The sequence below is a fragment of the Hypanus sabinus genome, chromosome 8 (genome assembly GCF_030144855.1).
Source record: "Hypanus sabinus isolate sHypSab1 chromosome 8, sHypSab1.hap1, whole genome shotgun sequence".
In the NCBI taxonomy this organism is placed as follows: Eukaryota; Metazoa; Chordata; class Chondrichthyes; order Myliobatiformes; family Dasyatidae; genus Hypanus; species Hypanus sabinus.
In genome coordinates this window covers 151,860,691-152,149,048 of record NC_082713.1, presented here as the reverse complement: position 1 = coordinate 152,149,048, position 288,358 = coordinate 151,860,691, and the positions used below count along the sequence as shown (strand labels likewise).

The window sequence follows — 288,358 nt, the reverse complement described above, 5'->3', positions numbered from 1 at the left end:
AAACTTGAGAGCAGTATTCTTGTTTAGAAATGGATGTTGGACTTCAATTGGCAGCTGATAGAACTCCCCTTTGGGGTGTAAATTCTGCAGAACTGATGGCAGAAAATTTTAAGTAAAATACTTCCAGTCTGAAGATCTGAAAGACTGGGTATCAAAGTTAAGAAATGAAAACTTGACAAAAGACAAAGTCATGTCTTCATCTATGGGTTAACAATCTAGCCTCTTCATTCTCCGATATATATCCTTCTCAAACAGTGGTAATGCAGGGATATCACTGGAATAGTAATAACCCCGAAATATACCTGTTGCTGTGTATTTAATACTTCAGTAATATTTCAGAAAACTTGTTTCTGTATTGGTTGATTAAGCATCCATGTTCACTTAAATAATTCATCATGAGTTATATGTGTAAATATGTGAATTGCATACATCATCGCGCTACCACATGATACGTGTGCACTTCACTTAAAGTAAACACGAAGTTAGACTCACATTTCAGACTCCCATGTCTTCCTTAACATTTTGAAGTTACAATGCATAACACCTGCAGCAACATACACTACCTTGAAAATTTTTCTAAGTACAAAGTGACTAGGTTCAGCCAAGGTAGAAGTAATCTATAGCAACTCACTTCTCTTAGCATGTATTGCCACATATTATGGTTGATGTTGAAAATGATGAAGAAGGTGAATTCATCACATCCATAAATTTTTCAGAGAACTGTCCAAAGGCAATGCTATTATTTGAAGAAAACAAGCTTACCTCAAACCTCTACTGCTACAGATAAATCAGTAGCATCTAAAATAAGCACAAGTCAATTAAAAGGAAGTAAATCAAAGTCATGTGATCATTTTGTTCAGCGAAGTATTGAAGATTTTGCTTCACTATATTTGGGGACCTTGAGGTACGTGGCCAAGTTGTTAAGGCTTTGGGCTGGCAATCTGAAGGTCATTAGTTCAAGCCTCAGCCGAGGCAGCGTGTGCATCCTTTAGCAAGGCACTTAACCACACATTGCTCCTGCACGTCTAAAGCCCAGTGGCGGCAGTTGTTGCAACATCGACAAGACAGAAATGTTCTCTAATGGGACTAAATGGATTAAGTATGAGGGGCGATTGATAAGTTTGTGGCCTAGGGTAGAAGAGGTCAATTTTAGAAAAGTTAGCACACTTATTTTTCAACATAGTCCCCTCCTACATTTACACACTTAGTCCAGCGGTTGTGGAGCATACAGATTTTGGCCCTCCAGAAAGTGTCCACAGCAGGGATGATTGATGTTCGTGGCCTAAGGTAGAAGGAGATGAGTTATACAGCTCTCATTACATGTACATGCAGTTCAACTCTTTGAGTGATTATGCAGAAAGTTTGAAGTTAATAACTCATCAGTTACAAGAGGTGATTGATAAGTTTGTGGCCTAAGGTAGAATGAGATGTTATTAATTTCAAATTAATTTATTTTCACCCCTCATATATTGGCGGGTTGGATAAAACTGCAGAGGTAACTTGATCAGCATTTTGTCAACATTGTCTAGTTGCTGTTTTCATTTATAATTCACAACAGTATGATTTCCAAAGTGGAAGAATTTGAGGTTATTAGGCTTAACATTAATAAGGCTCAGAACAAACCTTTTGTTATCCTTTCAGCTGTTCTAAATCTGAGTCTTTGAAAACGTGTGCGGCATCTAATAGCACTATTATATATAGGATCTTATGCAGGATCATTAAGGGGCAGAAAGATTTGAAAAGTTGATATTAATATTCCATTGAGGCCAGTTAAATGTTGAGAGTGGAACTGATTAAAAAGAGGCTACTGCAAGATCTACTTGCTTGGTGACCCCACGTACAACATGAAGTTGAAGAGAATCAGTAAAAGAGAACTAGAACTATTACAATGTTGTAATTCATCATTTAAGTACACTTGCCTTAGGCTGGATTTTACTGGTGAAATATCAATCAAAATAAGCTACCGAAAGTTTTGTGAATACCACATCTGTTCTAATTACCATTGACAGTCAGTTAAAAATGGCAAAACTTTTGGTTATAAGTCATTCATCTTTGAGTGATCAGGCTAATCTACGTTGCTACTTGGGACATAAATGACACATTAAATTAATTTTAACATGACTGCCCATAAACCCAAGGGATCTCTAAATGATGACGTAATGTCTTTTCTAAGCAACTTTCAAAAGGTAAAGTTAATGGTCCTTTTGGAAACTTGTGTCTCTTAGATTCTTTTTATTGAATTGTTCCTGGGGATGTGTTTCAAAGTTAAAGATTGGAGTTGTAGTACTGCTATGTAATCTATTAAATCTATCCTATCCTGTGCTACACATGCAAGTGTTTTATATCAGCATCCCATACACTTAAGGCAGCCAACATGACACAAGACATAAAGAAATGTAACCCAAATGGATATGTGATTATAATAATTCTGTAAATTTAGTTTTCTTAAGATATGACAGGTTTTATATATTTCAAGAAGGAGAACTGAAGTAGGCATTCTTTAACAATTATTTTTCTATCCAACAAAGAAAAGCTCTAGAATATCTGTTCCATGATATGCTGTCATAATTAATTACTTACTGAAATTGCAAGGGGCCTTTATGGACCATTCAGTTCTTGCATAGGTTTTAAATTATATTCAGCAGTAACATGCTAATATATCAGACAGATTCAGATTCTCTCTGAGGTTTAATGGAAAACAGTAATCATGTACACCTGAATTAATCCATGGCTTCAGTGTAATAAAGTTAATGGTATGTTTCCTCCAAAAGGAAAATTTTCTCAAGCAGCAATTGACTTCCATTTCACATGAACTACAAGTTTTCTGGTAACAACAAGTGGGGGTTGAACTGACATTTGGTACAGCTCACCAGCTTTAAACAAATGAAAGACAGGCTGATGCCATATTTTCTGATGGGAATATCTCTCCATAATTTGATTAAGATCTTGGCACATGATTAGCTTGTCTGCAAACTCGGCCTGTAGCATATTTGGTTGAAGAATGCAAAGTCTGGTAAAGCAGCTTCACTTACCATTGAAAAGGACTTTGTAATGTAACGGCTTCCCACTATTGAGGGAAATAACATGGAAAATAATTCAGTCGAACCATTATGTTCTTTGAGGAAAGACTGGACATCTTTCTAATGGAGTTATATCAAAGAAGGCCAACTGTATTTGAAGGCTCGGTTGGTGTTTCAAAGAGAACTTGGATAGGAATCAAAATAAGGAATATTTCAACCCTTATCCAGAGGCAGCAGCTTAACATAGATAAATTAACACAATCAGACTGAGAATTTATATATGAGTTTTGTGGTGTCTGTTGCTGAACTAAGGATGCAGAGTTATCAGGGTAACTCTTATTTGATTACCTGAGAATGTGATTGCTACAGTAGATAAGGGGAAATTAAAGGATATGGTGCACTTGGATTTTTGGAGAGCTCCTGATAAGGTATTAGAGCAAATTGATCATTAAGATTCACTTACACAGGTTGAGATGTGACATGAACTGAGAGATGGTCATCAGGCAGTCAGCTAAGATTACCCCAGGTAGACAAAATGTGACTAAAGGAATATCACAGAGCCTCTCACAATTAGGTCAGAGGGACAAAATATAATATTTGCAAGCTTATGATACAAAACAGATATTGTGAATATAGAGAAAGCTATAAAGAGACCTCCAGAAGATACCAACAAGTGGCTTGTTGCCAAATGGACAAGCTGCGGAAAACCAAGAAACCGTCCACGTTGGTACACAAAAAATAAATGTGTGATCATTATCAATGGTGAGTGGTTGGGTAATGGTGATTTTCAAAGGTATCTAGCTGTGCACAAGTTGCTGAAACCAACAAGCAAGCAAGAAAAGATAAATGTGGCCTTTATTATAAGCAGATTTACACATAATAATAAAAATGCCTTGCTGAAGTTACACTGGGCTTCAGCAAAATCTCACTAAGTACGTTTTGTACTGTGCACAACAAAGGAAATGTTTGCTATGAAAAGAATATACCAAAGGTTCACTAGACTGATTCCAGGAATGACGGGACTGTCAAATGAGGAGAAATTGAGGAAATTTGCCCTGAAAGGGCATCTCATTGACCTTTACAAAATTTTTATGGGGCTTAACACTCTGAAAGCAGGGAGGATGTTTCTCCTGCCTGGGGATCTATACCCAGGGGTTCCATACTCATAGTTAATTTATGAATAATACTCATATATATTAATTTATGGTGATTGGGATGGAAATGCAGAGTTCTTCATGCAAAGGATTGTGCATATTTGGAATTCCCTACTCCAGACAGTTGTGAGACTTAATCATTGAGTTAATTTAAAACATTAGATCAATGGATTTCTGTACATTATGGAATCAACAGGTATGGGGATAATACATGAAAATGGCACTGAATAGAAAATCAGACATAATCTTAATGAATGGCTGAGCAGACTCAAAGGACCAAATGACCTACTGTTGCTCCTATTTCTCTAGTTCTCAACACAGTCTAACTTGGCAATGATGCTGAACACCTTGGGAAATTAAAATTAATTACTCTTCTTCAGCTTCCCTGGTTCTGTGCCCACAGTCTGCCAGAAGCTGAAATGAAAGCAGAAGAGGCCAAGGCAATCAGTGGGCAGACCTGTTCAGCTGGGCACAAGCCAAATGAATTTGACATCCTGTTTCTCTGAAAGTAAGCCTTATTTTGAGCAATCTTCCTAAATGTGATCCTATTAAAAACTGGCAAAGCCGTAGCACAAAATAAGCTATGTTGATAGGAAACTGAGTGGAGATTCCTGGCGTAGAACCAGGTTCTGCCACTCCTAAGCAATAAGAATGTTTGCTTGCAACATTCACCAATGACCCTTTGGTAATTATATGTTTGCTAATTATATGTTTTCTAAGTAAACCATCAGTTTCTAAAGTAATAGATTGTGGGGTCCACAGACTCAGAATCAGAATCCGGTTTAAAGTTGCTGACATACAGTATGGCATGAGATTTGTCGTTTTGTGGCAGCAGTGCATTGCAATACATAATAAAAAAAAAGCTATAACTTACAATAAGCAACACACACAAGATACTGGAGGAACTCAGCAGGCCAGGCAGCATCTGTGGAAAAGAGTACAGCCGATATTTCACGCTGAGACACTTCACCAGGACTGGAGAAAAGAAGATGAAGAGTCAGAGTAAGAAGGTGAAAGGAGAGGAGGAAGAGACACAAAGTGAAAGGTGAAACCCGGAAGGGTGGAGGGGTGAAGTTAAGAGCTGGGAAATTGATTGGAGAAGGAAATACTAGGCTCGAGAAGGAGGAATCTGATAGGAAAGGAAAGAGGGCCATGGAAGAAAGAAAAGGGGGAGGAGCACCAGAGGGAGAGAAGGAAAGAAGATTAGAGGGAATGGGAGTGGGGAATGGTGAAGGGGGGCAGGTGGCTTTACCAGAAGTTCGAGAAATCGATGTTCATGCCATCAGGTTGGAGGCTACCCAGATGGAATATGAGGTGTTGCTTTTCCAACCTGTGTGGCCTCATCATGACAGTAGAGGAGGCCATGGACTGACATGTCGAAATGGGAATGGTAAATGGAATTAAAATGAGTTGCCACTGGGATATGCCGCTTTTTCTGATGGGCGGAGTGTAGGTACTGAGCGAAGGTCTCCCAGTCTACGTCAGGTCTCACTGATATGCAAGAGGCCACACTGGGAGCACCAGATACAGTAGGTGACCCCAACAGACTGACAGGTCTGTGGCCCTGAATGGTTGTGAGGGAGGAAGTGTAGCGGCAGGTGTAGTACTTGTTCCGTTTACAAGGATAAGAGCCAGGAGAGAGGGCAGGGGGAGGGACAAATGGACAAGGGAGTCGCATAGGGAGTGATCCCTGTGGAAAGCAGAAAGTGGCAGGGAAAGATATGCTTGGTGGTGGGATCCCGTTGGAGATGGTGGAAGTTATGGAGAATTACCTGCTGGACATGGAGGTTGGTGGGGTGGTAGGTCAGGACAAGTGGAACCTTATCCCTGGTGGGGAGGTGGGAGGATGGGGGAGAGGGCAGATGTGTGCAAATTGGAAGAGATGCAGGTGAGGGCAGCATTGATGGTGGAGAAAGGGAAGCCCCTTTCTTTGAAGAATTTGGACATCTCAGTTGTTCTGGAATTACAAGAAGAAATACATTTTTAAAAATTAAATAAGTAGCGCAAAAAAAGAGAGCAATAAATGTTGAGGTGGTGTACATGGGTTCATTTTCATTGAAAAATCTAGTGGTGGGGGGAAGAAGCTGTTCCCTAAATCCTTGAGTGTATGCCACCTTCTTGACGGTAGCAATGAGAAGAGGGCATGTCCTGTGTGATGGGGGTCCTTAATGATGGATGCCGCATTTTTGAGGCTTTGCTTTTTGAAGATGTTCTTGATGCTGAGGAGGCTAGTGCCCATGATGGAGCTGGCTGAGTTTACAACTTTCTGCAGCTTTTTCTGATCCTTTGCAATGGCCCATCCGTATCAGATGGTGATGCAACTAGCTAAAATGCGCTCCCTGGTACCTGTGCAGAAATTTGCAGGAATCTTGGATGTCAAACCAAGTCTCCTCAAACTCCTAATGAAATATAGCTACTGACATGCCTTCTTTGTACTTGTTTTCAATATGCTGGGTTCAGGATAGATCTTCAGAGATGTTGACACCCAGGAATTTTAAACTGTTCACCCATTCCTCTGCTAACCCCTTGATAAGGCCTGGTGTGTATTCTCTCAATTTCCCCTTCCTGAAGTCCACAATCAGCTCCCTGGTCTTACTGATGTTGACGGCAAGGTTGTTGTTGTGACATCACTCAACCAGCTGATCTGTTTCACTCCTACATGCTTCCTCGTCACTATCTGAACTTCTGCCAACAATAGTTGGGTCATTGGCAAATTTATAGATGGTGTTTCAGCTGCGCATAGCCACAGAGTCATGGGTGTAGAGAGAGTAGAGCATTGGGCATCCTTGAAGTGTGGTGGTGGTGATTGTCAGTGAGGAGAAGATGTTTGCGATCCCACTGACCGTAACCTCCTGGTGAGGATGTCAAGGATCCAGTTGCAGAGGGAGGTTTTGGAGCTTATTGATTACTATTGAGGGTATGATGGTGTTATACACCATGACATAATCAACAAATAGCACCCTAATAGGTCTTACTATTGTCTGGGTGGTCCTAGGCCAAGTGGAGAGCCAGTGAGATTGCATCCACTGTAGTCCTATTGTGGCGATTGACAAATTAAGCAGGTCCAAGTCCTTGCTTAGGTAGTAGTTCATTCTGATCATGATGAATCTCTCAAGTCACTTCATCACAATAGACGTGCATACAATTGGTCAAAAGTCACTGAGGCAGCTCACCCTGCTCTTCTTGTGCACCAGTATGATTGTCACCCTTTTGAAGCAGGGGGGGGGGGGACCTCTAACTGCAGAGTGAGAGACTGAACTTGTCCTGGAACACTCCTGCCAATTGGTTGACACAGGTTCTCACTGCTTTACCAGGTACACCATCAAGGCAAAATGCCTTGCAAGGGTCCACCCTCTCAAAAGGTGTTCTGACGTTGGCCTCTGAGACAGAGATCACAGGGTCACCAGGTTTTGCAGGGATTCAAGCAGGTGTGGTTTTATTCTCCTTTTCAAAGCCTGCATAAAAGCCATTGAGTTCATCTCAGAGTGAAGCATCAGAGCCATTAATGGTGTAGGAAGTAGTGCCCTTCAAACCCTGCCAGATCTGACATACATCCAATTCTATCTTTAAGTTCAATCAGACTTGTTTCTTCGCTCTTAAAACAGCCTCCCATAGATCATACCTGGACTTCTTGTATAGTTCTGGATTATTGGTCTTGAATGCCACAGATCTAGCACTCAGCAGACTACGAATCTCCTGGTTCATCTACAGCTTCTGTTTTAGGTATGCCCGGTATGTTCTCGAAGGCACACCCTCATCTGCACACGGATTGATAAAGTTGGTGACATCTGTAGTGTATTCATATAGCCTCGAAAATGAACCCCTGAGTATTGTCCAGTCCTCCAACTCAGAGCAGTACTGCAAGCACTCCTCTGCCTCCCATAACCATACCTTCTTGGTCCTTACAGCTGGTGCTAAAGTCTTTAGTCTCTGCCTGTACACCAGGAACAGGAGTACGGCCTGGAGATTGGACTTTCCAAAGTGCAGCTTTGGGATGGCACGGTAAGTACTTCTGATAGTGATATAACAGTGGTCAACTGTTTTGGGCCTCTGGTTCCATAGATGATACGTTGGAGGTAGTCGTTCAAGACTTCTTCAACTTGGCCTATTTGAGATAGCCCGCAATGATTGGAGGGGTATCAGGGTGCTTTGTTTTCTGACTTCCACGCTGATCATGGTGCTCAGCAACTCCAGTGCCTGCCTGATGTTGGCCGGGGTGGAGCGCCCACCGCTACCAGGACGATGGTGGGAAACTCCCTCAGCAGATGAAATGGATGACACTTGGCCACTAGGTGTTCCAGGATGGTACAGCAGGATTGAGACGGAACCACCACGTCTGTGCATCACAAAACATTATTCATGAAACATGCTCCAGTTCCTTTACCTTTAAAGAGTCAGCTGTCTTGTCTTTATGGTGGGATTGTGATGCATTCAGGCTGCAAGTGGGCTTCAGAACTCCATACCAGATACCCCCGTCCAATAGGAGCATTTGAGCACATTTCAGGATGACAGGAATCCAGTGATCTCAGGTAAGTGCAGGCGGTATCTGCACTTACATCATGATGCACCATCAATAACTCACTCTGAGACGTAAAGGCGAGATATCGGCTTTTATTGACTGGAAGAAGGAACAAGCAGTGAGTGACCACCATACTACATCCTGGAGACAGAGAGGCCAAGCTCAGGCCTTGATCGCCTTTATACCGGGGTCTGTGGGAGGAGCCACAGGAGCAGTCAGCAGGGGGCGTGTCCAGATAGGCACAGGTAGTTCACCACACATCAATAAGAACTGCCTGGAGGCGCTTTAGCAGTGCCATCCCACTGTTCACTGATGATTAAGTTCATTTTTATGAAGCTCACTGCAATTCTGTTGGTAGTTGTACATGCCCCTCCCTCTGCTGATGACGATGAGACACTGTGTGTGCTGTACAACGCCATCAGTGACTTTCAAACAAAACACCCGATGGCATCTTTATTGTCACTGATGATTTTAACCATGCAAACCCGAAAACAGTCCTGCCTAAATTCCACCAGCATGTTAGTTTTGCTTCCAGAGTTGAAAATACAGGAGATCTGGTTTATCCTAACATACCAGGTGCACATAAAGCAATTCCCCGACCCCACATTGGGCTCTCAGATCACTTACCTATTATGCTAATTCCAGGATTCAAACCAGTTCTGAAGGTGGAGAGAACTAATGTCAGATGTATCAGTAATACAGTGGAGTAAAGGGAATTACGGAGGCACGAGAGAGGGGTTCGCAGGAATGGATTGGAAAAGAACACTGCAAAGCAGCAAAGACTGGAATTTCTGGAAGTAATTTGGAAGGCACAGAAAATACACATCCCAAAGAGGAAGAAGTATTCTAAAGTACGGTAACACAAACGTGGCTAAAAAGCCAACATAAAAACCAAAGAGTGGGCATATAATAGAGCAAAAAAATTAGTGTGAAGTTAGAGGATTGGGAATTTTTTAAGTACCATATGAAGGCAACCAAAAACATCATTAAGAAGGTAAAGAGAAATAGATAGAGTGGATGTTAGATACTGGAAAGCAAAGCTGGAGAGATAGTAAAGGGGCAACAATGAAATGGCTGACAAACTGAAAAAGTATTCTGTATCAGTCTTCACTGTGGAAGATACTAGCAGTATGGTGGAAGTTCCAGGTGTCAGAGGTCACGAAGTCTGTTAAGTTACTATTACTAGAGAGAAGTTTTTTTTGGAAACTGAAAGGTTTGAAGGTAGAAGATGTGAAGATGGTGTGCACCCCAGGGTTCTGACGAAACTGCGGAGGCATTAGTAATGATCTTTCAAGAATCACTAGATTCTGGATTGGTTCCAGAATACTGGGAAATTGCATATGTCACTCCACTCTTCAAGAAGGGAGAGAGGTGGAAGAAAATAAACTATAGGCCAGTGAGTCTGATCTCAGTAGTAGGGAAGCTGTTGGAGTCAATTATCAAGGATGAGGTCTCGGGGTACCTGGAGGCACATGATAAAATAGACCATAGTCAGCATGGTTTCCTCAAGGGAAAATCTTGCCTGAAAAGTCTACTGGATTTCTTTGAAGAAATAACAAGGAGGATAGACAAAGGAGAATCAGTTGATATTGTGTATTTGGATTTTCAGAAGGCCTTTGACAAGTTGCCACACATAAGACTGTTTAACAAACTATGAGGCAATGGTAGTACAGGAAAGATTCTAGCATGGATAAAACAGTGACTGATTGGCAGGAGGCAAAGAGTGCAAATGAAGGGAGCCTTTTCTGGATGGCTGCTGGTGACTAGTGGTCAAGAGTCTGTGTTGTCAATGATTTGGATGTTGGAATTGATGGCTTTGTTGTGATGTTGCAGATGATACAAAGATAGGTGGAGAGTTGGTAGCTTTGAGGAAGTGAAGAGGCTTCAAAAGGACAGACTGATTAGGATAATGGGCAAAGAAATGGCAGATGGAATACAGTATCAGCAAGTGTATGGTCATGCATTTTGGTACAAGAAATGAAAAGGTTGACTATTTTATGAATGGAGAGGAAATACAAAGATCTGAGGTGCCAAGGGGTTGGATGGCCTTGTGAAAGGATTCTCTAAAGATTAATACGCAGGTTGAGTCTGTGGTGAGGAAGGTGTTAGCATTCATTTCAGAAGGACTAGATTATAAAAGCAAGGATGTAATGCTGAGACTTTATAAAGCACTGGAGAGGCCTCACTTAGAGTTTTGTGAGCAGCTTTGAGCTGAAACTGGAGAGGGTTCAAAGGAGGTTCATGAAAATGATTCCAGGATAAAACAGCTTGTTATATGAAGAGCGTTTGATGCTTCTGGGCCTGTATTCACTGGAATTTAGAAGAATGAGGGGTGACCTAATTGAAACCTGTCGAATGGTGAAAGGCCTTGATAGAGTGGATGTGGAGAGGATGTTTTCTATGGTGGGAGTGTCTAAGACCAGAGGGGACAGCTTCAAAATAACAGGGAGTCTTTTTAGAATGGAGATGAGTAGGAATTCCTTTAGCCAGAGAGTGGTGAATCTGTGAAATTGGTTATCACAGGCAGCTGTGGAGGCCAAGTATTTATGTATATTTATGGCACAGGTTGATAGATTCTTGATTGGTCAGGCTATGAGGGGATATAGGAAGAAGACAGGAGATTGGGGCTGAGAGGAAAAATGGATCGGCCATGATGAAATAGCGGAACAGATTTGATAGGCCTAATAGCTTAATTCTGCTCCTATATCTTATGATCTTATGGACTTAAAACCCGGCCTGAGGGGGCAACCTCAGCATTGCAGGACTGCTTTGAAAACATGAAATGGAGAATGTTCAGGGAGGCTGTTACCTATGGCAACCACATTAGCATCAAGGATTCTGTGACCAGCTACATAGAGAAGTGTACTGAGGATGTTACCTTCATGAAACTCGGCTGGGTGAGAGCAAATCAAAAGCCATGGCTTTCTGTAGAGATCCCCGCATGGCTGAGGGGTTGTGATGCTGCTGTTAGATCGGGGGACATGACAGCTCTCAGGAATGCAAGAACTGTGCCTTCCTGCTCCATCAGAAAGGCAGAATGGGAGCATTCTCAGAGAATATACAGCCAGAGAGACGAGGCGCATGTGGCAGGGAATTCAGAGGATTACGTACTGCAAGTCTGTCCTGTCAGTGACCAGGATACCTCACTGCCTGGCAGGCTGAATGTCTTTTATGCCTGGTTTGATGCACAGAACCATGTGCTGCTCCCTGGGGGAGCGGACACTCAATCTGGCTGATCCTGAGTCAAGGAAAACCCTGGCCTGTCTCAACCCTTGCAAAGCTGTGGGGCCTGATAATATACCGTGTTGAGTTCTGAAAGACTACACAGCCCAGCTAACTGAGGTACTAACAGATATATTCAACATCTCTCTGGAACAGTCCATTGTCCCCTTTGTTTTTAAGGTGACAACCATCATTGCAGTGCCAAAGAAGGTGACAGAAACCTACCTAAATGATTATCATCCAGTGGCATTAACATCAACTATTATGAAATGCCTTGAGCGGCTGGTCATGGAGCACAATGAAGCCTTTCTCCCAGCTACACTGGACCCTTTCCAGTTTGCATATTGCTCGAATCGATCAATTGACGATGCAATAGTCTCTGCCTCCAATCTGTCCTGTTCCACCTGGAAAATGGAGTCTTATATGCAGGCTGCAGTTTATAGGCCAGTTTGGCATTTAACACCATCATACTAGAAAAAAACGGTGTGAAAATTGTCCTCTTTGGGTGTCCACACCTCACTGTGTAAGTGAATCCTAGTCTTCTTAACAGAAAGGCCACAGTCGGTCCATCTAGCCCCTTTACGCTGAGCACAGGATTGTGAGCTCAGCCTGCTGCAGTTCACACTGAAGAAACATGACTGCGTCAGCTCAAACCATGTCAACAAGTTTATAGATGACGCATCAGTGGCTGGTCTCATCAACAACGATGATGACATGGAGAACAGAGAGGAAGTGGGGCAGCTGGTGGACTAGTGTAGGAAGAGCCACCCAAGTCTGGAGAAGACCAAGGAAATCATTATGGACTTCAGGAAGGTGCAGGTGAACCACCCCCTCTTCAAATACATGGTTCTCCTATAGAGAGAGTTGAGTGCACCAAGTTCCCGGGAGTTTACATCACGGATGACCTCACCTGGTCCCTTATTATCACCTCCCTGAACAAGAAGGCACAGCAGCACCTCCACTTCCTAAGGAGATACAGGCAAGCGAGGCTCCCACCCCAATCTTAACTGACTTTAATATGAGCATCATTGAGAGTGTCCTGACAAGTTGCATATCTGTCTGGTCTGGGAGCAGCCAAGCATCTGACCAGAAGTCCCAACAAATGACTGCGAGAATGGCTGAGAGGATCATAGAGGTCTTCCTACCACACATTGAGGACATTTATCAGGAGCACTGCGTACGCAGAGCCCTTATCAAGGATCCCACCATCCACCCAGCATCCTCTTTGACTTTCTACCATCAGGCAGGAGACTCTGATGTATAAAGCCAAGAATGGTCAGGATGGGAAACAGTTTCTTCCCTCAGATCAATAGGCTTCTGAACTCCCTGCCACATCATATTTGAAGTGTTACTGGTTAATCTGTTCTGTACTCTATAATATTTAATTTATGTACTTTACTTTGTTTATTTATGTGTAAGTCATCTGTAGATTTTATCCTTCATTTCCAAAGTTCTTGTGTGTTATGTGTGCTATAGCCCTTTACACTCTGGTTCATAGAAACGTTGTCTCATTGGATGATATACATGTATATAGTTAAATGACAATAAACTTGACTTGACTTGCAACGTTATGCCCAAAATGGCAAGGGTTAGCCATGTTTCCATGATGCAAAGTACACAGTAGTGTCCCTTTTCTCTGCAATCTCACTCTCAGTTTTTCAATTTTACACGCACCAGCGGGATAGTTGGGATCTAAGGTGTCTGTGTTTCAATCATACCTGCAGACCAGCCACTTTCCACACTTCTGCTTTCTTAAAGGGGAACTGCACCTGCAACCCAAGAATGCTGATTTTGAGCATCGATAGGGTTTCAAACTTCTTAAAATGATGTTACTTACTGCAGTTCCCATGGTTATAACAATGGATTTCAGCTGTAATAGTCCTAACTGGGAATATTTATTGATTCCCATTAGAGCAGTAGGCAAAGCATCACCACTTATCGTTACCATCTGAAGGGGCCATCTTAAGCCAAGTTTCCACTGTTATATTGGAGCACCTTATTTGTTGATCCTTTAAAATTCATTCCATAGTTCCACAGACTATTTAAAACTTGCCTGTTAAAGCAAAGTGAGATTGCAGTGGCACAGCAGGAGAGGAAGTCTTTCAGAAATTAATATACACACTTGCTTCACCAGTTGATAACAGGAAAGGACTTCCTCGTGGAACCTCTGCCGAATGGCTCCTTCCTATGTTTTGGAACTTTATTTGGTAATATGAAGTATCAGCTTCACCCTCAATATGGAGTGGGGCGGGAAGCAATGTGGAGCTCCACCCTGTCGGCTCACTGAAGCTTGCAAAGCCTTAGGTTGGAACTTGGGTGAGTGTAGCAGCAGCAGGTGCCTGTGATTCTACAGGAGAGTGGAGACCAGGAGGAGAAATGCAGCTTTTTGTATTACCTACAGCACGGAAATCTAAACATCGGGAGGCCAAAAGGCACATGGGGTAGTAACACTTGAAATTAACTGCTGAAAGAGCCTCTGGACATTGTACCTACGCCTTGCTTGTGACTGTCAATGTCTCCACGATGTTCAGCCTTTTCATCTCTGGATCCTTCTGTCACATTTTACAGGCAACAAGCATTGGCCAGGCGCTTTATGGCTTGAGTTATGGAATTAAGTGCATATATGTTATCACATACCCTTGGGATTCATTTTCTGGCAGGCATTTGCGACAAAAATAGAAATTCAATAGGATTTTATGAAAAACTCTACATAAACAGACGAACAACTGATGTGCAAAAGTCAAGCACTGAGGGAAAAAAAACAGAACAAGAGATGGATATTGGTGCAGAGTATCAACCCAAAAACATCAGCATCTTCTTTCCAGCTACACATGCTGCAAGACTGCGAGAAGAACTTGGGAAGTCAGGCAGTATCTACGAAGGAGAATAAACTGTTGACATTTCATTCCACAATCCTTCATCAGGACAAGGATGTTGCCCGAGTTCCTCCAACTCACTTATGAAACCACCCCTGGGTCCTAGGTAGCAATCATAATCTCAGCGCTCAGTTGAAATCTGACAAAACCCGGAAAGGCATCCCAATTAATACAAGTTTCACAAGATAGAAATAGACAAAACTCTTTGATCTTTTGTTCTCAAACTATTAACTCAGCCTGGTTTCTTCCAGTCGAACAGCACGTGTTCATTAACACTGTATTCAGCATACCCTCATAAATCAATTAGATATTTTAATGTTCACTCTTCATCCATTAACCCACCAATGTTTTGGACACAACATTTTTCGGACTTGCAAAAGAATGTTAATATTACATGGAAGCAATAAGCCCAAATCCAAAAAAGTATCCTTCAAGCCAAATTGACAAACATTCACATTTTAATGGTGCCTGAGACTAAGAAAAAATACAGTTGTTACAAGCAAACATTCTACAGATATTAATAGCGTTTACAGACACCCTGTAATGATTACCCACCATCAGACATACAGACTAAGCATACTAAGAGTTCAGAAAGAGTTAAATTGTTATTTTGAACTGTTTAGACATTTATCCAATGTTTTAAAAATTTTTAATTACACATTGAAAATTGAATAATTTAGAATCCAGTCAAACCTGATTCTTGGTAAGTTAGATGAGACAATTCGAAGAAAACTTAATTAGTAAAGATACTGCCTGACCTGCTGAATCTTTATAGCTTTTTCCGCATTTTCTTCAGGAATATCAATATTTTGAAATCTGTCACAATTTTGGAAAATAAGTCAAACATTTTAGAGGTTGCTGACAGTCAATCCACTATGCCTGTTCTAAAATGTCTTTCCCTCATTTTTAAAAATAATTTTAACAGGAAACTTAAGCTTTTTATATATACTGTGTATATATTATTTTACACCTTTATGATAAGGAACAAGAATTCTTATTGAAAAATAATAACACGCACAAAATGCTGGAGGAACTCAGCAAGCCTACCAGCATCTATGGAAAAGAGTACAGTCAACGTTTCAGGCTGAGGCCCTTCATTGGGACTGCCTGGCCTGCTGAGTTTCTCCAGAATTTTGTGTGTGATACTTGGATTTCCATCATCTGAAAATGTTCTCTTGTTTGGGAAAAATAAGAATAATAATAATGTGTGGAGGAATAAGGAAGGTTTATTTCAGAAGTAGGTCCAATGTTTACAAGTTTTTTTACAGGGGACTGGATTTTTGGGAAATGCAATTTCATTAGTGGAAATTAACTCTCATAAATCCAGAAAAATCATTTAATATATGTAAATCTATTCAGCTTCAAAGAATATTTAGCACATATATCACCTTGACTACAGAGTTTGTGATGACATTTGGCACTTCAGTTGACAAATATAAGCTCCAACTAACGTGAAGCCACTTTTTTGTGTATGTCTGTTTATGCACATGACTGTGATAAGCCTGTTGTAGAAGACAGAAAATGTGCTGGATCCTCAGTCCACCAGGCAGCACCTGCCCAGAAAGAAACCTGAAAAAGCAGGGTTTTGTTAGGGGATTAGCAGCGGGATGTCTCAATATTTGACCTAGGCACATGAGTCAGAACCCCACTACTCCAGGGGAGGACTTTGAATACATATAATTAAATAATTTTGGATTGAAAATGCATTATTTTTAATTGCCATTAATCTACTGAATTGTCATTAAATTTTGTCTGGTTTACGAATGGCCTTCGGGATAAAATTGATCATTTTCACTCTATCTACTCTCTATTATGTAACTCTAGACCCAGAAATGTGGTGGAATCGTAATTGTTCAGTGTTTTTTCTACTAAGTTCCATTGTTAGTTGGGTAAGTGCTATTACGTACCCCGTAACTGGGTCACTTACCAGCAAAGATAGAGAGGTCCGTTGAAGTCTGATGGTACTATTTTTAACAGTATTTATTGATAAAAATACACAAAAATAACATCGATGCAAACATACAGATAATATACATCATCAATACTAAATCTAAAAGCGCAGGTATAATGATAATCAATAAGAAATAGCTCTATCGTTGTCTAGGGGATAATGTATTGTCCGATGGAAATATAAAAGTCACTCAAGTTCATTCAAGCTGCAGCTTTTTCGTTGGAGAGAAAGACGGATGTTTAACTTGCCCATTCCTTTTATGATGTCAATCCTTCGAGAGTCGTTGGGGGCTGATTTCCCCTTTTTTGTTAGCTAAAACCGTGCTTCCGTGGTAAAGGCCCACCGATTCCGAGGCAAATGGAAAAGGATGCTCGTGGGCTTTTCCACCGGCTTTCGCTATTGCGCTGTTACAGGAGTTCTAGCATTTCTTCTGGTGCGTCTGAGGGGCTGTTCCCCAGACCCTCTTTTATCCTGACTCACAGGGTTTCAGATGTCAATCAGGTTGGGATGATGCAATCTCTCCACCAACCTCCCCCTCGGTTCATTGCCTGGTGCTTCGATGAATCGTACAGCACTCAATACACAACTCCGTCTCCAAGAGATAATGGCCATTAACCGTGGCTTTGTCTCTCGGAGGCCCAGGACACATTCCAAACATTGAGGAATCTGCGTGTCTCTCTCTCATTTCCTGGGTCTCCTGACCCGAATCAATAGCGATCCTGCGATTCTCAAAAAGGAGGAGGCCACAGGCGTAACAGTGCAATAAATGCTGATCTTGCCAGTGACGTCCATGTTGTGAACCGGACCTGACATATTGAGGTATGAATTTATATCAGACTACAGCAGATGGGGATTGTAGATAATCAATTAAATCTGGATTAGAAAAATTATCTGTGATGAAGACTGGTAAGTTTCTAGAGTGTTGCAAAATGTTATCTGTTTTCTAATGTAAAGGGGGTTTCTTTTTTTCTTTGTTACTGTTGGGAAAGGGTTTCCTTTTGTTAACTAGCAGGAATGCTAATTTACTGATAACGAGAATGGTATTCCTTTGTAAACCAAATGGGGATTAATGTTCTTTCTTCTGAGTCTGTAAGCTTTTGTTGACGGGCTTTTGGGCAGATCGGCGCGAGGGGGTCGAGGGAGAGGACGCAATGCTCTAAGCTGGGCGAGGATCGGACCCCAAAGGGGGGTCCGAGGCCGGGAGATTCTCCGAGGAGCGGTGGGGGGGAATGAAGCTAGATGTGCTTGGTTGACCACTCGGAGGGTCCTGAGCTGTTTGGAGAGTCGAGGAGTTCGGAGGGTCCTGAGCTGCGAGTCGAGGAGTTCGGAGGGGATCGAATGGTGGCCAGAAGACTTCAGTAATTGAGCTCCAATGGTTGTGCACGAAGTGGTTTAGACTTTGATAAGTTTGGCGCCTTTTCTTTAATTTTCTCTTCATATATACTGTATCGTTATTAATCACTTAGTTATAGTAACCTTTATAAATTGTACTCATTTAATCGCATATGGTGTACTGTCTGGTTTTGGGCGAGGCGGGGACATCACACAGCATCCACACCAGCTGATTACCCAGTTTGGCGGGGCCGAAGGCTGCTCCCCCTAGACAAGAACGAGCTGAGCGAGCCTGAGGCGACCCAGGGAGTTACACTAATATTTAGAGAAAAAGTCTTCCCTTCAGACTCACAACAGAACCTGAAATAGCACGGACTGTGACTCCACTCAGGGCCAATTAGAAAAGTATAATAAATTCTGTTTTTGCCAGCATTAGTAACACCCTGTGAATGAATAAAGTATATTTACTATATAACTCACCATATCATTAAAGTTATAGCACAAGGACAACAAAACATTCAAGTTCATCTGAGGTGCAACAGTCTAAATGGACTCAAGTTTCCACAACACGTACTGCACTGTCGAGTAGAAACTGGGTTGTGTTTCCCTATTTCAAACACATAAACTGCTTTGCTACTTAAAATAACACATTAACATTCCGCTTCAAATCACACCTCAATTCTGCCTTGTAGTATTTGCATTCTGATTGCACTAACTTTTCTAAACAGCAAACAACCTAATCCCATTCTGGAATAAATTTGTCTTCCAATAGCCCACAAAATGTTGTCACAGTGAATAGCACAATTTCATTGCAGCCTTGATTTGAAAGAAATGTGTATTCTCAGTTGCTACAACCCTTATTTAGTTCCAATAAATCTTGCTTGATGAGACTTTGGATAGTTCTAGTTATGTATTTTGGTCCACTTTGATGTGTGGCTGTTGACTGGAATGGAGCCATGATCAGGAATCCATCTGAAGAATGAAAGAGGTATTATGTTGAGTAGAGGGGAGTCTACACAGCCATGTGTAAAATTAAGTTATTTATGGAATGAGTAGCAAAAAGGTCATTCAGTGACAATACGTCTGATATTTCCATATGGGCGAACCCTTTGGAGTGCTGATTGTTTTAAAAACGTTCTTTCGATCTTTTTCTTCAATATGGTTTGGATCTTTTTCTTTCCTTTATTGGACCGTCAAGTTGGCTCAGTTTCATTTCCCTTCAGGCACAATCCGTTTTTGTCCTGCACATGTCCAATCTCAGCACTTTTCTTTGGCACTATTCCCATTTAATTTTCTGGCACAGGCTATTTTTAACCATGCTTAAATCAGTCTGATTGTAATTTATAGCAGATTATTGACGTTAAGGCCCATGTTAAAGCTGATTCATTAACGACCAATTGAATGATCTACATGCAGTCACTTAAGTTTGTTCTGCTTTTTCATGGGATCAATTTAAACATTGACTTGCAAGATTACTATTAACAAACATTGGGCATAATGTTTTTGTCTACCTACAGGAATACAAATACATTTTCACGAGTGTGAGTCAGTTTTTACCATGGGTTAATTACTGCCATCTAATATTCATTATTTTCCATGTGAATCCAATATGTCCTCTGATTGCATCTGTATCAAGTCATAACACTTACTTTTCTTTTTGCAAAGCCCAGATAGCAGTGACATTAGTTAATGGTTAGTTTTAATGGAAAGCACACTACATGGAGCTACCTTTTAGAAACAAAGTAGGTCACAAAAATAAAGGAAAAAGACTGACTAAAAGTTAAATCTCTTTCAATGTGACACATTGCATCCACACAATAAAATTATTACCTCTGTCAAAAAGTCACTTAATATCTAGGATAGACTGTAACTGAAGGTTTGCTGCTGTAGCAGAACACCAACCCCGTTTATCATATTGGTATTTCTATCGGTTCAAGCATACGCCCATGACTGTGGTCATCTTGGAGGATACAGAAAAGCCTATTACTGACTCCACTGATGACTGTCTGCTGGCTTCAGGCTTGCTTTGGCAAAACAAAAGCAGAATGAGGAAGTAGAATCGCACTGGAATAATTATTCATACACTGGATTAATGATAAACAAGTAACCTTCACCACTAGATCTACTGCAAATTACAGCTAAACTTCATCTGTGCACCCTAGTGTACTAATTGTAGCATGGAATTTCAAGCATATTCATTGGGTGTATTAGGGAGATTAAGGTAGCTGTACTGGTTACAGCTATTGGAATGCAACCTGAAGTTCCCACAAACATAATTGGAAGTTATTGCATACCTTTGGTAAAGTTTGGTAAAGTTAATAACCATATAACAATTACAGCACGGAAACAGGCGATCTCGGCCCTTCTAGTGCATGCCGAACACTTACTCTCACCTAGTCCCACTGACCCGCACTCAGCCCATAACCCTCCATTCCTTTCCTGTCCATATACCTATCCAGTTTTACTTTAAATGACAATACCAAACCTGCCTCTACCACTTCTACTGGAAGGTCGTTCCACACAGCTACCACTCTCTGAGTAAGGAAATTCCCCCACGTGTTACCCTTTAACTTTTGCCCCTAACTCTCAACTTATGTCCTCTTGTTTGAATCTCCCCTACTCTCAATGCGAAAAGGCTAGCATGTCAACTCTATCTATCCCCCTCATAATTTTAAATACCTCTATCAAGTCCCCCCTCAACCTGCTATGCTCCAAAGAATAAAGACCTAACTTGTTCAATCTTTCCCTGTAACTTAGGTGCTGAAACCCAGGTAACATTCTAGTAAATCTTCTCTGTACTCTCTGTATTTTGTTGACATCTTTCCTATAATTCAGTGACCAGAAATGTACACAATACTCCAAATTCAGCCTTACCAATGCCTTGTACAGTTTTAACATTACATCCCAACTCCTATACTCAATGCTCTGATTTATAAAGGCCAACATACCAAAAGCTTTCTTCACCACCCTATCCACATGAGATTCCACCTTCAGGGAAATATGCACCATTATTCCTAGATCACTCTGATCTACTGCATTCTTCAATGCCCTACCATTTACCATGTATGTCCTATTTGGATTATTCCTACCAAAATGTAGCACCTCACACTTATCAGCATTAAACTCCATCTGCCATCTTTCAGCCCACTCTTCTAACTGGCCTAAGTCTCTCTGCAAGTTTTTATTACTTCATTATCCACAACGCCACCTATCTTAGTATCATCTACATAATTACTAATCCAATTTACCACCCCATCATCCAGATCATTAATGTATATGACAAACAACATTGGACCCAGTACAGATCCCTGAGGCACTCCACTAGTCACCGGCCTCCAACCTGATAAACAGTTATCCACCACTACTCTCTGGCATCTCTCATCCAGCCACTGTTGAATCCATTTTACTACTTCAATATTAATACCTAATGATTGAACCTTCCTAACTAACCTTCCATGCGGAACCTTGTCAAAGGCCTTATTGAAGTCTATATAGACAACATCCACTGCCTTACCCTCGTCAACTTTCCTCGTAACCTCTTCAAAAAATTCAATAAGATTTGTCAAACATGACCTTCCACACACAAATCCATGTTGACTATAAACAAGAAATCGCAGTGCACTCACAATTTCTAAATAGTATGCCAACGCTGGAAGAAAACTTACTGTTCTCACATTCAAGGTCAAGGTTAGTAACATCACGCCTTGTAGAATCAGAAACTCAGTACTGATCCTGACCTCTGGCAATGCTTGTGTTAAGTTTCAATGATTTCTCTGTAACCATGTGAGTTTTCTCTAGGTCCTCCAGTTTCCCCTCACATCTCAAAGACTTGCTGGCTGTAAAATTAACTGGCCATTGTAAATTCCACCAGTGTAAGTGAGTGATGGGGGAATCAGAGGGAATTAATGAGCTCACGAGTGAAAATCGGCTATTGGGAAATACATGGGGAAATGGGAGTGACGAGACTGCTCTGAGAGCTGTCATCACCTCAGTGGACTGAATGGCTTCATTTTGTGTCATATGTGAGAAGCTGCATTACCAGGCCTGCATTTTATCCCCTACATTACATCTACTCCACTCCAAATCTCAATCAGTACTCTATGGGTACTGAGCCTCTACACCACTCAGGAGCAATGTCACCTTCTCTACCAGAGTAAGAGTCTCAGCAGCAGAGCCCAGTGGCCACCTAAGTGTAGAATCTTACTTCCAAGACATTTTGCTCCTGGGCCAGGTAGATATTGGCCAGACATTTTGGAAAGACTCTTGGAGAATAAGTCCCCAAACCCAGAGCTCATTCCCCTCTCCAGCCTCTGCCTCCAAGTCTCATTGGGCACCTTTTCTTCTTCAAGTTTATGCTGAAAGCCTATTGAACACCCCTTAAATTCAAAATCTCACCTGATGAAATATTATATACACAGCAAAGAACTCTCGAAGAGCTTCAGCTTCTATTCAACAGCCAATATTTAATAATGAGGTGTTTCTTGTCACTTAGTGTGTATTGCCCATGTGGAGATCACATTTGGCAATAGAGGAATCGACGTAGCCCAATTTAGCAGGCAAGTCCCAAATCAGCACCTGAACCACTTATTCAATTTTCATTTCTATAATGTCTTCAATACAGAAAATAAACCCACAGGAGGGTTACTGAACAAGATAACATTTACAGATAACTTTCAGATCCTTAAGGATAAGGATAAGACTGGACCTTGGATAAGGGGGGGCAGTGGAATGCAAACTTGCAGAAAAGCTATTTACAACTGCAAGAGGCAAGAGCAGTAGCCAGCAGAGTGCAAGTGGCTTTATTGGGTAAGTCCATGTGGGAGTTGTTTAAAGTCAAGCTAGTCAGAATATGGGACCAATGTGTTCCGGTGAGGAAGAAAGACAAAGTTCTGGAACCTGGGTGGCAGGAGAAGTTGCAAATTTAGTCAAGAAGAGAGAAAAGGAAGCATATTTAAGGAAGTTGACATTTTACGCAGCCACAGATGAAATCCTGGAGGACTGAAGAACAGTGATTTTGTTTGTCTATTGAAGAGCAGTAGAGACAAACAAGGAAATTATAGGCAGGTAAATCTTACAAAGCACAGTATCATAGCTGCCAAGCAACTGAGCCCAAAATAATGAAGAGGGTATTGATATTTCACACCCCGAATTTTAAGATATGGTTTTTTTTCCATTCCAGTAAATTCAAATATGTTCCTGTGCACTGTATGTAAAACCAATATTTAAGAACTTCAAGAAACGAAACACAAGCAAATGGGACAAGCCTGGATGAGTAGGCACAGATGAGTTGGGCTTTACAGTCTGCTTCTGTGTCATATGACTCTGAACCTTACATGCAATTGTTAGCAATATTTACAATGTAAATATTCCAAAGCTTATTAGTTAATTCCTACAGAAATTATATAAATGTTTCATAATATGCCATCATTTAAATAATTCAGTTAAATTAACAGAGAAGGATGTGCATTTACTTAAGCACCAGGATGGCCCAAGGAGCTTTGAAACCATTTGAGTACTTCTGGATGAGGTCCCTCTAACACAGAGTACTGTCAAATTCCATCAGTCTCGACTTAAGAGTTATGCTACCTCAAGGCAAGAGGTAAAGTGTTCAAACACTAAAAAATCCAAAGCTCCATTCATTAAAGAGCAGCCTCCTAAGTCAGGAGGTTTTCTTTGTTTCTTTTTCTTTAAGGCCTCTGGCAAACATGAAAAAAATTGAATTGATTGTCATCTGCAGAGCTACAATGAGAAACACACTTGCAGCAGCATCACAGGCGCAGGTATCATACAAGCAGCACGCTCAACGGAAGTATACATGTCTAAGTCACTTTACACGAGAAGGGAAGCCTAGACAGCCCCTTGAACGTACTCCAAGCAAGATAAGCTAGTATCATTTAACTTCAGTTATTAGGGCTCATAGCTCTGAAATACAGTGGATTCTGGTTAACTGGGACACAACAGTACCGGTACATTTTGGTCCAAGTGGCTGCCCCAATTAGCCATGGAAATAGTTAAAAAGGTACAGAAAAGACAAATGACAAATTATGCGTTTAAATGAAATACAGAACAAATTAGAACACCACCACTGCTACGACAGAACAATAAAACTGGGCATTAATTCCTATTAGTTATCGACAGAGGAACTACTTTGATCATTTTCTACTAAAATGGACTTTCTTTGTTCTAATTGCCCCCTTGCTTCCCATTGCTGGTGAATGGTCTCAGCCCAAAATGTCAACTGTTTATTCCCCTTGACAGATGTTGCCTGACCTGCTGAGTTCTTCCAGCAGTTTGTCTAATTTACTCCAAGACTTCCAGATTCCAGCAGAATCTCATGTTTATGATTTGTTCTAATTATGTTTCTTCTTGTAAAGACTGTATAATTAATGTTTAATTTTTAGTTTTATTGTGCATGCTGCTTATATGATACTATGTGCTGGTGATGCTGCTGTAAGTAAGATTTTCATTGCAACTGTGCAAATAACAATAAACTCTTTTTTTTTGTTTGCCAGAGGGCCTTAAAGCATAAGGCAAAGAAAATCTCTTGACTTAGCAGGCTACTCTTTAATGTATGAAGTTTTGGATTTTTTAGCAGTGGTGAAAGAAAGCTGTCACATCCTGCAGGCAGAGACAGCTATTAACCCATATTTCGATTGTCCTACCTCAGGTTCAGTGCCATCTGAATAATTTCAACTACAAGTCTTTTCAAGTAATGGTAGCTACCTTGGTCCATATTTCCAGTTTTCAGGATACCACTCTTTTAAGTATATTACCAATTAATCCTGCTCAAGAGGTGCAGACATTATCTCCTCTTACAAACAGTGCCACTCTCTGAGTACCATTGGCCCCCACATGAGTGTGGACATCAACACTACCAGCAGCTTCCTCAAACCCCGGCACATGCAGTTTGCCGCAAACAAATGGAAATTCTTCTGGCCATTGACTTGTATCCCGGGAGTTTGTGTGACTCCTTCATCCTCAAGTAACCAACGGTGAACCCTTGGCCCAGTTTTTGATAATTTGATCCCTCGGCCAGCAATCAATGTTCAGGAACACAACTGCCTCACACTTAGCAGAGCTGTGTCAAGAAAGGACAGCTTTCGGGATGAAAGCCTGCTGATCCCATTCAGCAGCACTTGCACAACTTCAGGGGCTTCAGATTCAGATCCAGGCCTATCTATCCCATGTACATTGAAACACAGGGAAATGCATGGCTTGCTGTAATAACCAATACACGCAAGCATATGCTAGGCACAGCCCACAAGTGGCGCCACACAATCCAGTGCCAACATAGCATTCCCTCCATGCTTGACGGAACACAGAGCACAACAAAACAGAGCACACCAAGTGAGAAAGTAACAACAGCAAAACAAGCCCCATTCCTCCCTCCACTTCTGGATTTTTGATCAATCTTTGGGCTTTGAACTGGATTTCTTGTTATGTTCTGTAACCTCAAAATTAATTTAATTAAAAGCAAAATAGGAGAGTCCAAAATGAGAGTCTAATTTGTTGTTACTTTAAGCGAGGTGCAAATGTTTCCTGTGGAAGCATCATGACACACGCACTTCATGTATTTTTACATAAAACCATAATGAATTATATAAACAACAAAAAGAGTTAATCAAACAATATACCTAGAATATTACTCAAATATTAAGTACAGTATACCTCAGATTGACCTCCATGCTTTGACATTTGGTATCGATCCAGGACTTGCCGATGATGGAGAAAGAGGAATCTGGATGAGGACCCAACCCAAACTTTAGGCCTTGAATTCCAGACTTACTAATGACGGGACCGGAACACTAGGCCTGGAACTCCAGTCTTGCCAATTCATGCACCTAGAGGGTCACCATCACTCCGCCTGTCACGCGCCTGTAAATACAATCCCAAAACCCACCAATGAATTGCTGCCTGATGGGGGTCACCACCCCTCGCTGGGCGGCCAGGTTGACATCCAGCCAAGTCCACGTTGCTGACCTACACGCGAGCTTCAACTCCGGCCTGTCCTCTAATTTACCCCACATCCCTGTCCCTGTCCCTAAACTCTAACTTGACCACTAACTCCCCTCTCTGTCCCCAAATCGATCCTATGAACCTAATCAAGTCATGAAATTCTGGGTCATTATTCAAGTCATTGAGTCCATAAGGCCATAAAACCATAAGATCATAAGATATAGGAACAGAATTAGGCCCTTAGGCCCATCAAATCTGCTCCATCATTTCATCAAGGCTGATCCAGTTTTTCCTCTTAGTCCCAATCTCCTGCCTTACCCCCACCGCCCTCCCATATCTCCTGAACATTCAAGAAGTTATCAATCTTCAAATATATGGAAAGACTTGGCCTCCACAGTCAATGAATTTTATGAATTCCACAGATTCACTACTCTCTGGCTAAATAAATTCCTGCGCATCTCCATTCCAAAAGGACGCCCCTCTATTCTGAGGCCTTGTCCTCTGGTCTAAAACACTCCACCATTAGGAACATCCTCTTCACATCTACTCTATCAAGGCTTTTTGATAGGTTTCAATTAGGTCACCCCTCATTCTCCTGAATTCCAATCATAACCATAGAAAGTTACAGCACAGAAAGGCCTTCAGCACATCGAGTCAGCACCAACCATTAGCGACACATTTCCACTGATCTCACATTAGCTTCCTTTTTTTAATCAGCTTCTTCACTTTCCCATCAACCACTCCACAATTCTACCACTCACTTACCCACAAAGGGTAATATTCAGTGGCCACCCTATCAAATCACATGCTTCTGAAATATGGTAAGGAACTGGAGAAAGTTACAGAGGAAAGTTTTGCATTTAGGGGATGAACATGCAAACTCCACACGGAGAGCAACTGAGGATTGAACCTGCGTCTCAGATGCCATGAGATAGTGGCTCTACTAGCTGCACCATTGTGTAAAATCCTACATTTTAGGGAAGGAAACCTGATGACCTCATGTGGTGTGGCTTAAATTTGACGGCATTCCCAAAGCTGTGTGTTATCTCAGAATCAGAATCAGGTTTATTATCACCGGCATGTGGCGTGAAATTTGTTAACTTGGCAGCAGCAGTTCAATGCAGTACACGGTAATATAGAAGGAAAAGAAGTGTAAGTAAGTGTATAAATGTATAATAGATAGATTAAAATAGTGCAAAAACAGATGTAATGTATATGTTTTGAAAAGTGAGCTAGTGTTCATGGGTTCAATGTCCATTTAGCAATCTGATGACAGAGAGGAAGAAGCTGTTCCTGAATCGCTGAGTGTGTATCTTCAGGATTCTGTACCTCCTTCCTGACTGTACCAATGAGAAGAGAGCATGCCCTAGGTGACGGCGGTCCTTAATAATGAATGCCACCTTTCTGAGACACTGCTTCTCAAAGATGTCTTGGTTACTACAGAGGCCACTGCCCAAGCAGAAGCTGACTAATTTTACAACTTTCTGTAGCTACTTTTGGTCTCTTTTATTTTGATTACCTTCTTAAATGGCCTGGTAGTCCAATCAGTTGTTGGAATCAAGCCATTTGCATCTAAATTAGTACATTAAATCCTGAATTTAAATTAGAGCCTCATCACTTCTTTTAAAGAACAGATTAAAAAGTTACAGTTTCAGGTTACAAATATTGAAGTTAAATATAATCTAGTTGGGGTTCTCTAAAGTTGCTGTGTTACTAATACATTAGCAAAACCTTTGCAACTGAAGTTGTGCAGTGGAAAGTACCGACCATACTAATGAAAGAAAAGCAATTTGTTGACAACCCGTTAAAACAATTACAAACTAGTTTGCTTCGATTCAGTTTGGCAGCAAGAAAAATAAATAAATAATCCAGGGAAGGTCTTCTCGAGGATGTAAGCAGTAGGTTTGTGAAGGAACAGAGTTTCCAGCTTGAAAGCAAATGCAAGTCAAACCACCTGATGATAATATGAAATGTTAATGCCAACATGGGGCAACTTTTTCTAAATTAAATTGCTTGATTTTGATAAGATCTTTCAAAAAAAAAACACTATTCGGGCTCGATCCAAATGGTGACATTTTAGTCAATCAGGATCAGAATCAGGTTTATTATCACCAGCATGTGATGTGAAATTTGTTAATTTCGCAGCAGCAGTTCAATGCAGTACATAATTTAGCAGGCAGAAAAAATATAAATAAGAATAATTATCAATAAACAAGTAAATCAATTACATATATTGAATAGATTTTTTTAATGTGCAAAAACAGCAATACTGTATAGTAACAAAAAAGTGAGGTAGTGTCCAAGGGTTCAATGTCCATTTAGGAATCGGATGGCAGAGGGGAAGAAGCTGTTCCTGAATTGCTGAGTGTGTGTCTTCAGGCTTCTGTACCTCCTTCCTGATGGTAACAGTGAGAAAACGGCGTGCCCTGGATGCTGGAGGTCCTTAATAATGGATGCTGCCTTTCTGAGACACCCCTTCCTAAAGATGTCCTGGGTATTTTGTAGGCTAGTGCCCAAGATGGAGCTGACTAGATTTAAAACTTTCTGCAGCTTTTTTTGGTCCTGTGCAGTAGCCCCTCCATACCAGACAGGGATGCAGCCTGTCAGAATGCTCTCCACAGTACATCTATAGAAGTTTTTGAGTGTATTTGTTGACATGCAAAATCTCTTCAAACTCTCTTCAAGTATAGCCACTGTCTCGCCTTCTTTATAACTGCATTGATATGTTGGGACCAGGTTAGATCCTCAGAGATCTTGACACCCAGGAACTTGAAGCTGCTCACTCTCTCTACTTGTGATCCCTCTATGAGGATTGGTATGTGTTCCTTCGTCTTACCCTTCCTGAAGTTCACAGTCAGCTCTTTCATCTTACTGACATTGAGTGCCAGATTGTTGCTGGGAGCAAATAGGAGCAAATGCCAATTTAGTCTACGTACACAATGCTGTAAGAACTCAGCAGGCCAGGCAGTATCCATGAGAAAAGAGTAGCCAACGCTGGCTACTCTTTTCTCATGGATGCTGCCTGGCCTGCTGAGTTCTTCCAGTGTTGTATACGTATTCTTTGATCCACAGCATCTGCAGTTGTATTTTTGTGCCAATTTAGTCTGCTTTTCAAAAAAATGTTAATAAATGTTGAAGCTCTACTTATGTAATATATACAGGTATAAATTCAGATTCAGAGCACATTGTATTCTCCGTGTTCTATGACGTTTGTATGTTGCTTCCAGCAGATTACTGTAAAAAAAACTGCTACCATATTGAAAACTTGACTTCGAAAGGTTTTTCCAGACCTCTCTGAGGAGAAGAAAACCTACAATTATAAATTCACAGTAACTGACAGCACGGCAGCATAGTGGTTCGAGTTACACTATTACAGTGCCGTGACCTGGGTTCAGTTCTGTAGCTGTCTGTAAGCAGCTTGTATGTTCTTCCCGTAACCACGTGCATTTCCTCCGGATGCTCCAGTTCCTTCCCAGATTCCAAAGACGACGTGGTTAGTAGGTCACGTGGGTGCAATTGGACAGTGTGGTTTTGGAAGGACCTGTTACCATGTTGTATTACAAAAAAATTCAGGTTCCAGCTACTGAAAGGAAAACAAGTCTATCATTATAGAAAACAGCTTACTTGGTATTGTATATCTTTGCACTCAAGATACATAGGGTGGAGAATTCAAATGTTTCTTTGACTGTTCCCAGACTGAAGTAAATTTGAGGGCCTTATGCCACCCCATTCCCAAAGTTTGAAAACCAAGCCAAATTTGAAAAGCTTCCTATATTTTAGAGTTAAGTTATCAGTAAACAGTTAAAGCAGAAAGTGATAGTGTAAGGGTTTGCGGGGATAAAACAAAGAACGTTTTTATAATACTTTGGCACCTTGTGGGCTACCCCAAGCACAATATTGGCTATGCTGGTTGTTAATGCCCTCGCCGCACTTCACTGTATGTTTTGAAATACGTGTGATGAGCAAATCTGAATCAGAACGCCAACTGGCAAAAATGCATTTTGTGACTGATTGATATGTGGGCGGCAGGGTTGCGATATATCTCTGCCAAAGGAGGCATAAGGTTCTCCTTTCCTCTGCCAGCCTGCAGGCCCCCCATGGACAAGGTGCAGCACCTGTTTAGCCCCCCACAGTCAAGGTCACATGAAGCCATGGGAGCAGGTGGTGGACGGTCGTTTGAGCAGCCGATGCACACCACAAGTCCTGGTTATGCAACCACTGACGCCAGGCAGACACTCTCTGTGATAATGGCTGGGTTCACCCATCTTGTAAAGACACTGTCCAGAAGGAGGCAATGGCAGACCACTTCTGTCAAAAATCTGCCTAGAATAATCATGGAAATAGACCTTGATCACCCACCTCATTCGACATGGCACATAATGATGATGATTATATTAACTATATTTTCTGTACCATGAATAAACTCTTCTCAGGCTTCCTGCCTGGTATTGTTATCGATTTTAACGAATATTTTGATGACAAACTCTGCCATCTTCATCAGGGATGCTGCCTAGTCCAGTGATATATCCTAGACGTGCCTAGGCATCATCCCTGACATAGATGGTGGAGTTTGTCATCGAAACGTCGGTTAAAATCGATACCTGTACCCGGCTGGAAGGCCAAAAAGAGTTTATTCGTCACATACGCTGGGAAAGCACTAGATCCTTTTTCTGTGCCGGTTCACCACATGAATGATTTAAACATTTATCACATCCTAACTTTCCTTGAAGCATTTTCATCAATAAAAACGTGCAGGAAAATTATCAGCTGTAACAGTCAGGCTCCAGAAGAAGTCCAATTATAATCTGGGAGCAATGCCACACAACCTATTTATTGCTCAGAGAATTTTTTATTTATACTGTTCCAAATCTGCAGCTTTTCCCATTGGTTAACTCATTGGACTGCAGTCATCATAGAATATAACACAACCGGTACATCCTGTAGCCTTTGGATTAATTAAAGCAATATGGAGATTTTATATAGTTTCAAATAATTTACAGTCTGAATACTTGAATGTTAATATATCCTGTGACTACTTGGCACCAATGTTTTCAGTGGTGAACACATATGTTTTTTTTTCAGAGGAGAATTTTTCTCCAAAGCCTCCAATATCTCAGCAATTATTTTGTAGGCTTTTATGAGATAGACAGTGTCAGTCAATAAAGTTACCCTTTTCAAAATAAGGAGACACCTAAAATGTGATATAAATTTATTGATTTATAAGGAAAAAGAATGGAATATATTCCAAAGCACTTCGCAGTGAATTACAGTGGGTTCAAAATTCCTGCAAATTCTTATCCAGATTACTTATGCTGATATTTTCAGCCTGGTTAAGCTTTAAATTCCATACTTCTCCCCAGACAACCTTAATGAAATTGGGTGAATTCTATCCCATAAAAACGTACATGAAATCTAAGCACGTGTAATCTAAATTGAAACATAAAGAATAAGAGGTCCAGTAATTTTAATAAGACACAAATTAAGATGTTTTAAATTGTGAAGCTATAGAAGAAGTCACCCCAGACAGCTGGGTTAAATTGGATCTAGGGCATACAGATTGAAAAAGGCAAATAAAGAAGAGAACGTTAACTCAGATTCACAAGCCTATTTCTTTTTACCAGCTCAGGTCACTTGCTTTACTCGTTGGGTCAGACGTGCTTCCAGACTAAATCAGGATCATTCAGGTGTGCTGACAGTGGTCGTGCCAAATCAGAAAGACAGGCCAATGGTCAGAGTACAGACTGCACTGGCCAGTGCAAACTACTTAGTGAAGAGGATGAAAGCCAGATAAAGCTGGTTTTATAGGGAATAATGTGGAGGTAAGCCTAATTCTGCTGCTGACCTTTGAATCCTTGTCCTGGAGGAACATTCAGGTATAAAATGCAGCTATTTATTGCTAATGGGCGGTGAACTGTTCCAAGCTTTATTTCACAGCTGCTGTTTGAAGTCAAATTACTATCAAACAGACCCTCAGTGGTACGTCTAATTCCTGGTGACTGACGTGCTCTGTCTCCAGCAGCATGTTTCCAGCTTGTATAAAACCAAGGTTACAAGGAAGCAAGAAAGAAACATTACAGAGCTCTTGGCAGAAACTTAACAGGGAGAAGAAAGGACTTGCATTAATGTAGTATCATTGGCATTCTCAAAACCTCTCCAAGTTACGCTATTCAGCCCATCGAATCTGTGCTTGCTGGCAGTGCCGTCCCATCAGTCCCATGACCCCATTTATTCCCCTGCAAACTGTTCCCTCACACACTAACATCCACCTCCACTTCTCCTACCAACCACCACACTCACAGTAATTTACAGTGACCTAAAATCCATAAAACAGTATTACAGAGAAGCACAATTAGGCCAGTCGGCCCATCACATCTGCTCCATCATTTCACCATGGCTGATCTTTTATCCCTCTCAAACCCATTCTCCTGCCTTCTCCCCATAACCTTGGCATCTTTACTAATCAAGAGCCTATCAACCTCTATTTTAAATATACCCAATGACTGGGCTTCCCCAGACATCTGTGGCAATGATTTCCATAGATTCACCACCATTCTGGCTAAAGAATTTCTCCTCATCATACTTCTAAAGGGATTTCCAAATATTCTGAGGCTGTGTCCTCTGGTCCTAGACTCCCCCAATATTGGAAGTGCCCACTCTATCTAGATCTTTCAATACACAATGGGTATCAATGAGATCCCCACTCATTTTTCTAAACTACAGCAAGTACAGGACAAAAACCATCAAGTTCTCCTAAAACATTAACCCTATCATTCCTGAGATCTTTCTCATGAACCTCCTCTGGACCCTCTCCAATGCCAGCACATCCTTTCTTAGATATTGGACCCAAAACTGCTCACAATACTGCAAGTGCAATCTGACCAATGCCTTATAAAGTCTCAGCATTCCATCCTTGCTTTTGTGTTCGAATCCTCTCAAACCAAAGCCTGATGGTTCATCGGAAAACCTAGGATGCCTTTGGGATGTGAGAAGAAAGTCATGTGTCTCAGGGTTATAGGGAGCATAAACATTCCCTTATGAGGAATGCACCTGCGTCACAAGAGTATTGCAGCAACACTCTCTCCCTGAATACTGTCCAACTTGCTGGGTATTTCCAATTTTTAAAATTGAGAGTTCATATTTTCAGCAATCAGCTAAACTTTGCTTTACACATTTCCCCCGCCTGTACCAAAGCTTCACATTTACGGAGACCTTCGTCTCTTGTTCAGTGTGGAAGCCATTACCGGTTAACCTGGAGATTTGTTTTTAAAGTCAGGTTAAACTCCGGGTGATGTAATTCCCCACAAAACCACAACTGTCTCCAGGTGTTTCCATGGCCCCATTCATGATCGTTATCAAATTTATCAGACATTCTTTAACATAGGAGGCATCAGCCATACTGTGTTGCAGTTTCATGACATTAGTTGACGGTTTAAAAGGAATTATCATAAGCTACCTGACTAATAAATAGAAAATCTAATGCTCTGGGCATTAATAGAATGTTGATCATAATAGTTTGCTCTGTGCAAATTGGCTACTGCATATTTTGAACAGAATAATTTCTACGGTACAAAAATAGGTGAAGCATGGTGTGCAAATGAGAGACAGGCTGGTATGGAAACACCAATGCCCTTGAAAGGAAAATCCTACAAAAAGTAACGGATACTGCCCAGTCCATCACTGGCAGTCCTCACCACCACCAAGGGCATCCGCATGAAGCACTGTCGCCTGAAAGCAGCATCTGTCATCAGGGACCCCCACCTTCCCATCACCTAGGTCATGCTCTCTTCTCATTACTGCCATTAGGAAAAAGGAATAGGAGCCTCAGGACTCACACCACCAACTTCAGGAACAGTTATTACCCCTCAACCATCAGGCTCTTGAACCAGAGAGGGTAACTTCACTCAACTTTACTTGCCACATCATTGAAATGTTCACGCAACCTACGGACTCACTTTCAAGGACTCTTCATCTCATGTTCTCAATATTTATTGCTTATTTATTTATTATCTTTATTATTTCTTCCTTTTTGTATTTGCACAATTTGTTGTCTTTTGCGAGGTAGTGTTCATGGAAAGAAATCACAATAGCCGACTTTTACAAATTAGTCATGAATGAGGACAAGTTACCACGCAAGCTACAACATATTCAGACCTTGGCACAAATACACGTATGTGTCTTCTCAAACATAATTTGATTGGAGTAAAGGAATATAAGGCCTTTCTCAACAGATTATTTTGATTTTTACTTTTATAGTATACATAATCAAGAAAATAATTGAACAGGGATCTTTTCTTTCTTTGATACAACCCATACTGAATCTTGAAGTGAAGACAAAACTGCCCACAGTCACTGCCTGAAAATTATGGTGAAATAATATAACACAAATTAAAATCATCATACTTATTTACTTCTGTGGTTAAGCACCTGTACTTGAATTTCAGGAAATATGTATCTCTTAAAGCAAAAACATTGATTTAATCCACTAAACTTGGATTTCCACACACATCATTTTACAATCTCTATCCTGGTATCCATAGCTCAATAAGCTTATGTGGATTTAGAATTCTTTTTGAATGCTTCAATTAATTCTCACTCCAAAATAGCACTTCTGCTTAAAAACATTAGATGCTTTAAAAAACCGAAATAGCTCACTTTTATTCTTAATTAATATACTCAAAATTTGATATAGAAGTGAAAATGAAATGTATATTTCTTGGTTTATCTGTAGAGTCAAAAACATTATATAAACTCGATAAGTTGGAGACCATCTATGGAGAATGAAACAGAATTTCAGGATTACAACCTTTTTTCTGTTGTAGTAGAACTTCACTGTCTTGAAACATTACCAGTTATATCTCTATAAAATTACTTAATTTGCCAAGCATTTCCAATATTTGTAGTTTTTTTTTAATTTTCAGCATCTGTAGTCTTTTGATTTTGCATTATGAATTAAAAAGACCAAATTTAAAAACTGAGGGGACATTGATTTAGAAATAGTCATTGGTGGGAGACTAGGAAGGAGATATGAATAAATATAAAGTTTCCCAAAACTGAGCAGCTCCAGCTGAGAAAGCATTGGAAGATGAATCCTTCGATAATTTTACAATGACTTTGGGCAAGCACTTGAAAATTAAGAAAAAAACATAGGCAACATTTAGGAACTTGATGCTAAGCATGATTGCTTTTCAAACAAGGTGACAAAAAAGGGAATGAAAAGTCTACTTTTATGATACAAGTTTCACCTGGAAGGACTGTTTGGGGCCCTGAGTGGTGGAGAGTGGAGGTGTAGGGGCAGGTATAGCACTTGTTCCACTTGCAAGGGCAAGTGCCAGGAGGGAGATCGGAGGTGAAGGATGAATGGAGCAGGGAGTCGTGTAGGGAGCGATCCATGCGGAAAGCTGAAAGTTGACGGGGTGAGGAGGCAAGGATCTGTTAGGCATAGCGATCCTGTTGGTGATGGAGGAAGATATGGAGAATTATGAGCTGAACATGGAGGTTGGTGGGGTGGTAGGTGAGGACAAGAGGAACCCTTCCTCTGGTGGGGTGGCAGGAAGAGATGCAGTTGAGGGCAGTGAAATTCTAAATATTGCAAGATAATTCACCATTAGTTTAATTGTGCATGTGCCTTACTTTCCATGCAGTATGTTAGACTAATTAAGTTCCCTTCACCTCATCAGTGGAATTGAATCCCTCTGCAATATAGCAGTTGATTTATACTGTGGAACTGCATCTCTATATTGTACTCTGGGAGACTATAAATCTGTAATTTCTAACTTTCATTCTATTAATAGTAACAGTAAGATAATTGACTTGTGAGGACAAATATTTAATAAAAGTGTATTCACAAAAACTGCTAAAATCATTATTAAGCAGGTATTATAGGAAAATAAAATTGATAATCAAAGCTTGAAAAAGGATGATGGATCAGTGTTATTTATATATTTCATCTCAGTATTTCAAATCGATGTTTGTCTTCATACGGTTCAATTACACTTCAATAAATTTTCTTGATGTTGCTCTTGAAAACAGAATCTTTACACATCAGCTCATTTTTCACACCACACATTGAAAACAATACAGCAATAATGTATGCAAAGAGTTTATTTAATTACCTGATTAAATTGTAATTCTGCTAGAACATAATTTTTTTTTAAGTGCATGTGAATTTATTTTCTGGTGAGTTATGTGGGTGAATGTAGTGGTTGGATGTTGAGGACTGACATTATCTGTTGTTGTTTGAGTCATTAATTATTTCCACGTTATAAAGAAATATGACCTGCTCTAATCTGAAGCTGCAACCCTTGGTCCAAACAATTCTATTTATTCTCAAGTTGACAAAAATATATGCAGCAGAAAGAGGCTTTGGTGCATTACAACAAAGCATTTGTCTATGCAGCTGCTCCCATTACCCACCCAGTCAACTGCAAAATAAAAAGGTCAAGACATATTCACAATAAATTCACACAAAAACTCACTGTTGGTTAGCTTGCAATGGCAGACAGAAAGGATTGAAATTAAGACAAAGTGAGGTTAAGTGTCTTTAGTCAGAGAGACTAAAACTGATTTTTGTTGATGTTTGCTTTTGACTGCATCATAAATTTGAGCTTAGTCAGGTTGGGCTTGTCAAGAAATTTTTAAAAACCTTTTTGTTAAAAAAAAGATTAGAGTACTGTGTTCAATTCTGGTCACCTCATTATAGGAAGGATGTGGAAGCTATGGAGAGGGTGCAGTGGAGATTTACCAGGATGTTGCCTGGTTTGGAGAATGAGTCATATGAAGCAAGGTCAGCAGAGCTGGGACTTTTCTCTTTGGAGCGTAGAAGAATGAGAGGGGACTTGATGGAGGTCTGCAAGTTTATGAGAGGCATAGAAAGGGTGGATAGTCAGTACCTGTTTCCCAGGGCACCAATAGCAAACACCAGAGGGCATATGGACAAAATTAAGGGAGGGAAGTTTAGGGGAGACATCAAGGGGAAGTTTTTTACACAGAGGGTTGTGAGTGCCTGGAATGACCTGTCAGGGATTGTGGTGGAGGCTAAACCATTAGGGGTATTTGAGGTACTGGCAGACCTCAGTACGTGCGCTTGCAACACTGTGTGCCATCGTCTACCTGCTGAACCGTGTCTACGCCCACCTGGACACACCGGCAAGCACTGTGAGGGTCATGTTTTTTAACTTCTCCAGTGCGTTCAACACCATCCACCCTGCTCTGCTGGGTGAGAAGCTGACAGTGATGCAGGTGGATGCTTCCCTGGTGTCATGGATTATTGATTACCTGACTGGCAGACCACAGTACGTGCGCTTGCAACACTGTGTCAGACAGAGTGGTCAGCAGCACTGGGGCTCCACAGGGGACTGTCCTGTCTCCCTTTCTCGTCACCATCTACACCACGGACTTCAACTACAACACAGAGTCTTGCCATCTTCAGAAGTTTTCTGATGACTCTGCCATAGTTGGATGCATCAGCAAGGGAGATGAGGCTGAGTACAGTGGGAAACTTTGTCACATGGTGCGAGCAGAATCATCTGCAGCTTAATGTGAAAAAGACTAAGGAGCTGGTGGTGGACCTGAGGAGGGCTAAGGCACCAGTGACCCCTGTTTCCATCCAAGGGGCCAGTGTGGATATGGTGGAGGATTACAAATACCTGGGGATACGAATCAACAATAAACTGGACTGGTCAAAGAACACTGCAGCTGTCTACAAGACGGGTCAGAGCCGTCTCTATTTCCTGAGGAGACTGAGGTCCTTTAACATCTGCTGGACGATGCTGAGGATGTTCTATGAGTCTGTGGTGGCCAATGCTATCATGTTTGCTGTTGTGTGCTGGGGCAGCAGGCTGAGGGTAGCAGACACCAACAGAATCAACAAACTCATTCGTAAGGCCAGTGACGTTGTGGGGGTAGAACTGAACTCTCTGACGGTGGTGTCGGAAAAGAGGATGCTGTCCAAGTTGCATGCCATCTTGGACAATGACTCCCATCCACTCCATATGTACTGGTTAGGCACAGGAGTACATTCAGCCAGAGACTCATTCCACTGAGATGTAACACTGAGCATCATAGGAAGTCATTCCTGCCTGTGGCCATCAAACTTTACAACTCCTCCCTTGGAGTGTCAGACACCCTGAGCCAATAGGCTGGTCCTGGACTTATTTCCACTTGGCATGATTAACTTATTATTATTTAATTATTTATAGTTTTATATTGCTATATTTCTTCTTTATTCTTGGTGTGTCTGTAATGAAACCCAATTTCCCTCGGGATCAATAAAGTATGTCTGTCTGCCTGTCTGTATTTAAGAGCCTCTTGGACAGGCACATGGATGAAAGAAAAATGGAGGGTTATGGGGTAGTGTGGGTTTAGTACTTTTTTTTAAGGATTATATGGGTTGGCACAACATGGAGGGCTGAAGGGCCTGTACTGTACTGTAGTGTTCTATGGTTCTATGGTAAAATAAACATGTAAAAGTGGGTTTTGATTGCTGAATATTCAGACTATCTTCTTTTGATAAATCTTAATAAAACAACTGCCAGCATGTTCATGCGTTGAGAACAGCCAGAAAGGTTGATGATGCGGTTTAAATAAAAATCTTGGTTCAACCCTTATATAGAAACATTTATATAGAAGGGAAATGCAGTCGCATTGATTTGGTTCAGTGTTACTCCTTTAAACACCCAATATAAAGATCCCCTTAATGACATCAGCCCAATTAAAACAAATCTAAGGAAGTTGCACCCTTCGAGAGGTGCAAACAACGTCCAGAGCATTAGAAGAAAATAAAGATTAAAGATTAGCTTTATTTGTCAAATGTACATCAAAATATCGAAACATGCAATGAAAGCTACCATTTGCAGCAACAACCAACACAGTCTGAGGACGTACTGGGGGCAGCCCGCAAGTGTTACCATCTTTCTGACGCCAACCTAGCATGCCCACAACTTACTAATGCTAGCCTGGACATCTGGAATGTGGGAGGAATCCAGAGCAGCCGGAGGAAACCCAGAGAGAACATAGAAAATCCTAACAGAAAGAGGTGGGAATTGAACCCCAATCAATGGAGCTATAAATCGCTACAGTAGCCACTATGCTACCATGTTTGCCCACATTGACATCAACAACAATTAAATAAGAGATTGAAACAAACAAGGTGATAATATTTATCCTTTACTCAGTACTCTGTTCTCCCTAAGATTGTGAAGGACCTCAGGTGAATGATTCAGTTGTAGTTCACAGATTTCAAAGAACCTTTAAAATCAAAGAATGTATATATTGAGATTTGTCTGCTTACAAAGCAAGAAACCCGAAAAAACCCAATTAAAGAAAAAAAATAAAAGACCAACGCCCAATGCACAAGAGAATAAAAAACACAAATATTGCAAATGATTGAAGCGATCAACAACATTCCGAAGCAAATTGAGTCCTCAGATCCAAAGCCCAGAGCAGACCAAAACAGGCCCAAAGCTTAGCTATCAGTTCATCATATTAGCAGACAAGATGCACGGCAGCCGGGGCAGTTTTCACAGCCTCAGTGCTATGGAGAGAGGAGTGACCGTCACAGAGAGTGGATGAAACCAGCTCTCCCCTCGGATTCCAACAACCTGCCTTTTCTGTCTATCTGGGCCAGCATTTAAACTGGCCAAACAACGGTAAAGCAAAAGGCTCTGGCGCCCTGGAGAGAGGGGTGAACATCGCGGAGAGCAAGAAAAATTGGCTCTCGAGTCCAGTCTGAGCCGGCGTTTCAATTGTCTGAACACCAATTGTACCTCACACAAACCAAGAGCCGAGACGGAGAGGTGGAACAAAGTCAAGATGGCGCTAAGTGGTGACTCCTTTGGAGACAGTTCTATTTCCATCTTTAATTATTTTTCCCTTTCGGGGTTCTTTTGAAGACCCCGACCTGGAGTTACACGCTGAGTTCGGTCCTTTGTGGGAATGGGACCATTTCTCAGGGTTTCAGGACTTGCCGTTTCTTGGCACGCCAAGTGTTCGGCCTGAGAGTCCAGCTCGGATTAGGAAGCCTAAGATCCTGTGGCTCTGGAGACTGGCAGATCGAGGGTCAGTGTCACAGCAGGAGACCCGTGTGTCGTCGGGGGAGTCTGAAAATCTTCTGCTGTGTGCCCAAAGACCCGGGATCTTTGAGATCTTTGGCGACAGAGCTCGGAAAAAGCGACAAAATGTACGTTTAACATCGTAAACCAGTGAGATGTTTGTTATGCCTCCCCGCTCGCTGGGAAATAATGGAGACACCTCCTTCTCCCTTATTAGGGAGAGAGGGAACCCGTGGTATGTTGAATGCAGGGTGAAATCTTTGGGATAACTGCAAGTCTGTGTCTTTGCTATTGCTTTGCTCACACTTGAGTGCTCAGTGGCGGGTCCTGATGCCTTTTTTTGCTAGTGGGGGGAGGGGGAGATCATTGCTTGCTGCTGCTTACGCACGGGAGGGAGGGGAGCTGGGGTGGGGACATTGGGGTTCTTACATTTAACTCATTCATTCTTTGGGGCACTCCATTTTCATGGATGTTTGCAAAGAAAAAGCATTTCAGGATGTATACTGTGTACATTTCTCTGACGTTAAATTGGACCTTTGAACCTTTGAATTTTTGAACTAGGACTCAGCTACTGCGAAGGGCTTGGGGCCTAGGTCATGCTGCCCAGCAAGTCACCCCGGGCCCAGATTTCGCCAGCCAGCCCAAAGCCGATCTCAAGCTCTTCAAATCACCTCGATCCCCCCCAGAGTGATCCAATCTTGCACCCGGGCCAGTTGTATGGGCATCAGAACTCCACTGCCCCATCTTCTCCTCTCCAAATGACCACAGCATCTACTTCGATTCTGCAACAGGTCATCTCAGCTCATTCCTTGAACTTGACTCAGCATTACTCGCCACCCCTCCCCCTCACTGTTTAGAGTGATAACTTAGCACAATTTACCTCACAAAAAGTGTTTTTGGTGATTTTTTAGTCAAATTTCTTGCCCTTTGAACTATCAGCATGCAGTCACATGCATTTGGTAGCGCTATCTTAACTGGAAGATAAACAGCATTGTTGTGTATTAAGCCCGTTTTACACAACTAACTAGGAATTTCTGAAGAACACTGTTGTATTTTAACATTGTTTAGAAGTTTGAGTTGCTCGATTTCCCATTTGGGAGAATTACTACTTGCCCATGACATGCAGAGCATATTAGGTTCAGATTTGCATTATTACCTCCCATCAAAATGTTTTTAAGAGAAAAACATGTTTAGAAAGCACATTTAAAAAGATTAACTCATGAATGAAAAGGCACATTCAAAGGGATGTTTATCAAAGTAGAAGCTAGAGGTCTAACAGCATCGAGAGTTTAGTTTGAAGAAATATTTGGTGGTTATCATAATGCAACAAATTCACTAAATAGAAACATATGAGAAGATGCTTGTGGTTACAAATTCAAATTATTTGAGAAATACAGATGGCAAAAAGAAGACAAAATTCACATGAGAAAATCAGAAAATTAATCTAGGTAATTACCAATAGATTTTTACATTTAAACAGTTTGTGGGACTCCATTTTTAAAATTATAGGTCATAAATCACTTTATTGGTAGTACAGGTTGACCATCGAATTTCCAGAAACTGATGGATCAGCACCTCTTTTAATTCAGATAAAATTATAAGGTGTAGTTTATGGGGCGGTCACCAGATGGCACTGTGTGTAGCGCACACAGCGCCACCTGTGGCAAGACTCATTTTGACAGAAGCACGCTCTTTTTATTATTTACATTGCACTTGTTGGTGGTAGTCCCAATATTCTGTGCTTATTTTTGCTTATTTTTCATAAATTTAGCCCCAGCTAAGGCTTCTAAGTGCCCTGATGTTTGATAATGCGCCTCAAGAAAAGCTTGACAATGATTTTACAAGATTTCATGTACCAACAGAGAAAGTAATTGTTTATGATTTGCTTTCAAAGATATAGCAAGTAGTCTTAATGAAGAAAATCTACGTGAATGAAACATTGTCAATGACGAAACACCTAACGGATTTGGAAACTATAGACCGTGTCCTGAATGCTAACAAAAACACTGCAAGTGATGAAGATGGCAGCAATGATGATGAAATGGATGAAACTGAAAGATTCACTATTGACAAGTTAATTGAGTTACTGAGTGATTTAGTCAAAGAGTTAGAGAAATGTAGCTTCATGATGGAACAAGAGCTAATGAATTTTTATTTGATGCAAGAAAAAATTACACAGGGAGAGATCAAAACTGCATGAAACAACTTCACCTGGATGAAATGTTTAAAAAGATAACCGAGAAGCAACATTCTTGTAAGCACAGTAATTAATAAATTTACATTTAATTTTTGTTTAATTAATAATCCTTTTTAAGCTTCTACAGTCCACTTTTGCCGTTGCTATTCCATGACCTTTTTTAATCTCGCATAAAGGCTAATTCGGCAAGGCTCAGGGGCCAAGGGTGATGGAAAATCAGTGGTCAAACTTTATATGAATACAAATAATAGATAAAATAGATGAATAGAAATGGGAAAAGTATTTTTCTCAGTTATTGTGCTAACAAGATGTAAAGAATTAATGATACCTTGCATGTGCATGCCAGAAAGGAGCTTCAGCTGCTGGAATCAGAATCAGAATCAGGTTTATTATCACTGCATGTGACGTGAAATTTGTTAACTTCGCAGCAGCAGTTCAATGCAGTACATAATCTAGCAGAGAGAGAAAAAAATAAAATAAAATTATTAATTATAAATAAAATAATAAATAATAATAATAAACAAGTAAATCAATTACAGTATATGTATATTGAATAGATTTTTTTTAAACATGCAAAAACAGAAATACTGCATATTACAAAAAAAAAGTGAGGTTGTGTCCAAATATTCAATGTCCAATTAGGAATCGGATGGCAGAGGGGAGGAAGCTGTTCCTGAATTGCTGAGTATGTGCCTTCAGGTTTCTGTACCTCCTAGCTGATGGTAACAGTGAGAAAATGGCATGCCCTGGATGCTGGAGGTCCTTAATAATGGATGCTGCCTTTCTGAGACACCGCTCCCTAAAGATGTCCTGGGAACTTGTAGGCTAGTGCCCAAGATGGAGCTGACTAGATTTACAACCTTCTGCAGCTTCTTTTGGTCCTGTGCCTTGGCCCCTCCATACCAGACAGTGACACAGCCTGTCAGAATGCTCTCTATAGTACAACTATATGAGTTTTTGAGTGTATTTGTTGACATGCCAAATCTCTTCAAACTCCTAATAAATTATAGCAGCTGTCTTGCCTTCTTTATAACTATATTGATATGTTGGAACCAGGTTAGATCCTCAGAGATCTTGACACCCAGGAACTTGAAACTGCTCACTCTCTCCACTTCTAATCCCTCTATGAGGATTGGTATGTGTTCCTTCATCTTACCCTTCCTGAAGTCCACAATCAGCTCTTTCATCTTACTGACATTGAATGCCAGGTTGTTGCTGCAGCACCACTCCACTAGTTGGTAAAACTCACTCCTGTATGCCCATCTGTCACCACCTGAGATTCTACCAACAATGGTTGTATTGTCAGCAAATTTATAGATAGTATTTGAGCTATGCCTAGCCACACAGTCATGGGTATAGAGAGAGTAGAGCAGTGGGATAAGCACACACCCCTGATGTGCACCAGTGTTGATCGTCAGCGAGGAGGATATGTTATCACCAATCTGCAGAGATTGTGGTCTTCCGGTTAGGAAGTCGAGGATCCAATAACAGAGGCCCAGGTTCTGCAACTTATCAGTCAGGATTGTGGAAATTATGATATTAAATCCTGAGCTATAGTCAATGAACAGAATCCTGTCGTAGGTGTCTGCGTTTTCCAGGTGGAGAACCATTGAGATTGAGATTACATCTGCCATTGACCTATTGTGGCGATACTCAAATTGCAATGGGTCCAAGTCCTTGCTAAGACAAGAGTTCAGTCTAGTCATGACCAACCTCTCAAAACATTTCATCACTGTAGATGTGAGTGCTACCGGGTGATAGTCATTAAGGCAGCTCACGTTATTCTTCTTAGGCACTGGTATAATTGTTGCCTTTTTGAGCAAGTGGGAACTTACGCCCACAGCAGTGAGAGGTTGAAAATGTCCTTGAATACTCCTGCTAGTTGGTTGGCACAAGTTTTCAGAGCCTTACCAGGTACTCCATCGGGACCTTTCACCTTGCCAGGGTTCACTCTCGTTAAAGGCAACCTAACATCAGCCTCCAAGACAGAGATCACAGGGTCACCGGGTGCAGCAGGGATCTTCACAGCTCCCTTTCAAAGTGGGCATAGAAGGCATTGAGTTCATCTGGTAGTGAAGCATCGCTGCCATTCTTGCTATTGGGTTTCGCTTTGTGGGAAGTAACGTCTGGCAGACCCTGCCAGAGTTGCCGTACATCCAATGCCGCTTCCCAACTGGTTTGAAATTGTCTCTTCATCCTTGAAATAGCCCTCTGAAAATCATACCTGGTTTTCCGGTACAGGCCCGGGTCGCCAGACTTGAATGCCACAGATCTAGCCTTCAGCAGACGATGTATCTCCTGGTTCGTCCATGGGTTTTGATTTGGAATGTACAGTAAGCCTTTGTAGGGATACACTCATCCACACAGGTTTTAATGAAGTCGGTAACAACTGCAGCATACTTACCCAGGTTCGAAGATGAATCCCTGAATACAGTCCAGTCCACTGATTCAAAGCAGTCCTGTAGGTGTTCCCGTGCTTTCCTTGTCCACACCTTCTTGGTCCTCACTACTGGTGCTGCAATTTTCAGTCTCTGCATATACTCAGGGAGTAGAAGTACAGCCAGCTGATCAGACTTCCCAATGTGAGGGGGTGGAATAGCACGGTAGGTATTCTTGATGGTTGTGTAGCAATGGTCCAGTGTGTTGTTTCCTCTGGTATTGCAAATGATCTGTTGATGGTAATTGCTTAGTGATTTTTTCAGACTGGTCTGGTTAAAATCTCCCAAAACATTGGTGAAGGCATTAGGGTGTGCTGTTTCGTGCATGTTGATCCCATTGCTCAAATCATCTGAAGCCTGCTTGACATTGGCCTAAGGTGGAATGTAAACCGCTACCAGAATTACACTAGAGAACTCCCGTGGTAGCTATAAAGGACAGCACCTAGCTGCTAGAAATTCCAGGTCTGGTGAGCAGAATTGGGACAGCACGGATATATTTGTGCACCAAGAAGAGTTGATCATGAGGCATACTCCTCCACCTCTGCTTTTGAGACTCTATAGATCTGTCCTGATGGAATTCATGCATTGGGAAATTATTAGACCACATAACAACCACAGCATAATTTACACAGAGGTCCAGATGCATTTTGAAGAGAAATTACAGTGTCAACTAAAGTTATTTTCATGATACACGGAATGTGACAGCAGCTTCTGAAATTTGCATATTTGCTGCGATGCATAGAAATCTAAAATTTACAGACAGAGTTACTCTGATCCTCCATATATCATGACATTACAGTGCCTCCCTAATGGAGACACCACTGTAGTTAATGCCATGGCAAAATGTTACACACTTACTGATGGTCTACTCAATAAATACGGCAGAAAGGTTGGACTACTATTTTGATGGTAGGCTAACTCATAATAAACGCTGAATTGTCACTCTAAGAGTGAAAATTTAATTCTATGGTTGTGAAACTCGAAGATTCAAAGTACATTTATTATCAAAGTATGTATGCAGTATACAACCCTGAGATTCATCTTCTCACAGACAGCCACGAAACAAATAAACACCATAGAAAACCTCAAACACCCAATGCACAAAAAGGACGAACAGAAAAAAATGAGTGCAAAACAGTGAATATAAAACATCAAGCCATTGAAACAGTCTAGAAGTGTTCAAAAAGTTTAGCTTAGTACAATTTTGGGCTGTGTTGTTCATTGACTGCAGACCACAGAGTTAGCCCACCTCAACCAAAATCAGACGGCACTCGTGAAACTCATGCTTTTGAATGGTTTTTCTTTGTATCTTCTAGATGTCTCTGTCTCTCTCTCTCTCTCTCTCTCTCTCTCTCTCTCCCTCTGTATGTCTATCCCTTGGTTAATTACGCCATCATTTCCAATTCTTTATTTCTCTTCATCATTAGAACTTCATATCATTTCTGTTTTATCCCTCTTCATTTAAAACCTGCCTTTCAGAGGAGATTCTCACTTCCTATTACTGTTCACAAGCTGTAAATCTGATACAGGCAAGTGTCCAGGTAGTGACTGGTAGGAGGGAGCAAAAAGCTGCAGATGCTCAATATCTGAAATAAAAATAGATACGATAGCAGCATCAAAACAGGCGGTACTTGTGAAGAGAAAAACAAGCAATGTTAATGTTTCAGGTTGATGACATTTCATATACACTAAATGATAATTCTCTTCCTTTGGTGTTGGCCACAAAATGTAGAATAACTCCTCTATCATAGATGAATGTAGCTAATGGCCTAAGTGGCATAATGTTCAAGTCACTGATCTTAAAATCCAGAGATATGGGCTACTGATACAGATACAAATTAAAATATCTAGATAGATTTTAAGGGAATAACATCTGGAAGGCTATAGAGAAAGGTGGATGGATTTGGTGAGTTCTTCTGGCACAGAGCAAAGACAAGGAAGGCTGAATTTCCCCTTCTGTGCTTTAACCAATCCAAGAATCAATGGTAAAACTGGAATAATCCGTGATGGTGACCATGAAGCTACTAGATGGTTATAAAAGCATCTCTGGATCGTTATGTGTTTTATCGCTTCTTGGTCAGAGTTCCAATTCTCCTCACATGCCTCTGGCAAGATGCAAGTTAGTTCAAGAAAACTTTGGAATGGAAAAGCCAAATGGAGACACATAATTAGATAAAAGCTGTCTTCAAGCCAAAATAGACTGAAGCTTTCTAGGGCAAAGGATTAAAATAAGGTAGTTTGATTAGCATTTCAAAGTGGAGATACTGTGGGAGGAGAAAAAAACTCCAGTTCTTAGAGTCCGAATGGGTGAAGGCAAGGCATGACATTTTCTGAGCAAACAAATTTGGGGAGTGGACAGGAACTTTCAGAGAGCAGTCAAGATAAAGAAGTTTTAAAAAGAGAGGAACAGGGTGATGGATTTAAGCAAAAGGATGGAAATGTAAGTCAGTGAACACAATAACAGATGAGCAACTCGATGCCGATTAAGACATTATGCTTAATTAATTTTAATGGATGGAAAATCATAACAGAACACTGTTGTAGAGAATGGACCAAACCCAAACACCTGACACTGGCACGGAGATAGAGTTAGGATGCAGACGAGGGTGTCAGAGTGGCTGGAGCTGAACAGCAAACAGGAGGGTGAACAGGAGAGCAGCAGGCAGGCAGAACTTATCTTGACATGGAGCATGTGGTAGGCAATACTTTGCTTGACACAGAGAAACAGAGTTACACAGATAAACCTTGGTACTGAAATAAAACTCAGAATACACAATCCTAAACAGCCAGGAACGTTAATTACCAAACTGACTAAAACAACGATCTGGCAACGAGTGGATGCAAAGCTGACATTTTTATGCTGCAGGTCTTGATGAGAACCAGGTGTGCTGCTATCAAAGGGATTAGGAGAAAATGGGGAAATTCACTGTCAAGACCATGATACAATCAAAGGGAATTAGGAGAAAATGGGGAATTAACGGTCGGGACTGTGACAAACACTTGTTTCTCAATAGATAAAGGGTACCTGTCAGTAGTAACAATTAAAAGTGCCTGTGAAATCAAGAACACTGGGGCTATTAATCCTCAAAATCAGATTCTGAACAAAGCTGTATAATTCTATAATGCCAGTCACCACACAAGCAAGGATAATATGATTACCAAGCAAGCATCATGGAGCAGAATGATATTACTTTGACATTATCTGCTTTAACATATGATGCCCGAGGCTTCCATAATGCAGCATCATAGATACAGATTTGTTTTACTGTTCATTTCTGAAATCTGCACACAAAGAACTGAACAGTTCTTTATTCAGATTGTTAGCAGAATATGGTTGGTAATTGCATTACAAGTGCCTGTCTCCTCTGTACTTTGTGATTCAATTTCATTTCAACAAAAACGAAAATTATTATTTAAGATATTTTAATGAGTTGTACAAGGCCTTGAATTTTGTTTCATCTTCTCTCTGTGACTTGCATGCTAATGTACACAGGACCCCAGGAATGTGCAGTGGCATCCAATTGAATGTGTCGTGCATCTGGACAGCTCTTCTACAATATTCAATAGAATAATTGAGTCACATGTAGAATATGGCTTTCAATGCCTCCTTTCATATTCCTTGTAGGAAACCCATCTGACTTGGATCCAAGATAATGAAGAATGACAGGACTGCAGATACTGGAATGTCAAGTAAAAAATAGGATGCTTGAAGAACTCAGCAGGTCAAGCAGCGTCTGTGGATGCAAAATGGTGTAGGTTGACATTTGATCTAGACACTGCATCCCCTCTGAGATAAGTATGTATCCATCATGCCAGGAAAACCACAACACATGTGATTCTATGAAGAAAGAACCCCTTGCCTCAGAGAATCATATGGCAAGGAAACAGGCCATTTGGGTTAGCTCGTCTATGCCAAGCAGTGGGCACCTTCCCTATTAACACCAAGGCCCAGTACTTGGTCCATGGATCTCTGTGCCTAAGTGATTCATGTGTTCATCTAAGCTTCAGCCAGTATATTCCACACACTTACCACACTCTGGATGAAGATGAAGCCCTTCATATCCTTTCTAAATCTCTTTCCCCTTACCCTGAACTTGTGTGTGTCCTCTAGTTTCATCTACAGTACTGTGCAAAAGTCTTAGGCACATATATATAGCTAGGGTGCCCTAAGACTTTTCCACACCATTGTATTTGTCAACATGGGATGGAGAGCCAGTGGCCGTTGGCGGGGGCATCTTAATACGCTCGACAGAGGATGGTGCTCAGAGAAGCTGTGCCGGAGGGGATGGTCGGAGGCTCGGAGGTTCGACAGACTTGGAGTCCGCTGCGGTCGGGGCGCTTTCACTGTGTACTACATCTGCAAGGCTGAGTCCGGTGGCGCCATGGAAGTCCATAGTGGGGGTATTCCCTTCTGCAGCCTGCGTGGGATCACAAGTCTATCGGGACCCTGAGGACTTGGGTAAACTGTGTGGTGGTTTCTTTCAAACTTATAGTCTTTTAACATCTTTGGACTATTTTTACTGTGCCCATGGTCTTTTTTTTTATCAATTATCCTACTGTTCGCACTGTTGTAACTATACATTGTAACTATGTGGTTTTGTGCAGGTCTTGTAGCTTTAGTTTTTGGTCTTGTTTTGTCTGGTTTATTTGAAGCTCCTTTCCGGGGAATGCGCTAAGACGGTAGAGCGATATTAATACTCAGCAGCCTCTCCGGACTCTGGATTGAGGATTGCCAAACGATATGTGGATTCTCTGGTGTAGTCTGTTTTGCCATGTGCTTTTGTGAAATCATTCCGGAGGAAAGTTGTCTCATTTTTTAACTGCATTGCATTTGTGGTTTCTAAATGACAATAAACTGAAACTGAACTGAGAGAAAGTTTGTAAATCCAGCGGAGCAAAGGATGTTGGGAATGGTAAGGGTGGAGTGCCGTGGGACAGGTGGAAGAGAAGGAGTGCCGGGAGTGGGTGGGGGGGCAGTCACCATGCAAAGTATTTTGATTCCAAACAGTTGGTTCATTGATCGTTACAGGATGATGCTCCGGTGCTTCCCACTCCCTGCCCTCTCTCTTCACCTTACTCTTGCAGAGTGAATCCAAGTGACATAGGTGACCACAACAAGGCTTCACTCCCAGATTACTTCCGGGGCACCCTCAAGGAGGAGACTAATGTGAGCAGCTCTGAGGTTAATCATCAAATATTCCCATTTTAGACTGCTGCAGCTGAAAAACACAGCTACATCTACAGACCATACAGTAATTACCATCATTTTAACGTGATTAAAATATCGATTGCTGCTGAAAATTGACGAAACACGAATGGTCTCTGGTCGCTGACCCGGTCCCCTTTAAGACAGCAGAAGAGAGGATCCCGTGCTGGTTTAAAAGTTTATTTAAGGAAGCACGGGTTTCGGCTCCTAATATCGACTATCCTGCTGGCAAACATACAGTCTCTTGTAAATAAAATTGGAGATCTCAGAGCAAGATCGCTGCACCAGAGGGACGTTAAAAGCCGTTGCATTTTTTTTTTAATTTCACGGAGAATTGGATGTCCCCAGCAATCCCGGATGCAGCAATACAGCTTGATAGCTTCACAATTCACTGCCAAGATAGGACTGTTGAGTCTTTCAAAGGAAGACGAGTTAGAGTATGTTTCATGATCAACCCCTTGTGGCGTACAAATGTGGCAGTGCGAACCCAGTCCTGCTCACCTGACCTGGAACATCTCATGATCAAGGGTCATCGCTATTATCTGCCACAGGAGTTTCCAGCCATCATCTTGGTAGTGATGTAATTCCCACCTCAGGCCATGGTAAAACAGGCTCCAGACAAACTGAGCAATGTAACAAACAGGAATGAACCAGTGCACCCTGATGCCTTCCCCATCATTCTGGGGGATTTTAACCCAGACTAGCTTGAAAAGGTCACTAAATAATTATTACCAACATATCACTTTTGGAACCAGAGGAGCCTTCACAGGAGCACTTACAGGATTCATTTGAGTCAGCAAACTGGACTGTATTCAGGGATTCATCTTTGAGAAAAAAAGAAAAGCTTACAAAAGGTTCGGAGAGTTTGGTAATGTTACAGATCTGTATGTTTATAAGTAACAGGAAGGAGCTTAAGAAGGAAATTAGGTGAGCCAGAAGGGGCCATGAGAAGGCACAACTTTGTGGGCTGAAGGGCCTGTATTATGCTGTAGGTTTTCTATGTTTCTATGAGTCTCAATGAGTATCCCACAGCTGTCACCGACTTGAATTGCCGTAGAAAAGCAGCATCCATCATCTTCTGATGATGTCCTGATGAAAAGTTTCGGCCCGAAACGTCGACACTACCTCCTCCCATAGATGCTGTCTGGCCTGCTGAGTTCTGCCAGCATTTTGTGTTTTTAGCCATCATCTTCTCTTGCTTCTGCCCTCAGGTAGAAGGTACAAGAGCCTCAGGACTCGTACCAGCAAGTTCAAGAACAATTATTACCCCTCAACCATTAGACTCTTTAACAAAAGGAGATAACTACAATCATTCTATCTCTGGTGTTCCCACAACCGATGGTCTCACTTTCAGGACTCTTTATCTTGTTATTGCATGCTTTTTCATTTTATGTTATTTCATACTCATCATTTATTGCTATTTATTTATATTTGCATTTGCACAGTTTGTTGTTCATTGATCCTATTTACCAAATAGATTTACTAAGCATGCCCGCAAGAAAAAGAAGCTCAAGGTTGTAAGTGGTGACATGTATGTACTCTGATAATAAGCTTGACTTTGAACTTTGACTTTATTAAAACCTGTGTGGATGAGTGTGTGCCTACGAGAATGTTCTGTACATACCTGAATCAAAAGTTGTGGATGAACCAGGAAGTTTGTAATCTGCTGAGAGCTAGATCAGTGGCATTCAAGTCTGGTGACCCAGGACTGCAGAAGAAAACCAAGAGCTGATTTACAGAGGAGAATCCCAAGAGAAAAGGAACAATTCCACATGAGGTTGGAGGCAGAATCACATGCTCGTCAACTCTGGCAGGGTTTTACTTCTCACAAAGTGAAACCTAACATCGTGAGTAGCAGTGTTGCTTTACTCCCTGATGAGCTCAAAGCCTTTTACGCATACTTTGAAAGGGAGAATAAAACTGCAACTATGAAGATCTATGAAGGTTTGATGGCCCCTGTGATCTCTGTCTCCTAGACCGACATCAGATTGTCTTTCGAGAGGGTGAACTCTCACAAGGCAACAAGCCCTGATGGAGTACCGGGTAGGGCTCCAAAAACCTATGCCAACTAACCGGTGGGGTTGTTCAAAGACATTGCCAATCACTTATTGCTACAGTCAGAAGTTCCCACCTGCTTCAAAAGGGCAACAATTCATACCGGTGCCCAAGAGGAGCAGGGTGAGCTGCTTTAATGACTATCGTCCAGTAGCACTCACATTTATGATAGTGAAGTGCTTTGAGAGGTTGGTTATGGCTAGAATTAACTCCCTGCTCAGCTACAGACAGACAGACATACTTTATTGATCCTGAGGGAAATTGGGTTTCATTACAGCCGCACCAAGAATAGTGAAGAAATATAGCAATATAAAACCATAAATAATTAAATAAAAATAAATTAATCATGCCAAGTGGAAATAAGTCCAGGACCAGCCTATTGGCTCAGGGTGTCTGACACTCCAAGGGAGGAGTTGTAAACTTTGATGGCCACAGGTAGGAATGACTTCCTATGACGCTCAGTGTTACATCTCGGTGGAATGAGTCTCTGGCTGAATGTACTCCTGTGCCTAACCAGTACATTATGAAGTGGACGGGAGACATTGTCCAAGATGGCATGCAACTTGGACAGCATCCTCTTTTCAGACACCACTGTCAGAGAGTCCAGTTCCACCCCAACAACATCACTGGCCTTACGAATGAGTTTTTGTTGATTCTGTTGGTGTCTGCTACCCTCAGCCTGCTGCCCCTGCACACAACTGCAAACATGATAGCATTGGCCACCACAGACTCGTAGAACATCCTCAGCATCATCCGGCAAATGTTAAAGGACCTCAGTCTCCTCAGGAAATAGAGACGGTTCTGACCCTTCTTGTAGACAGCCGTAGTGTTCTTTGACCAGTCCAGTTTATTGTCAATTCGTATCCCCAGGTATCTATAATCCTCCACCATGTCCACACTGACCCCTTGGATGGAAGCAGAGCTAGGACCTGGACCCAGTGCAATGTCCCTATCTCCACAATAGGTCACAGTGGATGAAATCTCACTGGTTCTTCATGCAGCCTCGGATCTGAATAATACAAATACCTATGTCAGGATGCTATTTATTGACTACTGCTCAGTGTTTAGCACAATCATTCCTACAGTTCTGACAAAGAAAGCTTTAAAACCTGGGACTCTATACACCCACTGCAACTGGATCCTTGACTTCCTAACCAGAAGACCACAATCTGTGTGGATCGGAAATAACATCTCCACTTCACCATAATCTACACTGGTGCACTTCAAGGATGAGAGCTTAGCCCACTGCTCTACTCTCTCTACACCCATGACTGTGTGGCTAGGCACAGCTCAAATCCCATTGCTGATGACATAGCTATTGTTGGCAGAATTTTAGATGGCGGTGAGAGGGCATACAGGAGTGAGGTATATCAGCTAGTTGAGTGGGTATTGCAGCAACAATCCTGCACTCAACATCAGCAAGACCAAAGTGCTGATTGTGGGCTTCAGAAAGGGTAAGAAGAGGGAACACAAACCAATCCTCATGGAGGGATCAGAAGTGGAGAGACTGAACAGTTTGAAGCTCCTGGGTGTCGACATCTCTGAGGATCTATCCTGGGCCCAACGTATCGATGGAGTTACAAAGAAGGTCCTACAGTGGCTATATTTCATTAGGAGTTTAAGGAAATTTCACCAAAGGCACTGGCAAATTTCTACAGATGTATAATGGACAGCATTCTAACTGGCTGCATGACAATCTGGTATGGGGGTGGGGGGGGGGGGCTACTGAACAGGATCTAAATTAGCTGCAGAGAGTTGTAAATTTACTCAGCTACATCATGGGCACTAGTCTCCATAGCATCAAGGACATCCTCGAGGAGCGATGCCTCAAAAAGGTGCATCCATCATTAAGGATCCTACCATCCAGGGCATGCCCTCTTCTCATTGCTACCATCAGGAGGGAGGTACAGAAACCTGAAGGCACACACTCAATGATTCAGGAACAGCTTCTTCCCTTCTGCTATCTGATTGGACCCATGAATACTGCCTCACTACTTTTTTGCAGGATTTACTTAATTTAACTGTTATTTATATTTATATTTACTGTAATTAAGTTTTTAATTATTATGTACTGCAATATACTGCCGCTGCAAAAACACCAAATTTCATGACAAATGTTGGTGATATTAAACCTGATTCTGAATCTGGTTTTGACCAATCCAGATCACAGAACTTCACTCTAGTGAAGCCAGAACTAATCTTATTCTCAGTTGAGCTGTTCAAAATATTTGCAGTGCATTTGAGTGAAACATATAAAAAGGAGGGAAATATCAATTAGATTAAGAGAGAATAAAAGAGACAGAATTTTTAAAAATTCTATTTTTGAAATTTGCAATACTCCCATGGCAATTAAAAACGTAAAATGTCAATCTCAGCAAGGTTGAATGGTAATGTTAAATATTTATCATGAAAAGAAATGCTTATATTGAAACGAACGAGACCTTTTGTGGCTATTTCTGTTCATATCAATTAAATCCAGCAAATTCATCCAGTCAATGTATTTTAATGGTGACCCTAGATGCCAGATGCAATTTTCCTGAAGCTGACAGTGGAATAGTTCAACTGAAATAACAGCTTATGGATTTTCACTTTCAACCTCAGATATGCCATTGCTTTAAATTGCTCTTACATACATTTCTGCATAAATAACACTGAATAGCATTAACCTTACAATTGATTTGACAGCATATTGCAACCATTATAAAATTACAGTTCCAATTAACATATCCTGTATATACAAGTGAGGAAATTGTTATCAATCTGAAAATCAGAATGAATTACAATGAGAAATTATAAACTATCATCAACATATTGTCTGGCCTGCAAAAGCAGGCACCTCCCAGATTCCACCCAGCTAACAGGAGGCACCTGCCTCTCATTTCCAAATCATTAACTGCACCCTATTTAAACCCAGCTTTCATCTAAAGTCATTATTCACTCATTGAACCAGCTGGCCTCAACTAATTGTTTCCAGCTTTCAGTTACCTTGTTGTCTATTGTGTTTAGTATCTGTTCACTCTTGTTTTGTGGCTCCTCATAGCTTGTTATTTTGCACTTTATTAAGAAAGGGCTGTTTATTCTAAACCCGCTCTGCTTTCAGATCAAGACTCCTCTACGTTTCCTGACAGAATGTGTGAATCTAAGATTGCATTTGCTTGCCTAAAGGAAGTTGTCTGTTGACATAAGCCCCCATGATCCAGCAGCAGCAGGAAACCATCAGCCATCTGTTTGGCGTTTGTTAATCAACCCTCTGTCTCGAAACAGCAACTCCACAGCAATCAACTTCCTTCCTTGGAGCCCCAGTTTCCAGTGCCAGAATGCTTCAACAGATCCCCAACCTGAAGCCACAGCTTCCCATCCCTGTGTATCTTGCACTTCGAGCTCCAGCCATCTCTGTATGCTATGGACAGAGCCAAGTTTGCCTTCATAATCTCCCTCTTGACTGGGTGCGGTCTGACCTGGGCTGCCTCTCACCAGGACAATAAAACCCCTACTTGCAAAAGATGTGAGGATTTTACACTGAAATGCGCTGGGTTTTCAACCATCTGGGAAGCGGAAAGGAGGCAGCAGATCAGATACTTTGCATCAGTGCTCATACTTGGTGCCAGATTACACGTTGTAATTCAGGATCCCCATAGTGGAGTGTGACTGGAATGTGGAAGAACTGTTGGCCCATTACCATCACGGACTTTCGGAGCACTTGAAAGATGAGCTGTCCACCTGGGAGATGCACACCAACCTCAAAAGCCTCATCATTTTGGCTCTTCAAATTGACATGTTTATGGAACAACCCTCCAGATCATCGGCCAGACCTCACTTCCTGTTCAGCTCCCTTGAGACCCCAAAAGCACCAGCATATAAAGAAACAAGTAGTGTGCCTACTGCAGAGCAGCTGACTAAAAATGTATCAAAAAGCCACAGTGTCTGGCACCTCCAGGTAGAGATGAGGCAATATAGCAAGTTCTCCCCCAGCCACTCATTTCAGCACCATAACCCAGCTCATTCTCTCTGTCCTTTCCCAACACTCCAATGGTTATACAAGTACAGGAGGCTCTCGTGGATTCTGGCGCAGCAGGCAACCTTCCGAATTGGACTGGACTACGTGAGTGAAGCTTGAACTCCCTCCTGAGCACATCTCTTACCCCTTCTGTGTCATGGCCATCTTGGGGTCTGGGATAGTCAGAGAGAGCACAAGGCCTGTGCACATCAGCATGGGAGAGAATCACCAGTTCATCCAATTCCTCCTGTTCAACTCAGCGAAGACTCATCTCATTTTGGGTTACCCGTCTCTTCACTCATGACTCTTATTTCGCCTGGTCATCTGGTTCACTGCTGAACTGGGGACCTACCTGCCAGACCATCTTCCTGCAGCCTCGGGTGACTTCATCCAATAAATCCATGGAGACTGAGGGAACACTTGACCTCACCAGACTCCCGAAGGAATACCACATCCTTACCGTCACCTTCAGTAGCACCCTGCCACCTCACAAGTCACACGACTGCCAGATTTACCTCTTTCCAGGAACCAGCCCTCCCCAAGGTCATCTGTTCCATCTCTCCCCTCCTGAGACCGAAGCCAGAATAACTACATCACCAAAGCCCTACACCATGGCTTAATTCATCCACCCAAGTATTCAGCCGGTGCAGGATATTTTCTTTGTCAATAAGAAAGATGGGAGTCTCTGTCCCTACCTCAACTACCATGGCCTCCATAAAATCCACATTACAAACTGCTACCCTCTTCCCCTTGATGGATAGTCCATTCGAAACACTCTGTAGGGCCCTGGTCTTCACCAAACTGGATTTATAGATCTCGTGTAACCTGATCTGCATCTGCCAGGGATGAGTTAAAGATGACAGTCATAAAACCCATTGGCCTCTATGAATAGTTGGTGATGACTTTAGGACTTTCCAGTAGTCCAGCCATTTTCCAGAACTTCATTCACAAGATCCTTGGAGATGTGTGTTCGTCAACCTCAACAACACTCTTATGTTCTCCAAGTGCCTCCAAGACCACATCTGTAACATCCATTCAGTTCCTCAGTGTCTCCTCAAAGTACTGCAAATTGTAGATATTCCAGTTCCACATTGGAGTCATTTCCTTGCTGGATCACATCTATTTATCCAAAGGCAGAACAATAGACCCAGAAATTGTGCACCATCAAGTTCCCTCAAACAGTTACAATGCTTCTTTTGGGCTTCCCCAACTTCTACAGAAATTTCATCAGTAATTACAACCAAATCACCACTCCTCTCGCCTCTCACCTCCCTCAGCAAGTCACCTACCTCACAGATAAGCTGGCCTGCTGTCATAGACCACGTTTTCAAGGCACTCAAGATGCCTCACACCACTTCCAATCTCCGCCATCCGAACCCCTCCAGACCTTACGTCAGAGGTGGGTACAAGCACAAGCAAATGATGTACCTGCTTTTTTTAAAAGGATGGCTCGTGTGTTTGTAAAGATCCAAGCATTCTGTCAATTTTGTTTTGTCTACTGGGTTTTTTTCATTGAAGGCTAACACCTTTAAAGTTCTTTTTAATCAAACATATTGAATACAAAGTAGTGACAAATAACAACATTTGTTACAAGTTTTAAGTGGAATTGTGAGCATACATTTATCACACAATAAATTCATGAACTTAAAAATGTTAAAGTTGAGTTAATTGTCACATACAAACAGGACGGCAGGCTAGGGGAACCTTGGATATTAAGAACGATGAGGAATTTGGCCAAGAAGAGAAAAAAAAAGAGAAAGTAAATATAAGGTTTAGGAAGCCAAAACTAAACAGACCCGAGAAAGAACTCGAGAAAGGAATTAGGTGAGCCAGGAGAGGCCATGCAAAGTCCTAGGCAAGTCGGATTAAATCAAATTTCAAGCCATTCTATAAACGTATACAGTACATCAAGCCATTCTAGAAACATATACAGTACGTCAAGAGCCAGAGGATAACTAGAGAGCTGGTAGGATGACTCAAGGATAAAGGAGGAAACATGCACTTGGAGACAGAGGATGTGGGTAAGGTCCTCCAAAGGTGAATGTGGCTCTTAGGCCACGCCCTTGGCGTGCCAAATACCGGCCATTTGTGAAACCCCTAGAGCGGTCCTATTCCCGCAATGAACCGTAGTCAGCGTGTAACTCCAGGTCAGGGTCTTTAAAAGAACCCTGAAAGGAAAAAATAGAGATTTTAAGAATGGAAATAGAGCTGTTTCCAAAGATGCAAGCAAAGGAGTCACCATTAGGCACCACTGAGTCACCTAAGCGTCTCTATACTGTGTATTCAACTTGTTTGATTAAATGAACTGTAAAGGAGTTAACCTTCAATGTAGACACACAGTAGATAAAATAAAATTGGGGCATCCATTACAGGGAAATCTTTACTCACAACATTTCAGACTTTCTATATCTTTTCGGATTGCTGCTGTGGCTGTCGCCTCATTTAGGTGGTGGATGGTCATATGAGCAGCTGGTGCATATTGGTTATGCAACCACTGATGGCAGGCAGACAATCTCTCAAGAATATCAGTAATGGCTGGGGTCACCTGTCTTGTAAAGACAGTACTGAGAAGAAAACAATGGCAAACCACTTCTGCAGAATAATTTGCCAAGAACTATCATGATCATGGATGCCCACGTCGTACAACAAGGCACGTAATGAATGAACGAACTTCGTTATTATTAAGGAGATCAGGCTCTGGCTCAGAACTTAAGCAAAATATCCATCTTTCCCACAGTTCATTGAACTAGCTACATAGAGTCCATTCCACTTCGGAGTCCCTGAAGCATCAAGTCTCACAGACAACAGACATTCCTTAAAGCATCTGCAATTTGGAGATAGCTACATGGTTGCTGTGTGTTGATCTCCAACTGTCACTGTTCGGTCTGCGGGAAGTTCAACGTTCCACCACTCTACTCAATTCCCAGCTCTCCTTAGATATTGAATAAAAACTTTTTTTTGGTTAGAAGCAAATCACTCATGTGTTTTTGCTTCCAGGACCTCCTCCTCGCCTTCTTTCTTCATCTCCTTTCCCATTATACCTGATCCCAATCACGAGATTCCCTCTGTTGTGTTGATTTTACTAACCTTTGGTCCCAATCTGTGTGATTACATTGAATACCCAAACACTAACATGTGGAAATCTGAAAAAAGAACAGAAAGAGCTGGAAACATTCATCAGACCTAGCAACATCTGTGGAGAGAGGAACTGAGCTAGCATTTTCAGTCAATGACAATCAAAAGTGAAGAAATGTGAAAATAAGTGTTTTTTTAATTTGTAGAAAGAGGGAAGAATGAAGTAAAGAAAGTGAATGTCTGTGATGGGATGGAGACCAATGTTGTTCAGGTGACAAAAATGCTACTGGACCCATCTGATTAAGGCCGTTAGAGAATCATTAAAAAATGAAAGGCACCTTGCAGCCCACAGGATGCAATATAGAATTCAATAACTTCAGATAGCCAGACTTTCCTGTTTGTGTCAGTCTTAGCAGTTCTAAAGTAAGTCATCCATTTTAACTCATTTTCCTCTCCCTCAGATGTTGACAGATACTTCAAGTATTGTTTGTTTTTTTTCTGATTTCCATCAAATGTTCCATTCTCCTATTCATGGTTCCAGTATGCTCTTTTGTTTTTCCATGTTCATTCTAGTTTCCCCTCAATAGTCTTTTAAATGGACAGGTCTGAAAGCAGTACCTACTCTGGACAAACTTGGCATCCATTTTATTTACAGACATTCTCTGTGTTCCTTCCACCATTCCCCATTTTACCAATTGAAAACACACTTGTTTTCTCAAATACTCAAAAGCCCTCAAGAAAATGAATCTTCGGGTTGTATAAGGTGACATATATGTATGTATTTTATTAATAAATTTACTTTGAGCCTTTGAATACTGTATATAAAAATTGAAAAGGCTGGAAACATTCAGCAAGTAAGACAGCATCTTTACAAGGAGAATATTTTAGGTTTAAGACTATAAGAAAGAAAACATGGTAGTTTTAAGCTGTAGAGGTGTTGTGGGAGGGATGGATAAAACAAAAGGAATTCCTGTAATAGGCTATGGACTGACTATAGGGATGGGTTGCAGGGGAACAGCTAGCCAATGGATTAATGAGGGCAATTAAGGAGAGATTATTATACAAAGAAGTGTAAGAAGTATGTGAAATTCACAAATGAAGATCATGTTTTGTAAGTCAAGTTGTGCTAATTATGATATCACAAATTGATGACTCACCATAAAAACCGACAGTTTTGATATAACCAAAGAAGTTATTTTAAGTTACGGAATTTGGAACTGGCTTGGCTTATTATTGATAATGGTTTATTAATATCTTTGTGTGTGCTGAGATATAGTGAAAAGCTTGTCTTGTGTATTGTTCATACAGATCAAATTATTACATAGTGCATTGCGGTAGAACAAGATAAACCAATAACAATGCAGAATAAAGTCTACAGAGGAAGTGCAGTGCAGGTGAACAATAAAGTGCAAGATCATAATGAGGTACATTTTGAGGCCAAGAGTCCATTTTATTGTATTAGAGGAGTGAACAAGAGCCTGGTAACAGTGGGATTGAAGCTATCCTTGAGCCTGGAGGTATGTGTGGTCAGATGTTGTATCTTCTGCCCCAATGGAAGAGGGGATAAGAAAGATAGTCTGGGGTGAGTGGAGTCTTTGATTATGCTGGCTGCTTTACAATCCGGCAAGAAGCAACGACAGAGACCACAGAGGGGAGGCTGTTTCCTCTGACGTGCTGAGTTGTGCTCACAACTCTCAGCAGTTTCTTGCATCGTGTGCAGAACAGTTGTCATGCCAAGCCATTGTGCATTCAGATCAATGTTTTCTACGGTACATTGATGAAAATTGGTGAGAGTTGACAAAGATTTGCCAAATATCTTTAGTGTCCTGAGGAATTAGAGGCATTGATGAGCTTTTTTTTGTCCTTATGATCAATATGGTTGCACTCCAACAGGCTATTGGTGGAGTTCACTCCCAAGAAATCTGTAAATCTCCGCACTCTCAACCTCAACACCACTGACATAGGCAGGAACACGTGTACTACTGCCTCCCTGCTCCTTTTTTTCACTTCTTTAAAGTCCATTCAACAGGAGATTGTTCAAATTAAGACATTATTGTAATAGAATTATAGTACAAATTGTTTCCAAGACTGACATTCGCCACCAATCAAATTATACTACCCACACAGACTTGATCTTAATGAGAATGTGGAAGATGCTTCTGTACAAAATGGTTCAAAATTTCTCATAAATTAATCATGATTCCAGGCAATTTCTGGAGACATTGAGGTTTCAAACACATGGAGTGAATTTGGAATCCCACACAGGCCATACTGAGTAAGTATAGCAGATTTCTTCCCGTTGAAGGACATCAGATTATTTGTAAAAAAAAAACTTCCAAATTGTTTTTATGACAATCTGGAAGTCTTTACAGTCCTCATTACTAGCTAGAGTTGATGTATTTGTCCAAATTCCAAATTATTAATGGGATATTAAATTCCACAGTTGTCATGACAAGACTTGGCCTTGGTTTCTGGATTCGTAATCCAGGCCTCTGGTGGCAAGTTCCCAATTTAGAATGTTTGTGCTGCCAGTTAAATTCTATTAAGTTTGTCAGTCATTTTCTGTAATTTTCTTTAGTTTCACTACCATGAGTATCAATATGTCAGAGGAAGGGGTATCACTGCATTATCTAAATATTCCAAATATTATAACACATGTCATTTGTAATCTTAATTAATAGAATGTTGGTGTGATGACAGGAGATTGCCCTGAAACCAAAGAAAGTAATGTCTCTAATTCTACTATGCTAATTTATAAAATGAAGAAACACCTCAAACATGTGGATTTTATTTGCAGTTATCCTCCATGCATTGTCTTGAAAGCATTCATTAATCAAACACACTCTTTGCTTACCACCAGATGGTAAATATCTGACAACATAAGCCTGAGATCAGTTTTACTCCAGCCAAAAATGTATTGACTTTTTTTCTGTAATGGATGGCTACCAGATGAGGGTACTGGAATTCAGAACTTGGAGCAATCATTCATCACATGGAAAACTCTACGGATGGAAAAGAGCTAAGTAATTGGATCGAGCTGTCGTTTGTCAATGTGCCATTGCAGATTTGAGAAATTCACAAATAGGTTAAACTGAGAGGATATCCCATTCCAGTGGAAAATAATTACTTGGCCTTTGATATATTGATGCAATGGTGCATGAGCACTGACTGAGTTAGACACACTGAAAAACTGGGTGTCTTTTGAATTCCTCTGGCCTCTTCATAAGGTATGGCTTTAGTTTTTGAGAACGCATCTCAAATTACATTTCAACTATCCAATAAACAGAAAATTGAAGTATCACTACTCGTATATTTGACTAAAAATATTATCAGACCAAAACTGGGGTAATGCAATTCCCTGAGCCTGGTGACTCTCAATGTGCAACAATGGGAACTCTTTCTTTCATGTGAATAAACTTGGAATGTGTCAGCTCAAGTCAGCATGAGTCTAGAGTTTAGATTGGACCATTAACGTCTATGTGAATTCTTCATCTATTCTGTATTTTGAACACATATGGGCTCTCTCCAATTCATTGCACAATTTGTGGAAAATCGTGAAGCAGTTTCACCAGCAGAACTCAAGATGCTTACAAAACCTGCACCTAATATTGTTCACTGAAGGAGACAGTGTTGAGCTAGGGTACAGCTGAGGTCTCAATGGAAAATTTGGTGCTTTAAAAGTGCATTATGTTATTGCTGAAAATAGAATGTTTATGCAGGCACGTAACAAAAATTCAGTCCCATTTGCTTGAAAATGATGTATTAGCCAACTACTTTATGCTCACACTCGTATTTTTCCACATAATAAAACATTTTGAATATAAAAAGATTAATAAAAAAGTAAATAACATCTCCTGACAAGCTCCTCTCCAGTTCAAATAAATATTCTTCTTGAGGGTGAAGTTTTATATTGAATAGCATTCCTCAAGTATTTCAAGTGTGATGATAATTGAATTAACATGTTAACTCTTTGATTACAGAAGATAACTTGATCCTTTAGTAAATTTACTTATTGATTTCTACTAACTTTTGATTGTGGGAGCTTTCTCAATACTTCAGGTGGACATTTAATGTCGATTATTCCTTAAGGATGGTGCACTATTATTTACCACACTGAGCTCCAGGCTCTATCTGGCCTGACACTGAATATGTACAAAAGGGGTCGAGGAAGGAAATTGCCAATGATGAACTTCAGTTGCTGGTAAAATTTAACTACGTACACCTCTTACTGTTAAGTGAAAAGACCTCAAGGTCCCAGTCCATGTTTTTTTTTTTATTTATTGAGAGATACAGCATGGTAACAAAACCAATTACACCCACGTGACCAATTAACCCTCTAACCCATACATCTGCGGTAAACCTACACAATTGTGGAGAGAACATACAAACTCTTTACAGACAATTGAACCTGGTTGGTGATGCTGTAACAGTGTTGCATTGCCACTACAGTGCCAACACTCTACTGGACTAACTTTATAGGGAGAAATTGGATAACCTGTTATAGCTTTTGTAGTGCTTTAATTCACAAAGATTTACATTGAATTTAACAAAGAGCATCTGATCCTATGCTTTTATTACCAAGGTCTAACCAACAAAAATTGTTGGCAAGAAGAGCTTCCTTTACCTTAAGAGCCCCTTATATGATGGGCTGGATGCACTCTGGTTTGTACATACCAAATTTATTAAAAATTAAAAGTGAAGTAACTGGAACAGAAAATTACGCATGGAACAAAGTCAGCACGGACTGAACAGGATTCCAAGGGATGAAATTTCATCCAATTGCACGTGACTACAACATGTCACTGTAACAAGCTTGGCAGACAGAAATTGGCTCAGTCTGAAATAGTTTTCATTATTTAATCGTGCTGTTATAAAATTAAGGCAAGAATTAATATAGTCTGTTTTGACTCACATCACAACCTGACGCCCTATAACCTACATTCAAAGTACGCATTTTTACCATTCGGCCAAAGACTTGTTATGAAAGCTGGAGAGTGCACTGTATATGCCGTTGAGCTCTGGATCTGAAATTCTCATCAACAAACCCTGCTCTAATAAACAAGATGTAACAGTTATCGCTGCTCTCCCAGAATAGCTTCTTGCGTTTTGCTGAAACTACTGAATGATTTTGAAATTAATTAGATGGAACAGCATGTCAAAATTTAGCCATTTAATCCTGGGATCTAATAACAATATATTAGAGCCAGTGAAATGAGTTTACACAGTCTTAATTTTTCTGTTGCTTAAATGACAAAAGAGGCTACAGAATTGCTTTTTGCAATACATTAACAATGCCAGCAATATCAGTTAGCTCATAAAAACATTTAAAATGGAAATAAACTCTTTAGGTATTACGGCTTTGCAAAACTGGATCTCAGGGTCCATTTGTTCTGAATAACCACGAAAATCCTCACTGTCAGGCTATCGAAGATTACGATTAGCTTCATTTGTCACATATACATCAAAACGTCTAGTGAAACGTGTTAGTTGCATCTTCGTTTGCAATGCACTGGGGGCAGCTCACAAGTGAGCGTAATATGCTCACAACCTGATCTGTATGTCTTTTTGGAAAGTGCGAGGAAACCAGAGAACGTGGAGGAAATCCACTCAGTCACGGGGGAGAAAGTACAAATTCCTTACATATAGTGATGGGAATTGAACCTCAATCATCGAACTGCAGGTGCTATAAAGCATTACACTAACCACCGTACTGCTCTCAATCGATTGCGACGAATCATCTACAGGAGGAAGTCAGTGAGCTGAGCTGCGTCTCTGCACAGCAGCTGAAGTCCTGGTACTGGGCTTTGACCCAAAAAAAGGGAAATTCTTCACCCCCACTGATGCTGCACAACCTGCAGCACATTGCTTGTTGCTCCAGATTCCAGCATCGGCAATTTCTTGTGTCTAATAACTTGATTATCTTATTCAGAAAAGTAGTTAGTCCAAGAAATTGGAGGAGTAAGATCACAGTCAGAAAATAAGTTACAGGCTCTGCAGCTGAAGTTGGGACATGATTTGGGGCTAGAGATTCTGAAACTGGCTGACCCAGGACAGTTCATGTCCATTGCCAGTAATTCTATGATTAAGCACTCCATTCCCATCAACGTGTTTCATCTTCAACATTATTTTTTTTTAAAAATCATTCAAAGTTCAATTTATTATCAAACTACATATATGTCACCATATACAACCCAGAGATTTATTTTCTTGTGAGCATACTCAATAAATCCATAATAAAATAATAACCACAATAGAATCAATGAAAGTCCGCACCGACTTGGGCATTCAACCAGTGTGCAGAAGACAACAAACTGTGCAATTCAGAAAGAAGGAAATAATAATAAATAAATAAGCAGTAATTATTGAGAACATTATATGAAGAGTCCTTGAAAGAGAGTCTATAGGTTGAGGGAATAATTCAGTGAAGAGGCAAATGAAGCTGAGTGAAGTTATCTTCTTTGACTCAAGAGCCTGATGGTTGAGTGGTAATAATTGTTCCCGAACCTGGTGGTATGAGTCCTGAGAATTCTGTGTGGAGAGAAGTAGGCAAGAAGGGAACAGTTAATGTGGAAAAAGTTAGGGTTATTTACCTTGAAGGAAAAATAAAAAAGAACCTTGTGAAGTAGTAAGAAATTAGTAAGTATTAGTTTAGATAAGTATTTTGGTGCACAGTAAGTAAACATGAAGGTATGTTAAATAAACTGGAAAACAAAGGTTTATTAGGCATCATTGAAGCTGGTTGGAGCAGAAAAAGGGACAAAATCTTGCTGCAAAGATTAATGACAGGACTCCTCCTGGAGAAATGTGTCTGATTCCAATGTCCACACCAAGGAAGCTTACACATGCCCCTGAGTTAATTGACCAGCTTGGATTCACTCAGTTGATTCCAGTTTGTGGAGGTTGTTCTGTGGACACGGATTGGAATACCCACAAACAGGAGAAAATCTGAAGATTCTAGGAATCCAAGCAACACATACAAAATCCTGGAGGAACTAAGCAGGCCAAGCAGCATCTCTGGAAAGGAGTACAGTCGACATTTCCGGCCAAGACCTCTTGTCAGGAAGGACAGTCCTTCATCAGAATGACATTTTAAAAGAATGTGAACAGTTGTCAATGAAAAATAAAAGATTCTCAGACAAATATGCCTCATTTGCTTGTTGGAAAGTCAGATAATGTGATTAGTTGGGTGATATAGCTGTTTTGAATTCCTAATTTCAAGGCTCTTGGAATTTGTGACCATTGAAGCAGTTGTAGCAACCATTGTCCTACTGAGATTCTCACTATGGAGATGCAAATTTCTCATTTATGATCCTGTTTGCTCATCATTTGCTTATCAAATTACATCAACTGAATTTCAGAAAGGTGCTACATTTGATATCTGTTGAATATATAATTATTCCTGGTACTGGAATGTCAGGAAATGAAACCGAATCAATTGTGCTCCTTTTCAGTTCAGACAAAATGATATATATACAAATAGATAACCTATGAACATCCTGGGGTTTACCATTGACAGGAAACTGAACTAGTCTAGCCATATAAACACTGTGGCTACCAGAGCTGGTCAAAGGCTAGGAAGCCTGCAGTGGGTAACTCACCTTGTGACTCCCCAAAACCTGTCCACCATCTACAAGGCTCAGGTCAGGAATGTAATGGAATATTCGCCACTCACCTGGAGGAGTGAACTCCATCAACACTTGAGAAGTTTTTGTCACCATCCAGTACAAGGCAGCACACTTGATTAGTACCCCTTCCACAAGCTTCCAATCCACCCACCACTGACGAACAGTTTCAGCAGTGTGTACTGTCTACAAGTACTCAACAACACACCGAAGTTCCTAAGGCAGCACCTTCTAGACCCATGACCACTGCCATCTAGAAGGATGAGAACAGCAGATACCTGGGAACACCACCACTTGGAAAGATCACTCACCATCCTGACATGGAAACATTCTTTCATTGTCGTTGGGTCAAAATCATGGAACCTCCTCCCTAACAGCACTCCGTTACATCTTCTTGACTGTAATGGTTCAAGAAGGCAGCTCATCACTGCCTGCTCAAGGGCATCTAGAGATGGGCAATAAATACTGGCACAGTTGGCGATGTCCACATCCCGTAAGTGAATGAAAAAATAAGTAATTGAAGAGTTACAACGTGTGGATGATGTCGACTTTTTTATGCCTTTCTGATGATGGTCCAGTTGTGAATGCCCTTATAAAACAAAGTACATAACATTTCCCAACACAGGCTGAAGTTAATGAGGTAATTGTCCAATGACTGCAGACTGATAATAGATAGGTGTTATTATGCATTCAATTTTTCGATTTTGTGCTCTGCATTTCATCACCACATCAAATTCAACTTGATAAAGTCCTTGAAGAATAATAGAATTCATATATGTATGTAGGTCTTCAAGGCTCCTGAGCACATAGTGTATTGTCATTGATGAAATTTTAACTTTGAACAAAATTAACAGCATTTGAAGAGATCTCAACAAGTCCATGAGATTTTAGAAGTTCCTCATGGAATGTCTGGGAGGAGCAATGGATGTCCACGTTGTGTCAAAGAGCTAAAAAAGTACTTCTTTAGTGTGTGCTTTGATGTGATATGCATTATTATATAGACTAATCATGGTGTTTCTTGAGTTTCTCAAAGAAGATATTTAATGATACTTTAAATTAGTCAATATAAAATAATATTTTGACAAGAATGCACAAATGTGTTTTTACAGAATGGACTAGATATTGTTTCATGCTTCTTTGGCATTAAAATAGCATTACGGGTACCCCATTGTCATAGAGTATGTAAATAGGCCATTTGACCCAGCATGTCCACACCCATCCATATTAATCCCATTTTCCAACATTTGGCCCATATCCTTCAATACCGAGGAGTTAAGTGTTTATATAGACCACTCACAGATGCTATCAGTGACTTAGCTTCCACCACTCTCTCACCTGGCTCTCCTAGGTACTCACCAGTCTCAGATGAAAAAGATACCTCTGAGATCTCCTCTAAATCTCTTATTGCTTACACCAAATCAGTGTTTTCTAGTTTAGTTCACTTCTGATAAACAGAAAGGATTCAGCCAGTCTACCCTGTCTATACCTCATAATGTGTTTATGGAGTTATATGAACAGTGAAAAATTCATTGCCCATTCTGGACCGTCTATTTACCTGCACAGATACTGCCTGGTCCGCTGAGCTCCTCTAGCTTTCTGTGTTACGCAGATTCCAGTGGTCTCTTGTGTCTGTAAGAAAACTTCAAGTGTTGGTTCCATTGTGTAACTTCAAGCATAAACAGGCATTGTCATTTCCATACAGTATCCTCCATTGATGTGTTGTGAGTTCTTGCAATTCTCAGTGTGTAACATGTCAGGTTGCTTTCATAAAGGGACACACCACAATGCAAGTTTCATTCTTCTGGTTGCTGATTTAAAATGAGCACACTACAATGATGGGAGGATGTCGGAGAGTTCTCCCAGGAATAAGAGGGACATAGAACAGCAGATCCATCCAGGAGGGATGTTCTCTTTGAAAATGAAAACCTTCCACAGCCACAGCCAACCAATCCTGCCAGGATGCAGCCAAAAGTTTTCCGCAGGAACTGCCTGAACTTTAGAGTGATGGGTTTATACAAGATAGAAACAAGCTTTCAGCCCACTTATATTAATCCATGTGCGCACATTGGATCTGATTCCTGATCTGCCTTGCATACTCAAGTGTCTTGTAAATGTAATGATTCCACTACCTCCTCTGGAAACAAGTTCCAGCTGTCATCTACTCAATGTGTAAAAACTGGTGTCCAATCAAATTCCTTTAAAGCTTCTTCTTCTCACCTTAAAATGACATTGTCTTCTTTCTGACACCTCTCCGAAAGGAAAAGGATCCTGACTATCTGTCTTGTAATATTTAAACATCTCACAGTAATCCATTGCTGGATCTGCCTGCCCCGTGAGGATGGATGGAAAAATAAATGAATTATCTTCTGTTTAAGAATGAAATTTGAGGAACTATTTCGATGTAGCACTGGGCAGTAAACTACGAGATGTAGCAGAGATCAGCCAAAGCAACAACAATCCCAGTGATTATAAACTGAGTGACCATGACTTGATCCCCATTGGCAACTTAATCCAGAAGCACATGTATGGCTACATTTGGGGCTGTAGGAGGCCTCAGTTTTAGTGAGGAAAAAATGTAGTTGTAGTTTTAGTCATTCAGAGAACATTGTGCTCTGAATAAATAAGAGCTACCAGTATATATAAAAATTATATGCTGTGGAACTAAAATCCCACTGGTGAATGCAGAAACAAACTTCATTGTATCACTAAAGCCCCCAAAGTTTCCATTACTCACATCCTGTGCTCCTGTACTTAAGAAGAGCTAAATGTATTGTTAGCACACTCAATCTGAAAATGAATAATTCCACTGTCAAGTTCGAGCTAGTCACTGGAGCTCAGAGTAATGCTTTACCATGATCAGCATCACACTGAACTTAAAATCCAGTGGGAAGGTGTTATATTTTAACCACAACACTGAGCCAAAAGAAAGTGTAACCTGATTTGTCACAATAGGTAGATAGCAAACACTGGAATTTCAGCAGATGGAATGCTGACAGAACTGATTGTAAAAATTGATGCACTCATTAACGATAAACGCCCAAACATGTCCACAGGGAAACGCCCAGAGGTAATAAGGCTTGGAGTACATAATGGAAAATTAGAATGTGTAACTGAAAACAGGCATCTCAGTAAAGGAAGGTATCAGTGACAACTTGCGTTACAATTTTTGTTGACCTGAACAGAATGTGGGAATTTGGTACTTTAACAAAAGCCAAGAAACCAAGCCAGGAAGCCAGCAGCACAGTGGTAATAGCCAGTTTTAACATTCAACAAGATTATTGGTTCAAAATAGTTCTAAAAATAAAAGACTGCAGAAAAAGAATGTCTTCCAGTGTAATAAGAAGTAGGTTTGTCATAATCAAATGCACGATGTATCTGTTGACAAGTCAAACTGGATAGAAAATGGGTTAAAATTCTGCCTGAACATATAGCTCTACTAGTAGATGAGTGGAGACCCAGATTTTCCTCATCTAGAGCTGAGGATTTGGATGTACACTTCATAGATAATGGTGAATAGAGGTTAGACTAGTCATGATACTCTTCACTGGCTACTGTTCAACAGACCATCAACCCCTTGAAGCTCATCACTAAGCTTCCAGACCTGGACCTCAAAACCTCCCTGTGCAACTGGATCCACTATTTCCTCACTGGCAGACCCCAAGTTGTATGGATTGGCAACAACATCTCCTCCACACTCAACATCAGCACACTTGCACCACAGGGCTGTTTGCTTGCCCCCCCCCCCCAACTTTACTCACTTTATACCTACGAATGTGTGGCTTGAGTTCAGCTCCAATGCATATTTAAATTTGCTGATGACACCACTTTTATTGGCTGAAAATGGCATACGGGAAGGAGATTGAAAATCTGGTTGTGTGATGCCGCAACAACAACCTTCGTTCAATGTCAGACAGGCCATTGACTACAGGATGAAGTGGGAGCTCCACGAGCCAGTCCTCATTAGAGGAATGAAGGTGGAAAGGGTTAATAGCTTTAAATTCCTTGGTATTAACATGTCAGAGGACCTGTCCTGGGACCAACATGAAAGTGCCATCACAAAGATGGCACGACAGCACAGCTACTTTCTTAGAGGTTTTGTGTAGAATCAGTAAGTTACTGAAAACTTTGGCAAACTTTTATAGATGCACAGTCAAGTGCATCCTGTTTGCATCGTGGCACAGTATGGAATCACGGATGCCCAGGAATGGAAGAGACGACATAAAGTGGAGGATACAGCCCAGACCATCACAAGCAAAGCCCTCCCCACCACTGAGTACACTTGAAAAAGAGTAAACAGTCAACATCTCAGGCCTGTTCACTCCAACATCTTGTGTGTGTGTTGCTTGGATTTCCAGCATCGGCAGACTTTCTCTTGTTTGTGACTGAGTACAATTACATGGAGCACTGCCACAAGAAAGCAGCATCCATCATCAAATATCCCCACCATCCAGGGCATGCTCTCTTTTAATTACTACCATTGGGCTGGGGGTAAAGAAGCCTTAGGTCCTATAACACCAGGTTCAGGAACTGTTATTACCCTATAAGCAGCAGGCGCCTGAACCGGTCTGGATAACGTCACTCATCACAATTCTGAACTGATTCTATGACACATAGACTCAATTTCAAGGACTCGTTACAACTCATGTTCTCAGTATTACTTTTAGTTGCACAATTTGTCTTCTTTTGCACATTGTATATAGATTTTCGTAGATTTTGTTGTACTTCTCTATTACTGGAAATGCCTGTAAGAAAATGAATCTTAAGGTAGTATATGGTATTATATACGTACTTTGATAATAAATTTATTTTGAACTTTGACACAGTTACTTGTACAAGAAGAAGCTGAATCTCCATACCTTTCCCAAGCTGAACTTTCCCAACATTGAACTGAGCATATGCACATAACTAATTTCAAGGCCTTTTACTGAAAGTATGTTCAGTCATCTGTATTAAGACTTAGATGTACTGTTTTGAAAAGGTTGGACACAGGTTATATTTATACTTTCTCAAATGGTAGAAGCCGAGGTATGTAGTGAGGACTGGCAAGCAAATAGGCTTCAGTAATCATATTTACAAAGTATGAGATTATGTACAAATACACACACACACACACACACACACACACACACACACACACACACACACACACACACACACACACACACACACACACACACACACACACACACACACACACACACACACACACACACACACACACACACACACACACCCTTTTCCAGCAGTTGATAATTGAAATCTTACATGCCCCACTATCACTTGGTGCCACTTTGACAGAGCTGCCTGCTGAAATAGTTTCTGATGTGGCTAGAAGTGAGAGACCAGATCCCTAATGCCACCAACACTGCCCTTCTTCCAGCACCTTCCCAAGCATCTGCAGCAAATACAACACCTGGCCCTTTATTTCTTCTCTTCCTGATATCCAGGAACCCAAGTCCTGCCAAGTGAAGAAGCGATTTACTTGCACACCTTCCAGTCTAGTGCGCTGCAGCTGTTGTTCGTGGTGTGGTCTGCCCTACACTGGCGAAATAAATTATAGACCGGGTGACTGCTTCGTGGAGAACATACATTCAGTCCATGGCAGTGACCCAGAACTCCCTGCTGCCTGCCACTTTAATTCACAATCCCACTCCCACGCTGACCTATTTCTGTATAGCCTCCTACAATATTATGATGAACAGCACCTTATTTCCATCTGGGTACTTTGCAGCGGTTGGGAATCAGTGTCAAATTCTCCAGCTTCAGATTATTCACTTTCTTTGTCTGTACTAGAACTGGTCATTCCAGACAAAAGTCATCCATCAATTATATTGGTCCTATTTAACTCTTCCTTTCTCTATTGGCATAGGTGAACCTATATCCCTAAATGTTGTAGTTTTTATGTTCTTTTGTTTGAGCTCTTAATCTCTAACGACCCTCATTTTACGGCTTCTCTCTCTCTCTCTCTCTCTCTCTCTCTCTCTCTCTCTCTCTCTCTCGCTCTCTCTCTCTCTCTCTCTCTCTCTCTCTCTCTCTCTCTCTCTCTCTCTCTCTCTCTCTCTCTCTCTCTCTCCCCCCCCCCCTCCCTTCCCCCTATATATATATATATATATATATATCTCCCACCCTGCACCTATTTACCAGGTGACCTCAACAACATACAACATATCTCATGGCAACCTTGGTCTCACCCTATTATGGATTTCTCTTCTCCCATCCATTCTTCCACCATCCTCTCTGCAAATTAATAATAACATTTTTTGCCTCTTCCCCAGTACTAACAAAGATAATTTGACTGATATTCCAGTACAGTTTTACCGGCATTTCTTTTATTTTATTTCAGATTTGCAGAGCCTGCAGCTTTCCATTGCCATAAATGTGCAAGTTTTGTTCACGGGGTTTATAGCTGCCAGTAAAATCTATTTAATTGCTATGAGCATGTTAAAGAAAGTTAAGTCAGAATTGTTCAAGTGTAGGAACTCACTTAACAAAATCCTATTTAACACTCTGATGCATATTCCCTTTCCAGGACCCAAGAGACTTATTGCCAACCTCAGCTTTCTTGCACAGCAGCATAACTTTTCCAAAGGGTCAGAGTTCTTTGTGACAAAGTTAAACTTTTAACCAATATTCCTTGCTCAGCTTCTTGCTGTAAACAAGTAAACAGTGAATTCTTATAAGCCCATGTTTAATCAATGTAAAACCATGGGGCTATGTTAATTGGCCTGCATCAAAGTAGACATGTCTGGCTAAGTTATTTACACTATTGTGATTGAGTTTAAGGAAGCTTGATCTACCAATAGTTTGGATATTTATACACACAGAAAGTCAGCCTTCACAATACTAATCCTGGGCATCTAGCTCTCTGTCAACACCATCTGTGTGAATTACTCTGTTGTAACAAAAATATTTGAAAAACATCACATGAAGATAACGTCACCTGGTAGCAAAGGAATATAAATGTTAGAAAGCATTGGGGATTGTTAGGAATGACAAGGAGAATGACAGTAAGACAGGATGACAGAAAAAAGAACCAGAATTCATTCCTCAACTTTCCATTTCTGCGATGGACGACTCATTCATCTGCAATGCTTTGATATATTCTTTCAGTTTGTAAGAATTGCACCTGTCCTTCGAAATCCTGTGTTGTTTGTAAATCTTTTGTAATTCAGAAATCTTTAATAAATCAGAAATTCTCTGTGAATGTTAGATGTGTGTTAAGAACTGATGATGATGATGGCATCCGTTAGTCTTGCCAGACCATGGATCTGCGCCTGGAAAGTCTTGCTTCAGTCTATATTGGTAGAGCAGCATCTGTTGTGGCTGTAGAAGCCCACTCGGGTGTGACAGTCTCGGCTGCAGCAACTGCACATAAAGGCGATGTCCTCCAGTGTTGTCTTGGTGCTGTTCTTTCAACCAATGCGCTTTTCTTCAGCAGCAAGCCTCAGCTTCTCTTCTCCTCTTTTTAGACCTCTGCATAGTTCCAGCCTCCAGCAAGAGCGATCGCTTGTAATGTCCTCCTACCTCTCAACATTCATGTTCAGTGACTTCATGTCTCTCTTGCAGACATCTTTGAAGTGAAGATCCAATTTTAATCATGTTGCAATAAAAATAAAATAAAATGTATTTGAACTACTTTGTTAGCTGGAAGTATCTTTTCCTTGGTAGGAAGGGAGAGCCTACCACTCATATAGTGGGTACTTGCAGCAAGACTTCACCAAAGAGGCTAGACAGGAACATAAGCTAGTCTTTGAAGTGTAGGTTGATACAGTATAACCTCCTTATTCTGAAGATACCTGTAGAAATCTATATCAGATAGGACTTAAAATCTCCTTTTGAGATTAGAGTTTTGTGGACAGTGAAACCAATACCATCACAACACCCGGTTCAGTATTCCTTGGGTAGTTATTTATCATTCGGCCACTTCTGCAGTTTGACTTGTATATTCCCTCAGTGGCCATTTTATTAGGTACTTTAATAAAGTGGCCATTGAGTCTTTGTTCATGGTCACTTCTGTGTATGTTCTGTGACTTAGAAGGGAAAGCGGGAGAAGAGGTATACTATGGAGATGGGAAGATTTGTTGGTTAGGGGAATGGACAGGAGGTTTCATGGGCAAGAACAAGACTCTGGATAGTATGTTGCCTCCAGGGTGCCAGGGTCCGGAATATCTTAGATCAAGTCTCCAGCATTCTTAAATGGGAGGGTGAACAGCCAGAAGTCATGGTCCACATAGGTATCAATAACATGGCTAGGACGAGTGACGAGGCTCTGCATAGGGAATTCAGGGAGTTCGGAGCTACTTAAAGGGCAGGACCTCCACGGATGTGATCTCAAGATTTCTACCTGTGCCACACGCTGGTGGGTCAGAACTAGGAAGATTATACAGTTTAATACGTGGCTAAGGAGTTGGTGTAGGACAGGACATAAGATTTTTGGATCATTGGGATCTTTTCCAGGGAAGGAGGGACGTGTACAGAAGTGATGATTTGCACCAGAAATGGGGGTCTGATATCCTGGTGAGAAGGTTTGTTAATGCTGCATAGTGGGGTTTAAACCAGGGTTGCAGGAGGATGGGAACCAGAATGCCAGAACAGTTAGTACAGAGGTAGTGGAGCCAGATATTGGTAAGACCTCAGATGAAGTTAGGAGTCAAAAGGTGCAATTAGTGTCCTGAGCTGCGTATATTTCACTGCTGGAAATTTTGTAAGAAACGCAGATGACAGCGCTAAGGATGAGGTAGCTGGATTACAAACAGAAGCAATGCGTAGTGAGGAGCTGCTGTTGATAGAACAAAATTGCAGTCAACAGGATGAGTTGCAACGTAAAAGGCCAACAAAGTCAAAAAGGGTAAATACAGTACTGAAGTTGTTATATAATAATATAGATGAATTTGCAGCACAGTTGCAGATTGGCAGGTATGATGTTGATGGCATCAATGAATCATGTTTGAAAGAAGATTATAGGCAGAAGCTTAATATCCAAGCTGAACATTCATTGTATTGAAGAGACAGGCAGGAAGGCAGAAGAGGCGGCATTGCTCTGTTGGTAAAAATGAAATCAAATAATTAGAAAGAGGTGACATAGGGTTGGAAGATGTTGAATCATTGTGGATAGAGCTAAGGAACCACAAAATGACCTTGATGGGAGTTGCATGCAGACACCCAAACAGTCGTAAGGATGTGATCTACAAACTACAACAGAAGCTAGAAAATGCATGCCAAAAGGACAATGTTACCAAGTAGTCGTGGGGGACGCAAGTAACAGGGAAAATCAGGTTGGTGCTGGATTACAGGAGGGGGAACTTCTAGAATGCCTACGCGATGGCTTTTTAGAGCAGCTCATGGTTGAGCCCACTAGAGGATCAGCTATTCTGGATTGGGAGTTGTGCAATGAACCAGAATTGATTAGAGAGCTTGAAGTAATAGAACCCATAGGGGAGAGTGATCATAATATGATTGAATTCACCCTGAAATTTGAGAAGGAGAAGCTAAAGACAGATGTATCAGTATTACAGTGGAGTAAAGGGAATTACAGAGGCATGAGAGGAGTTGGCCAGAATTGATTAGAAAAGAACACTGGCAGGGATGATGGCAAAGCTGGAATTTCTGCAAGCAATTCAGAAGGCACAAGACATATACATCCCAAAGAGGAAGAAGTATTCTAAAGGAAAGATGACACAACTGTGGCGAACAGAAGTCAGAGCCAGCATAAAAACAAAAGAGAGGGTATATTATAGAACAAAAATTTGTGAAAAGTTAAAGGATTGGGAAGCTTTTAAAAATCAACAGAAGATAACTAAAAAGTCATTAAGAAGGTAAGGAATATGAATGAAAGCTAGCCAATAATATTAAGGAGGATACAAAAAGTTCCTTCAGATACATAAAGTATAAAAGAGAGCTGAGAGTGGATATCGGACTCCTGGAAAATGACACTGGAGAGGTAGCGATGGGTGCAACGAAATGTCAGACAAACTGAATGAGTAATTTGCACCAGTCTTCTCTGTGAAGACACTAGCAGTATGCTGGAAGTTCCAGATATCAGGGGTCATGAAGTGTGTAAAGTAACTAGATGGAAGGTTCTTGGGGAATCTAGAAGGTCTGAATGTAGATAAGTCACCTGGACCAGATGGTATACAGCCCAGGGTTCTGAAAGAGATGACTGAATAGATCATGGAAACATTAGTAATGATCTTTCAAGAATCACGAGATTCTGCAATGGTTCTGGAAGACTGGAAAATTGCAAACGTCATTCCACTCTTCAGGAAGGAAAAGAGGCAGATGAAAGGAAACTATAGGCCACTTAGTTTGACCTCAGTAGTTCGGAAGATGCTGGAGTCGATTAGTAAGGATGAAGTCTCAGGGTACTTGGAGGCACAGGATAAAATAGGCTGTAGTCAGCATGGTTTCCTCAGGAGAAAATCTTGCCTGATAAATCTGTTGGAATCCCTTGAAGAAATATCAAGCAGGTTAGACAAAGGAGAATCAGCTGATGTTGTGTACTTCGATTTTCAGAAGGCCTTTGACAAGGTGCCACACGAGGTTGCTTAACAAACTACAAGCCCATGGTATTACAGGAAAGATTCAAGCATGGATAAAGCAGTGGCTGATTAGCAGGAAGCAAAGAGTGGGAATAAAGGGAGCCTTTTCTGGTTGGCTTCTGGTGATTAATGGTGTTCCACACAGGTCTGTGCTGGGATCAATTCTTTTTATGTTATATGTCAATGATTTAGATGATGGAATTGATGGCTTTGTTGCAAAGTTTGCAGATGCAATGAATAGGTGGAGGGGCGGGTAGTTTTGAGGATGTAGAGAGGCTACAGAAGAACTTAGACAGGATAGGAGAATGAGCAAAGAAATGGCAGATGGAATACAGTGTAGGAAGAGTATGGTCATGCATTTTGGAAGAAGAAATGAAAGTGTTGAATATTTTCTAATTGGAGAGAAAATACAGAAAACTGGGGTGCAAAGGGATTTGGGAATCCTTGTGCAGGATTCCCTAAAGGTTAATTTGCAGGTTGAGTCTGTGGTGAGGAAAGCAAATGTGATATTAGCATTCATTTCAAGCGGACTAGAATATAAAAACAAGGATGTAATGTTGCGACTTTTTTAAGTGCTGGTGAAGCCCCTTACCTTAGAAAGGATGTGCTGAAACTGGAGAAGATTTAAAGAAGGTTCATGAAAATGATTCCAGGATTGAATGACATCATATGAAGAGCATTTGATGGCTCTGCGGCTGTATTCTCTGGAATTCAAAAGAATGGGAGGGGTGACCTCACTGAAATCTATCAAATGGTGAAAGGCCTTGATAGAGTGGATGTGGAGAGGATGCTTCCTATGGTGGGAGAGTCTACGACCAGAGGACACAGCCTCAAAATAGAGGGGTATCCTTTTAGACGGAGAGGAGGAGAATTTCTTTAGCCAGAGAGTAGTGAATCTGTGGAATTCTTTGTCACAGGCAGCTGTGGAGGTGAAGTCTTTATGTATATTTAAGGCAGAGGTTGATTGGTCAAGGCATGAAGGGATATGGGGGGAAGGCAGGAGATTGGGGCTGAGAGGAAAATACGATCAGCCATGATGAAATGACAGAGCACACTCGATGGGCCAAATAGCCTAATTCTGCTCCTATACCTTATGCTGTGTCTTCAAGATTCAATGTGTTGTGCATTCAGAGATGCTCTTCTGCACATCACTCTTGTAAGGCATGGTTACTTGTGCTATTGTCACCTTCCTGTCAGCTTGAATCATTCTGGCCATTCTTCTCTGACTTCCCTCATTTACAAGACAATTTTCCACACAAAACAGCCATTCACTGGAAGTCTTTTAGTTCTTCACACCATTGTCAGTGAACTGCAGAGACTGTTGTGCGTGATAATCCCAGCAAATCAGCAGTTTCTGAGACTTTCAACCCACCTCAACTGGCACCAACAATCATACCACAGTCAAAGTCACTGACATCACATTTCTTTCCCATTCGGATGTTTGGTCTGAGCACTTTCTGAACATCTTGACCATGTCTGGATGCTTTCATGCATTGAGTTGTTGTCGCAAGATTGGCTGATTAAATTAAATTAACGAGGTGTACCTAATAAAGTGACTGCTGAGGGACTTGCATATACAAATGTTTGTAAAATAAAGTCATTAACCTTAAATACTTAAGGAACTCAAATAAGTAGTTAAAAACACAAGATGCTGGCAGAACTCAGCAGACCAGACAGCATCTATGGGAGGAGGTAGTGACGACGTTTCCGGCCGAAACCCTTTATCACTACCTCCTCCCATAGATGCTGTCTGGCCTGCTGAGTTCTGCCAGCATTTTGTGTTTTTATATATTTCCAGCATCTGCAGATTTACTCGAGTTGCCCTCAAATAAGTAGTTATTATTTTTTTTGCATTTCCAAAGATCAAAGTATACACGAGAAAAATAGTGAGTTATATGATTGCCTTACAGGTATCACTATTATTCCCTGAGGGTTAACTTGCAGGTTGAGTCAGTGGCGAGGAAGGCAAATGCAAGGTTAATATTCATTGCAAGAGGACTAGAATATTAAAGCAAGGATGTAATGCTAAGACTTTACAAGGCAATGGCAAGGCCGCACTTGGAGTATTGTGAGCAGTTTTGGACCACTTGTCCAAGACAGAATGTGCTGACATTGGAGAAGGTTTCGAGGATGTTCGCGGGAATGGTTCCAGGGATGAAAGTGTTATCTTATGAGGAGCATCTGATGGCTCTGGGCTAGTATTGGCTGAAACTTAGAAGAATGGTTGGGGAATCTCATTGAAACTTATCGAAAGTTGAAGGTCCTAGATAGAGTGGATGTGGAGAGGGCATTTCCTATAGTGGGGAGCAGAGCGCACAGCTTCAGAATAGAAGGATGTCCTTTAGAACGAAGGTGAGGAGGAATTTCTTTAGTCAGAGGGTGGTGAATCTGTGGAATTCGTTACCTCAGGCTGCTGTGGAGTCCAGGTCATTGGGTGTATTTAAGTTCTTGATTAGTCTGGGTGTGAAAGGTTACAGAAAAAAAGACAGGAGAATGGAGTTGAGAGGGAGAACGGATCAGCAGTCCGAATAGCCCAATTTTGCTCCTATCTCTAATGGTGTTATGGTATAAATTATTGTGAAGAAAGCTGCTTAACAAGATCAGGCATACTGTGACATGGACTTCCAGTTATCTTGCAATTATTAGATACAGGCTGTTAGGGATTGCTGGCATCCAGACACACTGACATTCGCATGGACTCTGAATAGCTAATCACATTGAAGAATGCATGTGGAAAGTATCGAACATGCACATTGACATACATTTAAAGCTCTTTTCAAAGATTGGAACAGTGCAGGAAAAAAAAGAGGCAGCGTAAATATCTGATGCAATGTCTACCACTGTTTCATTATGGCCAAGCTAATGCCAGAGGCATGTGAGTATTGCAGCTGCTTGTGTTTGAAGAAAGTGCATTCAAAGCACTGTTTTAAACATTAAGGCACTCACTCTAGATTATATTACCCGGTCATTGAACTGCTGGCATTGTCAATCCCAATTATGTGGTAATTCACTCCAGAAGGACTTTCCAGGAGCTACTATTTCCTTCATTTTAGTTCCAAGTATCATCCTGGAAACACTATCATGGGTGATTTTCTCCTGCTCTTCACCTCATCTGTAAGAATTTGATTAGACCATAGATGCACATCAATTTCCAGTAATACTGTGGCCTATGGTGGAGTCACTTACCACAGCCGAAGACCTGACATTTATTTGCTCTGGAATGAGTCAACATGAGTCATAGAAACTTAGAAAACCTACAGCACAATACAGACTCTCTGGCCCACAAAGCTGTGCTGAACATGTCCCTACCTCAGAACTACCTAGGTTTTACCCATAGCCCTCTACTTTTGTACCTATCCAAAAGTCTCTTAAAAGGCTGTATCGTTTCCTCCTCCACCACCGCTGCCGGCAGCCCATTCCATGCACTCACCACTCTCTGTGGAAAAAAATTACCCCTGACATCTCCTCTGTACCTACTTCCAAGCACCTTAAAACTATGCCCTCTCGTGCTAGCCATTTCAGCCCTGGGGAAAAGCCTCTGACTATCCACACGATCAATGCCTCTCATTATCTTGAACACCTCTATCAGGTCACCTCTCATCCTCCGTTGCTCCAAGGAGAAAAAGCCGAGTTCAATCAACCTATTCTCATAAGGCATGCTCCCCAATCCAGGCAACATCCTTGTAAATCTCCTCTGCACCCTTTCTATGGTTTCCACATCCTTCCTGTAGTGAGATGACCAGAACTGAGCACAGTACTCCAAGTGGGATCTGACTAGGGTCCTATATAGCTGCAACATTACCTCTCGGCTCTTAAACTCAATCCCACGATTGATGAAGGCCAATGCACTGTATGCCTTCCTAACCACAGAGTCAACCTGCGCAGTCGGTTTGAGCATCCTATGGACTTGAACCCCAAGATCCCTCTGATCCTCCACACTGCCAAGAGTCTTACTATTGGTACTATATTCTGCCATCATATTTGACCTACCAAAATGAACAACCTCTCACTTATCTGGGTTGAACTCCATCTGCCACTTCTCAGCCCAGTTTTGCATCCTATCAAAGTCCCATTGTAACCGCTGACAGCCTTCCACACTATCCACAACACCTCCAACCTTTGTGTCATCAGCAAACTTACTCACCCATCCCACCACTTCCTCATCCAGGTCATTTATAAAAATCACAAGGAGTAGGGGGTCCCAGAACTGATCCCTGAGGCACTCCACTGGTCACCGGCATCCATACAGAATATGACCAGTCTACAACAACTCTCTGCCTTTTGTGGGCAAGCCAGTTCTGGATCCACAAAGCAATGTTCCCCTTGAGTCAATGAGTTAACTGTTGTGGTTATTGTCAGCACCCACACCAATTGCAACAAGACAGTAAGACATAGGAGCTACTCGGCCCACTGAGTCCATCATGGCTGATTTATTTTCCCTTTCAATCCCATTCACCTGCCTTCTCCCTGTGACCTTTAACATCCTGACTATCCAACAACCTATCAATCTCCATTTTAAATATACCCCAATGATTTGGCTTCCACAGCCATCTGGAGCAAGAATTCCATGGAATCACCACCCTCTATCTAAAGAAATTCCTCCTGATCTTTGTTCTAAAGGGATAACCTTCTATTGGTCTTAGAATCTGCCACTCCTGGAAACATCCTCTCCATGTCCACTCCATCTGGATGATTCAATATTTGGTAGGTTTCATTGAAATCCCCTTCATTCTTCTAAACTTCAGTGAGTACTGGTGCAGAGGTAATAAACACTGCTAATGTGTTAACCATTTCATAACTGGGATCATTCTCCTCTGGACCCTCTCCAATGCCAGCATATCCTTTCTTAGATTGAAGCCCAAAACTGCTGACAATACACCAGTCCTGACGAAGGGTCTCGGCCCGAAACGTTGACATCGCTTCTCCCTATAGATGCTGCCTAGCCTGCTGTGTTCTACCAGCATTTTGTGTGTGTTGCTGTGACAATACACCTAATGTGTTCCAACCAGTATCTTGTAAAGCCTCAGCATTATTTCCTTACTTTTATATTCTAGTCATCTTGAAATTAATGTTAATATTGCATACCCCTTCCCTACTACCAACTCAACCTGCAGGTTAATCTTTAGGAAGTCTTAACATGGACACCCAAAGCCTATTTGCACCACTAATTTCTGAATTCACTCCCTGATTAGTCAATAGTCTATGCCTCAATTCCTTCTTCCAAAGTGCATAACCATATACTTCCCTGTATTGTATTTCAATTGCCACCCTTTTGTCCATTCTACTAATCTGTCCAAGTCTTTCTGCAGACTCCTTGCTTCCATACTATCTTTGTATCATCCATAAAATCTGCAGTTCAGGAGGACATTCAAAGCTTTCTTTGGAGAAATGATATTTAACAAGAGTGGGGCAGAGAGCCTGAGAGATTAAGCAAGATTGTAGCTTGTCTTTTTTTTAAAACAATAAAATGCTCTTCAACTACATGGGAAGAACATGATGAGAGTGAGCCTATTAAATGGGGTTGGACTCCCAGGGCCCACTTTTCATCAATCAAATCGCACTTCATTCTGTGAAGAGGGTGATAATAGCTTTACGGAGGCCCTCAATTTCTTAACCAATCAACAAGCCACAACCAATGGAAAAATCATTAAATAGAAGTTAATTTTATTCAATTATTTTACAAGTAATATATTGCACTCGTTACTTTCAGCCATTACTACAAAGCATTTGCAGGTAGATCGAACTATATCTTGATGCTAAGCTCTAATTTAGTCCTGCTGGTGTCACTGTCTTGCTGGTAGGACTAATACTGAGATGCTGATGATACAGTTTGGTATCTGGCTAATTGTGTCAATCCATGAGTATAACTATTTTATCCTACAACTTGATAAGTCTGTAATTCAACTGTACCAGCTTTGGCATTGAATTCCAGATGTTAATGGAAGGATCAACAGATCTGATTCAATATGCCTCGGAAACAGCTGAATTTTACACCCTAGTTTTATCCCTGCTTCTCTTTCCTGTAATTTGATACAACAGAGCAGTTTAATGAGCCACCAGAGGGCAGTCAGAAGAGTAAATAGATCTCCCTTCTTAAAGGGCAATAGTAAACTAATTGCTTTTTGGCTTCCTGGTTAGTTTTACAGATCTTAGATTTCTAGATTTGGTCTCTTATATGTTATATGGGGATTGTGGCTATAAAAGAACATTTTTGGGCCTTCTTTTTAAATCGTATTTTCACCATGGGTGCCCAGTTCCAATATACCTCCATCCCTCACCAGGAAGGCCTCAAAGCTCTCTGTTCCTTTCTGGACACCAGACCCAACCAGATCCACTCCACCCCCACTCTCCTCCATCTGGCAGAACTTGTCTTCACTCTCAACAATTTCTCCTTTGGCTCCTCCCACTTCCTTCAAAGAAAAGGGGTAACCATGGGTACTCTCATGGGTCCCAGCTATGCCTGCCTTTTTGTTGACTATGTGGAATTGTCTCTCTTCCAAGCATACACAGGTGTCACTCTCCAACTTTTCCTACGCTACGTCAGTGACTGCATTGGTGCTGCTTCCTGCACCCGTACAGAGCTCCCCAACTTCATCAACTTTGCCTCCAACTTCCACCCTACCCTCAAATTTACTTGGTCCATTCCTGACACCTCCCTCACCTTTCTCTCTGTCTCTGGAGACAGCTTATCTGCTGATGTCTATTATAAACCCACTGACTCTCACATCTACCTGAACTACATGTCTTCCCACCCTTCTCTCAAGTCCTCCATCTCTGCCGCATCTGCTCTCAGGATGAGACTTTTCATTCCAGATCAAAGGAGGTGTCCTCCTTTTACTAAGAAAGGAGCTTCCCTTCTTCCACCATCAGCACTGCCCTCAACCGCATCTCTTCCATTTCATGCACGTCTGCCCTCACACTAGCCTCCCGCTACCCTACCAGGGATAAGGTTCCTCTTTTCCTCACCCACCAGCCTCTGGGTCCAGCACATAATTCTCTGTAACTTCCTTCAGCAAGATCCCACCACAAAGCACATCTTTCCCTCCTTTCCACAGAGGTCATTCCCTACGCGACTCCCTTGTCCATTCATCCCTCCCTACTGATCTCCCTCCTGGCAATTATCCTTGCAAGTGGAACAAGTGCTACACCTGCCCCTACACCCTCCTCCTTCACTACCATTCAGAGCCCCAAACAGTCCTTCCAGGTGAGGCAACATTTCACCTGTGAGTCTGTTGGGGTCACCTTCTGTATCCGGTGCTCCCGCTGTGGTCTCCTGTATATCAATGAAAACAAACGTAGATTGGGAGACCACTTTGCTGAGCACCTATGCTCCAGCCACCAGAAAAAACAGGATCTCCCAGTGGCCAACCATTTTAATTCCACTTCCCATTCCCACCCTGATATGTCCATCCATGGCCTCCTCTACTATTGCAATGTGGCCATACTCAGGTTAGAGGAGCAACATCTTATATTCCGCCTGGGTAGCCTGATGGCATGAACATCGATTTGTCGAACTTCTGGTAATGGTCTTCCATTACCTCCCTCCCCCCAATCATTCCCCATTCCCTTTCTCACCGTACCTCCTTACCTGCCCTTCACCTCCTCCTGGTGCTCCTCCCAGGGCCTTCTGTTCTCTCCTATCAGATTCTCCCTTCTCCAGCCCTATATCTCTTTCACCAATTTCCCAGCTCTTTACTTCACCCCTACCCCCCTCCTCTCGGTTTCACCTATCACCTCGTGTTTCTCCCTCCCCGGCCTCTACCTTACAACTCTGTGTTATGGTCAGGTCCGAAGTCCGCGCGCCGGTTCCTGATCCAGTCCGCAGACTCCGGACTCCGGGTCCTTCAACCGCCCCTCGTTTCTCCTTGAACTCAAACAGGCACACCTGAGGATCATCTTGGCTTGTTTGGGCTCAGGGAGGCACACCTGATGCCTATCAGTTGGCGGTGGATAAAAGGGACTCTGGGACTGAGTATAGTTGGGGGGTTGTCTTGTTTAGCTTGGCCTGGAGTAACCATGGTTATAAGATGAGTTCAGTGAGTGAGTCTGGAAGTCACCCTGGACTGAGCTCCCTTCCTATACCTTGCTTCTGTTGGGTAAGTCAGGCTGGACTGCTGTTGCCTGGTGGAGGGCTCTGACCTTGTGACCCCTTGCCTCCTAGGGGTTGTGCCCTATGACCTGCCCAGGTGCCCTGCCTGGGAGGTCTGGGCCCTGCCCAGGAGTTCTGCAGCCTGCCCAGAGGACTCTGTCCCTTCTGATCCCTCACCTCCTATGGGTTGTGCCCTGTGTCCTGCCCAGGGGGCTATCCTCCCAGCATTCCTAGTCCCAAAAACCCATCCTCTAGCCTAGCCTTGTGACCACTCTGTGAACTCCAGGATCCACTCTGAACTCCAAAGGCCCTCTGTGAACTCCTCTTGAATGCCATGGTCTCCACATCTTGTTCTATTGTTTAGTTGTTCCTGCCCCTAGTACTTCAGCGCCTGCGTCCTGCATTTGGGTCCAGCCTCACATCCCCTTATGACGCTCTGATCCTCATATATTTTCTCCAGCCCTGCTGAAGGGTTTCAGCCCAAAACATTGACTGCGCTCTTTTCCATAGGTGCTGCCTGGCCTGCTGAGTTCCTCTGGCATTTTGTGTGTGTTGCTTGGATTTCCAGCATCTGCAGCTTCTCTTGTTTGTTGTTTAGGCCTTGATTGTAACATTCCAGGTATTTCTTGGCATTCATTGATCAGGTCACTCGAGGCATAGAAAGGTCCACTTGAACTTCATGAAAGTTTGGAAGAGAAGCAAAGTGTTTCATTCACTTGAATGAATAAAGTGCAGAGCCACTTCACAATATTGCAAGAGATTCTGGAAAGTAAATAACATTTACGAACTGCATAGTACACTGGATTATCACTAAAGGAGTACTGTTGAAGTTGAGATACACTCCCCCCCCCCCAGTAATTTAGAAAATATGCTTTTTGAGAAGCTGTTTTACAGTCAAAAACTAGGAGGAGGGCTATAAAACTGATTACTTCACTGAGAAGCAGGGGTTCCCAACCTTTTTTTATGCCATGGGCCCTTACCATTAACCAAGGTGTCTTTGGGCCCCTGTCATTAAGCTAATTTCATCCACTGCTGGCATCTAGCATAAAACTGTTATTTTTATACTACTTAGATAAGGAAAATTCCATTCAAATGTGTAGCTGAGACAACAAATTAGGAAGCATTAATTTGAACACTACAGTACCAAGTCAACAAATAAGAAAGCACTTATTAAGTAATGCAGAATAAGGAAACTTCCAGAATTATACTTTGTATAACCACTAAAGGAATATTAAACTGTTATGTGGAATTAGGAATCATAGAAAGTAGCTACTTATATAAAATACAAAAAATGACAATTAAACGAATAAATTCTACTCAGGCTTCCAGTGGAGAACAGGTGTTGATTTTAACCAATGTTTCAAAGACAAACTCAGCCATCTTCAGAGATGATGACTGGGCAAGTCTAGTCTGGTGGTTTTTATAACCCTCTATTCCGTCCTTCCTGATTGGTTAGCCCTCATCCAATCAGCTTTCCACTCTCCCACCTTTACAATCAAATTCCAGTTCTTACCTAGAACGAGACCTTCATCTTCTTTAAAATTCTTTTCCTCTAGTTTTATTTCAATTGTTTCCTTTACCAGATGATCCCAAAAGCCACTGGCATGGCACAGTAGTTTTGTGCTGTCAAAATCAATTCTATGGCCATTGCGAACGCAGTGTTCTGCTAATGCCGATCTCTCCAGGTAACCCAAATGGATACTCCTCCTGTGCAACATCACCTGGGAGTCAGTTCGGCTGGCATTCCCTGTGAATGCCTGCCTTGCAGCATACGTTGGCCAGAAACCCACATCAAAGAGTGATGAAAATAGAGGATTTACTTTGGTGCAGAAAATGGACTAAAATTGATGGACATTGAATCAGAACCAGAACCAGAATTAGGCTTACTATCACAAACGTAAGTTGTGAAAAATGGTGCTTTACAGTATCTGTACACTGCAAAAAAATAAAAGTTACTATAAATTACAGTAAGAAATCATAATGTAAAAGGGGAGCAAAATAGTGAGTTAGTGTTCATGAACGGTTCAGAAATCTAATGGAGGAGAAGAAACTGTTCCTAAACCATTAATTGTAGAGATATAGCACAGAAAAAGGTCTATCAACCCATTAAGTCAATGCCAACCATCAAACACCCATTTACAGTAAACCTACACTGATCCCATTTTATCCTCACTGCATTCCCACCTGTGCCACTAAGTTTTTCCACTTACCTACACATCAGGGAAACTTACAGTGGTCAATTAACAGTGGCAGTTTTAAGGATTTTTACAGTGGCCAATCAAATTCCTGATGTACAAGAATTTCTCAGGAAGAAAAGTTCAGAGACCTAGGTAATGTTAGAGATCTTAATCTTAATGTTAAGATTATAAGGCTAACAGGAAGGAGCTTAAGAAGGAAATTAGGAGAGCCAGAAGGGGCCGTGAGAAGGCCTTGGCGGACAGGATTAAGGAAAACCTTAAGGCATTCTACAAGTATGTGAAGAGCAAGAGGATAAGAATAGGACCTATCAAGTATGACGGCGGGGAAGTGTGTATGGAACTGGAGGAAATAGCAGAGGTACTTAATGAATACCTTCAGTATTCACTATGGAAAATGATCTTAGTGATTGTAGTGATGACTTGCAGCAGACTGAAAAGCTTGAGCATGTAGATATAAAGAAAGAGGATGTGCTAGAGCTTTTGGAAAGCATCAAGTTGGATAAGTTGCTGGGACCAGATGATATGTAGCCCAGGCTAATGTGGGAGGTGAGGGAGGAGATTGTTGAGCCTCTGGCGATGATCTTTGCATTATCAATAGGGACGGGAGAGGTTCCAGAGGATTGGAGGGTTGTGGATGTTGTTTCCTTATTCAAGAAAGGAAGTAGAGATAGCCCAGGAAATTGTAGACCAGTGAGTCTTACTTCAGTGGTTGGTAAGTTGATGGAGAAGATCCTGCGAGGCAGGATTTATGAACATTTGGAGAAGTATAATATGATTAGGAATAGTCAGCATGGCTTTGTCAAGGACAGGTCGTGCCTTACGAGCCTGATTGAAGTTTTTGAGGATGTGACTAAACACATTAATGAAGGTAGATCAGTAGATGTAGTGAATATGGATTTCAGCAAGGCACTTGATAAGGTACCCCATGCAAGGCTCATTGAGAAAGTAAGAAGGCATGGGATCCAAGGGGACATTGCTTTGTGGATCCAGAACTGGCTTGCCCACAGAAGGCAACAAGTGGTTGTAGACAGGTCATATTACGCATGGAGATCGGAGATCAGTGGTGTGCCTCAGGGATCTGTTCTGGGACCCTTACTCTTCGTGATTTTTATAAATGACCTGGATGAGGAAGTGGAGGGATGGGTTAGTAAGTTTGCTAATGACACTAAGGTTGGGAGTGTTGTGGATAGTGTGGAGGGCTGTCTGAGGTTACAGTGGGACATTGATAGAATGCAAAACTGGGCTGAGAAGTGGCAGACGGAGTTCAACCTAGATAAGTGTGAGGTGATTCATTTTGGTAGGTCAATATGATGGCAGAATATAGTATTAATGGTCAGACTCTTGGCAGTGTGGAGGATCAGAGGTGTCTTGGGGTCCGAGTCCATAGGACGCTCAAAGCAGCTGCGCAGGTTGACTCTGTGCTTAAGAAGGCATATGGCGTATTGGCCTTCATCAATCGTGGAACTAAATTTAGGAGCTGAGAAGTAATGTTGCAGCCATATAGGACACTGGTCAGACCCCACTTGGAGAACTGTGCTCAGTTCTAGTCGCCTCACTTCAGGAAGAATGTGGAAACCATAGAAAGAGGACAAAGGAGATTTACAAGGATGTTGCCTGGATTAGGGAGCATGCCTTATGAAAACAGGTTGAGTGAACTTGGCCTTTTCTCCTTGGAGCAATGGAGGATGAGAGGTGACCTGATAGAGGTGTATAAGATGATGAGAGGCATTGATTGTGTGGATAGTCAGAGGCTTTTTCCCAGGGCTGAAATGGTTGCCACAAGAGGACACAGGTTTAAGGTTCTGGGGAACAGGTACAGAGGAGACGTCAGGAGTAAGTTTTGTTACACAGAGTGGTGATTGTGTGGAATGGGCTGCCGGCAACGGTGGTGGAGGCAGATACGATAGGGTCTTTTAAGAGACTTTTGGATAGGTATATGGAGCTTAGAAAAATAGAGGGCTATGGCTAACCCTAGTAATTTCTAAGGTAGGGACATGTTCTGCATGATTTTGTGGACCGAAGGGCCTGTATTGTGTTGTAGGTGTTCTGTGTTGCTACACATTTTTGGCACACGGGAGAAAATCCACACAGTGAGAGGCTGAATGCACGCACACGCACACGCACACACACCTGACAATCATGTTTGAACAGTGGTCACTGGGGCTGAGAAGCAGTGATTCTGTCACCTACTCCACTGTGCAGCCCGTTATTGCATGTGGAAAACTTTGAAAAGCAACTCGTGTCTCTCTGAACCTTAAATTGTTGTTTTTAAAGAAGGAATCTGATAACGTTCCACATAAAGAATAACCTGCTGTTGGAACTCAGCATTTGTGGAGGGGGAAGGAATCGTCAATGTTTCAGGTTGGAACAGTGCACCAAAACGTCCACCCATCCCCCTTTACCCATTACAGGTGCTGCTTGACATACTGAGTTCCCCCAGCACGTTACTTGTTACTCTATGTTCCAACATCTGCAGTCTCCTGTATCTCCACTTAACAATCAGTTGACAAAAATATAAAGACTTAAAATTAGAGGCAATCCATTAGTTGGACCAAAGAAGAAGTTTTAAGCTAGGAAACAATAAAACAGGCATCTAAGTTGGCAGACTGTGACAAATAGCATCCTTGAGGGGTCTGTACTGGTCTCTCAAATTTTTCATCATATTTAAACTGGATTTGGATGATGGAACACGATTCCCCATATCTAGGTTTGTTGACAAGGTTATTAATTGGATCATAAGAATGCAAAGGGATTTGTTAGGATTAATAAGCAGGCAAAACAATGACAGATGAAATCCAATGCAGAATATTCTGGAAGATTCATATATGAGGATATTTTCCAAGGGGAAGAAGCTTGAAACTGTGAATGACAAATAATATTTTAGGCTTGAGGTAAATAAATCCCTAAAAGTTGGAAAATAGGTAAAGAAAAATATTGAAAGCCTAACAATATGATGGGTTTTATCTTAAATAGGCTAGAATACAAAGAGGTAGAGGTTCTACTAAAGCTGTGCACCAACAATAGTTGGCCCCACCTGGCATAACACGTTGACATCTGAAGGCACACACCATTAATTCACCAGAATGATACACCAGCTGAAAAAGTATGGTTACAAGGACAAGTTCTATCAGCTTGCCTTGCATTTCTATGAACACTGAAGGTTAGAGTGATCTAATTGAGCTATCTCATTAGACTAATATATTAAGGAGTTGATAGGATAGATTAAGGCAGTGTCTCTTCAAATGGGGGAGTCAGCAAAGGTGTCATCACCAATATTATTTCAGCCGTGAAATTAGGATACATTTCTTCACAAATAAATCTATGTAAAGTATCCCATTGCAAATTACCCCCATACCAATAAAGCTGTAATGTCAATTCAGTCGAAAATGTTAAAACTGAAATTTAATAAGGTTTAGTTGGCAAGGATATCATAGATTTTGAAACTGTGAGTGGACGGAATTAGAATGCGAGAAACCCATGATCAATTAAATAGCTTATCAGGTGCAAGGTGGGTGAATAACCAACTGAAATCTCTCTGTTAGTTTGTCAAGATGACTTATTTAGTGTAGTACCTGGTTACTTACACAACCTAGCCAAGCAGCAAGTAAAATGTGTCACTTACTCTGTGTTTTCCATTCTGCTTTCTGAAAGGACAAGCTGACCTAGTGACGTGGCTTTAAACAAATGCAGCAAGAGATTCATTATGATGATCATTTTGGCTTGATGTTTGGCTGCAAAAAGGTTGGGAACCCCTGCTATAGAGGATGGGGGTTCGACTTACCAGAGTAACTGGACAGCTCAATAGGACATCTGTCTATGCCGATTAAATTGTTCCATTTCCCCTTTCATGATTACTAACATTAACAAGCAATTGCATTTTCAACTTTTTCCCTCAAAGGCAGCTAGAATTTTCTCCACATGGGAAAATCATGCAAGATTACATGAATGGTGTTAAGTAACATACCCCACAGAAATCAAAACGGTCAGGTTTCTATTTAACCAGCAGGAGGACGTCGCTATGAATCTTGAATTGGTCTTTATGTGCTGCCTGCCATCAAAATAATAAGCAGGAACTTTCTATAGCACTTGTAAATGCTTCACAATATTCAATCTGCAATTCATCTTCAGGTAAAATCCTGATACAATCGCAGCATTCAGTCAAAAAAGTATAAAATAATTATGTATGTCCAGTGTATAGTCAGAGTCATAGGAATCCCAACATAAACATACTTGCTAAAATATCTTGGCTAAGTAATATATAGAAATTTATTGGCTCATTTATTTGACAAACTGTTCCAAAAACAATCAACCAATGTAAATATGTATTTCAAATGGAAATGAATGTATATAGTCTCTTAGAACACAATTTATTTGGCTAATATAAATTGAAATGGAAATAAAACACGCAGGAGACAGAACGGACCCTCCTAATGATCTAGAAAAAGCATTTTCAAGAGGCAGAATTTTTATCGCTTACATGTTTCTGACACAAACTTTTAAAGATTAATTTATTCATTTTGAGTATTATTTGCCATCTATTTTGAGTTACATATACTTTCTATGTGTTTTTGAGACGTCTATTAAGGTATCAGCATTATATTCCTCAACGGGACCAAATTACAAGGTATACCTTCATTGAAGTTACATCATTATTATTTTCTTCAATAAAAATTGGTTGCACGTATTTTTCATTGGTGGGGTCTTAATTGCATTTCAGCTTATTTGGAATTACATTAAATATCCTCCTTGCTTCCATGCAGCACTGTAATTTCAGTTGACAACCAAGACAGTCACCTCAGAAATAATGCTGCTTCCACTGAAGTTGAGAGATATCTTTCCCAAGTTGTTCTGGATCTTCCAAGATACTTTCAGTTAAAATCTGAATTCTTCACATGAATTCTTATTTAAATTCTTCTAAAAATAAATCAGCTTTCATAGGCAGATCTTTCTCTCCATGGTCCTGTACAGCACTGCAAGTAGAACAAATCTAATGCAGTGTGTTCTGTTCTGGTAGTTAAAACAGAAGATAAATATTCAACTGTGGATGTTGGAAAGGTCAATCAATTGATTCCTAAGGGATGATTTTTGTGAATGATGTACATGAGAGAGTTCAGTTCCTGGATGACAAGCAGAGGGACATGCTGCCTTACCTCTGTTTCTCCCAGGATTGTGATGGGAATGGAGGAAGGTGCCAAAACCATAGTGTGGTTTATCACAAAGTACTGAACAACTAACAGGTAGAATATACAAGTCAGAAGCTCACATTATGGAAAAGATGAACTAAGAAAATTAGTTCAAACAAAAAGGTAAATAGAAATTAACATTTGTAAGGATTTGGGTATAGCAACAAAAGTGAAACTACTGGAATCACTGTGACCTTCCAAATGGATGTCCTGTTACTGGATTATACAGCCATAGTCATAGAAGACTACAGCACAGAAACAGGTCCTTCAACCCAACTAGCCCATGCCAAACTAATAACCCACCAAGTCTCATTGATATGCACCTGGACCAAAGCCCTCCATACCCCTCCCATCCATGTACTTAAAATGTTGTAATTGACCGTGCATCCACCACTTGTGCTGACAGCTCTCTCCACACACTTGCCACGCTCAGGGTAAGGTCATTCCCCCTCAAATCCCCCTTAAACAGTTCACCTTTCAACTTTAACCCACGATCTCCAGTTCTAGTCTCACCCAACCTCAATGGTAAAAGCCTGCTTTCATTTACCCTATCTATACCCTTCATAATTTTGTAATCCACTATCAAATCTCCCCTCATTCTTTTATGCTCTAGGGAATAAAATTCTAACCTAATCAATCTTTCTCTATAACTCAGTTCCTTAAGTCCTGGAAACAAAAACACTACTTCCATCAAGCGAGTCCAAAGACAGGCAGCCGGATTTGTCACAAATACCTACGAGAGAGAAGCAAATGTTACCCAACTTTTGAATTCATTAAAGTGGAACTCTCTCCAAGATAGAGTTGTAAAAACCATCTGACCCATTTTTACAAAATGTTAAATGGTCAGCTTGACATGGAATACCAATCCTACATCAACCCCAAACCTATTAGGAAGAGACAAAGGCACTTATTTCAATTTGAAATACTAACTACCAAGTCAGATGTGTGTAGTAATTCATTCTTCCCCCGCACAATTAAAGCATGGAATAATCTTCATCCTACCACAGTCACACAATCAAACCCAATTAAATTTAAGACAGTTCTTCTTCTTCTTCTTCAAGTATCTTCTTAAGTCCACCCTCCACCACCTCCAGTTTAAATTCCATGCGGAATATTTTGGAGGACCAAGAACATCCCTGTAAATTTTCTCTGTACTTTTTCAATCTTATTGATATCTTCCCTTTCGGCAGGTCGCCAAAACTGCACACAATACTCGAAATTAGTCCTCACTAACATCTTATACAACTTCAACTTAACATCTCAATTTCTGCACTCAGTACAATAATTTATGAAGGACAATATTTCAAAAGCTTTCTTTATGACCCTATCTACCTGTGACCACTTTCAATGAGTTATGGATCTGTATTCCCAGATCACTCTATTCTACCACACTCTTCAGGGCCTTACCGCTCACTGTGTAAGACCTACCTTGGTCGATCCTTCCAAAGTGTCATACTTCACACTTGTCTGCATTAAAGTCCATCTGCCATTTTCCAGCCCATTTTCCCAACTGGTCCAGATCCCAATGCAAGCTTTGATAATCTCCCTCACTGTCCACTATATCCCCAATTTCGGCGCCATTCACAATTTTGCTGATCCAATTTACCCAATTAGCATCCAAAACATTGATATAAATGACAAACAACAATGGACTCAGCACCAATTCCTGTAGCTCATGACAAGTCACAGGCCTCCAGAGAGGCAATCATTTACTACCACTGTCTGGCTCCTCCCGCAAAGCCAAAGTCTAATCCAGTTTACTATTTCACCCTGAATGACAAGCAACCGAACCCTGTTCACCTGCCTCCCATGTGAGACCCTGCAAAGTCCTTTCTAAAGTTGATGTAGACAACATCCACTATGCTGCCTTCATCAACTTTCCTGGTAACTTCCTCGAAAAACTCTATACAATTGGTTAGACACGACCTAGCATACACACAGCCACATTGACAATCAGTCCATGTCTATGCAAATACTCATAGATCCAGTCTCTTAGAATACCTTTCAATAATTTTCCCACTACTTATGTCAGGCTCATTGGCCCATAAGTTCATAGCTTATTCTTAGAGCTTTTCTTAAACAATGGAACAACATTAGCTATCTCCAATCCTCTGGCACCAAGTATGTTTTAAATATCTGTTAGAGTCCCTACAATTTCTGCACTAGCCTCCCACAGGGCCCAATAGAACACCGTTTTCAGGTCCTGGAGATTTTTCCGCCTGAATTTTCCCCAAGACAGCAAACACCTCCTCCTCCTCCATAATCTGAATAGGCTCCATGACTTCACTGCTGCTTTATCTCACTTCTGTAAACTCTCTGTCTGTCTCCTGAGTAAAAGTAGATGTAAAACATCCATTTATGATCTCCTCTAGCTCTTTCAGATCCACACATAGACTCCGATCTTCCAGAGCCCCAATTTTATCCTTTACCCTCCCTTTGCTTTTAATATACTATATCTGAAGCCCTTAGAATTTTCCTTCACTTTGTCTGCTAGTGCAACCTCACGCCTTCTGGTTTCCTTGCATTTCTTATACTCCTGCATAAGGATTGTTGCTGAAGTCCCATTATATCCCAAGGAACTGATTGGCAATTATTTATCAACCCTATTTTCATCAGAAATAAATGTTTTTATTTATACCATGTACTTTGCAGAATCACATTTCATTATTACCACTATGTGAAACATAGCAGAATTAATTGTGGTTCGGTACCAAGTATAAAACACAGAACAATGCCATAATACACAACAGAATAGAAGCCAACAAGTTACAAGACAATAGTGCAAATCGCCAAGGGCAATCAACAACTAGCAGAACGGTCACATGCACAAACATCAATAATCAAACTTAAATAATTATGATCATATGAACAGACTCAACAATTATCAACAGAACAAAGAGAGCAGGAAAGACCATTTAACGAATGTTGTACAGGGACAGTTAGAGTATTACACCAGAGTGACTTTTGAGAAGCTGGATAGCTACAGGAAAGAAGTTTGGAGGTGGTGTGGTCCTGATGACTACGGACTTGTAGTGTCTCCCGAATGGCAATTTAGTAAGGAGGTGACTGATAGGCTGGGTGGAGTCAGCAGTAATTGTTCCTTCTTTTCTTCGCTCTGGCGGTGAACGTGTATTTTAATGTCAATAGCTGACAGCTAATGATTTTCTCTGCTGACTGGACTGCTACCTGGTTTGGAAAGGGAGGCAGCGAGAAACCAAACGGTGATACAAGTGTCACAACACTCCCGGTGATGATTCATTCAAACTACTCCGAACCCACCCGAAGCAATGTCTGTGTACCCTATTATCAACCAGCTCAAGAAGAGAGTGGAAGTCCTCCTCAACATGCGGTCTAGGCCAAAATGAATGTGAAGAAAACAAGTAATACATCTCCATCAAAAGCAAAGTTGCATACTATCTAGTGTAATATGAAAGATCAGCTGCATCGAAGAATACTTTATCCTTCAGATGAAAGTTTAAACTCCTAGTCACATGACCGTGTTCTGCCGATAATCCCAGATTCCATACCACGGCCCCACGCTGGAGAACGGCACACAATACTCCTCCCAACCTATCGTAGGAGCTATTGTTCATCATTGATGCCAGGAATTAACAAATAAGGACAATTTCCTTTGCATAAACAATTACTACTCAACAGTTTTATTAAATGGCGCGAGACTAGTTGCTAGTTCTATGGTTTTTATGGGGAGGCAACAGGTTGACTCAAGTGCCTATGTCAATGGTTGAATGTGTATATTGTTTACTCAATCAGAGGGCAAAAATGAAAGCGCGAGTCTTGTAAAACAAACCGAGCACAGCATAAAGGATCTCAGCGCCGCTGCACGCTGCCGCCTGTGAATGGAAGCAACGCCCCGAAGTTGAGGGCGGAAGTTGAGTGTGATCATCTGATAGAAGGAGATCAAGTGATCAGCCTGTCACATGCAACATGGCTTCCTGGTGGGGATTGCAGTCGGTGCGCACGGTGCTGATCACGCTGCTGGCGGCGGTGCCGGGAGCCCAGGCTCTGGACGGAGGGGACGCGGTGGCGTTGCTGCTGGGACTGGCGCTGAGCACGGTGGGGCTGTGCGCCTGCCTGGGCTGGTACGCCCGCAGGAGGAGCGGGCAGCTCTGAGCCGAGCCGAGCCTCAGGGGTGCCAGGGTGGCAGCGGTCGGGTCCCCAAAGCAGCCGATCTACCGAGACTCCGGGAGAGAGATGCGGGTCGCCAGCATTGCGGAGTTCCCTCGCCGGGGCTCTTGCGCGCTCAGCCGCGGGGAACTCGCTCCATTCATTTCCCCGGCTTGCTGCACTTCTGAACCGGCCACATGGGCGTCCCTGCAAGGCGACAACTTTTGGATCTCTCTGCCTCTCCACCCTCCCTAAAGTCATGAGACCGTGCTACTGACCAGGTGTCCTGGCTCGCAGTCCTTCAAAGTGACCTTTAAAAGTTTCTCAAAGGCCGAATTGGAGCAGAAACGAAATTACAACGCGGAAGTGCTAGTCCTTGCTTTGGTTTTCTGCTACCCACAGGAAAACGCACTGCTTTGGACGAGAAGTCGGGACTTTAACACCTAAGGATGCTTGCGCAAAACGTTCAGTAATCTATTTCGCCAGGGTAAAAGTTGGACTTATGTTTGAGTTGAAGTGTTACGTTTCGGTTACTGAAACCCCCACCTTAGTTTGAATATTGCCACCTAGTGTCGCAAAAACCAAGTATTTGCGATAACGTTTCACTTCTGTTCATTTGCAGCCTTTTTGTTCCACGCATAGTTTTTACATTGCTGTCAGTTGGTACAAAGAAACGGTGAGATCAGTCTTGAAACAGTAGATTTCTTTAGTGACTAGAGTACTTAATACTTTGCGATTTGTATTAATTTGCCTTTCTTGTGAAGATCGCACAACGTATCAATTTTGGTGTTTCTTTGAAGAATTGGTATTAAAACGTGTTCATTAATCACGGGCATCAACTTGTTACTAGAGCTGTCCGTTCTATAAATTCGGATGGTATAAATTTGATTGTATAACTCTTGTACTTTTATAATTGTGATAGTGAACGTTTTAAACAGCAAGAGAGGAATCCAGATCAGAATTCCTGTCGATTTAAAACAAGCTTCTGGACCATCTGTAGGGACAATGGGATAAGTCAGCATTTTAGGTTGAGACCCTGCATTAGGACCTGAAAAATTGAGTATCCCATTGCCTCCACAGACGCTGACTGACCTGCTGAGATCCTGCAGCAGTTTTTTTTTGTTCCAGATTCCAGCATCTACAATCACTTGTCTCCCCTTTTGATGCAGCCAGCTCTTAAGTCAGGGCTTCCCAACCTTTTTAATGCCACGGACACTTAGCATTAATCCGGGTCCGTCTCACCAGGTTGAGAGGCCGTGTGGCTTAAAAACAACCATAGGCTGAGTTTCTACAGGCAAATAGCTAAAGGACAGCTTAACTGACATTTTGCCACTTGCCAACAGCTAAGTACACGATTGCAAAGCCAACTTAAAATGTCCACGTCCAATAATCGTTTATGTATTGAAATATGACAGGCTGAGTTGAATCCAAGATAATATGCAGCAATGTTCTGAAACTTCCAACAGATAACTAACCATTTCACACATCTGTGTTTGCCAAGCTATATTTTTCAGAAAAGACCATGCCCTATGAACCAGCTTCAAAGGGAGTTTGCTGTGATTGTGAATTAGGATATGTAGGCTACAGCACTACCTGGAGCTTGGTTATAAGAAGAATGGTTACACATACTACATTGGGCCTTCATACAATAATTTATTTCCCTAATTAGCATTTGCAAATAGTTTGTTTCAAGCTTTGCTTTCAGAGTCTATTAAATGTGATAATTACTCAATTAGAAATTGAAAATTGCCTATTTACAAAGATACAGATAATTGAAAACTTTATTGGCAGTGTAAAGTTTTTATTGACCCCACTTTCCATTGAACCTGCTTGCAGCTTGTAAACTTCCTGTTCTTTAAGTTTCAAACACTTGTACTAGTAGTTTTCATTATCCTGAGTTATTTTCATGATCTAGTCCATTAATTTTATGCGTAATATGCACACAAGATTGTTATGGAATATGTGCGAGTCAAGTAATTGTATTAGTGTTACCAATGCTAATTTTATGAACTTATCAATGCATATCTATATTAAAGTCTTGTGGTATAGTTAGTCATATAGAGAACAGCATTGATAAAGTCATATTTTGCATTTGTCAATCATTTGTCCTTCAATAAGTACATTTGATAACAGCCGCAAGGAATATTTTGGCTCATTTACTGTGATACATTATCCTTGTATCAATGGAATAGAAATGTCTAAGACAATAAGTACTGTAATAAAATGTAATTGGACGTACATTCAATGTGTTAATAGCTTGTGGTGTGCACTGGCCTTTTGCACCTTCTTATCTGCCTTTATTCTCTTCCCAAATTCAGAATAATTAATCTCTTGAAGTCTTGTGATGTTATTTACTAGAAATAAAATACATTATCTTAAGACCACAAACAATAAAATAGAAGCAGAAGCAGGCTATTTGGCTACTGCCTGTCCACCGCTCAATAAAATCATGGCTCAACTTTTGCAAGGTTATTTTAGTAAATTAGAAACTTCTGTAGATGGCCATTGTGCTGGTCATATCTTTGCAGCCTGACAATCTTTCTGTTGGAAAAATTCTGGCATTATGTTTTGCACCTAATTTTCATGTAAATTTCAAATCATTTCAAGAATATGTGGTAGTTGCTATTCGAAGTATATACCTTGAATCAATTTAGGGATAGGGTAAGTTGAGGTATAGACTGACTATTGTTGAGTTAAATGATTTAAGGGGTTGAAGGCCATTAGCTCCATGTTTTTATTTCATTCCTGCAAGTATTGTGCCACTTGTTTCTATAAATAACTATTAGCTCACAATTATCAGCTCACCTGTTGTTGGGAATTTTGTAGTCCCTGGTGTCTGCCAGAAGCTAAGTGACATTTTTCACTTTCAATCTATCTGAAAACAGATTGAGCAAATATTTAGTTAACTGGGAATAGATACAGATCATTCAGTTGCTCTGTTTCACAAATAAACATTTAGACATTGAATATGTTTACAGCACAGTTGTGATAATGATACACTGCTCTCTCACCTCATTTCTAGGCTTAAACAAAATGAGTTAAAATTAATCTTCTCTGTACTCCAATTGTCTTAATGCCCTTTGATTGACAGCCCATCTCTCTTACTTTCTCTAAGAGAAAGATAGAAAGGCACAGTCAAACAGGAGGCTCAAAAGTAAATGCCACAAAGCAATGCGGGGAGCAATCAAATGTCAAGAACCTACAGAACCTGATGAAGGGAATAGCTGTTAACTGTAAATATAAACCTCACTGCATCATCAATGTACCTCTAACCTTTAGGAAGGTGGTAGTTTCAAATTTGAAACTCGATAAGTTGGGGGGGGGGGAGTCAAAATTGATTACTCAAAACTAAGCAATATTAGAAAGCAATAGATTTAGTAGTTAGTCATGATCGTGCATGAAATTGGTCTTGCGAGGGATGAGCAATATAATGTGACTAAAATTGCATATGTTTTGTGGAGGAGGGATGAGCATTTTTGTAATTGTGTGTTGATGCATTTTGTAATTTGCACGATGCATTTTCTCAATTTGTTTGCACATTTTAGAAATTATTTTTTTCAAGTATCAGTAAAATCTGTAAGATCTTTCCTAATCCTTTGCCTAATATGTACTTGCCTTCTTGCTGCCTGTTTACTCATCCACTGTTTGATGACATATGTTTCAATCTAGTGTCACTGGCTGTGTTCTCAGTATTCTTTCTATTAGCCTTTGTTAATACTGTGTGTATAGTTTCAAAGTTTCTTTCACAATTAATTTGACTTTTTTTTTGTCTTGTCCATGCTGAAAACAAAGGATTCTGTTCACTGGCCATCTCAGTACTGACTTTATTTTTGGTAGCTAAAGATACTTTGCTTCTAATTATATCCATCTTGTACAACTACAGTATCTGATTTTATTTTAAGTGTGGTCTCTGTAGTCAGTTTGAAGCATGAGAGGTGCAATAGCTAGATTAGCTTGATCAGCTCAGTTAATTATACTAGCAAACGATAGAAGGTAAGATAGTTGTGATGGTTGGTGTGCCAATATTATAGACTACATTTCCCGTCAGTAATATACACGACAAAAGTTTCGTGCTACCTGAGATGACCAAGATGAGTTTATATGTTAATAAACGCTTCATTAAAGTGTTCATTCACTTGAATAGAGTAATTTTAAAGCTACAAATCCAATTCTGGACATCCATTAAGCACCATGGTCCATCAGCAACCTTTTAATTGCATTTGATCACAACGTGTAACATTGTGGCTTGGATACTGTCACGTGAGAACAGCAGTGTTACAGGGTGTTTGGTCTGTGATATCTGCTGACCATAATGCAAATTTAAACTAATCTCGTATGCATGCTCACTGTCCATATCCTGCAGGCCTCTCCGTCTCTGTTCCTGTCATCTCCTTCGGGTGCTCCTTCCCCCTTCACTTTCTTCCATGGCCTTCAGTCCTCTCTGATCAGATTCCCCCTTCTCCAGCCCTTTATCTCCTTACTCTGACTTCCCATCTTTTTTCTCCAGTTCTGATGGAGGGTCGTGTCCCAAAAAGTTGGCTGTTTACTCTTTTCTATAGATGCTGCCTGGCCTGACCGGGGGGGGGGGGCGGGGGGCGGGTGTGTGTGTGTGTGTTTTTCCAGCATCTGTAGGTTTTTTTTTGTTTCTGTTCCTGTCTGATTGCCTCTTAAATTTTGCTATCATAACTGCTTCCACCATTTTCCCTCAACCTATGCTCCGTTTTTAAGCAAAAACTTGCTTCCATAATCTCCTTTTAAACTTTCTCCCTCTTATGTCCTCCAGATTCCGACACTTTCACACTGGGGGGAGGGGGAGACTCTGTTTGCCCCATTTTTGCCTATGTTCTTGTGTACTATCAGGTTGCGCCTCAGCCTCTGTTGCTCCAGATAAAATATTCCAAGTTTGATTTAATTGGTTCATGTATGTTAAATATTAGCTTTATTTGACGCATGTACATCAATACATATCGTGAAGTGCTGGGGGAAGCATACAGGTTTTGCCTTACTTCCAACTCCAAGACAGCATGCCCACAACTTACTAACTAACCCTGAAATACAAGGGTATTCTGGCTGTAGTGCTGAATACTTGCTCCAGAACTAGCTATGGCTTTTATTAAGCAGCTTTAGTTACCCGCAAAATTGGCATCTACCCAAAAATATGAAAATCATCAAAGCACCCTATGTCCAGAAAAAGTCAAATTTCAATCTGATCTAAACCATTTGTTTCTGTATTTCTTCAGAATCTTGATCAACGCATGGGAGACAAAGCCTAAATTCCAGAGGTGAGGTAATGCCAATATTAACTACCTATATCAGACATTGCACTTCCTTGGGGTGTGAACAATGGACAATCTCCAGCACAACAAGCATTCAACAACATAAGGATAGGTATAATATGCAGTATGAATTACATTCCAACCTAAGTAAGCAAATTTAAATTCCTGTGTTGCCCTTGCATAGGTGAAAACACATTCAACCTGTTTCATTAACACACTTCCCATTTATTATGAGATTGGAAGTGGGCTGTTTGCTGATGCTAAGACGGTTTTCAGCTACGTTCTCAATTTCAAAGCAAATGAAGCATTCTGAATGCAAGAATTCTTGGACAACATCCAAGGTCTGACCAATAAGTGACAAGTAACGTTGAAACCACACAAGCTTCGGGTGATGATCATTGTCAAGAGAGAACATAACCGGCTCACATTGACTTCCAATGGCATTTTCATTACAGAGTCTGACCATCAGCATTCTCGAGGTCGCCAGTGACAGAGCTCAATAGGAGCAGGTGCATAAATCATAGAGTGGTGCAGCAAAGGGAGATGGTTGAAAGAAGTTACCAGCCTTTTCAGTTGTCAGTCACTCTGCTACAGCCCTTTATGCACTAGATTCCAGATCCAAACAAAGTTCACCCCATAAACACCACAGGGTACGTGCGTCTCCTCTGCTTGTCAACCTTGCACCTCTCATTCATTTTCATATCACCTCACGATTTTGAACACTGCCATTCCCATTCTGATATGTCTATCCATGGCCTCCTCTATTGTCAAAATGAATCCAAACTCAGGTTGGAGGAACAACACCTTATGTACCGGCTGGGTAGCCTCCAACCTGATGGCATGAACATTGACTTTTCTAACTTCTGTTAATGCCCCTCCTCCCCTTCTTACCCCATCCCTGACATATTTAGTTGTTTGCCTGTTCTCCATCTCCCTCTGGTGCTTCCCCCCACTTTCTTTCTCCTGAGGCCTCCCGTCCCATGATCCTTTCCCTTCTCCAGCTCTGTATCACTTTCGCCAATCACCTTCCAGCTCTTAGCTTCATCCCACCCCCTCCGGTCTACTCCTATCATTTTGTATTTCCCCCTCCCCCCCTCTACTTTCAAATCTCTTACTATCTTTCCTTTCAGTTAGTCCTGACGAAGGGTCTTGGCCCGAAAGTTCAACATCGCTTCTCCCTATGGATGCTACCTGGCCTGCTGTGTTCCACCAGCATTTTGTGTGTGTAGCTGTCTCTTTTTACATGTTATCAGGATGAGATTAAGGTCTAGGCTATATTATTTACATATATATGAAAATACTCTAGGAAAGTTCATACTCTCTAATCAAAGTAGCACCTCTTCTGCACTCTCTCCTGTGTCCACATCCTTTTTATAATGGGGCAGGCAGAATTATATGCAATACTCAAGTGCAGTCTGACTAGAGTTTTGTGTTCATGTAGCATAAGTTCCTTACTCTTGTATTGAAATCTTGTATTGTAAGGTAATGCCTTATTAAATTTCATAGCCGCTTTCAGTGAAGTCTGGACGTGAACCCAAAATCACCCTGTATCTCAATGTTATGAAAGGGTATACTGTCTCCTTTCATTTGACTTCCCAAAGTGCCACACTTCACACTTCCCTAGATTAAACTTAATCTGCCACTTTTCTGCCCACATTTGTAACAGGTCTATATCATGCTGTATACTTTGATAGTCCTTGGCACTATCCACAACTCCACAATCTTAGATTCATCCACAAACTTATTAATCCAACCCTCTACATTTTCACCCAAACCATCACAAACAGAGGTCCCAGGACCTGATGAAGAGTTGTGCCCCAAAACATAGACAGTTTATTCTACTCCATGGATGCTGCTTGACCTGCTGAGTTTCCCCCAGCATTTCGTGTGTGCTACTCTAGATTTCCAGCATCAGCAGAATCTAATACGTTTATGGCCACGGCACCAATCCTTGTGAAACACCACTGGTCGTGGATCTCCAGTCAGAATTAGTCTTCCCCCACACCTGTTGTCATCTCAGATGACCCTGGAATTTTCAGGGCAAAATATTCTCCCTCAGAGACATGGTATTACATGAGAGGTGCCCCTCATGGGGTTCTCCAGCTTCCTGTTCACAGATTTGCTTTTACATAAATTCTAATTGTCACTGAGGTACACTAAACTGTGCTCACTCCAAGAGACACCTGGCAAAGAGACAAGGCAAGCCCTTGAATTGATTGTCCAACATTGTCATTCTCGCCTGATCAATTTGCAATGCTTTTTCAAAGCAAAATGACACAATTGCAGTGATAGACTCAAATGATTTAATCTGTTACAATGTATTCTCTTGATTCAGCTGTTTCAATGGAAATTGAAGTCCCCACTCGATTCAAGATTCCAATTTGTTTATCATGTGGACATGGAATTTACAGTGAATTGTCATTTACATTAACAATGATAACAATCAAATATGAAAACTTAAAATTAAATAAAGTTAACAACACAAAAGCTGAGCTAACAGTCAGAAATTGAGTGAACTCTGGGACCCTGATTGTCCTAAGGGAAGAAAGAGACCCCAAAAGAAGTTAAACATGAGTACAACCATGGCTTTTCTTGTGTTCCTCTGTCCTATATTCTGCAGTACTGTATGAGGTCCAGTTCATCAAAAGTAACACCCTCCCAACCATTGAGCACATCTACACGAAACACTGTCGTGGGAAAGCAACATCCACCATCATTGGACCCCCTCCACCCAGGTCATGCTCTCGTCTCACTGGCGCATCTGGGAGAAGGAACAGGAACCTCAGGGCACCCCCAAAGCCAGGCTCAGGAACAGTTTCTATCACTCATCCATCAGGCTCCTGAACCACTCAACTTGCTCTATCATTGAAATGTTCCTACAGCAATGCACTCACTTTCAAGGACTCTATCGCATGATCTTAATATTTATAGTTTGTTTATTGTTTGTTTTTGTATTTGCATATATTGTTGTCTTCACTCTAATTGAACACCCAAGTTGGGTGGTCTTTAATTGATTCTGTTATGGTTATCCAATTGATTTATTGAGTATGCCCATGGGAAAATGAATCTCAGAGTTGTATATGGTGACATACATGTACTTTAAATTTACTTTGAACTCACCAGACACAATGGGAAATTCAATAATACTGACGAATCATATACTCCAAGTTTATAAACCTAGTTAAATAAAATAAATGGTATATCAGGTCATTAAGTCAAAGCTGCTTGCTATGCAGTTTTGTAGTTAATCTAAACTATCCTAACTAACTTCAGAAAATAACGTTCTCGATTATACGTAGAAAAACAAAGTGCGGTCCAAAATTGTAAAGTAACACCGAGTCAGTAATCACCATTTGCCTTCCAAAAGGCGGTTCACAAGTGTTAAGTAGTGATGAATGAGTATGTGCAGCCAAACACACATTTCGTATTTGAATATAATTAATGAAAATACGTATTAAAAGCTAATTGTTACAGGGATGTAAGTTTGTCAATAGAATATGTAGCAACTACGAAGTGGCGAAATAAATCTATTTGACAATGCAGCGTGTGCCAGAGGTTACCTTCACCAGGCTCGGCCGTAATGTAAAGCTTTGCAACGTCTGGCTGGGTTGGAGTAACATAAATTAGCGTTAATCGCGTTCCCGATGGAGCGGACGTGTTACATTTAAGCGCCTTTCCCTTTGCTCTGTGTGTGTGTGTGTGTGGAAGGAGGAGATGCGACAGCAGAAGACGCGGCAGGGATTACAAATAGGCTCGGTGCGCAGTCTCCGTCTCAGCCACTTGCAATCCATTCACTCCCAGCAAGCTACTGACAGCAGGAGACAGCAACTCCTTGTGACACCACAGCCAGCCCTACAGAGAGAGAGAGAGAGAGAGAGAGAGAGAGAGAGGGAAAAAACAACACAGGTACGTGCTTTTCCATCTTCCTGAATAAATGTATTTCTGCTCAAGACACGGAAAATGTCGATGAAATCATGCTTGAAAATGTTAATTGTCAGTTTGCTGTGCATCTTTCCACAGAAATAAGAGGCTGCTTTTTGAAATATATGATGATTCATTTTATAGGCTCCTCGCCGTAAATAATTACCCGGGACCGGGTGGATTTTATAGATGCCTTTAATGAGAGTGACGCCCGGGTAGGGCCGGACACGCCAGCTCTGGATTTTTTTCCACCTCTATCTATTTACACAGACGAGCTAGACGGGAGGGGTGGGAGACTGGATTTTTTTTATATACCGGCGCTCTCCTTCCATCATGACACTTCACTGCCGTGGTTGAGGCTGTTGCCAGATTCCCACTGTCTGGATCTATGGCGAACTACAGCCATGCGGGTACTGGGAGCAGCGAGAACCTAATGCAGAATGTGTCTCCCCTGGCGACGTTCTTCAAGCTGACATCGCTGGGATTCATCATTGGAGTCGGCGTGCTGGGCAACCTCCTCATCTCCTTCCTGCTGGTTAAAGACAAGACCCTACACCGGGCTCCTTACTACTTCTTGCTGGATCTCTGCTCATCTGATATCATCCGTTCGGCGGTGTGCTTCCCTTTTGTGTTCCTCTCGGTAAAAAACGGCTCCTCCTGGTCCTACGGGACCCTGAGCTGCAAAGTGATCGCCTTCGTCGGGGTCCTCTCCTGCTTCCACGCCGTCTTCATGCTCTTCTGCGTGAGTGTCACCCGCTACATCGCCATCGCCCACCACCGTTTCTACTCTAAGCGGCTGACTTTCTGGACTTGTTTGGCCATCATCTGTATGGTGTGGACCCTATCGGTGGCTATGGCTTTCCCTCCCGTCTTCGACGTGGGCACTTACACCTTCATCAGGGAGGAAGAGCAGTGTATCTTTGAGCACAGGTACTTCAAAGTCAACGACTCGCTGGGCTTCATGCTCATGTTCGTAGTAATCGTCCTGGCCACTCACATCGTGTATCTGAAGTTGATCTTCTTTGTGTATGACCGGCGCAAGATGAAGCCCGTCCAACTGGTGCCGGCAGTGAGCCAGAACTGGACTTTCCACGGACCCGGGGCCAACGGACAAGCGGCCGCCAACTGGATCGCTGGCTTTGGCCGAGGCCCAACCCCACCCACTCTGTTGGGAATCAGACAAAATCCTCAGGGCCAGGGCATGAGGAGGAGGCTGCTAGTCATGGACGAGTTCAAAACGGAGAAAAGAATTGGCAGGATGTTCTACCTGATTACCTTTTTCTTCGTAGCTCTCTGGTGCCCATATCTAGTGGCTTGCTACTGGCGCGTCTTTGTGAAAGGTCCCGCTGTTCCACGTGGTTACATGACGGCTGCTGTCTGGATGACTTTTGCCCAAGCTGGAGTCAATCCATTTATCTGCATCTTCTCCAACAGGGAGCTAAGACGTTGTTTCAGCACCAACATCCTTTACTGTCGAAAATCCAGGTTACCAAGGGAACCTTACTGCGTTATATGAGCGCTAGTGCTGTATGTTTCTGAGACTTCATCGACGGAAGTTACCCTAATTTTATCAAGCAACAGACGGAACAGTAATTGTCGTGGTCTGCGGCACTGGGCCCCTTTTGGTGTTCTGGCGAGGGCGATTTGCAAAGAAACGATCATCAACCTTTCACAGAATGGTCTTTAATTTATTTCTGCTATCTCTGTCTTAATGTTCAAGGTATTTCAATACAGTTTCTGTGGAAATTGGTATTATTATCATGCCATCTGCACATTCATTTACACGTTTGTTTTTGAAATAACCAACCCATAAATCATAAATTACAGTTTTAGAATATATATTGACTTTTATACTTTTTGGAAAAAAAAAGGTCTTTTGCATTCATGAATGCACACCAGACAGAACATGTTTAAATGATTTGACTTAATTAAAAGTGACAGTACCTTCATCAGTTGACTGGCGGGTATGCATGACCGACCGGGTTAATGTTTGATTATGTACAGATTAGTTTCCTCAACTTTTCCTTTAAATCAACACTGGATCTAAACTTGTACCAGGTACAGGCACCCTGCCCAAGTGGTTAAGCCTGCCGCGTAATTACATTTATGCAACATGGTTGATGTCTGTTTCTATATTTTTAGACCGTGGTCATATCCACAGCAGAACGAGTTGGTTTCAAACCTTGCGCAATCTGTGAGAAATTTGTTCTATGGTTGCATATTGTTTACAATATTTTCCTCCTCATTGTTCAGTTCAGTCTTTCGTGTTTCAACTGTGATATTGTTCTATTATCATTTTCTCTCAAAAAGGTGATATGGCTTATACCATTTCCTTAGTGTTGGGGGGGGAGGGGTGGAATGTATGTGAATTGAAGTAAAACTGCATCCAGTAAAATGTGTGGGATCTCATCAACATTTTGGAAATAAAATGTATATCATATTATAGTTATCAATTCGCATAAGTCCAGCTGCTTTTTCTTGAAGTAGACGATAATTATTTTTGCAAATATGCACAGAATTTCAACATTACGATTCTTTGTAATAAGTTTAAAAGAGATAACATCTGACTGAATACGTGAATGATTGATGGGAACCACAAGATGGATCGAAGGCGTAATACCAAAGAATTCCTGTGCACTTTATTGTCCTTAATTTTTCAATGTTGTAACATTCTTTGTAAGTGTCCTGTACATTAATATAAAATAATTTAACGTTGGAAAAATCAGAGAGAAAAATGTAAAATTGCTTATAGATGTTGTGTATGTATTAACAATTGTGAAACTAATTGAACTGGTATCACTTACAGAGCCATATAATTAATGATCTCTGACTAGAAATTTCTTAGACTTTTCATTCTCTATTCTTACATTTCCCAGAGACTGCAACCATGAGATTGTTTAATGATCTCATGCCTTACACATTTTCCGTTTTGCTTTTCAATCTGTTCATGATTTAGATTTTGTCTGACATTTTCAGATTGCCTTATTACATCAGCAATTCACTTTTATTTCCATTTGTTCCTTAATACCATCGCATTTTCTTATTTCAATGTATCTTGTTTATATTTTCTTAAGTTACCTTTCCTTTCCTTCAAAATGCTTCCCATTCTTTTTTCAAATTTCTAGTTAAATGCACCTGTCAAACATTTATTTTCCCTAGTAGTACCATTAATTTCCTATTTCCATTTTATATTGTTTGCTTACGGTGTTATTTTTAATGCTTTTCCATAATATTAATCTGCGAAGCTAGGTACCTTCATTCTTAACATCATTTATATGGTTAGTTTTCTGGAAGTACCAATCTTTCATAATTACTGAAGGCTCCAGCCCATAACAAGAAATTCACCTAAAATAAAGAAAACAAAACAGTAAATGTAATTTAAATCAATCTTTTATCTTCATTTCCTGATCTGACCAGATGGTCTAGGTAATAGTCATGCAGTACACATTATTTGCATTACTAAGGTGGTCGAATGGAAGAGCGAAAGACTTGGATTCAAGCCCTGGTCTTGGCCGCATCCTAACTTGCTTCTTGCTGGGTTCTGAGTTGTTTATCTCAGGTAGGTTGCCACAGCACCAAAGAATGAAAGCACTGACCTGACAGGAGTGACCTGACTCCAACTACTGCCAAAGTTGCTGTCAGTAGCTAACCTTAATTATTAAAGGATATAGAAAATATCCAGTATTGGAATAATGCATATACAACAAAGCAGCTCTTAATTTTTTTCATAAAATGCATTATGGTCCTAATATCTGAACTAGGGTAGTTGTTTCATAATTTAAGTATCATACCTTGAAAGTGATCCCTGAGTACTTTGATCCAATTAGATAAATAAATACACAGGCACCTGTAGATAACAATTTTAAAAAAGAAGTTTGTTGGGAGAAAGACAAAAATTGAAAAAAGTTTTTTGTGTCTGCTGGTTAATATATTATTGATTTCACATGCATAGTCAAAACTTAATCCACATTTCGAATCTAAAGTTAAGACGTAATGCAATATGCTTTGTTCCTTTTTTCTCAACAATTTGTTCCAATTCGAAACACGAGATGCCCAAGTATTTGGAATCATTCATTATTCTATAGTTATATTGAGTAATAATAACTCAGAGCAATAGCAAAATGATAATTAAATATCCAAGAGTTTGATTACATATAAGTACTTATCTTGTCTTGAACCCAGCCCATAAAATAGGCTTTGAAGTTCCACTGATAACGTATAAGCGATAATGGCAAATTAAATGGATGCTGCCTGTGAATGCTTTTTAATATGTTTATTGTGTCTGACATACATTTTATGGTATGTTGTCGTACTTTAATTTTCAATAGATTTATGAATTATTCCTTCATGAAAACACTTCACTGTAATTCATAGCTGACACATTTCAATCATCATTATATGACAAATTGCATTGTTTCACTTTTGCTGTTTAAGCAGGTTCTCTCAACATAAGGCACTGGAGTGGAAATTGCTGCTGTTAGATCTTCTGATGAATACCAGTGCCATTAGGCCATTATGGCTGAAAATTAATAATTAAGCAATGCAACCTTGTTATACTGTAAAACCTGCTCAACAAAGTGCTTATAAATATTTTTAAATCCTTTGTTCATTATATCTATTTATGTTTAAAAATGCTGTAAAATGGGAGGATATTTTAATGTTTTTTACATCTGTATTGTATATTTTCTTTGAGGAAAATAAAAATAGAAAATGCTGGAAATAATCAGCAGCTGTGGATGGCATTTCAAGGACAATGTTTTAAGTTTAAAGTACGTTATCAAACTGGAAATAGTTAGAGGTGCACAGGTTTTAAGATGTAGAAAAGAGGAGGAGGGCAGGGAATTGTCCACCTTGAAATTTTTCTCTTCCTCTGTGATTTCTGTTTGTGTCTTCTGCTTCTTTACCTTTAAGGCCTTCCCTTCTCTTTATATCTTTCATTGGGTACCCGCCAAAACCCGCTTTCACAGCTCAGATTCAGCCCACATGAATTCATATTGAAATTCCACATCAAATACAAACAAGATATTCATTGTTTCTTAAAAGTTGTTCTCAAGACAATCTGCATCCCATGTTTTATGTAAGTGCCAGCACATACCTGGCCATGACCTCCCTCTGTACCAGCACTGATTCTCCTTTTCTCACAACTGTCGTGACCTACTGCTTCAGTTCATCTTCCTCCTCATCTGGTGCTATAACTGACTTCCATTCCTTGCTTTCTGCATCTAAAAACCTGTGTATTTGGCAAATATACTTGGTTGTTATGAAAGATAATTAAACATTAATTGTTTTTTGATAAAACTCTGACAAAAACTTTTTCTAAGAAAAAGTTTTTATTGTACTTTTGGAAGTAGTAGCAGTTTTTGTCAAAATTGACTATGCAATTTCGTGAACTTCTGCCTTGTGATAACATTTAGGGAATTGTAAGCAAAAGCAACTAAAACAAGTTGCAGTTTTTAATCTTCTAATTAATTGTAAACAGCAATGTATCTCAATAAGAGATAGACAATAGGTATTTGGTGAAAATATAGTTCAAGCTCCCAGCAATTCATATTTCAGCATTCTGTTAATTATTATGTTCTGCCAAATGTTCAAATGACAGCTGCAGTAGGTTAACATTTAATCTTTTCCTTGCTCTCTTCTTCATCTGGCTAAGTTGATAAAATAACAATATATCAAAGCTATCATTCTCTGCACCCAGAAAAAGATGCCAGTGCTTTCCTCCACACCCAGAAAATTTCATTTAGTTGTAGAAAGCTGATTGATATGTTGTTTAAACAAGAAATGGGCTTCAGAGGGTGTCTAATATAATTCCATCTTTATCCAACACTCTATCTTTGACCCACCATTGTAGAACACATTTTCATGTTTTTGTTATCTCATGATTTGATATTTGAACAGGACCACGTTGGCTTTCAGAATCTTCTTTGTACTAACTTAATCTTTTCCAAAAAGATAACTGCTCCCAGGTTATCTCACTCTGAGTCTCTTTTTCCATCACCTAGTAATTGCACTTCAAAAATAACAAAACTTTAATATGAATTAGTTGTATGTGATTTCCTTTGAAACATTCTGAAAATGGAGATTTAGAAGTTTCTGTTATGGGTCTCTATTGTGGACTGAGGGTGGGAAGAAGGCAGGGAGAGGAGAATCATGGTTGGGAAAAAGAGGAAGGGAGAGGGGAAGGAGTGGGAAACACCAGAGAAACATTCTGTAATGATCAATAAACCCTGCATGGTGTCTCGGGGCTGGGAGTGTCTGCACCCACCCTCTTCCACGAGTCACACCCCTGTGGTGCTCCATCCTCACTATTCCCAACATCCTTTGCTCCCAACAGATTTACAAACTCACTCTCTGCCCCATGTTGACAAAAATAGTACTATGCAAAAGTCTTAGGCACCTTAGCTATATATATGTGCATAAGACTTTTGTACACTGTTCTTTATTTTTTTAAAAAATCATGATTATATCATGCTGTATCTTTATAGCCCTCTCTATTACCTAAACCAATGACAATTTATGCTCTTATAACATTGGTCCCCAGTGCATCATTCCCTCATCCTTCACCAGAGGTCCTTAACCACTGAGCTGCAATATTCTTCAACTCTGCCACTGAAAATTTGTTTCCTATCTTAAAAAATCTCCACGAAATGAATCCTTTCTATTTCATGTTTAGTTACTAATCACAATTCTGTGCTACTCTAATAGTTTCCACTCTCAAAACAGAAATGCTTCTGATCTTTATTATACCAAAATTGTTTCTTCCTTAAATTCCTATATTGATTTCCCAGCCCATGAGACTAAGGTCAAGTGTATACTTTATTTTTGAAAATATTTAATTAAATATGAAGATTAATTTTACAGATTAACTTTTGTTTTCTTTTTGCTCTTTTGCTAAGATTGCATTCCATAATTCACAATACCCCTGGATATTATCAGGTTACCAAGCCAACTTTCTTCATCATTCCCAAATGCGTTAACATATTTGGTTCTAAGGCTATCTAAAGGTTAAATTACAAGAACAGTTTGAATATAAGGTTCTAGTTCAATGCATATAAATGATTAAGAAAAAACTAGTTGAGGTTTTTAAGATAATTAAACAATTTAATAGTTTTATTTTTCTTTCAGTGCTATTTCACTGATGTTGGAGTTTTGAAAAGTGAATTACAAGAATTGTTTAGTTCACATGATAGGTTTGGAATTACTTCTTCAGATGAAGGTAGTGGAAATCTCGAGTTTCAAAATGTTGCTGGGAAGGCAGTGATTTGAAAATGTCAGAACTAATATTATTCCCATTTTTGTCAGGCAAGTGTACAAAGAATTATGAAACCTAGGCTGATAAATAAGAAACACTAGAGATTCTGTAGATGCTGGAAATCTTGAGAAACACACAGAAAAGTCTAGAGTAACTCAGTATGTAAGGTAGCATCAGGAACTGACATAAAGCATGAATACTTGCCGTTCATACGAGTGCCTATGGCAACACCTTTGGTTTGGTAGTCCTGATGAAGAGCAGAATGTAGTCTTTTTATTCCCCCTCATAGATATTATCTGACTTGCAAATAAATAAGTTATATATCAGGCTTCATTTATTTGTAAGGTGGAAAAAGCTTGAGGGGTTCAGTTATCCACTCCCGACTTTATGCTTCTCTGCATCATTTTCTTAGAATAAATAATCCAAGTGTATCAGGTCTTTTAATACAGTTTAGTCTTGCACAATATTGCACAAATGCTTCATAGTTACACTTTCTCTAAGTTCTAAAGTGAGGCACTTAGAAATAACCACAATATTCCAAATGAAGTCCGATTATATTCCAAATGAAGTTCTGTGTAATAGCAAGAGCACTTGATCATTCTTACATTTTATACCTAAAGCAATTAATTATACTATCTTAGTACATTTTGTACTAGACTGTAATGGATTTTCAATACCTAAAACTTGTAGTTAAGCTGTCATAATATTTCTCAATTTAGATTTTCTGTCACCCGCCAGTTTTTTACCATTATGTGCTACAGCTGCAGTATGCTTTGTTTTCTTTTGGTCTTACCTTTGAGCTAATTGTGTCCTTATGCAATTTTATGTCTTCCGTAATTTTATGTTTACTTCACCATTCAGTATACCTCCTAACCTGTCAGTTTCTGCTGTAGCTTATTATATAGAGATGATGACATGATAACAAAATGAACATGTCCATTTGTTCAAGAAATTAAATGACACAGATGGTACAATTATTTTGCATCTGTAGTAATAGTATGAAAGGTTAAATTTAAATACTATGCAACTAAGCCACTTAATGTTTGTGATAGATCTGTTTGTTAATATTCATGTGCAATAGCCTGTGTTTTGGTTGAACCCAGCCAAAATTAATAAACTGAAATACACTTTTGATGGAATCAAAACATCATTCCCATATTTGTATAATTCCATTCCATATTTGCTTAATTGGTGTTGATACTGGTCCAACTACAGGTCAGCATCTACCTACCAAATTAATTAAGCTGAAGTATTAACACCTAATCTGTTAAATTACTAAAAATCTTAGGCCTAAATCACTTTGTACATCAATTACAGTGCTTTGAAGTGTGCAAGATTTGAACCTAGATAAAGAAATCTGTCATTTGACACTTAATGAATGGATGATGATTTATTCTGTTGCATCTAATTAATTTTAGGACTAACAAATACAGAAATAAAGCCTAATTAATTTATCATGGAAGCATCAGGTACAGAAAACATGCATTCCCAGAGAAGTAATTGGACTTTAGTTTATGTTGCTTAAGTCATGCAAAAATTGACCACTCCTATCTGCACTTTAAGTTCCGGAGAGGTCAATGGAAACAAATATGCAAAGGTGTGTACTTCTGGTATATTTCTGCATGTTTTAATGGTAAATGACATTCCTTATCTGGAATATTGATTTGATCTTTCTGATTCTAATCCATACTAGTATTGAATTTCCACCTACAACATATTGTCATTTGATTTCAGTTTTATGGTTCCTACAGTAAACCATCTTTCAAGATAATGCACCTTTATGTAAATTCTGTAAAAGTATATTTCTGCAAATGTTTACTTTCAAATGTTACAATGTAGATTGAGAGAAATGTGCAAATTTAAAGAATTTTATTCGGTTTCCACTACTCTGAAAATAAAGTAAAATACTAGTTTTCTCTCTTGGAGTTTTATTCCATAAACATTTTTTATGAGTCACCACAGTATGACAACATGACTCAGAAGAAATCAGATTCTGCCCCCATTACTTTTCTATTAGCTTCCAATGACACTCACAAGCTTCTTTGTAGTATAGCAATGAGGACTCTAAAGTAGGTGATGCTACCCTTTCAAATCTATTTCAGTATATTTTTTCATGGACCCCCTGTACATCCAGGTACACTCATCCTTTTCTCATGCACATTCACATCTGCAGCACTCATTGTTAATCAGCTTTTTCTTTACAAAATTATATCCTCTTCCTCACAATTACCAGCTAAAATCAATATCTATCCATATGTTTTAGAGAATAGTATCACTCAATGGTGTCTTCTTGCCCTCATGGGAGAAGGGAGCATGAAGCTATTTAAATGTATAGAATCCAAAATTGCCTTCTAGCCTTCACCCACTATTTTCTGCAAATAAAACTAGGGACATTAGAATATATGCTCCTTTGAGGATGGGCAGGAGGAGGATTTATTATGATCTGTGATAGAATTACATCTCATCCAGGCACCTTGCTTAAAACATTCACTGGATTGGATGTCAGCAAAAATTAAAAAGTAATTGGGTATAAAATTAAAATCTTCTTAAAAATACCTTGAGAATAGTAATTCACATCTTTAAACTCCCATGGGCCTACAACAGGAGGGCAATGTTGAAGACTCTTCCAAGGTGGTCCTCACTCTGAGGCTCTGTTTCGTAGGCCTCATGCTCATTCTCCAGGCACAGGTTCTCACACTTCAAGAGGCTCAAAATCACAAATATGCAGAATGGAGGGAGCAATGGCAGTAGTGGAATTTCTAGAAGACGCAGGGCCTTCCAAACTCGACTCAGCTGGATATAGATGATGCATCTTGGGAAAATACAAATGCAAAGGTGCATAGATAGATAATCCCAGCATCAAAGTACAGAATCATCCTTGAGATGGCAGGTCATGATGTTGTGGACCACTGTGATGATATTATGTGATGACCATCATTGAGCAACATGTGTGGCATAGGAGTGAATACAAATCCTGCTGATAACTGCACACTGAATGATAGACATCCTAATCTGGGCCATTCTGTGTTCCACTGACCTGCAGACACACAGCAAAACTGTTAGCAGAGTAGTTTTAACCATAAATATAGGAAAGCTGTGGGGTGATGAGAACAAGCGTGCAAGTAGAAATTCAATCAATGCTCCTCCCTTTTCATAGAGAGCATTCACCCACTATTTAGTGCCCTGATGGTATTGTTGTAGGGGAGGAAGGTTCTGGAATGCACAAAACACTCAGGAAGTGACAAGTATTTCAGACAACTGCCACTTACTCTCGGAGCTATGGATGATACGTTCCATTGCAACATCAGGAAAGAGAAAGTAAGGACAATGATATTTACACAACATTAGAGTTTTATGTTTGTGTTGGTTGCAATGGCATAAAATAAGTTACAACATTTTCTGAGCAATAATTATAGATTTTGAATAACAAATACATTTTTAAAATCTATAATGGTGATTTCATGGTCTAACTCTACTATCAGAGTTGACAACTGAACTATAGTGGTGCATACGAAGTTTTGGATTTTGTGAAGGAAGTGAGGTAACGTTAATATTGGATATTGCAGATGTTTGTTAGTTTACATGGACTACAAAGGTGGTTCTGAAATAGGTAGTTGAAGAGTCTGTGGAGGTATTAGTAATGCTCTGTGAAAAATCACTAGATAATGGAGTGGTCCTGGAGGAGCTGAAAATCGCAGATGTTTGTCCACACTTCAAGAAGAGATTGAAGCAGAAGAAAGGAAAGTATAGACCAGTTAACCTGATTTCAGTGGTTGGGAAGAGGTTGGAGTCCATTATTAATGATAAAGCTTCAGAGTACTAATCAGGTTTCAGACACACAATAAGTAGGCCAAAGTCAACACGGTTTCTTTAAGAGGAAATCTTGCCTAACACATTGGGAGATAATAGGATAGACAAAGGATAGTTAGTGGATGTTATTTCTTTGTATTTTCAGAAGGCCTTTGACAAGGTGCCACAAATGAGGCTGCTTAACAAGAGCCCACGGCATTACAGTAAAGCTACTAGTATGAATAGAAGATTGGCTGATTGGCATGAGGCAAAGAGTCATTATAAAGGGGGCCTATTCTGGTTGGCTGCCTTTGACAAGTGGTGTTCCACAGGGGATGGTATTGGGACCATTTCTTTTCACATTAATGTTGGTGATTTGGATGGCTTTATAACCAAGTTTTCAGATGATGCAAAGATAGGTGGAGGAGCCAACAGTGGTGAGGAAGCGGGAGTCTGCAGAAGGTCTTGGACAGACTGGGAGAATGGGCAAAGAAGTGGTAGGTAGAATATGGTGGAGGGAAGTGTATAGCCATACAATTTGGTAGAAGGATGAACGTATACACTATTTTCTCAATGGAGAACAAATTCAAAAATCAGAGTTTCAGAGGGACTTGGGAGTCCTTTTGCTGGGTTCCATAAAGGTTGACTTTCAGGTTGAGTCTGTGGTAAGGAAGCCGAATGCGATGTTAGCAAGGCTGAGATTCTGAGCCTTTATAAGGCTTTGGTCAGAACACGCTTGGAGTGTTGTGAGCAGTCTTGGGTCCCTTTTCAAAGAAACTATGTGCAGGCATTGGACTGGGTCCAAAAGAGGTTCACAAAAAATGAAAGGGTTAACATATGAGGAGTGTCTGATGTTCTGGGCCTGAATACCCTGGAGTTTAGAAGAATGAGGGGTATTCTCATTGAAATCTATCGAACATTGAAAAGCCTGGACAGGTGGATGTGGAGAGGAAGTTTTCTATAATGTGTGTCTAGTGATAGGAAAACAGTCTCAGAATAGAGGGATGTCCATTTAGAACAGAGATGACAATGAATTTCTTTAGCCAAAGGGTGGTAAATCTGTGGGCATCATTGCCACGGATATCTGTGGAGGCCAAATCATTGAGTTAGTTAGGGCATCAAAGGTAATAGGCAGAAAGCAGGAGAATGGTATTAAGAGGGATAATAAATCAACCATGATAGAATAATGGAGCAGACTTGAGGTACCAAGAGGCCAAATTTTGCTCCTATATATTAAGGTCTTATGGTCTTTCCTCTTCAGGATCTGGTTGTCATCTACAAAGTCCATCACTTAATTTCCATCTCTAATTCCCTTGGAAAAAGTGGTGATGAGCTAGAATTTTCCATCTCAACAGTACACATAGAGAACATTTTTCCTAGTACTTAGGTACAATGTGACTACCAAGTACAGACCACAGTGCTTTGGGACTAAAGTCATCAGGTTTCCCTACCAAAAAGACGTAAGTGGTCCAGTTAGGTTTTGATGACTAGCTGGTAGTTTCACAATCAGTTTTGATGATACCAGTTTTTAAAATTCCATATTTTGTAATAAACTACAGGTGTCCCCCGCTTTATGAATGCTCGCTTTACGCCACTTTGCTTTTACAAAAGACCTACATTAGTAACCTGTTTTCGCATTACAAAGAAGTTTTTCACTTTTACAAAAATGTTTCCTGTATAAATTAATGGTTCTTCGCTTTGTGCCATTTTGGCTTAAGAAAGGTTTCATAGGAATGCTCTACCTTTGTAAAGGCAGGGTGGGGGGGGGGGGTCACCTGTATTTACATTTCTCGTTTGCATTGAAGGAATTTTATCTCATGCCTTAGGATCTTTAGTCCAGTTTTCTGGATTATGGTTCCAAAAGTTTCACTTGGGGGACTTCAGCCAGAGCAGTGAGTTCATGTTCCTTCTCAGTCTGGTGGTCTGTCACAAATAGAACACCTGGATCTGCCTTGTGCATGAGCGTCCAGCAGATTAAGAAATCCTGGCAACATCTCTATGAGAATGTTGAAATAATCCAAAAGTATAGAAGTCTACGACTATGGCCAAAAGTAAACTGTGTCCATCAGGTTGTGAAATCAACGGATCTTATTCAAGCCTGTCAAGATTTGATAGCTTGAGCCACATTCCATAGTTCTTATGAAGGATGAGCAATGCGCCTCTATCTCTGATGCAGCTGCAGATAGCTGGCTGTCCAGGCAGTGCCTCTTTTGACATATTACAGCACAACGCTGATCCACAGAGTTGCAATGAAGAAGTTTCAACAAAAAAGTGAGCACAGCCCCACTCTGAGGTTAGCTGAAGGAAAGAAAATCAAATCTACTCTTGAGGAGTGCAAACGTGGAATAAAATCCTGGAAATCACAGGTCAGGCAGCATCTGTGGAAACTGAAATGGAATTAGCATTTCAGGTCAAAGACCCTCTGTCAGACCAGTGAGTCGGTACTTTCAGAGCTGGTGATCAGTTGTACCCATGTCTGGCCTGTAGCATATGCTGAACATGCCTGTTGTGGTGTGCAGGCGTTGATATCCAAAGCACACACTGGAGCTGCCCAGCGGTCCGCTACAGGCGCGCGATGAACAGTCAACATGACCCACCCATTACACCAATAGACACTCTGCTTTTGCCAGATTTTTCCAAGACTGGGAAACACATGCCCTACTAATTGTAGTTCCAACCTGCTGGTGAAGTGGCTGTAATCTAGCAATTAACTTTAAATTACCAAACCATCAGAGAAACACACTTCGATTAAACCTGGAAATTGGCCACTGTAGTTTGGTGGCTATAAACCTCCGTCTACCATGAAAGACAGTCACTCTCTGGGATTAAATTTCTCCCCCAATCCCTTGTTCCAAGAATTGATGTAAAGCAGAAGTGCCATTATTGAATTTAACTATGACATAAATGAGTCCTTCATTTAAACAGACTGCCTTTATGGCAGCGTCAACAGGTTACCTCACTAAAATGCCTTCTTACCAGTTCCTATTTTTAAAATAGCATTTATAGTCAGAATGTTCTTTTCCAAACTAAGAAGAAAGGCTTTGGTTAATGTCAATATTAGCATTTGCCTATTGCATTCAAAATCAAAGACAAAATTTAGATATCATATCTGCACCATACCATATCAAAACCTAGCATCAGTAAAATTATAATACAAGATTAAAGAAGAGTTCTTTACTCAGGAGTATGGCTAATAACTGCTATTTGATCTGCATACTACAAATCAAATACATAGTTTATAATAAACCCTAGTTCCCTTTCTCTTCTTAACAAGTACATCAAATAGCTTATTTTAATAATTACCTTGTCAATTTGTGCTATAATGCATTTTGGAAACTTTCCAAAGGAAACCTGATTGAAACAGAATAACAATGCCTTTGAACAAAAAATCCTACAAAAAGTAGTGGATTTGGCGCAGTTCATCACAGATAAAGCCCTCCCAACCATTGAGCATATCTGCACGAAACACTGTCATAGGAAAGTAGCATCAGGGAGCCCCACCGCCCAGATCATACTTTCTTCTCACTGCCGCCATCAGGTAGTTTCAGGACTTGCACCACCGGGTTCAGGAACAGTTACTACACCTGAACCATCAGACTTTTGAACATAAGGGGTTCAACTACACTCAACTACACTCAACTTCACTTGCCCCATCATTAAAATGTTCCCACAACCAATGAACTCACTTTCATGGACTCTTCATCTCATGTTCTCTTTATTTATTGCTATTTATTTATATTTGCATTTGCACAATTTGTAGTCTTCTATAACAATGATTGATCTTTCATTGTTCCTGTTACAGTTACTATTCTATGGATTTGTTGAGGATGTCCTAAAGAAAATAAATCTCAGGGTTGTGTAAGGGACATTAATACACTTTGATTAAAAAGTGTACTTTGAACTTTGAATCTTAACTTTTATTTATGCAATACAACTCCTTTTCTGATATACAGTTGTCTTGTTGCATGGTAACTTTAATTACTTGTTAATGCATTGGTTACTTACATAAGTAACCCTGGGATCGGGTACATAGCTATGATATACTTATTACAAATTGTAAGAAAATACATTGCAGAAGACAGAATGCTATTTACTTCTTGAATTCACCAGAAATTCCTTTCTTAGTCACATCTGGGACAATCTTACAGAGTGGTGTTTCGAAGAAGCTGAATCTATGAAGGTTAAATAAACTAACCCTGTTAAATTGGTGACCAGTCCTGGGCTGCATTGAAGTAAGTGATTAATGTGCACTCATTTCTGAAGACTAGTATATGATCTCTAATTAAATAGGTGCAACATCTTGGAAGTGGAATAAAACAGATGAGCAAATAACTTTCATAATGTTTGATTTTGGCTAGCTATTTTTATAAAGAAACTAAAGATATGTGAATTTCTAGCCAAAATATAGAATTGCTGTAGGGAAATCACACCAAGAGTGAAGCGGCATGACAATCTTCATTTGATGCCATAAAATGCATGTTGCTTGCCGGTATGCACATGTCACAAAATCTCATGATGCTAATTGGATCATTGACAAGCATTCTGCAGTTATTCACTAACTATTATGAATCAGTTTATTTCAATTTCCACCACAACAACATCACAATAATGTTTAAATCACCATAAGTGATAACAAAGTGTTTTCTGAGTGAGTGATAAAGTTTGCATTCAAATTCTGAGATCAGTCGTACTTGAAAATAAATCAAGATTACACATGGTTTGACATTATCCTCTTTGATTGACACTCAAGAGGGTGTATTGTCCTGTATCTATTCTAGAATACATTTAATATCCACAATAAAAATAGAATTAAAAGGACATACATATCTTTAGTTCCATTACTAGTGCAATATCCCACAAAATTTAAGCCCTTGAAGTGTATTTGTCGTATTTTGCCATATGTACCTTATACTACTTACTCCCATTTCTTTTATTTCTTCCTTTCAGCCACTAAATTACAAAATAAATTTGGGAATATCCTCCACAATTTTCTTTTAGTTGATGTACCTGTCACAATTAAAAGTGATAAGGTCACTGAGCTGGGTAAAGAAAAATGGCACAACTTAATTCCTTATGAAGATACAATATATTGCAGATGTTGGTGTTGTGCATTTAATATTTCACAAGAGATAACAGGATGTTCTGTACTGAATGGATTTTGCTGTATTTTAAAGCAAATGGAATGGCCAATAAGAAACAAGAACCAGTTTTTCTTAATGTATTGGATTTAAAGGCATACAGTTTGCTTAGAAATGATACAAAATGCTGGAGGAACTCAGCAGGCCAGGCAGCATCTATGGAAAAGAATGAACAGTCAATGTTTTGGGCCAAGCCTCTTCATCAGGACTGGAAAGAAAGAGGAGAAGTCAGGTTAAGAAGGCAGGGAGAGGGAAAGAGATTTACTCAGAAGATTGATTGCTCTAACCAAACCAGCCAAAATGAGCTTTGCTGATATCATGTAAGTAATGCAGGACTATTTAGAACTGAAACCATTGTTGATTGCAGAATATTAAGGTTTCATAAGTGGGATCAAAAGGAAAGGGAGCATGCGTGGCTGAATTGAAGAGATTTACTGAGCGTTTTCAGTTTGGTAATGGACTTAGTGATGCACTGAGAGATTATTTAATTCATGGAATCTTACAAGAAAGCATCATAATGGCTCTTAACTGAAGCACAACTTATATTTAAAAGAGCAGTTGAAATAGCTGTATTAATGGAAACATCAGACAGAGGCACAATTAAGTTGCAATCAGGAATGAAAGTGAGTGTGAACAAAACTGCAATGTCTGAACAGAAACTGGTCTGGCCAAACAAAGTGGGTTACCATTGTGGCAGGGGCTCATACACCAAATTAGTGAAGACTTAAAGGTGAAACTTGCAGAAATTGCAACAAAGTAGGACTCATACAAAGAGTATGTTGGGCAAACAAAAAAAATGGATTGCAAAGTGAAAAGAAAAATAAAAATTCTAGTTGAAGTTGAAATAAAAGCACCCATCTGCATGCTGTTGATGAAAAGTCTGATAATGATGAAAGTGGCACAAGACTGCATGCACCAATATGCTTACACCAGAGGTGAATGACAAATTAATTAGCCAAATTGGACATTGGTTTGGCTGTTCAGCATCTGATGTGTTCATCAGGCAGTTACTTCCAAAATGTGTCTTGGTTTTAAACTGGAAGGGAGTTCAAGGAGCTTCAGGAAAGGAGCAAGCATTCATCTTTTGTGAGTATAACAAACCAGAAGCTACTTAGCGTGCATTTAGGTTATTGCATGAACTTCAAGTGAGAGACAAAAAGCTGCTTGTAAAAGTAGATGCAAAGACCAAACCACAGCTGGATGAGTGAAGGGGTAGAAAAGAAAGGAGTCAGTGGAGATACAAAAACAGAGGATTCGTAAGATGATGTTGTGGATGAGGAAACCAAGTGGAGAGATCAGATCCTAAAGGCAGCAATAGGAGTAGAAAGAGAATATTCCAGTAAACTAAATGTACATTTAGATGCACAAACAGGAAGGAGGAAAAAAAGTGTCCACAAGTGTCAGAACCACATCCTGCAGAATCAGAGTCATCTCCCTCAATCTCTTCAGAGGAGGCCCCAGAACCCTGAGATTGTTTTCACAGCCAAAAGACTTATAAGACCATAAGATATAGGAGCTGAAGTAGGCCATTCAGTCCATTGAGTCTGCTTCGCCATTCAATCATGGGTTGATCCAATTCTTCCAGTCATGCCCACTCCCTTGCCTTCTCCCCATACCCTCTGATGCCTGGCTAATCAAGAACCTATCTATCTCTTCCTTAAATACACCCAATGACTTGGCCTCCACAGCCTTTCATGGCAACAAATTCCACAGATTTACCACCCTCTGACTAAAGTAATTTCTCTGCATCTCAATTCTAAAAGGATGTCCTTCAATCCTGAAGTTCTGCCCTCTTGTCCTAGAATCTCCTACCATGGGAAATACCTTTGCCATATCTAATCTGTTCAGGCCTTTTAACATTCTGAATGTTTCTATGAGATCCCCCTTCATTCTCCTGAACTCCAGGGAATACAGCTGAGGCGCTGCCAGACGTTCCTCATATGGTAACCCTTTCATTCCTGGAATCATTCTCGTGAATCTTCTCTGAACCCTCTTCAATGTCAGTATATCCTTTCTAAAATAAGGAGCCCAAAACTGCACACAATACTCCAAGTGTGGTCTCATGAGTGCCTTACAGAGCCTCAACATCACATCCCTGCTCTTATATTCTATGCCTCTAGAAATGAATGCCAACATTGCATTTGCCTTCTTCACAACCTACTCAACCTGGAGGTTAACCTTTAGGGTATCTTGCATAAGGACTCCCAAATCCCTTTGCATCTTTGCATTTTGAATTCTCTCCCCATCTAAATAATAGTCTGCCTGTTTATTTCTTCCACTTAAGTGCATGACCATATACTTTCGAACATTGTATTTCATTTGCCACTTCTTTGCCCATTCCCTTAAACTATCTAAGTCTCTTTGGCTCTCTGTTTCCTGAACACTACCCAGCACTACCCAACTTTCTTGTACCAAGTACCATGTACCAAGCAGAGACCTTCCTTGTCAGGAAAGACATTACACTACAAGAATAAGAAATCCTCCACATCGATTAAATCTTTACACCTGAATGGGACAATTTAAAACTTACCATGCTGTGGATGTTATAGTATACAGTATACTGTATATATACAGTTGTATATTTAATATTTCAGTAATATTGTGAATTTATTGTTTGATTAAGCATTCTTTGTTGTTTAAATAATTCATTATGGCATGCCATACATCATCATGCCAACATGTTAAATGTTTGCGGCTCACTTAAAAACAAAGTTAGACTCGCGTTCAGGACTCTGTGTTTCCTTACAATTAGTTTTATGTTTTGGAGTTACAAAAAGATAACAGTTGGAATCTGGAGGAGCTCAGCAGGTTGTGCAACATTGGCAAGAGGAAATGAATTTCAGATCAAAACCACGCATCAAGACAAATTCTTATGGGATATCTACACTGTTACTCCTGGGAAGCCATTTTATTACTTTCAAAGTAAATGTGTTTTAGATATATATTACCTGGGAGGTGCAAACCTGTCATTACTGCATACAAAAAACAATTTCCAGCTTTCCGAAAGATGTGGCAGCAAAACTATTTGGCTTAACCGTAAACAACCACTATCAATAAAAATTAGTGTTTGTATCTCACACTAATTTTTTTTAAAATCCCATTAATAGACTCATAGAACACTGGTCCCGTTGACCTGCACCTGGACCAAAAATTTCCCATTCATGTACCTATTCAAATTTCTCTAAAATGTTAAAATCGAACAAAGATCCACCAACACCTGTGGCAACTCTCACCGCCCACTGAGTGAAAAAGTTTCCTCTCGTGTTCCCCCCTAAACATTTCACCTTTCACTCCTGTTACGTACCAGCAGCAATAGATCGCAAATTGAGTCTGGTTTTAATGTTAAAACCAATATATTTATTAGTATCTACTCAAAAATATAGAAAATTAAACGAAAAAAAATCCAGAAGTTTACAGTGCTATGTGTGTGTGGCTCCCAAACCGACAAGCTCAGGAACAGTTCTTAAAGTGTTAAAATGGCAAACTAGAAAGGTCCAGTAATCCACGGAATAAGTGAGGGGAGGGACACGTTAAAATGTAGAGAGGAGGCGATCACAAAGAATTCCACAGGTTCCATGCTGGGAAAACGAAGTAACAGTCACCGAAGACCTTATCGTTTGAGTCGTTCCGAGATCCACATAGAAAAATCACAAGGTGACAGTCACGGAATATACCTTAACACAAGCGGTTACCACATAACAGACCCGAAACCAGGTAAGGGTTAACAAAAGTGGTCGCCACAGGATACTCCAACAAAATCCACGTATGGATCATACGAAGTGACAGTCACACATCCAATGTGCACTGTGAGCCGTGATCAACCCAATCCTTTGGGCATGGGTAAGTATCAAACTTTACCCATGGTCTCAGCAAGCTCCTGCCGGCAGCTTCTGGCCCAAAACTTCCACTCTCTCTCCAAAAGTTCCGGCGGTCTGTCGCAGCTTATTATACTGACGTCATAGTCCTGTCTCATCCAGGCATTTTAAAGTGACACCCACGGTAAACGAAACCGTGGTCACGTAACACCTTTATCCCATGACCTCCAGTTCTAGTCTCATCCAACCTCAGCAGAGAGAGAAAAATAACAAGAGAAAATCTGCTGGAAATCCAAGCAACACACACACACACAAAATGCTGGAGGAACTCAGCAGGCCAGGCAGCATCTGTGGAAAAGAGCGCAGTCGACATTTCACGCCCACCCTTCACCAGGCTGGAGAAAAAAAAAGATGAGGAGTCAGAGTAAGAAGGTGAGAGGAGGGCAAGAAGAAACACAAGGTGAACGGTGGAACGAGAGGAGGGGAGGGGTGAAGGAAAGAACTGGACTGGGGAGGGGGGAATCTGAGAGGAGAAGACAGAAAGCCATGGATGAAAGAAAAGGGGAAGGAGCACCAAACAGAAGTGATGGAGATAAGGTTAAAGAGATAGATGGGAATGGGGAATGGTGAAGGGGGCAGGACATTACCAGAAGTTTGAGATATGGATGTTCATGCCGGCAGCTTGGAGGCTACCCAGAGGGAATATAAGGTGTTGCTCCTCCAGCCTGAGTGTGGCCTCATTGCAACGGTAGAGAAGGCTTGGTCTGACATGTTGGAACGGGAATGAGAAGTGGAATTAAAATGGGTGGCCAGTGGGGGCTCCCACACTTTCCGGCAGATGGAGTGTGGGTGCTCAGCAGAGCAGTCTACCAATCTATGTCAGGTCTCACCTATATACAGGAGGCCACACCGAGAGCACCAGGTACAGTAGATAACCCCAACAAGACACAGGTGTAGTGTCGCCTCACGTGGAAGGACTATTTGGGGCCCCGAATGATAGTGAGGGAGGAAGTAAGGATAAGTGCCAGGAGAGAGGTCAGTATGGAGCAATAAATTGACAAGGGCACCACAATAGGGGGTGATCCCTGCAGAAAGCAGGAAGTGGGGGGGAGGGAAAGATGTGCTTGGTGATCAGATCCCATTGGAGGTGGCGGAAGCTACGGAGAATTACGTGCCGGACGCGGACGCTGGTGAGGACGAAGAGCCCTATCCCTGGTGGGGTGGCAGAAGGATGGGGGGAGAAAGCAGATGTGTGTAAAATGGAAGAGATGCAGTTGAGGGCAGCATTGATGGTGGAGGAAGGGAAGTCCCTTTCTTTGAAGGAGGAGAACATCTCTTTCATTCTGGAATGAAAAGTCTCATCCCGAGAGCAGATGTGGCAGAGATGGAGGAACTGAGAGAAGGGGATGGCATTTTTACAAGTAAAAGGGTGGGAAGAGGTATAGTCCATGTAGCTGTGAGAGTCAGTGGGCTTATAATAGACATCAGTAGATAAACTGTCTCCAGAGATAGAGACAGAAAGATTGAGGAAGGGGAGGGAGGTGTCGGAAATAGACCAGGTAATTTTGAGGCCAAGTTGATGTAGTCGATGAGCTCTGCATGGGTGCAGGAAGCAGCACCAATGCAGCCATTGATGTCATAGGAAAAATTGGAGAGTGATACAGGTGTAGGCTCGGAACATAGACTGCTCCATTTAGCCAACAAAAAGGCAGGTATAGGTAGGACCCATGCAAGTGCCCATAGCCATTTTGATTGAAGGAAAGAGGAGGAGTCGAAGGAGAAATTATTGAGAGTGCAGACAAGTTCTGCCAGACGGAGGAGAGTGGGGGTGGACGGGAACTGGCTGAGTGTGGTGTCCAGAAAAAAAAGGAGAGCTTTGAGGCCCACCTGATGGGGGATGGAGGTGTATAGGGACTAGACATCCATACTCAAAATTAGGTGATTGGGGCCAGGAAACTTGAAATCATTCAAGGTGATTTCAAGAGGGTGTGACGTTAGCAATGAAAAGATCCAGTACAGGCAGAAGACAAGAGTGGGGTGTTCAGGAAGAAGAGGAGGGTTGAAGATGGGGTGAAGAGACCTTGCCAAAGTAATAGGTTCAGAGACGGAGGCGGCAGAAGAAAAGCTCAATGTCATGGCAATCGTGTAGCTCACTGAGGTGTGGGCGCAGGGGGGTGAAGGTGAGGCCCTTATTGAGGGCAGAACATTCTGCCTCAGAGAAGGGAAGGGCAGAGGAGATGAAGACCTGGCAAGAATGAGAGCTCAGATCAGAAGGCAGGATGGGGTTCGGAGTGTCAGAGGAGAGGGGAGGGTTAGGGTGTTCAGGGAAGATGGAGTTCTGGTGGGGCCTGAGAGACATGGGGTTGCAGAGTGGTGCTGAGGAAAGATAAGGAGTCAGAGTAAGAAAGTGGGGAGGAGGGAATGTTGATTGTACTCTTTTCCATAGATGCTGCCTGGCCTGCTGAGTTCCTCCAGTATCTTGTGTGTGTTGCTCAGTAGAAAAAAAGCCTGCTTGCATCTACCCTATCTATACTCCTCATAATTTTGTATATCTCTATCAACGCTCCCTTCATTTTCCTGCACTCAATGGGATAAAGTACTAATCTATTTAACCTTTCCTTGTATCTCAAGCTCTGGCAACATCATTGTAAGTTTTCTCTGCACTCTTTCAAAGGTTCATTTATTATCCACGCATGTATGCATATACACACGTGTGCATTATTGATATCTTTCCTGTAGGTACATGACTAGAAGTGCACACTACAAGGAATCTATCTTCCTAGATTCCTCTAATCCACCACAGTCCTTTGTCCCCTACTGCTCATCATGTAAGTTCTACCCCTTGTTTGTCCTCCCGAAGCGCAACATCTCACGCTTGTGTGCATTAAATTCCATCTGCCATTTTTCATCTCATTTTTTAGCTGGTCCAGATCCCACTACCAGCTAGAGTAGTCACCTGGAGTCATCTGCAAATTTGCTGCTCCAGTTTATCATATAGGTTTCCAGATCATTGATACAGATGGCAATTCTGTTCTGATTTTATGACATTCCATGACAATTAAGTAATGCAAAATGAAAGGATAATAAAGTAACACTCAATGAAATTATATGCTCCTTAAATGCATATAATCACATGTTACAATATTTTTTGCTTAACCACATCTTTGCTTAACCCATTCAGTCATACAGAATAGAAAGTATTATCATGAGGCCACTTCAGCTTCAATGACACTTGACAGACAGACAGACAGATATACTTTATTGATCTCGAGGGAAATTGGGTTTCGTTACAGTCACACCAACCAAGAATAGTGAAGAAATATAGCAATATAAAACCATAAACAATTAAATAATAATGTTAATTATGCCAAGTGGAAATAAGTCCAGGACCAGCCTATTGGCTCAGGGTGTCTGACACTCCGAGGGAGGAGTTGTAAAGTTTGATGGCCACAGGCAGGAATGACTTCCTATGACGCTCAGTGTTGCACCTCGGTGGAATGAGTCTCTGGCAGAACGTACTCCTGTGCCTAACCAGTACATTATGGAGTGGATGGGAGACATTGTCCAACTTGGACAGCATGCAACTTAGACAGCATCCTCTTTTCAGACACCACCGTCAGAGAGTCCAGTTCCATCTTCTATTATATCAGAATATGCCAGAACGGCACAAGAATAATTAATAGGATTGACCACAAAATACATGCAAAGGTAGAAAATTGCTTCATTAAAAATTCATAAATTAATTTAGTTATGCAGTGAAGTCCACTCGTGATAAATGTATATTTCTTTCAAGCATAATTCTGAGTCAAGTTTAGACAGTGCAAAATCACATCCCATTCATTCTCACTGTGTACAATTGACCTGGGATAATAATGTTATGTCCTTGAATACACTGTATTCTACCTAACAACCAGATATTAGTCCATATCAACTAATATATATGGACCCCACCTGACCATATTCACCGACACTTATCTTGTTGGTACTCTACATATGGGAAATACCTGCTCAGATGTGCCAAAGTCTCAACAGAAAATAAACTCTTGTAGAACAACCTCCAAGACCACCTTAGACAGTAGCTCAAGCTGTGGGTTGGACTTAGAAACTTTTGTCAACCTGTAAAGCCATTGCAAAAACTTTAAATGCCTCTGATATAGTGAGAAAAATATTTAGTTTCAAAGTCCATAAATACCGATATTCAGAGGTATTTAAAGCAATCAGAATTGCTGTGAAAGAACAAAAAGAATTAGAAACCGAAAAGCCAGTGCTCAATTGAATGTTGTTTCTACCGAGTGCTCACACCTCAACTGGTGACGAAACGTTTGTGCATAAGGTGACTCTGACAGGAAATAATATAGTAGTGATGGTGGGCGATGTCGTGGGGTGGTTTCATGGGTGGAGATGTTGATCAGCCTTACTGCTTAGAGAAAGTCACTGATTTTGAATCGGTTGGTTCCAGCATGGAGGCTATGTATGAGCCTTGATGGCATTGGGACCCTCCTTCCATAACAGGTGCGGGTGGGATCTTCGATGATGCTGCTGCCCTTAAAAATTACTTTTTAAAATTTCTTTTGAAAAAGCATCTTAAAAACTACTTCTTTCATCCAGCCTTGTATCTCCTCACAAAATATAATGTTTCTGTGAAATGCCATGGGATGTCAGACTAAGTTAAAGGCACTACATAAATATACTGTCTTGATGTTAGAGAAGAAATAAACTATGGAATCAATCTTTAGACATCTACATTTACAGATGAAAGCTTTTAAAATTATTTTGAGCATAAAAACAATATTCCATTTATATCTAAAATCTTTAGTGAATTTTATATAACTATCTAAGGCTTTATTCATATGGAATTTACATAACAAGCATGATTTATTTTATAGCTAGCTTTACCACATTATTTGCGAGAATGCTTTGGGACCAGTCATATGGCCTCAATCTATCATAGGAGTTTGGGCCTGACAATTTAAAATATGCCTCACTGATTTACTTGAATACTAATCTTTTGCCTAACAGTAAAGAGAACATGATTTAAATCTGACTTCAGAATCGTAGAACAAAGGTTTGAATTAAGCAGACTGACAGCAGTTCTGAAGCTAACTGCTGTCAACCATTAAGACCTCTGCTCCTCTCAGGCTACAGTGCTTGTACAGTGAAATGCTGAAGTGTGAGATGAGTTAGAGGTCAGGTGCTGGTGCATTTGACCATCTACTCCAACACTGAGGCTGTGATGCATGGAGGAGAAAGGGCCAGATGCACTTTGCATCTGGTCTCTTAGCTTTATGCCAGGGATGACAGGTGTATGAAAAGAAACTCCATTAATTTGAATAGTTTACAAACCTTATAGAATAAAATAAATGCATTGAAGCAACTGAGTTCCTTTATTTGAATTTTAAATTATCTGTTGGAATTTTAATGCATTGTCAACTTTTAAAGGGTTCTTTTTTAAAAAAAAATAACAAAGCTATTTATTAATCATTTGGGTAGCATTTAAATGTCTCTTGCCATCATTTGCTACTAAAAAACTCTTCAAAGTCCTCTGAGGGCTGATGAATAATCAGTGCTGTCAATGGTTAAGGGGTTAGTTAGTCCTCAGGGTAAAATGTCTCAGGTCTACTTCATGTTCAGAGCATGATTCTCTTATTGCAGAGGGTCAACTCATCTGCCCTGTTTCCAAGAAAAGTAAGTGCAAGTGAGAACTATGAGTGATGATACTGTGAATTGCCAAGGCATTCTGGCCCATTTTCTAATCTGATCCATTTTGCAGTAGAGATGCATCATCTTTAAAGGTAATATTGAACTAAGGCCTTTAACAGAAGATATTAAAGATCCATACTGTTGTTTCGAGAAGAGCAGGGGAGAGTTCTGGAAAATACCTTTTATTATCAAATTAAACTTTATTCATAATAAAAATATTTACAAGAATAAACTGATGTATTTTAATTCTTTACATTCATAGTCGATGTTTTGCATATTATTCTACCGCATTCCTATACATCAATATAGTGTTGGCACGTGGCCAAGTGGTTAAGGCATTCATCTAGTTATCTGAAGGTCGCTAGTTCGAGCCTTGGCTAAGGCTACGTGTGTATCCTTGAGCAAGGCACTTTAACCACACATTGCTCCATGACAACAGCGGTGCCAAGCTGTATGGGTCCTAATGCCCTTCCCTTGGGCAACATTGGTGGCGTGGAGAGGGGAGACTTGCAGCTTGGGCAACTGTGCCCTGGAAACTTTCCAAGATGCAAACTCATGGTCTATCGAGACTAACAGAGGCCTACACACACATCAGTAGGACTGCCACTACTCATGTGGCATAATTGAGGGCTTCCTCTTGCAACCTCCACCCTCCCTCTCCAGTAGAAGAAGAAACCTACGATCTGTCTCTTCCATAGTGAGCCATTGCAGTGGCTGCACCAAGCTTCAGTAGGTCCCTCAACATGAACTCTTGCAGCCTAGAATATGCCAATTATTCCTCAAAAAAAATTGTCAAAACAAATGTTCTGCAAACCCTACAGTAGAACAGTGATTTTACTCTTAAAGGTTTACTATTTCATTCACCAAGAGTTTAGCGATATCCCAAGAACGTGAAAAATGCATCATGTATTTCCTCATTTTCCAAATTTAATACAACCATAAAACATTATTTTTCACCTTATGAAATCAAGTAGAGCTAAGGAATTAAAGGGGTCAGATATAACATAACTAATTAACATACAACCCAAACTTGATTGGCTAACATGATTTTTGTAACAACTATTTATTTATTAATAAATGTTTTACTCAGTGCTGTGAGTCAGGCAAGACAGTGGGGCACAGTAGGAAAATGGAAAATTATATAATTATTACTTAATTGTACGATTCATATGTCTGGCCATGTTTACATACTAATGTACAGAAGGCAGGACAAGGAATGGAAAATAACTTGTATGGAGATAGCTCATCATAAATGTCAACCCTGATTGCACAATGAACTTCTTAAAATTGAAGGTAGAAATTAGAAGGACATATCTTCAAGGTTTGTTGATGGCATAATAGTTACATTCAGCTTGTGTATTGAATGGGAAAATGTTGCAATAAATGAGATTTACTTCTCATTTTCCTCCTTGAATTGAGAATAGTGCTGCAACGGTCCTGATGAACACTGAACATAGATACAAACAGCACATTTGTCCTGTGTTATCTACGCCGATCGTGAAGCCAGTCTAAACTAATCTCATGTGCCTACACATGGTCTATATCATTCTGTTATCCACCTATTCATGTGCCTGTCTAAATGCCTCTTCAATATTGTAATTATATTTACTTCCACTACTTCCCATGGCAACACATTCCAGGCACATACCACTCTATGTGTTAAAATAAAGCTTGCACTGAAAAGCTCCTTTTAATGTTCCACCCCCCCCCCCCCACACACACACACACACCCTCACCTTAAAGCTGGGCCCTTTATAATTTGACATTTCTACACTGGGGAATAAGACTGTGACTACCTATCCTACTTATGCCTCTCGTAATTTTTTCAATACTTCTATCAGGGTTCTTCTCAGCCTCTCACATCCCAGACGAAACAATCCAAGTATGTCTCACTCCTCAATATTGAAAATACTCTCTAGTCCAAGCACTATCCCAATGAACCTTTTATCTATTTATTGATTAATTGATTGATTAAGATACAACATGGAATAGGCCCTTCCAGCTCTTAGCGTCGAGCCACGCCACACAGCAATCTCCTGAGTTAACGCTAGCCTAATCACGGGTCAATTCACAATGATCAATTAACCCATCAACCAGTATATCTTTGGACTGTGGAAGGAAACCGGAGCACCTGGAGGAAACCTATGCAGTCATGGGAAGAAAGTACAAACTCCTTACAGGATGCGGGGGACCTGAGCCTGCTTCACCGGTATTGTAAAGCATTGTACCAGCCAGTACGCAAAGGCGCCACCCATTTTCTCAAAAGCTCCCCATCCTTCCTGTTATGCAGTGTCCAGAGCTGTACACAATATTCTGAATGTTCAAACTTCAAAGTTTCATACAAATCCATGCTGACTATCCCTAATAAGTAAGCACAAGAGATTCTGCAGATGCTGGAAATTCAGAGCAACTCACACAAAAAGCTGGAGGAACTCAGCAGGTCAGGCAGCATCTATGGAAATGAATAAACAGTTGATGTTTTTGGCTGAGACCATTCATCAGGACCGGGAGGAAGGAGAGAGATGCCAAAATAAAAAGGTAAGGAGAGGGTAAAGAGGAAAAGCTAGAAGGTGATAGGTTCCTAATAACATCCCTAATAAGTTTCTGCTTTTTCCAGATGCAGTAGATCCCATCCCTGAGAATCCTCTTCAATAATTTCTTTATTTCTAATGTAAAGCTCACTGGTCTATAATTTCTTGGTTTGTCTCTAATACCCTTCGTCAACTGAAGAACAACAATGGATGTTCTCAAGTTCTCTGGAACCTCACCTGTGGCTAAAGACAAAGCCTCAATAATTTTCTCTTGTGCCTCCCTAGCCCTGACCCTAGCAATACACTAACTCAGCAATGTGGGATAGATCCCATTAATTCCTGGGGACTTACTCACCAATACATTTCATGACTCCTTTTGGCTCTCCTGATTCTCTTTCAACTTCTCTTCTGCTTCATTGATATTCTTTAAAGGATTTGTCAAATTTCTAATTTCTGAAACTTACGCGTACTTTTCTTTCTTTTTCGTTTTGGCTGAATTTTCAACATTGTCCTGAATCTTCTTTCTTCCTCACAGGAACATGTTGGTCCTGAATTCTGACCAGCTGGCCTTTTAATGACTCCCACAATACAAATGCAGACTTACACAATTACAGCTGCTCCCAATCTATTTTCCTCAGCTCCTGACTACTAATTCTGCAACTGGCCTTTTCAGACTTATCCAGGCTTATCCTTGTGCATAATTAATGGAAAACTTAAGGAGTTACAGTCACTGTTCCCAAAATGCTCTTTCATTGAAACACCGATCACCTTGCCAGGCTCAGTTTCAAATACAATGTCTTCTTTGGCTGGATTATCTACATACTGTGTCAATAAATACACCGTGATCTTGCTCTCCTCTGTGTCTTTGCTGTCTTCTATTTCTACGTCCCACCTAACTAAATCTTCCCCATTTGTGCCTTTGGCACCAAGGGAATTCCAGTCAACATTTTGGAAATTTAACTCACCCACTACAACTGTCCTATAGCTTTTATGTTTTTCCATAATCTTCTTACATATTTGCTCCTTTAACTCCCACTGGCTACTGGGAAAGCAGTAGCATAACCCTTTCATAATGATTATATCATTTTTATTCCTGAGCTCTACCATCTTGCCTTCCTAGATGAGCCATTCAAAATGCCTTAAGAGTCTGATATTTTCCCTGAGCGTTATTGCATCTCCACTACCTCTTTTGTACGTCATTCAATGACATCAGAAACATCTGAGCCCTAGCTGGACTGTCCTCTCTGCCTTTCTCCCAACCAAGTCTCTTTAATGAATATATCACTGTCGCTCTTGCTTAAGAATCTACCCTTATATCATTGATAGTTCAAGGACAGGGATTCTTAGCTATAATTCAGTTCTCAAAATAATGGTTCTTAAAATTATTTAATGTCAGCTATTAATGACTTTTCAAAACAAACTAATATCATTTATTGCTCGTTATCAAGCACAGACTGAGGAGAAACTTAATATCTTAAATCTGGAAATTCGAACTGGCCAAATCTTCAACCATTAAAGTACTTGGCCCTCTTTCACAGCTAACAGATGACAATAGCAGTGTGGATAGTCAGAGGCTTTTTCCCAGGGCTGAAATGGTTGCCACACGAGGACATAGGTTTAAGGTGTCGGGGAGTAGATACAGAGGAGATGTCGGGTAAGTTTTTTACTCAGAGAGTGGTGAGTGCGTGGAATGGGCTGCCAGCAACAGTGCTGGAGGCTGATACGATAGGGTCTTTTAAGAGACTTTTGGATGGGTACATGGAGCTTAGAGAAATAGAGGGCTATGGGTAAGCCTAGTAATTTCTAAGGGAGGGACATGTTTGGCACAACTTTGTGGGCTGAAGGGCCTGTATTGTGCTGTAGGTTTTTTACATTTCTATGTTTCAAAACAATTTTTCTTAAACTGCACAGTGCTTACTACTGCAGCCATAAAAGTACACACAACTATTTGCTTCTTTAAGGTAGTTCCCAATAAAGGGAACAGCACAATTCGCAGCAACTCCGATACCACTGTGTAAGTCTGAAAGTTTCAGTGAGTGATAACGTCCTCTGTTATTGCGCCTCCTTTTTTTTCAGTCTGCAATGGAGAAAGTGGCAAATAGTGGTGATTTTATGTTCATATCATTCTTTCCTGTATTATTCTACCGGCAGATAAATCACTGAAAATAATAAATTAAAAATGGAGGATCAACACCTTATGTTCCATCTGGTTGACTTCCCAACCAATGGCATAAAAACCAATCTCTCCGTCCGGTAAAATAATTTTCCCTCCCCCTTCCCCCTTGTTCTGTTCCCTACTCTGTCCTCTTACCTCTCTTCACTTGCGTATCACTTCCCCCTGAGTCTACTCCTCCTTCCCTTTCTCCTATCAGACTCCTTCCTCCCCAGCTCTTCCGCTTTCCCACCCACCTGGCTTCACCTATCACCTTCCAGCTATCCTCCTTCCCCTCATTCCCCAGACATCAAAGCAAAATTAGAGGGAGAAACAGAGGATTGGAAAGCTTTTAAAACCATACAGAGAGCAACTAGAAGAATCATTCAGAAGGAAAGGATGAAATATGAAAGTAAGCGCTGGTGAGCAATTTCAAAGTGGATAGTCAAAGCTTTTTTCAAGTATGTAAAAGATAAAAGAGAGATGAGAGTGGATAGAGGACTGCTAGAAAATGAGGACAAAGAAATAATAACGGGGGCCAAGAAGTTGGCAGATGAACTAAATGAGTATTTTTCATCAGTCTTCACTGTGGAAGACATTAACAGTGTTCCAGACATTGAAGGGGATGAGGGAAGAGAAGTGAGTGCAGTTTCTATTACAAGGGAGAATGTGCTCAAAAAGCTGAAAGACCTAAGGGTATGTAAGTCATCCAGACCAGATGAATTGCACCTATGGTTCTAAAAGAGGTAGCAGTAGAGATTGTGGAGGCATTAGTAATGATCTTTCAAAAATCTCCGGACTCTGGTATGGTGCTAAAGGACTGGAAAATTGCAATTGTCACTCCACTCTTTAAGAAAGGAGGAAGGCAGCAGAAAGGCAAATATAGACCAGTTAGCCTGATCTCAGTGGTTGGGGAGATGTTAGAGTCAATTGTTAAGGATGAGGTGATGGAGTACTTGGTGACACAGGATGAGATAAGACAAGTCAGCATGGTTTCATTAAGGGAAAATCTTGTCTGACAAACCTGCTGGAATTCTTTGAGGAGATTACACGTAGGATAGATAAAGGGGATGCAGTGGATGTTGTACATTTGGACTTTCAGAAGGCCTTTGGCAAGGTGCCACACATGAGTTGGCTTACCAAGTTAAGAACCCATGGTGTAACAGGAAAGTTCCTGCATGGTTAGAGAATTGGTTGATTGGTAGGAGGCAGAGACTGGGAATAAAAGGATCTTTGTCTGGTTGGCTGCCGATGATTAGTGGTGTTCCACAGACGTCGGTGTTGGGACCACTTCTTTTTTATGCTATATATCATGATTTAGATGATGGAATAGATAGCTTTGTTGCCAAGTTTGTAGAGGATACAAAGATTGGTGGAGGGGCAAGTAGTGTGGAGGAAACAGGTAGGCTGCAGAAGGACTTAAACAGATTAGGAGAATGGGCAAGAGAGTGGCAAATGAAACACAGTGTTGGAAAATGCATGGTCATGCACTTTGGTAGCAGAAAATCTAAAAATCTGAGATGCAAAGGGATGTGGGAGTCTTTGTGCAGAGCACCCTAAGGGTTAACTTGCAAATTAAGTCAGTGCTAAGGAAGGCAAATACAGTGTTAGCATTCATTTCAAGAGGCCTAGAATACAAGAGCAGGGATGTGATGCTGAAGCCTCTCCCAGAGTACTGTGAACAGTTTTGGGCTCTTCATCTAAGTAAACACATGTTGGCATTGGAGAGGGCTCAGAGGAGTTTCACAAGAATGACTCTGAGAATGAACAGGTTATTGTATGAGGAGCATTTGATAGCTCTGGGTCTGTACTCACTGGAATTTAGAAGGGTGAGGGGGGATCTCATTGAAACTTTTTGAATGTTGAAAGGCCTAGACAGAGTCGATGTGGAAAGGATGTTTCCAATGGCTGGGGAAGTCCAGGACAAGAGGGCGCAGCCTCAGGATAGAAGGGCATCCATTTAATACAGAGGTGCAGAGGAATTTCTTTAGCCAAAGGGTGGTGAATTTGTGTAATTTTTTTTACCACATATCTGTGGAGGCCAGGTCATTGGGCATAGCTTGTTAGGTTATTGATTGGACATGGCATCAAAGGTTGTGGGGAGAGGCTAGGGAGTGGGGCTGAGGAGGGGAGAAAAAGATCAGCCATGATTGAATGGCAGAGCAGACTCGATGGACCAAATGGCTTAATTCTGCTCCTATGTTTTATGGTCTTATGGTCTATTATGATTTCAATATATCTTTTTAACTGTAAAAGCTACTAATACTGCAAAGCTTTTATCTTAATTATACACGGAAAACCTATGAACAATTCAGTAAAAAATAGATTTAGAAGAATCTCTCAGTATTCAGTCCTTATTTTGTTATGATAACATTATGAAAGTAATATTTATAGAAATGACAGATTGCAAACTCTCCTCAGTGGTCTGGATTAGAACTTCTCTGTGTTGTATGTGTCCTTTATGGTCTGAGGCAGACAACGTTATGACTCCTCACAGTCTCTGGTGACCAATATGCTGACATCAAGAGAGGCTGAATACATTATACAGGAGCAGTTACAAAGGTCACTTTTGACTTAATAAATCCTTCATGCAGGCAGTTTAAATAAGACAATGTTACAGTTAATTAAAATTAATACTATGTTTCCAAATTTCAAAGATTGCACTAGTTCAGAAATTATGCCAGACACAGGGAAAGAAATACAGTAATTGGCGTAAATCCCTGTTTCAAAACTGGAGCAGAATCTACATAAAATATAGTTTAATTCCTGCATAGATGCCGTGAATTCATGTGAACAACAGGTACAGAAATACTTTGAAACATGATTTCAAGTTGTAAGGTATTAAAAGAAGGAAGCAAAATTGTAAATTGATAAAGGAAAAATGTGGGTGGTGTCAAAAAGAACACTGTTTGGTTGAACCTTCCACATGAGGTAATGGCATCTCCTTAACTCTTTCAATTGATGCTGCTCAATTTCATGCCAATTTTCACTGTGTTCTGTTCTTATTTCAGACTCCCAGCTGCTCTGTTTCTCCCCATGGAACATAGAACATGAAGGAGCAAGCACAGTACAGGCCCTTTAGCCCACAATTGATGCTGATCTGTACAAACCTACGTAATCAGTCTAACTCTTCTTATAGAACATAGAGTTTAAGAAACAACACACACAAAATGCTGGAAGAACTTAGCAAGTCAGGCAGCATTTATGGAAGGGAATAGAATTCTTATAGATCATTATCTTTCATTCTGGTTTATGCAGCACATTCTTCAATGTAAGCATATGCAAGAACATAACTGCTTTTTTTTAAAACAAATGATAAAGCAGGCAATAGAAAACCACAGGTAGTCCTTAGAGAATGATCTATAATTCAGAAAGATTATTTGGCATTTTGCATTTGGCCAATCCCACAATCTGGAATTGGTACTCATGGTCCTTGCTGAGCTGGGTAGTGAGGATCCACTTCACTGGCCCTGGGAAGCAGAAAGTGAGGCTTTGGCAGTAATGAGGCTTCAGGCAGCAGTACTGCAACCGCTACAACCCCCGAATAAACCAGACCTGGCAGGAGGCATTTTTACTTTTATCAAAACTATGATGTTGTTTCTTTTGTTTCACGTTTGGCATTCAAACATGTTAAATGTATATTAAAATAGACAATTTTTAAAATGGGATTTTTAAACAACTGACAAACAATACATAGAAAATCTTACAAATCATTAAAACATATAAGTAATGTAAAATATTTTAAAATAATAACTTACTTATTCCACAGACAGTAAATCTCCACTCAAAAGACTGGCATTTTGCTGGGGAATTTTTGAGTCTGACTTGCCTGCTGGGATCCATGCAGATTCCAGCAATGAACAACAGGATCTGAATATATCCAGGACAGGGTCACTTCAAAACTTCTGACCACAGCCAGGAAGATATGGCTCTGGAATTGATTCTAACTTCACTTCCCCATTTGCATGATCCTAACCTTCCCCATTGACAGCACATCCTACCCTAGATAAGGGGCCAAAACTGCACACAATACTCCAAGTGATACCTCACCAATACTTTATAAAGCCTCAACATTACATTTGTAGTCCTCTTGAAATGAATGACAACATCACATTAACCTTCATCACCACCAACTTAACTTGCAAGTTAACCTTTAGGGAATCCTGCACAAGGACTCCCAACTCTGCACCACAGATTTTTGAATTTTCTCTTCATTTTGAAAATAGTTTATGCCTTTACTTCTACTAAAGTGCGTAACCATACACTTCCCAACAGAGTTTTCTATCTGCCACCTCTTTGTCCATTCTCTTAATTTGTATATGTCCTTCTGTAGCATCTCTACTTCCTCAAAACTACTTGACCCTCCACCTATCTTTGTATCATCCATAAACTGTGCCATGAAGCCATCTATTCTGTCATCCAAGTCATTGACATATAACATAAAAAGAAGCGGTCCTAACATAGACTAGTAGTGAGAAACACTACTAGTCACCAGCAGACGACCAGAAAAGGCTCTCTTTTCCCCAATCTCTCCCTCCTGTCAATCAGACACTGCTTTATCCATGCTAGTATCTTTCCTGTAATACCATGGGCTCTTAACTTGTTAGCACTTCTGAAAATCCAAGTGCACAACACTAACTGATTCTCCTTTGTCTATCTTGCTTGTTATTTCTTCAAAGAATTCCAACAGGTTTGTTGGGCAAGATTTCACCTTAAGTAACCGTGTTGACTATGGCATATTTTATCATTTACCTCCAAGTATCCTGAATCCTCATCCTCAACAATTGACTCCAACGTCTTCCCAAGCACTGAGGTAAGACTAACTGACCTACAATTTACTTTCTTCAGTCTCTCTCCCTTCTTGAAGAGTGCAGTTATGTTTGCAATTTTCCATTCCTCCAGGACCATTCCAGAGTGATTCTTAAAAGATCATCAATAATGCCTCCACAATTTCTTCAGCCACCTCCTTCAGAACACTGGGGTGTGCACCACCTGGTCCAGGTGACATACCTACCTTCAGATCTTTCAGTTTCCCAAGAACCTTCTCCCTAGTAAAGTCATCATGGACTCACCTTCACCACTGAGCGGGTGAGAAGGGCTCTGGGGAAACTCAGGCACAGCAAAGCATTTGGACCAGATGGTGGGAACTCCAAGGTCCTGAAGGAGTGTGCTGAGCAGCCCGTGTGGAGTTCTCCAGTGCATTTTCAATCTGAGTCTCAGCCTGGAAAGGGTCCCAGTTCTGTGGAAAGCATCATGTGTGGTCCCAGTACCCAAATAGGGCCAACCAAAAGTCTTGAATGACTACCGTCCGGTGGCCCTGAACTCACACATCATGAAGACCCTAGAGAGGCTGGTCCTAGCTCACTGGCAACCCCTGGTCAGATCAGCCCTCGAGCCCCTGCAGTTTGCCTACCAGGAGCACATTGGAGTCAACAATGCTACCATCTACCTGCTGAACATGCTCCCATCTGGATAAGCAGAGCAGCACTGCGAGAACCATATTTTTTTGGATTTCTCAAATGCCTCCAATACCTTTCAACCCTCATTGCTGGGGGAAATGCTCCATTCAATACAGATGGGCATTTCTATTGGATCCTGGATAATGGACTACCTGACTGGCAGACCACGGTTTGTGCAGCTTCAGATCTGTGTGTCAGACGTGGCTGTAAGCAGCAGTGGGGAGTTACAGGAGACTGTATTGTCTCCCTTCCTGTTTACCCTGTATACCTGGGACTTCAGATACAAGTCTGAGTCATGTCATCTGCAGAAATTCGCTGATGTCTCAGCAATAGTTGGGTGTATAAAGGGAGGACAGGAGGATGAATACAGGGCCCTATGGAGCACTTTGTCAAATGGTGCAAGCTGAATCATCTGCAGCTCAACATCAGTAAGACAGAGGAGATGGTGATTGACTTTAGGAAAACTAAACCTATAATGCTCCCTATTACTATTGATGACAAGGACGTGGATGTGATGAGGACGTACAAGTACCTGGGGGTGTATGTGGATGACAGACTTGAGTGCTGTGTACAAGAAGGGCCAGAGTTGCCCCTATTTCCTGGGGAGGCTGAGGTCCTTTTGGAATATGCAGACCTCTCCATTACATGTTCTACCAGTTAATTGTCACCGATACAACCTTCTATGTGGTGGTGTGCTGGGACAATGGGGTCAACATGGGTGATGCTAACAGCTCAATAAACTAATTAGAAAGGCTGGCTCTATTATTGGAGTCAAACTGGTCACATTGGAGACTGTAGTAGAACAAAGGACCCTACAAAAATCCTGGCAGTTCTGGAAAATGCTTCTCACCCTCTGCATGCCACCTTGGTTGAACAAGCACTTTTAGTAAAAGGCTAAGACAACTGCACTGCTCCAAAGAGCGCTATATCAGGTCATTCATACCCTCAGCCATTAGGCTCTATAATGAGTCAACCTACAGCCGAGGAAGTGATAATCCCTCTCCTGCTAGGTTGTTGGAGGTAAAAAAAAATTTTATCCCCCTTCTAATATTGGTAAATTTGTATATCTGTGCATTTTTAATGCTACCGTGACACTATAATTTCTTTTGGGATCAATAAAGTATCTATTTATCTAGTGTATTCCACAGTGAAGTTTGATGCAAAATACATATTCAGTTCATCTGCCATTTTGTTGTCCCCGCTTGCTACCTCTCCAGCATCATCTTCTAGTGGACCGATAACCACTCTCACCTCTCTTTTACACCACGTATCTGAAGAAATGTTTGGTATCCTCTTTAATATTTTTGGCTAGCTTACCTTTGCATTCCATCTTTCTTTCTTAATGACTTTTTAGTTGTTTTCTGTTGGTTTTTAAAAGCTTCTCAATCCTCTAACTTCCCACTAATTTTTGCTCCACTATATGCCCTCAATTTGACTTTCATGTTGGCTTTGACTTCCCTTGTCAGCCATAGTTGTGTCATCTTGTCTAGAATATTTCTTCTTCTTTGCGATGTTCTGTATATATCCTGTGCCTTCTTAACTGCTTCGAAATCCCAGCCATTGCTGCTCTGCCATCGTCCCTGCCTTGTTCTTTCCCAATCAGTTTTGACTAGACCCTCTCTCATTCCTCTGTAATTCCCTTTTCACCACTGTAGTACCGATACATCCGACTTTTGCTTCTCTTTCTCAAATTGCAGGGTGAATTCTATCATATTATGATCACTTTCCCCAAGGGTTCTTTCACAAGCTCTCCAAACAATTCCGGTTCATTGCAAAACACCCAATACAGAATAGCTGATCCCTTGTGGGCTCGACCATGAGCTGCTCTAAAAGGCCTTCTCCTTTCAAGAAATTCACTCTCTCGGGATTCAGTTTCAACCTGATTTTCCCAATGTATGGTATCTGCAAATTGAAATCGCCCAAGTCAGCAAGACCAAGGAGCTGATCATTGATTTCAGGAGGAAGAACCCAGAGACCTGTGAGCCAGTCCTAGTGAGAGGATCAGAGGAAGAGAGGGCCAGAAACTTTAAATTTAGTGTTACTATTTCAAGGCACCTGTCCTGGGCCCAGCACATAAGTGCAATTACGAAGAAAGCATAGCAGCACCTCTAGTTCCTTTGGATTTTGCAAAGATTCAGCATAACATCTAAAACCTTAACAAACTTCTATAGATGTGTAGTGGACTGGGTGCATCACAGCCTGGTATGGAAACATCAATGCCCTTGGACAGAAAATCTTACAAGAAATAGTGGAGTTGGCCCAGTCCATCACAGGTAAAGCTCTCACCACCATTGAGCACGTCTGTGTGGAGCCTTGTCGCAGTAAAATGGCATCTATCATCAGGGACATCCAACACCCAGGATGCTCTCTTCTCATTGCTGCCATCAGCAAGAAGATACAGGACTTATACCACCAGGTTCAGGATCAGTTATTACCCCTCAACCATCAGGCTCTTGAACCAAAGGGGGTAACTTCACTCAACTTCATTTGCCTTATCATTGAAATGTTCCTACAATATATGGACTCATTTTCAAGGTTTATTCATTTCATGTTTTTGATATTGATTATTATTATTATTATTATTATTATTATTATTATTATTATTATTATTATTATTATTACTTCTTTCATTTTGTATTTCCACAGTTTGTTGTCCTTTACATATTGGTTAAACACCCAACTTGGTAAAATTTGGTACATTGATTCTATTCTGGTTATTAACCTATTATGGATCTATTGAGTATGTCCACAAGAAAGTGAATCTTAGGGTTGTATAGTGACATATATGTACTTTGAATAGAACTGCAATTTCTCTTAACTGTGGCTTTTCTATCAATGACTAGATAAAAGGAACAAGACAGAATTTAGTACTTAATAGCAGATGTAAGAATCAGAAGTAAACTGTTGTACAATACTCAAAAAAGTTTGCTGTAATGTCTGATCACACTTTCTGCAATGCAGCCGCATCCTGAGGACCTTGCTGGTGGATTTGACAATTACTGCCACCTATTGACTAATTTAGATCACACTTTTGAGAAAATGAATGCCCTTCCACCTGCTCGCTTGTTAATCAGCAACTACATTTGAGATCCTGGAAGCCCTGATAGAAGTCATATTGCCTGCACAATTTTATTGCTTGCTGTAGTACGATATACCTTCCTATTAAGATGCTTTATGCAGCAGCCAATACACTCCTGTAAATCCCAGCCACTCTCTCAGCAAACTGCTATAAAAAGCTGGCCATAAGAGTGCTAAAAGCACCATAATGAATAGTGTACCAGATACAAGAAATACATGCTTGTCAATTATTACTTTGATATGGGCTTCAACTGAAAATCTCTTCCTTTACATCCTTAAGGATCCTATGAAACTTAATCTATTGTTAGTAAGGCCAACAAAAGCAGCCTTACCAGTGTCATTTTCAACTCAAGAGCAAAATTACCTTTTTTAAATTATTTTCCCAGTCCTCTGCAGGAAAACTCCAGAAGCTGCACCATAGAAAAAGAAATATGGAGGAGTTTTCAAATCTTCTAAGATAATTTGCCAACTCAAGGCAATAATTCTAAAGTGGATTTCAAATCAAATCAAAATCAAGTTTAATTATCATACCCTGAGTGACATACCCCACAAATTAATGGTACAGTTCCCAGAAATAACATGTGCAGCGCGCAATCCAGCCCATTATTGCACTGATTGAACACTGGGGGCAGCATGGAATGGCCAGCCCGCAACCGAGCGCTGTACGCCATGTTGCCCTGCCGTCTCCTCTCCTGGACAGCAGCAGCAGGCAAGCCTGCTGCTTGAGGCATCATCCTCACTACACCCAAGCTACACAGCTTCCACGCCACCTTTCGCATCACCAAACAAGGGAAACAGGCCTGCAGCATCTTACATTATCAATGTCCAACAGGGCCTTGCAATCGCAAGAGAGACATCCAAGACAATCACCCTCAGATACACTGCATGCCCTTCACGCACCAACTCTGACATCTTTGAGTAGCAGGCAGCTCATCCAAACCTAATTTGGCTCCTCCGCCACGCCGACTGGCTACTCTGATTAACGGACAGCTCTCTGATGGTGTAGACCTGCAGTACCCAAAGTTCTTGGAGTCTAATATTGTCTTGTGATCATAAAAAAATACTTGGCAAAGGAAGGAGCACTTTTGGTTGGCCCATGGGAGTCCACTATGTCCAAACGTGCTGTCATCTTACTGGAAGATATCTGTAAGTTTGATTTTCTGAACACTAACCATTTGAATAATTTCCTATTTAGTAACTCATTTGGCATTGTAACCTGTCAAGAGATATTGATTAAAATATATTTTGATCACAGAAGCAATTAGATTACTAAAAACTGTGCTGTTGTTTTGAGCATACACAGCAATCATCACAGAACACAATACTTAATTTTGATCAAGATGTCTAATAGAATCATTGAACAATCAATTTATGAGAATGGAATGCTCCTCAGCAAACTAGAAATCTAAATAAATTTGATGTCTAATTGTTTCCTTCTCCATCTGTGGATATGGCATCACTGACAAGGCTTGTCCCTCATGGGCATAAGAATGTGGTATTCTTCTCCTGGAACCTATGCTGTCAGTTTTCCAATAAGCAATGCTGAAAGTATTTTGACTAAATAACAATGAAAAACGGTAAATGTCACTTGTAATGTTGTCCTCACCAAGTTCTCCCAATAACATCTTAGGACTGGGTCAAAGTTAAGAGAGCTAGGCACACTAGGCAAGCATATGCTGATGTGTTCTTTAATGTTGACTCCTGAATTCTTGTGGATCAGACCAAACGTAGCAAAGAAACACATTTTTGAAACTACCTTCCATCTTCGCTCATTTGATGAATCAGTGTTCATCCATGTTGAAACAGCACTGCAAGGAAGTATTGAATGTAACAGAGTGTCCTTGGATGGGGAACTTCAATGTTTATCACCAAGAAAGGCTTGGTAGCACCATCATTGGGAGAACCACCAGGTTTCCACTGGTAGGTGAGACTAGAAGTAGAGGACATAGCCTCACGATTCAGGGGAGTAAATTTAGGATCGAGATGAGGAGGAGATGCTTTTCCCAAAGAGTGGCGAATCTGTGGAATTCTCTGACCAATAAAGCAGTAGAGGTTACCTCAGCAAATATATTTATGACAAAGTTGGATAGATTTTTGCATAGTAGGGGAATTAAAGGTTATGGGGAAAAGGCAGGTACGTGGAGATGAGTCTGTGGTCAGATCAGCCATGATCTTATTGAATGGTGGAGCAGGCTTGATGGGCCAGATAGCCTACTCCTGCTCCTATTTCTTATGTTCTTGTGTTCGTCTGTTGGGAAGGATATACTGTAACTGTCAGGTTGGATTTGTGGCATGTAGTGAATGATTCAACTGGAGGTGTAAATTTACATGACCTCATAATCACCAATCTATTTCTGGTAAGTATATCAGTCTGCAATAACACTGTAAAAATGACCACCTCACAGTCCTTATGGAGATAAAGTTCAGTCTTCATATGAATGACACCTTTCACCATGTTGTGAGACACTACATTTGAGCTAAATGCAGAGACTTGGAGCGAATCTTGTAGCTCAAAATTGGAAAGGAAGTGCCATGGAATAATATTGCCCTGCATTTCCCTCACTCTGTTATTACCATCAATGCAAAGAATCAAGCTTATTTCATTGCAGAGTGTATAAGGACATGTCACAAGCTACATAAGGCAAACCTAAAAACCTGCTAAGCTTGTGAAGCTGATACACAGGACTACAAACATGCTAAACACCCAAGAAAAGCAGCATTAGGTACAGATACTCATCTCACAACCATTGAGCCAATGACTGTGCAGTCTCCTTACAACAAATTGTGAAGGGTGCGAGACACCTTAAAAGATAGCTGATGGGTGAGGCTTTGCGAACACCCCATCCTCAACAATAGTAGGGTTCAGCATGTGAGTCCATAGACAAGGCTTGTCGAATGATCCATCTCAACTTCTTCCTTAGATCTTTATCATTTCAGTAGCCAATCTTCATACTATTCCATTCAAGCTTGGTAATATCAAAATTGACTGAGTTAATTGAATATGAGATCATTAAGTGACAATATTTGGCGGTAGTACAAAAGACTTGGTATCTCGAATTAGTTTTGCCTCTAGCAAAGCTTTTATAGTACAATTACATTAGATATCTGCAATGTGGAAAATTGTCCAAATATGATCTATTCACCAGAAGCAGTACAATTCCAATCTGGATATCACCAAATCAATTCATTCTCATTCTTCAACAATGTGATGGAAAATGTCATTGGCAGTGCTTTTCTTGGAGATATATTGTTGGTCCTTCATCACTGTCGGATCTAAATCCTAACAGCTGTTGTGAATGCTCGAAGGACTCAAGAAGGCAACTCACCACCACCTTCTCCAGAAATTAGGAGTGGGCAATAAATGATGGCCTAGCCAGTGATGCCCAGATCCTAAATAAATAAATAGATAAATAAAAAGATAGATAGATAGATAAATAAATAAATAGATAGATAGATAGATAGATAGATAAATAAATAGATAGATAGATATAGATAGATAGATAGATAAATAAATAGATAGATAAATAAATAAATAGATGGATATGACGGGTACTGTTTAGTTTACAATGGAACATTGAAGTGTCATTTTTGATTGGGAAAAAAACCTACAGCAGCCTTAGTATGCTGGTAAAGGAGGGGATGGAATTTACACCTGTGACTGAAGTGCTGATAGCATGATTGCTTTGAACTAGTTGATGTAAAGTTTCTCATGTTCATGCAACTGCACATATCCAGGCAAGTGGAAAGCATTCTATAACATTCCTGATTCGAGCCTTATAGCTGGTAGAATACCTTTGGAGAATTAGGCAGTAACAAACTCACTGCTGAGTACACAGACTTTGACGGTTTAATCGCAAAAAATTTAGATGGCTGATTCAATATGGGTTAGGTATTTGGAGCTGAAGCAAAACTAAAGTTTGTTGTGCAGGGACAAACTCAGGATGCAATGAATATTAAGCTCGCCTCAATTTTTGCTTTGAAATTCTTACCGGTGATTCTTTAATTAGGGTAACTTTTTTGCCTCTGGAGTTGATTTTCAAGAAAAAAATAGCTTTTACAAAAACAAGTACTGTAGTTTCAGGTTAGGTAATGATAGACCTAAATTTCTTTCAGTATTCTTCCTAAATAATATTTTCTTAATTTTTAAATGAATTAAAAACTTGAATGTGTCAGAATTTCTCTCTTTTGCACTTGTATCTTATCCAGACTTTGTAACGTTGTCTTCAAAATAAAGTATTAGTAAGTACTAAAATAATCAAACTTTTAGTTTGTATTTTCTCACAAGAACTTTTAAACACATGGCAGTCAAAATCATATGGGTTACTTTTTATACAATTTGTACATTTTTTAATGACAAAGAACCACTATCCCCAGCACACAACAGTTTCAGAGACCAATCACATTTTTTCAAACAACTGCTTATGTGGTTGCCATGGAAATGAGAAGGGACAGGGGAGCTTGTGCTGTCCTGGCAGAAGACTGATATTTTGAAGTCCAGAAATGTGAATAACTTAAAGGTTTATACCTCCTGATCTGAAAGTATGTTTATTATGTGTTCTATTATGTTATTATTTTGAGCGTTTTAACTGAGAAATAAATAACTTCACTTTATTGTAATTAAATTATGTTTACAAGCTAGTTATCCAGTCAAGTTAGCAAATGTGAGGCTGAGCCACGTTTTTCTTTAATAAGTGAAAAATGTCATTACCATCTCACGTCTTTACCATCATACAACTGGTGGTGAAGCTGACAAGATGGCCCTGAAATCATCACAGACCAATCATAAAAAATACAGTGACACAATTAAAGAAGACCTGGTGAAATATCAGCCGTACATTGGAAAGAGAAAAAAAAAGAGATACTAAAAAGGAAGGGAGACAGGAAAACTTCAAAATCTTCTCACAATTACCAAGTGCGAACAGAGACTGAAGAGATGACAGTGGAGAGTTAATCAAAGAAACAAAAGGGCTGCTGAAAGATAGGCCGTACAAAGTCTTATAGCGGAGAATACCCCACCAGCATATCAGTAGGCCAGCAACGAGAACAGAATAACCTTCATCGATCTTCCTGAGGCTTCACTTATGGAGACTATAAGAAGGTGCCTCAAATTTTAACTGCTGCTTTTTTCAGAGTTATTGAGATTACTGTGAATGTTTCATGCAGTAAGTCTTACCGATCAAACCAAGTGTGTAGAGGGTTGAGTAAATGTTTTGTCAGTGTTAAAAAGTGTTCTCTCTTATGAACAGTTAAAAAATAATAATCTCTATAAAAAACACGAAATGCTGGCAGAACTCAGCAGGCCAGACAGCATCTATGGGAGGAGGTAATAACGACGTTTAGGGTGAAACCCTTCATCAGGAGTGAAGTAACATGGGATGGTCGAGGGGGGATAAGAAGTGGGGGGAGGGATAAAGTAGAGACCTGGGAAGTGATAGGCTGGAGGGAAATGGGCTGGGGGGAAGGTGGAGAATTATGGGAAATAAAAGAGAAAGAAAGGTAGGGCTGGGGGAGAGATTATAGCGAGGGGGGAAAAAGAGAGAGAAAGAGAACCAGACTAAAATAATAGATAGGGATGGGGGTAAGGGTGGGGGGCAGGGGTATCAACGGAGGTCAGTGAGTTGGATGTTCATGCCGGCAGGAAGGAGGCTACCTAGGCAGGAGATAAGGTATTGCTCCATCGACCTGCGTGTGGCCTCATCTTGACGGTAGAGGAGGCCATGGACAGATATGTCGGAGTGGGAGTAAAATGCTATCCCTTTCTCCCAATTCCTCCACCTCTGCCACATCTGCTCTCAGGATGAGGCCTTTCATTCTAGGACAAAGGAGATGTCTTCCTTTTTTAAAGAAAGGGCTTCCCTTCGTCCACTATCAACTCTGCCCTCCATCGCATCTCCCGTATTTCACGCACCTCTGCCCTCAACCCATCCCCCCCCGCCAGACCACCAGGGATAGAGTCCCCCTGGTCCTCACCTATCATCCTACCAGCCTTCAGATCCAACACATAATTCTCCGTAACTTCCGCCACCTCCTATGTGATCCCACCACCAACCACATCTTCCCCTCCCCCGCACTCTCGGCTTTCTACAGGGATCACTCCCTACGCGACTCCCTTGTCCATTCATCCCCCCAATCCCTTCCCACGGATCTCCCTCCGGGCACTCATCCCTGCAAATGGAAGAAGTGCTACACCTGCCCCCACACTTCTTCCCTCACCACCATCCCAGGCCCCAGACAGTCTTTTCAGGTGAGGCACCACTTCACCTGAGAGTCAACTGGTGTGATATACCGTATCCGGTGCTCCCGATGTGGCCATTTATACATTGGGGAGATCCGCCGCAGACTGGGAGACCGTTTCGCCGAACACCAGCGCTCGGTCCTCCAGCAGTGGCGGGATCTCCCTGTGGCCACACACTTCAATTCCACAGAACACTCCCACTCAGACATGTCTGTCCATGGCCTCCTCTACCGTCAAGATGAGGCCACACGCAGGTCGATGGAGCAATACCTTATCTCCCGTATAGGTAGCCTCCTACCTGCCAGCATGAACATCCAACTCACTGACCTCCGTTGATACCCCTGCCCCCCACCCTTACCTCCATCCCTATCTATTATTTTAGTCTGGTTCTCTTTCTCTCTCTTCCCCCCCCCCCCCACTCGCTATAATCTCTCCCCCAGCCCTACCTTTCTTTCTCTTTTATTTCCCATAATTCTCCACCTTCCCCTAGCCCATTTCCCTCCAGCCTATCACTTCCCAGGTCTCTACTTTATCCCTCCCCCCACTTCTTATCCCCCCTCGACCATCCCATGTTACTTCACTCCTGATGAAGGGTTTCGGCCTGAAACGTCGTCACTACCTCCTCCCATAGATGCTGTCTGGCCTGCTGAGTTCTGCCAGCATTTCATGTTTTTTATTTATTTCCAGCATCTGCAGATTCACTCATGTTGCCATAATCTCTATAATCTGTTTGAAATTTGAATTGCTGCTTATTCTAGAGTTGAAGAGAATTAGGCAGCTGTTTTGTAAGTGTGTGTTTTTTTTTAAATAAGCCTAGTTTATACACACAAAATGCTGGAGAATCTTAGCAGGCCAGGTAGCATCTACGGAAAAGAGTGAACCAATCCTGATGAAGGGTCTTGGCCCATAATGTCAACTTTACTCTTTTCCATTGATGCTGCCTGGCCTGCTGAGTTCTTCCAGTATTTTTTATTATGTTGATTTGCAGCATCAGCAGATTTTTTTCTTGTTTGTGAATGCCTAGTTTGGCTGGGCTGTCTATGTTCATGTTTCGCGTGGGTGTTTACAACAAAGTTCTCTGGCTGCCTGCCTTAAAAACTGTGATCTATTATAAAATTTTGATAAGTAGTGTAGACTGTAAGGATGTGTTTTTAATTGTAAGTGTTGCTTCTTCTAGTTGGACAGATGTTTTGTTAGAATTAGTGTTAAATTAAAACCATTGTTTTTCAATGTCTAAAGTATTTTGTCATTACCAGCACAGCGCATATTTTGATGGGGAATGAAGTTTTGTTTAGTAATATTGATCTGAACTTATTTTCTAGAGTCAAGTGCTCTTATACAAAATTAGGTTGATCAACGCCAAGATCTGGTCTTCATTCCAGAGCCTAAAATAAAGGTTATAACATAAACACAATAAAGTTTCAAGAAATTTCACTTTTCAAGATGTCAAGTAGTCAAAAGTGGCCCTAATTGAAGAAACACCTTTATACTTCCACACCAATTAGATGAATTTGACTTGCACCGACACGGAGACAGACAGCGGGCGGGAGGGGAGGAGGCGGGGCTGGAGCCGAGCGGAGCCGAGCGCAGCCGAACTGAGCCGAGCCGAGCCGATCGGCCAGCGGCATGGAGGAGGCTGTCGGTGGGTGCAATGCTGAGGCGGCCGATCGAACGACACTTGTCGGCGGCCAGACAGCGGCCTCCGAGGGCGACAGGAAACGGGAGCAGGAGAAACTCTCCGGGGTGGTGAAGAATGTCCACAGAAAGCTGCGCAAGAAATATCGAGAAGGTGAGAAAGGGGGCGGGTAGGCGGCTGAGCAATGGGGGCCCCGCTCGGTCAGCCCGAGGAGCCGGCGCCGGCGCCGGCATCGCCTGGGGCTCACGGCGGGCAGCGAGGAGAGGAGCCAGCTGTAACCGGGCCCTTGCCCTCTGCAGCACAGCCGGCTGTGTTTATATCTTTACTTCTCGCTGCAGTTCCACAATGTCGCCGCTCTCCAATCCTGCCTCTATTAAAACACTGCTGATGTGATTGTTTTGAAGAAATACAACTTTTTGCAAGCGATTTGTTTTAATATACTTGACCATCTTTACACCTTTCAATTTACTTTCCCAGTAAACATTTTCACAGCGTAGCACCGATACAAAAGAAATTTGCAGGAAATACCATATTTGCAATAATACTGTAAGTTTTTGAAATACTTATATTCGTACAGTAATGAGTAAATAATTTATCTTTGTCATTGTCTTTGACTTTATGGTTAGGAATAATTGAACGTTAATCGGCAAAAAAAAACTAACAATCTTGGGGATTTGTTATGGCGAGGTCTGGAAATGAATGCTTCCCCTTATTAATGAGTGTGGTGGGGGGGGAGGAGACTAAAGGAAAAATACTTTTTATAAGGCAGGAATTGGTAATTTAGGTAAAAAAAGAACACACACAAAAAGTGAGGGGTATCAGCGACTTAAGATGTTTTTGATCCTTTATGACTTCCAGGGTATCCGTGTAGAATGTGTGTGAGTTGTGCTTCAAGTTGAAGCATCTTGAAGCGCATTTGTGTTGTTTGCTTTATGTAAGCAGTTCTACAAGACCCTCTGAGGTTAGTGAATTCAGTAGCTATGTGTTTTCTTTTAAACGTCAAAACATAAACTGCATGTAGATGTATAATACATATACGGTATACAGTTTTTGTTTCCAAGGTTGAAATATAATACTGTTGTATTCATATTGCAATAAATACTGCTGCTTGGAATGTTGATTTTTAAATTTTTTTTAATAATTGTGTATATCCAGTTAAAACCATCCTTGCTGTGGTGCCCAGTTGAAGTTGTCACACATCTGCAATATCATGGAATTATCTCAGAACAGAAGAACATTTGAATTGCTTATCAGATCTGAATGTACATTAGTAATATCCCAATGCAGCAATATTTCCCAAGCAAAACAGTGGTTCAGAGTTTGTAGCCTGTGAAAAACTGACAGATTGTTGTTTACCACAGCAGAATGTGGTGGAAATGGGAGACATTCTCCACAACATCAAGACTTGAGATTTTTTACAGTGGAAACTTATTTATTTCCCCACATCTGCTTTTATTAGGTGACAGTTCATTGGAATACCAGAGCCCAGTAACAATGGGGGTCATCAGTTTAGCTTTGTGTCCAGTCGCTTTAAACAAACTCTCATTGGTAGAATGTCAAGAGTGCTAAATAGTTTTGGAATTTGCCGATGTGGCGCAAATAGCTGAAGTGCCATAAGGTTATTAAAATAATTTTTAAATTTAATTTGAAATATTTACATAAAGGAACTGCACAAAAAGCAAAGGTTTAAGTAAAAGTTTTTTTGAGGCTGTGGTTTCATATAGCATGGGATTGTCACCAGAGCACGGGCTATTCTGACCAATGGATTGTTCGGTTTAAATGCCTAATGCCAGACTTCTGAAAGAAACACTGGTCTTGGCTCAGGGGTTACCAATCTGTTGTCCACAGAGCCCTTGCTTAATGGTATTGGTCCATGGCAAGAAAAGGTTGGGAGCACAGAAGACATATTTCAAGATTCAAGAGTAGTTTTGAAGCTGGCTTGAAAACATTGCATATCTTTTCTAGCTGGTGGAAATCCAAAACCATGATTGCTCAGAATGGAGGAGGAGCTTCCAGGAGTTCAGATATGTGTTAATCTATGTACAGTGCAAACTGAACGATGCACAGTATCACAAATAACCAACACATATTTCCTGTCATGCATTGCCTGCTCCATCTTTGGTAAAGTCTATGTATCCTCTAGTAGGACTTCTAGGCACTTCAAAAGCAAGTGCAAATAAGCCATACTAGACCTAATGGATTGGCTAAGAAGTAGATGTGATGAAAAGTTAATTTAGACAGCTAAACTAGCTGCAAAACTTGCAAGACTTAAGAAGGGACTAGTTTATAAAGAATTTAAATATACACCAGTCTAGTGTTTACTGTTGATTGCAGGGTTGAAAATTTAAATATTGAATCCTAGGTGTATAGTTTATCCCTGCCAGCAACCTCTGAATTTCTGTGATGTTAAGTTACTCCAAAATTGCAGTTGAATAATGATGGTGAATGTTGATAATTCCACCATTAATACAAAGCCAAGACCAATAATACTCTAACAAGTTATATAGCACAGAATAATAGCAATTTATCAGAATAAGCTAGTAACAAAAGTGCATTTTAACTATTGACTTTGTTTTTAGGGATCGTTCTAGAGTGTAGGAATATGAGGGGAGATTTTATAAGGGGTATAGATAGCATAAATGCGAGCAGGCATTTTCCACTGAGGGTGGGTGAGACTAGAACTGGAGGTCATGGATTAAGGGTGAAAGGTGAAATGTTTAAGGGGAACATGAGAGGGAACTACTTCACTCAGAGGGTGGTGAGAGTGTGGAACAAGCTGCCAGTGGAAGTGGTTGATGTGGGTTTCATTTCAGCATTTAAGAGAAGTTAGATAAGTACAGGCAGGGCTTGGCAGAGTAGCAGTTTGGTATGGACCAGATGGGCTGAAGGGCCTGTTTCTGGGCTGTAGAACTCGATAACTCTATGGGTTATTTAATTTTCTATAAAATCAGAGCCTTCAGAAATTTATATATTACTAGAATAATAACTTAATCTTGCTAACAATACAGAAGATTTGACTACTGCTGTCTCTTTAGCCAAATGTTTTGAGGAATAATTTGTTACCCTATTAGATCTGTAACATGTTTGTCTGGAGTTTATGGAAGTAGGATTATTTTGCTGTTAAGTAAACAACTTATGTTGGTGGTGTTGGTGTCTCACACTTGTAGTGTCAAAAGAGAAGTTCTTTGCTGTCAGCTGTGGTTCCTGTTGTGTCTTAAAGTTCAAAGTAAGTGTATTATCAAAGTACACCAGTCACCCGAGATTCATTTACAGCAAGTACAAAGAAACACGATAGAATCAATGAAGGACAGCACCCATATAGGACGGACAAACAACCAATGTGCAAAAGACAACAAACTGTGTAAGTACGAGAGAGAAAGAGGAAAGAATAGTAATAAATAAACAAATCTTGAACATGAGATAAAGAGTCCTTGAAAGTAAGTCCATAGTTTATGGGAACAGTTCAGTATTGAGGGAAGTGAAGCTGGGTGAAGTTATTCCCCTCTGGTTCAAGAGCCTGAAGTTTGAGGGATAATGACTGTTCCTGAACCTGGTGGTGCAGGTTCTGAGGCTCCTGTACTTTCTTCCTAATGGCAGCAGTGAGAAGAGAGCACGGTCTGGGTGGTGGGGCCCTTGACAAAAGATGCTGTTTTCCTGCAATTGCGCTCTGTGTAGATGTGCTCAGTTGCAGGGAAGGCTTTACCCTTTGTGGTCTTAACTCCACATATATTTCAGAGCACGAGGAGAAACTGGCTGATACTTCACTGTTGTATTAAAGAAATCACTCTTTCAGATTAGATATTAAACCAATTCCCCATCTCCCTTTTCTGGCAGATGTGAAAGATTCCAAGTCAAATTTGAAAGTTACCCTGGAGTCTCATCATTATTTATCGTACAACCACACAAAAGTGAAATAGATCATTTAATCATTATTACGTTGCTACTTGTGAATGCTTGCTCTGTGCAAATTAACTACTGTGTTTCCTTTATTGAAACAATGAATGCACTTCAGAAATACTTGGCTGAAAACTGTCTTTGGAACATCTTGGGACTTTGCAACATCTTGGGACAGGGAATGGTGCAAGTGTTTCATTCAGTAGAATTAAAGTAAGTTTAGTTTATAGAATCATATAGTACCAAAAGAAGTTCTTCGGCCCATTATGTCTTGCAGTTATTTGAAAGACTTATCCCTTCCCATTGCTCTACTGTTTTCTTCATGTTTTTATCCAGTTTGCTTTGAAATTTATTATTAAATTTAAATCTGCTTTAATACACTCCAATGACTGTAAACATCATAGAAGTCACTTCATAAATTTTACTATACATGTCTGAAAGATGAGTTTTAAATCACTTACTGAGACTTCTGTCATTGTCATTAAGATTCTTCTACAGATAAAGAATTTTTATAAATAATGTAAATCTGAATACAAAGTGCTGAAAATACATCAGTCTGATCCTCAATAAAAAAATTTTGATCCTGTGGAAGTGTTATATGTATATTTTGTTTGTAAATAACTGATATAATTCTTATAGGAGTAGATCTGATCAATTTTGCTAGTAAAAAACGCACTTTTGGATAAGTTAGTTGGAATGACTTGGATTTTTTCCAATATACAGTACTTTCCTGTGAAATGCAATGTAAGCAGATAATGTTTCTCACAAACTAATAGCACTTCCCTTTCACTTGCTTCCAAACTGAATTAACATATAATAATAGCTGAAAGATTTACTTGACAAAACAATTATAACAGCTATGAAAGGTGCTCACTATCTCTCTTGCAACCTTTAAAGATTCACAATCAATATTTTGTTTTGGTAATTGGTTTACTAATGTACCATTTACCAAGATGCAGTGAAAAGCTTTTAACTGCATGCCTTCCAGACAGCATATTCAAAGCACTAGTATGTTGAGGTGGTACAACAGGTGTTAGAACAACACAGGATTTACATTTAGAATTATAGAGAAAGTGCAGTGGAGGATGATCCAGAGCTAGATTGAGAGATCAAGAGTTTATTTTGTAAGGTGCATGTTAAAGTGTTAAAACATGGGCTAGAAGCTGACCCTTAGCCTGGTGATGTGTGTTCTTAAGCTTTTGTATCTTCTCCTTGATGAATGGGGTGGGGGGGGGAAGAAGAGGAAATGACTGATATATTAATACCTTGGAACTTAAAAACTCTCAACAATCTCCATCTTGGCATCATTGATACCTGGAGTCATTGGAGGATCAACAACTTTTAAGTTCCCTGGTGTTATTTCAGAGGACTTGTCCTGGGCCCAGCACATAAGTACAATAACGAAGAAAGCATAGCTACATCTCGACTACTTTAGGAGTTCGTGAAGATTTGGCATGACATCTGAAACTTTGACAAACTTCTGTAGACATGTGGTGGAGAGTATATTGATTGGCTGCATCAGTCACAGCCTGGTATGGAAACCCCAATGCCCTTGAATGGAAAATGCTGTAGAAAGTAGTGAATATGGCCTAGTCTATCATGGCTAAAGCGTTCCCAACCATTGAGCACATCTACATGGAGCGTTATCACAGGAAAGGAGCATCCGTTGGCAGGGACTTCCACCACCCAGGTCATGCTGTCCTCTTGCTGCCACCCTCAGGAAGGTGGTATGGGTGCCCTAGAACTCACCATCAGGCTCTTGAACCAAAAGGGAAAATATCACCACCCCGTCACTGAACTGTTCCCACAAACTATGGACTCACTTTCTTCGTCTCAAGTTCACAGAATTTATTGCTTATTATTTATTTATTTATTTTTGTATTTGCATAGTTTGATGTCTTTTGCACACTGGTTGAATGTCCAAGTTGGCAAATCTTTCATTGATTCTGTATGGTTATTATTCTATTAATTTATTGAATATGTCTGCAAGAAACTGAATCTCAGAGTTGTACATGGCAATGTATATGTACTTTGATAATAAATTTACTTTGAACTTTGATACAGCTGGAATTGTATCTCCCCCCCCCCCCCCCCAACTTCCTGGTGTCAGTGGTGAGCTGGGGTTTTGCTAACATTGAGGGAGAGGTAGTTGCTTTGACACCAGGCCATTAGGCTGTTTATCTCCTTTCTGTACTCTTTCTCATTGTGGTTTAAGATCTGGCCCAGAACAGTTGTGTTATCTGAAAACTTATAAATGGAGTTAGACCAGAAAGTGGCCATGCAGTTGAAATTATCATCAAAAAAAACAACTGCTTGACAAAATCAGTAGATTAGGCAACATTTGTATAGGGAAATGTACAGTCGGAGTTTTGCATTGTGACCCTTCAGCTGTCCATTTCCCACTATACATGCTGCCTGACTTGCCAAATTCTTTCAGCAGTTTATTTAATTTTGCTCCAGTTTCCACCATCTGCAGTCTCGTCTTTGAACCACTTTCATTTTTGTGAGCCACCGAGGCAGATCTCATAAGCCACTGTAACTGTAGTCAAGGTTACATTTATTTGTATGTATTCTTGTATTGTTTTTCTGTTGTTCATTAAGGTTGTCCTCTTCTTAGATGCAAGAGGACAACCTGAATTTTGAACATTACAAATTGCAAGTAATAGGTAGAAGCATAGTTAGAATTGGCTTACTTAAGTTTCAATATTTCTACAGCATTAAATATTGTGATTCCTGCGAGTCAACGTATTTTGAATTATTGTGCTTGCAGTGTAAAAGTTAGTCAATTGTACAACCATTCTTGTTCTAGTAATCTTATACAGGGGTACAGTCTTTTGGGGTGTATGTAGTCTCAACTGCAGTCTAAATAGCTTCTACTTTTCATATGCATAATGATGGTGAAGAACAAAATGATGTGCATGTGAAGCATTTCTTTTGTCTTAGATAGTATATGTAATTTTTTTTTAAAGATAAATAGAATCCAGTTCATTGGGGCACATTGAGAGCAGTACATTTTGGCTCAATTAAATGGCTGCCCCAATTCACTGAAGTTTCATGGAAATAGATAAAAGGTATAAAAGAGATAAACTACTGTTCAACTGAGTAACAACTTATGTATTTAAATGAAATACAGAACAAATTAAAACACTACCAATACCACTTCTGTACTATAAAACTGTATTAGTTCCAAATAATTATCTAAGTATGCTGCTGTGTTCTTTTGACTGTAAATTAACAAATTCAGCATGGACACCTAGTGCAAATAATAAACTGCCTTCATATAATGCCTTTTGCAATTCCATCCTCCAAATCTTCATTTTTCTTGTAACAGTCAATATGATTGTTAATACCTTAATTCTTAATAGTTCCGTATGTGTTGAGGTAGTGAAATTGTTTTCATTTCACTCCCAGCCGTTTCTGGCATCTCCAAGCCTGAAAGCTTGAAATTGCAGTGAGCAAAGCAGTTCTGAATTATTTTATTGCTTATTTCTCGCCAACTATCAGTAACAAAAATCATTGCTATTTGGAAAGAAAACACACACAACTGACGCTATTTAAAAAGTGTTAGCTCTAAGCACGGTGAAGTGTGTAATGGCCACACAAGTGCACATGACTGACACATGTTGACTAGTTAGAAGCTTCAATAGTTTCCTGTTCCAATTAAGCAACACAGAAAATCCCAGCTAATTTCTCAATTTTATTTCTGTCAGAGTTGTCCCAAATAAGTGGCTTCCTCAATTAGCCGATGGCCCAATTAACCAGAATTTACTTATTGTATTATTCTTTAAGTTTATAGATTATCAAGCAAGTTCAACACATACCCATTATATAAAAATATATCAGCAATTCTAGAGAAGCAGAAGCTAAGGTAATTTGTAATCCTATTGATAGCTCAGTTTGAATTCCTAACTAAAGAGAAAATAACCATATAACACTGCAGCACGGAAACAGGCCATCTTGGCCCTTCTAGTCCGTGCCGAACGCTTACTCTCACCTAGTCCCACCGACCTGCACTCAGCCCATAACCCTCCATTCCTTTCCTGTCCATGTACCTATCCAAATCTTTTCTTAAATGACAATATCGAACCTGCCTGTACCATTTCTACTGGAATCTCATTCCACACAGCTGCCACTTTCTGAGTAAAGAAGTTCCCCCTCGTGTTACCCCTAAACTTTTGCCCATTAACTCTCAACTCATGTCCTCTTGTTTGAATCTCCCTTATTCTCAATGGAAAAAGCCTATCCACGTCAGCTCTGTCTACCCCCCTCATAATTTTAAATACCTCTATCAAGTCCCCCCTCAACCTTCTACACTTCAAAGAATGAAGACCTAACTTGTTCAACCTTTCTCTGTAACTTAGGTGCTGAAACCCAGGTAATGTTCTAGTAAATCTTCTCTGTACTCTCTCTATGTTGTTGACATCTTTTCTATAATTCGGTGGCCAGAACTGTACACAATACTCCAAATTTGGCCTCACCAATACCTTGTACGATTACATCCGAACTCCTATACTCAATGCTCTGATTTATAAAGGCCAGCATACTAAAAGCTTCCTTCACCACCCTATCCACATGAGATTCCACCTTCAGGGAACTATGCACCATTATTCCTAGATCACTCTGTTCTACTGCATTCCACAATGCCCTACCGTTTACCCTGTATTTTGATTAGTCCTACCAAAATGTAGCACCTCACATTTATCAGCATTAAACTCTCATCAGCCAACTTTCAGTCCACTCTTCTAACTGGCTTAAATCTCTCTGCAAGCTTTGAAAACCTACTTCATTATCCACAATGCCACCTATCTTAGTATCATCTGCATACTTACTAATCCAATTTACCACCCCATCATCCAGATTATTAATGTATATGACAAACAACATTGGACCCAGTACAGATCCCTGAGGCACACCACTAGTCACCGGCCTCCAACCTGACAAACAGTTACCCACCTCTACTCTCTGGCATCTCCCATCCAGCCACTGTTGAATCCATTTTACTACTTCAATATTAATACCTAACAATTGAACCTTCCTAACTAATCTTCCATGCAGAACCTTGTCAAAGGCCTTACTGAAGTCCATATAGACAACATCCACTGCTTTACCCTCATCAACTTTCCTAGTAACTTCTTCAAAAAATATAAGATCTGTCAAACATGACCTTCCACCCACAAATCCATGTTGACTGTTCCTAATCAGACCCTGTCTGTCCAGATAATTATATATACCATCTCTAAGAATACTTTCCATTAATTTACCCGCCACTGACGTCAAACACAGGCTGATAATTGCTAGGTTTACTCTTAGAACCCTTTTTAAACAATGGAATCACGTGAGCAATACGCCAATCCTCCGGCATCATCCCCATTTCTAATGACATTTGAAATATTTCTGTCAGAGCCTCTGCTATTTCTACACTGACTTCCCTCAAGGTCCTAGGGAATATCCTGTCAGGACCTGGAGACTTAGCCACTTTTACATTCTTTAAAAGTGCCAGTACTTCCTCTTCTTTAATCATCATAGTTTCTATAACTACCCTACTTATTTCCCTTACCTTACACAATTCAATATCCTTCTCCTTATTGAATACCAAAGAAAAGAAATTGTTCAAAATCTCCCCCATCTGTTTTGGCTCCACACTTAGCTGACCACTCTAAGGGACCAATTTTATCCCTCACTATCCTTTTGCTATTAATATAACTGTAGAAACCCTTTGGATTTATTTTCACCTTACTTGCCAAAGCAACCTCATATCTTTTAGCTGTTACGAATCCCGTAACTGGAGAACTTACCAGCAAAGATAGAGAGGTCCGTTGAAGTCTGATGTCACTATTTTCAAACGTTTTTATTTATAAAGGGACACAGAAGTAAGGTTAATACATACATTCAGATAGTGCACATCATCAACACTCAATCTAAAGCTCGGGTATAGTAATAATCATCATTAAGAAATGAGCTCTGCTGTTGTCTAGGGGTTAATAGATTGTCAGTTGGAAATATAAAAGTCACTCAGAAGTCTGCAGACTTTTGCCCTCCGGCTGGGTTTCACGTGTTTTAGAGGGATTGGTGAGAACAAAAAAGAAGTCTTGCCCGTGTCTTTATGATCACTCCGTTAAAATCAGGGGAGCGTTGGTTTTTCCCGTTGTTAGTTCAAAGTCCTTCTCGGTAGTATCAGCCACCCGCTCCCCAGGCAAAGGGGTTAGGAGCACACGTGGCGTTGAGTGGCTTCCAGCTCTCCCAGGAGCATTGAGCGAGCAAGTTCGTCTGGTGCATCGCTAGGGTACTGCCTCCTGCAGTCCGCTTTTATCTTTACTTGCAGAGTTGTAGCTGTCCATCAAAGTAGGGGGATGCAATCTCCCTCCCACTTTGCCCGATGGTGTTCATGTCCATGCTTGCTGTCACGTAGTAGGGACACACAGGTGCCTCTAAGAACAATGGTCAGAACCGTTGCATTGTCTCTCACTTCCGAGACCCGAATTAATAGCGATCTTGCGATTCTCCGGAAGGAGGGGGCTGCTCCCGCTCCTTCGGCCCCTCAGAGCTGTGGTACCTTCAAAACATAGCTTTTCTAATTTCTTTTTTAAGATTCTTTTTACATTCTTTATATTCCTCGAGCACCTCATTTACTCCATGCTGCCTATATTTATTGTAGATCTTTCTCTTTTTCCGAACCGTTTCCAATATCCCTTGAAAACCATAGCCGCTCAAACTTTTAACCTTTCCTTTCAACCTAACAGAAACATAAAGATTCTGTACCCTCAAAATTTCACCTTTAAATGACCTCCATTTCTCTATTCTATCCTTCCCATAAAACAAATTTTCCCAATCCACTCCTTCTAAATCCTTTCGCATCTCCTCAAAGTTAGCCTTTCTCCAATCAAAAATCTCAACCCTGGGTCCAGACCTGTCCTTCTCCATAATTATATTGAAACTAATGGCATTGTGATCACTGGACCCAAAGTGCTCCCCAACACATACCTCCGTCACCTGACCTATTTCATGCCCTAACAGGAGATCCAACACTGCCCATTCTCTAGTTGGTACCTCTTATGTATTGCTGCAAAAAACTATCCTGCACACATTTTACAAACTCCAAACCATCCAGCCCTTTCACAGTATGGGCTTCCCAGTCTATGTGTGGAAAATTAAAATCTTCCACAATCACAACCTTATGCGTACTACAAATATCTGCTATCTCCTTACAAATTTGCTCCTCCAATTCTCACTCCCCATTAGGTGGTCTATAATACACCCCTATAAGTGTTACTACACCTTTCCCATTCCTCAATTCTACCCAAATAGCCTCCCTAGATGAGTCCTCTAATCAATCCTGCCAAAGCACCGCTGTAATATTTTCTCCGACAAGCAATGCAACACCTCCCCCTATTGCCCCTCAGATTCTATCACATCTGAAGCAACAAAATCCAGGAATATTTAGTTGCCAATCACACCCCTCCTGCAACCATGTTTCACTAATAGCTACAACATCATATTTCCAGGTATCAATCCATGCTGTAAGCTCATCCACCTTTCTTACAATGCTCCTAGCATTAAAATAGATGCATTTAAGAAATTCTCCCCCCTTACTCTGTTTATTTCTAACGGTGCAAACAACTTTATTATCTTTTTCTTCCTTCTCCCCTACATCTTCGGTCTGAGCGCTCCCCTTCTCTCTCAACTGCCTATCCTACCTCACACACTGTCTACTAGCTTTCTCTATTTGTGAACTAACCTCCTCTCTCCTAGTCTCTTCAATTTGATTCCCACCCCCCAACCAATCTAGTTTAAAGTCTCCCCAGTAGCCTTTGCAAATCTCCCCAACAGGATATTGGTCCCCCAGGATTCAAGTGCGACCCAACCTTTTTGTACAGGTCACACCTGCCCCAAAAGAGGTCCCAATGATCCAGAAACCTGAATCCTTGTCCCCTGCTCCAATCCCTCAGCCACATATTTATCCTCCACCTCATTCCATTCCTACTCCCACTGTCGTGTGGCACAGGCAGTAATCCTGAGATTACTACCTTTGCGGTCCTTCTTCTCAACTCCCTTCCTAACTCCTTATATTCTCCTTTCAGGACCTCTTCCCTTTTCCTACCTATGTCATTGGTGCCTATATGTACCACAACTTCTGGCTCTTCACCCTCCCACTTCAGGATATCTTGGCCGCGATCAGAAATATCCCGGACCCTTGCACCAGGAAGGCAAACTACCATTCCTAACTATCGAGTCCCCTATTACTACTGTCTTCCACTACCTTTCCCTACCCTTCTGAGCTACAGGGCCAGACTCTGTGCCAGAGGCACAACCACTGTTGCTTCCCCCAGGTAGGCTGTTCCCCCCCCCCCCCCACCCAACAGTACTCAAACAGGAATACTTATTGTCAAGGGGTACAGCCACTGGGTACTCTCTAGTACCTGACTCTTCCCCTTTTCTCTCCTAACCGTGACCCACTTGTCTGCCTCCCATGGCCCCAGTGTGACTACTTGCCTGTAACTCCTCTCTATCAACTTCTCACTCTCCCTGACCAAACGAAGGTCATTGAGCTGCAGCTCCTGTTCCCTAACACGGTCCCTTAGGAGCTGCAGCTCGGCGCACCTGGCGCAGATGTGGACGTCCAGGAGGCTAGGAGACTCCAGGACTTCCCACATCCGACACCGAGAACAACAAGCTGCTCTCACACTCATAATTCCCCCTTTCCTCAAATAACTGGAAAAACTGAAACCTAAACCTACCTTGCCTCGCCTGTTTCCACCTAAACCCGTTGAGCCAAGGCCCTTCACTCTGTTCCCGGCTCACTCTGCTGCCCACTGTATGAGGCTGTGTTCCTTTTAAATCTTCCACGCTTCACTGCCCGACGTCACACACCTGCGCAGTCGCGCCTCTCTTAACTCCGATGAGAAGAAAAAAAATCAAAATGGCTCCCGCTGCACTCCTGTTCTGATTTGCAGACGTCCTTCTCCAAATATGTGAACTTGATCTCATGAGCCCGTCTAACCAGACCTTCACAGTTCCTTATTTCTGTTTTGTTATTACACAGCACTTTCTTCCAGCTGCTGTTGCTCAGCCTTGTGATTATACTGCCCAAGAATTTGTCTTGTGTTACTTTCATTCTAATTTATAGTGGGAAATTAGTTTATTCAACTATGATCTAATTTAAAATTCTTACTTCATCACAAGATACTGCGTCAGTTAGATGTTTAGATCATATAAATAACCCATTTAAAGTAGTCAGTTCAATAGGGCCTAGTCTAAATTAAAGAGTTTAAAGGCTGGCCTTAGCACTTTGATTACGCCTTTTTCATTTGTGGCAGAGACCAAAGATAGGATTCTTTGTCAAACTCAGACTTCCAGGAATGGAATTGAGAACCATTCATACCTAACCTCAGGACTGCTGAAGAAAAACAAATGTTAGGTGTGGATCACTTTTTTTTTAACAGTGCTTCTTATACACTATAACATGCAATATTTATTTGCATAACTTATCTTGATCTATGATTGTTTTGGACCATAGCTTCCTGCTGTATCACTTCACATGTATTACTTCTAATCCATTTTAATAACAAAAAATGAGAATCTGTGCTAAGCTATAGTGGTAACATTGTGTAACAAGAATATTGGGTCACAAACAAGGAAATGATTGTTTAGTGTTGCTTTACATTTAACATTCATTAGGTCCTACTGAAGATGAATCGTAGGAGTCTTTTTCTGTGGGTAGAATTTTTTTGTGTGTATTACTTGGCTCTGATCAGCGTTCACCTTGTAATTTCCATTAGTTCAGCAAAAGTTTTATTATGTTCTCTTTTATATTTCAAAACAAAGTATATTCAGTGCATACTTGAGCATTAAGTTGTTTATGTGTTACAAGATAGAAGAGCATTTGGCCCATCAAGTCCATTCCACTATTTTATCATGGCTGATCCATTTCTGCCTCAGCCCCAATCTCCTGCTTTCTCCCTGTAACCCTTCGTGCCTTGACTAATCAAGAATCTATCAACCTCTGCTTTAAATATACCCAATGACTTGGTCTCTACAGCTGCCTGTGGCAATAAATTCCACAGATTCACCATTCCCTGGCTAAAGAAATTCTTACTAATCTGTTCTAAATGAACGTCCCTCTTTTCATAGGCTGTGCCCTCTCAATCTTAGACTCCCCCGCCATAGGAAACATCTTCACATTTACTCTATCTGGGCCTTTCAACATTCGATACGTTTCAATATGATCCCCCTCATTCCTCTGAATTCCAATGAGTACAGGCCGAGCCATCAAACATTCCTCATATAATAAGCCTTTCAATTCAACTTATATGTTCTAATCATTATCTCTTATTTTGTTTTTGCTTGTGCCTCTTTTACTAATGCTTCATCTTTCATGTTTTTATACCATAAAATTTGAAGTTCCTGCCAACAGCATTATAAGAGGATCTTCTCCCCTCAGTTCTCCCTTATCACTATCTCAAAGAAGGCATGCCAGCGGCTCTCCATTAGGAGTTTGAGGAGATTTGGTATGTCGCCAAAGGTTCTTGCAAATTTCCTCAAATATATAATGGAGAGCATTCTGCGTGGTTGCATCACTGCCTGGCATGGGGACTTCAATGTGCAGGATTGAAAGACTGCAGGCCAACCCTATAATGGGCACAACCCTTTTGACCAGTGAGGACACCTTCAAGCGGCAGTGCCTTATGGATGGACATCCATCCATAAAGAAGCTCACCATTTGTGACATGCCCTCTTGTTAATACCATTGATGTGCCTGAAGACTCACCCTTAATATTTTAGGAGCGGATTCTTTCCCTCTGCCATCAGAGTTTTGAAAGGTTCATGAACACTATCTCATTACTTGTCTTTTGCATTATTTATTTGTTTTTGTAACTTAGTCATTTTACACTCAGTGGCCACTTTATTAGATAAGCCTATACATCTACCCATGCAAATATCTAATTGGCCAGTTGTGTAGCAGCAACTCAATGCATAAAACCATGCAGACATAGTCAAGCCATTCAGTTATTATTCAGACCCAACATCATAATGGGGAAGCAATGTGATGTAGGTGACTTTGACTGTGGAATGATGTTGGTGCCAGACAGGGTGGTTTGACTATCTCAGAAACTGCTGATCTCCTGTCTAGAGTTTACGGATAATGGTGCGAAAAACAGAGAAAAAAAAATCCAGTTAATGTAGTTCTGTGGCAAAAACACTTGTTAATGGGAGAGTTCAGAGGATAATGGCCAGACTGGCTCAAACTGATAGGAAGGCAACGGTAACTCAAATAACTTCATGTTACGTAGTAACAAGAGAAAATCTGCAGATGCTGGAAAGCTGATGAAGTGTCTCGGCCTGAAACGTCGACTATTTACTCTTTTCCATAGATGCTTCCTGGCCTGCTGAGTTCCTCCAGCATTTTGTGAATGTTACAACAGTGGTCTGCAGAAGAGCGTCTCTGAATGCACAGTATGTTGAATCTTGAAGTGGGTGGGCTACAGCAGCAGAAGACCACAAACATGCACTCAGTCACTACTTTATTAGGTACAGGAGGAACTTAATAAAGTGACCACTGAGTATATTTCCCTTCTTGCTAAGGAATTAGATTTCATTTCTTACCAAAAGAGCCACACCACCATCTCTGCCTACCTGCCTGCCTTTCGATAGGATGTGTGTCTGTAGATGTTTAACTCCCAGCTCTGATCTTCTTTCAGCCACGTTCTAACTCAGCTGAGCTCATCTACCTTGTTATGCATTCAATTATAACCCCTGCAGTCCTGATTCATTGACTCTCATCTCAAATTTATCTCCATGTTGCCTGAATTTAAATTCTTACCCCTTTCTGGACTTCTTTTGTCTTACTCTTGAGAATTCAGTAACCTCTCCTGCACTCTCCTTCCCTTTTCCTTTATCCACATTTTTCTAATCTGTTGGACCCATCCCCCTACTAATTAGTTTAAAACCCTAGATTTCTATTCAAAAAATTTTCAAAGGGCATGGGAAGAAATTAGGAATATGGTGTGGAGGTAAATGATCAGGCATGATTGTACTGAACGATGAACCAGGCTTGAATGAGACATGTTTGCTTACAATTTATATGTTTTAAATATAACTGACAACAATGAGATGAAGACAGGCCATTGAAGTTAAAAACCTTGACATAGTCCTCTCTGCACTATTTGTATTTAAATAATACAGTTAAGTTCTTAAATTCTTCTGAATCCCCACACGATCAATTTTCAATTTTCATGAAGTCTGGGAAAAATAATAGTGCACATCTATGAAGGAAAAATAGAGAAACCATTATGACTTCCCTTATTCAACTAATTTTCTTTTGACAGTGTGGGGATGTAGGAATCTGAACAATGCCCCATATAATTTAATTCAACAATATTAAATTGTTCAATGCTTAAACAAAACAGCAAATTCAAAGTGTTATCCCTTTTGTAGGTTTAGATATTGTAATGGTGTCAATTTATGTGCATTAATAAAATCCTTGAGGTGGAAAATAGTCAAACACCATTTTAAACTATTTCCCCTTGTCTTGCTATCTTTAAGATTGTTCATTTTTTACATTATAAGACCATAAGCTAAGATGCAGGAGCAGAATTGGGCCATTTGGCCCATTGAGTCTACTCCATCATTTCATAATGGCCGATCCAATTTTTCTCCTGCCCCCAATCTTCCACCTTCTCCCCATATCCCATTGCACCCGGACCAATCAAGAATCTATTAACCTCTGCCTTAAATAGACATAGAGACTTGGCCTCCACAGCTGCCTCTGGCTAAGAATTCCATAGATTCACCACTCTGTGGCTAAAGGAATTCCTCCTCATCTCTATTCTAACAGAATACCCCTCTATTTTGAGGCTGTGTCTTCTGGTCTTAGACTCTCCCACCATAAGAAGCAGCCTGGGAGGCCACAGTGCCTTCAAATATTATCTATGTTGTTTCCAGTACCAAGGTTATACATATCACTATTTCAATGCTGGGCTTAACAGTTGGCAGGTATCCCCAAAAGCAGAAGGTGTTGAATGGATAAACATTCATCTTCCATGGGAGGGAGGTGGTAGCTCTGCTCTTGTGATAACTTTTCCAAGAAAAATCCGCATTTATTAGGTACTTTGTTATCAGCTTTCAGTCCTTTCAAGGAATTGAACAATTTTTTTTTTATTTATTGAGATACAGCACAGAATAGGCCCTTCTGGCCCTTTGAGCCACACCAGCCAGCAATACTCCAAATTAACCCGAGCCTAATCACAGGACAATTTACAGTGATCAATTAACCTACCAACCTGTACATCTAGAATCTCTGTTAACTGGGCTGCACAGGCCTTTAGCACCCGACCAGGTATCAAGGCCCTGCAGCTTTATGTAGGTTGACCCTGGCTAGGGGTTTCCTCACATCAGCTGTGGCCAGACAAAATACCTACTCCTGGGGGTTGGGAAGGGGGGAGAGAGTGGAAATAGAGTCCCTCCTCATCAGCACATTATTCTGTCCATCATAAGATACAGGAGCAGAATTAGGCCATTTAGCCCATTGAGTCTGCTCTGTCATTTCATTATGGCTGATCTATTTTCCCTCTCAGCTCCAAGCTCTTGTCTTCTCCCCATAACCTTTCATGCCCTGACTAATCAAAACTCTTATCAACTTCTTCCTTAAATGTACCCAATGACGCCCTCCACAGCTGCCTGTGGCAACAAATTCCACAGATTCACCACTCTGTGGCTAAGAAATTCCTTTCATCTCCTGTTCTAAAAGGATACCCCTCTATTCAGAGTCTGTGTGCTCTGTTCTTGGACTACCCCCATCATAGGTCTTGCTGACCTGAGAGCTGTCTTATCCCTCAATCTGAAGGCAGCATCCTGATCTCTCAGCCATGCCAGGATCTCTGCTGTCAGCCGTGGCTTCTGATTTGTCCTCGTATAGATAGATGTGTTTAATAATGGTGACTCCTTTATGTAATTAGTCATAGATCTCACAGATTGGCTGATCTTAATATGATAGCCATAGGTAGCTACCTTCCTGAACACGTTCTAATTAGTGTTTTCAAAACAGTCCTGCAATGCTGAGGTTGCTCCTTTCTAGCCAGGTCTTTATATTCATTATAATAAACTTATAACAAATATAAAATAACTTGTGCAGTTCAAATTGATTTCAAAGCATTAATTTAATAAAATAAAATTGAATCAGAAAAACTAATCTGATTTTAAGCCAAATGTCATTCATACAACTACTGTTACCCTTCAGGATTGAATATAGTCTGGTGAAAGATGCTCCTTCTAGCTTTCTTCAGATGCACAGGTAAATCAATACTTGGATCTCAGTTTCTCCCGGTTCTGAGTGCATAGACCTGAAAGAAATGAATGTTTTCATTTATTGTTTCATAGTTGCATACAATGTAGCAATAATAATTTTTTAAGGCTTAATGCATTTGGCATGACAAATTTTGTGATATTCTATCATTGTTTGTCTTCTGGCTAAATTCAAAGCCATAAACATGACTCGTATCCTGAAAACATACATCTATGTCTATCATTGAAAAGCTCCTTAAAAGTTCTGCACACTTTTTTGACACCTAATTATTAGGCTGAAGAACAATTAAAATGCTAAATATTAAGATTATCCAATATAAGCCAAAGTAGATTAAACAGTTTTTTATTTAGCATAGAAATTAAAACAGGTCTGTAGTAAGCAATTATGTGGATCTCTTTAATGCTGTAACTTCTAAACAATTGTATCTCAACACTATAAACAATATTTTCAAAAGGTGAAATACCCAGAGTTATTTAATTTTCTTTCATTCTAACTTCTGATGTTTCATCTTTTTCTAAACTAGACCTGGCATCATCAGTTTCTCTCTCTCTCAGCATTCTTTTCTGTGGCCTCGCATTTCAAGTCTCTAAATTAATCTGAAATGATGCTCAATTTCAAGTGCACAATTTATTATAATTATCTGTGAATAGACTGATAATTTCTGTAGCATCACAGTCCATGCACCTGCTTTTGGATCTATCTGCCTACATAGAAGATGCATCATTTTCTTCAGTCATTCACTCACACTTTTTCAAAGGTTTCACAGGTACATTTAATGTCAGAGAAATGTATACAATATACATCCTGAATTGCTTTTTCTTCTCAACTGCCCATGAAAAATGGAAGGGTGCTCTCAAAGAATGAATGACAGTTAAATGTTAGAACCCCAAAGTCCTCTCCAGTTCCCCTCCCTCCGTGTAAGCAGCAACAAGCAACGATCAACCCCTCCCCCCCCCCACTGGCAAAAAAAAGCATCAGCACCACCACCGAGCACTCAAGTGTGCACAAAGCAACAGTAAAGACACGGACTTTCAGTACCCCAAAGACTGCTTGTTTGCCCAGTACTCGACATACCACAGGTGCTCTCTCTCTCTCCCTAATAAGGAAGAAAGAGGTGTCTCCGTTTCACAATGAGAGGGGAGACATAACAAACAACTTACTGGTTTACAATGTTAAAAGTCCGTTGTGTCGCTTTTTCCAGGCTCTGTGCCCAAAGAACTCAGGTCTCTGGGCACACAGCCTTAGATCCTCCATCTTCCACGTACACCTGCCTGGACACCGACCTCTGATTCCCCTGTCTCAAGAGCCATGAGATCTCAAACCTCTGAAGGCGAGTGAAGCTCTTAGGCCATGCCCTTGGTGTGCCGAAAAATGGCCAGTCATGAAACCCCAAGAGTGGGTTCCATTCCCACAAAGAATCGTAGTCGGCCTGTAGCTCCAGGTCAGCGTCTTCAAAAGAACCCTGAAAAGGTAACATAGATATTAAAGAGATTTTAAAGCTGGAAATAGAGCTGTTTCAGAAGATGCAAGCACAGGAGTCGCCGTTAGGTGCCATTGATTCTCCTAAGCACCTCCTCCTTATTTCCCTGTATTAACTCACCTAAACAAAACGTTTTACTGCTAAACTGATGACTTGAATGTAGGTGGGCACAGATTCCCAGAGGCTTTCAGTTTTTCCAGTTGTGATTAGACGTTTTGCTGTTACGATGGTCAGACTGTGGCCTAGCATTGGTCAAGTCATTACAAGTAACTGATTACTAAACATTCTGCCCTCAAAGCATATTTATAATTCCATGTCTCACCAACCCAGTGACAGGAGCTTTATTGCAATAAACCTCAGACCCAAGTTCCTCAGACCTATTTGGACAGGAAGTTACAATACCAAGGTTATGCACATCACCGTTTCTGTACTCTGCACAGAGGACTTTACAGATATCCTCAACGGGAGTAAGTATTAAATAGATGAACATTCCACCTTCCATGGAAGATGGATGGTGCTCGCGGTTTGTACTTTTTACTACAACTAGTGAACCTTCATGCATTCACTATCTCAGGTAGTTTGTGGGGGGGGTAATACACTAGACACACTATTCTGCATGGTCTCAGGAATACTCTTCCAATTTCTCCCCCCAGTTATTAGCCTTTTAATAGATATAGATGTCACCATAAAAACGAGTCTCCTTGCTGATGGGGTGGAAGCCTGACTTTGAGTTATAGAGCACTACAGCACAGAAACAGGCCCTTCAGCCCATCTAGTCTGTGCCAAACTGTTATTCTGTCACATCCCAAGAACCTGAACTTGGACCATAGTGCTCCATACCGCTCCAATCCATGTACTTATTGGAATTTCTCTTAAATATTACAGTCAAGCCTGCATCCACTGCTTCTGCTGGCAGTTTGTTCACACTCACACCACCCTCTGAGTGAAGAAGGGTCCCCCTCAGATTCCCCTTAAATATTTCACCTTTCAATCTTAACCTATGACTTTTAGTCTCATCCAGCCTCAATGGGAAAAGCCTGTTTGTATTTAAGCCTCGTAATTTTGTATACCTCTATCAAGGCTCCTGTCATTCTCCTACGCTCAAGGAAATAACAAGGTATCAGGTCCTTGCCTGTTTCAGGAACTGGACTGACCTTGAGTCCTTCAAACATCATTAGCTAGGCTATGTTGTACAACAGTCCAGGTTGTGTCTGTCCTTTTTTCATGACAGAAAGGGGCCATTTCTTCACAGATTCTATTTATCTGTTTAATGTTGGATTTTTAGACAGGACTGCATGTACCAATAACCACCCTTTGTGGCTGTTCCAAGAGCAAGTAAGCAGGCAAGAAGTAAAACTGAATAAAGCTCCTAATACAGTGTAATTAAGCATTTTGATTAACAAGTGATTCCACATGAAGCATAGAAAAGAGAGATTACATGTTTAAAGAGAATACTTGTTAATTTACATGGTTAGCTTGGGCAGTTGGTACTTAAGTCTATTATAACCTTGTACTGTTCTACCTCTGAATCATTTCATTTTCTCCATTGGAAGAAATTCTTTAGACAAACCAAGCCTGTGAAGTTGAAGAAAATAAAAACAGGATTTTGCAGTTTTAATGTGTCAAGTTTTTCTTGCTAGTCAAATGTGACGTTTACGTAGAAAATATAATGTAATTTGATCAAGAAAGCTGACCAACGCCTCTACTTTCTGAGGAGATCTGCACCAAGCACATCAATGCTCCAGACCCTCTACAGTAGAGAATATCCTAACGTGCTTCATCATTGTATTGTACAGAAACTACACTGCAATGAACAGCATGGCTGTACAATGGAAGTTAAAAGGGCCCAATGCATCACTGGGATCAGTTTACTGTCATCTGGGACATATATGTAGAAAGGTGCTGGAGAAAGGCCAGCAGTATCACAAAGGATCCCACCCATCCTGCTCATGGCCTCTTTGTCCCACTCCCATCAGAGAGGAGGCTATGTAGCATCTATGTCAGAACGATCAGTCTCAAGAACAGTTACTTTCCCCAGTCAATGCCTCCACCCACTATCCACAGCGCCCCTCCCTCACCACCACTACTTTATAATTTCCTTTCTTTTTCTTTTTTCAATCTTTTTATAGATTTTTTAAAAAGTGTACAAACAAGAGGAGAATATCTCTGGTATATATGTCAATAGAAGTACATACAGAAGGTAAAGTAAACAATATCAGAATCACACATAGTGTTGATCTACAAAGTATAAATTCGATATAGAATGTGTAATTCTCCTCTGATCAATTTATGAAGAAAGGAAGAACTATTAGAAATTTTTATGTAAAAGAAAAGAGAAAAAAAACTATTCTAAACAGAAAAATAAAGGACTAGGCAGTCCATCCTGGCAGAAAAACCAAGAGAAGAGAACCAAGATCAAATCCAAGGTTCTGAAAAAATAGCTGGAAGAGAATTAGTACAAAAATCAGATCATATGAAAATATTGAATGAAAGGTCGCTAGATTTCTTCAAATTTAAAGGATGTATCCAATGTCCGACCTTTTATTTGCTCTAGACTTAAACAGGACATGATAGAGGAACGCCAATAAAAGATGGTAGGAGGGTTAGGGTCCTTCCATTTAAGCAAAATGGCTTTCCTAGCCAATACTTTATAATTTCCTGTCAGTCACTTTATGCATAGACCCTCCTGTACTTCGCACAACTTTATGTATATACAATCAACCTATGTATATAAGCTATCTTTGGTATTATTTCTGTTTTGTTTTATTATTGGCTTCTTTATCTTTTAGTTATTTTTCTGTGCTGCAATAAATCCAGAGTAATAGTTATATTGGTGTATAGAAAAAGACATTAAATAATTCCACTGCTATCTGTCAGGAGTTTGTACGTTCTCTGTGTGGGTTTCCTCCAGGTTCTTCATTTTTCTCCCTTAGTCCAAAGATTTGCCGATTGGTAGGTTAATTGGTCATTGTAAATTGTCCTGTGATTAGGCTATGGTTAAATCGGGTGATTGCTGGCTGGCGTGGCTGAAAGGGCCTATTTTGCATTGTATCTCAATTTTAAAAAATAGATCTTCAAACTATTTTGTTTTTAAATGGTGATTGTTACATTTAAGAAAATGTGTCTTAAGGTTCTCTTGAGTGCATTGAGTCAAAATTCAACAGATTTAGGCTGATTAATCATGATATTTTCTAAGCTTATTTCATTTCTAATTCGAAACTCCAAACTCTGAAAATGAATTTGCATGAATGCTGTTAAAAAATGGCCAGCTATTCTTCAGGTCTTTGCTCATATTTAGTTTGGATATACAGAAAGATTGTCACCTGAATGTCAGATGTAACAGTGTAGTGGAAGTGCATTTCAGGTAGTGAACTCATTTCTCTTCAGGTTTATGGATGCAGAACAGAACTGCTCACTATTGTGCCCTTCTGATGAGAGTTTGTGTGCAAAGTTAAATGCAGGACACCTCAAAGCCCAAAATGGAGAATGACAATTTAGTGTGGTGAAATTTGAAAGTATTGGACTTTTAGAGTTGTGAATCTGAGTTTGTGACATCCTCTTAGTAGATGCTAAAAATTGCATTTCCGGCTTTATTAAAAGAAACTTGTATCTGTGAGTTTCTATTGCACAGAAAGGTGAAAATGTAAAACAATATTTAAGATTATAAAATAGGCAGTTCTTCTGAACCAACTTACATACCTGGACTCGTATACTCATATTCTCAGTGAAATTCCCAGTGTTCAACATTGTTGTGAGTTTAAGTTGATGGTAACATCCTCTATGAATGTTTTCGCCAGCACTTGCATTGCATCAGTCCTGTGAAGTTTACCCATGAGTACACATACAGCAGTCCCATTGAAATCAACTTTAGCAATGAAAGTAGTCTTTTCGAAGTATTTTTTGAAGGTAATGAGAAAATTTTCTTGTTAGTCTTGTTTACATGAAATGGTTTATCCTTCCAAAACTCATGGGAGGTGATGTCACTCTTATGCAGGTATCAGCATTTTAGCAGTAAGTGGAGTTTTTTTTGTGAAAAAGCCACTGAAGACAGCCTGTCTCCTGCATAATTTATGATAGAAACCGGAAGTTTACAAGTAATGGTTACTGTTATACAATTTTAACACTAACCAGCTGTTAACTGTAGTTTCACTTCACCTTTCCTGGAGTTTCATTGTAACTATTGTCTGATTCATTTAATTAAAAAAGTTATTATTTAATTTTTTAAAATACTTTAAGTATTTTGCATACAGTGCCTTGAAAAAGTATCCAGCCCCAACAACTATTTTCACATATTATTTCATTTTCTAAATTTAAAATATATTGCAGAATGATTTTTGAGCTAATCTACGAAACATTGTGCATCATGTCAAATAAAAATACTATAACTTGTCAATATTTTACTAAAAATTAAAAATCAAAGTTGTGAGGCTGGAAATACTGTTTGTAATTACTACACTCACTTTCTTCAGGTGAAATATACTGTTCAGAGATGTAGACAGTTGGAGGATCACCTGTTTTCAGTGAATTCATAAGAATAACCCCCCCCCCCCTTCTGTAAGGTCCAATAGTATATTAGATTTTCAACAGGCCAAACCAAAATGAAGACAAAAGAGCATTCAAGGCAAGTCACGGAATTGATAATTCAGAAGCACAGATCTAGGGAAGGGTACAAGACCATCTCAGAGGCACTGAACAAACCCCAAAAGTCAGTGTAGTCCATTGTGTGAAAATGGGGAAAATATATGAAACCTCAGCCACACTGCCTAGGTCACCTCTTTAAACTTAGCTGCCGGAGAAGAATGGCAGTCATAAGAGAGGCTACTGTGATTCCAACAGTCACTCTGAGTGAGCAGCAGAAGTCAGTGTCTGCAACTGGAAATGAAGTTCATGGCTCCACAATCTCTAAATCTTTGCACATAAAGGGTATTTATGGAAGAGTGGTAAGAAAGCAGCCCTGGCTAAAAAAACTAAAAATCCTTGCTTGTAAAGACTTTGCAAAGCATCACTTAAAAGATTCTGTAAAGATGTGGAAGAAGGTCTTGTGGTCGGATGAGACTAAAGTGGAACTTTTTGGCCTCAACACTAAACGGTACAAGTAGTGTAAATCTAATACTGCACATCAGTCAGGTAACACCATCCCTATTGTAAAGTATGGTGGGGGAAGCCTTCTGCTCTGGGGATGCTTTTACAGCAGCAGGGATTGGAAATCTGGTCAGGATTAATGGGAAGATAAAAGCTGCTAAATACAGAGAGATCCTGGATAAAAACCTGCTAGGTTCTGCCAGAAAGCTTAAATTGGGGAGGTTGTTTATCTTTCAGCAGGGCAACAACCCAAAACACACAGCCAGAGCAACAATGGAGTAGCTTCAATTGAGGAAAATTAATGTCCTTGAGTGGTCCAAGATCTGATCTTAACTCGACCAAACATCTCTTGCAGAACCTCAATATTGCTGTCCACTGCCGCTCCCCAACTGACCTGGCACAGATTGTGCAATTCTGCTAGGAGGAAATGGGTAAATCTTGCTGCATCACGTTGTTCAAAGATAATAACAACTTCTCCAAAAAAGCTGTGAGAGGTGATTCAACCAAGTACTGAGCAAAGAAGGATGAATACTTTTGAACTGCTGATATTTCAGCTTTTGAATTTTTAGTTTTTCATGGTTTTGTGGCGGACCGCACACGCAGGTCTCAACCGCCATATCGGGAGCCGCGGGCAGACTCGTGGTAGCACGTTTGGAACTACCCGCTCGGGGTGGACCTTCCGGGGATAGTCTGACATCATATCCGCCCTGCAGGTCGCAGGGGCCCATGGGAGGGGAGATTTAAGCGCACGATTTTGAATCAGTAAAGGCATTCTGAGTTCAGCTTTCTCTGCCTACGTGTGTTTCTTTAGTAGCGCGTTGTGTGTGACAACATTGGTGACCCTGACGTTCCAGACGGCATCTGGAGCCGGTGACTCAGCGACCAACCATGAGTTCGAGCAACTCGCACAGCGCAGTCTCTCTGAAGCTCCCGACTTTCTGGGCCACTCAGCCCCACGGTTGGTTCGAGCAGGCTGAGGCCCAGTTCAATATCAGAGACATTACAGCCAACGCTACATGGTACTACTACGTGGTCAGCACGCTCGACCAGGAGATGGCAGGCCAGATCATCGACTTCCTACGCCAGCCACCAACGGAGGACAGGTACACTAAGCTTAAGGTGCTCCTGGTCTGTACCTTCGGAGTCTCCCACTGCTAACGGGCCGCGCGGCTCCTCCACAGGGACGGCCTGGGCAACCGCACGCCACCTGAGCTCATGAATGATATGTTGGCGCTCATGGATGGCCATAAGTTGTGCCTTTTATTTGAACAGTTGTGCCTCGATCAATTGCCAGAGGACATTTACCTCCTTCTCGCGAGTGAGGATTTCAGCGACCCACACAGGGTCGCGGCTAAAGCAGACATCCTTTGGCAGAGCACGCAACGTGGAGCAGCCTCCATTGGCCTAGCCACGATCGTGAGCCCCAAAGTCCAGGCCCCGCAACCAAAGCCATCGAGACCCACGGGGGAAAAAGACAAAAGTTCGGAACAGAAGTGTTTCTATCACCAAAGATGCTCAGGTGCGCGCCGCTGCCGTCCACCATGTGCTTTTCAGGGAAACGCCGGGGCCAGCTGTCGCTAATAGCTACGACGGCTGGCCACCGAGACAGCCTCCTGTACCCCTGGACCGACACTCCGGGCGGCGCTTCCTGGTAGACACCGGGGCCAAAGTCAGCGTACTCCCCCCCTCAAACATGGACATTCGTAACACAGTCCCAGGCCCCAAACTCTCCTCTGCAAATGGCACCAGTATTCGGATGTATGACCCATGAACTATCTCACTGCATTTTGGGTCCAGCCATTTCACTTGGACTTTCACGTTGGCAGCGGTGTCACAGCCACTACTAGGGGCAGACTTCCCACGAGCCATCTGCCTCCTGGTCGACTTAAAAGGCCGGGGTGTTGGCGGAATTCCCCTCCATAGTCACCCCGCAGTTCTCCACAGCTGGTCCCAAACACGGCGTGCAGCACCACATCCCCACACAAGGACCGCCGCTGCACGCCCAAGCTCGCAGGCTCCCACCCGACAAGCTCCACCTCGCCAAGGAGGAGTTCCATAAGATAGAAGAGTTGGGAATCATACACCGCTCAGACAGCTCTTGGGCATCCCCTCTGCATGTGGTGCTCAAGTCCACAGGAGGATGGAGGCCCTGTGGAGACTACAGAAGGCTCAACAATGCCACAACTGCCGACAGATACCGGGTACCCCACATCCAGGACTTCACGGCGAACCTGCATGAAGCGACCAGCTTCTCGAAAATTGACCTGGTCAGGGGATACCATCAGATCCCAGTGCACCCCAACAACGTGCCCAAGACAGTCCTTATCACCCCATTTGGCTTGTTCGAATTCCTGAGGATACCTTTCGGTCTCAAGAATGCAGCCCACATTTTCCAAAGGCTCATGGACTCAGTGGGACGTGGCTTGGATTTCGTTTTCATTTACTTGGATGATATCCTGGTGGCCAGCAGTTCGCACCAAGAGCACATGGCACATTTGCGCCAGCTCTGCCAACGCCTGAGTGACCACAAACTGGCAATCAATCCAGCAAAGTGCCAGTTCGGGCTGACGGAGATCAACTTCTTGGGCCACAGAGTCAATGGACATGGCGCAGTTCCCCTACCAGACAAGGTCCAGGCCATCCGCCAGTTCCCCAAGCCCAGCACGGTCAAGGGCCTGCAAGAGTTCGTAGGGATGGTCAACTTTTATCATCAGTTTGTGCTAGCGGCAGCATGCATCATGAGACCCTTGTTCCGTCTGATGGTCGGCAAGGACAAAGAAGTGGCATGGGACGCGGAGTCCACGGAGGCGTTCGAGCAGACCAAGGAGGCGCTGGCGAAGGTGACCCTCCTAATGCACCAGAGAGTCGATGTACCCACAGCACTCACAGTCGACGCTTCCAACACGGCAGTCGGCGGAGTCGTGGAGCAGCTCATCGAGGACCAGTGGCGACCACTCGCTTTCTTTAGCTGGCACTTATGGCCACCAGAGGTGAAGTACAGCACCTTCGACAGAGAGTTGCTAGCCCTCTACCTGGCTGTCCGATATTTCCGGTACTTCCTCGAGGGAAGGGAGTTCACCATGTATATGGACCACAAGCCCCTCACCTTCGTGCTGGCTGAGGTATCGGACCCTCTGCCTCCACTCAGTAGGCATATTGTCCTCAGGAATAGACTACGCAGCACAAGTGGAAGCACAACAGTTGGACATTGAGATCCCGGCTTACCGCACCGCCGTTTCGGGGTTCCAGTTGGAGGATGTCTCCATCGGCTTGGCAGCGGATCGACTCCTGTGCGATGTGTCTACCGGCAAACCCCGACCCGTGGTACCAGCAGCATGGAGGCGCTGGGTGTTCGACAGGCTGCACGACCTGGCCCATCCGTCCATCCGGGCGTCCATCAAGCTGGTAGCGGACAGGTTCGTCTAGCAAGGTTTGCGCAAACAGTTCGGACACTGGGCCAGGACCTGCGTACACTGCCAGACCACCAAAGTCCAGCGGCACATGAAGGCACCCCTCCAGCAGTTCCAGCCGATGCACAGGAAGTTCCAACACATCCATATGGACATCATCAGCCCCCTGCCAGTCTCCTGGGGTGCCATGTATATCTTTACCATGGTAGACAGGTTCGCCAGATGGCCGGAAGCAATACTGCTCGCAGACACGTCCACAGAGTCCTGCACCAGGATGCTCATTGCAAACTGAATCACCAGGTTCGGCCTCCCAATGGACATCACCTCCAACAGAGGGGTGCAGTTCATGTTTGGTTTGTGGACAGCAATGGCGCAGCTCCTGGGCACCCAGCTGCATCACACCACAGCGTACCATCCCCAGTCCTAGACTAGAGCTAGACAGTTTGCTAGAGCGATTCCACTGGCATCTCAAATCGGCCCTGATGGCGTGCCTCAGTGGCCCCAACTGGACAGATGAGCTTCCCTGGGTCCTATTGAGCATCCGCACAGCCCCTAAGGAGGACCTGGACCCCTCTTCAGTGGAACTGGTCTACGGCAACCCCCTAACAGTCCTAGGTGAGTTCGTACCAGAGGCCTGAGGTTCAGCTGGAACTCCAGCAGCGGTGCTAATGAGGCTGCGGGACAAGGTAGGAACCCTAGCACCGGTCCCGACCTCCAGGCATGGTCCCACGCCATCCTTCACCCCTAAAGACTGAATATGTTTTTATTCGCAGGGGCATGCATGGGTCACCTCTACAGCGGACGTACGAGGGACCCTTCAAGGTGATCCGGCACAATGGAACCACGTGTGTCGTGCAGGTGGGTGGCCGGGAAAAGACTTTTACAGTGGACCGCCTCAAACCGGCAGGCTTGGACATTGAGCAACCAGTGAGGGTACCCGCACCACGCCAGCGAGGCCGGCCACCCAGGCAAGCCACACAGACTGGGGGCCCCACTTCCTCAATGGACGTTTCTCGGGGGGGGGGGTGTGGCGGCCCATAGATGCGGGACTTGAACTGCCATTAGGCGCCGTGGGCAGACATGCGGTATCGCGTTTGGAACTACCCGCTTGGGGCGGACCTTCCAGGGACAGTCTGACGTCACGTCCACCCTGCGGGTCGCAGGAGCCCATGGGAGGGGAGATTTAAGCGCGCAATTTTGAATTGGTGAAGGCATTCTGAGTTCAGCTCTCTGCCTCCGTGCGTTTCTTTAGTAGCATGTTGTGTGCGACTACAGTTTACAATTTTTCTGGTTTTTAGGACTCTGCTGTGGGGAAAAAAATGGGAACATGTGATTCACAAATAAAATTTTGCAGTTAAATTGATCAAAATCCCTGGTTGTAATACTTAATTATGTGTATCAAGGGTTGGAGGCTGAATACTTTTACAAGGCACTGTGCAATCCAACAATTAGCTTCGACTATGTGACACCTTCTGTACAAAATGAAATTGCCACTTTATTTCATTTGTTAAATCTGTTATTTAGAGAAATGAATCCTATTCAAAGTAAATAAACTTGTGATTAAAAACAAAATTCTTTACCCATCAATATTTGCAGTATTGAATCTGGCTCAGATAAATCATGTCAATGTTTTCTTTCAGAGAATCCAATTGTTTTGGGAAACTGGCCAAGAAAAACATCACCCCTGAAAGTTTCACAGCTGGTTGCTATTTGAAAGTGCTACAAAATCTTTAAAACCATACAGGTTAGAAAATGAGAAAATGATATGCTAAAAGAAGTTACTTGGACACAAAGTGGGAAGTGGTCTACGTTTCTACAGGCTGTGATGTGACTGCAGCTATGTTTAATGTTGTAAAAGTGAAGAGCTGTTATGTTCGTTCCTTACTTTTCCAATTATGTAAGGGGCATGAACCATCAAATGTTTTTAAGCAATGCTGCCTAGCTTTATAAAGTTGCAAGTGATGTTGAATGTTGTTAGTGTCTTTGATATTCAAATTATTAAATAGTAGTGACAGTTTTGACGTCAGTTGAGCGGGGTATGAGTGTGATGGCAGAGTTTCACTAATTAAAGCCATTGTTTGAGAGCATCCAGCTGTTTGCACTGGGATTGCCACCAATGCTACACTTGCCAGATGGATATATTAGCAACTGGGCTCCTGATAGAAGACAGCAGTGGGGCACAATGAAAGAATGTTGACACTGAAAGTGGTCTCAGAATAATGGAAGAGCTACCCACTCTTTAAGAGGAAGAAAATTTTTCACCATTCTCACTCATTCCCTCTGTGTGCATCCTTATTTTACTAGAGCAAGTTTATCTGACAAATACGTTGATGGCATTGCCAGCTGAGGTGATAAACACGCAAAAATGCAAATGCTTTGATAACAAGGATTTGAAGGCATTATTATTACAAACACATCTTTAAAAATATTCTAACAGGCAATGCATACATCCAAAGAGCATCTGTTTTGAAGTAAGTAATCTGTGTATTGTTTATCTTCCCCTTCCAGATACTGTAATGATTTCTTCACTTCCAAATCTTAGAATTGCTCCTCTTTCTTTGACCCTCTCAGACACCTCTCTACTCTTTATTTTGGAACCTTTCACAAAGATGCTTTTGGGCTCTCGACTGCTTTGGTTTTGTTTGCTATAATGCATTGGTTAAAAAGCCCTCCCTTTTCTCTCTCTCTCTCTCCTCCCCCTCTCTCGCTCTGTATCTCTCTCTATGTGTCTGTCTGTCTCTTTCTCTCTCTCTCTCCCTCTCCCCCCCCAACTTCCCTCCATCTTCCAGTTCCCTGCAATGTCTTGATAGAAACGCTCTGTTAATGTGCATGAATTTGGTTAACTATTTCTCCTGCTTTTTGATCAGTAGGGCTCAATGTGGGATTTGCATATTACACCTCTAACAATCCTGAATGAGCCAGTGGTAAATTGTGAGTAATGTTTGCACAATATTACCGTGACAATAGTGATGTCTCTGAAACATCATATTAATTTCATAGTTCTCAAGCTATGAGCAGAAGCTTGGTTAAACGATAAATTGGATGTCTCTTTGAAGAAAAACCAAACATAAGATTCTTTTTCACTAGACTGATACTCTTTTATTCATGCTTGGGAATATAGGCATCATTGACAAAGCTAACATGTATTGCCCTCCAACCAAGATCACATGAGATAGTCAAAATAAGCACCTAGGATAAAAATGTAAATATAGCAAGAGTTAAAACTGAAATTCACCAATACAGTGTAATAAAAACATATTTAGGTTGTTAAATAACTCGAGCAATAGATTGAAGTATAAACTTTTGATTTCTCTGCTCCTCTGGGAACTGCATTATGTAGTACATCATGCAGAACAACATTCTTGATGCTTGCCAATTCTTCAGGAAGTAATTGTGTAATGTGCAATTAGTTTTTGATTAAGACCTCAGCAGGATACTAGTGGAATTTTAGAGAATTATTGATTTAAAAACGCCAATCTGTGAATTGAGTAAAGTTACTGTTGCCCATTCATTTGATGGTTGCTGAGATGTGAGGCATTGGTGATCAAGAACACCTGCTTTGAAGGAATACAGTGGTATGCAAAAGTTTGGGCACCCCGGTCAAAATTTCTGTTACTGTGAATAGTTAAGCAAGTAAAAGATGACCTGATTTCCAAAAGGCATAAAGTTAAAGATGACACATTTCTTTAATATTTTAAGCAAAATTACTTTTTTTATTTCCATCTTTTACAGTTTCAAAATAACAAAAATGGAAAAGGGCCAGAAGCAAAAATTTGGGCACCCTGCATGGTCAGTACTTAGTAACACCCCCTTTGGCAAGTATCATAGCTTGTAAACGCTTTCTGTAACCAGCTAAGATTCTTTCAATTCTTGTTTGGGGGATTTTCACCCAATCTTCCTTGAAAAAGGCTTCTAGTTCTGTGAGATTCTTGGGCCGTCTTGCATGCACTGCTCTTTTGAGGTGGATCCACAGATTTTCGATGATGTTTAGGTCAGGAGACTGTGAGGGCCATGACAGAACCTTCAGTTTGAGCCTCTTGAGGTAGTCCATTATGGATTTTGAGGTGTGTTTAGGATCATTATCTTGTTGTAGAAACCATCATCTTCAGCTTTTTTACAGATGGTGTGCTTCCAGAAAGGGCTGGTATTTAATTGAATTCATTCTTCCTTCTACCAGTAAAATGTTCCCCGTGCCACTGGCTGCAACACAAGCCCAAAGCATGATCGATCCACGCCAGTGCTTAACAGTTGGAGAGGTGTTCTTTTCATGAAATTCTGCACCATTTTTTCTCCAAACATATCTTTGCTCATTGCGGCCAATAAGTTCTATTTTAACTTCATCAGTCCCCAGGACATGTTTCCAAAATATATCAGGCTTGTTTAGATGTTCCTTTACAAACTTCTGATGCTGAATTTTGTAGTGAGGATGCAGACAGGGTTTTCTTCTGATGACTCTTCCATGAAGGTCATATTTGTGCAGGTGTCGCTGCACAGTAGAACAGTGCACCACCACTCCAGAGACTGCTAAATCTTCCTGAAGGTCTTTTGCAGTCAAACGGGTTTTGATTTGCTTTTCTAGCAATCCTACGAGCAGTACTCTCGGAAAGTTTTCTTGGTCTCCCAGACCTCAACTTGACTTTCACTGTTCCTGTTAACTGCCATTTCTTAATTACGTTACGAACTGAGGAAACGGCTACCTGAAAACACTTCGCTATCTTCTTATAGCCTTCTCCTGCTTTGTCGGCATCATTTATTTTAATTTTCAGAGTGCTAGGGCTGCTTAGAGGAGCCCATGGCTGCTGATTGTTGGGACAAGGTTTGAGGATTCAGGGTATTTATAAAGCTTTGAAATTTACATCACTTGGCCTTTCCTAACAATGACTGTGAACAAGCCATAGCCCTAACAAGCTAATTAAGGTCTGAGACCTTAGTAAAAGTTATCTGAGGCCTGAAATCTCTCGGGGTGAACAAATTTTTGCATGGTGCTCCTTTCCTTTTTTTCACTCTAAAATTATACAAAATTGTGCGATATGTGGGTTTTCAATTGAGAAAAAGAGATGGCTGGAGTAGTTTAGCACTTCAGTGTGAGGGTGCGTCAAAAATCAAACTTACAGTAATTAATGAAAACAGCAAAAAGAAAACTGCCAATATTTATCAAAAAACACAATGTGCTACATACTATTGTATGTTTCCCCCTGCCACTCTCTCTCTCCCTTCTCTCTCTCTCTCTCTCTCTCTCTCTCTCTATCTCTATCTCTATCTCTATCTCTATCTCTATCTCTATCTCTATCTCTATCTCTATCTCTATCTCTATCTCTATCTCTATCTCTATCTCTATCTCTATCTCTATCTCTATCTCTATCTCTATCTCTATCTCTATCTCTATCTCTATCTCTATCTCTATCTCTATCTCTATCTCTATCTCTATCTCTATCTCTATCTCTATCTCTCTCTCATATACAAGTGAAATACTGTTTGGAGTGCTGTCCAATGCAAAGGGGAAACGTAAATGGTTGGTGGTGTATCTCCTATCATTGCCTACAAGAGTCTGTGAGAGGGGACTGGTCATGGAAGAAGCTGGAAAAATGAACTATAAAGCTGTGCAGACAACAGCCCATTCAGGATGCTTGTAGAGGAGGGGAAGGAGAAGTGTGAAAGAAATGGAAAATAATCAATTATGTCTGAAGATTAGTTGGGATGGATAAGATGAGGGAAACCTTATCCTTGGTTTCTATGGAAAGTAGGCCATAAGGCTGTAGTTGAGGGAGAAAAGAAACCCTTTCCAAAGATCAGGTGTGGAAGGTGACATTGTCAGAGCAATTGCAAAAGTGACAGAAAGTGTTGGATAATGAGATAGAGCCCTTATAGGAAGCATGTGGAAGTATGTGTAGTCAGAATAGTGGTGGAAGTCTATTAAATGTGTACTGGTGGTGTCTGATTTATCCCGTTAAATAGAATTGGAGATGCTAGAAAGGAAGAGTTGGAAGTCAATCATAAGAAAGTGAGAGAGCAAATAAATTGATTTGTAATTTCTATTTGCCTGGGGAAAATTGCAGTCCACTTTTTTTTTAATATAGAAAGGAATAGTGTATAAAAAGCAGCCATGTCCATGGCTTACTGTAATAAATTCTCTTAACATGATTTGAGTAATTACAGGATAAATTAAATCATCTTGGGTTATGGCAAATCACATATAGCCATATTGCATTTGAGGGTACAGCAGTAGTAATTGTAGAAATTGTGACAAGACGCTCAAAGTGGCTGATATGTCATCTTTTGAGGAGTTGATTGTGCCTTATTTCCTTCCAGCATTCAGGTCTTCTTAAAAAAAAATCAGAAATTGTGGGTATCTTTTCATCAAAGTAATGAATTGGGTGTTTGACTTCTGCCCCAGGCCTCTTATTTTTTTTCTTCTTCTATGTAACTTAAGTTTGGAGGTTTGTATCTGATCATCTGAAACGAAGTCTCGTGGTTGCAAGCAATCAATGCATAAAACTACACTTAACCTGGAGGATAATGGCCCCTAATCTAGAAGCTGGAAAAAGGAAAAGTAAAGGACAGGATAATTTGTGAGATAAACATACTTGTTAGATTGAATGCAAGTCTGAGATGGACATTGCTGGGGCAGAAGAAAGAGAATTTTATGCTTCACCTCGTAATTTAATATTTGTTAAACTTATTTATTTGATTTTAAATTTAAGGTTCCACTAATTGCTGTAAAAAGAACAAAAATTGAACACACTCTAAGAAACATTTTGACCCTCTAGAAAATTGATTCATTGGATAAGAAGATAAAACTTATCTGCAGCTGGTATACAATTCTCTCCCTTTCTCACAGTTGGAGACTTTGACAAGATTTGGCGTGAACACTGTGAAGATGAAGAGACTCTAAGTGAATATGCCGTTGCAATGAAGAATTTGGCAGACAATCATTGGGCTAAAAGCTGTGAGGGCGAAGGACGGATCGAATGGTGTCGCAGGTATGACTTAACACGTTTTTTTCAGATTTTCATTCATACCAATAACTTCAGATAAATTTAATTCCCATGTTTTATGTTAAAGAGACTCACAAATTAATTTTCCTAGTTTGTTCATTCACTTTGACATGTAAGTTGAAAATAGTTATGGGGGAGGGATGGGGGGGGATTTTAACCAAACTGCATCAGATCTTCTCACTACTGCATACAATGGATTTTTGAACTTCACATGGTATTTTCCAGTTACCCATGTTCCACCAACTCTTTTCTGCATTTTCCTTCACACAACACAAAGGGGTCTTAATTGAACCCTGAAAATGATGTGAAAATTATAATACATGGTTCAGTTTAATCCAATATGGGAAACACTGGGGACCACGATCAGTTGAAAAGCACAAATCATACTTTTAAATTGCACATTTCCTGAGTAGCAGCTAAATTTACTAAGGAACTGGCAGAGTTTAAATTTGCCTGCATAGCCTATTGCTACCCAAGATCTTTAATAGGGGAGTTGCACTTTAGAAGTCATTGAGGAGGTCATTGTGATTTGCCAAAGATTTGTGACACAAATGGGAGGGAGTGGCAGTCGAACTTTGGGGGTCTTGCTGAGTGCAGAACGTGAAGAAGTCATGGGCATTACTGTTTCCACAAGCTGCACACTTGAAAGGTTTTTTGAGGAAAAAGGCTGTGGTGACAAAAAAACTTGTGCTTTATACTCCAGGGCCAAAATGCAGGACTGTAATGTTTTGAATCCTCAAATGCATTATTAGCGTCAATTAATTTGTTTTTTTAAAATATCCTCCCTTAACTGGGTAGTTAGCCATTGAGTTTGCTATGCCACCACCACTCAGCAGTAATTTTTCTCAGTCAGGGCATGTTGTTAACATTTGCTTAGTACTACTACATGGTATACACCCATATCTAATAGCTTAAACAGATAATCAATTATTAAGCTATGATTCACTGATGTACTTCCAGCTCCTTTGACCATGCCTAATTCATGGGTTTGACAATACTGAGGTTAACTTTGTGTTCCACGCTGATGGATATCTTGATTTGTCTACTGTGCATTTGTCTAAAGGTTCTATCAGGCTTTTCACAAACTAACATCCTTCCCACTGTGGCTTTCCACTGTGATTTGTATGATGACTATTTATGCGTCAGGCACCATACTAAAATCAATTTGATACCTGTACTGTCCAAACAACTGTCACAACCCAGATAAATTTTTGTGGGCCATGTTTTAATGCCTGTTGTCATTCAATTGTAAGAAGGGTATTTAGTCAGCTTGCACAACTACAGTACAGCTCCCATGATTTCTGAGGTTCACTGTATTGGCTGCATTCTGTTTTATTTGCCCTATCCTTTTCCAGATATGGCTAGAAATGGAGTGGAGTTAAAAGGTTTAAAAAAAAGTGTTTTAAAATTTTGGTGAGGTAGTGGCAAAGGATGAGATAGAAGATGAAAGAACTTTTCTGTTCCCCTCCTCTATCTAATACCCACCAAGACACGGTGATCCTGCATATAAATTTTAACTTCCTTTCCAAAGAAATAACTTGCAGAGAGCCCTGTAGATGATTGTACAGGAAAGTGTCAATGTAGCCTTCCTGTACATATGTTAACAGAAATTTATATCTCCTTGGCAGTTAGAGCATTCATTATACTAAAATGTCTGAAAGGCAGCTTCTACTTGACAGTGACACCTAGATCCACAGGTTAGGCATTGAACAATGAACTAAGTGTTCAGTAACAAGATCGCTCAACCATGGTATTTATCCTAAATGTGCCTTAATCACCAATTGATTTCTGCTGGCTGTTCCTTTAATAGAAAAGGAATGTCTTCTCCAGACCTTTTAAATATGAAGAGTTATACACCAGGCGTTGAAGGAATCTGTTCCTATACCTATATTTTTTAAATAACTTGTAAATGTATGGCTAGAGTTCCTGAAATAATGAAGAAAGTAAGGCAATTATGCTATTTCAGACTGTAGAACTTATAAATAAAAAAAGTTTTTTAATAAGGGCAGTCTGTCTACAATTCCTCAGCTCAGCTTTTTTATTGTTCTTTCATTTGTTTTCATCAGTTTTGTCCTAAGTTCATTGTTTCAAATTCCGATCTCTTAAAACAACTTGAAATTTATTGTTCATTTCCAATCTTCAACATTCTACATTACCAGTAAGTACCTGAAATTTTGCTTGATCCTTACAAAAGTTAGGAGGTCTGAAATATAAAAGTAATAGATGGGATCAGTTGGATAGTGTTCTATAATTATATTGGCAAACTGTTGTGCTTTTTTTGGAACCAAATTGCTGATGTGTATAATAAGTAGCGTCTGAGAGTCATAAAGGTATAAAGCACAGAAACATTTTTTTCAACCCAATTCATCCATGCTGACCAAGGTGCCTCTCTGAGCTTGATTAATTTACATGTATTGACCCTTATCCCTCTAAACCTTGTCCTATCCGTGGACCTTTCTAAATAGGTAGCATAGCAGTTAGTGCAACGCTCTTACAGCTTGGGGCATTTCGGAGGTTAATTCCTACATGGTTCTGTAAGGAATCTCTGTATGTCCTCCCTATGGAATGTGTCGGTTTTCCTCAAGTGTTCCAGTTTCTCCCCTCAGTCCAAAGGCATACTGGGTAGGTTAATTGGTCGTTGTAAATTGCCCTGTGATTAAATTAGAATTAATAGGTTTGTCAGGGGTTGCTCGGGCAATGTGGCTCGGAGGGTTGCTGGAGCCTACTCTGTGCTGTATCTCTAAAATAAAATTAAAAAATCTTTAAAATATTGCAATTGTCCCAGCTTCTAGCACTTCCTCTGACAGCTTGTTCCGTGTAACTGTCAGGAAAAACTTGCCCATCAACTTCTCTTTAAATCTTTCTCCTTTCATCTTAAACCTATGCCCAAATTCCATCTGTCAATCCTTAGTACAGGAGTTTCTGCAGATGCTGAAAACCCCGAGTCACACACACAAATACTGGAGGAACTCAGCAGGTCAGGCAACCCCTATGGAGAGGAATAAACAATCGATATTTTGGGCCGAGCTCCTTCATTAAATCCTGACCTTCTGAGTTCCTCCAGCATTTGAATGTGTTACCAATCTTTTTCCCACTTTCACAATTGATGTACTGTAGATCCTTTTGTAACCTTGGGGTTCTTCATTTTTCACTTCACTGATTTTGGTATCATCTACAAACTTATTAATGATGCCACCTACATTGACATTCAGATTGTTAATGTACATGGCAAACAACAAGGGATCCAGCACTCATTTTTGTAGCACACTATCAATCTGGAAAAACAGCCCACCACTACCACCCTCTGGCTTCTTCCACCAAGCCAATTTTGTATCCAATTGGACAGCTCACACTGGATCCCATTGTTTACTTCTAGTAATAATTAATGATTCCAGTAGTGTCACGGATCTACATATGGGCAAAAGATTTTTCCATTACGGGAAAGCATGCAGCAAGTAGACTTAACGACGGCTTATGAAAGGAGTGTGCTCAAATGGTTTCGTATTGAGTCCTATTACTGTATTTAGTACTAGTGGGATTTCTGATGCTGTCATAAATGTATAGTCTAATCATTTGGAAATTACTTCGGCAGGGAATTGATACTCTATGTTCAAGCAATGAAACTGTTCAACATATGGTTTATACCTCTTGCTTTTTTTAAAAATTGAAATACAAACATTTAGCATGTTTATAGTTTAAAACACCATTGAATTTGCAAAAGGATTACTGAGGTGCAATGTATCTTGCCTTTGTCAGAAGGAGTGCAACAGCTGTGCAGCAGACTCTTCCGAAGCCCTGACCTACTGCAATATTGATGTTGCTTTCCCATGGTTCATCTGACTCATTTTATTATGCAGACTACTTAAGTTAATTTAAAGTCACTTAGTTCAATTTGGTGACTAATTTGAATTGCTCACAAAATACTCCACTGTCATTTTATACCAATAGCTTAATTCATACAATTAAATAATTTAAGTTTAAATGCAAGGGTGACATTGAATTAGCAGGCATAGCAGCCTCTTTCCGAAAAAAAGTACTAACTGGTAAACATCGATCCGTGAGTCACAAATGAATCATTTCGTCATTTTTCTTCAAAATGCTCCATAATGATAAGGGAGAAACAGATCAAACTCATCACAGTGGAGACTGAATGTTTTTGTCACAGTGATTACTGAGGTTGTTGTTACAAAAGACTTACTTGCTTTTTTGGTTCATAAGGATGGTTTTGGGCACAGGAAAGGGAATTGAGGGTCAAGCTAGCATTTAGGGACACAAATGACTAGATTTCAGAGAGTAAGAGGTCTAGATCTCCATTCCAAATTCAGTGACAGCATGGATGGAGGACACCTGTGGACAGATGTCGGGCCAGCATGTGCTGTGAGCAAAGACCAGTGGGAGTTCCCACCCCCACCCCAGCTCGGCTAAGTGAGTTTCCTGTGGGATCAGCACAATCAGAGGTTCATGCAGGCAGGAGGCACAAGGGCTGATGACCTCACCCTGGTACACAAGTTTGCAAATGCAGGCCTGGAGTTGGGGTCCTGCATCGGCAAGCCCTGGGATTGATACCGAAGGTCCAAGTCTTAAGGTTGGTTGAAGTTGAGGCCAGTGGCCAAAGCCCTGCATCTGCAAGTCCACTGGTGAAATTGGAGGTCTGACACCTGTGAGGCTAGAGGTGAGGAGGCCACCTGTCCTGGGGTTGGACCACTGTCTGTTTGGTTGGGTGGCTGAACGTAAGGGAGGAAAGCAGCTGATTTTGTTGCTGTTGTTCTGCTGAACATTGTGGGCATGCGATATTGGCGCTGGATTGTGTGGTAACACTTGTGGGTTGCATCCAGCACATCTTTAGGTTTTGTTGATTATTAACACCAACAACGCATTTTACTGGGTTTTGATGTATATATATTATGAATAAATGAATCTGAATCATATTTGTGTTTACTTTTTATCTGTTTATTGGATTCTGGTTTGCATTTTGCATGACATCACATCACCTTTAAAGTTACTTGTTATTCTGGCTTGGAGCTGTTATTTCCATTTTCACTTAAGTAAAGCATCAACAACAGGAGTATATAATCAGTCATGGGGGTGGGAAGAGGAGTGCTGATAGCTGAAACTGGTGCATATCTGCTCACTTGAGGCTTTTCAGGTAGAAAGATTTAAACATAAAGTATGATATTTAAACTTTAAAGTTCATTGTTCAAATTATTTTTTTGCTTGAGAGTAGAAATTCAAATGAACTATCTATTGTTAAAAATGTCTAGGACAGGTTTATAAGAAGAACTAAACCTGAGGCTATGATAGTTGAATATTTAAATGCCTGAAATCTAACTTATTTGTCACTTTCCTTGAACTTCTGGTATCAATCAAATCTTCTGAAAAAAATCTTGTTCATACTAAAACTGTTTTCATAATCAGATTGCATCATATCCTCTGCAAGGCTTTATAGGTTTATCAACAAGGTCAAATAAATATATGCAAGCAAATTGGAGAAATAAAGGGAAAAATTCAGAATTTTCATCATAAAACATGATCTAGTTCTCCATGTTCATAAAGAACTTCTACTATTTGAAATAATACATGTATTGCAAGCCTAATTTTAAGAATGTTACCCTTTGGAAAGGTATAACATTATTCTGATTATCACTGGCATATGTCATGAAATCTGTTTGTAGCAGCAGTACAATGCGAGGCATAAAAGTTACTAAAGTTACAAAAAAAGTGCAAAAGAGGACAGCTCAGAAATCTGATAGCAGAGAGAAACTTTTTCTGAAATTTGGAGTGGGTCTTCATGCTCCTCTATTTGCTCCCTAATGGTAGTAACAAGAAAAAAGGGCATGTCGTGGATAGTGATGTCCTGGATAGTGAAGGTCCTTGATAATGGATGCCGCTGCCTTGTGGCACTCCCATGTTAAGATGTTCTTGATGGTATGAGGTGTTGTGCCATTGGTGGAGCTAGCTGAGTCTATAATTCTCTGCAGCCTCTTTCAATCCTGCGCATTGGAGCCTTCATACTAGGTGGTTATGCAACTAGTCAGAATGCTCTTCACCATGCACTTGTAGAAATTTGCAAGACTTCGGTGTCATGACAAATCTCCTCAAACTCCTAATGTTACAACATCTGCTTCCTAAACTGTTCCTGGTCCGTTTATTCATTCTAAATGAATTGAGCTTATTAGATCCAAAAGATTGAATTAAGTTTTTTTGTGGTATCTGATTTCTCCCAGATACTGCCATCACAGATTATATTTCTAAAATTATTTTAAAAACGCAGTTTTGGCATATCTTGAACATTGGTGTAAGAGTTCCGTGTGCATGCTTTGTGTGTATTTTTCCTCAAGTTACTGGTTTACTACCCTTCTTTGGTTTTTTGTTCGTCTTGTTCTGATCCCTCCTGTCCCCACCCCAACCCCCATCTCCTGTTCCAACAGATTGTTTAATTCTCTGTTCCTCTGGCCCTTTTGAGATGGCTCTTGCTCACTTCCACTGCTGCCTTACTCTCCCTCTTTTCCTTTCTCACAGTGAATAGTGGTAGTCTTGACATTGCTTTTTCCAGCATCAGCTATATTCAGTGTGGCTATGTAGTCAAATGGCAGGGCATGGTGTCATATTTAGTCCAGAAATTTAGAATGGTATATAAACTTGCATCTTAGTAAGTCAAATTTGGTATCCTAAGTTAAAGATTCATCCATGCATTCTTATTTATAAAAGATCCTCCTTCATAGTACAGAATACTTGCACCTGTCAAAAACAATTTGTAATCTTTTGAATAATGTTTGACAAAGAGTTATGGTTTCAGTCAGATGTCATGAAAGTATTAGCTTGATTTCAATTTATTGAAAGATTTGATCCTATTAAAGGTTCAGTTAGCTGTTTTATTTTTAATTGAAAGGAAGATTCATTTTCCATAAGAATGTTTCAAATTTTCTCACATGCAAGAAATTAACACTGGTGGTCATAGTACTGATCCTTCTGGGACATAACTTTCCAGCTTCTTCCATTTTCTGTCCTGAAGCCAGTGATGAATCTATTCTAAAGCTGTATCCTTGACTACAGCTTTTCTGACATTAATTGGTCTATTATAGGATACCTGTCAGAAGACCTTGAACAAGTTGTATCTACTACATTGCCACTGTCTGCCGCCTTTGGTACCTCTCCAAATATTAAATAAGTAGGCTAGCTCCAGTGATTTCTATAGTTTAATATTAGTATGTAATTCCCATTGTGTCCTTTTGAGAACATAAGAAATAGGAGCAGGAAAAGCCCATCTGGCTTGTCAAGCCTCCATTAAGCTCATGGCTGATCTGGCTGTGGACTCAGCTCCACCAACCAGCCTTTTCCTCATAGCCTTTAATTCCCCTGCTATGCAAAAATCTATCTGTGTCCTAAATATATTTAGTGAGGTAGCCTTTACTGCTTCCCTGTGCAGAGAATTCCACAGATTCATTACTCTCTGGAAAAAAAAAAGTTTCTCCTCCTTCATGTCCTAAATCTTTTTCCCTGAATCTTGAAGCTATGCCTCTAGCTTATCTATACCTTACATAATTTTGTATGTTTTTATCAGATAATCTCTCATTTTGAATTCCAGCGAATATAGTCCCAATCGACTCAATTTCTCCTCATGGGTTAACCCTCTTACCTCCAGAATCAACCTGGTGAACCTTCACTGCACCAACTCCAAAGTCAGTATATTTTTTTCTCGTGGAGAACAGAACTGCACGCAATACTCCATGTGCAGCCTCACCAGTAACCTGTGCAGTTGCAGCATAACCTCCACACTTAAATTCACTCCCTCTAGCAATGAAGGTCAACATTGCTTTCTTGATAATTTGTTGCAGATGTAAATCAACCTTTTACAATTCCTGCACAAGCACTCGCAAGTCTCTCTGCACAACAGTAGGCTGCAATCTTTCACCATTTAAATAATAATATGACCTATTTTTTTTCTTTCCATAGTGGACAACTTCGCATTTACTGACATTATACTTCATCTGTCAGACACTTACCTATTCACTTAATCTACTCTACATCCTCTGCACAGTTTGCTTTTCCCTTGATTTAGTGTCATCAGCAAACTTTAGATATGATGCACTTGGTCCCTTCTTCCAAATTGCTGTTGTATATCATAAACAGTTGCAGATGCAGCACTGACCCCTCTAGCACACCACTCAATACTGATCACCAACCAGAAATGTACCTATTTATCCCAAGTCACTGCCTTCTATTAATTAACCAATCCTCTATTCATGCTACACACACAAAATGCTGGAGGAACTCAGCAGGCCAGGCAGCACCTATGGAAAAGAGTACAGTCGAGGTTTCAGCCCGAAATGCCAACTGCACTCTTATCCACACGTGCTAGCCTGCTTGAGTTCCTCCAGCATTTTGTGTGTGTTGCTCGGATTTCCAGCATCTGTAGATTTTATCTTGTCCCTATTCGTGATAATACATTACCCCCAACTCCATGCATCCTTATCATGTGGATAAGTATTTTATGTAGCACCTTATTGAATTTCTTCTGGAAATCTAAATATACAACATCCACCTCTTCCCCTCTACCCACTGTGCTCATTATATCCTCAAAGTACTCCAGTAGGTTTGTCAAACAGGACCTGCTCTTCAAGAATCCATGCTGCGTCTGTCTGATGGAACCACTTCTTTCCAGATGTTTTGCTATTTCTTAATGATAAGGTTCAAGCTTTTTCCTGACCACAGACTTTAAGCTAACTAGTTACCTGCCTTTTTACTACATGCTTTTTTAGATGGCGGTCTTTCATTCACCATCTAAAATGCTCCAGGATCTGTCAAGTATCAAGAGAGTTCTGGTAAATTATCACAATGTGTCTACTATAGCTTCTACCATTTCTTTTAGTACCCTGGGATGCATCCCATTAGGACCAGTGGACTTGTCTACCTTTAAGCCCACTAGTTTGCTCATTCTTATCCCTTTAGTGATAGCGACTGCATCACCGTCCTCACCTCCAACCATGTCCTTAACATCCCTCTTTGGCAGTTTGGACGTGTCCTCCACCATTAAGGCTGGCAGAAGATAATCTTTCAAGGTCTCAGTCATTTTCACATTACCCAATATTAATTCCCCTTTCTCATCTTCCAAGGGGCCTACATTCACCTTAGCAATACTTATCCATGCTTTATATTAATTGAAATAATTAAAAAGACTTGTGGCTTCTGTTTAAGATTCAGCTTTAGAAATTTTAAAACTATGTTAATGTTGACAAAATTGCATATTATCAGGACTACTAAAACATTAAGCCATCATACATTATACTTATATTGTGTATAGCATAACTGACAAAATTGAGTACACTTAACCAGAACTACCTCTGAGCATGTTTTCGTCCAGGCCTCCTCCCATCTTACTGGGCAGGTTTGAGGGAACAACAGATAAAAGCAGCCTGCAAATATATTTGGTGCTGAACAGATGAAGTGCATTTACTAATTTTAGTTGCAATGAGTGGCAAGCAAATTCTTCCAACCACAATCCAATCACATCTCTTTTTGCACCAGACTGACCAGGAGCAGTACTTATAGCCTCCAGTTCTATCTCAGTCTGGCTATTCTTCCTCCCATCCCACTTCCCACTTTTGCAGTGTTCCACCATCCCCTTTCTATCATCTGTGGTCATTGGAGGATTACAGCAGCCGTCACAAAATAGAAGAATGCAGAATGTCCATCCTTAACAAATGTGAGAATGGTTAATGATCTGTAAAGATATGTATGTACCTTAAGAAAATATGAGCAAAGTAATTGATAACAACTTAATCCAAGTAATAACTTCCCCAGATGAATTGATCACATGATTCTGAATTCGGGATTATTTTAAGAAGCCCATCAGAGGTTTTGTGAAATAAGCATAACTGCAGGCTGGAACTAGACTAAATTCCCAGTATAATGTTTTCTTATTGAAGTTATCCCACTATGCAAAGACCCAATTTCACAGAGGCCTAATAAATGGAAAGCAAGGCAGTGGCCTTGCAGTGAGGTGAGGAACAAGGGCTTCACTATACAATGGCATCTACGGCATTAATGGAAGATAGAAGAGTTAACCAATACTTTGGTAACTATGGGATAGTGAGAGAACTAGGTAAAGAGGCAGTGAAATTCCTAAGATTAGCCACCTGTGGAGAGGAGATCGTTGTCTAAACTGTCAGGAGTAATCGATTCCATGCTTCTCTCCCTGACTGATTCAGTGCTAGTAAATACAGTACTACATATTTGGTCAAGTTGAAAATCAAGGTTAATATTGCAGCAACCAATAGCCCGTCTGTGATTAGATGAGAATGGCCACAAGGGGGTCTGACTTGTACTGACTATTAATATGGAACTGTCTCAATGGAGAAGAACAAAGGAAATAAGAAAGAGGTGGGTCCTAGAGGAAGGATTTAACTCTTACTAAACCCTGAACCAACAACAGAGCCTGGGACTGACCAGGGCCATCAGTTAGAAGGAGAGATCCTGAGCCTGGGGCTTTGAGAACAAAATGAAGCTAAAAGTCAAACTGAGACTGATCACTTCATGTTGATGCTGAGTATACTGCAGAGGTATGAATATGTGTACGCTGGCAATTAAGAATTTAACTAAATACCTTTCTTCAATTGTCAATGCTATGCAAGTTAAAAAAAACGTAGAAAACCTACAGTACAATACAGGCCCTTCGGCCCACAAAGTTGTGCCAAATATGTCCCTACCTTTGAAATTACTAGGCTTACCCATAGCCCTCTATTTTTCTAAGCTCCATGTACCTATCCAAAAGACTCTTATCTGTCATATCCTCCTCCACCACCGTTGCCAGCAGCCCGTTCCACACACTCATCACTCTCTGTGGAAAAAAACAACTTACCCCTGACATCTCCTCTGTACCTACTCCCCAGCACCTTAAATCTGTGTCCTCTTGTGGCAATCATTTCAGCCCTGGGAAAAAGCCTCTGACTACCCACGCAATCAATGCCCCTCATCATCTTATACACCTCAATCAGGTCACCTCTCATCCTCCATCGCTCCAAGGAGAAAAGGACAAATTCACTCAACCTGTTTTCATAAGGCATGCTCACCAATCCCGGCAACATCCTTGCAAATCTCCTCTGCACCCTTTCTATGGTTTCCACATCCCTCCTGTAGTGAGGCAAACAGAACTGTGCACAGTTCTCCAAGTGGGGTCTGACCAGGGTCCTATATATTGCAACATTACCTCTCGACTCTTAAACTCAATCCCATGATTGATGAAGGCCAATACACCATATGTCTTCTTAACCACAGAGTCAACCTGCGCAGCTGGTTTGAGTGTCCTATGGACTCGGACCCCAAGATCCCTCTGATCCTCCACACTGCCAAGATTCTTACCATTTATAATATATTCTGCCATCTCTCCCGACCCCATTGATGATGCAATGATCATCATCAGAGGCTGAGCAATCTCCTCCCTCGCCTCCCACAGTAACTTGGGGTACATCTCGTCCAGTCCCAGCGACTTATCCAACTTGATGCTTTCCAAAAGCTCCTGGGCATCCTCTTTCTTAATGTCTGCATGCTCAAGCTTTTCAGTCCGCTGCAAGTCATCACTGCAATCACCAAGGTCCTTTTCCATAGTGAATATGGAAGTAAAGTATTCATTAAGTACCTCTGCTATTTCCTCTGGTTCCATACACACTTTCCCACTGTCACATTTGATAGGTTCTATTCTTTTACATCTTATCCTCTTGCCCTTCACATACTTGTAGAATGCCTTGGGGTTTTTCTTAATCCTGCCTGCCAAGGCCTTCTCATGGCCCCTTCTGGCTCTTCTAATTTCCTTCTTAAGCTCCTTCCTGTTAGCCTTATAATCTTCTGGATCTTTAAAATTAACTAACTCTCTGAACCTTTTGTACGCTTTTCTTTTCTTCTTGGCTAGATTTATTACAGCCTTTATACCTCACGGTTCCTGTACCCTACCATAACTTCCCTGTCTCATTGAAATATACCTATGCAGAATTCCATACAAATATCCTCTGAACGTTTGCCACATTGCTTCCCTACTTTTCCCTCAGAACATCGGTTCCCAATTTAAGCTTCCAATTTCCTGCCTGATAGCCTCATAATTCCCCTTACTCCAATTAAGTGCTTTCCTAGCTTGTCTGTTCCTATCTCTCTCCAATGCTATTGTAAGTGCTATTGTGTAAGGTGTGGGAAACAAGTAAGGAAGTTATGGAACCTATGACAATTAAAGAGGTGGAAGTACTGGCGCTTTTAAGAAATTTAAAAGTGGATAAATCTCCCCGTCCTGACAGGATATTCCCCAGGACCTTGAGGGAAGTTTGTGTAGAGATAGCAGGAGCTCTGATGGAGATCTTTAAGATGTCATTAGAAACGGGGATTGTGCCGGAGGATTGGCGTATTGCTCATGTGGTTCCATTGTTTAAAAAGGGTTCTAGAAGTAAGCCTAGCAATTATAGACCTGTCAGTTTGACATCAGTGGTGGGTAAATTAATGGAAAGTATTCTTAGAGATAGTATTAATAATTATCTGGATAGACAGGATCTGATTAGGAGTAGCCAGCATGGATTTGTGCGTGGAAGGTCATGTTTGACAAACCTTATTGAATTTTTTGAAGAAGTTACGAGGAATGTTGACGAGGGTAAGGCAGTGGATGTAGTCTATATGGACTTCAGCAAAGCCTTTGACAAAGTTCCACATGGAAGGTTAGTTAAGAAGGTTCAGTCGTTAGGTATTAATGCTGGAGTAATAAAATGGATTCAACAGTGGCTAGATGGGAGATGCCAGAGAGTGGTGGTGGATAATTGTTTATCAGGATGGAGGCCGGTGACTAGCGGGGTGCCTCAGGGATCTGTTTTGGGCCCAATGTTGTTTGTAATATACATAAATGATCTGGATGATGGAGTGGTAAATTGGATTAGTAAGTATGCAGATGATACTAAGGTAGGAGATGTTTTGGATAATGAGGTGGGTTTTCAAAGTTTGCAGGGAGATTTATGCCGGTTAGAAGAATGGGCTGAACGTTGGCAGATGGAGTTTAATGCTGAGAAGTGTGAGGTTCTACATTTTGGCAGGAATAATCCAAATAGAACATACAGGGTAAATGGTAGGGCATTGAGGAATGCAGAGGAACAGAGAGATCTAGGAATAACAGTGCATAGTTCTCTGAAGGTGGAGTCTCATGTAGATAGGGTGGTGAAGAAGGCTTTTGGAATGCTGGCCTTTATAAATCAAAGCATTGAGTACAGAAGTTGGGATGTAATGTTAAAATTGTACAAGGCATTGGTAAGGCCAAATTTAGAATATTGTGTGCAGTTCTGGTCTCCGAATTATAGGAAAGATATCAATAAATTAGAGAGAGTGCAGAGACGATTTACTAGGATGTTACCTGGGTTTCAGCACTTAAGTTACAGAGAAAGGTTGAACAAGTTAGGTCTCTATTCATTGGAGCGTAGAAGGTTGAGGGGGGATTTGATCGAGGTATTTAAAATTTTGAGAGGGATAGATAGAGTTGACGTGAATAGGCTGTTTCCATTGAGAGTAGGGGAGATTCAAACGAGAGGACATGACTTGAGAGTTAGGGGGCAGAAGTTTAAGGGAAACACGAGGGGGTATTTCTTTACTCAGAGAGTGATAGCTGTGTGGAATGAGCTTCCTGTAGAAGTAGTAGAGGCCAGTTCAGTTGTGTCATTTAAGGTAAAATTGGATAGGTATATGGGCAGGAAAGGAGTGGAGGGTTATGGGCTGAGTGTGGGTAGGTGGGACTAGGTGAGATTAAGAGTTCGGCACGGACTAGGAGGGCCAAGATGGCCTGTTTCCGTGCTGTGATTGTTACATGGTTATATAAAAAAAAGAGATAAAATTATGATCACTATCTCCAAAATGCTCTCCCACTGAGAGATCTGACACCTGACCAGGTTCATTTCCCAATACCAAATCAAGTATTGTCTCTCCTCTTGTAGGCTTATCTACATATTGTGTCAAGAACCTTCCTGAACACACCTAACACACCCCATCTAAACCCCTTGCTTTAGGGAGATGCCAATCTATATTTGGGAAATTAAAATCTCCCATCTGTACAACTCTGTTATTATTACACCTTTCCAGAATCTGTTTCCCTATCTGCTTCTCAATATCTCTGTTACTATTGGGCGGCCTATAAAAAACACCCAGTAAAGGTATTGACCCCTTCCTGTTCCTAACTTCCACCCACAGAGACTCAGTAGACAATCTCTCCATGACGTCCACCTTTTCTGCAGCTGTGACACTCTCTCTGAACAACAGTGCCACGCCCTCACCTCTTGCCTCCCTCCCTATCCTTTCTGAAACATTTAAGACCTGGCACTTGAAGTAACCATTCCTGTCCCTGAGCTGTCCAAGTCTCTGTAATGGCCACCGCTACTGCCTTACTCTTCCTTTCCCTACCCTTCTGAGCCACAGGGCCAGACTCTATGCCAGGGGCACAGCCACTGTTACTTCCCCCAAGTAGGCTGCCCTTCCCAACAGTACTTAAACAGGAGTACTTATTGTCAAGGGGTACAGCCACAGGCTGGCTGGTGGCACAGTGACATCAGCGCCAGACTCCGGAGCGAAGGTTCCAGAGTTCGGATCCTGTTGGGCCGCTCCCAGACATGCTGTCCATCCCTACCGGGTTGAGTGTGGAGCTCACAACTTGGCCTCGTTTTTAAAAAAACAAGGACATGGGGGACCGCTCACAGAATCTTTCCTCCCAGACAACCACTTTTTTAAAAAAAGTGGTCACCGAGGCTCTGGCAGAGTATGGCACACAAGAAAACCAGCCACAGGGGTACACACCTGACTCTTCCCCTTCCCTTTCCTGACTTACCCACTTGTCTGTCTCCCGTGGCCCCAGTATGACCACCTGCCTATAACTCCTTTCTATCGCCTCCTTGCTCTCCCTGACCAGATGAGGGTCATCAGGCTGCAATTCCAGTTCCCTAACTCGGTCCCTTAGGAGCTGCAGCTCGACACACCAAGTGCAGATATGGCCGTCCGGGAGGCTGGGAGACTCTAGGACCTCCCACATCTGACACCAAGCACAAAAAACTAGCACAACTCTTTGTACTCGTTGGTTTATTTATTCACATTCTCCATCTCTGTATGACTTGGAAAAAATTCAGGTTACTCTCAATTGTATCTTTATAGAATTCTCTAAACTGGCCCCATATACATGAAAATCTACCTTGGGTTTTCAAGAAATGTCTTCATTGTTACTGTATTTCTATCTTTTTTATTAGCAAAAAACACCTTGGCAAAAAAACATTCTCTTGGTCTTTCCCACTTAATGTTCACAAATGTTGAAATTGGTGTGTCTGAGGGAAGTGAAGAATATAATGGACACCCACTGTTGAGAAAGCAAAGTAATCGTGAGCTCATTCGTGTTAAGCAATGAATTGGATAACAAATTCCTGCGCTCAGATGTATGCAGTTCAATGCAGAAATTACACATTTCTTGTCTGAGCTTCCACCATGCTCCAATAAAAGATGTGATATTGAAGTAAGGAGTTTGAGTTGTGGTTTTACCAACTGAAGATGCTGGTAAAAATATTATGTTTATCAATTAATGTATCAGCGAATCTTGTATGGCATGATATAAGATTTCATGGCAAATGCATAAGAACTCAAATAGTTCTGTCACAGGCCTCAAAACTCCTTTGTGTCAGATCCCCTTAGCCCTCAGTCCTCTCGTCTTTCAAGCATTCATTTTCCTCCATTTTAAGTACTTCTAATGTACTAGCCTCCTCAACACCCAGGAATATGGAGTTCTGGAGATTTGCTGCCTTCTCAGGAATGGAATTGTGATATGGGAGTTCACTTTTCTTCAAACATTGTTTTTTGTTGGAGGTTTTAGATTGGGACAGTTTTGTAGATTGCCTCTCTAATCCCATCTTTCTTTCCTTTTCTGTAATTTACATTGTTTAATTTAATGTAATATTGTATGTTTTGATTCTCTTTTCCTCATTTATCGCCAGTGTGTTGCAGTAGGCTAGCTTCAGTCTGAAAAGCTGAAGAGAAGATGTTGTTTGTTATGACCACATAGTTATCCGTTCAAGGTGTTCTGCAGCAATGTCAGTCTTATAACAATAAAGAACCACTGCAACGGTGAGCTTAATGACCAGAGAATATTATTTGTTATGCAGTGAGTATATAGTCCAAGTCACAGAATAGAAAAAAAGTACTGATGTATGAATTAGAACTGAAGATAAAGTTTTAGGATAATGGAATATCAGAAATTTCCTGTAAGTTGTGTGTTCAAGTCATCTCCTATTCTGTTATGTATTTGCTCTTTTTTTTTGTTTTCATTGTCATGCTTACAAGCTTGTTTTCAGTAAATCCAAGTTATGCCAAGACATGTTTAAAGCCCGACTAAATAACAGTGAAATTTCACAGTCATTATAGATCCAAGGACAACATTTTCATTGAATCTCACCCTCCATTGAAAGAAAATTATGCCTGAAGTTGCATGGGCATGAAGACTATATTAAAATAAACAATCCTTTGATAGGAGGGTATGAAATAGTCTACAAATGAAAAATATTAGTGAACCTTAATAAAACTTTGGCTTTTACTGTATGTGAAGGCACATAAAAAGTTCTGGAGACTGATCAGTTTTTCCTTTTATAGTGTTTGTCAAGAATATTTTCTGAATGGCGGAATGAAGAGAGTACTTGAAAAAGATGAGAAAAGAGCTCGTCTTGCTATTGCCATGGCTACTCCAACGTTCAGTATGCAAACGTCTGAAAAGAATGATGATCATTCTGCCACTAATGGTGTAGTGACAGGTCTGGATGCTGCTATTGCAAAGTAAGTGACATAAATCGACTCCGTTTATTTAAAAAACTGCAGTATACTACAGAAATTTTGATGACACACAAGTGCTGCTGGGATGAAGCAGTTTAATGATCCCTTGGAATTGTGCTCATTTATGAATGCGTTTTAATAGTGGGAAATATGTACTCTGAGTTACTGTTAGTAAAAAGTAATTCCAGGATGGACTCATTGGAGATGTTATGCATTTGGACAATATATTAAAATAGTATACTCCTGTATATCAGAATTGTGTCGAAGAAGGTATCCCTGTATTTTACATTTTTGCTGGAGTTGATTAATAGAAGAAATTGAAAAAAATAAAACTCAGCTCTAGGCACTTGTAGGTATCTTCATATTTACATATTACCTAAAGTAGTCATGTGGGAGTTGCCTGTATAGTGATGTCTATTGTTGAATTATCATAAGTAGCAAAAAATTAATTGCATATTTGCAAATGTTGAGTTAAAGAATGTAGAAAAACTTTTCAGCATACAATATTGAAACAAGAATTGTAGCCTGAGAACTGAGGGATTTTTAAGCACCAGCTGTATATAAACTAAACAAAGGAAGAAATAGAAAACAGAATATCAAAGTAAACACCTACTTAAGCACTTGTTAAAGTACTTCTTAAACATGGTGGTTGTATCTGATTTCACTACCTTTGACGGTATGCTCCAGATACCAATTCTATTCAGTACCTCTTTAAAATCTAATTCCTCTCACCTTAAATCTTAGCTCTTCAGTTTTTGAAGCATTCTACTTTCTACCTTAATATGGACCTTTGCCAGTAATGTGGGAAAGTATGACATTAATACGTAGGTAGAGTAATAGAAAATAATTTTTCAAATAGTGTGAAACTAATCAACTTTATTTCCTGCGGAGCATCAAGAAGCTCACCTCTGTCCCAGGATACTGATGAACTTTTAACACTATACCATTGAGAGCATACTCACCAACTGCATCTCAGCGTGGTATGGCAATTGTCCCATATCGGACTGCAAAGCACTCCAGCGGGTGGTGAAAACTGCCCAGCGAAACATCGGCACCCAGTCGCCCAACATTGAGAACATCTACCATAAACACTGCCTGGGCAGGGCAAAAAGCATGATCAAGGATGCATCTCACCCTAAACATGGACTTTTTGCTCCCCTCCCATCCGGTAGGCGCTACAGGAGCCTCTGCACCACACCAGCAGACTCAGGAAGAGCTTCTTCCCTGAGGCTGTGACCCTGCTGAACCTCACATCACAGCGCTAAGCAGTATTGCACCCATATTGTACTGTCTCAGCAGCAGCAGTAAATGCAAGACATAAAAAATTACTATAGGTTACAATAAGAAATATAATAAATAGTGTGAAAAGAGAACAAAATAGTGAAGTAGTGTTCATGGACTGTTCAGAAATCTGATGGTAGAGGGGAAGAAGCTGTTTCTAAAACATTGAGTGTTTATCATCAGGCTCTTATACAGTATCTCCACTCTGATGGTACGAATTAGAAGGTGCGTATTCTGGATGGTGAGGGTCCTTAATGATGGATGTTGCATTCTTGATACACTGCCTTTTGAAGATGTCCTCAATGGTGAGGACAGTTGTGTTCCTGATGGAGCTGACTGAGTCTACAACACTCTACAGCTTTTTTGATCTGGTGCATTGGAGCCTCCACGCTAGGCGGTGATGCAACCAGCCAGAATGCTCTCCACAGGATATCTGTAGAAATTTGCGAGAATTCTCTTCAAACTCCTAAGGAAGTATAGTTGCTGTTGTGCCTTCTTTGTGATTCCATCAATATTTTGGGCCCAGGATAGTACCTCTGAGATGTTGAAATCCAGGAACTCGAAGCTGCTCACCCTTTCTGCTGCTGATCCCCAAGATGACATCTGGTGTATATTCTCCAAAATCCCCTTCCTGAAGTCCACAATCAATTCTTTGGTCTTACTGAACTTGAATGCAAGGTTATTGTATAAAACACCTTAACCATCTAATGCATCTCACTTCTGTGCACCTCCTCGTAACTGAGATTCTGCCAAAAAAAGTTGTTACTTTTCTTGATGATCTACCCCTGCAAAGCACAGCTCCCCAAAACCTTGAATTCTTGCATTCCACCTCAATCCCTTTCTTTATCCCACTAATGGCAGACATGCTTTCAATTGCCTAACTTTTCAATCTGAACATCTCTTCCATGAAGATTCTACATAAAGTTCAAAAGTTCTACTTAAGCAAGGCCTTTCTTAATCCAGCTAGGTGACTATCATCAGAAGACTATATTTTGTTTATAACACAACTGAAATTTTTTTCTATTGAAGGGCTGCGAGGTAAATGCAATTGCTAATAATAGTCTAGCATTTCTTTTTCCCCAACACGTACATAATAAAGCTTGTACAGAAAGTGTTGTAGATGCTGCCTGAGCCCCTGAAACATAGTACAAATAACTGATAACATCCTTGCATTAAGAGAAATACATCTGGAGGACATACACTCAGTGGCAACTTTATTAGGTACACTTGATGTAAATATCTAATTAAGAAATCAAGTAGCAGCACCTTAGTGTGGAAAAGCACACAGACTTGGTCAAGAGATTCAGTTGTTTAAACCAAACATCAAAATGGGAAAGAAGTGATTTTGATCCTGGGATGATTGTTGGCTCCGTTCAAGGTGGTTTGAGTATCTGAGAAACTGCTGATCTCCAGGGATTTTCATGCACAACAGTCTCTACAGTTCACCAAAGGGCCTGGTTCCTTGCTGTATTACTCTATGACTCTATAAAAAAAATCCCCTTTTGCTCTATAATCATTAAAAACTCTGAGGTTACAAACCTCTCCAGAGTTAATTACCCAAGCATGAACTGTGGGGAATTTCAGCAACAACCACTGTGATGTCTAGCAGTGGAATGGACATACAGATTTGGCACTTCAAACATTCAAGAATTTGGTGTATGGTGTTGCATGCACAGGTGTCCGAAAATTAAGTTTAAATGAGGGTATGTCAAATCTATTTGGGGCTACTAGCAGTAAATGGAAAAGTACAGGCAACTTGTCTAAAAATGTTTTTATCTTCTCTCAACATGCAGGTTGTTTTGTCTTACTGGGTTTGCAGGCTTTCTCAACAAGCTAAGCTTGTCTTTTGCTTTGATGCAGGTGAATGATCAAAACAGATTTTTAAAAATAGCAACTGGTAATAATTATGTAAGCAACCAAAATAGTCATTCCAAAGCACTATTAATTTGACTCTCTGCCATCTTTCTAATTAAACAGCATGTGATTTAACAGAAACAAGTTCCACTACAAGCAGCTCACTGTGTTAGCCTGTTTTTTTTTTAGTTGTGATTCAATCAGATACTCAAACAACAATACTGTGTTCATAAAACCGAGCCTACCCTGAAAGCAATTTCTGAAGCAATTGTGTAGGGATTTTCAGTTTCTCCACCAGAAACCTTTAACTCTGATTTAATGAGAACAGGAGATTCAATAATTACTAAATCATAACCTTTTATTGGAAACATCATTACTCAAGAGGGCTGGGGGAGGGAGAAAAAGATCCACAAATATTTGAAACAAGGTCTAGTTTTAAAGAAGCTCCTGACCTAAGGAACAGATTGTGGCTGGAGAGAATTTAGGAGTTCAACTGGTTGATTTTTTTCAGACAAACTTACAGTGCATCAAGACTGTTTACAATGTAAGATTTCACTCTCACTGAGTACTAAACACCAAAGTGAGCTTGAGGGCAATGAGTTAATCAGTACTCACTAGAAGGAGCATGTTGAAGATTTCTTCAATTAGGATTTGTTTTTTTCAAGATGAATACCCTTTATCTTTGTCTTTCTACTGGAACCTTAGCACTACCCCAGAAGTTAAAGCCATCTATCGCCAATGCCCCCTCTGTACCAGTACAACTACAGTTAAATATTCAAAGACCAGGACTTAACCCTCAAAAGTTCATGTTCACTAAGTGACATGATTCTCATCTTCTCGTACGCATTAGAAATGTGGGTGTCTTATTGCAGATACATTAAGGAATAGAAAATGACAACCTGTATTGCTTGCACAAAATCTATTGACAATGATTGCAAGCCCATGTCAATATCTTCGTACAGCATCTCAGCACTGATCAGTCTCTAATATTGACCACATGATCTCATGCTTGACACGAAACTGTTGAAACACTTAATTTGAGCTCCATGAGGGTAAATAATCTGCAAGATAGAAAAATCTTCAAAAATATCTTGTGCTTCAGAAATAAAAGTCTATATCCTCATGAAAATCCCTTGTTTAATGCTGCTCAGAATGGAGAAGCATCTGAGAAGCTGCCAAGTACTTTTGAGCTCTTTAGGAACAAGTGGAGACCAAGCTCAGGAAGTTTGCAAACACAGAATCAGCCCCCAGTGCTTCATGGGACTGAACTTGTCTTCCTTGTGGTAGACTCTTCAGGTTTTGCATAAAATTTATCATTTATCTCAGCCCACAGAACCGTAGTAGTACCAGGTGTACTTAAATCATGGAAAGAGTGTTGTAGAATTGTGATATTATTAAAACAGAGCTTGTCTATTAGCTTTGCCAAGTAAAAAGAATAATTTCATAATGGATTGTCATGATTTATTGTGATTATGCTCTGATTATAAGAGTTTCCTGATACTGTATTGGTTTAAATGTGTATTAGAGCTGAACCATTCCACTTTGGGGAAAGAAAGAAGGAAAATACGTCAACTGTCTCACTCACACAAGTACATTTCCTATAGATTGATTCCTATTAAGAATGCTGTCAATGGGTACCTGAAAACCCATTATTTGGAAGAACTGTTTTGTAGAATAATCATCTTTGTATCTTTGGTGGAGGGTTAGATAAAAAATAATGTTAGGTTTATTGTATGTCAACAATATTTTCAATGTTGTGCAACTTCTCTTTCATTCAATGCATTTTTTATGAAATAATAGATAAATTTATCAAAAAAATTTGTTCCTTATAGTTTTAAGCCTACATGATTTCAAAAAAGTGCCTGCTGCATTCATCAATGTATTATTGCAGCCTGACTTGGAGACTTGCTCTCAAAAGATTAAAATTTTGGATATTGTGCCAATAGGAATGGAATAGGGGAAAGAAATATAAATTGTAACTAATTGTGGTCTAATTAGTACCAGAACACTAGGGTAATTATTTTCATTTAGTTTCATTTCCAGTCAAGATGGCGCCAGTGAACAATGACTCTGCAGGCGAGATCTTTCAAATAGCCAATCTCTTCAATTATTTCACTTTTTCTTACATTTTCTGCTTGTTCTTTTTATCTCGATTGTGTTATGGAAACTGTTGGAACCTGTGATGTGCAATTCCGAATTCAATTGATTGGTCTAGCACTCTGCTGTGTCCAGAGAGGACCAAGAGCATGAGCTGCCTGTGGAGAACAGCAGAGATGGGTCCCAAAGAGGACCGAGAACACAGGCTGCCTCATGGAAACGACCAGAGACGGGTCATGAGTGAGTGACTCCATTTCGAAGCATCAAGGAAGATTGAATCATTGAGATGAAAGTGGAGGAGGTCAGTGGTCGCTCTCAGTGGAGGCTATGGGGAGACAGCAGTTGGTAGCTGTGTTCGGGCCCAGAGTGGCGATTGCTCTTCACGGAAAGACTGAGTTCTTGCGATCACTTTTCTTTAATGTTGACGGGAAATGTTTTCGATATTCTGAGATTTGTGTGATTATTGGACTGTACTTTATATTGGTCTCCCTCAGTTTTGGTGTTTCCTTTCTTGTTGTTGATTAGTGTGGGTGATATGTTACTTCTTATGAGAGGGAGGAGTTGGGGATTGGGGGTCTGATATTCTTGTTGGTGTTTTTCTGTGTGGGTGATCTATTTTTTTTTGTGTGGGGGAGTTGGGGGTTTTTGATGCTATTGCCGCTGCAAAGGAAAGGGTTAGAGATTTGATATTATTGTCACTGGGTTTTTTTCTGCGAGGGAGGGGTTTGGGATTTTTGATGTTCCAGTTGTCATTTTCCATGTGGGTGATCTAGTAGTTTTTGTGCAAGAGAGGGAGTGGGTGTTTTGGGGTTTGCAAGTTCTGTTTCTTTTTCATGTGGGTGGGGGGTTGATGTCTTTTCTTTAAACAGCATCCATGGTTTTTCTGTATTTCATAGTTATCTGGAGAAGACGAATATCAGAGTTATATTGTACATGCACACTTTGACAATAGAAATGAGCCTTTGGTTTTGCTAGTTCATAAAGAAGAGTGTAGTTGGCAGTGTCTTTAATATGATTTAGATTGTGCAAAGGTTTACTAACCTATCTAGGTAGAGTTGTTACAGTAGTGTTGCAGAATGGCTTTAGGAGTGAGTTAAACACTAAATTCATCACTAAATGAGAAATATGGTAATATGGAGAAGAAAGGGAAGATTAGAGAGCAGTACTGATATGCTGAATAATGAGAAGTGCTAATGCAGACTTTGATATAATTACATTCTCCTTTCAGTGGTGGTTGTACGTTTCTCCATTGATAGAACCTCAAGCAGTTGAAACTTGGATGTATATGAGTCACTAATTATAGATGTGAAGATCAGATTTTAAGAATGAAGATGATTTAACTGGCAGTTTGCAAGTATAAAGACGTATGCTGCTTTGCAATCAACTTATGCCAAAAGTGATCATACATTTTAGAATGATCTGCCATTGTGGTAAAGTAAGGAAGACAATAAAAAGTTTGTCATTTTAGTCTCTCATCTCAGAACAGATACTCATAACATTTATCCTGCATTGATAAAGCAATTGAAGAACAATCTGCAGGAATTGGCTGTTAGCAGTTGACTAAGTTAGGAACATAGTAGAGTATTGAAACCTGGATCCTTGTATTTCCTTTCATCTGTTCTCTAACAGATTAATATTACCTTATCCTTTATGGAAGTGTTGTGATTTATTTTCTATTTACAGATAGTGCTGATGGCATTTATTCATTCATAAAACAGTTGGTTACTTCTATCTAATTTAGCAAATTATCTAATTAGTATTGTAAATGAAAATCAAACCTCCCCCCCCCTCTCACCATTGTGTTCTGAAGTAGAACAAGGTTTGAGTCCTTGCCTTACATCCCAGAAAACTCTACGTTCAATTCAACATTCTCTATAGTTTGTGCTTGTTGACAGGGATTCTACAAGTGGACACATTTTCCTCTCTTCCCTTACAGCATTTTGCAGGAACCATCCCTGTGACTCTGTTCCCCCAAACCACTCCACTTCCTACAGCATTTTTCCTCGCAATCTCAGTTGATGTAATAGGTGTCCTTTCACCTCATCCCTTCCTATCATCTGGGGATCCAAACATTCTTTCCAGGTAACATAACAATTTGCCTTGCACTTCTTCCAGTCTAGAGTTAGTATTTTGTGTTCATATGTAATTTCCTCTGTGCTGGAGAAACCAAATGCAAATTGGGTAATCACTTGGTGGAACACCTGCATTCAACCTCCAGTGATTGGCCTGAGCTTCCCATTGCTTGCTACTTTAATTCTTAATCCCAATCCCTCTCTGAATTGTAGATCCGCAGCCTCCTGGACCACATGCAAGTCTGAGGTACAGCACCTCAATTCTGCCTTGACCTCCCAGACTCGGTACTGAATTCTACAATTAGTCTCTCCATCAATTAGTCCTCTATGTGTGATAATGGTTCAGCTTGATTCTTTTCTTTCCTTCTTATTTTCCCTCTGGAAATAGAGGTCCTCTATTTCACAACCCCTACATTCTTTTTGCTATGTTCTCACTCTCAAACCGCTCTCATTCACTCATTCACCAGATAAATTTAACTGATTATCCTCATGGTCACCATGGTTTTACCATATCACAGACACGCCCTTCCTCAACCTTCCTGCAGATGATCAAGCTTTTTTCCTCTTTTCCTGTGGATGAGGCCTGACCTGTTAAGTATTACTGGCGGTTATTGGATACTGAGATTTATATTGTACTGTCTGGCTTGAGGTAATTTTTATATGTATTATAATATCTCCTTGGGAATACCTTTGAAAGCATTAGATGTTTCATCTTGTTTTGAGGACTGATTAACATTACCAATAAACTGATATTTCCAAGATAAAAATATAGGATTGTCTTTCATTTGCTTGCTTCTTTCATAAGCTCATTGCAATGCAGATGACATCCTTTTAAAATATTAATCCAATTGTCTTTTGGAAAGCCACAGTTAAATTTCTAATTGTACGATTTCGGGAAATTTAAGCAAAATTAACTTGCATTTGTCATCGGTGACATAAAATCTACATCCTTTACCTCTCTGGCAATGATTTCCTAAGTAAACTAAATTTTGTAGATTTCTGTTAAATCTCCTTTCAATCTTATCTGCTCCATGGAGAACAGTTTCAGATTTTCTAAATTCTATCATTGTAATTGGTTCCTGGAATGAATTATTTCGGCCTCGTGATTCTCGGCCACATGCTGATTGATTTGGTATTCGCAACTTTGAGAATTTGAATCAATGCTTCACTTGTGGCCAAACAAAGGTTCAGCATAATGTAGATAGAGGCTTATGTATCAGTTCCTTGAGCCATTTACTTATTGTAGCCTTTCACTCTCTTGCTGATCAAGAATCTATCTGTTCCAATAATTTGTTCCAATAAAACTCTTAAATTTGTCCAAAAAGGTTGAATTTTAGAACAAGACCAAGTAGAATGTAAAAAAGTACCGATGTCTTGTTTACATCGGGAACACTAATCGGATAAATTTGGGTTTAATTTATTTATTTTTTGTGGTGTAATATATAATTGGTGTAAAAAATTATATTGCACTAATCTTAACCGGACATTTATTGTATTTGTCATACTATCAAGACATAGTCTTGACCAATTTGTTTCTTCAATTTTAATATTCAAATCACTTTCCCATTTTTGTCTTGACTTATGGACTCCTTGTTTAATTGCCTGTTTTTGAATCAAGTTATACATACAAGAGATAAATTTTTTAATCTTTCCTTTTTGAATTAAAGTTTCTATTTCATTAGATTTTGGCAATAACTTCCACATAATCCAATATTATTTTTACTAGGCAATATTGAAGGAATAAAACCGAAACCCAAATTGAATAAATATCAGAATTTATAAAAATTGCATTGGCAGTAGCCAAAAAGGCTATTGCAGTTACTTGGAAATCGGATACATACTTAAGTATAGATCGTTGGAAGAAGGAAATTTATGGCTGTATTCCACTTGAAAAAATTACTTACAATTTAAGAGATAAATATGAAACATTTTTGAAAATTTGGCGCACTTATTTACAAAAGACAGGATTAAATATATAGGTGCTCCGAAGATGAAATAATTGGTTATTTGGGAAAAGAAATAAATATATATACTAAAGTTATTACGAAGTCCATGGAGCATGAGGGGATCTTCCGATATCCAGGCACTCTTTCTTTCTTTCTTTTCCTTTTTTTCCTTTCTTTCTTTTTTATCTAGGGATGTTAGGGGGGAGGGGTTAAGGGGAGGGGGGTAGGGTATATATATTTTAATATATTTTCTTTTATTTCTGTAATTATTTGAAAACACAATAAAAAAAGTTTAATTTAAAAAAAACATGTTTGTATGCAGCAAAACATGTCTTACTAACCTAATTTTTTAAAAGAGACAATAAAGGTGATTGATGAAAGCAAAAAAAAAGAATCTATCTGTGTCTTAAAAAGTAGTCAAACTCTGTATATCACTGCCTTTTGTGAAACAAACTTCTGAAGACTTGTTATCTTCTGAGAAAATTATTTCTCTTAATTGGGATTCCTACATACTACTACAATTGCCAGATTTAACCTATTCTACATTCTTTTGTAGTTTTTTTTAAAGTCCTTTTCCTAAATTGCTTTGCTCTCAATCTAAGCATCCACATCAACGTTCAAGTTCAGTTTATTGTCATTCAATATGTACTGTCTCCTGTCAAAGATGCACAACACAGTACATATAACTCACGCACTGACACATAAAGTAATATTACCACAAATAAATTTAAAAATAATAAGGTGCATAAACAATAAAAGTTAAAAAGTAAACAGTATATTACTACCAGCGCATCATAGGTGATGAGACCCAGGTTGATGTGAGTTCAGTAGTCTTGTAGCTGTTTCCCTTCTTAACAGTTTTTGTCTTATAACTACATATGGTACCTCCTGCCTGATGGTAGGGGGTCAAAGAGATTGTTGGATGGATCATTGCCAATGTTAAGTGTCCTGCTCCTGATGAATATCTCTAATGGGTGGAAGAGAGACCCTGATGAACCTCTCAACAGTCCTTGCAATCCATTGTAGGGACTTGAGGTCAGATAACTTGCAAATCCTGTACCAGTTGGTCAGTAATGCAGCTGGTCAGGACACTGGATGGTGGGGTGCTCACCAACCTCAGTCCCCTCAGGAAATGGAGAATCTGCTGTTCACTTAGGTTTATTATACTTCTGTTTATGATTCCCAGGATTCCATATCCTTTTGCAATCACATTTTCAATCTGTCCTAATGTCCTCCTGGATTTACACATATACACATTCAACTTCACTGTTCCTCCACTATTTTAGAATTGTATCAGTTAGAAATGTTAGGTAAAATAGATTACATAAATCTAAATTATATTTTCTAATGACTTGCTGTCTGGATAGTAACTGGATTACATTCTATTCAAATAACTTTCAGTGCTCGTATATAACCAAAAGCTTTTGCAACTGTGTGGCTGCTAACAACCTGAAGAACATGTCCTTGATTCCATGGTGGTCCCACAAGTCAAGGAACTATGAGTGGCATCTAGTGCTTCCGAGTAGTGCATCCATCCGGAAGCACTGTTACCAGATGGCACATCACTCCTTGATGCATTAAAGGCCTGTTCACATCTTTTTTTAAATGTTAATGATCAGGACATTTATGATCTTAAAAATTATTTGGAAAAGTTAGAACTTTGGTTGGAACTAGCTTTTAATTAACAGTGCAATTTAAAAAAAAACACAAATATCAGTTAATTTTATCTTCTTACCTTTTCTAGTGCCACAATCAAATGAACAGGGCTAACTATCCTGTATATGCCAGGTTTGTTTGGTGTAAAATGAAGGAGCCTGTTCAATAATCTACAGGATGCTCCTGGTCACTAGCATTCTGTTTTTTTGAGTGTTTCCTCCAACGACACTTAGCTTGCTAGCCTATGTCATTCCCCAGTAACAGGCAGGAATGGGTTCTTCCTCAGAATCAGTTCTTAACACACTTCAGAGTGCTCTTTCCTTGTTTGTCCTTTAACATTATCCTAGACTCAATTTTAACCCTGATTTGGCTAGATGCCATTTTCTCTACTGCAATCTTTGTTTTTCTCTGCAACTTTTCCATGGTGTTTGTCTGCCTTTTCCCCCACTATTCAGTGGTCCAAAGGACAAAAGGTATAATGGTCTCCTTCTGTTCTAAACTTTAGCCAAATTGATTCAGTCTCTATTGAGGATATTGCTTTTGCAGAACACAATTTTGCTGAGTCAATTCTACCCAACAAGCCACACTGCATTTTTATTTTTTCCCTTCTTTCCTGACAATGTATAATTGAGAATATTTGGTGACAGTCCTCCCATCTTTTAAACCCAAGTCTCTGTGATCACCATGATGTAATTTTCTTTGTTTACCCTTGCACCTCAACAAATGCTCAGGTAATCTCTCATGCTTTCTCTAAATCTATATTTAATTTGTTGATTTCTCTTATTCTGCTCCCTCCTAACGTGAAGTTAATTTTAGTTTTGTGGTCAATCACTGTGAGGCACCTGCCCAGCAGAGCAGTAGCCTTAGCTGCATCACCCCAGGTTCAATCCTGACATCTGGAACTTGCAGTTTCCCTAGGACCACATGGGTTTCTTCAGGTTTCTGATTTTCTGCCACACCTCAAAGACATGCTGGTTAAGTTCATTGGCACCAAGCGGGTGGCACTTTGCATCCAGTCTGTTGGCTTTACATTATGGATGACTGGTGTTAGTTGCATGACCCCATTCCTTTAGATGAAGTTACTGAGTCTGAATTAAAAAGTAACGTGCTGGAAGAATAACTTATTTTGTAAAAGACATTTTATGAAAGTACAAAATCCTAATCATTTGATGTTCTTTATTTTATTTTCCAGTTTAGTATGCTTTTCAGGAAAGATCAGATTGCTGGATGTTGGAAGCTGTTTTAATCCATTTTTGAAGTTTGATGAATTTCTAGCAGTTGGTATTGATATCGTGCCTGCTGTGGAGGTAAGTTATACCTTATATGGTGCTCCTGTAAATTAACTTTTAATGAAGCAAACAACCATTCTGAAGAACAGAACTTCACTAGAAAGAGCTCACAAGGTAGGGATTGTTTTTGGAGGTTATAGGTTTTTTTCAGAGGGATGTGAGAGCAGATATAATTCAAAGCACACAAACAAAATGAAGAGGAACTTAGCAGGTCTATCCAGTCAACGACCCTTCATCAGGACTGGAAAGGAAGGGGGGAGATGCCAGAATAAAAAGGTAGGGGGAGGGGAAGGAGTGCAAGCTAGAAGGTGATAGATGAAACCAGGTGGGTGGAGCAAAGGTAGGAAACTGGGAGGTGATAGGTGGGAACAGTAAAGGGCTGGAGAAGAGGAATCTGATGGGAGAGGAAAGAGGACCATGGGTGAAAAAGAAGATGGAAGGGCACCAGGGGGAGGCGATAGGCAAGTGAGGTGAAGAGGTATATATTTCAACTGGTTTCAAAGAAAGATTTTAACACTACCTCATATTCCCACTTTCTAAAAAAATACCTGCATGAGTTGGATATTAAACTAGATGCCTGGAAGATGAATGAAGTGTAATAATGGAGTAAAACTCTATTTATCCATTTTCCATATAATCAGAAATCTTGAAGGTTCAGCAAATGACACACAAGATGGTATTTCACGCATTCACTGGAATATTTATTGCTACATTATATAACATCTTCAAACAAAAATCGCAATAACCTTCTCGAAAAGAAGTTTCTTTTAGTGGGAATAACATCCGATAGTGTGGGGAATTTTTTCTGATTTAGCATCACTAAATTCCCAAGCATGCTGCGTTATTGCTTAACTAACTGTACGTGAAACGATTGCATTGAAAATTTGGTGAGCATCCAGAGAATAACATTGGTATGCATATTTATAAATCCTTGATGTCTGTATAATACTAAATTGGGGTTCAGATTTCTGTGAGCAGAGATTAAACCAGGGGAATGTAAACAAGTGTGAAAAAGGAAGTGGAAGATGAATTTAAAGTATTCGAGTGTAAATTTTCTGTCTCAAAGAATTAGTGCAGCAGTGTTTCTGCTTCAGGTGCAATAAGAAATCCAGGTGCAAAAAATGCTTTAAAATATTCCTGTTTTATTAAATGATTTTGTGCATAATTTTTCTTAAACTCAGTCATAAGTTGTTGAAAATAAAATCTTCCATGAACCTACACAGTGATGGATGATTTTAGAATGGAGTGATTTGTTACCTTTGAATGCTAAATTGTTTACAGTTGAAAGTATATGCATAATACAAAAAATAAACAGATATGTTTTACTTAGTTTACTCATGGGGTTTGCTTAATTTTGCATAGCTGAGCATGGTTTTAAGAGAACCATTTTCTGATTTTAATTTATGTAAATTTGTTTTTTCATATTCAAAAGCTTTTAAAATGTCTTTGTATCCTTGTGCTCAGAAACAGTTTAATTTTAAAAATCACTTTGAAAGATTATAAATAAGTGTAAAAAGCCAGAATTTCATCGATAATTAAATGGATTCTGGAATGATGTCAATTTTTGCATGGAGGTAGTTTGCTATGCAAATATTCCTTAAACAATGGTTGTGGGGTGGCGGGGAGCGCAAGTGGGAGACATGGTGGTCCTGGAGGAAATGTAAATGAGAACAGCCAAGTTATTATCTCAAGTGAGTGATCTTGAGTCCAGAGATGCTAACATGCCCAGTTAAAATTTGGGATGTTAATTCCTTAATTTACAATGAACTTCAATAGAAGAATGTGGAAGGTGGTGGAGAGAAGAGCCAGGTTGAGAAGGGCCCAAGAACTAAAGTAATAGGTATTAGAATCTCAGGATCAAACATTTCATAGGTGCATTTAACATCAGAAAAATGTATACAATATACGATCTGAAGTGCTTTTTCTTCACAACCATCCATAAAAACAGAGGAGTGCCCCCAAAGAATGAATGACAGTTAAATGTTAGAACCCCAAAGTCCCTCCAGCTCCCCTCCCACCCACCCACCCGGGCATAAGCAGCAGCAAGCAACAATTCCCCCACCGGCAAAAAAAACATTGGCTGCCACCACTGAGCACTCAAGCATGAGCAAAGCAACAGCAAAGACACAAACTTGCAGTAACCCAAAGACTACTTGTTAGCCCAATAATTTGACATACCATGTGCTCTCTTTCCCTAAAAAGGAAGAAAGAGGTGTCTCCATTTTCACAGCGAGAGGGGAGACATAAAACAGAACAACTTGCTGGCTTACAATGTTAGAAGTCTATTGCATCACTCTTTCCAAGCTCAGTGCCCAAAGATCGCAGGTCTCTGGGCACACATCCATAGATCTTCCGACTCCCCCGACAACACAACGATCCCCTGCCGTGACACCGACCTTCGATCCGCCCGTCTCCAGAGCCACAAGCTCTTGGTCCTCAGAAGGCAATCTGAGCGAAGACATATGTATACCGCCAAGCAAAACAATGTTCTTTCAGACCAGGCTGCACAGCACAGTACATTTAACTCACACACGCAAAACACATAAAGTAATATTACCATAAATAAATTAATGTGCTTTGTAGTTTGAAGTTTAATGATTAAGTTCTGAGAGAGATGGCTGTTAAAAATAACCCTGGGCCTCATTTCAGATGGCTGCTGAATAATTTGAGAACTAGAGTGATAAAAAACTGTTTGCCTTGAATCCAACTTGCAACAATAACATCCAGTTTGAGCCCTGGGGGATGTAATTTGGAAATCATCGTATAATGAAATTTTATTGAATACATATTTTTAGCAAATTTGAATGTTCTTAGTTTTGCAGTGAACCATATAATTGTTAAAAATCTTGCCCTCTATTTTGGAGTACACTTGGATTTTAGCGCGATTCAATCAGGCTAATGCTCTAACACCCACTAACATTGTCAATCCAGGATGAAAAGAATTCAATGGTAAAAGATTTTTGATCCTTTAGAATGGTCTGATGAATATCACTGATCTATTTATCTATTACTGCTGCCAGTTAAGTGGGTTTATAACATTTTCTGCTTTTATTTTAGCAGAATAATTAAATTTAAGGGTAATAATGAGACTCAAATTGGTTGCTGAAAGGAGGTGATTACAGAAACTGGTAGGGAGACGGTTTGAAAACTAAGATTATTATTTTAAAATTGAAGTATTGCATAACTGAAAGCCAGCACTGATCATTAAAAAGGGGAAGGCAAGTGCTGGGAATTTCTCTGGAAATAGATTAACATTGATTTCTGATGGAAATCTTAAATTATATCTGTTTGTTGGAGAGACTTGGGTAACACGTAAAGTACAGAAGCAAATTTTGAACAATTCAATACTGAGAACCAAGCCAAGAAGCTTTTACATTGCCATCTCTTCTGTTTTCAGTTCCATTCATGTTTACAGATGAGTTTCAGGGAATTGAGAGGATGGTGATTTCACCATCAACCAAAAGTTTCAGTAACTGGGAACAAATTAGGCTAAATATTAATAAATGCTTGAACTGGTTTCAATTAAATTGAATTTTTATTTTATCACTTAGAAAATTATATTTGCTCTACACAAATGACTAACTTCTGTGTATGTCAGGCAAAATATACACAATCAACAAACAAAAATCTTAACAATATAAGCCAGAGATCTTATTGAAACATATTTTCAAATGTACAATCCTGGTTAAATTGAATCAAAGTTTAAAATGACTTGTGGCATTTAGGGAGTGATTTACTTTGCTTCAAAAAATTACCATGGTTCATTCTGAAAGTAACTTTAATATAAGCACTTGTATTAAAGTTTAAAAACAGATGAATCTCAAAACATGGACTTGATACAAAGGTTTAATTTTAGACTATTTTATTAAATTATGAGAAGTTTGGAAGCTGTGTTTTAGCTAGTCATGTATATAAATAAATTTAGTGGTTGCATGAAACAATCAGAAGACTAATAAAATATTATCTTGAGTGTCCAAAGGGGTGAAATGTTAATTGTTGCAGCCAAACAAAAACCTTTTTGGAGTATTGCACCCAATAAAAGTTATGATATTCTGAATAGATCTTTTGAGTCTCTCAAAAGCAGAGATGGAAGAGTATGCCTCATGATCAACTCCTCTCTGTGTACAAATATGTCAGTACTGCCCCAGTTCTGCTCACCAGATCTGGAATATCTCACAGTTAAGCACCATCCATTTTACCTACCACAGGAGATTTCCATGATCATTTTGGTAGCAGTTTACATTCCACCTTAGGCCAATATCAGTCAGGCTTCAGATGGTCTGAGCAATGGAATCAACATGCACGAAACAGCGCACCCTAACACCTTCACCATCATTTTGAGGGCTTTTAACCAGGCCAATCTGAAAAAAAATCATCCATCAACAGATCACTTGCAATACCAGAGGAAGCAGCACACTTGCAACAAATTTTTGTTTTTATTGCATTTTGGAAAATATCCCAACTTTTCTGGAAATGGGGTTTGTACATATACTGTAATTGATTTACTTATTTATTATACTTTTTCTTCTATATTATGTGTTGCATTAAATTGCTGCTGCTAAGTTAACAAATTTTACAACACATGCCGGTGATGATAAAGCTGATTCTGATTCTAATTCATAATGGCTATTAGTAATTGTTGGTGTAATTATATCAGAGCTTCATAGGGTGGAATCAGCATGGAACAAGCCCTTAAGCCCCTTGAGTCCACTGTAGACCGTCATGCACCCATTTATATTAATCTTATTTTGTTCTCCATATTCCCAACAATTTTCCTCAGGTTTTACTAGTCATCTACATACTAGAGCAATTTACAGTGGGAAGTTAACTTTTCAATCTGCACTTTGGGAGTTGGAAGGAAACTTGAAACACCTTAAAAAAAAATCTGTATAGTCACAGGGAGAACATGCAAACTCCACACAGCTCTAACAGTTAGGTTCAAACTTGGCTACAGTTTTACCTCCACTGCTGTGGACGTTATTTTGTGTAAGATTTGGAAACTTCTTCAAAGAAAATTGGACACTCTGATCAAGTTGCTTCAGATTTTCTAAGCAACATGCATGTGAGCACATTTTGAGTATGTCTTAGGAAGACAATGGATGCATGCAGAGAGTCGTAGGTAAGTACAGCTCAGAAACAAGTCCATGCTGAAACCACTTAAACTGCCTACTCCCAATGACCTGCACCATAGTCCTCCATATCCCTATTATCCATGTACCTATTCAAACTTCTCTTAAACATTGAAATGGAGCTTGCATGGACCACTTATGCTGGCAGCTCATTCCACATGACCCTCTGAATGAAGAATTTCCTGTCATGTTCCCCTTAAACATTTCACCTTTCACCCTTAAGCCATGACCTCTGGTTGTAGTCGCACCCAACCTCAGTGGAAAAAGCCTGCTTGCATTTACCCTCTCTATGCCTCTCATAATTTTGTATACCTTTATCAAATCTCCTCTCAATCTTCTGTATTCTAAAGAATACAGTTCTAACCTGTTCAGTCTTTCCTTATAACTTAGGCCCTTCCTAATAACTGAGCAACATATTTGTAAATTTTCAAAGCACTCTTTCAATTTTGTGTACATCTTTCCTTTAGGTAGGTGACCAAAACTGCACACAATACTCCAAATTAGGCCTCATCAATGTCTTATACAACTTCAACATAACATTCCATCTTCTGTACTCTACATTTTTATGAAGGCCAAAGTGCTAAAAGCTTTCTTTATGACCCTATCTACCTGTGACACCACTTTGAACAAATTATGTACCTGTATTTCCAATTCCCTTTGTTCTTTCACACTCCTCAGTGTCCTACTGTTCACTGTGTAAATCCCACCCAGGCTGGGCCTACCAAAGTGCAAAACCTCACACTTGTCTGCATTTTATTCCATCTGCCATTTTTCAGCCCATTTTTACAGCTGATTTAGATCCCTCTGCAAGCCATGTTAGCCTTCCTCACTGTCCACTACATCCCAGTCTTGGTGTCATCCGTAAAGATCCAGTTAACCTCATTATCATCCAGATTATTGATACAGATCACAAACAACAAAGGACCCGGCACCAATCCCTGTGGCACACCACTAGTCACAGAGCTCCAGTCAGAGAGGCATCCTTCTTCCCCCACAAAGCCAACATCTAATCCAACTTACTACCTCATCCTGAATGCCGAGCAGCTGAACCTCCTTGACCTGCCTCCTATGCAGGACCTTGTCAAATGTCTTACACATAGCCAACTTTCACTACCTTGCCTTCATCCACTTTTCTGGCGATTTCTTTGAAAATCTCTGTAAGATTGGTTAGATATGACCTACCACCTTGGGCAACTTATAAGAACCCTGAGGAGGCTTTTGTGGGAAAAAAATCTCACAGTGATTAATAGGATAGATGCAAGATGGTGCTTCCCTTTTTTGGGAGTTTACAATAAGGGTTCAGAGACTCAGAATAAGGGATTAGACATTCAGGACTGGGTTGAAAATTATGGAACCTTGAAATTCTGAATCCAAAAGGGCTGTGGATAATTAGTTACTGAGTATATTCAAAAATTAAGCTCAATAGATGTTTGGATATTGAGGGTAATGAGGTTAATGCAGGAAAATGGTGCTGAAATAAAAGATTGTGATCTTATTAAATGGGCAAGCAGAAGCGGCTGGAGGGCCTAGACCTATTTATATTGCTGTGACATTCAGTCATGTGTTATTAAATTATAAGTGCATTGTGTTCCCCACCAACAGAAAATCCAGCATTTAGCAGCAGAAAGGAACAATTTTCCATGTTAATTTCCCCCACCCCAAAATGCACTGTTTAAAAGGATCATCTTTAGAATTTCTGGTGATCAATTTGTACAACTCCCATCAGTTTTGAAGACTCCATGAATGAATATAGTGGACGTTATAATTGACCAAGATCTTGGCTAAAATCTGTTGCTCCTTTACATTGGGGCATTGGTGACATTTTCTTGCAATGCGTATCGTAATGGGAAGAATGAGGAAGGGCAACACAAAACAATCTGTTAAATTGAAGAGCCCTGTTTATCAAAGTGCTAAGGGAACAGTCTTCTTAAATCAAAGAGAAGCTTAATTACTGTTTCTCTAAGCAGATGCTGATAGTGATATACCATGTTTCCTGAATGAGCTTTTAAAAAAATGTAAGTGTACCCATAGTCAGTATCCACTCAATCCACTGAGACATCCTCTTGTAAAGCCTAATACAGAAATGCAGTTTTTATTTATGGGTGGAACTTAAAGTCAAGTCAAAGCAGACAATCAGCATTTGGTTTATTTTCTGATTAATGTGATACAGGTTAGTTTATTTTCCCTTCTGAAGAATTTTCTGATGGATAATTGAGGATTTTTTGTATTTACACACCAATGCATTTATTACACTGGCATAGATTTACTGACATGTTAAACTCTATTATTTTTTAAAATTCTGTACTAGCAAACAAGATGCTCTAAAATGTAAGTAAAGGATAGGATGGTACAAATATTAAACTTAAGGCAGCAAAGGCATTTTGGTTTGATAGATTCCTATTATTCCATATTTACTGAAATTTATTCCTCGGATTCTTACATTTGGAAACAGCAAACTTTTATTACATTGTTAGCCATTATGTTTCATTATCCAGCACAGTTGATTTAAAAGGTCATTGCAAATTATAAATTGCATGAGTTATGGCATTGTATTTTGTTGCATAGTCATTGTGCAAGAGCATTTTGCACTATGGTGGCAAAGATTCGGTAATTTCTAAACTACAATTAAATAATATTGCAAATGTCTTTTCTTTTATGCAGAGTGTGTATAAATGTGATTTCCTCAATCTTCAGTTGCAGCAGCCACTCCAGCTTGCTCAAGATACAATAGACGCCTTTCTCAAACAGCTAAAAAATCCCATTGACTCACTCCCAGGAGAACTGTTCCATATTGTGGTGTTTTCTCTTCTGCTGTCTTATTTTCCTGCCCCTTATCAACGCTGGATCTGCTGTAAGAAAGCCCATGAACTTCTTGCACTCCATGGTTTACTCCTAATAATCACGCCTGATTCCTCTCACCAAAACCGTCATGCCTATATGATTAAAAGCTGGAAAATTGCTATAGAATCACTGGGATTCAAAAGATATAAATATGTGAAGTTCTCCCATATGCACCTCTTGGCTTTTAGGAAAACTTCCCTGCAAACAACAAGTGACCTGGTCAGCAGAAATTACCCAGAAATGCTGTTTATACCACAGGATTTCAACAATGTGGATGAAGAAGAGTGCTCAGAGACTACTTGCCAAGATCGGTCAGAAAGTGAGGATGACCAGATAGCTTACAGTTTTATGGAGCTCCCTGATGCTCCGTATGACTCAGACTCGGGAGAGAGCCAGGCTAGCTCTATTCCATTCCATGAACTGGAAGATCCAGTTTTGCTTCTAAGCTAACCTAAGACTTATGATTAATTTGCTGCCAGAGCTACTGTGTTGCCAAAATAATTCTGCATTGCATAACTCTTGTATTATATACAGAACATGCAGTACAGTTTGCACATAGAAAATGAGAAGCGTTTACAAAGTGGGCTACTCTTTCACATGTTAGAAAAATGAAGGTATGTGAGGAGTGTATAAATCGAACAAACACTTTGTCATGAAGGCAACAAGTGTAAATCACAGAAAGAAGCTTACTTCTTAAATAGTATGGTAATGTAAATGTCAGATGCTGCAATCGAGTCTGTCATCTTTGTAAACTAAAAGTAAACCTAGCAATCTTGATGTCAAGTGGCAATGTCATTTACATTGACAACTACAGCATAAACAGCAAAATTATAAATATTTCAATTGATTTGATGGTACCTAAATCAAAAAGGGGATATCTACCAGAGTGATTATTGTTCTACCATTCTAGAGTTCTAACTTTTACTTGAGAGATCACTTTGTTGTGCTCCTATTTGGCTCGCATTACCAAATTACTTGTAGCCTAGGACATTATCTAAACTGCAAATCAATTCTGCTGCATTTGTTGTTTCCCCTTATTTGTTGCAGTAGTTTATTGGAAAGAATGCAAACAAAAATTTAGGAAGTTAAAGCTTCTGCTGACTGCATTTAAATAGGCTATAATTCACACTATTTTTGTGTATAATTGTGCAGTTAGTGCCACAAAATTCAATGTTAAATTATCTTGACAATATTTTCTTGTTCAGCTTTTGAACAAACAGGCATTGGGTCTTGTTGAAAGACATGTGCTGTCTTGTCCTTGCAACCTTTGGCTGATGACCTTACTTGAAAAAACATCTGTGGTGTGCTAGCAATTTGTAATTAAAAAATGAGAAATAAGAGTTTCTTTGCAAATAATTATATACCACAAGAAGGTTGCTACTTGTACATAGTACTAATTAACATGTTGTGTCATTTCCTAGCACCTCAAACAGAAATGACTAGTATTACCTATATACATGCAGATGTTTGCCTGAAAATAATTTGCACCAAGAAAGATTGCAAAGTATGTCCATTACTTCCTGATGGGAATGTGCATTCCTTTATTTAGTATCATATAAATTAGCAGATGCATAAACACCCTTCTACTGAGAGTGAAATCCATTGTGCCTTTCTTGATCCAGTGAATATCCTCATCTGCTTCAGAGTTGGTTGTATGCCCCTTCTTAAATGTAAATGATAAATTAGGTTTATGTTGGTGCAGCCAATTCATTTTGAGAAATTTACACTAATTTCATGTCTGACTATTTTCCTTGTTTTCCATTTGTACTGTTCAATTTTGTATTTTAACCAAATCCCTTGAAATTTTTATATAACCTATGACAATGGTCACTTGTAAAACATTCCATTCACTAATGATTCTTTGCATGTAAAACAAAAGCTTGAAATATACCCCTTTTCATTCTCTGGGCAGTATTCTGAATCTGCATCCACTTGGCACTAGTTTTTCCACACTTTTTTAAAACTAATATTCTGCCATTTTCTCCAATTTCTGGCCAGTACTTGTGCTCAAAAATCATCACAATGTTTCCTGCAGTAGATATCAGAAGTCAGCTGCACTGCTTGGTTCCTTTTAAATAGATACATAAAGAGTTTGCATGATTGAATAAAGTGCTGTGAAGGGGAAATGGACTCATAGTCATTTAGTTTGGAAATCTACTTATGGCACTATAAATTGAAGAACTTTCAGAAGACAGTTGCACTTTGTGGAAGTGATTAAGGAAAATGTTTTCCCACAATTATTTCCTTGCTTAATTAATATTTTATTTGGATTCCTGGGCACTTAGCACTAGCTAACTTGCCCCTTGATTCTTGTCATTTGCACTTAAATATGCCTCTTTGAATGCTTTTGAACTACAAATGTTACAGTAGAATCATAGTGCTGTGGTTAAAATGTGAATGAGAGCTGAGCCTGGTTGGGCATGTTCTTACATAAAAATGAAACAAGAGTAAATATTCCTGAAAGGATAAGCTCTCTGCATTGCTAAACATCTGATTAATATTATATATTTTTAGCATTGAAAAAGTCAAGATAATTTTGCATCAGTGCTACATTTGAAGCATGAATATACCCATTTATTTAAAATTTAATATAAAATAGCAATTTTCAGAAAATGCTGCCATCAGAACTTCTGAATGTTCTAAGAGTATAATTATTAACTGCAGTAGCTTAGTATTTTCTCTAAGTTAATTACAATTATATAGTGGATTTTTGTTTTGATATATTCATTAAGGAATCTTAAAAATTCTGAGCTATTTTAATAAAATAATTATCACAAACTTTCATTTGCCTTTTTTAATATATATTAGAGTACTGTTTTATTGTTTGCCTGTTTACTTTATTAAACAAGGATCCACAGCACTACTTTCATCTCTTAACAAATGAATTGGCAAATGAGGGGGGAGGGAAATACTGTAGTATATAATGAATGCTCAGATGAAACATATTTCATTATCAGTGATTGAATTACCAAATAATGATCATTTTCAATTCTTATCTTAAATCATTTATGATTTTGAAAAATAACAAAGTTGGCATTAATTGAATAGAATTATCTATCTTATATTTTCTGATATTCTGATAAAAGGTTTGGAAACAGACTTTCAATGTAGTACTGATTCAAATGGATTTGGTTATTCATTTGGAGTTTTGGTAATTGCAGGTAAAGCTATTAATCTATTTGATTCTACAAAAGTAATATTAATCTTAAATGTGCACATTTAAAAGATTCTCAAACAAATTTAAATATAAAGGCCAGTTAAAGACATTTTTTACTGTAAACAACACACACAAAATGCTGGTGGAACACAGCAGGCCAGGCAGCATCTATGAGAAGCACTGTCAACATTTCGAGCCGAGAACCTTCGTCAGGACTAACTGAAAGGAGAGATACTGAGAGATTTGAAATTAGTGGGGGGGGGGGGGAATATGAAATGATAGAAGACCGGAGGGGGTGGGATGAAGCTAAGAAAGGTGATTGGTGAAAGTGATACAGAACTGGAGAAGGGAAAGGATCATGGGACAGGAGGCCGAGGGAGAAAGAAAGGGGGGGAAGCACCAGAGGGAGATGGAGAAAAAAAACCAAACAATTAAATATGTCAGGGATGGGGTAATAAGTAATGCCCCTCATCCCCTTCTTACCCCATCCCTGACATATTTAGTTGTTTTTTCTCTCTCTCTGCCCATCACCCTGCCTGCTCTCCGTCTCCCTCTGGTGCTTCTCCCCACCCCTTTCTTTCTTCCGAGGCCTCCCATCCCATGATCCTTTCCCTTCTCCAGCTCTGTATCACTTTCGCCGATCACCTTTCCAGCTGTTAGCTTCATTCCACCCCTTCCGGTCTTCTCCTATCATTTCGCATTCCCCCCTCCCCACTGCTTTCAAATCTCTTACTATCTTTCTTTTCAGTTAGTCCTGACGAAGGGTCTCAGCCTGAAACGTTGACGGTGCTTCTTCTTATAGATGCTGCCTGGCCTGCTGTGTTCCACCAGCATTTTGTGTGTTGTTTGAATTTCCAGCATCTGCAGATTTCTTCATGTTTTACTGTAAACAGGTTAATTCAAATTTTTCACAAAAATACATTCTTTTGTATATCAGTACTACAATAAGGATAAAACATTGTTGAAATGTGAAATAGGGAACAATTTACTTGATATTCCAAAAAATATTGCAAAGTATTCTGTTCAACAGCCAAAGGTTAGCAGGTAAAATGGCATTTTGGAAATGCCACTGTGTGGAATTGTCTCGGTGTTGCATTTTGTGAAAAGTTTACCTCAATGAGGCTTTGCACTTAAACCTTCTGATTTGGGTTAGAACTATTTTGCTCTTAAATAAACTTCAGCTGATACACCATTTTCTCTTTTAATTGTTTAAATTTGTTTTCCTGTTATTTACTATTACACAAATTGAAATTTTGCATATGTGATGTGCTCAACAATCTTTTTTGTATTGCTTTTCTACTTTTTATTAAACATTGTACTGTGAATAAGGATCTGCCATAGACGTCAAAGACTAAAGCGGCATTTTCTTTGGTTGGGTTTCCATTTTCAAAAGACTAGTTAGGACCTCACCAATTTGAAGTGTCAAGGCATGTGTCAATTATTTGGAAAGAATATACATTTTCATAAAATCTTTGTAACCACAAGTCCTATAAATTTTCATTGTTCTTGAATCTTGTATGAGTAATTAAATTTGTAATTAGAATTTGTTGTAGTCTGTTGTGGTTAATCCTCAAAATAGTTTTAGAATGTGATGATGCTAAATCTATGCTTTCTAATGTACCAGTATGTTATGACTACAGCAATGATCAAGGTGTCAGCTGGATACAAAATGTTCAAGCTCAACTCCAGTTATCCATGTTCAGTTATTATACCATGGCTGTTTTACAATATTTACAGAGGACACAGCAATTTAACATCAGCTATGGAAACTGTTGAAAGCATTGATGCCTTGAGTGTTGATTAATTGAACAGTACCTTTGGTACCAAAATTTTTTAAAAATCTTATCACAGTTTGGGTTACATGATTTGTATTTGTTTAACATGTGAAATTAGACTGATGGTACCTTTCCTTGTTTATTTTTTTTTTTAAAATCGACTCCACTAAAACGAATGTGACTTTTTCTAATCTGTAAATTTCATTTTTTCATACTGGAATTGTTTAAAATTATTCTCATTAACAGTCATTTAAAATGTTAAAATGCATTGTGACATAGCCACAGTTTGAGTGTCTGCTGTGTAGTTGCCAAGGCAATAAACTGAAATTTACACCTAAAAATGTTTTGATTGTATTTTTCTGACTGGAATGTAAAGAGGATATTTAAACAATATTTCTCTTACCCTGCATGAAGCTGTGAGGTAATCTGAAGAATGGATGTTTTGCCTTTAAAATTAGTTTAATATATCTGACAGCTGTTGTAGGAAAACAAAAATTACAGCAATGTCTTGAATGAAAATGTTCGAAGTAAATTTATTAGCAAAGTACATATGTCACCATATAGAACCTGGAGATTTATTTTCTTGTGGGCATACTCAAATATACAGAATAATAATCATAACAGAATCAATGGTTGACTACCCTAGATGGGCAGTCTTTCAAAGTGCAGAGGACAATAAACTGCAAATACAAAAAGAAAAAAATTCATAAATAAATAAGTAATAAATAGAGAACATGAAATGATGAGTCCTTGATAGTGAGTCCATTAGTTGGGGTAATATTTCAATGATGGATTGAGTGAAGTTATCCCCTTTGGTTCAAGAGCCTGTTGGTTGACAGGCAGTAACTGTTCCTGAACCTGGTGTTATAAGTACTGACATTCTTGTACCTTTCTTCCTGATGGATGCAGCGAGGAGAGCGTGTCCAGGATGGTGGGGTTCTCTGATGATGGATACTTCTTTCCTGCGACAGCATTGCACGTAGATGTGCTCAATGGTTGGGAGAGTTTTTCTCCATGATGGACTGGCCCATATCCACTACTTTTTGTAGGATTTTATATTCAAGGGTATTGGTGTTTCCATACCAGGCTGTGAATACAGCCAGTCACTACACATCTATAGCAATTTGTCAGTTTTAGATGTCATGCCAAATCTCTGCAAACCTCTAAGGAAGTAGAGGTGCTGCCATATTTTCTTTATAATTGCACTTGCATGCTGGGCCTAGGACAGATCATTCAAAATATATCACCTAGGAATTTAAAGTAGCTAACCCTCCCCACCTCTGATTCTCCGATGAGGACTGGCTCGTGGACCTCTACTTTCCTTCTGAAGTTTATAATTAGTTCCTTGGTCTTGCTGACATTGAAAGCGGTTTCTCCACCAGATTTCCAATCTCCCTCCTATATGCTGATCCATTACCACCTTTGACTCAGCCTGCAACAGTGGTGTCATCAGCAAACGAATATGGCATTGGAGCTGTACTTAACCACAACCTCTTAAGTGTAAAGGGAGTAGAGCAAGGGGCTAAGCAGACAGTTTTGTGGTGCACCTGTGCTGATGGAGATTGTGGAGGAGATGTTGTTACCATCCCAACTGATTTGGGTCTACAAGTGAAGAAGTCCAGGACCTAATTGTACACAGAGGTATACAGGCCAAGGTCTTGGAGCTTATTGATTAGTTTTGAGGAGATGATGGTATTGAATGCTGAGCTGTAGTCAATTAAGAGTATCCCAATGTATGCTTCTTTGATGTCCAGATGTTCTAGGGTTGTGTGAAGAGCAAATGAGATGGCATCTGCTGTGGACCTCTTGCTCCAGTAGTCAAATTGGAGTGAATCTAAGTTGCTTAGACACCACTATAACTGAAGCCTGCTTGAAGTAGGTGGGTACCATACACTGTCGAAGCGAGAGGCTAAAGATCTCAGTGAACACACCAGACAGTTGATTAGCACAGCTCTTTAGGACTTGGCCAGCTATCCCATCTGGGCCAGATTCTTTTTGGGGGTTCACCCTCCTGAAGGCTGCTCACACATTGGCTTCTGAGATTGAAATTAGGATCATCAGGGGATGTGGGAGTTCATGATGGTTTCATCATATTTTAACGGTCAAAGCAAGCTTAGAAGGCCTTGAGCTCATCTGGAAGCAAAGCCCTGCTGTTTCCTATGTCGTTTGATTTAACTTGATAAGAGGTGATGGGTTTTAAGCCCTGCCACATCTGGCGAGCATCCTTCATTGATTCAGGTTTGATCTGGAATTCCCATTTTGCCTGTGAGATGGCTATCTGGCGATCGTATCTGGAACTTTTGTAACTTTCTTGATCACCAGACTTGAATGATCTGGGTCTCAGAAGATTTCAGATCTCATGATTCATCCGAGGCTTCTGAATGAATGTTGTGGTTCAGCTTCAGAAATATTTCCAATCAGAATATCCTAGTTTGAGAGAATTGTTCAAATTTTCAGAAAATTATTTTTGCAGTTTGAAGTTGGAAATGAACAACTTTGGGTTGACCAGTATTGACTTACAACATTTAGAATTCTCTCAAATGACTTACTGAACTCCAATAAGTGAGGTCTTCAGCAACAGAGGAGTTGAAGGCAGGTTGATTTGGACATAACATGAACATCCTGATGAAATGATTATATATTGGTTCAAATATGACACTGATGCCAACATTCTTAAGGTGACAAAATCTTAAAATGCTTCAGAAATCTTATACTAAAACATTTAAGATATTAGGGAAGGAGATAAAATGAAAAGGTTTAAGAATCAAAATCAGGTTTAATATCACTCACGTATGCCATGAATTTACTACAAATTACAATAAGAAATATTAAAGAGTGCAAAAAGAGAACTAAAATAGTGAGGAAGTGTAGATGGGTTTATCGTCTATTTAGAAATCTGCTAGCGGAAGGTAAACTGTTCGTAAAGCTTTGAGTGTGTCTTCAGGCTCCTCCTGTACTTGAGGAAAAAAAGATAAAGTGTTGAGATGGAGAGGAAATTCCACAGGAGCGAAGCCAAAAAGAGATTTTAAACAAAATAATTTTGTTTCAACACATTGATTTCTGTTCAAGTATTATAGATTTTCAACCACACTCAAGAAAGTTAGGATGCAACTGAGAATAGAATGAGGGAGGTTGAACAGCAAGTCTAGAGTTACCCATAGATTATTCAAGGATCATTGAGGTCATAAATTCAACGTTTTGGGCAAAAGACTACAGCGGATGCCAGGAACAGCTCAATGAAAGTATTAGTTATCGTCTGCAACTTATTACCTGGAAGAGCAATGGAAATAACATCAGATTTCAAAAGGGAATTTGAAGATCATTTGGGGAAATATCATTAGTAGAACTGACAAGATTCTTCTGCTGGTGTGGACTGAATGGACCAAATGACTTTTTGAGCTCTTGTAAGCGAGTTTCTCATCAATAGAGGAATTGAAGGAAGGTTGAGTTGAAATCATAAAGTATTTTGGTGATATTGGCAGTATATAGGTCTAAAACAGACATCAATGCCAACAGTCTGGTTCAAGATTGTAACTGGAATAAAAAAAAATCTTTACTAACCCCTCTCCCCCACTTTTTGCTTTCTGCAGGGTTAACTCTCTTCACAATTCCCTTGTCCATTTGTCCCTCTCCCAGCATTTATCCCTGCAAGTAGCCAAAGTGCCTGCACCTGCCATTCACCACCTCCCTCACCTCCACTCAGGGCCCCAAACAGGCCTTCTGGGTGAGGCTACACTTCACCTGTGAATCTGCTGCTGTCATCTGTTATACCCAGTGCAGTCTCCTCTACACTGGTGAGACCTGTTGTAAATTAGGGAACACTTTGTCGAGCACCTCTGTTCCATCTGCCAACAGAACTTTCTGGTGGCAATCATTTTATTTCCAATTCCCGTTCCTATTCCAACATGTCCATGGCCTCCTCTTGTGCCACGATCAGGCAAGCCTCAAGGTGGAGGAGCAATACCTTGTTTTCTATCTGGGTAGCCTCCAAACAGGTGGCATGAATATCGATTTCTCCTTCTAGTTACTTTCCCCCTTCCCTATTCCCTATTCCCTTCCCTCTTCTCACTTGCTCATCACTTCCCCCGATGCCTCTCCTCCTTCCCTTTCTCCAATGATACACTCTCCTATCAGATTCCTTCAACTCTTAACACTTTACCTTTCTTACGTATCTGGCTTCACCTATCACTCTCCAGCTATCCTTCTTCCACTCCTCCCACCACTTCATTCTGGCATCTTTGGAAGAAGGGTCTCAGCCTGAAATGTTGACTATTTATTCATTTCCAAAGATGGTGCCTGACCTGCTGATTTCCTTCAGCACTTTGCGTGTGTTACTTTGGATTTCCAGCATCAGCAGAATTTCTTGTGCTCTCATCAGATTCCAATGCCTTTGCAGTTGACTGGACATTTAGAAGGCAATAATAGAAAATCTGCTGGAAGATCAACAGCTTCTGATGGAGTAGGTATTATGATGCATTTGCTTTGATGGTCAAATAGTTCCAGTGATGAATGATGTTATAGGTTCTAAGAAAAAGAGAACATTTAGGTCTGTAGCCTAAACTAAAAAGCGGCTTGTGCTGGATAGATGCCGAGAACTAAAAATGTTGTGAAGTTTAAAGGTCTGAGTAAGGATCTCAGTACAGAAAGTGAAAGAAGGTGACAGAGAGATCTTTTAGACAAGGGAGAAAAGTCAAATTAAGCAGGAAATTGTGAAAATATAAATGAATGGCTGGGTCCAGAATAACTGCCAAAACATCTTGGAAGACTTGCTGAAAAATTTAATAGAAAAATGGCAAATTCATTACTTGTGGTGTAAAATTATTTAGTGAGATTGTGTGAATAGAATGCATTCTCTAGTCCAGGTTTAGAAATTGACAAAATTCATTATCATTCATTTCACTATGACTCCTTGGTCACTTCAAGTGGCTTTTTTGTGTTAGTCCACATCAGCAAAGTTGTTGTAATCCATCAAATTCATGTACGCAAATGGAAAAATTTTTAATCAGTCCATTTGGTCCCCATGTTTCATCTGTGATTCAACATGATCTAATCTGCCCACCTGCCTTTATCAATTATTCATTCGAATGCTTGATTCACAAACTCAGACTCTGATTTAAAACTAATAATGGACCTAAAATCAATTGGTTTTTTTGAATACAGTTAAATTTGTAATATTATCAAATCTTAACTGCCTTTTGAATTGGCTAGTAAGTCACTTAGTTACACCAAAGGAAGATGGTTGGACAAAAAAGGATGGTTCAGCTGGCATCAAGTTCACTATTTGAAGTGGCAAAGACAATGGCAGACTATGAAAATGAGAAAGTTTTGATTGACAACTGGAATTCAGAGGGCTCTCACACACTGATGGCAATCACAATGATTTGTTTCAACCACCATCCTGTACACAAACAGCACCAACCCTGGGCATGTTTTGTCTGATGAACAGGTAGTTAAAGTGAAACTTATTATCAAAGTACATATATTTCTCCAAATACTACCTTGAGATTCATTTTCTTGCATTTACAGGAAAATACATCAGAGTTTGCTAAAAACAATAAAGACTGACAAACAACTAATGTATAAAAGACAAATTGTGCAAATAAAAGGGATCATAATGCACAAAACAGCACACCCTAACGCCTTCACCATTGTTTTGGGAGATTTTAACAAGGCCAGTCTGGGGGAAAAAAAAATCACTAAGCAACTACCGTCAACAGATCACTTGCAATACCAAAGGAAACAACACTCTGGACCATTGCCACACCACCATCAAGAATACCTACCGTGCCATTCCACACCCTCACTCCAGGAAATCTGATCACCTGGCTGTATTTCTACTCCCTGAGTATAGGCAGAGACCAAAGACTGCAGCACCAGTAATGAAGACCAAGGTGGTATGGACAAGGAAAGCATGGGAACACCTACAAGACTGCTTTGAATTGGTGGACTGGACTGTATTCAGGGATTCATCTTTGAATCTGGATGAGTATGCTGCAGTTGTTACTGACTTCATGTGTGCCCACAAAGACTTACTGTACATTCCCAAACCAAAAGCTGTGGATGAACCAGGAAGTATGTCATCTGCCGAAGGCTGGATCTGTGGCATTCAAGCCTGGCAACCCAGGCCTGTACCAAAAAACCAGGTATGACTTGAGGAGGACTATCACAAGGGTGAAGAGATAATTTCAAACAAGGTTGGATGCGATATCAGATGCACAGCAACTCTGGTAGGTTCTGCGAAACATTACTTCCTACAAAGCAAAACCCAATAGTATGAATGGCAGCAATGCTTCACTACCAGATGAACTTAATGCACGCTTTGAAAGGGAGAACACAACTACAGCTGTGAAAATCCCTGCTGCACCGATGACCCTGTGTTCTGCTTCAGAGGCCAATGTTAGACTGTCTTTAAAGAGAGTGAATCCTCTCAAGGCAGAAGGTCCCGATAGAGTACCTGCTCAGGCTCTGAAAGCCTGTGCCAACTAACTAATGGGTGTATTCAAGGACATTTTCAATCTCTCACTGCTACGGGCAGAAATTTCCACTTGCTTCAAAAAGGTAACAATTATACCAGTGCCCAAGAAGTATAATGTGGGCTGCCTTCATTACTATTGCCTTGTAGCACTCACATCAACAGTGTTGAAATGCTTTAAGAGGTTGGTTATGCCTGGACTGAACTCCTGCATCAGCAAGAAACCTGAACCCATTGCAATTTGTCTATCGCCACAATAGGTCAACAGTAGACGCAATCTCAATGGCTCTCCACACGGCTTTAGGCCACCTAGACGACACAAACACCTACATCAGTATGCTATTCATCCACTATAGCTCAGCATTTAATACCATAATTCCTAATGTCTACCACTTCCTGGTGACTTTCTGTTCCTGGGCATTGATGACTTCATAGCAAGCCGTGTTATAACAGGTAGGATCCAGGTGAGGAGAAATTGCAAGAGCATGCTCTGAGGAAAATATAGCCCTGGAATCTGGAATCAAGTGAAATCTCTTCACATGATGGACATCCAGGTTTTCATAATTGATTGTTCCCATTGTTCACAACTTTTGACTTATTGCTTAAAGTGGCACAAAAATATGATCCAGATAAACAATTTCTAAGGTCTTCACCAAGACTATCCTGCTAACGTGGTTTCTGTACAAACTGTACAAACTGGCCAAGCATCCAAAGACAATGGTGGGGAGGGGCTGCTAGAATATACAATATTCAATTTACTTATCCAAAGTAGTTGATCTTTGAGGCATCAGCAGGAGAAATTGGGTCAGTATGGAAATATAGTCTTCCCTTTGTGCTGTATTCCACTGTGATAAAGTGTTTTCAGAGGTTAATAAAACATCAACTCACGCCTGAGAGGACTTAGATCTGCTCCAATTTTCCTACAGGCTCTTCACTCAACCCTGGAACATCTGGACAGCAAAGACATCAGGATGATCTTTATCAACTACAGCTCAGCATTCATTACCATCATCTCATCAAAACTAATCAATAAGCTTCAAGACCTTGGCCTCAATACCTCCTTTTTTTACTGGATCCTTGATTTCCTTACTTTCAGATCTCAGTTCAGACGGGCAAAAATCTCTGAAATCTTGCCAGATGTCAAGGGTCATGAAGTGTGTGAAATTACCATTACTATAGAGAAGGTTCTTGGGGAAACTGAAAGGTCTGAAAGTAGTTCAGTCACTTGGACAGATGGTGTATACCCTAGGTTCTGAAAGAGGTGGCTGAAGAGATTGTGGAGGCAATGGTAAATATCTTTCAAGAATCACTAGATTCTGGAATGGTTCCGGAAGACAGGAAAATTGCAAATGTCACCCGACTCTTCAAGAGGGGAGAGAGGCAGAAGAAAGGAGAGGAAAGAAGAAAGGCCAGTAACTCTGACCTCAGTGGTTAGGAAAATTTTGGAGTCAATTATTAAGGATGAGATTTCAGGATACTTGGAGGCACATGAAAAATAGGCCTTAGTCAATGTGGTTTCTTCAAGGGAAAATCTTGCCTGACAAACCTGTTGGAGTTCTTTGAAGAAATAACAAGCAAAAGAGAATTGGTTGATATGGTGTACTTTGATTTTCGCAAGGCTTTTGACAAGGTGCCACACAAGGCTGCTTAACAAGCTAAGAGCCCATGGTATTATAGGGAAAAAAAACTTGCATGGATAAAGCAATGGCTGATTGGGAGGATGCAGAGTGGGAATAAAGGGATTCTTTTCTGGTTGTGCTGCCGGTGACTAGTGGTGTTCCACAGGGACCTGTGTTGGGACAGGTTCTTTTTACATTTTATGTTAATGATTTAGATGATGGAGTTGATGACTTTGTTGCAAAGTCTGCAGATGATATGAAGGAAGGTTTGAGGAAGTAAAGAGGCTACAGAAGGACTTAGATTAGAATGGACAAAGAAATAGCAGATGGAATATGGAGTTGGGAAATGTATGGTCATGCACTTTGGTAGAAGAAATGAAAGTGTTAACTATTTTCTAAATGGAGAGAAAATACAGAAAACTGAAGCACAATGGGTCTTGGGAGTCTTTGTGCAGGATTCCCTAAAGGTTAATTTTGCAGTTTGAGTATGTGGTGAGGAAGGCAAATGCACTTTTAGCATTAATTTCAAGAGGATTAGAATACAAAAGCAAGGATGTAATGTTGAGACTTTATAAAGTACTGGTGGGGCCTCACTTAGACTATTGTGAGCAGTTTTGGACCCCTTATCTTAGAAAAGATGCGCTAAACTGGAGAGGGTACAAAAAAATGTTTCCAGGATTGAATGGCTTGTCATATAAAGAGCATTTGATGGCTCTGGGCCTGTATTCACTAGAATTTAGAGGAATGAAGGGACCCCCCCCCCCCACTACTGAAATCCATCAGATGGTGAAAGACCTTGATAGAGTGGATGTGGAAAGAAAGTTTCCTATGGTGGGGGAATCTAAAGACCAGAGGACACAGCCTTAGAGTAAAGGGGCATCCCTTTATTACAGATGAAGAATTTCTTTAGCCAGAGTTGTGAATCTGTGGAACTTTTTTGCCACAGGGAGCTGTAGCGGCCAAGTCTTAAGTATTTTTAAGGCAGAGATTAATAGATTCTTGACTGGTCTGGGCATGAGGAGATATGGGGAGAAGGCATGAAATTGAGGATGGGAGGAAAATTGGATCAGCCACAATGAATTGGCAGAGCACACTTGATGGGCCAAATGGCCTAATTCTGCTCCTATAGCGTATTGTCTTATGGTCTAACAACGTCTCCTCCACAGTCTCAATCAGCAGAGGTGCACCACAAGGCCCTGTGCTTGGGCCCGTTTTAGTTGCTTTATATTCATGACTGTGAGTCTAAGCACAGCTCCAAAGCCACATTTAAGTTTGTTCATAACACCAATATCTTTGGCCAAATCAAGGGTGGTGACAAATCAGATTATAGGCAGATTAAAAATCTGGTTGAATGGTGCCACAACAAACTCTCAATGTCAGGAAGACCACAGAGCAGATTATTGACTTCAGGAGGAAACCAGAGGTCCATAAGCCAGTCCTCATCAGGGGATCAGCAGTTGAGAGGATCAGTATCTTTAAATTAATCGGTGTTATATTCCTGAGTTTTTGTCCTGGGCCCTGCACACAAGTGCAATTATGGAGAAACCACAGCAGCGCCTTTACTTCCTTAGAAATTTGTTAAGGTTCAGCATGAGATCTAAAAGACAGGAACAGTTATAATTCCTCAAACATCAAGCCCCAATCTTTTGATCATGGCTTCCCCTGCTTGCTCACCACAACTTTTGATGCACATAATAATCAATAACCTATCAACCTCCACCTTAAATATCCCCAATGATTTGGCCTCCACAGCCATTCGTGGTAATAAATAGTACAGATACACCACCCTCTGGCAAAGAAATTTCTCCTCACCTGTTCTAAAAGGGACATCCTTCTATTCTGAGGCTGTGCCTTCAGGTCCTAGACTCCCCCACTATTGGAAACTCAGTGTCCACTTCTTGTAAAATTTAATGGCAGTTGACAGACCAACACAAGTTGCATTACCGCCACCTACTGAGTTGGAGTGGGGGCAAAGAGACAGGAAGTATACCCACTAAATTATATCAGCCACCACCCCCCCAAAAAAAAATCAATATCAAAAAGTCTAATGCTTTTCAGAAAGTCAAATATACAATATACATTATAACAGCAGTGATATCCTAACAATTTTCCATGTTATCTATAGCTGTCCCAAGGACCTCAATTTAGCAATTAGATATTTCCTTTGCACCTCAAATAATCTGCATTCAAATAATAAAAGGTGTACTGTTTCTTGACAAGTCTATTCCCTACAAATGTCTGCATCATGCATATTAATTCTATTGCAATTATTCAACTTTATATGCCCAATATATAAATGTGTAAGCACAACTTCTTCCCTCCTTTTGTACCCTTCTCCCAGTTGAGTTCTCACCATCCTTTGAATTTTACATAAATGCCGTCCTTTCTTTTTTGTATCCCAACTTTGTTGCCACAGTGATCAAATAGACTTTTTAATTATGGCTTTCACGTCTCCTTTATGCAAAGGCACTATATTTACATCTTTAATTTTAAGTGATCGCTTGGTTAGAATGTCTGCCACCTCACTTCCTTCAAACACAACATGGACAGGGTCCCTTCAAGAACACGATGCACAAGCGTAAACCTTACAGCCTCAACATATGTTGTCCAATCTCAACAAGAATTGGCCTACAATTTGAACAGTCTGTTTAATAGATGTCAAAACTAAGTGAATCAGAGCACAGAAGTACATAATCAGGGCATAATTCTTCGACCCATTTCTATGCAGGAATCTTAACAACCATCTCTGACGTGAACACTGATACTTTGTCTGATAATCTCAATAGTCATCTGAAACTTTGGGACATAAACAGAAGCACCTGAACGACCCGTCGCTAGATCTGTATAGATATTTAAAACGGTATAATCCTGCCCACGACCACTCTTTCTGGGCCTTTTAATATTCAGTAGGATTCCACCTCCCCACTTCATTCTTCCAAACTCCAGCGAGTACAGACCCAGAGACATCAAACAGTCCTCATACGTTAACCCCTACATACACCGGACTATTTTCATAAGCCTCTTCTGGACGCTCTCCAATGCCAACGCGTCATTCCTTGGATATGGATTTTTTCCAGTTAATATTGTACTAAAACTTCACCAATGGTGCATTGGTACATTCTAGAATTGGCAAAGTAGATTCTAGTCAACGTTGCTATTCATTAAAGCAAACTAATTTCACATTGAACAGTGGCAGAAACCACTTACACAGTAAACTCAGGGAACAGAGATCCATCTGGCTGGACCTCACTGTGTGCACCAGAAACGTAAGCATTCTCTTGTTGCCACGAATGTTTTGTGGATAAGATTTCAGATCGCACCGCTCCCTGTGAGTTGAGAGGGGCTGGTCACTTCCTCCGTGTTCGCGTTTCTCTCGTTCTCGGGTGCGTCGTGTCCTCTGGCGGCAGCCGTCCTCCGCTGGAAGTCGAGAACCAGGTCGTGAAGATGGTGGCCGCGGGCTCCGAGTGAAGCGCTCTCCCACTCCTCTTCGCCGAGCTGCCCGCCCGTACTGCCCTCGAACCGCCGGGGTACTCGCGAACGCTGCTCGACGGGCGGAGAAGCCGTTGAAGAGCGAGGCGGCGGCAGGTAACCGGGTTTAGCGGGCCGGGCCGGGCCTGGGTGACGGACCTGTCGCAGAAAGGCGGGCAGCTTTGTCTCCGCTGCTCCCCAGTGCGAAACTTCGGCGTCTTTGGGGAGGGGACTTCATAGGTGATCCCTCGTCCCATGATCATTAAACCCACCGCTCATTTAAAAAGTTGTGTCATTAAGCTACACCTGGCTGTGTACCAGCCCGTCCCTAACTCACAATTGGCTAACATCCTCCTCTTCAATTTCATAATTGAAAATACTGGAAATATTCAACGAGCCAGGTAAAAGCAGATCAGTTGGAAAGAGAACAAAAAAATGTTTAAAATCGAGGAGTTTTCATCAGAGTAAGAAAAGTTCAAGACAGTTGAGTTATAAGCATGCAAATAGAAAGAAGATCTGTAGAATGGAGTGCTAAAACTTACGTAAATGTTATGGTGTAGAAACTATTTTAACCTGTTGAGTCTAGTGGAACAATCCCATCGCCCGACTTTTTCCCATGCCTGAGAATTATTTATCCTCTAGTTTATCAATAATCCCTTTGAAAGTTCTGAATGAATATTTACACATTTTTCAGATACTGTGTTCCATACCATAATCACCTTATGCAATTTTTAAGAATTGTGATTTTTTTTATAAAACATTTTCTCACTATCCTTTGAACAATACTCGTAATAGTTGTCCCTGAATCTTTGAACCATTCGATAAAATAAACAAATCTGAGTCTTACAGTATGGAAACAGGCTCTTCAGCCCAACTTATTTATGCCATCCGTGTTGCCCTCAGAACTAGTTCTGTCTGCCTGATTTTGGCCCATAGCCCTGTAAACATCTCCTGTCAATGTACTTATCAAGATGGCTTTTAAACATTGCTAATGCCTCAACCACTATTACTGGCAATTTATTTCAAGTGTGCACCACTCTTTGTATGATGAAGCTGCCCTTGCTCTCCCTTTTAAAGCTGTCACCTCTGATCTATGCCTTGTTTTTAGTACCTTGTCCCTTGGAAAAAGACTGTGCCCCTTGTGATCTTGTGTACCTCTGTCAGGTCACCCCTCAATCTCCAATGTTCCAGAAAATGAGGCGCCGTGGTAGTGTAACAGTTAGTGCAATGCTATTGCAGTTCAATTCTGGTGCCTTCTGTATGGAGTTTCTATGTTCTCCCTGTGACTGTAGAGGTTTCCTTCCACTGTCCAAAGGTGTACCGGTTAGTAGGTTACCTAGTCATTGCAAATTGTCCTGTGATTAGGCTAGTGTTGAATAGGCGGGTTGCTGAGTAGCGCAGTTTGTTGGGCCAGAAGGGACTCTTCCATGCTCTATCTCAAAATAATTAAACAAAATTGTCTCAGTCTACACAATTTCTCCTTGTAACCCAGTTCACCAAGTCCAGGCATCATGCAGGTAAATCTGTTCTGCAGTCTTTCCTATGACATGGTGACCAAAAGTAGGAACAATACTCCAACTTCCCTCTGTTTACCCCATCTATCGAATCTCTCCTCAACATTTTGTTCAAAAAAATTGAATTTTTATTTGTCCATATTGAATTGGTTTATTTAACAATCTTTTGTTAGCATCCAATTATTGCCTGAATTGGACAACAAGTATTTGCGACCAAGTATTTACAGTTAAAGAGTGAAATGATAAACTTTTGTCCAGCCATCAGTTTTTGCGCTACATGATTAAGGCTGCCATTACAGTGTAAATAATTTTTTGAAGGCATTTTTAACTTTTTTATCAGTTATTTTTCTCCTCGTTTGACATTGGATTAATACTTCCTATTGATTTAGGCTCTGTGTTATATGTAAATGATTCTTCACTCTTGTGTCTCTTTAATTCCTCATAGAATGCAAATTTTCATTTAAAATATTGGACCAAGTGACTGGTGCCATTAGCTTACTTGCACGGGGCCCTTTGTCTTCAACCGTCGTTACAAATTTTGGTTTTTGGCGATTAATTCCATCAGTATTTGGCTTGAGTCTCAGATGGTTCGCAGTTTTATTATCCTTACTAGTTTTGACTGAGTTGTGTTTGATTTAAAGCAATTAGTAGACGGATTTCCTTTCATCCAGAGACTGGTAGGGAATTGGAACATGAGGGCTGAAAGGATGATTGAGGCAAAACCCTATACCACTTCTGAAAAGTACATAGAGGGCTACAAAGTAAGAATTGGAAGGTGAGACTAGGTTAGGTAGTTTTTCAAGTTCAAGTTTAATTATCATTCAGCCGTATATGAATACCCATGAATACAGCAAATTGAAACAGTGTTCCTCTGGGGCCAAGGTGCAAAACACAGTTCCAATAGTCATATACAGCACAAGGCGCATATAGCACATATACCATAGCAGTAAAACATACAGTCACATTTAGCCCAAGTCCCTGAATAACATGTCTTGTAAATTGATGGTGCATGGATGTTATCGGCAAGAACAAGCAGTTCACAGCAGTCCGTAGACGAACATACCCATGCATACATGATCCATCTGGTCATTCCACCAATCAAGCACTGGAGGGCAACACCGACAGGACGGGTCTGCCCCCCAACCCAGCATCCACATCCAATGTCTCCTATCTTGGACTTCTGCATCAGGCAAGGCCATGGCTTGAGGCCTCATCCTCGCTTCCCTGCTAATAAACAAGGGAAACGGACAAGCAGCATTTTACATTATTAGTGTCCAGCAGGGTCTTGTGATCGCAAGAGAAATATCCAAGACAATCACTTGCAGTTAGACTGCATACCACCTTCGTGCACCCACTCTGCTGCCTTCCTTTATTACAAGCAGTATTACATCCAATATGGACATAACAGGCCAAATGCCCACTTCTGTGTCATAAGGTTTTTAAGGATATGCCTGTGAAACTATAACTTCCAAGACTTTCTATCTCTGACTGTTGTTGAAGCATTCATCCATGCATTATCCTATCCAGACTTGTTAGTACTAATCTCATGCTGTATTTCATCTTCACCCTCTCTAAAATTATGTGCATTCAGAATTTCGCTCATGTACTTATGCATTCTGACTTCCATTTGCACAACACTGTTGTACTTGCTATAGTTCATTGGTGCACCAAGGGCTTAAGTGTTAAAATTCTTACATCCTTGTTCAAAATTGTGGTTTTCCTCTTTCTAATTCTGTCATTGACCTACACAATGTTCCAGAATTCTTTCTTACAATTTTGGGCTGCAACGTATCCCCCCCCAGTTTATTGATAGCTTCAGCCATCTAGGTTGTAATCTCCCACATTTCCTTTCCAAATATCTTTACTGCTTAAGTTTTTGATCAAGTGAACTGTGTTAATTTTTGCCTCTTTACACTTCTGTCAGATGTTTTACTGTATATACATACAAGGAAGCTCTGTTATAGTTGTAACACCTTGTATAACTGTTTTGTACCTGACTACAGTATATATTCTTCCTGGGCAATGATAATGTATTTATTGATATGCTGTTTTCTCAATGGGAAAGATATATGGAGCACCTGCACATATCAGGTGTTTCTGTGCAGAATGCATCTCTTAAGAAATGTAAACTGTGAAGTAAAATTTAAATACCACAGATAAGACAATGGGAAGAGCTATAGTCGAGGTAGTTATGAGAGTCATGCTGAGCTCGTCAATTTCATCAACTTTGCCTCTAACTTCCACCCAGCCCTCAAATTCACTTGGTTCATCTCAGACACTTCTCTCCCCTTTCTTGATGATGTTGAGGCTCTATAAGGCACTCGAGAGACCACACTTGGAGTATTGTGAGTAGTTTGGACTCCTTATTTTAGAAAGAATGTACTGACTTTGGAGAGGGTGCAGAGAAGATTCATGAGAATGATTCCAAGAATGAAAGGGTTACTGTATGAGGAACGTCTGGCAGCTCTTGGGCTGTATTCCCTGCAGTTCAGGAGAATTAGGGGATATCTCATAGAAACATTTTGAATGTTAAAAGGCCTGAGCAGATTAGATATGGCAAAGTTATTTCCCATGGTACGGAATTCTGGGACAAGAGGGCACAACTTCAGGATTGAAGGACATCAATTTAGAACAGAGATGCGGAGAAATAACTTTACTCAGAGAGTAGTAAATCAGTGGAATTTGTTGCCATGAGCACCTGTGGAGGCCAAGTCATTGGGTGTATTTAAGGCAGAAATAGATAGGTTCTTGATTAGCCAGGGCATCAAAGGGTATCGGGAGAAGGCAGGGGAGTGGGGATGACTGGAAGAATTGGATCAGCCCATGGTGGAGCAAACTTGATGGGCCAAATAGCCTATTTCTGCTCCTGTATCTTATGGTCTTTTCAACTTTCCTTGCAACTTCCTCAAAGAAAGATTGGTTAGACACGACTTACCATGCACAAAACTATGTTGACTATCCGTTATTAGTCCCCGTCTATCCAAATATTTGCATATCCAGTCCCTTAGAATACCTTCCTGTAACCTTCCCACTACTGACATCACTGTTCTATAATCTCCTAGTTTATTGTTAGAACTTTTCTTAAATACTGGAACAACATTAACGCCAATCCTCTGGCACTTCACCTATGGCTAAGGGTGCTTTAAATATCTTTGCTAGGGCTCCTGCAATTTCTGCACTATCCTCCCACAGGGACCAAGGGAACACCTTGTCAGGACCTGGGGAATTATTCACCCTAACTTGCCTCAAGACAGCAAACACCTTCTCCTCTGTAATCTTTATAGGGCCAATGACCTCGCTGCTCCATCTCCTCACATCTATACTCTTGGTTCGTCTCCTGAATCAATACAGATGCAAAATATGCATTTAAGATCTCCCCTATCTCTTTTGGCTCTTTGCATAGATTACCAATCTGATCTTCCAGAAGACCAATTAGAAGCCCTTAGATTCTCCTTCATTCTGTCTACCAGAGTAACCTCGTGTTCTTTTATACCTCTGGTTTCTTTCTTATGTGTTCTCTTGCATTTCTTACACTCCTCAAGTGCCTCACTTGTTCCTGCCTGCCTATACCGGCTTTGCACCTCCTTGTACTAAACTGGCCCTCAATATCTGTCGAAAACCAAGGTTCCATAAATCTTTTATCCTTGCCTTTTATTCTGGCAGGAACATACCAACTCTGTACTATCAAAATTTCACTTTTGAAGGCCTCCCATTCACTGATTACACCTTTGCTAGAAAACAACCTATTCCAATTGACTCCTGTTGGATCCTTTCTGAAGCCATCAAAAATGACCTTTCTCCAATTCAACCCAAGGACTAAACCTATTATTTTCCATAATTACTTTGGAACTAATGGCATTATGATTACTAGATACAAAGTGTTCCCCTACACAATCTATCTATCTTCAGGCCCACAAGTTTGCTCAGCACTACCTCTTGGTAATAGCTATTGTATCAGGGTCCTCACTTCCCATCACATCCATAACCTCTCTCATTGTCTTGTTAGACATGTCCTCTACCATGAAGACCAACACAAAATAGTCATTCAAAACCTCTGCCATTTCCTCATTACCCAATATCAATTCCCCCTTCTCGTCCTCCAAGGGACCTATGTTCACTTTAGCCACCCTTTTCGCTTTATAAAAACTTTTACTATCCATTTTTATGTTTTGTGTATATTTATTTTTGTAATCTAACTTCCTTTTCTTTATTGCTCGCTTAGTGGTACTTCGTTTGCACGAGCTTTTAGTTTGATGCCTTCTTTTACTTCCTTAGTTATCCAAGGCTGGCTGTCCCCACCATGAAAAATCTCCTTGAAAGTCTTCCACTGATCCTCAAACATATAGCCTGTTTTCCCAGTCTACACTAACTAAATCCTTCCTCATCTCATTGTAGTCGGCATTGTTTAGGCATAAAACACTGGTTTTAAATTAAGCTTTTGCACCCTCCATTTGTATGAGAAACTCAATTATACTGTGATCACTCTTTCCAAAAGGATCCCTAACTGTAAGATCACTAATTTTACCTGTGTCGTTGCACAGGACCAGATCTAAGATAGCACGATCCCTTGTAGATTCAGTAACATGCTGTTCAAGAAAGCTATCACAGATGCATTCTATGAAGTCCTGCTCAAGACTGCCCTGACCAATTTGATTCATCCAATCTATGTGCAAGTTGAAGTCCCCCACGATAACTGCTGTTCCATTCTTACATGCCTCAAATATTTCTGTTAATTGCCTGTGCCACTGTAACGTTATTAATCAGTGGCCGATAGATAACTCCCACCAGTGATTTTTTTTCCTTTACTATGTATTCCTAATCTCTACCCAGATGGATTCAGCATTCTACTCCTTAGATGTTATATCATCTCACACTTGACTTTGCACTTGACTTTTCTTCACTCCACTCTTACTTTTCTCTTTTTTGCCTTTTGCAATTTCTTTATCTTCATCCACGTTTCTTTTTTATATTATCCATATTTCTCCAGTCTGTTGAACCCACCCCTCTGCTATCCACAGCCCTAGGATCCAAGTCCCATCATGGTTCAGATGGAACCCATCCCCTTGGTACAGCTCCCTCCTTCCCCAGTATTGGTGCCAATTTCCCATGAATTCAAACCCACTTCTCCCACACCAATCCTTGAGCCACACATTAACTCCCTAATCTTCTTGACCCTATGCCAATTTGCACGTGGCTCAGGTAGTAATCTAGAGATTACTACCTTTTTAGTTTTGATTTTTAATTTAGTCCCTAGCTGCTCAAATTCCCTCAGCATAACCTATTTCCTTGTTCTACCTATGTGGTGTCACATGGACCACAACAACTGGATCTTTCCTCTCCCACTGCAAATTCCTCTGCAAGTCAGATAAGATGTCCCGAATCTGGGCACCAGGTAGGCAACACAGCCTTTGAGTTGCTCTATCCTCGCAACAGAGAACTCTGTCTATTCCCCTGACTATACTATCCCCAATTACCACTACATTTCTCTCCTCTCCCCCTTCTTGGATGGCTCCCTGAACTACGGTGCCACAATTACAGTTACAGTAGGTTGCTCATCCTTCCTGCAGCCCCACTCTCATCCACACAGGGAGCAAGAATCTCAGACCTGTTGAACAAGCTCAAGGGCTGAGGCTCCAACAGCACTGTCTCCTGGTTCCCACTACCCACCTCACTTGCAGTCCCTAACCACAGGCGAAATTTGAGGCAGCTAATGTAATGGGTGTGACTACCTCCTGGAACAGAGAATTGAGGTAACTCTTCCTCTTCCCTGATGTGTTGCAGTATTTGAAACAACACACACAAAATGCTGGTGGAACACAGCAGGCCAGGCAGCATCTAAAGGAAGAAGCACTGTCGACGTTTTGGGCCAAGAACCTTTATCAGGACTAACTGAAAGGAAAGCTAGTAAGGGATTTGGAAGTAGGAGGGGGAGGTGGAAATGCAAAATGATAGGAGAAGACTGGAGGGGTTGGGGTGAAGCTAAGAGCTGGAAAGGTGATTGGCAAAAGGGATACAGAGCTGGAGAAGGGAAAGGATCATGAGACGGGAGGCCTAGGGGGAAAGAAAGGGGGAGAGGAGCACCAGAGGGAGATGGAGAGCAGGTAGAGTGATGGGCAGAGAGAGAAAAAAAAGGGGAGGGGGGAATCTAAATATATCAGGGATGGGTTAAGAAGGGGAGGACGGGCATTAACAGAAGTTAGAGAAGTCAATGTTCATGCCATCAGGTTGGAGGCTACCCAGACGGTATATAAGGTGTTGTTCCTCCAACCTGAGTGTGGCTTCATCTTGATAGTAGAGGAGGCCATGGATAGAGATATCAGAATGGGAATGGGATGTGGAATTAAAATGCGTGGCCACTGGGAGATCCTGCTTTCTCAGGCGGACAGAGTGTCATCAACTTTGAGCCTGAGTTCCTCGGGCACCCGACACTTGCTGCAGATGTGGTCACCAGAAACCACAGTGGAGTCCACCAGCTTCCACATCATGGAGCAACAGCACATCACCTGATCCTCCACCATAACTATTTAATTCGCTGTAATTTAGTGACTTTTTATTCAACCACTACAAAAGCCTTACCTGCTACTTACCTGTAGCTCCTCGCCGATGTCTTTTGGACCAAACCCTCAAGTTCCCACTGCTACACTGGTCCACTCACAAAATGGCTGCTCTGCTTTGACCTTGCTTTACTTTTATTTGCTCCTGATAATGAATCGCTAATTGATTGGTTCACCGCTAATGTGCCGAGCCCCATGTAACGCTCCATTTTAAACTCTTCCCCCTGACCTGTGCGAAGCTAATCTTTCTTTCTCTCTCTTTCCCTGTCTCCCTCCCTCCCTTCACATTTATCTGGGTTAAACTCCAACTGCCATTTTTCAGCTCATAACTGCAACTGATCTATATCGTGTTGTATTCTTTGCCTGTCTTCTACACTTTCCACAACTCCACCTATCTTGGTATCATCTGCAAATTTACTAACCCACCCACATTTTCATCCAAGTCATTTATATACTGTATGTCACAGATAGCAGATGTCCCAGCACAGATCCTTGTGGAACTTCACTAATTACAGCCCTCCAGCTCAAATAAGTCTTTTCCAACACTATTCTCTGCTTCTATGCACAAACCAGTTCTGAATCCAAACAGCCAATTTGCCATGGACATTATGCTTCATAATCTTCTGGATTAGCCTCCTTTGAGGGACTTTGTCAAATGCCTTGCAAAAATCCATGGACAACATCCACTGCCTTATCAATCTCCCATCACCTTGTCAAAAAACTCAGTCAAATTGGTAAGGCATAACCTGCCGTGCACAAAGCTAAGCTGGCTGTCCCTAATTAGGCCATAGGTTTCCAAATGCTCATATATCCTATCAAGAATTTCCCTACAACCAACATGAGATTTGCCTATAGTTCCCAGGATTTTCCTTGTTCCTGTCTTAAATAGGGGTACAACATTAGCCACTTGCCAGTCCTAACGGGACCTCGCCTGTGGCTAGAGAGGACACAAAGATACTGGTCAAGGTCCCAACAATCTTGTCTTTTGCCTCCTTCAATAACCTGTGGCAAATTCCAACACGCCCTGGGGACTTGTCCACCTTAATACCCCTTAGGAGGCCCAACATTTCCTCCTCCTTAACCTCTTAATGCCCTAACATATTTATATACTGAGCACTGATCCTCTATATCTTTTTCCTTGGTAAATACTGAAGCAAAGTACCCATTAAGTACCTCACTCATATTCTCTACATCCAAACAAATGTTCTCCCCTTTATCCTTGAGTGGTTGCCCCCTCTGGCTAGTTATCCTCTTACTCTTGATGTATGTATAGGATGTCTTGAGATTCACCTTAATCCTACATACCAAGGACTTTTCATGGCCCCTCCTAGTTTTCCTCTTCTTTAGGTCTTTTCTGGCTTCTTTATGTTCCTCATGTGCTTTGTTTGATCTGAACTTCCAAAGCTTTACATACTTTTCTGGTTTCTTCTTGACTAAATTCATCATTTCTGTGGAAATCTGAGGTTCTCATATCTTTCCACGTCTGTCCTTCCTTCTGATAGAAACATAGCCTCTTTGTACTCTCTGCAATTGACCTTTAAACACTATCCACCTGTCTGATGTGGACTTACAGAGGTAAGGTGTACCCAATTTACACTTCTTAGTTCCCCTAGTAACTTGCCCTACTCCAATTTAAAACTTGACCACAAGAGCCATACCTATCCTTATCTATAGCTGTCCTGAAAGTTAAGGAGTTGTGGTCACTGTTACCTAACTGTTCACCCACTGAAAGGTCAGTCACCTGGCAAGGCTCATTACCCAATATCTGGTCCAATATGGCCGATCCTGTCATTGGACCATCCACATATTAATTTAAGAAACCTTCCTGAATACAGTTTACAAATTCTGCCCCATCTCAACACCTTACACTAAGAAGGTCCCAGTTTATATTAGGGAAGTTGAAATCCCCCATGGCAACAACCCTATTATTTTTACAGATTTCCTTAATCTGATTACATATCTGTTCTTCAATGTTTTGGTGGCTATTAGGAGGTATTAGTACAATCCCATCAGTGTGATTGCATCCTTCCTGTTCCTGAATTCCACCCAAATGGACTCAGTTTCTGAACCTCCATTTTTTCTCCCCTGAGTGCAGCTATGATATTGGCCCTGATCAGTAGTGCAGCTACCCGTTCCCCCCCTTCTCTTTTACCTCCTCTATCTTTTCTAAAACATTGAAAACCTGGTACATTAATCACCCATTCCTGTCCCTCTCTTAACTAAGTTTCAGCATTGAATCAGTTCCATGTACTGATCCATGCTCTGTTCATCACCCTTACCCATAATACTCCTAGCATTAAAATATACACACTTCAAACTATCCGACCCATCATACATGTTATTTTCATTTTGCATTTCAGTACTTTCCACGAAATCTACCTTCTAGTCTGATCCTTCCCTTACTCACCAGGGACTCTGGTTCCCAGCCCCATGTAAAACTAGTTTAAACTCTCCCAAGTAGCATCAGCAAACCTAGTCTATCACCAGCAAACAACAAAATACTGCGGGAATTTAGCAGGTCAAAAGGTATCGGTGGAGGCAAAGGAATGGTTGACTCTCCTTTCGCCTCTACAGATGGTGTTCGACCCACTGGGTTTCTCCAGCAGTTTGTCTATTGTTCCATATTCTAACATCTGTAGTTTCTCTTGCCTTTTTCTGTCATTAAGCTTCTGTTCATACATGGCAATGCAATTTCTATATGAATTTGCTATTCTATCCTTCATTTACAATTTAGTGGCCAATGAAATTTCCCCCACTAGGGTCATTGCATCCCTCTTGGTTTTCAGTTCTAACCAAATAAATTCTGACTGTAAACCCTTAAAGAGCATCCTCTCAAGCATTATGATCTCATCCTCAATCTCTTTATAGGAAACTTATGTTTAATAATTGAGTTTATCTACATGTCTGTATTTGTTTATTGAATGTTAAGCATTTTAATTTTTAGTACATCATAATAATTTCAAAATATTTTTGATATTTGATGACTGTTAGTGATTGACTTCTTCAGGTCCTGCTACGTATGCATGGTACAGCTGCTCAGGGCCTTGCAAACCTGGTTGCAGGTGGTATCAGAGCTGATACCGTAAATGAAATTGCTGCTTCAACCCACCAAAGTCAGGAGCGGTCATGCTGTAGTAGATAGGGAAAATGGCATTCATGGACAACCTGTCAAAAGTAGATATGTGTCAGCCATTGGATACTTTAAGAGCTATAAGGTGCAATTGCTACATCTTTGACCAATTAATAGCCAGTTATTTTTTAGCTGACCTGAAAAGTCAAAAGTTTGAAAGGACTGTCTTTCTTTTTTTACAACTTAATGTACCTCGATGTTATTTAGAAAACATTTTATGTATTTGGGAGTTGTTTTCCAGACATTGGCTCTCTGTCACCATTACAAATTAATCAAGTCACATGCTTGTGTTTGTGGTAGTTTGATGACTGAAAATAGCTTTCAGTGCAAGCATTTGTCTATAGATCCCTGCAAACTTCAAGTGTTGAGGAGGATGTAAAAGTTTTATCTCCCATTCAGTTTACCTATGAACAAAAGTTCGTAGAATCTGCTTTTCGAAGCACTTAATTTGTTTTGTTATTTTACTTAGTGATACAGCCCTTCTGGCCCTTGAGCCACTCAGCCTCTGGGATCTCCGACAAACCCAATTAAACTTAAACTAAAACTACTCATGGGACAATGTATAATGATCAATTAACCTATCTGAAACATCTTTAGACTGTGGGAGGAAAGCGGAGCACCTGGGGAAAACTCATGCAGTTCACAGGGACTCCTTACAGAACAGTCCCGGAATTGAACTTGGAACTGCGGAACACCCTGATCTGTGCCCATATGACATAAGTTGCTCATTGTTTTTAGAAGAGACATTTTTTTGAGATGCAACATTTGAACCGAGGTTCTGATATGAATAAAACTCAATTATAAATTGAATGTGACTGCTATTCTTAATGACGTATTCTTAACTGTAATGAATAAGTCTGAACGACCTTGTGACCAATGTATTTTAATTATTTACATTGGTTTATAAGATGACATACAATGTATACTGTGTTAACCTAATGAAAAAAACTTTCATTCAGATTAATAAACATAATGATGGCCAAAATAGAACATGTTAATACCAAATATTGTACTGCAATTAAATGTTAGCACACACTTTTTAAAAATTGTAGATATTTTCATTGCATGACATGTGATCAGTCTGCTGTCAATAATAATCCCTGCATCGCTGTTTTGTAGTCTCCTGATCCTTTTTACATTATTTTATTTTGAGAATAGTATGCTAATCAACATCTCTTACCCAAAAATTCCCAATTTGATTCACTTTAAATTAATTTAAATATTTAGCATTCTCTTGTGGGTTTTTTTCAAAATACAACATTCAATCCAAATTCGTAATATTCCTCTTGTCTCCAAAATATTCCATTGGTACGGTGTAACTTTCAAACGAGCCTTCAAAAAGAATATTAGAAACATAGAAAACCTACAGCACAATACAGGCCCTTCAGCCCACAAGGTTGTGCCGAACATGTCCCTACCCTATAAATTACTAGGTTTACCTATAGCCCTCTATTTTTCTAAGCTCTATGTACCTATCCAAAAGTCTCTTAAAAGACCCTATCGTATCCGCCTCTACCATCTTTGCCGGCAGCCCATTCCACGCCCTCACCACTCTGTGAGTAAAAAACTTACCTTTGACATCTCCTCTGTACCTACTCCCCAGCACCTTAAACCTGTGTCCACTTGTGGCAACCATTTCAGCCCTGGGAAAAAGCCTCTGACTATCCACACAATCAACGCCTCTTAACGTCTTATACACCTCGGTCAGGTCACCTCTCATCCTCTGTCACTCCAAGGAGAAAAGGCCAAGTTCACTCAACCTATCCTCATAAGACATGCTCCCCAATCCAGGCAACATCCTTGTAAATCTCCTCTGCACCCTTTCTATGGCCTCCACATCCTTCCTTTAGTGAGGCGACCAAAACTGAGCACAGTACTCCAAGTGGGATCTGACCAGGGTCCTATATAACTGCAACATTACCTCTTGGCTCATAAATTCAATTCCACGATTGATGAAGGCCAATACACTATACGCCTTCTTAACCACTTTGTCAACCTGCGCAGCTGCTTTGAGCGTCCTATGGACTCGGACGCCAAGATCCCTCTGATTCTCCACACTGCCAAGAGTCTTACCATTGGTACTATATTCTGCCACCATATTTGACCTACCAAAATGAACCACTTCACACTTATCTGGGTTGAACTCCATCTGCCACTTCTCAGCCCAGTTTTGCATCCTATCAATGTCCCACTGTAACCTCAGACAGCCCTCCACACTATTCATAACACCTCCAACCTTTGTGTCATCAGCAAACTTACTAACCCATCCCTCCACTTCCTCATCCAGGTCATTTATAAAAATCACGAAGAGTGAGGATCCCAGAACAGATCCCTGAGCCACCCCACTGGTCACCAGCCTCCATGCAGAATATGACCCGTCTACAGCCACTCTTTGCCTTCTGTGGGCAAGCCAGTTCTGGATCCACAAAGCAATGTCCCCTTGGATCCCATGGCTCCTTACTTTCTCAATAAGCCTTGCATGGTGTACCTTATCAAATGCCTTGCTGAAATCCATATATACTACATCTACTGCTCTTCCTTCATCAATATGCTTAGTCACATCCTCAAAAAATTCAATCAGGCTCATAAGGCACGACCTGCCCTTGACAAAGCTGTGTTGACTATTCCTAATCCTACTATACCTCTCTAAATATTCATAAATTCTGCCTCTCAGGATCTTCTCCGTCAACTTACCAACCACTGAGGGAAGACTCACTGGTCTATATTTTCCTGGTCTATCTCTACTCCCTTCCTTGAATAAGGGAACAACATTCGCAAGCCTCCAATCCTCTGGAACCTCTCCCGTCCCTATTGATGATAGAAAGATCATTGCCAGAGGCACAGCAATCTCCACCCTTGCCTCCCACAGTAGCCTGGGGTACATCTCATCCGGACCTGGCGACTTATCCAACTTGATGCTTTCCAAAAGCTCCAGCACATCCTCTTTCTTTATATATCTACATGCTGAAGCTTTTTAGTCTGCTGCAAGTCATCACTACAATCACCAAGAACCTTTTCCATAGTGAATACTGAAGTAAAGTATTCATTAAGTACTTCTGCTATTTCCTCTGGTTCCATACACACTTTCCCACTGTCACATTTGATAGGTCCTGGTCTTTCACGTCTTATCCTCCTGCTTTTCGCATACTTGTAGAATGCCTTGGGGTTTTCCTTAATTCTGCCTGCCAGGGCCTTCTCATGGCCCCTTCTGGATCTCCTAATTTCCTTCTTAAGCTCCTTCCTGTTAGCCTTATAATCTTCTAGATCTCTAACATTACCTAGCTCTCTGAACCTTTTGTAGGCTTTTCTTTTCTCCTTGACCAGATGTATTACAGCCTTTGTACACCACGGTTCCTGCACCCTACTATAACTTCCCTGTCTTATTGGAATGTACCTATGCAGAACCTCACACAAATATTCCATGAACATTTGCCACATTTCTTCCGTACCTTTCTTTGAGAACATCTTTTTTCAATTTAAGCTTCCAATTTCCTGCCTGATTGCCTCATAATTCCCCTTACTCCAATTAAACACTTTTCTATCTTATCTGTTCCTATCTCTCTCCAATGCTATGGTAAAGGAGATAGAAGTATGATCACTATCTCCAAAATGCTCTCCCACTGAGAGATCTGACAACTGACAAGGTTCATTTCCCAATACAAAATCAAATACAGCCTCTCCTTTTGTAGGCTTATCTACATAATGTGTTAAGAAACCTTCCTGAACACACCTAACAAACTCCACCCCATCTAAACCCCTTGCTCTTAGGAGATGCCAATCAATATTTGGGAAATTAAAATCTGACAACTCTGTTATTATTACACCTTTCCAGGATCTGTTTCCCTATCTGCTCCTCGATATCCCTGTTACTATTGGGCGGCCTATAAAAAACACCCAGTAAAGATATTGACCCCTTCCTGTTCCTAACTTCCATCCACAGAGACTCAGTAGACAATCCCTCCATGGCGTCCACCTTTTCTGAAGCCATGATACTATCTCTGATCAACAGTGCCACACCTCCACCTGTTTTGCCTCCCTCCCTGTCCTTTCTGAAACATCTAAAACCAGGCACTTGAAGTAACCATTCCTGTCCCTGAGCCATCCAAGTCTCTGTAATGGCCACCACATCATATCTCCAAGTACTGATCACAGAAGCACTGGGTTTTTTTTAAGTGCTCAGTCACATGGAGTTTTCTTCACAATTTTATATCTCACAAAATAGAACACAGAAATTAAAGCAAGCATTTCACCTCATCTAAAGCTAAGGTATTCATGCTTGGATATCAGCTAATATGCAATGTTTTAGTAATTTCTGTACTGGCAATTAATAATGAGTTTAATTTGTCTTTAGCTTCATGCTGAAGCTTTGTTATAGCAATGCAATCTGTTTCATTATTGTGTTTGCATTTTCATTCAATGCAATTACTCTTTTTACATAGGATTTCCCACTTGTGCAAGTCTGGTTCTTTGAAGACAAATGGTACCCTAAGGGATCATCATCAACTGATTTCTGGAGTTCAGAAGGAGCCTTTCGAATCATATTACATGTGTAAATCACTGCGTTACTGTGTGAGCCACTGTCTTTCTGCAGTAATGACTAAGGTGGAGGAACTTAACAAAGAACCAAATATGCATTCTTCAATTCGATATCTTGGCTACCTAGCAAATGCATGCTTGGTGATAGCCATTTGTTTGGGCCTATATGTCCGATGGGAGAAAACAGAAAATATATTATTGCTGGTCATTTTCATCCTTGGACTTTTTGTGCTTGGTATTGCTAGCATATTATACTATTACTTCTCCATGGAAACAGCAAGTTTGAGTCTGTCGCATCTCTGGTTTGGATTTCTGCTTGGCCTACTCTGTTTCATAGATGATTCTAAATTTAAGATGGATGTGAAAGAAGAAGTTACCAAATACTTATTATTGGCCAGCATTTTGATTAGAACTTTGTGGTCTGTCGTTGAGCGAATTTGTGGATGTATCCGACACCAACCTGCCCTGTTAACAGCTGAAGAATTTCTGGGATTGATTGGATTTGCCATAGCCAGCACAGCAATGTTGATGCCCAACTGTTTGAGTGTTATCTTGCTTGTTTTTGCATTGTCCATGTTAATAGTTGATCTGCGAATGAAGTCTATTTTGGCTGTTCCAAACTTGATTGCATTTGCATTGATTACATCCCTGTTGTTTTTTCCATCTTTGAAAATTAGCACTAACCCCTTTGCCTTGGCTTGTTATTTCAGCCGTTTGATTTGTGTCCCACTGCTTGATCTTTACTTCAGTGGTCTATCTGTTACTGAACGATGGAAGCCTTATCTGTATGGCCGGACATTTTGCAGAAGAATTTCAATAGTACCTGTAGCATCCATTGAGCTAATATTCTTTATTCTTGCTGCATTTAAACTGAATAATTTAAATCATTGGTATTTTTTGATACCAGGGTTTTGTATTTTTGGAATCTTTTGGCTGATCTGCCATGTAATTTTTCTCATAACTTTCTGGGGTTTTCACACCAAACTCAGTGATTGTCAAAAGATCTACTACACGCATAGAATAGATAATAAGAGCCTGGACTGTGTTATGGCATCCAAAGGAATGCGTCATTTTTGCTTGATCTCTGAGCGGTTAGTCTTTTTCAGTCTTTTATCTACAATTCTTCTTGGTGCAGTCTCATGGCAGGTATGTTCTACAATGATTTTCTTTTAGAATTGTCATTAGTCTGTCTGTTTATACTTACATACTGCCTAAATAAGATCATTCTTAGAGTATCACATGCTTCAGTTGCATCTTTATCCATGGATATTCATGTTTGTAAGACAAAGGTACATGTCAGCTTATTAGTTTATAACTACTTTAACAATACTGTTAAACTAGGAGTCTCCTTTGCCTACCTAATAAGCAGATGGATCACAGTAGTCTTTAATTACTATGAAGTTTTTTGTCCCTATTTTAGCATTAAGTACTCTTCAACATACTTCATCTCATTTGGTAGAACTCTTACCTCTGATGAAATTGCAGTTTTTTTTAATGTAGCCTTTTAGGAACTAGAAGGTTAACAAGGTAATAGGCTAATTAAATAGTTCAGTTTTGTGATTCGTGATTTCAACAACTGTCAAAAGTAATAGGTGCTTATTCATTGAGATAGTTTGGTGACTAAACTAAGACATGGGAAAGTTTAACAAACCCAACTTGGAGAGTTAAAGATATAATGATTGGAAAAATTACTAAAATAATTGATGTGCTAATGCGTTAAGCAATCACTGAAATAATAATTCAATTGCCAGTAAAGTTACAGGTCCAATATTAATACCTATATCCCTAACTCTGGACCTCAAGTCGAACCAGTCCAGTGAAATGTAGTAGTAGTAATAGCAATATGAACAGCATTATCCCAATATGGCTGAAATAGGAAAGGCATGCTGCTTCCAAGCCACTGTCATGTCATTCAGTGGTACCATTCTGAATTTGTTTCATGCAAAAATCTTATTAGATTTGTGCACAGTGGTATAATTTTTATGCTCACTAATCAAAGCAAACACTTCAAAAACATATTTTTCCATGATTAGTTATTTAGAGTAATACAAATCTATATTTAACCATTTTACAAGTGAATTAATTATAAGGTTCCTTCTCAAGATTTGAATGCTGTATGTTAGGAAAAACACAGCTTAATTTTATTTCTATTTACTTAAAAGGGTACATTTGAAAATAAGTGTCATATCTGATGTATTTTAATGAAATCATTTCCTTTGTAAATAAGGTTTGCATCTTTTTATAAATATTAATTTGTCAAATGTACAAGCTAAAAATATCAAAGTGGTCTTAATACACTTACTAATTGCTATCACTTAGACTTTTAGATATCACATTGAAGCAAAACTGTTCATACAGCGAGGACTCTTCATAAATTAATAATGAAAAATAATTTAGCATATGAGAAAAGTGAATTATGCCATGGTTAATTGAATTTCAGATGCTGCGATGTTAATGTCAAAAATGGTAGCATCATCACTGTTGAATACATATATCTTTCTTTTGCTTTGATCTGGAGGAAAACACTTTAAAATTTAAAAAACAAAAATGTTCAATAATAATGTCCATTAGTTCCACTATGGCAGCCTCATTGTAAAACCGGACAAGCTTCATGAAACAGCGTGAGTACAGACACAAGTGACCAGTTGCCTCCACTTCATAGTTGGAACACTCACCAAAGAGCATTATAATAAGATGTTCTTTATTAGTTGAGCTGTGGTAATGTGGCAAATCAGGTGAATTATCACGTAGTAAGGTTTGTTTGCTGGTTCTGTCCACTGGCCTGAACATGTTTAAACAACCATTGAGTATTTTAGTACTACTAACCATCAATTAATTTCTCTGCACAACTAAAATTTCATTTACTTGTGTATTATATCTGAAGATTTATAAAACTTTTTATTTAATGCTGTTGTTTTACCGGTATCCTGATGTGTATTTCAAAAGTTTTGTCTTTATGTTTATTGCAGCAAACAAATGGGAGCTTCATGAGTGTATTCCTCATCGTTTTACCATTGGAATCCTTAGCTCATGGCCTTTTCCATGAACTGGGCAATTGTTTAGGAGGAACATGTGTAGGATATGCTATTGTAATTCCTACAAATTATTGCAGGTATTATCCCATATTATCAATTATACAAGACCAGTGCCAAAAGTGTGTGAAATTGATCAATTTATTTTATCAACTCAAGTCACTTTTATTGTCATGTCGACCATAACTGCTGGTATAGTGCATAGTAAAAATGAGACAACGTTTTTCAGGATCATGGTCTTACATGACACATTACAAAAACTAGGCTGAACTACGTAAAAAAACAACACAGAGAAAAAAAACACACAACAACTACACTAGACTACAGACTTACCCAGGACTGCATAAAGTGCGCAAAACAGTGCAGGCATTACAATAAATAATAAACAGGACAATAGGGCAAGGTGTCAGGCCAGGTGCTGGGTATTGAGGAGTCTGATAGCATGGGGGAAGAAGCCGTTACATAGTCTGGTCGTGAGAGCCCGAATGCTTCGGTGCCTTTTCCCAGATGGCAGGAGGGAGAAGAGTTTGTATGAGGGGTGCATGGGGTCCCTCGTAATGCTGTTTGCTTTGCGGAAGCAGCATAGAAAACATAGAAAATAGGTGCAGGAGTAGGCCATTCGGCCCTTCGAGCCTGCACCGCCATTCAGTATGATCATGGCTGATCATCCACCTCAGACTCTGTACCTGCTTTCTCTCCATACCCCCTGATCCCTTTAGCCACAAGGGCCATATCTAACTTCCTCTTAAATATAGCCAATGAACCAGCCTCAACTGTTTCCTGTGGCAGAGAATTCCACAGATTCACCACCTTCTGTGTGAAGAAGTTTTTCCTCATCTCGGTCCTAAAAGGCTTCCCCTTTATCCTTAAACTGTGACTCCTCGTTCTGGACTTCCCCAACATCGGAAATAACCTTCCTACATCATGTAGTGTAAATGTCCATGATGGCGGGAAGAGAGACCCCGATGATGATCTCAGCTGACCTCACTATCCGCTGCAGGGTCTTGCGATCCGAGATGGTGCAATTTCCAAACCAGGCAGTGATGCAGCTGCTCAGGATGCTCTCAATACAACCCCTGTAGAATGTGATGAGGATGGGGGGTGGGAGATGGACTTCCCTCAGCCTTCGCAGAAAGTAGAGACGCTGCTGGGCTTTCTTTGCTATTGAACTGGTGTTGAGGGACCAGGTGAACACCAAGAAATTTGGTACTCTTAACGATCTCTACTGAGGAGCCGTTAATGTTCAAAATTGCTTGCAATTTTGTAATCCTAATATTCCTTACCTGTCCAATGTCAGTTACTGATTTATATTATTGTATTTAAATAGCTATGTATTTTACTAACATTAATCATAAATGGAATGCTAACCAATATTTAGGCTGTGCATCAAACATTCTAAAACTACTGCTTTAGAAAACAGCTAATCTCTGTGGAGAAGTGTGAAGTCAATAGAGTTCATACAAATCGACTGCAAAGCTTTAGGATCTCTCTACTATCTTAATCTATACGTGCAGAGTTTAGAATCATCTTTTCAAATGCATTTCTTAAAAAAATGTCTCAATACTGACTGTGACCTATACAGTGAAGTAACAATCTCAATGACATATTGGGAAACAAAACAAAACTCTTTATCTGTAGATCAACCAGCTCTAAAGATCAAACAAAATTTGTATTTTAGCTGTATTACTTATTTTTTAAGAAGTAGTCTATAGGCATGAAAGCAATGAGGAGGGAAAGGAAAAGTCAGTATACCAATTATTTCTTGTCTATTTAATCTGCTATGTTGCTTGAGCCCTGAGAAGTGCATATTCACTGCCGTGACATTCAGCTGGCTACAAGGGTTCTGAGAACACAATAAGGACAATTTGTCAAAAGAAACACTTTTACTTCTACCTGTTATGTTTCAAGATGTGTAAGACAAAAATAATGAAAAAAATTAAAAATAAACAAAGATTTCACACACAAGTTCTTAGAGAACATTATTCATAATAATTTTATTGTCTAAATTTATTTTGGATAATGTACTCCAAGTCTGAGTATTAAATATTCACTTTTGAAGTTCACTCCAGAGGAATTCACAGCAACCTTGCAGTATGATTAGTTCTCTTCGGTTGATGTATTTCTTAATATACTGTAATTATGGTGGTTATTAAGTGTTAGTGGATTGAAATATGGATGTTTTTTAATTCCATTTGATATTTTCATTCTTCATTAGTTGTTCTGATTTCTATTCAAGACCTTTTAGAAGGGCTAAGTCATGTTAACTGTTCAAAAATCTCCAAATCTATCAGGAGATGGGTAATCAATTAATTTAGAATATGGTTTAGTGTTTTTCCCTCTGCCCACCTCCCCCCCCCACCCCAAAACAAAATCTCAGAATTATATGCTTTCTGGTGGTGAGTTTTTATAGAAAGCTTATGTAAAAGTTTGAAATTGAATCTGTGTTGAAATAGTTGGACAGTAAGTTAGATGCCTTTTATTCTTAGTATCTATTTGCCAAATAGATGAGACTGTTACTCAGACATGAATGAAGTTGTCATTCAGAATTGAGTGGTTTCAAAATTCTGAGGGAATTACAGTATTTGTAATAAATCATCACTTTGATTCTTCACCATTGAACAAGTGGTTGGTAAGAGCCAAGCTTTAATAATCTTTGGACTTACAGCAACTACTGACCAAGAAATTAAACAGGCATGGTCTTTTTATCTTATGTAATTTTTGCCAAACATTCAACTATTGTAATAGAGCAATCACCCTGACTTCTCTCCCATCAAACTGAAAAAAAACACCTATTACAAGTACTGTGGGGTAGGGATGCAACTAGAAAATCAGAATATCTTTTGGTTCAGAATCACTATCATTGGAAATTTATGAAAATATGCTGTATGCTTTTTTTGTAATAAGATTCAACCAGAAGCATACAGTTCATGTATTGGATAATGTTGATGACATATTGTATTTGATTTGGTGGCATATGCTTTGGATAACAACGAATGAGCATGTGCTTAGTAAGTGAATATGAAAACAAGAAAAATAAACGGGAATCAAAGCCTTGTGTATTGGCTTATCTAATATGAGTGATGATACTACGTGCTTGATGTCATAACTGCAAATACCTCAAATTTAAAATTGTATTTTGTGTGGTATTGACTTTAGAATTAATTAAATTATGGAAAAGAAGCATGATTTTTAATGAAATTTTGTTGGGGTGCACTAAGAACAACTACTCATATTTTTTTATTCTGTGTTTTTGTTAATTTTATTTTTTTCCTTGTAGTCCTGATGGTCAGCCTACACTCCTCCCTCCTGAGCATGTCCAGGAGTTGAATTTGCGTTCAACAGCCATCTTAAGTTCAATCCAACGATTTTTTGCCTATCACATGATAGAGAATTATGGTTGCGACTACTCCACCAGTGGCTTCTCTTTTGACACTCTGCAATCTAAAGTAAAAACATTTCTTGATCTGCGTACTCCTGATGGACCCAGGCATGACACCTACATACTTTATTTCAGTGGACATTCACACAGCTCTGGAGAATGGGCATTATCAGGTATTGTTTGTGACTTAATTTGCTTTATTATTGAATAGTTAAAAATAAGCATGTCTTGTGGATGCAAAAGTATGTTTAACTTTTGAGTGCTGGAAGTGCATCAGTTTTTTATGTGTGTCAATTTTTGGGTATGTCAACCAACAACTGCAAGGCTTCTCAAAAATCATTACACCTTAAATTATTTTATTTACAGTCTTTGGTTGCTTTATGTAATGCTGTTTTCAAAATGCTGGGATAAATGACAGCATGGCTATAAAATAGATCAAACATTACTCAGTACTTCAGTAAACATGATTGTTTTACTTTTGGGTATGGATGTTCATAAACTGAAACAGTTTCATGATGTGAATTCTTAGTCATTTAAGACTATTTTGACAAGGCAGTAATCAGAAGGCAGTGCCACCTAATTTCATTGTTTGGAGCTGAATCTTGTGATGAGTTTCCCTAGCAAGTTGTGTCCTTTTATGTTAAGGATTAATACTTAATACGCTATTCTTCCCAAGACAGTTTTTAAGCATTATTGGGTAAATTTTAGGTAAATTATACATAAGCACATCTGAGGATACCAACCTAATTTTAATTGATTTATGAAGATTTTTTTCAAACATGGTGAAATCTCATTTATCCAAATGAAAACCTAAAATGAATATTTGCTATCTTTTTTATTTTTGGTATTGTTAAATAAAGAAATAGTTTTTTTGTGTATATCTGACCTTTAATTTGAATTCAAATATGTTCAGACATGTAAATGCAGGATTTCATGCTTATCTGCAGTGAATATGCAGAGCTGTGTTCTGCATGTGATTTTAAATCTATTGACTTTTGATTCTTGGTTTTTAAAAGGATGAAGAAGCTATTCGCAAAAACTTGTGCTGTGTGATGGGTAATTGTGTGGTGCCATAAATGCCTTTCATTTTAGTGTAATGTAATTTGAAGTGTATTAAATAGTTCCATCTATGAATAAGAAGATTGTTCACACATCTTAGGAGAAGTGAGAAAATTATTTAGAATTTCACATATTAGGATCTTTCCACCAGTCTCTACACTGCTCTGGTATTGAAGATGATTCCAGTTTTACACTTTATCAACAACTGAAGTATTTAAATATAAAGTTAACATTACTCTTTAGCTGTTAATCTCTCATGACTAGTCATTATTTCCTTGCATAGATTTTAACACTGTGACAGAGATTGGAGAGATCTTGTTTCTACAGTGGATTTGAACCCTTTCCCAATCCTCCTGTAAATTATTTCCAATGTAACAGGAAACAGGTTGAAAGTAGTGTGCGCTATTGGAGAGAGAAAGATTGAGAAGAAGGTTGGAGGAATGATTTGATCCCTGGCTGCATTGAGATTAGATCTGTCATTACTCTGTTAGTGAGAATTAGAATTTGGATGTCATTAAGGTATCAGACATATAAAATTAAGATTTTATGAAATCAGTCAAATCTGAGTAGGATTCAACATAGTTTCTTTCATTTGACTGAATTGTCGATTAATTAAAAAGACCATTTTGTGACACTGCACTCTGCTGTTTTCTTAGAGTATTATTTATTTCTTTAATATTGTCATAACATGGTGTCTGCAAAGTACCTGGTATCATCTTTCTAGATGTTGCTGCAGTTAGGAATTAATTTCAGAAGTTCTCTTTGGAGCTTCAGCACGGATACGATTTGTTCTGGAGGTCTTTCAGCTTTTCAATTAATTCCTATCTTTTTGTTGTCTGAAGTATCAGTATGTTATTCAGGTAGCGTGGATTTGAGGTCACTCGCATTAAGGATTATGTGTGTCAATGTTTAGGCATATCGGCTAACATCTGCCTCATTTGAAGAGCTCTTAGATATGAAGAAGAAAGCCTTCAGGTTTGAAGACAGACAAGTACTGAGGCGAGTACAGAGTGAATTGAGGGTAAAGTTGGGAGAGTGTAAAGACTCCTACAAGAGGAAGCTGGAGTACAGGCTCCACCAGAATAGCATAAGGGACATGTGGTCAGGCAAGAAGCACATCACTGGCTTCAAGGTTAAGGAAAGGAAGGTTGAGGGCTGCCTGAATTGGCCAATGAATTGAACTTGTTTTTCAATATGTTCAGCATGGGACCTCCTCCTGTCCCCTCCTCCACTTGCCCAAACCACACACCCTTCCTGCCGCTGAAGCCTTCTCCTTCCACCCCTCCCTCCCAGGTGAGTGCTTCTGTTCTAAATCCTGCCCCAGCCTTGGAATATCCTGTTTCCATAGGGATGACCACCACCCTCTGACTGTGACTGCAGAGAGAGAACGGGAGAGACTACATCAAGGCAAGGCTGCTGGCCCAGACAGCGTCAGCCCCAGGATACTGAAGATCTGTGCGAGCCAGCTATCTGGTATTTTGCAACACCTTTACAATCTGATTCTGAGTCAGGAAAAGATACCAGTGCTATGGAAGACATCTTGCTTCGTTCCTGTACCCAAGAAGGCGACTCTATCTGAACCCAATGACTACAGGCCAATTGCTCTCACACCTCATGTGATGAAGGTGCTGGAGAGGCTGGTGCCGACTTACCTTGGACTGCAGATGATATCTTCATTGGACCCTCTACAGTTTGCCTACCAACCTCATGTGGAAGTAAATGATGCCATCATCTACCTGTTGCAGAGAGCTCACTCCCACCGGGATGATGCTGGTGGCGTTGTGAGAATCACATTTTTTGTTTTCTCACATGCCTTCATTATAATCCAGCCACTTCTTCTGAGAGAGAAGCTGCGAAGGATGAGTGTAGACAAATCTACTATCTCCTGGATTACCGACTACCTGACAGACCTAGTTTGTACGACTGGGTATGTCTCTGTCTGAGATGGTGGTGAATGGCACTGGAGTGCCACAAGGGACTGTCCTGTCTCTGTTTCAGTTCACACTGGATACCTCAAACTTCCAGTAAAAATCTGTGTCTTGTCACTCACAGAAGTTCTCTGATGACTGTGTGGTGGTTGGGTGTATCACAGATGGATTGGTGGACAAATTTGTGGAGTGGTGTGGGAGGAATCGCCTGCTCTTGATTTTGGGAAGAAGAGGACTACTGTGACGAGTCCTGTATACATTCTGGGAGAAGTTGCGTTGGTGGAGGAGTACAAGTACTTGGGTGTTCACCTTGACAACAGACTTGACTGGAAAACCGACACCAAGGCTGCTTAAAGAAAGGGATTAAGCATATTCCATTTTCTAAGGAAGCTGAAATCCTTCAATGTGTGCAGCAGGATGTTGGAGATGTTTTACCAGTCTGTTGTGAGTGCAGTCTTCTTTGTGACTTTATGATGGTGGAGCAGCATCAGTGCTGGTGATACAAAAAGACTAAATAATCTCATCAAAAAGGCTGGATCTGTTTTTGGCTACAACCCAGACTCTTTTGGGTTACTGCTATCCATTATGGACAATCAGTCACATCCTCTCCATGAGCTACTGAATAAGCAGCGGAGCACCTTTTCAAACGGACCCATTCAGCTCAGCTGTCACAAGGATCATTACAGAAAATCTTTCCTACCAAATGCAATAAGAATATACAAAAGTTCATTTCTATTCAACTCGAGAACACACATCATAGTACAATAGTCTGTGTTTTATTATTTCATTCAGTATTATTGCATGTTGGTAAATTATTGTGTATATTTTTCTGTACTTTATTATCATTAGTTAATAGTATTGTATTTATTATTATTGCTAAGTGTGTTTAAATGTTAGAAACATAAAAACATAGAAAACCTACATCACAATACAGGCCCTACATGTACTTACTTTAGAAATTACCTAGAGTTACCCATGGCCCTCTATTTTTCTGAGCTCCATGTACCTATCCAGGAGTCTTAAAAGACCCTATCGCATCCGTCTCCACCACTGTCGCTGGCAGCCTATTCCATTCACTCACCGCTCTGCGTAAAAAAAAAACTACCCCTGACATCTCTTCTGTACCTACTTCTAAGCACCTTAAAACTTTGCCCTCTCATGTTAGCTATTTCAGCTCTGGGAAAAAGCCTCTGACTATGCACACAATCAATGCCTCTCTTCATCTTACACACCTCTATCAGGTCACCTGTCATCCTCCGCCACTCCAAGGAGAAAAGGCCAATTTCACTCAATCTATCTCTTAAGGCATGCCCCCAATCCAGGCAACATCCTTGTCAATCTCCTCTGCACCCTTTCTAAAGTTTCCACATCCTTCCTGTAGTGAGGTGAACAGAACTGAGAACAGTACTCCAAGTGGGATCTGACCAGGGTCCTATATAGCTGCAACATTACCTCTTGGCTCATAAATTCAATTCCACGATTGATGAAGGCCAATACTCCGTACGCCTTCCTAACCACTTTGTCAACCTGCGCAGCTGCTTTGAGCGTCCTATGGACTCGGACCCCAAGATCCCTCTGATCCTCCACACTGCCAAGTGTCTTACCATTAATACTATATTCTGCCATCATATTTGACCTACCAAAATGAACCACCTCACACTTATGTGGGTTGAATTCCATCTGCCACTTCTCAGCCCAGTTTTGCATCCTATCAATGTCCTGCTGTAATCTCTGACAGCCCTCCACACTATCCACAACACCCCCAACCTTTTTGTCAACAGAAAATTTACTAACTCATCCCTCCACTACCTTATCAAATGCCTTGCTGAAATCCATATACACTACATCTACTGCTCTACCTTCATCAATGTGTTCAGTCACATGCTCAAAAAATTCTGTCAAGCTTGTGAGGTGCAACCTGCCTTTGACAAAGCCATGTTGGTTATTCTTAATCATGTTATACCTCTCCAAATGTTCATGAATCCTGCTTCTCAGGATCTTCTCCATCAACTTACCAACCACTGAAGTAACACTCACTGGTCTATAATTTCCTGGGCTATCTCTACTCCCTTACTTGAATAAGGGAACAACATCTGCAAACTTCCAATCCTCTGGAACCTCTCTTGTCCCCATTGATGATGCAAAGATCATTGCCAGAGGCTCAGCAATCTCCTCCCTTGCCTCCCACAGGAGTCTGGGGTACATCTCATCCAGTCCCAGAGACTTACCAACTTAATGCTTTCCAAAAGCTCCAGCATATCCTCTTTCTTAATGAATATATGCTCAAGCTTTTCAATCCACTGTAAGTCATTCCTACAATCACCAAGATCTTTTTCCGTAGTGAATAGTGAAGCAAAGTATTCATTAAGTACCTCTGCTATCTCCTCCTGTTCCATACACTCTTTTCCACTGTCACACTTGTTTGGTCCTATTCTCTCACATCTTATCCTCTTGCTGTTCACATACTTGTAGAATGCCTTGGGGGTTTCTTTAATCCTGCTTCTCATGGCCCCTTCTGGCTCTCCTAATTTCATTCTTAAAATCCTTCCTGCTAGCCTTATAATCTTCTAGATTTTATCATTACTTGCTTTTTGAACCTCTTGTAAGCTTTTCTTCTTGACTAGATTTTCAACAGACCTTGTACACCACGGTTCTTGTACCCTACCATCCTTTCCGTCTCATTGGAACGTACGTATGCAGAATGCCATGCAAATATCCCCGAACATTTCCCACATTTCTACCATACGTTTCCCTGAGAACATCTGTTCCCAATTTATGGTAAAGGAGCTAGATTTGTGATCACTATCTCCAAAATCTCCCACTGCACCTGACCAGGTTAATTTCCCGATACCAGATCAAGTACAGCCTTTCCTCTTGTAGGCTTATCTACTTATTGTGACAGGAAACCTTCCAGAACACACATAACAAACTCCACCCCATCTAAACCCTTTGCTCTAGGGAGATGCCAATCAATATTTGGGAAATTAAAATCTCCCACCACAGCAACCCTGTTATTATTACTCCTTTCCAGAATCTGTCTCCCTATCTGCTCCTCCATGTCCCTGTTACTATTGGGTGGTCTGTGAAAAAACACCCAGTAGAATTATTGACTCTTTCCTGTTCCTAACCTCCACTCACAGAGACTCAGTGGACAATCCCTCCATTATTTCCTCCTTTTCTGCAGCCATAATACTATCTCTGATCAACAGTGCCATGCCCCCATCTCATTTGCCTCCCTCCCTGTCCTTTCTGGAACATTTAAAGCCTGGCACTCTACTTTTCCTGCCCCTGAGCCATCCAGGTCTCTGTAATGGCCACCACATAATAGCTCCAAGTACTGATCCACACTCTAAGCTCATCTGCATTGTTCATGATGCTGTGACAAAATAATTTCCTACTCATTATTATTATTAAATACTTCTTGAAGGTAGTACCTGCTTTACTATCCTTGAAAACCACTCATCCATCCTTGATTCCTGAACATTTAATGTTTGGCTACAGGTTTATCTTGATGAATTCAGCAATCATATACAGTCTGTACGTGCTGTAGAATTACTAGACCATTAAATATGCTTATTAATGGGGGATTTCAAATGAAAGTCTATCAACCTGAAATGTAGACACTTTTCCTGCCTGCAGGATTTGCTTGATCTACTGACTGTTTTAATTCAGAGTTTCAGCCTATGCAGAGTTTTTTTGCTTCTCAAACTGAATCTATTTTGGTAGTGTTTCTTGAAGAATAGATTGTTCTGGAAGCTTTTATTTTCCTCATATAGTTCTATGGATTCTTTAATAGCCATTTTAACAAAATAAATTGGACTTTGATTTAGTTTCTTGCCTAAATAAGGGAACTCAGTCAACAGAATTCAATAATGCAAACATGAATGAATTCTCTGTAGTCAAAAGAGAAGGTGCCAATGGTATTAGTAACCCTGAAAATAAATGAATCAAAGTAAGTTTTTTGTTTCACTATAAATGGAAAATAGAGAATAAATAATGTCCAGCATTGTATGATTTCCAAACAAAACATTGAGAGAGATGATAAAAATATGTTATTACTCAAAACTGGGGTATTCCTAATCTTGCTGAGGTCAAGAAAAGCTCGTAGTTCCAAACTGTCCATCATTTCCGTCAAGGTCCAGCAAAGAAATTTAATGTACATTGCAAATCTTGCTAAATCTGTTTACTGACACAGTGTATTATATGCATACTTACCTTCTGATAAAATAAAGTTAATTATGCAGCCTCTGGCATAATGATGACCGCATAACTTAGCATGCTAAAGATAACCATTCATTTCAAGTGACTTAATTAAACATTTCATGGCTTTAATATGCCTGTGTTTGTTGTGCAACACAAATTGGCAGACAACAATACTTAGATTTGAAAAGAAAGGTTAAAACATGTTAATTTTTTTTTGCAATTTGTGATACAAAATGAAAAACTGTTTGGAAAAGAAAATTAGGGGCTTAAACATGCTCTGCAAATAAATGAATTTTCTTTTCTTGTGCATTAGGCACAATAAGGACTGCCTGGAGAGCACTTTAATAACTTTCACTTCTACATCCATGGCCTGAAAGGCAAAGGTCACTCACTTAGATGCTTTCACAGCATGTGAGGTCTGCATTGGCAATAATGGTCCTACCTTAGCAGATTTCAGGCTGTAGAGTTTGGCACTGGGGACATGTTTCATGTGCCTCAGTTAAATTCATCATTCAGCAACTAGCCCTCGTGTGTCTCTTTTTTAATGTCCATAGTACATAGATATTGTCAGAAAGGATTGTTTATGGCTTTTATCTTTTTATTTTCATGAATATCAGTTTTGTTCACCATTCCCTCCAAGGCTGTTGATAAAGACTTCCATAGCTTTTTTTTTGCTGAAGTCTTGTTACATCTAATTGTGTTTAACTCAGCTGCAGGATTTTTTTCGCTCCATGAAGAAATGGTTCCTTCACTTGAACATTATCTTGCAATATTAGTAGACGTTTTTCTTAAAACAGTAATTCCTTATGCTGAAGCAAATTAGTGAATCCATTTCATGTGTGATAGAATAGCTCAGAGATTTATAGCATGACAGATGGTCAGACGTAGTTTATTGTAACTTCACACACAATGCTGGAGGAACTCAGCAAGTCAAGCAGCAGCTATAGAAATAAATAAAGAGATGACATGTCAGGTCGTGACCCTTCAACAGAATCTAGTCCTAGTCCTCTGGACTTGAGTCCTGATGAAGGGTCTTGGCCTGAAACAGCAACTCTTTATTCCTTCCTGTAAATGCTGCCTGACCTGCTGAGTTCCTCCAACAATTTGTGTGTTACTCTGGGTTTCCAGCATCTGCAGAATCTCTTGTCTTTTCTAAACCTGCTCTATTTTGTGACCCTTGGAAGAGCTTTTTTGTTAGATGTAAAAGAGCAGGTATAAAGTGAATTATGCCATCTTGTAACCTAACAGTTGAGCTTTTAATGTTCTAATTTAGATGATATCCTTGAGGAAACATTAGAGGTGTTCTTTGCTCATTATTAGCAGCCCACACTTACTTTGAATGCAAAAAAGCCAGAGTAGATGAGAGATATATCCAGTTATATATAAATGTGAATTCAACACAATGGTTGATTTGAAAGGCCAATCTTTTTTAATCTAATTATTTTCAACCAATGTTGAATCTTATTTAAAAAAAAGTGAATTGAAATAGTCATTTATCACTGTATTTTATTGTCAGACACTAGAACCAGTGATTGTTGGAACAAATATATTTCCTTGACTCCTTGGTTTAAAAATTAAATTTATCATTCCTTATAGCTTCACTAATAACCTTTATTAATGCATGTGTTGCAATTATCACTAGAATTACAAGATGAAATTGATGAAAGGTTATCAACCCAAAATAGTAACTCTGTTTTTCTCAGCCTACTGGAGCATTTCCAATCTTTCCTGTTTTATTTTTACATCTATTCAGATTGGTCTAATTGCACAAAATTACAGACGTGAGTGCAGAGTAATTAGAAGTGATATAGTTGGACACTATTGGTAGTCCACCACCCAGTAAAGCTGTAGATTCTAGATTCCAACTGTACCCTGTGACTGAGAAAGTCCATCCTCAGATCCCTTCTAAACCTCTTACCCTTTATCCTAAACTTATGCCCTCCTCTTTTAGATGCCTCTCCTACGTTTCTCACTATCTGTTAAATCTATGCCCCCTATGATATTGCTTTCCTAGGTCAGAACCCTCCATAAGCATCGTCTGCTCCATGGAAAACAAAACTAACCTTTTAAGCTGCACTTTGTAACTGAAGTCCACTAACCCTGGCAGTATCCTGGTGAACCTCCACTGCATGTCTGTGCTACAGTGGTGACCAGAACCTCATAATGCTGCAGGTGTGGTACAACCATTTTTCTATAAAGTTGTACCATGTTGTCTATGCTCTTATATTTGATGCCACGACTCAAGAAGGCAAATATCCTTAATGCTTTCTTCATAACCTTACTGCCAGTGCTGCCACCTTCAGTGATTCGTGGATTGATAAACTGAGGTTCCTCTGTTTATCAGTATTTTCTAATGCCTTGCCACATCATTGTTTACATTCAATCGTTATTAGCTCTTCCAAAATTAATCAGAGTACTTCAGCACAAAAACAGGCCTTTTGACCTATCAAATCCATGCTGACATGATGGTCTGCCTAGTCTCATCTATCCTCACCAGGACTATAGATCTCCATAATCTTTTCATACATGCACCTATCAAAACTTCTCTTAAATGTGGCAATTGAACCCGCAACAACCACTTCCACTGGCAGTTTATTCCATACTCCTGTCGCCCTCTGAATGAAGCTGTTCCCTCTCATTCTCCCTAAATATTTTTTCACCTCAAATCTATGACATCTAGTTCTAGTCATACCTAACCTAATGGAGTTTACCATAAGCCTGTTTGCATTCACCCATCATAATTTTGTATACCTAAGATCTCTCCTCATTCTTCTGCACTCCAGGGAATAAAGTCTTAAGCTATTCAACCTTTCCCTATAACTTAGGTTCTCAAGTTCTGGCAAAATCCTTGCTAATTATCTCTGTATACTTTCAATATTGATATCTTTCCCGTAGGTAAGTGACCAGAATTGCACACAATACTCCAAATTAGGCCCTAGCAGTGTCTTGTACAACTTCAACATCATATTCCAATTCCTGCACTAAATGCCCTGATAATTGAGGACAATGAGCCAGTCGCTCTCTTTACAAACTTAACTACTTGTGATGCCTCTTTCAAGAAATCATGGATCTGTTTTCCCAAATCCCTTTGTTCCACCACACCCCTCAGTGTCCTGCAGTTCACTATGCAAGTCCTTCCATTGCTTATTCTTCTGAAGTGCAGGTTAGTAGCTTAATTAGTCACATGAGTATAATTGGGCAGCACAGATCCGTTGGGCTCAAAGGGCCTGTTACTATGCTGTATCTGTAAATAAATAAAAATAAAAGATATGATGCTCTTTGAAGTCGTGGTGAACCTTTATGGTGCATGTGCCATCTGTTGTGCTGAAATGTGGAAACTACAGTGTTAGTGTGCAGTTCCCGTAAGCGCAACGTCAGTAATTATACTATTAATATAGGCTCTTTGGCCTGACAAGCAGTTAAAGCCTACAGATTGAGTAAAGAAATTGTTTGATTCATGCAGTTGTGAATATAATTATCTCAAGTATTTAGAAATAAAATCCCAAGAATGACCTGTGTGTAATTTTGGTCTAGTGAGATGCTCTTGAGATGCTGTGATTTGACTGAATGAGCATGCTGCTATTGACACTGGTAAAGGATGAAAAGTAAGTTATTATTGTTAGGTTTCATCCATCGTGTCTAGACTTTGCTCGCTGTAATACATGATAATTTTTTTAAAATTTAATTAGGTCTTAGAGCTGCAGTTGCACTGCAGGTTTCTGTCGGGATAGGAATACATTGCGTGCTTATCTTCACACTGCATTTCAGCAGTATAAATTCAAGCTTCTGTGTAATTATGTCTCAAAAATTAATTGGAGCGGTTGGTATATTGCTGTTCAAGCAGCAATACAAAGAGGTAATATTTTTTCAAAGGTGACTGCTCGTTCAATTGGATGCTTCTCCAAGCAACCTGTTGGTTTCTATCCTGTACTTTGGAACTCTTTTTTTAAATTTTATTTTTTATTGAAGTTCATCATTAAACAAACATTTCCATAAAATGTGTTTCAGATATTTTACATACCATATAGTCACATATGCCACAAATCTCCACATAATATTTATCTGAGGTATACACTTATAGAAAAGAGGAAAGAAAGAAGTGAAAGGAGAAAACTATGTGCAAGTAGGGAGTGATCTTTTTTTTACAACATATTCATTGATTTGTGAGAATAAAATCAGGCCTATGAGGTGTTATGTAGTTAAACCATTTTTGCTGGTATGAATCAAATTGTCCCAACTTTTGTAAATGTCCATTGTAATTTCCATCCATGCATTTAAGGTTGGGCTCTCCTGTGATAACCATTTCCTAGTAAGGGTCTTTTTACCAGCCACCAGCAGTATATTCATTAAGTATTTATCTCTTCTTAACCATTCTTGAGGTATATACCCAAAATATATAGTCTTAGTTTCTAAGGGTATTTCACATTTAAAGATGTCTTGTAGGGCATTGTGTATCCCACTCCAATAGCCTTTGATGATGGGGCATTCCCAGAAAATATGATAATAGTTTGCATTTTGATTTCCACAATTTCTCCAGCAAACAGGGAGGTTACTATCATAATGGGATTTCTGAAAGGGTGTAATAAAAGATCTTATCAAGTTTTTCCATCCAAACTCCCTCCATTTCTGTGAACTGGTGCACTTCTATTGATACCTCCATATTATTGTTCATCCTTCCTCATATAATTATCCCTCCCATTTTGTTTTAATGTATGAAGTCAAATGTGTTTTAAGATTTGGCAAACCCTTATACGCGTTTGAAATGATTCTACTACCGTTATCTGAATTATATGCTTTTCTAAATAGCTCTATCAAACATGTACTTGCCTTGGTAACATTTTTAACCGTCCTATTAACATATTATTGCATCTGTAAATACCGATAAAAGACTTGTTTTTCTGATGTGTTTCTCTTTAAGCATTTCAAGACTGAACAGTGTTCCTTCTTTCATTATATTGCAAAGAACTGTTATTCCTTTAGCTGCCCAGTTCTTAAATCTAGCATCCAGTTTATTCGGCAGAAAATCCGAGTCATATGCACACCATTTCAGAATTGCAGTATCTCCCTCTAGTTTATATTCTTTTATAATAGTTTTCCATATTTTAAGAGTCCATTTCATCCATGGGTTATCAATAGTATTTATGTACCTTTGTAGGTTGTTACCAGCCAAAATTGCCTGTATGGGGATGGGAAGTACCCGCTCCTCAATGTTTTTCCATTGAGCATCATCCGATGGGTTGCACCAACACATCACAGATCTCAAATGTGCTCCAAAATAATAATCTCTAAGAGAAGGTAGACCCCATCCCCCCTTTTCCTTGGCTAATTGCAAAGTTGCTTTGGAACTCTTGAACTTATTTTCCTTTTCTCATTATAAATTTTACAAAAAGACTGAGTTTTTTTGAACTAGAAAAGAAGATTCAAGTCCAGAACAAAGGTTTGAAACTAGTGGGGAGCTTTGAGAAGCAACAACCTGGAATCTCATGTGCAAAAACATCACTTCCTTGCATTGCTGTTGGCTTAGTAATGTATCAACTGTTACAGTTACAATATATCAAACTGTTTACAGTTTGAGATTAAGCTTTTCTGATGAATTGCTCTGGTGAAGCTCTTCTGGTGTAGTGACCAGAACTGCACATGGTAGTGACAAGGAAATTGACGAATGGTTTGGAAGAAGAAAAAGAAAACTAATGGATTACAGTAGTGACATTTCCCTTTCTGTTTCATTATAACTGCTGTGAATCCATTTCAAAAGTTCTCCCAATTACAATTACCATTTATTGCCTAAGTTTAATGCTTCTGATGTACACTTCAACTTTAACCTGTATTTTCTAAAGAGAAAAAAATGTATAGCATCTTGGCTGTAGAAAGAAATACAACACTTTAAAAACTTACTATTAATGAAGTGTATCATTATGGAAAGGTTTTCATGATAGAGGGAAATGTTGAAGTCACTTGTGCCTAGTATCTGATTCTAATTAAAATTTTCACTGTAAGTGCCAGGTTAAAGTTTGTTGTCAAGTTCTCATGTTTTATTTTAAGGATTTCTTTCTCCTGATACAGCTTCTGCTAAGTTCTGTATTAATGCTCAGAACATTTCGAGTCTTCCTCTGCTATTTGTGTATAATAATTATCTAACTCTCACTGGACAGTTATAACTTCAACTTTCAGTGATGGAACGAACATATAGAGCAAGCAGGAGTGAAAAAACTGTTTTAGATGGGGGGGGATTTGTAAATAAAGATAATTTCTTCTTATGACTGTCCACTGTTAACTGCAAAGACAAAAGGTGAATGAAAATGTTAACATTTTTTCATAATTTATACTACCAGTTGGTACTTCTAAGGTGGGAAAATATCTATTTACTTCAATTACCGAGGAAAGCCATGAATGTCTATTAAGTTAAAACAACAAAACTCTAAAAAGTGGGGGGAAAGTAGAATTCTCAGTGAGAAGTGAAAAATGAAAAGAACAGCAATAGGTAGCAAGACATAGGGAAGAGCTGCAAAAGGGGCCTGGAGCTAAGTTTAAAACTCATAAGATATAGAGGTTGAAAACAGTTGTAAAACATTTTATCTGATGAAGTGATAAATCAAATGCTTCAACCTGTTACGAGGGAATTGAAGCCTGCAGTACATATAACAGTGCAGTGATTTCAGGTACATTGAACACTAACTTTTCCTCTTTTGTTGTATATTAGGAGGAGACACTTTGAGATTGGAGACAGTTTTGGAGTGGTGGAAAGAGAAGAACGTTAACTTCTGCTCCCGTCTGATAATTGTTTTAGACTGTGAGAATGCTCTTCCATGGGTTAAAGACGTAAGAAGAATTGGTGATATTTTTGTTGCTGTGCAAGGTGCCGAATTGGCCAAACAAGTGAATATCGAAGAAGCAGACCTTCCACAGCTTGGTGACTTCACTAAAGACTGGGTAGAATATAATTGCAACCTTGACAATGACATTAATTGGTCAGATAAAGGAAGAACAGTGAAGGCTGTGTATGGTATATCTAAATCCTGGAGTGACTACACTCTTCATTTACCAACAGGAAATGATGTTGCCAAGCACTGGATGATTTACTTTCCTCGCATCGCATATCCTCTCATACATCTGGCAGACTGGTGTGGTGGGTTGAACCACTTCTGGATGTGTGATGTATGCTTTAGATGTTTCAAAAGGTTGAAGATGAGATGGTTCCCACCTACTGTACTAGACACAGGACAGGGATTTAAACTTGTGAAATCATAAGACATTGTCTCCATGTGTCAAATACGTAAGACTTTGTATTGCACTTTGGCATCTATCCAAAGATTTTGGTGTAAAGGTTTGTAAATGTTACGGGCTATAAATGCAAAAAAAGCTGCTGGTTCATCCAAGCTTGTATTTCTTAAATTCAGATTTCAGGGTTTATAAGGATGTAATGCTTTTTTATATGTAAAATGCACTGAGTTCAAGTCCACCAGCAAGTAATGTTTTGACAATAATTTTAATGAAAGTAATGGACATTGGTTTAAAATGTTCATTATGTGGAGGAAAAAAATTTGGCTGCCAGGTACTGAACATGTCAACGTGTCAATTTTCTTACAAAAAATTATTTCAAAATATTATGTGCATCCATGACTTAAAACTGGTGTTCAGGTGCTTATTCTGCATAATATTCTTTAAATTCTTTTGTCCAATTTCATATTCTTTGCTCTAACCAACATATTTTGGACACCAAATAATAATAACAATTTAAGGAAAGCAATTACAATCAACATTGATGTTAATACAGAACCTGAAGAAACCAATGTGTCATCAAACCATGAAGATTTCATCAGCTTGTTGTCCTGTGGAAGATTTGGTTTGTAAATAATTTTATTATAATGCTAATTTTGCAGCATTCTTCATTACCCACAGATATCAATACTTGACAGCATTTTGGGAAAAAAGTGACATTTAAACTAAGTTTTATAATGCATTTCATTGGTACCTGAATTCAGATGTAACCAGAAACAGTTGGGACTTCCTAAATTCCATACACAATAATACATTGATGTTGCTGAGTTCATTATGAAAATATCTTGTACATGACTATGCATTGTATATGAAAATAATAGGGCATTCTTTTAAAGCCACCTGGTATCTCAATCTTTGTTTATAGTAACTCCATTTCAAAATAAATTTTATTTCTACTACATTTTTAAGAATGTTTTCAATTGATCTTATTTGCATGCAGATATTTTTATTCATTCATTTTAATCAAAAGGAGATCTATATAAATGGCTTAATGGTATCTGATGATGAATTACATTTTATTTTATCTTGTGCTCTATTGATTTGTCACATATTTATTTTATGCCTGGCACATATATTACTGTTTGAGAATTTATTTTTGTTGTTTAAATGGTTATGTCATGACACATATTGCATTCATTTAATGTCACTGTTCTATAAGATCCCTATTAAATGAAATAATAATCCAAAATTGTTTCAACTGTACAGATTAAATCACTCCATTTTAAATATTTTATGGATTTGCCAATGGTGCACTAAAGACCTGAAACTATTTGTTACGTAAGGGTTGGTTACACAGTGCAGCTGAGTTTGCAGTATTGGGATATCTGGAGGAGAGGAATGACATGAGATTTTTGATAATAAAATGTTGTATTGCACCAAATTTATAAGAACATGCCTGATCATCTCTTAAACTTTCTTTATCTTTTCTCTGCCGAAGTACTTCATGATTGTTAACTTACTATTTTTAATCTGTGGCTGCATACATAGCACACAATTCCAATTCTTGGCTCCACTGCACTCTTCACCCAACCATGGCTTGTGGATAGTAGGTCTCAGTTGAGCTGGGGATAGGAATAATTGTGAGAAAGACTCCCATATGCATGCTTAGACCTGCCAAGTGACACATTTGCCCATGTGTGAGCGTTAATGTCATCCTGCAGGGCCTCGGTCTCCAGTGCCCATGCCATTTGATCTAGACCTATCAGTATGATTTTTAAAAAAGGTACATAAGTTCCTCACTGCAGTCCCAGCAGAGAATGCTGCACTGTTACCATCTTTCAGAAGGTGAAACGCTGACAGGACATTACTGCCAAATAGGCACAACAGGTACAATCCATCTGGATGACTTCAATGCCAGGGTAGGAAAAATGCACAAGTTCAAGAATTTAGGTATTAGAGTCATTTTATACAAAGCCAACAGGTCAAACTGCAATCATCTATATTCGGTATTAATTTTAACAACTGAAGTAAATTTGTTTTCTCTGATCAGAACTGACCAGGTTTTCTGTAGGATATCCATGTGTAATATTAGTATAGCTTTTTACTCTTCACCAGCATGACCTGACCCACTGGCATTTCTAGCAGCTCTGCATTTCACAAGTTTTCTATTTATATCATATTTATCTATAATAGCTAAACTGTAAAGAATAATTTGTTATTCTCTGTTTATCTCCGTCTTCCAAGGAAATAAATAACTTAAGCAGCTTATTATAATGGCAAAGTTGATCTCACCCCTTAAGAGATAATCCTTTAATTCAATCCATCCTATTACCTCCACCCCACCTTCTTTGCAACCTAAAGTTAACGTGTCTACTTTCTTTTCTGACAAAGTGTCTTCAGCCTAAAGCATATACTTTGTTTCTCTTTCCACAGTTGCTTGCTGACATATTGAGTGTTTCCAGTTTATAGTTGCATCTAATAGTAAATCCAGTGAAAGGAAAGTTCCAACACTGGTTTTGGGAAAATAAGTTTCCTGCAGCAGGGTACACGGCAAGTGCATGTTAGATGTTCCTTGATGATTATGTGTACATGTATGCATTCATAAATAGTCCAGTTATGTGAAGGTGCTGTGGCATTATATCCTACATACACACACCTGGGTTCCTGGAGAACTTGATCCATATTTCTTTGAAAAATCCCATTAAATATAAGAATTTTCTAATGCCTCTCAAATGGCTGTTTTCGAATTCTACATTGAATAAGTTCAGAGAGATAGACAAACTGGCAGGAGAAAAAAACAACTTATGCTCTTTCCTTCACAAGTTCCAACTTTGCTCTTTTATTAACAAGTGAAAATCTGCAAATGCTGGAAATCCAAGCAACACACACAAAATGCTGGAGGAACTTAGCAGGCCAGGCAGTATCCATGGAAAAGAGTATAGTTGACATTTCGGCTGAGACCCTTCGGCAGGACACTACAGTTGAAGTTTCAGGCCAAGGCCCTTTCACAAGACTGAAGCTGTTCTTTTATTTTTGTTTTAAACCAAAATTGATAATCTTATGCATAAAATTAAAATAACTGATATCATTAAGGTCATAGATAAATCTGTTAAGATTTGAATTAGGGAAAGTAAACAATCTGTTTAAATTTTCCTTAAAATAGTTTTTAAAATGCTTTATCACTAGTTTTTGTGATGTAGAAATTGGTTTATAGATATTAGATTTTGTATATCAATGCTGAGCCCTTTCATTATTGAAATACAAAATAAAGAAAACTGGTGAAATGGAAAACAATTGTTTTTCATCATTCCAACTTCTCTGAAATTAAAGAAATCAGGTTTTCAAAAAGGGCTTTAAAGACATCTTTCACTTGTATACAATGTGGTACCTTTAAGCATCATGGTATACAAATAGAAAGATGTGAACAATGTAATTGAACCCGACTTCACTTCAAATGTGGAGCATGATAGGAGTCCCGCCGGAGGGCAACAATACTGCTTTGACGTAGTACACTGCAGGTCTAGGCCAGGCAATGCAACGAAGGAAGTCCTGGCTATTTTCTCAATTAGTTTCTGTTCTTCAAGAGGTGTCCCAAATAAGGGGCTACTCCAATTAACCAATGGCCCAATTATCAGGAATCCACAGTACAGTATTAGCTTTCAGAATGCTCCAGAGCTCTTTACAACCAAGGAAGTAGATTGAAAGTGTAGATAAGGTTCAGCACAAATCTTTTTCAGGCTGTGCCCAGCAATTTCATGGAGACTACTATAACAATGATCAGATCATCCCTATCATGTTGAATGCAGGAAGCAATTTAGCCAGGGAATCACAATAATCACTGTCGACTCCTTTCAAAAAAGGGGAAACTTCCTTCAACTGGGAATACAGTAGAAGACTCGGTTTAACTTTCATAAAAGTCTAATTGGCCAAACCCATCAGCATGGTAATGGCTACAGCCTAAAATTTTGTACACGAGTCACAGGAGTAGGGCTTTAACCATTCTACCTTTTGAATGAATACCTAGAGGAAAAACTCCCAAACAGGAACATTATTTAGGAGTCAATGCATAGCATTCGCATTTCATACTAATCAAACATGAAATGAACACTCTCCATAGCTCTGAGAGGACATGACAACATTCTTCTATATAGTTCAGCTAATGTACTAGTACCCTCCAGGATTCAGTTAATGCACAGTGCTAGTATGTTTACCTCTCAAACAATACAGTGTACTAACATACAAACTGAAGCAAAAGGGTTGCTAATGAACCTTTCTAAATCAATACAAACTGTGCATCTTTGTTTTTGCAACTGTTAAGCTCAATGTGAATATGTCTATTAACAGTAAGAAATCACATACATAACTTAAATTAGCCACTGTAAATGGTCCTGTTTAAGCAATGCTTATTTTTGTTCAGTCATAGTTTAGAAGCAACAACAAAAATCACATAATACAGTTAGATGCATCTGTACATAAAGATGATAGCATTCTAGATTTTCCAGGTATATTTAAATAAATACAAAACAATGTCTTGAGCAGGACAATTGGTACTGGTTTCATTATTGTCACTGTACCAAGATACAGTGGAAAGTTTTTTTCTGCATACCATCTAGTCATCATGCCATTCACAAGAACATCAAGCAGCAAATAGAGAAACAGGATGGAGCGTATAGTGTTGTAGCTACAAAGAAAATGCATTGGAGGTAATCAAATCAAGTGCAAAGGCCACATCAAGGTTTTTTGGGAAATCAAGAGTTCAAAAGGAGACAAATTGAATGCTAAACACAAGAAAATCTGCAAATGCTGGAAATCTAAAGAAACACACACAAAATGCTGGAGGAACACAACAGGCCAGGCACATCTGTAGAAAAGAGTAAACGATCAACATTTCTTACCGATATCCTGCATCAGGATTCATAGAAACATAAACCAACAGCACTATACAGGCCCTTAGGCCCACAATGCTATGAACATGTACTTACTTTAGAAATTACATGGGGTTGCCCATAGCCCTCTATTTTTCTAAGCTCCATGTACCAATCCAGGAGCCTCTTAAAAGACCCTGTCGTATCCACCTCCACCAATGTTGCCAGCAGGCCATTCCACGCACTCACCACTCTCTGCATAAAAAACTTACCCCTGACATCTCCTCTGTACATACTTCTAAGCACCTAAAACTGTGCTCTCTCTCATGTTAGCCAATTCAGCCCTGGGAAAAAGCCTCTGACTATCCACACGATCAATGCCTCTCATCCTCTTATACACCTCTATCAGGTCACCTCTCATCCTCCAACACTCCAAGGAAAAAAGGCTGAGTTCACTCAACATATTCTCATAAGGCACGCTCCCCAATCCAGACAACAACCTTGTTATTATCCTCTGCATCCTTTCTATAGTTTCCAGATCCTTCCTGTAGTGAGGCGACTAGAAATGAGCACAGTACTCCAAGTGGGGTCTGACCAGGGTCCCAGATAACTGGAACATTAGCTCTTGCCTCTTGAACTCAATCCCACGGTGGATGAAGGCCAATGCTCCGTATGCCTTCTTAACCATATAGTAAACCTGCGTAGAAGCTTTGAGTGTCCTATGGTCTCGAACCTCAAGATCCCTCTGATCCTCCACACTGCCAGGAGTCTTACCATTAATGCTATATTCTGCCATCATATTTCACCTACCAGAATGAACCACCTCACACTTATCTGGGTTGAACTCCATCTGCCAGTTTTGCATCCTATCAATGTCCTGCTGTACCTCTGACAGCCCTCCACACTATCCACAACACCCCCAACCTTTGTGTCATCAGCAAACTTGCTAACTGATCTCTCCACTTCCTCATCCAGGTCACTTATAAAAATCACAAAGAAAAGTGATCCCAGGACAGATCTCTAAGGCACAACACTGGTCACAGACCTCTATGCGGAATATGATTCATCTACAACCACTCTTTGCCTTCTGTGAGCAAGCCAATTCTGGATCCACAAAGCAAGGTCCCTTGGATCCCATGCTTCCTTACTTTCTCAATAATCCTTGCATGGGGTACCTTATCAACTGCCTTGCTGAAATCCATATACACTACATCTACTGCTCTTCCTTCATCAACGTGTTTAGTCACATCCTCAAAAAATTCAATCAAGCTTGTAAGGGATGACAAAACCATGCTGACTATTCTTAATCATATTATGCCTCTCCAAATGTTCATAAATCCTGCCTCTCAGGATCTTCTCCATCAACTTACCAACCACTGAAGTAAGTCTCACTGGTCTATAATTTCCTGGACTATCTCTACTCCCTTTCTTGAATAAGGGAACATCCGCAAACCTCCAATCCTCTGGAACCTCTCCCATCCCCATTGATGATGCAAAGATCATTGCCAGAGGCTCAGCAATCTCTTCCCACATCTCCCACAGTAGCCTGGGGTACATCTATCCAGTCCCGGCGATTTACCCAACTTGATGATTTCCAAAAGCTCCAGCACATCCTCTTTCTTAATGTCTATATGCTCAAGCTTTTCAATCCGCTGTAAGTCATCCCTACAATCGCCAAGATCCTCTTCCACAGTGAATACTGAAGTATTCATTAAGTACCCCTGCTATCTCTTCCAGTTCCTTACGCACTTTTCCACTGTCACACTTGATTGGTCCTATACTCTGAAGTCTTATCCTCTTGCTCTTCACATACTTGTAGAATGCCTTGGGGGGGGGGGGGGGGTTTATTACTGCCTGCCAACACCTTCTGGCTCCTAATTTCATTTTTAAGATCCTTCCTGCTACCCTTATAACCTTCTAGATCTTTATCATTACCTAGCTTTTTGAACCTTCTGTAAGCTTTTCTTTTCTTCTTGACTAGATTTTCAACAGCCTTTGTACACCACAGTTCCTGTACCCTACCATCCTTTCCCTGTTTCATTGGAATGTACCTATGCAGTACTCCATGCAAATATCTCCAAACATTTGCCACATGTCGCTGTACATTTCCCTGACAACATCTGTTCCCAATTTATGCTTCTAAGTTCCTGCCGGATAGCCAATACCAGATCAAGTACAGCCTCTCCACTTGTAGGCTTATCTACATATTGTGCCAGGAAACCTTCCTGAACACACCTAACAAACTCCACCCCATCTAAACCCCTCACTCTAGGGAGATGCCAATCAATATTTGGGAAATTAAAATCTCCCACCACGACAACCCTGTTATTATTACACCATCGCAGAACCACCTCCCTATCTGCTCCTCCGTGTCCCTGTTACTATTGGGTGGTCTATAAAAAACACCCAGTAGAGTTATTGACCCCTTCCTGTTTCTACTTTCCACACACAGTAACTCGGTGGAAATCCCTCCATGACTTCCTCCTTTTCTGCAGCCATGACACTATCGCTGATCAACAGTGCCACGCCCCCACCTCTTTTGCCTCCTTCTCTGTCCTTTCTGAAACATTTAAAGCCTGGCTCTCTAAGTAACCATTCCTCCCCCTGAGCCTCTGTAATAACCACAACATCATAGCTCCAAGTACTGATCCACGCTCTAAGCTCATCTGCATTGTTCAATGCTTCTTACATTAAAATAGACACATCTAAAATCATTGGTTTGAGCATATCCCTTCTCTAACACCTGCCTATCACTGAATGCTATGTTTTTAATCCTTCAAATCTAATTACTGTTTGGATTGGTTTTCATCATTACACGTCTGATCAACCCAACCTCTGAATGGTCGGTGGTGAATCAGGCAAGCAGTACCTTGGATTTAATGCTTAGCTTTGGATATACTGCCTCCTCTTCTGCTGTGCCTCTGCAGTTCTCCTCCATTCAGGCATAAATAAAAATTCACGAACTGGAATGATCTTCCCACCATTCTGGGCAACGATGAATCACTCCCGACCTTTGCTCCTTTAGTTCACTATAGAAGACAGTGACCCATGTGATAGTTTGATGACGCAGTCTGCCCACCTTAACTGTAATCTCTTGAGGCAGTGTAAATATCGGAATTTTAGATGACCGGGGATTTACTTTGTTACCTGTTTCCTTGGACAATTTATTGTATGTGGAAGTGATATAACCTTTGCCACCCTCATGGCTCTTTGAGCAAAAGTGCAAAATCCAGACAAGAAAATAAGGTAAGCCAAGAAACAAAGGAGTATCTTTTCTTTGAGCAAACACGAGGAAATCTGCAGGTGCTGGAAATCCAAACAACACACACAAAATGCTGGTGGAACACAGCAGACCAGGCAGCATCTATAAGGAGAAGCACTGTCGACGTTTCAGGCCAATTCTTTTCTTTATTGAGTTTATCAAATTAATATGAAACATTTGGATGCTCCTATCAGTGCTTGTAATCTTTTCTTCCTTCTGTGCTTTACCATTCCACGTTTTTATTTTATTAGAGCTATTTTCAATATTGTCCAATCAGTCTATTGCTGCATTAGAATTAATTAATGCTTTCTAAATTTTCTGCATAAATATTTATACATAGTAACATTCCATCAACTCAATCATCTTAGGAGCTGAATTAGCAAAGGTTTGTAAAACTGTTTCCTTATGCAAAATCAAGTGATTACCCGTCACCTTGTTGCATCACTTTGCAGTGAAGGTGCTCCAGAAATGAAGATATCAATTGTTTCATCTGTTAGGATGTAAACACCCTCAGTAAGATAGTTCATGATGTCAATACATTGCTGTTAATCAGGTCATCTGCCTAACTCTCAATACCTTGGAGCAACGTATCTGATGTAAAGAAGAAAAATCAGACAAGAAAATATAAACCAAAAAAAAAGAAAGGAGAAACTAGTGTAGAGACGAAACCCCTCATTTGCAGATATCGTAACAATCTTGCATGAATAGATGTAGATCCATTTGAAGACCAAGTTGACAATTACTTAAACCATCCACAGCAAAAGGTCCAATGTTTAATTCATGATTGTGCTGGATTAACTTGATAGATTAAGGTTTCTTTTATCTCCCACAAAACTGAGTAATTGGGTGGCATGGTAGCGTAGTAGTTAGCACAATGTTTTGCAACCTGGTTCAATCCTGCTGCTGCCTGTAAGGAGTTTGTAGGTTCTCCCTGTGACCGTGTGGGTTTCATTTAATTGATCATTGTAAGTTGTCCTGTAATCAGGCTAGGATTAAATTTGGAGATCGCTGGGCATTACAGTACCGCGCCGTATCTCAATAAATAAATAAATGATATTGAAAACATCAGTTTATATGTGTAGTTCATACCTATGACCAATTCCTAGCAGCATGTTTACACCCATTGCATTTCTACTCATACGTTGTTCAGCCACTTCATTTAAAAATACATACATGCGGGCTATGTCTTTTACATTTTGTACAAAAAAATTTTGGAACGGGTAGCTTATGCAGTAACCTACTGTCAAAGGTTCTTTGTATTGACTGCTTCCACCCTTAAATATGCCCTGCATCATGTTCTCCTTGGTATGTACCAGCTGGGAACATTCAATCATAGGCAGTTTCTTCTGTTGGGAAACCAGATTTCAGGTAGACCACAGAGACTCTTTTACAGTGATCGTAATGAATGACTGCACTGCTTTGCATCCCAGGGTTCAGCTCGGAGAGCTTATGATACTGAGTATTCAGAAATGAGCAAGGACCAATACCAGTGGTTCACTCTCCACAGTTTTTGCACGGAAGTGCATTCCATCAGCATGTGGGAGTCTCAATACAATGGTTCTGGAAAGAATTCTTAGGGATAGGATTTATGAGCATTTGAAATACCATGGCCTAATTACAGAGGGCCAGCATGACTTTGTGTGGGACAAGTCATTTCCTACTAAGCCAATTGAGTTATTTGACAAGGTGGTGAGGGTGAATGATTAAGGTAGAGCTGTGGATGTCGTTTACATGGATTTAAGTAAGGCATTTGACAAGGTCTCTCATTTGAAAATGATTCTAGGATTGAATGGCTTGTCATATGAGGAGTGTTTGATGGCTCTGAGCTTGTATTCATTGGAATTCAGAAGAATGAGGGTGACATCGAAACCTATTGAAAGGTGAAAGGCCTTGACTGAGTGAATGTGGGAGAGGATGTTTCCTTTGGAGAGACAGTTTAAGACCAGAGGATACAGTCTTAGAATAGAGGAGCATCTTTTTTAGAACAGAAATGAGGAGGAATTTCTTTAGCCAGAGACTGGTGAATCTGTGGAATTCTTTGCAATAGATGGCTGTGGAGGCCAAGTCTTTATATATATTTAAGGCAGAGGTTGATTGATTTTTGATTGGAATTGATTGGGATTTTTGATTTTGAAGGGATTGGGGCTGAAAGGAAAATTGGATCAGCCATGATGAGATAACGGAGCAGACCTGGTGAGGCAAAAGGCCTAATTCTGCTCTTATGATCTTATTGGAGGCTCATTCGAAAGATTGTGATGTATGGGATCCAT

At 40.2% G+C, this 288,358-nt stretch overlaps 4 protein-coding genes across 7 annotated transcripts; all 4 read left to right on the top strand.

Annotated features, from left to right (window-relative positions):
• The first annotated feature begins 96,565 nt into the window (after positions 1–96,565).
• LOC132398600 (small integral membrane protein 30-like) lies at positions 96,566–99,041 on the top strand. Its single transcript, XM_059978255.1, has one exon. The coding sequence runs from the start codon at positions 96,622–96,624 to the stop codon at positions 96,805–96,807; it is 186 nt and encodes a 61-aa protein (XP_059834238.1). The 5' UTR covers positions 96,566–96,621; the 3' UTR covers positions 96,808–99,041.
• A 7,199-nt stretch (positions 99,042–106,240) lies between these two features.
• On the top strand, positions 106,241–107,772 carry gpr85 (G protein-coupled receptor 85). The gene has a single exon (XM_059976577.1). It carries the CDS (start codon positions 106,387–106,389, stop codon positions 107,512–107,514), a length of 1,128 nt encoding a protein of 375 aa, XP_059832560.1. The 5' UTR covers positions 106,241–106,386; the 3' UTR covers positions 107,515–107,772.
• Positions 107,773–152,725: 44,953 nt separating this feature from the next.
• bmt2 (base methyltransferase of 25S rRNA 2 homolog) lies at positions 152,726–228,309 on the top strand. 3 transcript variants are annotated; one of them, XM_059978253.1, is made up of 6 exons: positions 152,809–152,936; positions 184,681–184,737; positions 187,787–187,928; positions 204,576–204,755; positions 216,851–216,965; positions 224,738–228,309. In XM_059978253.1, the coding sequence occupies exons 3-6, from the start codon at positions 187,858–187,860 to the stop codon at positions 225,365–225,367; spliced, it is 996 nt and encodes a 331-aa protein (XP_059834236.1). In that variant the 5' UTR covers positions 152,809–152,936; positions 184,681–184,737; positions 187,787–187,857; the 3' UTR covers positions 225,368–228,309. The 3 variants fall into 3 exon arrangements, with proteins under 3 accessions (XP_059834235.1, XP_059834236.1, XP_059834237.1); XM_059978254.1 differs by lacking the exon at positions 152,809–152,936 and adding an exon at positions 183,405–183,419; XM_059978252.1 differs by lacking the exon at positions 184,681–184,737 and having other exon boundaries at positions 152,726–152,936.
• Positions 228,310–240,017: 11,708 nt separating this feature from the next.
• tmem168b (transmembrane protein 168b) lies at positions 240,018–279,402 on the top strand. Of its 2 annotated transcripts, none has more exons than XM_059978251.1 (5): positions 240,018–241,206; positions 257,046–258,288; positions 260,112–260,254; positions 263,452–263,726; positions 277,444–279,402. In XM_059978251.1, the coding sequence occupies exons 2-5, from the start codon at positions 257,152–257,154 to the stop codon at positions 277,989–277,991; spliced, it is 2,103 nt and encodes a 700-aa protein (XP_059834234.1). In that variant the 5' UTR covers positions 240,018–241,206; positions 257,046–257,151; the 3' UTR covers positions 277,992–279,402. The 2 variants fall into 2 exon arrangements, with proteins under 2 accessions (XP_059834234.1, XP_059834233.1); XM_059978250.1 differs by lacking the exon at positions 240,018–241,206 and adding an exon at positions 241,291–241,525.
• Positions 279,403–288,358: the final 8,956 nt, after the last annotated feature.

Coding starts and splice junctions, on each gene's coding strand:
- LOC132398600 (XM_059978255.1), top strand. CDS start 96,622: ATGGCTTCCTGGTGGGGATTGCAGTCGGTGCGCACGGTGCTGATCACG.
- gpr85 (XM_059976577.1), top strand. CDS start 106,387: ATGGCGAACTACAGCCATGCGGGTACTGGGAGCAGCGAGAACCTAATG.
- bmt2 (XM_059978252.1), top strand. CDS start 152,774: ATGGAGGAGGCTGTCGGTGGGTGCAATGCTGAGGCGGCCGATCGAACG. Junction 152,937..187,786: donor GCGCAAGAAATATCGAGAAG/GTGAGAAAGGGG, acceptor CCTTTCTCACAG/TTGGAGACTTTGACAAGATT. Junction 216,966..224,737: donor ATATCGTGCCTGCTGTGGAG/GTAAGTTATACC, acceptor TCTTTTATGCAG/AGTGTGTATAAATGTGATTT.
- tmem168b (XM_059978251.1), top strand. CDS start 257,152: ATGTGTAAATCACTGCGTTACTGTGTGAGCCACTGTCTTTCTGCAGTA. Junction 258,289..260,111: donor TTGGTGCAGTCTCATGGCAG/GTATGTTCTACA, acceptor TGTTTATTGCAG/CAAACAAATGGGAGCTTCAT. Junction 263,727..277,443: donor TGGAGAATGGGCATTATCAG/GTATTGTTTGTG, acceptor GTTGTATATTAG/GAGGAGACACTTTGAGATTG.